This window comes from Homalodisca vitripennis, chromosome 1, assembly GCF_021130785.1.
Source record: "Homalodisca vitripennis isolate AUS2020 chromosome 1, UT_GWSS_2.1, whole genome shotgun sequence".
In the NCBI taxonomy this organism is placed as follows: domain Eukaryota; kingdom Metazoa; phylum Arthropoda; class Insecta; order Hemiptera; family Cicadellidae; genus Homalodisca; species Homalodisca vitripennis.
This window is the reverse complement of record NC_060207.1, coordinates 172488060-172734220: the sequence shown is the minus strand read 5'-3', so window position 1 is coordinate 172734220 and position 246161 is coordinate 172488060. Positions and strand designations below refer to the sequence as shown.

At 33.8% G+C, this 246161-nt stretch overlaps 4 protein-coding genes across 6 annotated transcripts; 2 read left to right on the top strand and 2 right to left on the bottom strand.

The window, feature by feature from the left end:
• Positions 1-10413: 10413 nt before the first annotated feature.
• Positions 10414-37083, bottom strand: LOC124352740 (docking protein 2). 2 transcript variants are annotated; one of them, XM_046802381.1, is made up of 4 exons: positions 36629-37083; positions 30552-30734; positions 27194-27347; positions 10414-14288 (listed from the first exon to the last, which is right to left on the bottom strand). In XM_046802381.1, exons 1-4 carry the CDS (start codon positions 36704-36706, stop codon positions 13249-13251), a joined length of 1455 nt encoding a protein of 484 aa, XP_046658337.1. In that variant the 5' UTR covers positions 36707-37083; the 3' UTR covers positions 10414-13248. The 2 variants fall into 2 exon arrangements, with proteins under 2 accessions (XP_046658337.1, XP_046658336.1); XM_046802380.1 differs by having other exon boundaries at positions 30552-30740; positions 36629-37081.
• Positions 37084-44377: 7294 nt separating this feature from the next.
• Positions 44378-70940, top strand: LOC124352739 (ES1 protein homolog, mitochondrial-like). Its single transcript, XM_046802379.1, has 6 exons — positions 44378-44552; positions 57757-57865; positions 58282-58422; positions 60631-60782; positions 68781-68944; positions 70625-70940. The coding sequence occupies exons 2-6, from the start codon at positions 57767-57769 to the stop codon at positions 70741-70743; spliced, it is 675 nt and encodes a 224-aa protein (XP_046658335.1). The 5' UTR covers positions 44378-44552; positions 57757-57766; the 3' UTR covers positions 70744-70940.
• Positions 70941-97427: 26487 nt separating this feature from the next.
• LOC124352738 (ES1 protein homolog, mitochondrial-like) lies at positions 97428-123550 on the top strand. Of its 2 annotated transcripts, XM_046802378.1 has the most exons (8): positions 97436-97590; positions 102013-102105; positions 104734-104842; positions 105257-105397; positions 111770-111921; positions 119574-119737; positions 121510-121586; positions 123236-123550. In XM_046802378.1, exons 3-8 carry the CDS (start codon positions 104744-104746, stop codon positions 123380-123382), a joined length of 780 nt encoding a protein of 259 aa, XP_046658334.1. In that variant the 5' UTR covers positions 97436-97590; positions 102013-102105; positions 104734-104743; the 3' UTR covers positions 123383-123550. The 2 variants fall into 2 exon arrangements, with proteins under 2 accessions (XP_046658333.1, XP_046658334.1); XM_046802377.1 differs by lacking the exon at positions 102013-102105 and having other exon boundaries at positions 97428-97590.
• Positions 123551-123910: 360 nt separating this feature from the next.
• LOC124352737 lies at positions 123911-206048 on the bottom strand. Its single transcript, XM_046802376.1, has 4 exons — positions 205944-206048; positions 140925-140990; positions 128011-128069; positions 123911-125800 (listed from the first exon to the last, which is right to left on the bottom strand). The coding sequence occupies exons 1-4, from the start codon at positions 206014-206016 to the stop codon at positions 124967-124969; spliced, it is 1032 nt and encodes a 343-aa protein (XP_046658332.1). The 5' UTR covers positions 206017-206048; the 3' UTR covers positions 123911-124966.
• Positions 206049-246161: the final 40113 nt, after the last annotated feature.

Below are 246161 nucleotides of genomic sequence, written 5' to 3'. Positions count from 1 at the left end.
CATATCTGTTTATATATGACACTCCTCATTTTTAAATTCTAATCATCCCAAATTCGCTGTCATGATTTAAATAATAAGCTTATTATTTACTACATCATTGTGAATTTCTTTTATGAGTTTTAATATTGATTTATTCGAACAGAAACCCATTTCTATATATTTTGTGATAAACAATCAAACAATTAAGATAGCATAATAGATTTAACTACTGAACTATTAACTTCATTCATTTTAAATGCTCAAAGTGATAAATAAAAAGATAAAAACTATAATATTTCCAATAATACAGTAGACAATATTGAACAACAAAAATACGATACTGTGCTGGTCAAAATAGAAAATAGGATGGGTGGTCCTACAAATGTCATTCATAGGATGTCTGATGCAGGTAAATGAGTGACTGTAGATCTTACAGTAAATTTATATACATAAGTTTCCTTTTAAGAACCAGCTGTAGTGAAATGACTGTAAGTTTTACCCTATAAGGACCTCAAATAATTGTAAGTACTTATTTTTATCATAGTTATGGGAGATGTCTCATTTTTAAAATATGGTCCATATGCATTTAAAGTTTTTTAGTGTTTCATGTAAAATGCAAAATTTTTGAATATTTAGACAATAAAGCACAAAAGAGTTTGAGAAGTTTCCAAAACAATCAGTAAAAATATCAACAAAAAGCTTATAAATTAAATTTGTAACAAAATTGTCTTACCTGAGGAACACTGTGGTAAAAATGAGATGTAATCACTGGGGAGCAGATGTATAAATTTGCATAGGGAGTCATGTTCTTTGCATTTTTTATGTGGAGAATACATTAATTTCAGAAACTAATTTACTAATTGTTAAAACCTTGCCTATATGCAGAACGTTGCTGCTTTGGAGGTCCTGATAGCTTACAGGCCACAATTTCCACTTCTATAACAACGTTAAATAAATGGCTATTACACAACAAATTAGAGCTTAACTCTGATAAAACAAATCCTAACAAACAACAAAGGCCTAAATTACATATGTGGACCAGAAAGCATTGTTCGTTGTGTATCATGGTTGTTTCTTTTTCCTTAAGTCCTATGGAATAGAAGTTTGGATTGGTTCATCTCTTGCATTTAAGGTTTTCATTGAACAAAAAAGAGCAGTCTGTGCTAATTTAGGTCCTATTTGACTTCATACAGGAGTGTTTTCAGAGCACTAAAAGTTTTACCTTTACTGGGTTGAGAAAATCTTGAAATCTCCAGAAGGTTAATTCAGGTCACCGATTGCAAAATTTTTTCTTTAATAGGATATCTTCTGAAGTAAAAACATGCCAAGGTAAACCATTGGAAAACACATTAAAGATACCTTGTAGATAGAATGTTTTACTCCTTGGAATAAGTTTTAAACATCACATAGTTTTATTTTGTATTAGCATTAGCTGTTTGAATTGTATTAGGAAAGATAATTAGCTTGTATCATAGTTTTAAAGTTGACATCTGAGTTTTACATTGTTTGTAAAACAATGTATCTATTTAAAAATAACTTCAATTTGAATTTATATTTAGGATTAGTTACAAAAATGAAATTTCAATGTTTTGGGTAATTATCACATTTTGATGTCTAACATCATCACTAATTTGAGAAAGGCACATTGAGAAATATTAATTAGTTTTAGTAAAAAATCCAGTTGGATGAGTGTTTGTGGATAGTCAAAGACAAATAAAAAAACAATAAAAACCAAAACTACTTTATTTTAGTTATTAGGGTCTTTTACTCATATTCCAACATCCAACCAAAACTTATGTAACAAAAAAAGAATGTTGCTTGTTTAAATGAGTGTGCCTTGTAAAACATATAAAAAAAACTTCATTTACTACAATCAAAAATTACTTTGACTATACCACATAATGTACAAAATGAACCTTAAAAATAAAATACTCTGTATCTTGGGATTGGATTGGCACAAAAATTAAAAACGCATACAAGCAAATAACAGCATTTCTGACCCCTGTTATAATGAACTTTATATTATATTAATAACTTTCTATATAATAACTAGCAAGCACAACATTCTTCGGCTTGATCCCAAAGACAAATTTCCACCCGACAATTGGATCTAAATTGATCCTCATGTAGAAACATTTTAAAGGGGTCCAAATAAATGAAAGACCGATGAGGTATCCGGTGAAATTGCATTGAAACTCATTTCCCATAAGAAAAAGTTCCTTTTTACAACAACTTATTCTGAGTGATGTTATGGTCAGTACAAACACTTACATGTACTTCTTTAGCTATCAATGTAACAGTAACATGTCTGATGTCCTGAATGAATTAATGTATTGTTCTAGATTTGAGGGAGGAAGCTAAAGCTTCAACCCATTGTCCATTTCGTATACATACACGGCCATTTTGAAATTGTTCTACTTATTTGTAAATGTTTGAACAGTTCCACTATTCTTGTGCATCTTCAACATTTTTTCTTTGACATTCCTTTTTAACTAAGAATCTAAATCATTAAGCATTGTATTTCCATGGTGCAAAGGTCGAGCGGATTCACCATTGTTAACCGAGTACATTTACCATAAATAATATTTAACAGCTGATAAGAATGCCAACACGATGCACTGAAACTGTTATATTGATTAAACCGTTACTGAAGTATAGCAAGTTGTATATCTTGATAACAGATATGGGGAAACTAAGGTGTAAAAATGAGCCTGGAGAGCGTAGCAATTTTACCACTGTTAACTTTTTAAATGGTGACGTGAAATATATAGTGAAACTATGTATATAGCTTTATTAGCTTATAATGTCTTTATAAATCAAATAAACTCAACAAAATTTTTAAAAATATTAAAAGAAATTGTTTTTTTTCCAACAACGCATTTAAAGTATTTTTTCTTCTTTACAGATATTTCTTGAACAAATCCAAAAAACCCACCAGTAGTTGTCCATCATGTTTTTAAAAAGAAGCAACCCTCATGTTCAATCTATAAGCCAAACAATTCACTGATTTAACATTCCTTTTATCAAACAAAAACATTTAATTATTTGTTATAGGTTAATCACAGAAATCTTTGTATCTACTGTATTAACAAAATTGAATGGATAAACACAGAATATCAGTTACATTTCTACGTAGAAAGGTAGAATAAGAATGCAAGTCTGAGTGAACAAAATTGCCTATGAAATAATTTTATTTGACTCCTCTTTACATTTAGAATAATTGTTTACATACCATAAATCTGCTTTCCCTTTCTTAGTTCAGGAAATGTTGAATGTGTAACTTACTTGATTTACAACAAAGACTGTTCTGCTCAAAAAGTTATTGCTGTAAAGACAAGAGTTGTTAATCATTGTCTAGAGAGTAAATTTACAGTGTTCTTGATAACATGCGAGCTGTAACTTTTATTATCAAATAAAGATATGCTATGCCTTTGTCTGTGGTTATATTTGCTCAAGCACACTAATATCTTAAATGCTAATACATGAATTCCAAATTTTACGTTTAACTTTTGTTTTAAAAAATAGAAAAAAAATCAATTTTTGGTTATGATATTCGAATTAGTTTTATAACTTCTTTAAAATACACATAGTGTAATAAATTCTTTGTGTGTTATCCAAACTACGTTTCCTTCAAAATTCAATTAAAATCAAGTGATTATTACTTAAACTGTAAATAAAAGGATGGAATTGCATAAGTTTTGTCATTTCATGTTTGGGATAACACGAAAATTAACTGTAAATAAAATACACAAAAATTATACAAATGTTAAATTTGGTTCCATTTTACTTTCTGCTTAGTGCAGTGCCTAAAATCTGACAATTTCACAAACTTGACTCCTGAAATCTGGACTTCACATCCGTATGAAGAGACCACAAGATAAATCTTTTCGATTAGACCGACATGAACTCCAGATTTCAGGAGTTGAGTCTGTAACATTGTCAGATTTCAGACACTACACTAGCAGAAATTGAAATTGAGCTAAATTTAAAATTTGCAATGATCTGTCTTTAACTGTGTTTACAAATTTTACTCTACTCAAAGTTGTAAACTATTGTGATTGAAAATTATTGTGTTGGACAAGTTACTTCCTTAAAAAATATTATTATTTTTAAGAGCATATGTTCTTGGTAGCTATAAGAGAGAAACATTCTGGATAAGGGATAATAATAATCTGAAAACAGCAAAACTTTTAATATGTATTTCTTTAACAGTAGAAAATGTACAATGAACAATTTCACAAAGTATAACTATCAATATAACAAGAGTCAATGGCAGCAAACAAACAACTTGATATCTTACATAAAATATAACTTGAACTTGTACAAACAAAATACCTTTTACTTAAAAAATAAGCCAATTGACACAGTATAATGCCCATGCTAGTATTCAGTAACATCTTTAAATTACCAAAAACTGTTTAAAACAACTTCAGAAGCAATATAAAGTAACAAAATTATTCACCTGAAGATATTATTAATTAAAAATATTAAAAAAACATTACTACTGGTGTAATAGTTTTTTCTGTTGTGATTAATATTCATCTGAAAAAGAGACTTGTTTATTTCGAATACACACAGTTATTATTCTATTTTACTGTGTGGTACTTTTTGACTGTAGTGATGAACATAATATTTTACTTTGCATAATTCTACAGATTGTGTGCAGTATACAATACAATTGTGAACACTGGGCTAGATGCAAATAATTGCAATAGATGCACAATAATCTGGTCTGAAATTCTGACAAATGCCTTTAGTTAGGAAATAAGACTACTCTATAAAGAGTAGCCATCAACTAACCAAACCAAACAAAAGTTGCATATCCAAATCCAAAGTTGAATAAATGAATTACACAAGGCTCTTAGATTAAGATCACAGAAAATAGAAACAATACACATCATTCGTACATTTACTGGCCACATCTAAAATGGTCGCTTTTAATTCAGTAGGTCTTCTGAATTGTACATTTGGTTGTATTAATTACAAAAGAGATACCTCATCCAATGCTACAAATTGAGGCCTACAAAAGTAAGTGTTCCGACTGCCGACTGTGGAGTGTGAGGATCAGGTAGTACAGTAAAAACCTGCTTTCCGGCACCTGATGGTTTGGCACTTTCGATAATCCGGCATCAATCTTACAAAAGTATGCCCCATTAAAAGGTATTTGGTCGTAATAAAGTGAATGAGAATGCTCGGAAGTTTGGATTCAATCAAGAGATATCATACCGAAGGTTCCTGACGACAAGCGCCCGCCATTTTGTGTCAATCTGATGTTACCTCAGTTCCAGCTAGACAGCTTGTTAATTGTGTGTAAGTGGTGTATAGTGTACGGTAAGTACAAAACCGCACAACATTTTTGGTCTCCTTGATTTATTGTGACTAATTACTGAGCTATGTTTTCTAAAGCCTGTGTTTCTACAAGTAAATTGGTGAAAAAAACGTAAACATGTTACGGTTACTATTCGGCAAAAGCTTGACATCATGAAACATTTGGAAAAAGGTGAGAAAAGAAATAGGATAATAGAAGAATATAATATAGGTTCATCCACTATTTATAACATTAAAAAAAAATCAACTTCTAAAATTTGCTTCTCAAACCACTAGCATAAAAGACATTCAGTCTCTTAAGCCTCTTTAGTATACTACTAATGTTTTTCTAGGCAATAAATATTTCTCATTTTATTGTATTCAAAATACAATGTTGTTTTTATTTTCTCCTTTACTATTCTTCACAGGCACAGTACAGTATTTGTGTCCACATGCAGTAAGTACGTCAAGATATAAAATAAAACATTGAAACCAAATACTCATTACAAATTATGTGCCATCGACAAGTATCCATTTTTCCAAGCGTCGAAAACTTATACTTAACGCCATTTTCATACAAGGCTCGGTAATCCGGCACGTTGTGATCCCCAAAGATGACAGATTAGCAGACTTATACTGTAAATATTTAAATGGTATCAATCAAAGTTACGTGGCTTGACCGTAGCGTCGGACTTCAGAACTAACTGAAATAATCCTGCATGCCTCTGCACACCTTGTGGGTACCTTACTACAGTTTCATAAATAATACATTCAATCCATATCAATTTTACCTGAGACAAGCATGGGCATCAGATGTGAATCCAAATATTTAAAAAAATAACTTCATATTATAGAATATATTAGTTATATAATTATAAAAGAATACAATGTTAAATAATGTTACACTGATCACTATGTATAATTTCTTAGGAGTACTTTTGCCCAAGAAACATTGCTGGCAATGCAAAATTAACACCAAGTTGTAATGAATAAAGCAAAAAACCCATCATTGTTTTCCTAGCAATTATTGCGCACACTGTTACTTTTATAACTTACATTTTGGCAATTTGTATAATGTGACACATAATGGAGCAGGAGGAATGCCAGTAGTTACAAATAGAGCGAATCAAAATATTTATTAATACCTTGATACACGTTAAATATACATACAACTTACAACAAAGGGAATGGACAACACATCACAAGTTTTAGTTTTTAAATAGTAACAAATTAATTTGTTGTTTTAGAACTTAGTTAAGAACACAGTCAATGTACGAAAGTATTTTGATACATAATATGGCAAAACAATGAGCATGGAAATATTATAACTGATTTTCACCATAATTAATTTAACTGTTGGAGTCTAAACATTGGTATTATCACCCTTGCATTAGAGATCAGAGACATTGGTTGTCCCACAATATCACTTCCATCATGTCATTTTGCATTTATTTTACTTTAAAATAAATTTATGCTTGTATTACAATATTATTGATTATTATAGTAAGAAATTTCAGTGTATTGACTTAAACTGTGATATTTTTAAACTGTAATGTAAAACATTGTTAAGCCTGAGCCGTTTTAAACAGCCACAAAAATTGTGTTTTGTAATGATTATAAAAAATCGGTTGATATAAGTCATCTGTTTGGTTTAAAATAAAACACAAAAAACCTTGTACTATTGGCAAAAGGATAGAATAATTTGTCCTCTATCTAGAAAAAGAAATAACTGTTTGAAATAATTCCAACTGCCACCAATAGATCGCATAGGAATACTGTCCAAACAAAAACCATCTCTTCACGTGAAACCACTGCAGAGGGGTGAATTTACTGATTGAGACAGTCGTTTCACTTATGCTGAAGGATTCTTAATATTAAATGTAAAATAAATAATTTTTGTCTTACTATCAAAAAGTAAAGGATATAGTTACATTGGAACTGTTGGATTTTAATTATAGACATTATTTAGCCTGGAAGTGTCCATCAGAAATTCTAAAATGTGCACAGATTTTCGTTATTTTTACAAGATCGCTTTATAAATTTCATAAAAAATCTGGTATGTAGTATGTGTATATAAAGTGATATACATTATTTTTCTTGTGAAGAATCAGAGAATAAACCTAACCACTTAAGTTGGAAGTAAAACTAAAAACTCTTTTTTTATAGCATAATATCTATTGACATGTGCAAAAATATACTGTGTAAAAGTATTTTTATTGAAGACTAAATTTAAGATATTTCTAAAATCCAAAATAACTAATTGTAAGAAATTTAGTTATGAACACAAAATTACATAGTTTTATCGGGTTCAGAAAATAAAATGTTAATAATGTTTACAGAGAAAACTATTTACTTCAAAATTAACACAAAAAACAAAACAAAAAATAAAAATAAAATACGACAACTTCTACTTTAGATTCAACAGTCGGTCACATCAGGTTCCATAAGAATACCAATATCACTTGATCTACAAGAATCGCTCATTCTGAGTATAATAATGAACAGTGTATGATAGAATACAATCTGAATAATAAAAACTTCTCAACAAAGAACTTATTGATTTATTTACAAATAACAATATCCACTGCACAGAAGTTAAAAACCAAATCATATCTGGGAAAACCACATAGATTGGCAACTAGACACAGTATTTAAGGAATTCAAAGCCCAATAAACATTAAAAACAACTCATAGGCTTTTGTTCGGTGTAAAATTTAAAGGTCTATGACCGGTAATGTTTTTCCCGGTGAATATATTTCATCCAACATAATCCATTAAAATAATTTGACAAACACCATTTTATCACCCGTTTATTTATTCACCATCATCAGTCTTGCAATTGTGAATCAATACATGGTATTTGGAATATATACTTAATATATATGCTGAAAGTTAGATTAGTTTTGAGGGTGACTGCAGCGATAAGGAGTAAAACTCACCAAAAACTCCTTATTATGCAATAGCTTTACTCAGAGGCATTCTTTGAATTTAAACAGAAGTACATACAAATGTAGTGAAACAATGATTGAAACATGTTGTTTATCATATAATTTAAGGATTAAACGTTAGTGCACTGATGGCAGAACTAAAAGTACTTTTTTAGCTAAAAAGTGAGCTAATTCCAAATATGTATATGCAATTTTGTAATTATTTTGCTTCTCAATTCCCAATTTCAGTTTCATTTTTTATTAAATGACATAAAGTTGTATGAACTCTAAACATTCTATATATAGCGTACCATATATTAACCCTCCAACTGGCAGTCATTTTTTCCTGTAGTGGCAGCATGTTTTCGAGCCTCGTGCAAGGGTTTTTTTTTTTAAATTTATTAAAACTATAAATTAAAAGTAATATATATAGAAGTATATATTTTTGTGTTCAGAATTAAACATATAATAATATTAGTATTTAAATTTGGCCTTAAAAAAATGTTGACTAAAAATTTTTTTCCATGAAATTCAAAATTTACATTTTTTTTTTTTTAATTTGGGGGGGACCATACCTAGCAAACCAAGTTATAGTAAGAAAACTATAAAAGTGAGATATACATTTTATGTCAAATTTATTCTAGTTTCAGAAACACATAAGCATTTTACAAATTTATGAAACTATAATAACACTATATAACAAAAAGCAGCGGTGTGCATAAATTGTGAAAATAGGGTGTATATGTAAGAGTTTGCTAATACAAGTTTTACTAATACAGTTTTACTTCAATACATGTTATATTGCATATTTTATTACTCAGAATGAAGTAAACTATACAGCAGTAGTAAAATAAATTCCATAACTTTTTTTTGAAGAGTCGAAAAAAGTTTCATTTTGTCATTACTCCAAACTTTTGCGAAAAATTTTCGAAAAATGTATTTATTCTAAAATATATTTATTTGCACTACTGCAATATTTAACAATTCACCACACACTAAACACAACACTAAAACACAAATAAACCTACTAAAACTTACTAATAAACACGACTCGTCACATCAACAACTCAGACGGCATCGACAACATGGCGGTCACATCTTTTACGTTCCAAACTACGAACTTGGTACATTGCAACTACAATACAATGAGGAATAAAACTATAGTATTCCTTAGGCTTTTTTTTCCCGAATCCAATGGTGCATGAATCGAATCGATACGTTGCCGGAATATACTGTAATGAGTGATTATGCAAGGGAATGTTTGTTCATCAAAATTTTGATAAACAACAATCATAATTGGGTTGTGTTCATCAAAATTTTGATGAACAACAGTTGGAGGGTTAAGTTGTTTTACCCCTTGATACTTTAAATAAATTATAAAAAAGCGCATTGAATATAAAAAAGTTACATTGTAAATGAAAAAAGTTAAAACTGAATGTCACTGACCCATTTTGGAGTTTCCATGCGATTTTAACACTTGTTATGTTTTTACATGCTTGATCAAAATGTAAAATGTTATTCTTTATTATTTAGAGTAATTTATACACTATACAAATACCAACTGTGTTGTATAGGTACTAGTAAATCTTTTGCGCTAATTAACAATTTCAATGTACAGCATACAAGCCTATATCACAGTCATACCACCGTAGCATAATCCCGACACCGTGTATTGTTCTTCCATATCATCAATGCAAACAAATCATCATGAATGTGTAACAGGAATGTGTGTCATTTGTAAGTGCAAACGTTTAATGTATCATCAGTTATAAAAATAACCTGTCTCTGAGAAACTAAACAGGTCTACAGGCTTAGGCTTACTCACTGAAAGAAAGACTAAAAGTATATTAAGTGATTTGTGCTGATTACGTGTAAAAAGAAACTTGATTTACACTAGAATAAACCATGTTGTAAACAAATACAATCAATGCAGTTTGAATTTACACGAATTACTGTACACGCTCCAAAGTAAAACAGTCAAGGCTTTTATTATCGTTTCTGAGAAACAAAAACATTAACGGTTGATGTCCACATGAACTCAGTACAAGTAGAAACAAAACAATGGAAACACACCATCTAGTGTTTACAGTAAGTTTCTAAGCTACTGATATGCGACACTCGGTAAGAATGTAATAGAAAAAGATAATGTTGCATGATAAAATAACACGCCTGTAACCTTTTACTGTGAAAAAGCAATAACTATACATGTAAGAAGCTTTTAATCATGATTAAAAAAAATAACAAAAAATAATTTAAAAACAAATACGTAACTACGATTTATCGGTCACTTTAAGACAGTATTTGTGGTGAAGGTAGAAATACATGCATAAATGTTACTGGCACCAACTAACTTCATAGGTGAAATTTGAGTAAATTTTAGCTAGTTTGGAGGAAATGTAATACAGTTTGTACTTTTACATATGTTAATTTAAAACATTCAACATCTAACCATTTTAAATTAGATAGTATATACATAGTTTAAACTAACAAGTATATCAATTGTTCAAAACAAATTTTACATGTAAGCATAGTTAACTTGAATACATTTTTTACTTTATTGACTTTTTAAGTTTTACCGAATTTATACTAAAAAACCATGGATCTAAACCACAAAACATTTCTTTATGAAAGCCCAGAAGAGAGCTGGTGAGACAAAACAGTGAGGAAAGCTGAGTCAAACCCTGAGACAAGAAAGGAAGATACAGAGAAGACTAATAGTAAAATCTATTTATTACATTATAGTAGAAATTACTAAAAAATCCATGCAACTGTCTTTGTAGTAGTTAAGCTGTACTGTTTAGATTTTGTAGTGAACAATTTTTTTAAACAAATTAAGCACCAGTAGAGAAAAAAAAAATTTACACACTTCATAGAATGATACTTTGTGATACTTATGTGATACTTTGTTGTTTGCAATCAATAAAAAGAGCAACAAGATGAAGGAGGTCTATCTCTGTTCAATACTACATGGGTGAGAATTATTTACGTTGGCCGCTTAATATATTGTGTTAGGACACAATGAAACACAAACAGTCAAATATCAAATATAAAGCTTTTAGACTAACCTTAACCTAATAGTGAACGGGTGACTAACGCAATACACAAAGTGCATTTATTTTGTGTGCTCCAACGCCACCAACATGTAATTTGTGATTATAATTACGTTTCAGCAATTATTTTCATGTATGCCTAATTTGAGTAAAGGCAGTGGTACAAAATGAGACCATGGCACCTTACAATAAGTACAATACTACAACAACACATTAATACAATATGTACATAAATGTATAACAAATGAAAGTACATGGTAACAGTCTGAAGTATATATAGCACCAGTTAGCACTATTTACACAAAATACAAAACTATGAACAAGAACAATAAATACAATAACTAGAATCCATATAAAATACAATTCATTTCCAACAGATGATAAAACAAATTTACTATTACTAATGGACAAAAGCTACTTAAACCACTAGATAGAGTAGTGTTAAAACACAACACTATAAAAATAAGTACTTTAACTTGTTTAGAAGTTAAGGCAGTTTCTGTAGTAAGAAAGGAATTTTCTTCACAATCTTCTGTATCTTGTGTTTATAAGCTTCTACACAAAAAAATCCTGTTTACAGCCATTGAAAAAATCTCCCATAAAAAGCAAGTGTCAAATTGTTATTTCTCGAAAAACAATGTTTATTTTGAATCTGCTATGCTTTAAATTTTCTTTAACCAAAGATGCTATTGGTTATTATAAATATTAGTATATTTTAACATTTATTTTGTTTTTTGATAATATTTTATGGAATGGTATTTGTTGTAAATTAGTTTATAAAAGGTTGGAGCACATTTTTCCGGTAAGTAAACAAAATATAATGAAGAATTCATTGCATTTTTTCATTGTTCATACTGACTTTCACAGTTTAAATACAAATTATAGAAATATTGTAAAATATTTAATTAATTATTTCCTAGGAGTATTACATCTGTTTAATAATATACTTGTAATAAACTACAATATACTGGTACCTATTTAATCAGCCAAAGATTAGTAATGTCCTATTATTTAAATAAATGTTTAATATTTTTATGAAGAATCTTTTTCTTTAAGTTCTAACTTGGATCTGTTAAGTAATATTAAAGTAAGACATTACTTAATTTTTGAATGAAAGCTTAAGCACAACTAAGCTATACTAATATATTAACCTAAGAATAAAAAAAATGTATAAATTGCACAAATATTGCATACTAAAATAAAGTACATAAACTGTACAGTAAAAATACATTAGTTTAACTTATTTCAAATGAAATATCCAGATACACATCAACTATATTCACAAAAACATTACTACAAAATGTTTTAATAACATTACTGGGAAATTGTAGACTAATGACTAACATAAGAAAATCTTTGTGGGGATTTTTACAAAAATATTTTTTAATACACATAATATTAAAGGTACGTACTAGGTTGAGATTGAAACATTTAAATATTAAGAAATAATAATTTAGACAAGACCAAATAAAATACACATGAACACGCCTTTCTGAAAAATAAATTTCATCACATGACAAGATAACTTTATTGTTCACTAAAGTCAACTTAAGTAAATTTCCAAAATTGAAATTTTGTAGTAAAATCGTAACTTACATTACATTAATAGAACATTCCCAACACATGAGAGAACAAGGTTTTCACATGCAAAGCTAAGATAATTTTTAAAATTTATCCAATATGTATATTTTAAAATCAGAATCAGTGATTCCAACCTTTGCTTCTAAAATAAACATATCCTCTAGTTATAATTTGTAATAGAGACATTAAAACTAGCATATATTTTGAAACAATCTCACTTCTTTATAAATTTTTGCACAATGTACAATGTTAAAGCTTTTAAAATATAAAATATATATTTGATATAGTGTAAAATATATAAATATTCAGTAACATTTTATATATACTTTAAATTATTAACACCTTGCTTACAATTCAAAAGGCTAATCCAAATATAAAACTAACATAGGTTATAACTATGACTCTCACACTCTATTTGGTTTACAGACAATAGCGTACTCCATGTTGTTGTATACCTGGTGAGGCGGGCCAACATTGGCTGGCTGAGTCTCCTCGGCAGGTACAGGTTTCTTGCGTATGACACCATAGCCTAGATGAGAATCATCCGCCGCCCTCACAGTATCTTCAGATGCGCATGGAGGAGGCAAGGCCGGTGCAATACCGACTATCTGTCTGTAGCCAGGTCGAGGGTGGGGTTTATTCGTGGGTCCAAGGTGTTGGAGCTTATCATAATGATGTTCCTCACATTGTTGCCAATTGGTCTGCATCTCCAATGGTTCTTCAGTTCTTGAAGAAAATGGACGCTCCGAGTGAGGCATCACACCGAGCCCCATAGTTTTCCATGCATCATTCCTCACTTCAATGTCGTCATAATCAGCACAATTGTCAGCATTCTGGTTCTGATGTTCCTTACTGCAATTCTCATCGGAATCATTAACCGTTATTGCAGGTAAATTTTTACGTGGGGGTTTCATTGGTTTCGGTTTGAATGGCAGAGGAGGTTTCAAACTACGCTGTAGTGGTTCTACTGGAACTGGTATGAGTGGTTTAGCTGAAGATATTGAACACAGTTCAGCGTCCAACAGTGGTGTAGATCCTGTTGGAGAGGGTGGTAGAGGACTGCGAGAGCGAGCCATCATGTTCAGGGCAGCGTGGAACTGGTTGTCACCACAGAGTATGGCTGGAGAAGACAAGGACTCACCCGTCAATAACTTCTTCATGTTCTTCATCTTAGAGGATATGCAACGGAATATCTCCTGCTGATTGGAGTGTTCCATGTGGAATGTGCCCTCACCGCTTTCACATTTGCGGCCAGCCTCAAAGGTGAACTTGCCCTGACGATGGCCATAACGGCGGATGAATCGGTACGGCCAGATGTATAGCACCCTCTGGTCATCTCGAAGGTGTAGAGCCGACTGCGTCACCACTAATGTATAAGGACCAGGGGCCAGCCCACACCGCTCTGAAGCCTCGGAAGCCACCAGTCTCACACTGAATACTCCCGCTGCACATAACAGAAAAATATATGTTTCGTGTGCAATTAAATACTTTATTCCATCAATAACTCCAATCTAATTTAGTTTTTTAATCTCTTAAACTGTAAGATTCGAATTTTAAACGCAAGGAACGTTAAGCCAGCCGAAATTCATTGCCAGATAACATGGAATTTAAGGTGTATATACATTTGTAATGGAATGGTATGAAACTATACTATATAATTCATGACAAAAGGAGATAATTGTATTGTTCCATGACAACGCTTTGGTCCATGCTGTTGCTAAAACTCAAAAGATAATTTCACAACTCAGTTTGATAACTCACCATAAATCCAAGAATTGGGCTCTGTCTTCCACATCATATCATCCAGAAAATTTGGGATTTTCACTCACCATCTCAGATTTTTATGAAACTTTATCATACATCACCTGACCCTCTTCCTCAAGCAATCCCTCCCCTACATTCCCTACTCCTAACATGCCAATACACCCACTTATAGAGAAACAGCAAGTGACTCATTGCCTGTTAAGTAATGAGTTGCATCTTGTTTCTATCTTCTTCTATCATAATAATAAACATACCTATAAAATACTACAAAATGTGCTAGTTTAATGTGTAGTTAAATCCTATGCTTGCAGTGTAAGTATTTAAACTAATTTCATAGGTTTAAGTAACATGTCCGATAAATGTAAGTGCAAGTTTAATGACTAGTTGAAAGCTAAGCATCCTAATTTTTCCAAGAGAAGGAATTATTAGCTATCAAAAATTAACTTCAACGGCACTCGCACTAACTTGTATTAAAGTACAGATCAACACACGCACTTAATGAGAAATGGAAAAATAGCTGCTTGTAATGTTTATTTAAATTATTATAAACAATGTTACATTGTTAAAACATATGTTTTAAATAGAAATTATTTTGTTTCTCAAATCAAATATTTTAATAAAACAGCTGTTTTAATTTCAATATTACATTTGTAGAGAGCTTAACAGATTTTGTCTATTTTTCATGCGTTTTGTATGTAATTAAGGATTATTTTTTAAAGTTTGCGTTTGTCTATTATAGACTTATTTTACATCTTTCTCTTCGAAATTAAATTTTTCTACAAGTACCGTGAAAAAATATTTTGTGTTTATTGTACATTTAACATAGTAAATCTGCTTCAAACCTAAATGTAACTTGTTTTTCGGGACCAAGTTTCGCGTATTTCGTCACATATCTTAAAAATTACTGTAGCTACAGGTCTGGAAACGGTTTTATTCAATTTTTCAGTTCATTTTACATAAATTACGCTAAATTGTACATCTTAATTAACAGCCAACAAATACCCGTAGGGCTTCGTTGCAGCAGGGGAACTGAAATTCAGACGAAATCTTTCACCCTGTATAACTTGGTAACTAAGCATTTTCGGACCTATGTTAATTAGACCTTTTTTTCTTATTTTGATGTGAGGAATCACGCCCTGACTTATGGGCACCTTTTTTCAGAACACCCTGTATAATAGAAACCTCAAAAAGGTACAATTTGCTTTCAAAATTTGTTGCGTTTAGTGGTGATAATACAAATGCAAATTTTGCTTGAATCGGTTGAAAACCGGGTGAAAATGTGTTTACGTACTTAAAATCTGACATAGAAAAGACCTTGTCGGAGTTGGCTGCCCAGCACATATTTTGCACAACACTATACATCATGGTTGCGACTTACTAAGTTGTGGCATTGGTTCCATTGTAATGAAAATTCATAATTATTTCTTGGTATACACAGTGCATACTGAGGAATTGAAAGATTTTTGTGAATCAGTAGAAAGTCACCACCAACAGTTAAGGCACTGCAAAACTAGGTGGCTTAGCCTTTTTCCTGCCATTGAGAGGGTACTTAAAATTGTATCCTGCATTGAGTTTTATCGAGGAAAGTAAAAAATGAACTTGAACATTTCTTTGTAAACAAGCTTGTTTTGTTAGCAAGACTGAGACCATTATGTGGGATATGATAGGTTGTAAATTATTCTAATGTACTTTAATTTAACCTATATTTTTCTTTGTACTGAAAGGAGTTAACCCATTGCGGATCACTGACGAGCTGGGCTCGTCACACAGCGGCCGGGATGTGATGAGCTCAGGTCGCAAAAGCGGTCTGCTTTTAAGTTTCCCTCCAAATAATTCTATTAATGTCTGATAGATCGGGCGATCGTATTCACTTGTCAACTAAGAGTGTTTAACAACGGTCTACGTTTAAGAGTTTTCAAAAGTTTCATAAATATCCTACAGATCGCAGTTGTATGTCGAAGTTGAAAAATCATTCATATGAGTTTACTATCTGCTTTTTAGCGCTTCTGATTGGGTGTTTTCCTCAGTTGTTATTATAATACTTTTGAGGTTAGTGACACAGAACTAAACAATGCAGACGTACATGTTGGCGGGTTTAGTCTAGACCTGGATTTTGTAATCTCTTTGCCCGAGCCGCTTTATTTAGACTATGATTCAGACATCATCCCTGCCACCCCGGAACCTTGCTTGTGTGTTATCGTTCCTACATCACGGGTACCCCAGCAGGCCCATGTTCCATCTGAACGAATACCTTCATAGCTGAATTTTCTGTACAATAGCGAGCGATACGATGTGGCGCACCATTGCTGTTCGTGCGGCCGCTGACCGTAAAATAATTCGTGCCCGCTGGTGCCCGCAACAACAATACGATCCGCAATGGGTTAAAAAGTTGTAGTTATAAAAATATTGCTAGGGTGTATGCATCCATGGATGAGGATTACAAGGCAAATTATTACGCTGGTACTTAAGCAAACACTGCAAGCTTATCACCATGTTGTAAATAACTAAATAAGTTAGATTCTTTTTGTTAAAATTTGCATAACAGTGTCTAGGATTTTTGTATAGTTAATCAACAATTTACATTAAGCCTACACCTAACATTCATTTACATTTCTTTGTAGCAACAAAAGGCGCTTGGCTGAAGTACTTATAACTATTTATGATACTGTTTTTACTATGAGTAATATATTAGGCTACATTAAAATGTCTGCACCTATATCAATATATTGTTAGTGTTGTACCTAACCCTTTAATCTTAACCCTTCGACGGACCGCGACGTACGCCGTACGTCTAGTGTTTACCGCTGAACTCGGCCCGTGATGTACGCTGTACGCATCGCACAGTCCGATCTCATAACGAATATATTTAGGTTATTTTCGGTGTAATACATTCGAGTTATACATCGTTGGAAAGAAGATGAAATGAACTATCGGTGTATCGATACCTATGTATTGAAAGCCATTCAACATGTAGTTTATAGTAGACGAAAAACATCGATCAAGGTGGCGCTTGCTGTCAGCTGTTTCTAACTACGCAATTGACTGTGAAACGACTTTGTCTGCTGGCATGACGATGTTATTGTTTGTGTTTAGCTGTTTATTTGTTTGGTTATATTTACATACTATTTCATATAATAAGAATATGGGGGGTGTGGACCTTAGAGATCAAATGCTAGAGAACTATCCACTGGAAAGGAAAAGCGGTACTAAATGGTACATCAAAGTCTTCAAACGTATGCTAAACATTACAATTCTGAACTCATACATCATTTGGAAGTTAAAACACAACAATATTGATCACTTAACATTTAGATTAGGTCTAATAAAATAAATTTTGGAAAGATTTCAACAAGAGGTACCAAGAACAGTTTAGGCAGACCACCCACTGGGCCTCCACCAATGCGCCTAACTAAAAGACATTTTATTGAAAAGATTCCAACAACTGGGAAAAAAGCAAAGCCTCAAAGGAAATGTGTGGTTTGCTACAAACATGGCAAAAGAAGGGACACAATCTATGGGTGTCCCCAATGTGAGGCTGGCCTATGCCTAGAGGACTGCTTCAAGACATATCACACAGTTGCAAATTTCTAATCTTAGTACAGCAAATAACTTCCAGTAAACATGTCTTAACAAATTTTGTAATGGTATTTTGTACATGTTTATATGGGTATACTTATATTTTAGTAATACAATCACTTTTACAAGTATAGGCTTAACAGAAAATCATTTAATGTATGTATAGGTAATGTTGTCACAAAACTGTGAAAAACAAGAAATTAAGTGGACCACTTAGGGGTGTTCAGTTCAAATTAAATAGTGCGTTGAAGGGTTAATTAACTGAAGTTATTACTTGTTTTATTAAGCTTTAGTTTTGTTAAAACTTCCAAACTTAAAACAATGTACGATAAAGATTTTTTATATTGAGAACGTTTTTACACAGTGAAGCACACAAAATGCCATGATTTTATTTTTGTTATAGTTCTATACTTTTTGTAGATATAAATAAAAAAAATTCTTAATTATCACTCTGCCTTTTAAAGATATTGCTATTTTAAAACACCTTTTCAGTCCCTAAAAACCCTTAAAGAATTACCAAAAGTATTTTTTAAAGCCACATAGACAGCTAGGGTTTATATTTTTTATGAAATCAGCCCAGTTTTCTTGTATATGTAATATTATAAATTTTCTTTACTCTTACACTATTAATGATGAAGGTACAAATTTTTTTATTGAAAGTACAAGCTCGTCCAGAGTTCTCGGAATACATAAAACCGCTCATTTTGCCCAAACTTTAACTGCCTATAAAAACTAGTTGACGTGGGAATGTAAAATTTGGTATATTTCCTTATATATGGAAGAATTTAAAATGTAGTTTCTTCTAAATCTGAGATGGTGGGTGACATGGCCTGGATAATTTGATGTGGAATGACCATTTCTTGTTAGATTTACATGAAACGTGTGCTATGTGATAAGACGTTTTAAAAATAATGTTAATGAAAAAATATGTATAGTTTAAGGTGTGTCCTTTAACTTAAAGATAACTCTTTTAAAAAAGGCTATAAAAATTAAAGACAGTCCTGTCACAGTGGTAAACTTGTCTGACTAACTATGTTTGGCACAGAGATGATTGTCACCTTGGCACCTGTGATTGTCTAATTTTTTAGATTGGTAAAATTGAGAAATAAATCATTACCTCATGTTTGAGTGTAAGGTTCAGATAAAATGTATTTGGTCAGAAACTAAGATCAAATTTAAAATGGGCATCCATATGCAAATTTAAGATACATTATTTCGCCAGTGGTTCTTTACTCAGACGGTGATTTGTATTTTACGATTGATAAGGAAACCAATGATGAGGTAACTGGTGACATGATCCTATGTTGCACCTATTTCGAAATTAGATTTTGAGAATAATTTGTGTCTTGAGTACAATGAAACCGGTTTTTATGCATCAGTCTTTGAATGGTATATAGTTCTATTTTCTGGTTTGAGAAAGGCAACTTGGCATTAGAAGCTGAGTTTCAGCACTCTACTAATAGAGCCATAATCAGAAAACTCATGGGTCAGATTCCACAGAGAACTGTAAAAATTATTGGATTGCCAATGACATCTTAAAAGGTTTATTGTTATATGAAACAAAAAAAATGAATGATATAATAATAGTCCCACTAATATTATAAATGCGAAAGTTTGAATGTTTGGATATTTGTACAGTCAACTCCCGATTATCCGCGGGCGGGTTATCCGCTTTGCGCATTATCCGCGATCCGCGAACGATAGCCTATGTACTGTACTTACTGTATGCATATTAGTGATAAATGAATTAATAACTAAGTAATAAGTAATATGGTGGAATATTAACTACATAATGTACTGTATAGACAGTTATTTGAAGACGTAAGTTGTGTTGGCGACGCGCGTGATGTGTAGCAGTGAGAGTGGCGGTGTGACTCGTCTGGCAGGCGGGCAGGCACCCAGCTCAGTCTGCTCCCCTCCACTTATTTGCCTCCCGTCTCACTTCCCAAGCATTTCCACCACTGCCACCTCCACTCCTTGTGTCACTGCGCACTGTGTTGTCCGCGCATCAGCCATTACTGTCCACTCATCTGCCATGACTCATCAGTCGCTGTCACTGCCTATTGTCTACACTACACTGTTTACTTTACATTTGTTGCATTATACTAAACATCTGTATTTTTTGTTGATTAGTTAGTGTATTGACTGTTCAACCTTTTCTTAGTGACTGGCCTTCCGTGTGTCAACTGTTCTGCTGTTTCTTTTTGAAGTGTCTTTCGTGTGTTATTGACTATTCTGCCATTTCTTATTGACTGTCTTTTCTTGTGTGTTATTGACTGTTTATCTAGGTGTGCCTTTACTTTGTTTTATCAGTATACTGTAGGCCTATATTAATTCGCTATGTCAGAAAAACGAAAAAGAGTTGTTTTAAACAATCAACCAAAAACTTGAAATAATAAAAAAACTACAAAACGGTTGTTTTGAAAAAACACCTGTGTGCAGAATATGGCATTGGAGAAACGACCGTACGTGACATATTTTAAACAAAAAGATAAGTTATTGTCGTTTGCTGCTAGTGCTGAAACGTCGTCTGCAATGAAAAAGAGAAAGGCAATGAAGCTTTTCTACCTATGAACACCTAGACGCTGCACTACTTGAGTGGATTGCTCAGTTTAAGGAGTGAAGGTACGCCAATCTCAGGTCCGATCTCCTAGCAGCAAAAGCTGAACATTTTCACAAACTGCTTGGCCTCGAAGGTATGTTTAATGCTTCTTCTGGTTGGTTAACTAGGTTTAAGCAACGCCATGGCATCAGGGAAATTTCACTGCAAGGGTGACAAACTCAGCAGTGACACTGAAGCTGCTGAACTATTTTAAAGCAGAGTTTGAGGAGTATGTTGCTGCTGAAAATCTGACTCCAGACCAGATTTATAATGCAGACGAATCTGGTTTGTTTCTGGAAATGTTTGCCGACACGTACACTTGCTTTTGAAAGAGAACGTATCAAGTTTCAGGGCACAAATCTAGTAAGGAAAGATACACAATTCTTTGTGGCAATGGCTTCAGGGGAGCATAAATTAGATTTAGTTGTTATTGGTAAGTCCAAAAAAACCACGGTCCTTTAAAGGTTCTAGAGCTGTAAACCTCCCTGTTCAGTACTTTTCTCAAAAAAAAAAAAAAGGATGGATGGACCAAAGAATCTTCAAAGAATGGTTTGAAAAACACTTTGTCCCACAAGTTGAAAACCATCTTATGTCCAAAAACTTGCCCCTGAAAGCAGTTTTTATTAGTAGATAACGCCCCTTCACATCCCGCTGAAAATGTGATGAAATCTGTTGATGGGAACATTGTTTTAAAGTTTTTAACCGCCAAATGTAACTCCTTTGATCCAACCAATGGATCAAGGAGTTATTGCAGCCACAAAAAAGAATTATAGGTCCCATTTACTAGAAAGAAGAATAAATGAAGGTTATGACCTGAAATCGTTCTGGAAAGATTTTTCTATTCTTGACAGCATTTACGACATTGTAGCAGCTTGGAAGTCAGTAAAATCGTCAACCTTGCAAAAATCATGGAAGAAACTAATGGCGAGTGGAAGAAAACAGCAATATTAGTGTAGAAGAAGAAGCCCTTCAAGATCAATCTATAGATTGTGCATTAGCTTTAGCACAATTGGCAAGAACCGTCGAAGGGGGTGAGCAAGTTAATGATGAAAACATCAATGAATGGATGAACTGTGATGCTGACGATCCCGGGTACGAACATCATTAACAAAGCTCAGGGAGTCGAGGAAGAAATTTACAACAATGAAGAAGAAGAGCTGCCTCCTCAATTGCGTGTTTCACATGAATCAGCTCTACAACACGTTGAACGACTTATTGAATATTTAGAGGGCGAAGACTTCGGGACAGTTGCAGACGATCTTACATTACGTAAACTTAGATCACAAATTAGGGTTAAGTGCCATAACAAAACAAAACAGAAGAAACTTACTGATTTTTTAAAGCAAATTAATTTGCAGTTAATGTAATATAAAATAGTTTTTTTTATTTAGAGTAGGGTATTTACAGAACAGTAACTGTATTTTCATTCCCGTCTATGTATATTTTAGTTAGCTATGATGTACAGTACAGTACTACTAACTTTTAAATTGTTTGTACTCGATACTGTATTAACTGTAGGCTTACGTAACGGTATACAATACCGGTACGTAAATGTTAACTTTGAACTTATTCCAGCCTTTTAAAATGTAATGAAAACTTAGTTAAAATTAAATGTCCTACTTTGCTTATTTCGAGTTTTTCTTTGCCTTTCTTTACGTTTTGCGGATTATCCGCGAATCACGTTATCCGCGGCCGCCAAGCCACCCTATTCCGCGGATAATCGGGAGTTGACTGTATGTTTAGATGTTTGGAGGTTTGTCCTCGAATCACGCTGAAACTGCTATACGAATTGTGCTGAAATTTGGAACAGATATACCTTTTGGTCTGAATTAACACTTAGAGTGCTTTTTACCACCCATAACACATTCATTTCACCAAATAAAGTCGAATTCAAATCGAACAATTAGTTTGTTTACATTCGAATGTTAGTATATTGGAGTATTTTACATTGGATCCAGCAGATTGCGCTACGACACGTAATATAAATTGAACTGATACTTAACAGCTCAACACTTTCAGCTGAAGTTCATCAAAGAGGCAGAAACACGTGTTTACATATAAATTTTAATAAATATTGAATTATTGTAAAGTGCTTAATCAGTAGTGTAATGCAGATTGCAAATACGAAGTTATTTAATTTTAAATTTAGATTGTGCCAATGATCAATGATCCATCTAATACAATAGAAATGCTATTTATACGCTGTTATAACAACTACCTTATTGTATAAAGCTGTGAATGTTTGCACATGAAGGAAACAGGATTTTTTCGGACATTTGCCATCGTTCAGTGAAACAAGAAATCAGTAACACTATGTTTCGAGATCTGCAATCTGATCTCTTCTTCAGATAAAGAATCGAGATTAGGCCGCTTTGGTTGCCAATTCTAAAAAATTAACTAAAGACAAAACCAAAAGTATCAAACGGATCAGATATTTGTAATAAACCAATACGGAGTTACAATATGGTTTTAAGAAGTTCATCTCGCATGAACCAATAATAACGAAAGGGCCCATTCCTGTCCCCCCTTCCTTTTTATTTCCGCCATCTTGTTTTTGTCTGCCGTGACGATTACCATTGGCTAGCGCCCTCTGGTCAGTCGTAGGTGGGCGGGCAGTAGACGAATGAAGACGTATTGTGACCTGTATTTTAGTTTTAATGATTAGTGTTGTGTATAGTTGAAGACGTATTGTGACCTGTATTTTAGTTTTAATGATTAGTGTTGTGTACAGTTTGTTATTAAGTGCATGTTTATAGAGTTAGTGAAGTTGACAAACAACATGGTGGTTGTGATTCCTGACCTAGGCGTGCCACAACGCTTTGGTAAGATTTGTTTATTTTAACCTAGTTTGTAATTATGTATTAGGTTAATTCTTTACCAGAAGAAGAGATCAGATTGCAGATCTCGAAACGTAGTGTTACTGATTTCTTGTTTCACTGAACGATGGCAAATGTCCGAAAAAATCCTGTTTCCTTCATAATCCTTCCATCGTCAAAAATAACCTTCAAACAAAGAATTGTTTGCACATAACGTAATCTAATCTGGTTAGTTCCTTTAACATTGTGTATGGCCTTTTTACTGTAGTTATTGAAAAGCAAATGGAGATAACATTGCCCTAATACTTGAAGCATATGCCCCTAATACATATTTAGTGATCAGTAAAAATATCAAAATCACTTAATCATCAAAATTTAACCTAAGTTAGATTCCGAAACCAACATATGAGACCATTGTTTTGGTTAGTGCAACAGCATAAATCAACTGTGGAACTGTAAATAGATTAGACCGGGGGTGAATTTAAACGACCAACACAGACCCATATTGACCGCAGCCACTTTTTAGTTGTACGATACACTTTCGACATTGGAATAAAAAGGCTAACTCTTTATTGTTACTGAAGCCATCGAAGAACTTCAATAAAATTATCATGGTATGTGGGAGGGAAATACTAATCTCATAAAAACTGTTTCACTTTACGACTTCAGGATTCCAAACATCTGTTCTTTAAACTTAAATCTAAAGTGGATCAGGAGATTGGAATAGCTTTGAGTGACTATCGATTATCTCTGGACTATTTATTATGTCATAGAAAAGGAATACATAGATATATTGTCCAGTTTTTCAACAGAAAATTGTGTGCGAAGCCGCGGGTAACTGCTAGTAATATATATAACAAATATAATAATTTTGTGTAACATATAACAATGCCAAATGTTTGCAATGTTGTTATCCTTTCAAACCATTCATTGAAACATTTTAAACACAGAAATATATTACTAGTTCAGATCACTATGTTACAAGTGCAGATTCTCCATAATCCATAGAGCTGAATGTCTATGAACTAAAAGAATACGCCACCAATACTGAGGCCCTTTTTTATAGTTGGAAAAGAGTGTCAAAGTTGAGATAAATCTTTCAGAGTAACTATCATCCTGCAGCACAGAGGTGTAAAAAATAATAAGATAGTTTCAATAATTAAACTTTTAGTAGTGGTCAACAGCAGGATGGCAGTGGTCAAGAACAGGATGGGAGTGGTCAACAGCAAGATAAGGCCTACACTGACAGAATTTTTTAACAACACTTAAAGTTTAAATGACCTAGTTCATGTCAGGTAAAATACAGTCTGTTCCAAATTGTATGCACACTGAAGGGATCTTGGATCTTTCAAAGACACAGCAAAGATTAAATGAACTAAGTTGTGGATAATAACAAGACCAACAAATTAATGTGGTCAAGTTGATAATTGGTTGCGTCGTTCCCTCACTACACTTTAAAAACTGATTTTGGTAAAAGATTTTACTTTCACAGCTTTCTTATTAGTAGCTATATCAAAATGTTTTTTATGTGAAATCTGTGTGAAAGTTTTTAAATATTATAATTAATACATTTTCATAACCAGCAAGTAGGAGGTTTAGGGTTTAAATAAATTTTTAAAATGCAATAACTCAATTTTTACTTAATTAAAGAAATTAGAATTTTTACTGATTTCAAAAATAACATATGTTATACTTTCCTAGTATTTTTCCTGACCATACATGTTTTTGTATGGTTATGTTAGAAAACAGGTGTTTAGTGAAACATAAACATTATCAGACAGGTCAGTATTAAAATTACTGTTACTGAACATTTTGTAATTGATTAGCAAAATAGCATGTTATTTTTAAATTGTGTCATAATATATAATTTTATAAAATAAAAAAATAAAAATCATTATATAAAAATAATTAAAAAACCTAATTAAATTTGAACACAGCTTATTTTATTTTAACTAATAAAAATCCCTGGATTGCACGTTCACAAGACTTGGTATCATTGGATATTTTTATTTGGGAATAAATCACCAATAAAGTTTGTATACACAGAATAACAACAGCTTAAAAATTGTTGTAGGATGTGACTGTTGCAAATGTGTTATGAAACAATTTAAAAAATTAAATGCTACTTCAAAAACTGAGTCTTTATGTTTACAATCATATTAAATAAAACAAATGAGTTATTAACTATAGTATTTTTAGTTATAATAAACAAAGTTACGTTAAAATTTAATTAGGTTATATCATTATTTTGATATGAAGATATTTAGCTTTTATAAAATTATGAAATATTATACAACTTGAAACTAACAAACTATCGTGTCAATCCATCACAAAAATTTCAGAAACAGTTGCTTACCTTGTCTGATATTTTCTATATTTCACTAAACAGGTGATACCATCACTTCGTGCAGTGAAATATCAATCAGGTTTACCAACTATCCGAATAGTAGAATAAAAATTCCTTTCACACAACCATACTAAAATGGGTTTCTATGAATTATTTGATGAAAACTAAGAGGAAAGTATAACATACAACAATTGAAATCGGTAAAAAATCTACATTTTCTTTAATTTACAATAATTGGGTCATTGTATTTAAAAAAATCTACTCAAACTCTAGACCTTCTGCTTGCTGGTTATGAAAATTGTTTATATTTCAAAACTAGAAGGAATTTCATGCAGATTTCACATGAAAAAGGCTTCAATATAGGTACTAACTAGCAAGAGAGCTGTGCCACTCTGAAATTTTTGACAAAAATCAGTTTTTTTTAGCACAGTGAGGAACAACACAACCAATAATGAACTTAACTACATTAATTTGTTGGTCTTTTTATTACGCACAACTTTGTTCATTTAATCCTTGCTGTATCTCATAGTTCCAGAGTTTCCTTCAGTATGCAATAACATTTGGAACACAGTGTATACCAATGTGACATTTCAAAAATGTCCAAACTTTCACTCTCGAATACTCAACTGAAAATATGCAAAAAGAAACATCTGTTCTAAAGATGGTGACCAAATGATCATTAGAATAACTTTTTCTGGATGTTTTTGAATCTTTTTGATCTTTTTAAGAGTTCAACATGTTCTACTTTCAACTAACATAGTAAGGTCTGAAGGTCTGTTATCTACGACTAATGCAATCTGCTCGTAAGTAAATGTGAAAAAAAAACCGTCAAATTTACAGCTCCGAAAATAGTCAATGGCAAATAAAACTGAAGCAATCTGATTATGATTATCCAGTGTGCCTTAATATACTTTAGTTTTCATACTATATAAATAAAAACACTAAAACTAAAAAATTAACCAAGTTTTAATATACTGGCACTTTTTGTGCAGATTGCTGACAGCAACATGTTGCCACTTGGCACTTTTCACGTATATTCTACAGTGGCAACATATTGCTAGTTCTCAAAAGGGCTAAACTGAGCTTCAAAATTATATTTAGGCTTGAGGGGACAATGTGACACTCTAGCAAGACAATACAACAATGAGAATGTAAGCATCTTAAAAACATGTAAAACTGTGCCTAAAGTAAGGTATCCTTATATCTAAAGGAACCCTTCACATAATCTATTCTACATAACTCACAATCTTCTGATGAGCAGTAGAGTTCATTGTCCTCCTCAATCGTCTGTCGGGACACAGAGTCCTTGAAGGCTACGGACTGGAGGGCCGTCACCCATTGCCACATATCCTCCTCTGAGTTAGCAGCAAAGTGCTGGATGTTGGTCTTCGTCACCACCTGCAACATGAGCTCAGTATTCTTATTTTGTTTTGGAACCACAAAATAAGTGTATGTCAGTAACTCACTAAAAAATCCTCTCAGAGTTGGTGACAAAGTAATAGATGTTGATCTGGGTCAACAACTGGTACAATTTGTATTCTGGTGAATCGTTTCTAAGTTTAAATAAGTAATTAAGAGCAATAGCCTTAAAATAATATACTTTAGTATGAGACATATCAGTCCAAGCCTGGGTTGTGAGAAATAAACTACTGTTTAATTCACTCAGGTCTGAGATATTTTGTTTAACCTTCAAATGGATATAGAAAATAGTTTCTTGTGATGACACTAGTATTAACATTATTAATTGAAGTCTCTTTATAGTATTAATCAATAATACAGTCGAACAGCCAAGCTTGCAGTGGTATGTCTTGTACAAAAGTATTGACAGTTTAAAAAGTTTTATATGTAATAAAAATAATTTATTGATACGATCTGTCCATGTTAAAGTGTACTGGGTCGAAGATTCACTACTGCTAACATGATTTCTCACTGCAGTTTCATTGAGAGTTGGCTGCCATGATCTCTTTAAGAGACTCTCTGAGAGCTCTTTGGATAGTGGGAATAAATTGAGTTATATGGTGGCTGCAAAAACATTGCAGCCCCTAAAGTTACAAAAAAGGGTGTATGATGGAGTGCTATCTCATAATGGAGCTTTCAGAAATTAGTAACCTCCAGTCATTTCCGTTTTACTTGCCTAAAGTTCAAATTTTTCTGAAATAACGTTGTAAATTATTGTCTTACACATGTTGAGGTTCTTCGACAATTAATCTTACTTTTAATAATTGTTGAAGTCCAGGACTTAGGCCAAACTTTGGCAAAACCGCTGTTAAAGAGCAAAAACACAAAGCGATTCAATCTCTCATCCATTCTCAAAAAAATGAAACACTCAAAATACTGAGCTCTTCACAGGTATCATCTTTGTAAGTCTCCTTAACCAAAGAAAGCACCTCAGCAGTGGTTTTGTCCAGGTGAAAGTAACATTTAATAGCATGGCACTACTCCAATGATCTTTCTGTAATGTTATATGCAGTGACAAAAACAGTTTATGGAGAAAATTGGGTTTTCTAAATAAACTAAGGGAGATACTCTATTGACGGTTCTTTGCATAAACAGACAAACAATAAATGATACTTGCTATACTTTATACAGGACAAAAATTCTTTTACAAAATCTCAAAACATTTTTTTATTTAATTTTTTACTTCTAATTTGATAAAATATCATATATGTATAATTAATTAATTGAAAACTATTCTATTTATTCTATTCTATGCTGGGAGATTGAAACTTATAAAAACAATACATTTTTATCAATATTAGTTTTTAGGCATACGCAGCCAGTGTCATACTATTTAAGTTTTTCAGTACACACCATCTCAAAACATTGCTTACACATTTATATTTTCAGTCTGCTTCGGTTTAACATCAGTTGAATAAAGGAGGTAGACAAATATTTCAAGAATTTATTATTTTATGTGTGAAGCGAAATATTTTAATTTTTATCCACTATTGTTTGAAATACATGGATAAATAATAAAAATGGTTAAAACTAAACACAGTCAAGCAGTAAAGAAAATGCACATGCATACATCAATTAATTTTTGTTATTTCCTTTATCTTTCTTTGTTAAAATCTCTTTTTGTTATTTTAAAATATGATAATTTACTGTATTATGTAGTAATATTAATTTATGTACTGTATTATACAAAATACCACATAAATCTTCATGTAATACTGCCTGAGTGGAGCATAGAATAGTAAAGTGTGATTATTATAAAAATTCTTAGTTTTGGTTCTGAATTTATGATATTTATTTTTTTAATACAACTAAACATAAAATTGATTAATTTGATTTTTTTTCTAAATTTATCATGTGAATTTAGACTACCTTCTCTGACTATAATTTAGAAAATAATATCCATGATTCCAATGATTTTGATCTTGTGTGAAGATCTGGATTTTCTTTTTAGAAAATTACTATTATCAATATGAGGGATAAACTTGTAACAGTTCAAAATTAATTGAAATACATTAAGATTAGCTAATTGGCTAAAGAAAATTACAAACACCAAAATAAAATAATTTTGAAAAATAGTAACTTAAAGTGGGGAGAGTCATGCAGGACATAATTCAATAATATAATGTCCAGGCACAATTTTTGTATGCATTGATGAAAATTGGTGTTTTTAGGTGAATTTTTTCCAAATCCAAATACATGTAGAAGAACGGATATGATAATTATATGAATTTGTTATATTTTTAGGGTTTTTTCTAAGGCAAAAAATTTTAGTTTTTGGCATTTTGGGAATTTACATAACATTAAACTTTAAAAAAATTATTATATATATTTTGATTTGCTTAGTTTTAATGGATTTTAAACCAATGATTCTGAAATTCAAGAATACTATCTTTTTAATTTAGGAACACTCATAATTTTGAATAATGTAAACTCTTGACAAGGAATCTTGATAAACAAGGTATAGTTAGTTTGTTTGGAAATTGTGATCATAAATGTGCAAGTTTAATCTAAGTTTAAAATTGTATAATGAAAAATACAATGTAATTATAGAATGTTTTCTGTTATGATAGGAAATTTGGATCTTTATCTTTTAATTAACATAAGTGAAAAAAAGAATGAGAAAGAAGTTTGAGCCTGAAGAAAACAAACATTTAGTTACAGTGAGAGTTAATACAATACATTGACTACAATACTATTATTTCAAGATTGTTTTCACCATTGCTCAGCACTCACCCGCTTGCTCTATCCCCTGACGTGGCCACTGCCACTTAGTGGCTAACCTCACACCAAAACGCAAGCTCCCTGGATATGTCTATAGCTACATTAATCTGTTCAAATAATATTTTACGATTGTATAGGCATACACACAAAAATACAATATACTTCTAGAATAAGTAAGTAGCTGCAGTGTAAACAAAATGGTGCAAGCGAGACACAATCCACACAGCTGATAAAACAGAGATGGGGAGATGCTTGTCCCACTCCCCACCACTGGAGGGGGCCTCTCCTGAGCGTGGTTTCTCAGATATTTGCTTCTGCGCAGGTTTCTTTGCAAGCAGTTGATCTATAGAAGACTATATTTAATTTTTAATATATATGAATGAAGAAATATATGAAACCTCTAAAACATAGATTTCTACTTACCAAAAATACATGGGGCTGGTTATGTTTCTGAGTGTCTTCAGTTATTTTTATACAGTTCTCTAAGGTGATGATCGGCATCAGTGACGTCTTCATAGCTTCTTCTTCACTATCGAACACTTCCAGTCTCTCGATACCATACTTGCTCGCCTTGTAGAGTTTGCAGTACTTTCTTTGCCAAGATTTCTGAAACTTCACAGATTGGAATTGGCATTGATTTATACTTTTGTTGAGCCACTAACACTTTGCTTCAATATGTGTATGAATCAGGGTATTTTTCCGGAGCAACTGAAGGTGTCCAGAATTTGTCCAGTCTTTAAAAAAGGTCCCTATAATGATCCAAGTAGCTACCGCCCAATTTCGGTCATCCCAGTCTTGTCTAAATTACTAGAACTACTGGTCTATGACCAAATAAGTGACTATTTAGAAGAAAATAAAATTTTAAGTCCATCACAATTTGGTTTCAGAAGAGGTAAATCCACTATTGATGCCATTGACAAGCTAATACAAAATATACTGTCAACTTTTGAAAATAAGGCCTTTGCTCAGGCCACTTTATGTGACCTGAGTAAGGCCTTTGATTGTGTAGAACACAGTACTCTTTTAGCCAAATTAAAGCATTATGGAATTCATGGAAGTGCCCTTGATTTTATAAAATCATACCTCATCAATAGAACACAAAAAGTATACATCAAAGGAAGTTGGTCACAGGAAGTCAAAATAGAGTACGGTGTCCCTCAGGGATCTGTACTTGGACCCTTACTTTTTATCATATATATAAATGATATAACATTGGCTGTTGATGCTAATACGCTTCTCTATGCTGATGACACAACTTTTTTCAATAGTAGTAATAACCTGAATGAACTAAAGAAATTAACCGACACCACAATAAACAAGGCATCAATATGGTTTAAAGAAAACGGTTTTTTTAATGAATGAAACGAAAACTCAAAACATTTTGTTTACTTTAAAATCAATTCCTGAAAATAGTTTTAATTTTGAATCAAGTAGTGTAATCAAAATTTTAGGAATTCATATTGATAATAATCTTTCATGGGGACCTCACATTGATTTTCTGTCTATTAAATTATCTAGAATTATTTTTTTATTGAGACGTCTATCTTGCTGCATAAGTGAAAATTATGTTCGGACTGCATATTTTGGATACTTTCAGTCAATTTTGAGATACGGATTAATATTGTGGGGAAATAGTGCTAGAGTTCAGGAAATACTGGTGCTTCAAAAGAAAGCTGTTAGAATTGTTGGTAAAGCTGAATATCTTGATCATTGTAAACCTGTTTTCATTAACCAAGGAATACTTACAATAGTTTAATTTATATTTGTTTGACTTATCTGTTTACATTTTAAATAATAAGGACTTAATAAACCATACACAAACACATAATTATAACACACGAAACAAAAATAACATTTTAATTGAATATTGTCGACTGAGCAAATCTTTGAATAGTCATGTTATAATTGGCTTGAAGGTGTATAACAAATTGAAACATTTGATAGAAAAATACCCTCTTAAAATTTATAAAAATAAACTTTATGAATGGCTATTAAAAAACCCTTTATATAATATTGATGAGTTTTTTTCTATTAACAAAATAGACTTTTAATGATTGTTTTAAGATAAACTCATAATATAACTAGTATAATTATCAACTAGACAATTAATGTCTTATATTGTTATATATATATATATATATATATATATATATATATATATATATATATATATATATAATATTTATGTATTATACTTATTAAATATTATTTAGAGACAATGCTACTTAGTCTGTAGCTGAATTAGACTTTGTCAATGCATGTAACATGTTTTACGACAAATAAACGAATTTACTTAAACTTGGGGTAGGATTTTGGTCAGTTTCCATATTTGCTTCCGTATCAAGATATACGATGAAGACATGCGTAATTTGTAGTAGCTTAAGATAGGATTCAATATAGAAGGAAATTTAAAGAGACTGTAATTGTATATATGTATTATGAATCAAACTTAATTTATAAAAACACATTATACATGATAGTTCACAACCAAGATTCACTTACTGATTAATATTAGCCTACGGGTCAGGTCATTATTTTACACAGTAACGTTATCCAAAATAACAGTTTTTTCTTTGTAAAATTCTAAAGATGTAAAAAATGAAAATAAGTCACTCTTAACTCTTTCAGTGCAGTATCCTTATAATAGAACACACATACAATACAATTCATTAGTCCCTATAGCCTACATATACTACTCTCCAGAAATATTTTGGGGATTTATTCTTCAAAACAAGACTAATATAAAATGTAACTTAATGTAAACATGAGTCAGAAACGTTCTCATGACGGTTCTTAGTTTACCATCTGTCTGTATATATGTGTTTTTTAATTATTACTTTTTATTTCACGAACCAGTAAAGATAAAAAAACACAAATTTGGTACAATTATTGACATTGCAGTCTCAAATCAAGAGAAAAGTTAATTTAAGAAAGTAGATTTATTACTGATTTCAAAAATACCATATAGGTTGTTAAACTTTCCTAGTGAGTTTCATCCAATAATTCTCAAAACCACATTTTTTATGGTTCTTTAAAGGGAATTTTTATTATACTATTCGGATGGTCAGTGAACCTGACAGTAATTTCCCTACATAGTGTTGGATCAGCTGTTTAGTGAAACAGAAATTATATGACAATGTCAATCTTAAAATGACTGTTACTGACTTTTTGTGACTGATTACCACAAAAGCATGTTAATTTCAAATTGTATATTTTAAAATCTTATCAAAAATAAAAATTATTATATAAAATAATTATACCCTTTAAATTAATTTTTAACATAACTTTTAACGCTAAAAAAGTTTATGTGCACAGATCATCATGTTGTTTTGAAATTATAGGATGTGGGCAATGCAGTGAAGTTGAGCTATTCCATAATATGAAATAAATACCTATAACATAATTTAATTTGTCATTTTGGTTTGTTGTTGTCAATAGTTTAGATAATCAGAAATATTGATGATTTGATTGTCGTGGTGGCCACTCACCATTATACTGCAGCTAAGTCATTAGTTTCGATGATTATGGATATCATGATTCGATTGTCATGATGGCCGCTTATTATACTGCACCAATCAACTAGGCTAATTGAGGATTCTTATTTAAACAATAACATTCTCTGTATCAATTCTTAGCACGTTTTTAGATTATAAACACAACTAGCAAATACCCACGGTTTCGCCTGCAATTGCAACATTCCATGTTTTTGGTTGAATAGTGTACATGATTTCAGTAACACTTGGAACTATTTTAGACCAGTCTAGAGTAATACAAAGTCAAAGCATTCTTAGTGAAAGCACTTGTGGTGTAATACGATAGGGACCTATATTTAAAAAAAAGGAATTATTTTATCAGGTAGGTACCCATTTTTCTATGTCCATTATTAAGAGGACCAGAAGTTAAGTAAAATTGTGAGTAATTTTTATTTCAGGTTTTTCATTTTTAGTTCAAATTGATTCTATTTCCAACGCAGAATTGGAGGTTGCTATTTTGCCCCAAAAAACAATATATGGACCTACCTATATATAATTTTGCAATGAGGTTGAACTGAAAACAGTACAGTTTTATACATTGTATGGATATAAATATTGAAAATTAAAAACTGAAATCAACAACAATAATAGTAACACATTTCAATACTTACATCAAGACAGTTCTCATCCATATGTAAATATGTTACATGATGCAGTAAAGTACGTGTTCTTGCTTCCCAATATCATTCCATTATTCATATAAATGTTTGCAATATCATACTATTTCCTCGATCCAGTCTAGGAATTATATCATTATTTATACACCTAACCAGTATCATATACCTCATCAGTGAGAAATGGATGCGATGTCCCCTCCACGATTTTCTGTCATTAAAATATTGTCTCATTAATTTTATTATGATTTCACTTGTTCCCACAATGTCTAATGAAACCAAATTCAATACCTTCATATTATGGTAGTTCAGCTATTTTTTATAACTAAAAAATAATAATTTAATGATAAGTTAAAAACTATGTATATGTATACAAAAAGCAACTTGTAAAATTTACTTCTTATTATTTGAAACAGTGCGCATCTGATAGCTTGTGACACAAATAATAAAGATAATCACCAACCACTGTAGTTGTGGCCATTACTTAATATATCACATAAATGATTTAACATTGTTTTAATTAATTTTAAACAATAAATGTTATAGTACCTACATAAAAAACAGCTAGCATTAAATAAATTTTAAATATCTATAATAACAATAATTTTGTACCTATTTGTTACTTTAGTTATTTCTAATTAATAATTTGGTTCACTAATTCAATCGTCTTGGTGGCGGCTTTTATACAACAGTTAACTTTAGAAAACTAAAAACAATAGCATTGAAGATAATTAAATGTGTTTTTCTTTGTATTAAGATATGTATTTTGTTGTTAGCCTATATGGTTTCTTTATTATTTAAATCAGATTTGTCCCATAACCTGTTATAATTGTCTATTATGTGGTTATTTGTTTATTATTTGAGATTATGTCGACATGTATATTATATTAATTTTTTAAAGTTTTAACCATACATATAAATTTTATTTGGTGTTATAGGTATGTTGATATTGATCGACAGGGCTACAGTATAATAAGCAGCCACCAACACAATTGGTTGATTATCGATTTTAAATATCAATGCTATCGAATGTGACATTTGACCTATAGATATTCATGATTAATCACTGCCAGCTTTCTTTATTCAGACTAGTTACCAGCTGTTGCTAGTGACGTCATTATCAGCTGTTATTATCGTTTATCTCGGAGAAGATTAGTGACAACAAGAACAATGCCGATGAATATGCAAATATTGGCTCAAAATGTTTTTATAAACAAACAAAATCTTTAAAAACTGGTCTCAGAAGTGAGTGTATTGACAATCATCTTGCAGAGTATACGTATCAACGAGAAATGATTATTATTAATATCTATTCCAGCATTTGTTAAATGGTATCAAACATGTCTAAACTGTGAAGTAATAGTCAGTACTACATGGCTCAGGAGAACTTTAAATACAGTTTAGTTATTTTATACAATTTAGGAAACAATTTTCTTTTACATTTAAAAATGTAGCTGCTTCTCTATATTAATATTTTAAAACCCTAAAACTTAATTCAATTCCACATTATTTTTCAAAATTTATTTAAAGTAAAAACGTGTTTGAAAATAAATTCAAAATTAAAATCATGTGTTTTGTTATTGACTAATGGCGGCAAGAACAGCGATGTACATGTCTTCTTTGTTTAACAAGCAGCCACGTTTATTCTTGAAAATAAATAAGGAAGGCTAGGCCTAAGTAAATGTTATTGCTTTATTGTAATTATATATTATTTTTTAGTTTGTAAATTATATTAATAATTATAGGCCTACATTAATTTTTAGAATTAAAACTAGCCAAAACATTTTGTTCTTTGAAATATCTATTACGTTATTTGGTCCGACATTTTGCTTTCAGTCCTTTGGATGGTCATGAATATCGATGATTTCGTATCATTCGATAATCATCTTCCGATTGAGTTGGTGGCCGCTTATTAGACTGCAGCCTTTGAAAGTTATATTGTTCGATATCTGAAGTACGATTATACTAAATGATATAAAAAGCAGATCTGCTTATTATACTATGCCACAATACAGGTTTTTTTCTGAAAATCTTGTGACATCAAATAGCAAGAATGAAGCTCCAAATGATGTTTTCTTTTTGTATTATTACCAATTATTAGGAAAATCAGAAAAAACAGATTCATGATGCTACACACTGTAGGCCAGCCCACCAGTGGGCCTACAGCACTGAGTGTTAATAAGTTTGGTAGGCTATTATTGTTACAAAATAAGTTGAATAATAGACAACCTTGGCAAAATAATGCCATTTGTTGCCTATTTTAAGTTACAAAACTGAGAGTTTAGTCATAATTCTCTTCTAATACATAACTATGTATGATCTACTCTATACAATACGTAAATTAAAGGTCTACCTTTAGTTGACTGAGAACGCCTTGGGGTGGTAACCACACATAACCTTCTTTGACACACTTATCCTTGTCGGATGACATTGTCCTTTCATTGCATAAAACATATACAATAAGTTTTACATAGACATCGTACTGAATTAATGCAATGATATCGTGTTTTTGATAATAAGAAGCCTTAACGTAAATTCTTCCTTACAAAGTCCAATGTTATTGTTACACTATCATCGTTGACCACAAACATAAGGTTCAATGTGTCACTACGTTTTACAAGAAATATGTTTCATTGAAAAAAACGGCTTACAGTTCATCACGACATACTTTAGACTCGCAATGTTTTACTAGAATGTTTCCGTGATATCAAAATTTGTAATCATAGTAACAGACAAGAGATTAAAAATCGTTTCAATCATACTACTGTACTGTCTAACTAACCAACAACCACCCAAAAACTAGGCGATTCGGGTTCAAGCACAAACTCAACTTCAATGAAAAAGCTCAACATTTTTTTCGGGCTTGGTTGAATCGGGCGTATTATGAATCTACAATTTAGTTCTTAACTTTTAATGTATTATTAACTTAAACTTTGTTACTGTTAAATTATCAAACATTAGTTTCAATTAAAAATTAGGGTTTTATTAAAATTGGAGAAATCTGGGCAAACGCTAGAGATGGGCGTTATTTGACGTAACATGATAACCAAAGGTGTTGCCGCGCAGCAACAGTTGTCCCTGCAACGTGTTGCGAGAAACTCCCAGTTATTTTAGAACGTGATGAACAATGAATTCATTTGTTTCGTTGCCGGCAAGCCTGGAAACAGTCTAAAGCAACGAACTATACTACTGGAACGCGCACTGCCCATAAGCCACATGTTGTGTTTTCCGGTCGCACACAGCTGTGCGTTACTGGTGTATCCATGGATTTGCAGGCGCTTAAAGTGGGCAAGAACTCACCGAGTTCTGTACTCCATGCCAATGATGCTGATCTTAGAACACATTAACTTTTCATTGATTTTAAATCTAAGGGTAAATTAAGTAGATCAAGTGATGATGTACGGTATTGAAAATTGTAAAATATTATTATTTGCTCTAGTTATCTCAAACAAATGCGACCACTTCTAAATTGACGAATTCACTGGAAGCCACGAGTTATTTTTAATTAAAACTGTGACTAAACTATTTTTTTTAAATAATATCTCATCACATCGAAAAAACAGAAAACTTTTGACATTATAAAAAAATCCAACTTAGAAATAAGGCAAAAATTGGCCAACATAATTTTATTTTCTAACACGTAGATTAAGTGTGTCATGTTTGTAAATTTTATGTAGTTTACTTTGAAATAATATACTGTCAATAAAAAGTTGTTTTTGTTTCATCTGGGAAATATTTTAATGCCTGTAATCTTTGTTTCCGACTTTGTAAGAAAAATAAAAGTCAAAATCTCAGTTATTTTGATATTGTACAAAAATCAGTTTTTTTAACTAGAAATAAAAATCCACGGTAAAAATCAGCTACTAACATTTGTAATAATAAATAAATTGTAGTATCTAACAATTGTATTAAGTCTAGAAGGCGTTTTTAATGATGTTAGATCATTACTATAATGTCTGCCATATGGGCGGAGTTAGTTTTTGCCCATTTCCAGCGCCTGCAGACTCTGAACGCATCCCAGGATTTCGGCTCGGTTTCTCCGGCCCAGAGCGCGTTCCATTATTATAATTCGTTGGTCTAAAGTGGCAAACTCGAACCTCTTCAACTGTTATTTTGAGCAATGAGGTCATAATGAACGACAGAGTTGTAGTGTGACCATTATTATTTAATTTCCCGAAATCTATCTACAGCTCGATAATACCAGCCTGCACTCCAGTTTTATAAAGCCCTAACGTAATTTGTATTTATTAGACAAGATTAATTGTTCATTAATGTTAAATTCACAAAATAGACTGTTCAGTTTGATTATGTTTGTGTGTTTAAATTTTTGTAAAGTTACTATGTGAGCATTGTTTAAACTTATACATTTAATAAAACTGAAATAATGATTTGTTTTATTTCTTATGAATTAGTTATTCTTAAACGAATTGCAAATCCATATTAATAGTTATTAATTGTATAATTAATATTCAATGAATATATATTAAATATTAATATATTCAAATTATATGAATGATTAATCAGTCATATAATAAAACTATAGTTAAAAGTTTTATTGCATTTTGCAATGCTTTATTAGTCCAATAACATAGTGTGTTAAAAGTATTATTTTATTATAAATTACTATAATCATAAAGAATTTTATGAATACTGTACCGTAAGATAGAAAGTTTGTTCTCAATTATACTTTTAACTGTTTCAAAATTAATTATAGTAACGAGGCAGATTTAATACATTAATACAATATTAATAATTACATTAATACACATTAATAATTAATACATTATGATGATAGTAACAAATTCCATGTTTTAGTAATGTATTTTTATTTCAACCTTTTTTCTAACAGCTCCAGGAAAACGGTCTTCAAAGAACATTGCGTAATGGATAGAAGGACGACAGTTTCGCAACAGTTGCTGAAATAACACGTTGCCGCAACCTGTTGTCGGCTGGCAGAATAACATCTTAGCGCTTTGCCGCGAATCAATGACAATTTCCATCTCTAGCGAACGCCCTTTTCTTAATGATGACATATTATTTCGATTTACCAATGTTTTTGTTGGTAACCCTACAAAATTGTCACTATGTATCACATGTTATTGTTTTGTTCTTGGTAGTTATATTGTTCCTGCAACCTTTTTCTGGTGGTGATTTGAGTTCTGTAGCTTTAGCGTGGAACCTTTTGACATATTACTGAAAACAAACTAGTGTCAGATGTTTTGTTAGCGTGTGAAAATACGGTTCCCAAACGGTTCAGGGTTCCATTCCGCATTGTATCTCTTGAGTATTAAGGTGAAATCTTTAATTAATTATATTAACTATACAACTTGTGTCACTAACATAATCATAAGTGCAACTCTAACTGTACCACGCAATCCAAAGAATAGAATAGAATATTTATTTAACAAAAAGACATTTCATTAAAAATGTGTAAATCAAGTCACAATAATAAGCAACATTGGGATTTATAACGAAGTCTTCATAAGTCCATTGTTCAGATACAAACTCACTAACTGAGTAAAATGCTTTTTTAAGAAAAAATCGACTAATCTTGTTCTTAAACTTAACGTAACTTAAATGCCTTACAGGTTTATAAATGTCAGAGAGCCAAAAGTCCTGAGTAAACATTTTGTCCCAATAAAGAGAAGAAACCTCCGCCTTTAAGGATCGGTACCCCGGATGCATGGTTTTAATGTTTTCATATGTATAGTTCAACACTTCAGCACCGTTTAGATATTGCATATTTAGATATTTGATATTATTCTGTGAAGGGAACAAATATCTCAATGAATAAATATATTTATTTCCTAGCATAGATACGAATCAAGGCACTTTTAGAGTATTAAATACAACAAATGATCTCCACAGGACCATAGCCTTCTCCGGAGCCTTTCAACAGCCATTCTCTGCAATAGGCTAAACCTATTGTTTCATCATTGTAATTCAATATCTCGACATTTGCGGGAAGTAATTTGCTACCCTCAAGTTCCATGTACATCTTTGGAGTTACAATTCCGTAGAGTATAAAAGAAAAAGTGCAGTTCTTCGTATTTACCACCTTGGAGAAGATCTAACTACCCCGTAGAATATAAAAATAACTACTGATATCGACATTTTCTGTTTATCCACTGCTAAAGAGAAATGTATTAAATCATAGCCATTGATGCGTGTATATTTCATTATGTAAACTTAATTTAAATTTTTCATTCATTGGATCCATCGTTCCTGTTGTAATTGTCATTGTTGTATTACTCAGCTTGTTAAGTTTATGAGTATTATTTACTTTTAAAATATTGTTTACAACAATATAACTCGTTCTTTAAGTTTTTATAATATGTTCTATCTTTCTAGTATTTTGTTAACATAACTTATAATTATTTACAGGTGTGATTTGTTGTCTTCTTTTAATTTTTATTGTTATTTACTTATTAATTTATTTTTGCAGTATTTTAGTTTTAAGTGTTCATTTAGATTTTATCACAGGTTATATAATGGTCTAGTTTACATCGTTGTATTTAATATTAGTCAATTATATGCTAGAAAGTTTGTTTGCATGATTCATTTGGTCAGCTCTTAGGTATTTGTTTTTCTCAACATTTTCACTTCCTATACATAATTTAAATTTGAGACCTGCTAAAATGAGCACCAAACTATAGATTCAATTTAGAAAATGATGTATACTATAAAATCCATCGAAAGAGTCGGCACATAAGGTACTGAACCACAAGACCGTACACTACGATCCTTGCTATAGTATTCTAAAATGAGAACGGCAATGCCTCAGTCACGATACGAGAGATAAGTGGCAAAACATTAGTATCAGTCATCCAAATGGAGACTATCGAAATGAAGTTGTCCAACTCCTATCTTAAGTGAGTGAAAACACCATTTTGAAAAGGCATGTGTTTTAGTCTGAACAGGCCTAAAATGTACCGTTTTCACCCTATAAACAGACAGAGTTCGGTTCGGTAAATTTGTAGTACACAAGAATGACAGTTGGAATTTTTACAAGACCTGATATGGTACATTTGGGAGAAAACAACAATGGGTTGGCAGGTTTAGTGGCGGTTCAGCGTCCGTATATTACCGCCATGCCGCTCACGCGTACCGTGGCAAATGTTGAACGGTTTCTTACTACAACAATACCTACATTTAACTTTGAGCTACCGCTGAACCACTCACTATAAAACTCACCGTTCACCGCTTACCGCTCGTATCGTGGCTAAGGTAAGCCTTTACTAAACGAATTGTACACTGAAAATATAAATGATTGTGTAGTTTTGTAAATTGAACCTACAGCATATAAAAGAAACACATACCGTTTGCTTGGAAATTCAACATATAAACTTAGAATTTTAATTGATGTTTATGAATCCTAAACAATCATTTGAAGTTTTTTTGAAGTGAAGTAGTCGCATTGGTTTAGCTGCAATAAAACTTGTACGGAACGCAGTAGTGATACGCGATTGCGAGATGTTAATACAATCGAAATGTTCCTTCTCGAGAGGTTCTGCTTAACGATTGTTTCGATTGCTTAGCGAGAGGTCTTTACAATCGAAAGGTTTCTCTCGGTTGTTGCATTCGTTAAGCCAATTTGTTATTGTTTACTTTTCTCGAGCCTGTCTCAACCTGTTTTTCATACTTCCTTTGCATATATTGGTTTGCACCACTCTCCTCTCCATTAATTCCAGTAGTTTACTTTAAAGTGTCTAGTCAAAATGTAAATTATAATTCTTCAGCATTCTTCAAGCATTAAGAGTGAGTATATTATCTTAAATTATAATAAATACCTTTTCTTGGTTATTATTAAAAAAAAAAATTATGGTTGCCTGTAAAGTCGGTTTTACGGGCGAAGATTTTACGTGACAACGTCTTTTTCTCAGTAGAATATTTATTGATATGAATATTATTAAATTGCACAATAGGAACAAGGAATTGAATGAAAATAAGAATTGCACAAATTTTAACTATAGAAATATATTTTGTTTACTAAAACATTGTACATAATTTGAAATTAATTAAAATTTGTTATTGTAAATGGTAAAGTTGAATAAAACATTTACTAAAATTGGAATTTTAAATTCTTGCTAAAACACAGTTAAATTCTAACTCCGCGCGTGGTGATTGGTCGGTTTAGTTCGTTTGTTTGGTCGCACTGTTATGACAGGTTAGAGGTTATAATTTGTTATTTTAAATGTTTGACTAGCAATACGCGCTGTTTCTTCTCAATCGACTGAATTACGATTGATTGCAGAGTGATTTAAACTAATAATTTACTTAACACTATCAACATTTGTCAATAGTATGAAATAACCTATAAACTCAGTTTCTCAACTTTTGTGTCAATCTAACAATTAATCAATCAATCATAGTTTACGATAATGAAATATCAGTGTACAATTATTTACCTTTATTGTTGTAGTTGTTGTAAATGACGAATCTAAGCACTCCACATTTTCACGAATAAACATAGTTATCTGCTTTATCCCGTGCGGCGGACCCACAGTTATCTGCTTTATCCCGTGCGGATCCCGTGCGGCGGACCCACTGGACGGGCATCGTAACGTTACCGGGCGTTACACTTTTTCATGAGTGACTCCGAGCCGCAACCTAATTTAAGACGTTGTCACGTCAATATTAAATGTTTTTATTTTGTACCATGTTATTTTTTTGAATGTTTTACTGTTCATACTTCATTATTGTAACGTGAATAAGCATTTAATGTAGTATAATGTTAAATGTAGCTGCTAATATAGTAATTCATTAAAACAACTCGGAAGTCAATCAGTAAAAAAAGTAACTAAATTAATTTATATTTCAGTTTATTTTATATCTCACTTAGAATATTTCGATTGCCTAGTAAAATAATAGAATTAGTGATGCGCGATTACGAGATGTTACAATCGAAACGTTTCGATTGTTTGGACCTCTCGAGACATTTCGATTGTGAATCTCTTAACGAGAGGTTCTTACCGAGAGGTTTTTTGCCGAGATGTTCCTAGCGATTGTTTCATTGCGACACGACATCTCTTCTCGTACCGGGCAATCGAAGTGTTTGACGAAATGATGAAAACGAAATGTTTGATTCCATCATTCATAACTTTGTTTTTTTGATACATCATAAACGCTTGACGAGAGGTTCCTACCGAGAGGTTTCTAGCGATTGTTTCGTTTACGTGTACGATCTATTCTATTCTTTTACTAGGGAATCGAAATTCTAAGTGAGATATGTTTGCCGATCGACAGAAGGATTTAACTAAAATATAAATTAATTTAGTTACTTTTTTACTGACTTGACTTCCGAGTTGTTTTAATGAATTACTATATTTAGTATCTACATTTAACATTATACTACATTAAACGCTTATTCACGTTAGAATAATAACGTATGAACAGTAAAACATTAAAAAAATTAACATGGTACAAAATAAAAACATTTAATATTTTAAAATAATAACCAAGAAAAACTATTTATTATAATTTGAGATAATATACTCAATCTTAATGCTTGAAGAATTATAATTTACATTTTAACTAGACACTATAAAGTAAACTACTGGAATTAATGGAGAAGAGAGTGGTGCAAACCAATATATGGAACGAGGTTGAGACAGGCCGTGAAAAGTTAACAATAACAAATTGGCTTAACGAATGCAACAATCGAGAGAAACCTTTCGATTGTAAAGACCTCTCGCTAAGCAATCGAAACAATCGTTAAGCAGAACCTCTCGAGAAGGAACATTTCGATTGTATTAACCTCTCGTAATCGCGCATCACTAAATAGAATAGATCGTACACGTAAACAAAACAATCGCTGGAAATCTCTCGGTAGGAACCTCTCGTCAAGCGTTTATGGTGTATCGCAAAAACAAAGTTATGGATGATGGAATAAAACATTTCGTTTTCAACATTTCGTCTAACACTTCGATTGCCCGGTACGAGAAGAGATGTCGTGTCGCAATGAAACAATCGCTAGGAACATCTCGGCAAAAACCTCTCGGTAAGAACCTCTCGTTAAGGGAATCACAATCGAAATGTCTCGAGAGGTCCAACTCCAAACAATCGAAACGTTTCGATTGGAACATCTCGTAATCGCGCATCACTAGAACGCAGCTTCAGACTTCAGTGGTAACGGTAACTGATTTCATTGTTGCCTTGCCTTTAATTCGGTCAATGTTGACGTCTGGTGTCAAAAGAAAGTAGATAATCAAGAAATTGTAGTTTGTTTTGTCCATTTTATATTCCTATTACAACTTTTTATATGAATTACTAGAAAGGTATTTATGGATAGTAATATAACAAATTAATGTCTTGAATTTATTAGGAGTGTTATTTTAACCTTTATTTGTACGTGCGAAAATAACGTCACATCTTAGGTTATGACATTATTTACTTTTAATTTTCGTTATTCATATATTTTTTTTGGATAGGATAGTTTCTTTAGTGCTCTGACAATACTACGTTTTCGAGTTAGTGACTATAATTACTGTGAGTTGTAGAAGTTTCTAATGAAATTACCTTATTGTACAAGTTTTTTCATGTCAAGATTGGCAATTATTTTCGTAATATGCCCTATTGGGCCTTGTCATGTCTCGGTGTTTTGTTGTCTAGGCTGTTATAATATACTATAAAAGCCTAGAAATTGATTAACTTATTTATCACATTTTTAAAAGCAAAAAGACTTATTTTAACATTTATAGAGTGTGAGCCATTTTAAACTGATGGGATGCAGTATAATAATTGGGCACAGAGATAATCAAGTCAATGAACCAAAATATCAATTAAAAATATCTAATCTATGGAATATAAATATATTCTGATTATATTTCTTTACAATTAATTGTTATCAGCTTTTGTTAATGTATCAAATAACGGGTAGGGTATGATAAGTGGACCCGGTTATTTATATCGAAATTGGCAAACAACCTACTTAATCATTACCATCGATATAATCAATCCATACTGATTTTATTATTTTGAACAATTAACTTAAATAATCTATATCAACAGCTGTAAACACTTTCAAATATTACATGTAAGTTAGGGTAATATTTCAATGACGTAACATTTGATTATTAAAAGTGGTAGTCAATTGTAGAAAACTACACGACATTGCTTTGAAAGATGATAAGACATGTTTTTCGTGGCTTCAACATTTAGACTCGTACCGAAAAAACCCATTATGTGAAATTTGTGAGAAAGAAACAATTGTAACTGTGAGAGGACCAAATATGGTCGTCTTCAGTTTTATAATTTTGGATATAATAATTTGTTTAATCACTATAATTATTAAGTTCATATTTTAATTTAAAACATATGATTGTTATTGAGGACTAAAGATACTTTTATATCGATTGATAGCCTAGGATTTGAGATGTGAATATTAAGTATCGATGATTACATTCTTCGATATAAAAAACCGGGTATTTATTTACAATACCGTGACCATGAAAAATGGACTTTTTTTTCATGGGTTGGGCATTTATAGCCAAGTATTATTATCACAGGTGCATATAAACTGGGGGGAAAGTATATCATTGTATTATATTTATGCCTTTCGGGCATTATTGCATTAAGAATGGAAAATAACCGACAAAATTTTGTCGAACAACACTTGGAGGGTTAAGGATCAGGGGCATCACGTGATCTGGGATTCGACTTTTGCAAGCTCGAGTTAATTTTTTTTCTAAAAGAGCAAGCAGTGCGCAGCACTGCGCAGCGGGCAGGCATCGTTGACAGGATTAACGTCATCATTTCAATAAAATTGCCAGAGGTACTGTCAAAAACAGAGTTTTCAGAGGATTTCAAAAAATCGTAACTCCTTTGATTTTTGTTGCCGACGAATTTTTTCTTCACTATTGTTTTCAGGAAAAATTGTAGTTTTCAGGAAAAAAAAAATGAACATACCTTTCCATGGTCACGTTATTGTAAATTGATACCAAAAACCGGGTCCGCTTATCGTATCCTACCCCAAATAACAATATCGTGGAATTAATTGAAAGTAAAATAATTCGAGTAGCCTAATGGGTACAAGAAAAAATGTTGATGAACATGCGTTAATTGTGTCAGCCACATTTATTCTCTATAATATAAATTAAATTAATAAGTTTTAGGGCAGAGTACGATAAGTGAACTTGGTTTTTATATCGCTTATTACAATCATCGATACTTTATATATTGAAAAATAGAGCTGTCAATCAGTATCAACATATACAAAATACTAAATTAAAGTAATAAGTTTCAAATCAATAGAAATATACAAACAGTTACATAATCTCATAAATTATAAAAAACCATAACCATTAATCAAACATATTAAGACAGGTGAAATGAAAAATGTCATTTAAATAAAAAAGAAAACTTAAGAAACATCTTGAAACCGAGAAAGATACAGTAAATTATCTATTAGTGTTTTTTTAATACATTTTAATAAGCGGCCTAAGTGGTTCAATTATTATTATCAACCTATTCGATATAATATCCAAATTTGTTATTATATATAAATCGTACGAAACATGAATTATAATACATTAATAACAAGAATAATACAATACAATTTTTAATAATATAAATTTAACAATAAAATTACAAAATAACAAATCCAACTATTGTGTATATCTACAGATCAGAAATACGTTACAATATTTACATATTGTGCTGATAGCAGTGAGCAAAAGCTAATGTGAATACAGTATCCAAATCCACATGTATATAAAAAAATGTATCACATAATTTCCTCATATTCATTGTTATTTTAAATTTTCATCAAATTAGTTACTTCAAATTGTTTACATGACAAATGACTTTAATTAATAAGTACATATGTTTTATTAAATAAATTGTAATGTCTAATTATTCATCCGGATAAAAATAATTAAACCATTAAAAAATAACAATCAAATAAAAAGTGTATACCACTTATTAAAGTCTTCCCAAATTACTCTCTTTATTTTAAAAAAAGTAGCCTACTGTAACTTATAGGACAAATTGTGTTTAGAATATGAAAATGTGTGTACAGTTGGCGCAGATGATTTGAATTATTGTTCAAATGAATTACTATTGATTTAATATATTGATGGGTAATAATAATTAAATATCGTTTGATAATTTTGATATAAAGAACCGGGTCCGCTTATTGTGCTCTACCCAAGTTTTACACTGGCTTTGCCACATTTAATAGATACACATTAGATAGTTTAATATCACTGGTAGATGAATACACATATTCAAATAATAATTTTATTCTTGCAAGGCTTTTCGGATTCAATGGTATTAAATTAAAATTTTTTCCAATGCTCCTAGATTCTTCATTCAACATTAGACAGTGGTAATTAACATTAAAGTATAACTTTTCTATTTATAAAATCAGTTGATAATTGCTATAATTTAAAATATCTGTAACATTATTTGGTTTGACATTTTGGTATTTTATTGTTTAGTACTTTAGATATGTAGGCTATTTGCCAAAGAAAGTGTGATTGTACATAGTAAAAACATTGAGTTCGATCGGGTATTTTGGAACTGTTAAAGAGGAATTTAAAAACTGTTTATTACTGTATTTAAGAGTGTAAAGAGCCTGCCTCAAATTACATGTAGGCCTCAACTACTCTTCTAGAAACTTTTGAATAATTTTGATAATTCTAGTTGAGTTCTAACTAAAAAATGTATTTTATCTTATATCCTTACTAATGCCATCATTTGGTTCCTTATTGCTAATACATTTTTTTAATCCAGTGCTTTTCATAAATGCTCCAAGTTTTCAGAAAGATTTGCAGACTAAAAAATGTTCTGTTTTATCTGAAAGAAATGGAAATACGAAAATTTTCTTTTACTATCCTGATCATACATGCTTCTATCATACAGTGACTAGTTTTCATTACTGTTGTGATGTTTTTTGCTGTCTTCTGAACTTTTCTCTCTTCTGAAAAATTAATGTGTGTTATTGCATCTATCAGTAATCTTTTACTTCACTTCATTCAAGAGCAAGCCATTATTTCAAATCGTCAGACCAGAAAATATTGGTTTGTATAAAAGTTCCATAAATTTCCTCCAATTTGAATGATAGTGACACTGAACACTCTGAAAATAAAACATTCATTTAATACATTTATTGTCAAAATCATGTTACATGCTTTAAAACACATACAATCTAAATCTTCAATGATTTAAATTGCAGTTATGTTAGTATCTAGAATTAGAAAGAGAATTCCTAATGTTACTTGAGGTTGTCAGAAGTATTACTGACTTGCCACAAAATTGCACTGTGATCAGGTGTTCACAGTGAGACTACTGTGTGTTATCTTTTCTGTGATAATGATTTGTGATTCTCTAAACTCTTACTGGTTCTTTGTTTGAAGTTTGTCTTTAACAATGGAGATATTGTGAAGAAAAAAGGATTTTTCTGAACATTTGCTATTGTTCTGTAATACAACAAAAATCAGTAACACTAGGTTTTGAGATCTACAATATTATCTCTTCCTAACCTAACACAACTATATTCTGGAATAAAATAAACAGATCATACCTGAGCTTTGTGACACGTGTAAGTCAGGAATCACAGCCGTGTTGTGTGGAACTCTATGCCCACTATCTCTAACACATTCACTTAATAATAATAATAATACATTAATTATTAATACTAAATTAAAGTATACAGGTTACAAAAGATCTGTAATAACAGACCAACCACAGATAACTGACCAGAGGCGAATAACAAATTGTGATCGTCATGGTAGAAGATGGCAGCAAAAAAGGAAACTGGAATGTGCCTTTTATTATTATTGGTTCATTCTAGATAAATATCTTAAAACCATACTGTGACTCTGCATTGTTTTATTACAAATCCATAATCTATTTGATACTTTAGGATTCCTTTTTATTTTTTAATTAACAATGCTTTGGTATGATTTGTTTAATGTCTAGATTGTAGTTATGTGTTAGGTTAGTTATTCATCTGAGGAAGAGATCAGATTGCAGATCTTACAACATACTGTTTGATTTTTTGGTATCACTGAATGATGGCAAATGTCTGGAAAAATCTTTGTTATGTGCAAATTATGAATCATTACTTAAAATTTCAATAACAATGTTGCCATCATCACCCAAAGAAATTAATTGTTGAGATTTTAACATGATTAGCAGTTATCATAAATTGAGTGCCTTAACATTTTGAGAAAAAGTCTACATCATAATTATTGACAGGAAAACATTTTATTTTCTATGTTGAGAGAATGAAGCAGTTTGTATAAATAGATTTTAATTTGAACTATTGTGTTTATATTAACTACTGACCCATTCAGGCTCACCGTTTGCAATATTTAATGCTAAGCGCTTGGGTTTACTTACCTGATTGTTCCTTCGGCTTGGTGGGCCATGGCAGATCTCTTGGTCTGGTCAGAGGATTATAAACGGTCAGGTTTTAGATACAGTTTAAATACAGTCTTCTAATTGTGCTCTTCCAGTTTAAATGCATTTTTGGAGTTGTAGTACGAGACACATCATTGCAAGCCTGGCCATATGGGCAGTTATCATACCCCACTTCCTCCCTTACCTTGTGGTGTTGCCACATTGTCATATCAGCTAATTCTCAGTATGAAGTGATGTGACGACATCTCAGTATTTGTTCGTTTTGTTTTTCAGATTTAGATTTTTCTGCATGGTTTTATTTTATCTCATGTTCTGTGTTGTAGTGTAAACAGTTAGATCGTTAATTTAAATCGTGAATGTAAAGGATTCAGGGAGATAGATGTAAAGTAAAGATAAATAGTGATGAATAATGATCGCTTTTTGAATAATGACTAGTTATTCTTTCGTTACAACTGGCAACACCACGCTACAACTCAGGCTTTGATTGATATTTCTTGTACTATAATACTATTTCTGTTCTAATGGAGGTTACAAATAGCTATTTAAATCAGCAAATATCCAACATGATAAAATGAATGGAGTTACATTTTGCTGATTAGGCCTCAATCAGCTGATCCATGTTAAATAGATCAGCTGATTCAATGATAAAAATTATCGTCTGATAATTTACAGATCATTGGTTCATAACTTCTTTTGTCTGGAATAGGGACCGTGATTACTCAAATCCTGTGAATCCAATGTGAAGAGGACATTTCTTTCTTTTGGATGTTCCTTGGATGTTTTCAGAGCTGATTGGGGATAGAAGCATGAAAGTCTAGTTTATATTGTACTGTGGCTGATATTTTTGTGTGAGCGTGAGTGTCTGCATGGTGATGTATTATCAAACAGTGTGTGTTTTCCAGGGTTCAACTTTCGTTTGAAATATTTATACATGTTTCCTTACATTGGCGTGTATGATCCAAAAATTTTATGGAATGGCATCAATAGTAATCTTTTAGGATTTGTTCTTTGGTCCGTTGGTATGGAATATGAAAATAGCATACTAGCTTGAGTTATATGATTTAATACTATATTTGAAGCTTGTTTTAACTAATGCCAGGAGAATATTTTTAACTCCTCCATTGCTACATGTAGGTCACATCTGGCTGGTATCGCATATCCAAGTAACGCTCCTTGTTGACTATATAGTACTAACCGGCAACAGTGTAATGCATGGTTGTTTTGTTTATGATTATTTGAAGTGTGCTGTGATATGTTATCATTTTGATGAACCACCAGAGATCTGTGATGTTATTGCCATTGTCTTCTTGTTGCTTTCCGCTTGCTTTGGCTTGATAAACTAATATTTTGAAATTAACTGTGCATCAGTAACTGGCAGAATGTTAATATAACTTATAGATTGTTTGCTGTATTTATAGCTAAACAAAGATGTGGTTAAGTGTTGTTATATGTAGATATTGAGATTAACTGTGGTGCAAGGCTTGGATGCAATCAAATTGCCCACACTACTAAATAAAGAAAAATAACATCGTGAGTACCAGCATTGTTGAGAGACATCCTGTTCAGTACAGCCATGGACTGTGAAGCTATATAGACCTACCGTTAGGAATCCGTCTATAAATTTATAAAGAATCAACCAAAATCCAACTTATAAAGAATCAACCATTTTAATTAATCCTTTAGTTTAATATTATACATGATAAAAATTGAAAAAAGTGATTAAATTATCCATGTTACACTGTATTTGCACAGCCAAACAGCATTGGTCTAGCTGTGGTAAACAAAATATTTGGACACACCAGATTTTAGGGAGCCAATGTCAATGGGTTTGGTACCTAATTTAAATCTTTGCAGTCAAAATACTCGCATCTGAGGGTAAAATAGGAGTTGGTTAGGTTTGGTAGCCAGTTATATTTTCAAGACAAAATAGTGAAGAAAAAAGTTGTGGTCTACGTCTGATGACATTATATTAAACTTATTTTAATACACTTTAGCAAAAAGTTTTCTTTCAATATGGAGTAAAGATGAGCTAAATTAATTACTTTTAAAAACTTGGCAGTTATCAGGATAAGTGGAATTTATAGGTAGTTTTTCTGTCTGTCAGATCTGACCATCATGACAGTTTAGTAATATATCATTTTTGTGCTGACTTACTCTAAAGGTCACTTGATATGTCAATAGTAATAATATGACCGTTAAAATGTTTTTTTTTTTTTAGTTTTCTGAAAGTATAAACAGAGAGAAAAAAAGAACAGTATTCTAGTAATAGTCTAATAAGGGCCATTCCACACCAAGTCATCCAGGGGTCGACACCCACCCGTCACAGATTTTAATGAAATTTTGTACACATAATGTAGGCATTTAGATAGGATAAAATCCAAAAATTTCAGTTGGTTCTGGCAAAATGGTTCCAGACATATGAATTTTTTAAATTTATTAGCTAATTCAGTTCCCGAGACCCATTTTGCCGCCAAGTGAGCGTACACGTATTCTCGTATTTCTATGTGGAATGGACAATTTTTAAGCTACAGGCTTCAAATTTTACTCATATGTTCAAAACTTAATGCAGAATCATAATATACTATTAAAATGAGATTTGTTATCTACTATCACCATAAAAATAATTCCGAAACACAAATAATTTGATTTTTCTGAAATCGGAACATCAAGTTACAAAAAGTTTTGTAGCAAAAATCTGTCTCTCTACCTACCCCTATAAAAGTATATATCATTGGAAAGAGGATAAAATTATCTTTCAAATGGTATAATAATATGAGTGGGGTTTTGTGTATTACCATTTTTATTACACGTCAAAGTAAAAAATAAAATTTTACTCTATTAAAACACAAAATATAGCCAAATATTAAAAATACCTATGAAAAATTTTTTTGAAAGAGGCCATTTTACATAAAATTAAATATGTTAAATCAATGTTGTTGCAGAATAAGTCACAGTTTAAGTTTTAAAACAATTAAGTCACTTATAATTGAGTACACAAAACTTATATTCAGTACTTACTTGATAATATTTCAAACAGGTATGTACATTTTCATGTTAAAAAAATAAAATTATTTATACTGAATTGATTATGTTGGTCCATCAAAACTACATTTTTCTTTGTTCATACACACACATTGCACTCTAATTACAAACTGAAAATATTCCACGCTTTGTCTATTTCTTTCCGAGATACAGAATCAATTTTGTACGAACGTCCAAGAGAGGTTGTTTCAGGTGGATTAACAATGCATAACAGATGAGCTGCTGGAACAGGGCACTGATCTTCTTTTTGGGGCCAAAAAAAAGTTTCACTAGGTCCATGAGGGTGCATAAATTTTACATCATAATCTCCTTCAACTTCATTGAAACACTGGATCATTTCCTATCCACCAATTATTTTCATAGACACATGCTACAAAAGAATGAATATTAGGCTCTAGAGTTGGCAAAGTGTTCTTGAATATGTTTTGTTTTTAAACAGACATCAGTGTCTGAGCTTAGTCGCTTCGCTGTAATTACTTCACTAGTTGCTGGCTGAAAGAAGTGAAAACTTCTTGTTCCCTTAATAGTTTCACAACATTCAAAGCGGGTTTCAAGAGACTTTCTTTTGTTTTCAATATCGTTCTCTTTCAAAAAAGAAAAAAACTAATTTTCGAGAACTGATTTGCACAAAATGAGTACATTTCTTCAGCATTTATGATTTGGTCTGAATCTCTGGCACTTTGTAAGTTTTTTTCTTTGTTACAGTCCTCTTAACTGTTCCTCCGATCCCATCACAAACAGTTTTTCCGTGACTTGTTGCATGGAATGACCAACTTGCTTCTAGCCCAAAATCTTTATGGTAACACAAATTTACCATTGACTTGTAATTTTTATATTGGGCACTGCAAACCATCTGTTAGGTATTCAATTTTGGTTACGTTAGGAAAGTTGGACTTAATGTACTCAACGGTTTTTTCTTGAAACGGAATAGATGAATGGTACATCATGTTTCAAATCATCGGAAATAAAACACAAAGAGGATTCTTTTGTTGTTTCACCCTCGCTTCTTGAGTAAACAACAACAGGATGAATTGAACAACTTAAATGACTCCAATGATAGGATTGCACTTCATTTTGTAGGACAAAATTGTAATTTTCAGCGAAGTCCATTAGGACTAAGGCTACATCATATTGTAAATTCTCCTTCCTTTCCCTCATATAGGTGTTTTGTGATTTAGTTATGGAAAGAATGTGGAATGAGTGATTCAATTTTATCAATTACAAAGCCAATAAACTCTTGGCGTGGAAGAAGCATTGTCCTGCAGCCTTCATGTGACCATCACTTATCCACTGTGAGAATTTGATTTCTTCCTCATCATCAAAATCTTCTAAAATATCCTCCAAGTATTGTCTTAATGGCTCGTTTGTTTTTGGACATTCATCACAACGTTTCAGCATACAATTTCTGGACTGTCTGTTGCAGACTAATTTTTCCATCATAATATGTATGGCTTCTTTATCATGCTGATTTATGGCATTAGCCAAAAGCTCGACATTTTGATGGTATAGGCATACACAAACGCAATGCTTGCCTGGAGAACCAGCCAGTTACACACCATTTTGGCCTCAGAGAGCAAAATTTTGAAAATCCTATTTTTAAAATTTGGATGTTTTTCTTTGAATGCAATAAACAGTTCTTCTAAATTACATAAAAGTAGTCTTTTTTTTTTGCATGTAGGTATTTTTTTGTACACTAACTCTGTCTTTCGCTCCTGGAAACATATAAGAAAATTCATCATCTTCATAGAACTGTTTTACTGCTTCAATTGTCCTCTTCAGGTAGTTTTCTACCTTCTTTTGGTTCTGGCATCGCCAAACAATGCCCTTTTCATTACAAACAGCCCTAGCTTTTCGTACTAAGTATTCTGAAAACATTCAGTTTTTTCAGCTACTTTTCTGCGGGGCCATGACTTAGGAGCAATTGTTAGTAATTGTATTTTTTCCCTTCTGGTTATATTGGTCCTCAGCTTTTGCTTAATAGCATCCATTAAATAATCAAGATCTTCAGATTTTTTCTTTTCCTCATCATGAAATTTTTCTTCGCCATCACTCGAAGACTCATTTAAAGAATCATCATTTACTTGTAGGACAAAAGATAGTTTCTTCTTGACTTGTAATTTTGCCTGCTTTAACTTTTTTCCTGGCATATTTTTTTTGAATGAGTAGATAAGGACTGGAGTTTCAGAGGTGTCACATCTAAACCTAACAGAGACTCATTTAGAACTTCTTTTTCCACTACTCTTTTGGGCAGTCGTAAGATCTTTGCCAATATCTTCATCACTCTCATGAAATGCAGTTTCATCATTATTTAAACCTTTGTTTTCTACATTCAATAACTTTCTACAATTACTGCACAAAAGCTTTCCTGGGACTAAATTATGTCTTTATGTTCTCTAACATCTTTCGCCTTTTCTAAGGTAATTACTCTTAAATCTTTTTTTCTTTGTCAAAGGTACAGCATGTTTTTGAAAAGGGTCACAACATGATTTTTGGCTTTTTTCAAAATATTTCAAAAAATAACAAAAAATGATGAGAACAAATTGTGTCATTTTCATGATACTGATTATTTGTCCGCCAACTCAATGTTTCTACTTCTTCACTTGAAAGCTTTTGAAAAATTAAAATGTACACTTTTATCTTTTGTCAGAGTAAAGTTTTCACAAGAAGAGTCTGAAAGTTTACCTACTGTACAAATTAAATTTTGGTCTCACTTTGACTTGGTCCAGCAATTTCTTCCATGATAAAAAATAAACACTTCACAATTAATTACATATTTATAATAAATAAATTCATTCATTCATTTAAAATAGACAATTCACAAAAATATGTAGTACACAGCACCAATGTTAACTGAACCACAGATCCTCACATACTGACAATAGCTTGCAGTGTGACTTACTGTGTTTCATGTCTCCACAAGAGTAATTTCAAACACTGGTTTGAACTGGTCTAGATGTCACCCATTGTGGTTTGTGTTTATAAAAATATTAGTAATTAGCATATAATGTAATATTGATGTTTGACCTTTAATAGTTAATAAAGTGTTGTTTTTTTTTATTCAGAATGTTAAACTTTTAAATGTTGTATAAAATATTATTTTAATGCTTGTAAAGTTATAATTAGCCATGTTTTAGGTAAAAGTATTGTAGGTCAATTTAGTTAGGCCAATAATTATTTGTGTAAAATAATACTTTAATTCATTGACTTACTAAATTTTTTAAAGAAACTTAATTTTCTTTTTTATTTATACACACTTAAAAACTTAGAACACAATATTTTATTTCACCTTCAGATATTTTCAAACAAATATAATACATTTTTACACCTTAGAATTTATTTTTTCTTCATCACATAAATATTTTGTATACAATCACATTTTAGTGTCTTAAAATTTAATTTTTTGACTTTGATATATGATAAAAATGTTAATACTCAAAACCCCACTCATATTATTATACCATTTGAAAGATGATTCTATCCTCTTTTCCAGTGATATATACTTTTATAAGGGTAGGTGGAGAGAGATTTTTGCTACAACACTTTTTGTAACTTAATGTTCCGATTTCAGAAAAATCAAATTATTTGTGTTTATTAATTATTTTTATGGTGATAGAAGATAATAAATCCCATTTTAATAGGATTATATGATTCTGCATTAAGTTTTGAACATATGAGTAAAATTTGAAGCCTCTAGCTTCATAATTGTCCATTCTACAAGGAAAGACGAGAATACGTGTACGCTCACTTGGCGGCAAAATGGGCCTTGGAAACTGAATTAGCATTAAAACTTCAAATGGCCGTATCTCTGAAACCCTTTGTTAGAATAAGCTACAATTCTGGATTTCTTCTTATTTATATGTATATATTATCTATGTAAACTTTTATTGAAATCAGAGAACCTTGGGTGTCAATTCTACTTTTGGCTGGATGATTTGGCGTGGAATGGCCCATAAATGAATAGCAGAACTTGCAAACGATGGAATTACTCCTTGACAGATGACTATCAAGTTTTTGAGAATTTATTCAAAGTTGTGTGGGACTCCACATGATTTTCTCTGCTGGTTTGGTGGGATAATCTCATCCATTTCACTTGGCTCAGGACTTACGACCATGGCTTATGAGCCCAACAATACTCCCATCAGGTGACCTATTCAGTCACAGCCAGTAAGAACTGTCCAGTGGAGGTTTAGAGACACTTTTCAAGAAAACATTTAGAAATTTCTTCTCACTTCATGATCCTTCAGGAACATGTCTAAAGACTTTTCAGGAAGACTACCCTCTTCAACTTTAACTACAGAAAAGTGACATTTACAGCTATTTTGCTTTACTGATGAGCATAGCGAAGCATATTTATTAAGTTTGCACTCATTTTGGGATGGGATATTGGTGTCTCAACGTACAGTCGGCTTAATGAAGACCACAGGTTTTAGCTTAGCTAACACTGCCGTCAAGTCAGGATACAAAGATGTTGCTCCTACTTCTGGCAGAAATTCATAATGGAAGAAAAACAATTTTTGTCAACACTCTTCTTGACTGTAGATGGCAACATTATGGCGCTTAGATTTACAACCTGTTTTCCCACCCTCAATGAACTGGATCTTCGTATCGGCCTCCTTAGAGCTCTGTTGTCATGGCGTCAAGTGTAACACCCATCCTGCGATGGCACTGAACAACCTAATTAATTTGCTATGTAAAACAATTATTTACCACTGATTATTTATAATTAACTAATTGGTTTAAATGTTATTGTAAATCAAAATGTCCAGCCAAAGCTTATTGCCAAAAATCGAAATTATTAAAATGAATATTTGTAATGATATAATGTAGTTTAAACACTTTGTTAACATCTATTGTCAGTAGTAATTTGTTATAAGGTTGACTGTAAGTAATGTATTTTAATATATTAGAATAAAATTGTGTTTGATGAATTTATTTAAAATTTGCTATTTGAAAGAATTATTAGTAGTTTTGTTACAATTAATACAGTAATTTGCTTTTCAATGTGAATTCTTTAGAGTTTACTGTGATAAGGAAAATAACTGATTTTAATTACATATGTGTTTGGTGTTTCAGAGAATAGAAAATGTTGAAATCAGTAAAAGTCATCCTGTGCTCTTCTGCAGTAAAATATCAATTTGCTGTTTCATGTTATTCATCCAAAGCATGTCCTTCTATAGCTGTGGTAAGTATCGTGTACTAATTTTTTTACTAGTACATAAAAATATCTGCTAAAAATTTCAAAATAAATTGTACTTCATAAAATTAACAAGTTTAATACTAAATAAAAAAATATTGCATTTAAAGTAAAATCATGCTTAAGTATAGAAAAATAGAACATGATTGACACCTGTATTGAAAATAAAATATGATTTTTAAAAGAATTAGAGTTTAAAGTTTACTGAGCCATTACCAATGGCTCATATGGTTATAAAATAAACCATAACCAATGACCAACCAAGTGGGTATTCCATATATTACCGAATACATATTAAAGTAATTTAACATAAATTTGTGTTATTATAATGAGATGTAGGAAATAAGTAGTGTTGGATTAATTTGGAATAAACAGTTGATAGTTATATTGAATTTTTAAATTAGGTTCTCTCTGGATGCGGGGTCAACGATGGGACTGAGGTTCATGAGGCCAGTGCTGTTCTATCCCATATCACCAGGAATAGAGCCGTGCCTCACATGTTTGCTCCAGACATTCCTCAGGCAGATATCATCAATCATCTTGAAGTAATTATTTTGTGTATAATTGTAAATATGGCCTAGAGAAGCCTGCATGACAATAGTTCCGCGCTCTACTCTGTTGTCATTTTTATGTGTATGAATTACTAATCCGTCTCAATGTCTGTTACAATAAGTAAACATGATTAGCTGTCACCATAAACAAATATATGTACATCTGATTTAATTCGTCTGTTCTACAGACAACATATAAATCAAACAGACAATATGTGATCGTAGCCATGTCATAGTGGAAACACCTTGTGGTCAGCAGCAGTATGGCAACATTGTTTAAAATGTCATTGGACTATTTTCTTGCTGGTTACTCTAGTAGTTGTATTTTTTAATCTTTTAGTTTTAGTTTGATCAGTCATCTATTGTATCAGTTTCCTATAAAACATGCAGGAATTGTATTTATTTAAGACATGATTGGCATAGACAGATAATGTTCACTGGTGGTTGACAAGAGGCAAAGGTTTCAGTTTATTGCAGGAGCGATAATATAGGGTGGTTGAATGGATTATGTTGATACATAGATAATGTTTCAAAATTATCCCTCATTGTTAGAAACAAACTTGAAAGTGGTCAAATTTCATCCTGGGAATGATATACATAATTGAAGAAATATGTATTACATTAACTCTCTGTAAGAGTAAACAATAATTATACCACATAATCACCTCCCATTCCTTAACCCTTTAGCATGGTTTCAGTTGTCTGTCTCAGTTGGCAAACTCACCGCACTGCTGTGGTTTCACACGGCTGTCTCAGTTGGCAAACTCACCGCACTGCTGTGGTTTCACACGGCTGTCTCAGTTGGCAAACTCACCGCACTGCTGTGGTTTCACACGGCTATCTTGGTTGGCAAACTCACTGCTCTGCTACCGTATCATGTATCTGTCTTTTTTGGCAAACTCACTGAGCTGCTGTGGTTTCACACGGCTGTCTTGGTTGGCAAACTCACTGAGCTGCTGTGGTTTCACACGGCTGTCTTGGTTGGCAAACTCACTGCGCTGCTGTGGGTCGGCAATCTCACTGCAGTGCTATCACTTGAATGACACATTATTACATGGGCAGTTATTTGTCTCTTTTTGACATTAATAAAATGTTTTGTTTTATATTCAGCTTGTGTTTTTTTTTTAACAAAATATATAATTTATGTCAGGTGATTGTTTCAACATTATAGAACACAATGTTCGCTGCTGTTTAGAATGGCTTTAATTTACGTTGTATTCATTGCACAGTGTTAATATATTACTTTCAATACAAAAAATTGCACAAGCGTAATTTCCGTTTTTTAATGAAAATGAAATGAAAAATAACGTTCTACAAGTGTTGTTATTAGGTGGGCTTTGTAGACCTAGCTTATTATGAACATTTTTTCTTATTATTTATTATATATATATATATATATATATATATATATATATATATATATATATATATATTCAGGGTGTCCAGCGTGAGGAAAATCCTGGAATTAAACTTAAATTTACTATGTATGGGACAAATGTAAGATAAGTTCAGGAATTTTTAGCAAAATACATCAAAAGTTTAAAACAAACAAAGCACGTCTAACGATGATGATCTTTTTGTGATGAAGTTCAAGGATATTGGACAGTGTCCCCTTCGTGAAAGATAGGGTATATGGTTTATAGGTGAGTTGAAAGTTCAAGGCTACTCGTCACCAGTGAAAGTGTCGTGCCAGCTGATCAGTTTAGTCTGTTTATGTCTATAGTATAGTTTGTGGTGATGTATGGCAGTCAGCGGTTGTCATAATTTGTTATTGATCTTGAAAGAAATAGTATACTGTACAATACATGTGTAGCTATAATACATGTAGTTAATACCTTCACTGCTGGTATATATTAAGTAACACCAAACCTAGAACTAAGCGACCACACCATAAGGCGGCTGCCACAGTTAACATGTTAATTTTGAAAAACATGTTATAATATAACATGTTTTTCAAAATATATTATATGTTTTGATAAATTAAAAACATTATAAATAAAAGGATTAACAAGTGAAGGTTTTGTAATTTTGCACATTCAATGTCACATGACATCATTTTTTTGGTCTCTTATTGTTTATTACATTGCTCATTGATCTTTAGAACTAATTTTTTTAGTCAGTCTGTAGTCACTACAGCACTACAGGAGTCATTAGTCTTTTATCACTTTCATATGTCAAACATGAGTATATCGGCTGTTATAGTGCAAACCCGACACAACTCACTGCCGCAACGTATTGGTGGAATCTGCCAGGATCGCTCGAGGTCAGATTCTCCCTCTGTCCGAGTTGGTCAGGAACCCGGAGCAATATGATGCGGTAGTCTTCCCTGGAGGTTTTGGGGCTGCCAAGAACTTGTGAGTAGATTGTTTATGTCATATTCAATGTGAATATCTGTTTTCAAACACATAAATTACTACAACAATATTATGTAATATATGTGTATGTACTTAATGTGATAATTTTTAATTTAATTTGTCAGGTTAAATGTTTTCAATCTGTGGCCATTTTTTGGTGTACTTAATTTGAAAATTTACGTGGTACTACAAAATTAGGTATTAGAATTAAAATTCTGAGTGGTTAAATTTTCTACCCTCACTAGTTCCATTTTTATAAAATTTAACTTTGAACACCATTAAACAGAAGACTAGACAAGAATAATGCACATACTAGAAAATTTGGCACTTATCACTGTTGCACACAAGCCAATTGAATGTCATAAAATAAAATAATAAGAATAATCACTTTACCAAGTGCTTTTAGATTTAGACTGCTCTACAAAGTTTCTGCAGGCACTGCTTAGTAGCATTCTAATATTAAATATTTAAAGTGATACGTTAGCACTGACTGTAATTGCTAACTGTTAAAACTGACATAAATAAAAATTAAAACAGTTTTTAACATCCTTTCAGGATCAACATTTTTAACATATAATATCTATCTATTGTTATGTTAGTATCCATAGTCTTATAAAAATAATGTTTGAAATACAGGCATTTAACCCTTTCAGTGCTATAGGTATTTTTCAAGTCATGCTCTGCCAGTGCCAAGTATTTATTACAGGTGTTTACATGCCAGTGCCAGAGGGTTTCTATCCCTTTTTGCAATGTGTTGGTAAATTATTTTTGTAGCTTTGTTATTTGTTACACAAATTTAATGATTTATTTTGTAATTATAGATAAAAATTAAATATATTGGAATAAAATAGTAAAAATAACTAGAATCAAATTAAAATATTTTTATTACAAAAAATTAACTTCCATGAAAAAGTTTTAGATTTTTGTACTATTATAACTTTTTGAACCTAAATCCTAAATTTTGGAATAAAGCTTTTTGACCTCCTTGTTGTGATGGACAAAAAAAGCAAACTAAAAAAAAAAACTGGACTTTATTTAATAAATTCACTGTCAAGTCCACTAAATTATGAACATCACAAAAGTAAAACTAAACTGTCAATTGTACATTGTATAAGTTATATAGGTTTTCAAGTGAAACAACATTAAATAAACCCCAAAATTAGCAGTAATGAAAAGGAAAACACTTGGGATGCAAACCCTTTTTGCATTATCTGCACATCAATAATGATTTTCTTCTCTTCTCACCAGCTTTTGTGCTGGCTGCACTACAAATACAACAGTTCTTCCTACCATTGGGGATATTTACGAAATACATGTCAGATTTGTATCTCCTCTGGGACATCTGGCAGGATGCCTTGGTATAACATTTGTTAGGTCAACCACATTTGGTCTAGACTTTTGTTCTCAAAGCCACGGTTTTATATCCTACTGTAATAAAATCATAAACATAAATACTATAATCATGGTTTTTATGTAAAACCGTATGTTTATAAATAAGAAAAGGTTTCTAAATAAATAAAGTGTTTATTTTAAAATTTTTAGTGATTTTATTTGTGACGTTCAGTTAACCATTGGCATTTTAGGCTTAGTTTTTAGATCGTCCGGTAAACAGAATGTTGGCACTTTATGCATAGTTTTTTAGACGTCCGGTTAGCAGGACACTGGCACTAAAAGGGTTAGAACAGAATTATACATTTGGTTATGTTTGTCTTAGCTTTGCATTTAAATCTTTAGAAATAAACATTGTTTATTAAAAAATGTAATAAGATAAGCTTTACTCTTCAAGTGGCAAGGACCGTCCATTATATAGTTACTTTACTTCCAAATACAATTTATTATACTAATACAATATAATAACTGCTGAATATGCGTACTGATATCATGGTAATCATTTAACTACAGTTTCTATAAGGTTTACAATTTTAAGTATACAGTAGTTGTCTTGTAACTTGATTGATAGCTTGACATAATGTATTGAACACTAAAACAACATCATAGTTTTATATTGAAAAGAAAGTAATGACAACCTTCTCGATCTACGTAACAAAGTTATAGACTTTCTTTTTACTATTGTATCCTTGTAATAAGAAATCACAAACTTATCCTGCAAAAATAACATCATGTATAAATATGCATTAGTTTGCCAGATGGGGTTTGCAATCTGAATGTCCACAAGATGGCATGACTTGTTTTTATTTATTTCAAAGATGTAAATCATTACAATTTAATTAAAAAATATATGCTTAAATTTACTACAGTAATAAGTATAGCATCTTCCACATGTAAAATTTTCCTACTCACGTTTATACGGGGTGTCTATAAAAGAACTCCGGGGTTTTAAGACAAAATATTTTAATAAAGTAAAAAACGTACATACATGTTTTATACATGATTAGAAAGCTTACATTTTCAAGATTTTTTTAACAACTTAGTAAAGTTCAATGTGAGCTCCGTTAGTGGCATGGCACACGTCGAAACGGTATTCTACCTCTTCCCATGTCCTGGCGAGCATGTCTGGGGGAACGGACGCCACGCAATTCACTATTCGTTCCCTGAGATGGCGAACATTTCGAATTTTCTCCGCATAAACAAGATTCTTGATATGCCCCCAGAAGAAAAAGTCCAACGGAGTCATATCAGGGCTCCTTGGTGGCCATGGAATAGGTCCTTCCCTTCTAATCCACCTGTTACCGAAACGAGCGTCCAGTGACTCACGCACACGCAAACTGAAGTGTGGCGGCGCCCCATCTTGTTGGAAGTAAACTAAACCTTTCTCCGCCTCAATGTCATCCAACTGAGGATAAACATACCCCTCTAACATGTCACAATAGACATCATCATTGATATTCCTTTCGGCAAAAATGAAGGGACCTATGCCTCTGTCATGCATAAGAGCACACCAAACATTCACTTTGGGCGTGTCACGTTCGTACTCAATAAACTCATGGGGCGGCTGTGAACCCCAAATTCTGCAATTATGCCTGTTTACAGTTCCTTTCACATAAAAAGTAGCTTCATCACTAAAAACCACACTTTAAAAAAAATCATTATCTTCATCAATTTTAGCCAGCATGGAAACAGAAAAGTTGAATCTCTTAACCTTGTCTGCCGGTTTGATATGGTGTAAAAGTTGAATCTTATAGGCAGTTAAACGAAGTCTTTTATGAATTACCTTATAGACTGTTGATCTTGGTAACCCCAATTCCAGACTGCGTCTTGTTACCGATTTCTTAGGGCTTCGAGTGCATGAAGCTCGGATTCTGTCTACATTCTCTTGAGACACACGCGGCCTACCCGGCGACCTTTGCTTCAAAACACTTCCTGTTTCCTTGAACGCACTTAACCACTGACGAATTGTTTTGTCTGTAGGCGGGTCAACACCATAGCTACGTCGAAAGTTTCTTTGTACAGTAACAACAGAATTAGTTTCTATGAGCCAAATAACACACTGAGCCTTTTGTTGAGGGGTCGCCATAGCGCGGCAGTCCAGACGACACTGACTGCCTGCCGCAGCCGCTACGTAATTTCAAGGTCAACGCTCCGCAGTGCTGCCAACTGTTGAGAGAAACATTCCCAATTGGTATGAGTAAAACTCTTTGAGCTGCTTGTTTCAAAGGAATTGATCAAATGTTGCTATCTTTTATAGTTTTAAAAATATTAATTTTTTAAACCCCGGAATTCTTTTATAGACACCCTATTATGTTTCACAAAAAAATTACTTTTTTTTGTGCGAAAAAATCCTGTATTTAAAGTTTTCTTCTTATAACATTTCTTGCTTATAAGCACATTTTCCTGCATGTTTCAGTACATTTTTATCGGTTATAATGTTTTTGTCCTTGCAAATCACTGTTTTTGGCAAATTTTTTGTTCATACTTGACAATAATTATACCTCAAGAGGTGGTGGTGGCAAGGCATCAGTGAAATCACCACCGGCAGTCAAGCGTAATATCAAATGTATGGAATGTTAACCAAGATGGAGACTCTTATTATATCATTAACAAAAGAGAAACATCAGCTATGAATGATGTTTTAAAGCCACTTCAACCCTTTTGACCATTGGCCATTTATATTGCTTGTAAAGTAGAAAAGTAGAGCAGTATTGAGGACCAGCTGGCGATATTACAACAATGCGTACTTTTGCTATGGACTAACCGTTGATATATCGCTACTACAGTACTTCTGTTACTGTTTAGGGTATATACAGGGTGATTCAAAACTAAACGGCAATCTCTCGAGAGCTTATTCTATAGCTAAAAACAAGTAAAAAAGTTCATATAACCATATGCCCGGAAACGCTTCGTTAGCGAGTTACGCCTAGCGAAAGATTTCGCCCGGATTTCAGAACCCTTGGTGAAGTCAGGCCGTATAAAAATGGTAAAGGTAGTTACAAAGATACAAATACGATTGTTTTTTATGTTTTTATATCTGACAAATTTATTAAAATTCGTCCCAGAGCTGTAAATTCAATACTTTCAGAGATATCTTACGTAAAACACAAGAATTGGTGCAAAGAAATAACACATTTTTGTGTTTAACGTAAGATTACTTCCATAAATGTTAAATAAAGGTCATTTTTTTCTTAAACAGATTTGTAGAACGTTTAATTCTGAAAAGATTCATGTGAATTACTTAGGAAAAAAATTAATAATAGGTATTGAAATTTAGCTTTATTTAAAACTAAAACAGACGCACAAAAATGCATATTCTTATCTGCATAAAATATTAACTAATGTTTAGGTTGTGAGTAACAGCTGATCATTTATTCAACACTTTTTATCGTCATATTTTCTTTGCAAAGGTTGGCAATATCAGCTGATCAACAATTAAGTTCATGAAGTAATATTTGAATAACCTTTATGGAGGTTTTTGTATTGTGGCGTGTGAAGATGAAGATTGTATTTTGTGAGATCCTGTGATTATTTGGAAATATTTTATACAAGTGTATAAAATATTTTATTAAATATTTATTTTTTAAATATTTTATTAAATATTTTTATAAAAGTGTATGTAATTATCTTAGTAAATAATGGCAGATAATGTAAATGGTATGTATTCGTTTGAAGAGTATACGGACATGATACTGATTTACGGCAAAGTTAACAAGAATGGTTTAGCTGCAGTTCAGGAATATCGTGATACTTTTCCACATCGAAGAACACCTGATCGCAAAACATTTGAAGCTGTGGAGAGACGACTTAGAGAAACTGGTAGCTTTAAAACCGAAGCGAATAGATACTGTTCGTCAACGTAGCGCAAGGAACTATAATAATGAACAAGCAATAATAAATGCTGTAGAATTATCACCAACCACAAGCACCAGACGATTATCACGTCAGTTAAATATTTGCCAGTCAAGCGTATGGCGGACACTTCATGAAGCACAGTTGTACCCATTCCATATAACACGTGTTCAAGACTTATTACAGCAAGATCTTAATAAACGGAAGATGTTCTGCCGCTGGTTAAGAAGAAATTGTTTACGACATCAGTATTTTCTTCGGCGTATTCTCGTTACTGATGAATCCTGTTTTACTAGAAATGGAATTGTAAATTTTCGTAATACCCATACTTGGGCGTACGACAACCCACATGAAACTGCGACGAGGCATTTTCAACATACATTTTCAGTCAATGTATGGCTTGGTGTTCTGGGTGATAATTTGATTGGTCCATTTTCCTCCCTAATCGACTTAATGGAGTAGCGTACTTAAATTTTTTAAGAACAAACCTGCCTACCCTCTTGGAAGATATTCCTGTTCAAAACAGAATAAATGCATGGTTTATGCACGACGGAGCACCTCCACATTTTTCTAATGATGTGAAAAACTATTTAAATGATACATACGGTAGACAATGGATTGGTCGAAATGGACCAGTAAAATGGCCACCACGTTCTCCTGACCTCACGCCAGCAGACTTTTTCTTATGGGGTTGGATGAAGTCAATTGTTTATTCAAAACGGATTAACACCATAGAGGAGTTACGTAATCGCATTACAGAGGCGGCAGAAACTATCAAGAATGCTCCAAACGTTATGAAACGCGCTAGAAAAGAGTGGATTCGTCGTGCGAAAACGTGCATTGCTAACAACGGAGGACACTTTGAGCAACTATTATAGGTGATTATTAAAGTTTTATAAAGGTAAATACATTTTATGTTAATGTTCAGTCTAGAATAAATGATCAGCTGTTACTCACAACCTAAACATTAGTTAATATTTTATGCAGATAAGAATATGCATTTTTGTGTGTCTGTTTTATTTTTAAATAAAGCTAAATTTCAATACCTATTATTAATTTTTTTCCTAAGTAATTCACATGAATCTTTTCAGAATTAAATGTTCTACAAATCTGTTTAAGAAAAAAATGACCTTTATTTAACATTTATGGAAGTAATCTTACGTTAAACACAAAAATGTGTTATTTCTTTGCACCAATTCTTGTGTTTTACGTAAGATATCTCTGAAAGTATTGCATTTACAGCTCTGGGACGAATTTTAATAAATTTGTCAGATATAAAAACAAAAAAACAATCGTATTTGTATCTTTGTAACTACCTTTACCATTTTTATACGGCCTGACTTCACCAAGGGTTCTGAAATCCGGGCGAAATCTTTCGCTAGGCGTAACTCGCTAACGAAGCGTTTCCGGGCATATGGTTATATGAACTTTTTTACTTGTTTTTAGCTATAGAATAAGCTCCCGAGAGATTGCCGTTTAGTTTTGAATCACCCTGTATAATTGAAAACTGAATAATAATTAAATTCACCATTTACATTTTTTTTTGTAATTTATAACTTGACTTGGGCGATCTTCGTATTAATCACATCCAATTAAAATATTCTAACGTTTTATTTATAATTAAAAAACTCACTAGCTGTATAGAAAAAATTATATTAATCTGCATATTTTTCAAATCTATGTTCAGTTTTTAGGTATAGTTTAATCTTTTATGGTAATTGTGGATTAATGAAATTTTAGTCCTACAAAGAAAATAATAAGCTGGTGCTGGTTTTATCAAACATTGCCAATCTAAAAAAATGTATAAAAGTAAAAATATAAACTATTAATAATAAGTTTAAATATATGTATGTATGTATATATATATATAAACTATAATTTATTTGTATTCGATTTAGTTTTGTATACATTCAAAATTAAAAGTGTAAAACAATATTATAATACTAGTGCAAAAACAGACTGGGTTACTACCATTGATTTTGGTTGATTAAACAAAGCAACCAGTGGTGTTATATTGTATCATTTAAAATACGAGGTGTGGTTATTAAATAACGAGACTGACACTGATGCGGATCAAGGTGGCATATCTCACCATCTGTTTAGTGTGAACCTTTCTCTTTAGTATGCATTTAGTCTCACTTCTGTGAACAACATTTAGTCAGAGCTTACATTTGCGTTATTGTTTTTTGTTTTGCTGGATAAAATGGTTAGTGTAATAGTAGAGTAATGAATTATTGTGAAATTTAACTCGGAAAAACTGCTTTAGAAATTGATAATTTACTGAAATATGTGTATGGCAGTGAATGTTTATCATAGGCACTTACTTGTTTTTGAATGGTTTAAGCATTTCAAAGATGGCAGAGAAGACGTTGTAGATGATTCATAGCCAGGTTGCTCTTCAATGTCAAAAACAGATGAAAATGTTGGTAATTTGATTCGGTCTGACCGTTAGTGAAATATTCGTGCAATTTGTGAAACTGTAGGTATTGATAAATAATGTGTACGGCAAATTTTACATGACAATTTTAACATTCCTTACACCTGTTGTGTTGAAAATGCAAAATATTGTTGACTATTAAAATTCATTATTCTATAAAAACACATTCACTGATTTTTTTTCAAAAGTATTAATTTTTGTAATGCTTTTGAGTTTTATGTCTCTTAGTTTTCACTGTAAAACACCTGTAGATATTTTAGTCTATCACATGGTCGGGTACTGTTATTTTAAAAGAAATCTTTTGTTGTGCAAAATTACAGATGCGACTTTGCAGTGAAGGGAGCGGAATGTTCTGTGTTACCAGACGTGAAGGAAGTGATCCAACAGTTCCATGGCTGCAAGAAGCCCATCGGACTCACGTGTATAGCTCCAATATTGGCTGCCCGAATCTTGTGTGGTGTGAACATCACACTGGGACAAAACTGTGAGATTTTATTATATTTCATCCAAAAAAGATTTATAGTTTTTACAGTACAGAAATTTGGTTCATATGATTCAGTGGTTTCTTGATCCAAAGCGGTTTACACTCTAGTACATTGCAACATTTATGGGTGTAGGTTTTTAGGCCTCTTGACACTGGTATTGTGTGTAATGCTCAAAGAGAATGATAAATGCAAATATTCTTTTGGGTAATTCAACATTTTTATGTTAATCATAGATTATTTTGGGAATTGGAATTCGTTGAAGTAGAGAAGGTGACATTCATTATAACACCTAATCTTTTATTTGACTCACTATAGCTAAGTGCACGGCTGCTCAGGTCGTAGCCATACTAACTGATTAGGGTGTCACATGATGTTTACAAGTGAGCTGCTGTGCCTGTTTGATTTCCACAAATTAATTAGCAGTATTAGCAATGTGTCCATACTCAGTACATACATACTACATACATTTTATCCTTATCTCTCTGCAGTAAAGTTAAGTATTCCATGTCTCTACTTCACCCATGACTGATTAGCCACCACGTTTTACTTGCTTACTTGCTTGTTACAGTGTATTAATACAGTATGCAGTTTAAAGAGTAGTGTAATTATATTTCTAAAATTAAGGTTTGTAATATATAAATATATGAAGTTAAAATGTTTTCTTTTGTGGTTGGTTACATTTTTTTATAACCATCTCCTTGAGGTTTGAACTATCCATGTTCCTTGTACATATCCAAAAATTTAGTTGCGAGTACCTACATCATACAGTTGTCCTTACGCAGAGACTTAAATCAATAAACAGTTCAATATTTGTATGGGGATGGTGGGAGTTAATGCCTATAAATTTCAAATAGGAAATTATACTGTCTTCCATCATCACTAGTAAAATTTGTGTCTATTGACTTGCTTCCATCGCACCAGCATTTGCCATATATATTTGAAAGCAAACAAAAACATTCATATTAGAAAAACAGAGAAACCAGACAGAGTGTAAAATATAGAAACAAAATATTATAGAACGAGACATATCGATGCAAACCTGGGTTGTGGTGTGGTGTTGCCTGTAACGTAAGATTAACTAAGTGTATTGAACAACCGAGCGATCATTACCGAGTGTTCATCGTTACTTCTCATCTATGTTCCTGAATCCCTTACCTTCACAATTTAAATTAACAAGTGTTTACACTGCAACAAAGTGAGAAATCGTTGTGTTGTCTCATACTGAGAATCAGCTGATACGACAATGTGACAACACCACATGGTGAGGGAAAGAGTAGGGTATGGTAACTGCTCACACGGCCAGGCATGCAATCAATGATGTGTCCGTACTATAGTTCATATACACAAACTGCAATGTCAAGACAATTTGATGCAAGAGGAAAACCTCAGTCATCATCTTCTAATTTGCATTAACAGGCAAAACCTCAGTACTATGTTTACCTGGTTGCTATTTATAAATATTTTACACAGTAATCAAGTCTCTTAATAACCCACAATGCACTGCAACTTTGAGTGTTGCCCTCAGTGTGTGGCTGACATTACACATTTATACACATATTTTTTCACATTTGTGTTATTTAAAAAATCCTACAATTATGTTTGGGTTTGTTGAATTTGTGTAAATAGTGGTCTGTAATTAAACTAATCGTTTATTGTGTTGGTTATATTCAATTTTCTAGCCTGTGATGAAGAGAAGTGGCCGTACAGAGATGCTATCAAAGCAGCTGAGCAGATGGGAGCTATCGTGGAGAATAAAGTGAGTGGACAAGCTGCGTTGTTCCTAATTAATTATAAGTAAAGCTGTACATTTAAATCAAAAGATTTGCTATGTAGTCACTTAAACATTTCAAAAAAACTGGAAAATTATTAAAAATGTAACTGCATGTATTGGAAAACAGATAAACTTTTTAATTTTTTTGAGGTTTAGATAAGAACTTCTTATAAAAGTTCACCTGTTATTCTTTACTCATTAAAAATTTGAAATTTATCAATTCACTTTGCGTCATGATTGTGATAACTAATTTATTCCTTTCAGTGCTGTGGCATTACCAAATGAAAAATGCTAACATCAACTATGTTGACAATTTGTAATTTGATAATACTGAGCCGGTTCAATACCTATATCTCCCCGGCTCATGTGTGTTTTATATAGTGTGTGTGTGGTTTATTGGCTGCAGAGGCGACTGACCTTTTGAAGGCGTTTGGCCTTTCCGGAGAGTGGCAAAGACTCCGAGCCGTGGTGTACAAGTTAGGAGTAGCTCCAGTTTAATATATTAGTTTAATTAAGTGTTTTGTTTATTTGCTGAGCTGATTTCCTTCTGACATGTGCGGCTAAGTTTACGGCCCCTCACTGATGAGGTCCAAGGGATGAATTGTTTCCTCCTGTCATCTCTCCATCATGCGTGGTCGCAGAGAACCTTCGCTTTTGCACTCTACTGAAGGACGGCCACCATGATGGACATTTCTACCAGTCAACATCTGTGATACCCTGTGATATTGTTATTGTTGCCATTTATATAGTTTATATTTTGTTATTTAATTTTAAGTTAGTTTTAGATATTATTTAGTTATTTCTTGGATTTCATTAGGAGCCCGCCCTTAGCCGAAGGATACCGGGTGAAATTGGCATTTCTTGTTTCAAATTATGGCGTTTCTAATTTTTGTATGCAGGTGCACCTGACAAGGATTGTTTGAGGTATCTACTACTGCAGGCACCTTTTATTTTTTTTATTTTTTTTTATTTATAGTATATATACATATTTATTTATATTGACTGGATAGGCCTATGTGTGTCTTAGTAAATGAACCTGAGTATACTGACCACGGTGTTCTTTTTTTTTACCTAGTTTAGTCTTGATCCGGCATCCCGTTCGCCACCATGGGCGCGCGCGCTTCCCTGATGGTTTTGCTGTGGGTGTGCGAGCGGCGATGTACGGTTTCAATGGTAGCAGAGCGTGGTTAGCTGCTCTCTCAGCTGTCTCTCAGTTCTGGTTTTGTTTGTTGGTGTAGGTTAGTGTTAGGTAGGGGGAGGTCAGAGTACACAACTTTTTTTATTAGGAGCTCGCCCTAGCACAGGATACCGGGTGGAGGAATTGGTTTAGTGTCTTGCTTCCTGCAGACTTACCCTTTGCAGGGAGCAAGGGACTCTAAATTGCTTAACCGCTAAATTTATCTAACTGTACTCTACTTCTCCCCTATCAATGTGTTGTTTTGAGTTGGGAATTTTATTTTAAGTGCAGAATGCCCTTCCCCTGCTTTTCACCAATTTTGAGCCTAGTTCACTTATCTGCTGGACTGCTTCACGCACACCTTTACCTATTATCTGTAGTGCCCAGATTCACATCAAAATTAATTATTTCTCTTGGGATTGGAGCTTTTTGGTGGCTAAGGACCTGACTTTTCCTTTCATCTTGGGAGCAGATTTTATTGGAAAAACTGGCATGATTTTGGATTTGGCCTCCAGTCATGTTTTCTTTGCTTTCGCCAGGCGGGTGATCGTTCCCTTTTCAGATGTCGAGTCTCGTGGGACTGCTGCCTTAGAGATGGAAGATAAGAGCTTGACTCCTCCTGACCAACTAGGACATCTTACGCCGAAAGAGGCTGAGGACATAAGGCAGATTTGTTCCAGTTTTCCTGAAGTCCTAACTGACAAACTGGGTACGACCAATCTCTTGGAATACGAGATTCGTCTTACAGACACCCGTCCTGTACGTTCCTATCCATATAAGCTTGCTCCGCCCAAGATGGAAATTCTGAGAAATATGATTGATGATTTACTTAAGAGTGGGGTGATCGAGCCGTCTTGCTCAAATTTTTCCAGTCCAGCGTTTCTAGTGCCGAAACCTAATGGGAAGTCCAGATTGGTCCTGGATTATCGAAAGCTCAATGCTCAGATAGAAATTGACTCCGTGCCTCTCCCCGATTTGCATTCTGCTTTCGACTGGTTTGGTAAGGCCAAGTATTTCTCCATTTTTTGATCTTAATCAGGCATACCATCAGATTCCTCTAAAACACGAGTCTCGACCTCTCACTGCCTTTTGTGTGCCTTGGAATTTGTACCAGTTCACCCGAGTGCCAATGGGCCTGGCTGTGGGGGCCCAAACACTCACCAGACTCCTGGATTCTATCTTTCATGATGTCAAATTTAAGTTCGTGTTCAACTATCTGGATGACCTGCTTGTGTACAGTGAGAGTTATGAGGAGCACTTGACTCATCTAGAGGAAGTTCTAACTAGGCTGCGAGAGTCTGGCCTTACCGTCAATCCTGAAAAGGTGAGTTTTGCTCAGCCTGAAATATCGTTTCTGGGTCATCTTGTCTCTTCTCGAGGTGTTTGTATTGATCCAGAGAGAACCCAGGCAATCAGGGAGTTTCCTCCTCCTAAGGATGCCAAGGGGATTGCCCGTTTTGTGGGAATGATAAATTTTTATCGTCGTTTCATCCCCAATGTTGCTGAAGTGGCGGCCCCTCTCAACTCTCTTAGGAAAAAGGGTGCCAAGTTTGAGTGGGGTGAAGCGCAACAGACTGCTTTTGAGCAGCTGAAAGAGGCAGTGATGCAGCCTCCAGTCTTGGCTATGCCTGATTTCAGTCGTAAGTTCGTCTTGCAAACTGATGCTTCCTCCTTAGCCGTTGCTGCTGTTTTATCACAAGAAGTAGATGGTATCCGGCAGCCCATAGCTTATGCTTCACGCACGTTAACCCCTTGTGAGAAGAAGAGTTGTTCTGTTTATGAGCTGGAATGTTTGGCTGTCGTGTTTGGAATTAATAAGTTCAGGCGTTACCTAGAACATAAAGAATTTTTGTTGGAAACCGACAACCAGGCACTTTCTTGGCTCCTTGCCCACCCCCGTCAGCTCGGGAAGATTGGTCGCTGGGTTAGTCCAAATTTCTGCCCTTAAGTTCACAGTGCAGCACGTGCGAGGCACCCAAAATATCATAGCGGACACTCTGTCACGCATGTATCACTTACCCAACGACCACCAGAATTTATCAGAGCCGCCATGTTGTGGCGTGCTCCTAGACTTTCCTCTGGCATTTTCGGACATTGTTCCACACCAACTTAAGGATCCCGAGCTGACTGCTATCATCAATGAGCTTAAAAACGGAGGTGCCCACCCTCCTTATTTTCTGTACCGAGGTGCTCTATGCTGCCGTGACAAGCAGCGGAGAAAACCTAAGTTAGTGCTGCCAAGCTTTCTTGTACCGATGGTCTTTCAGTATTTTTCATTCTTCTCCTGTGGGTGGACATCTAGGAATTCATAAGACCAACGCGAAGATTAGGGATCAGTTTCATCTGGAAAGGTATGGACCGGGATATTGCAGCTCGAGTACGTTCTTGTGAACTGTGCTCGCTAAGCAAACCCCGCTCAAAATACCAAGTTGGGTCTTTTGTCATCTGAGGTGGCGGAAAAACCTTTGGAGAAGGTTTTCATTGACTATGTTGGGCCTCTCCCGCGTAGCAAGTCTGGAAATAAGTTCCTACTTGTTTGTGTGGATGCCTTCTCCAAGTTTGTTTGGTTGTTCCCATTGCGGAGTGCTACCGCGCAGCTCACGGTTGCAAGCACTTCGTAACCATTTTTTTCAACACTTTGGAATCCCCCGCCACCTTAGTTTCCGATAATGGTTCACAGTTTGTCTCCAATATCTTTTAAAAGAATGTGCTTTGGGCACGGAATCCGCCATGTGACTACTTCCCCTTTCTATCCTCAGCCTTTCTCACGCCGAACGGTTTTAATCGCAATCTTCGATCTGCTCTCATTGCCTTTCATTGCGGAAAAAGAATCAGACCACCTGGGATCAACAACTACCTTGGATCCAATTTGCCTTTAATACGGCCCCAGCATGAAAGTCACAAGGCGGTACCTTTCGAGTTATTATTTGGCTTTCCGCCAAACAACCCTTTGGCGAACCTTTGGAAAATTAGCGATCTTCTGCCACCTCCTGGTACTCCCGATGTTGAAAGCCACTTGGGAGGCAGCCAGGCGGAATCTCATTCGGGCTAGGGAGTTAGTAAGGAGGAAGTACAAACCGAGGTCGTATTGCCAATCCCTTCCAGGTGGGGGATCTAGTTTTACTGCAAGGCTCACCCAGTCAGTTCGGCTGTGGATAAAAGAGCTGCTAAACTTTGCTACAGGTGGACTGGTCCCACCGCATCTTGAAGTTTCTGACTCCGGTGACTGCCCGACTGGGAGATCCTCAGTCCGAGAAGATTTTCAGGAAGGCGCACATATCCCATCTGAAGCCTTGCCGGAGTCATCCGTGATTCCTCTTTAGTCTGTGCGGGAGGGTTTTTTAGCTCCAGAGGCCTGATCACCTCTGCTCTTTCTTCCTGATCAAGGTTCCTGTTTTCTTCTTTGTACCCATGCTACTCTTGGAGGGATTTCTTGCCTCCAACTGGATTTTCTTGGTTTTCCCTTCTGCTGACTTCAGGGTTTCCGGTTGGGGGGGGGTGGGGGGGGGGGGGGGTGGGGGGGGGGGGGGGTGGGGGGGGGGGGGGGTGGGGGGGGGGGGGGGTGGGGGGGGGGGGGGGTGGGGGGGGGGAACAGCGCCACTGCCCATCTTTATTTATAGAAAAAATACTTTTAACTAAATTGTAGTTTAAAAGATTTTTTCTTATAACACAAAAAAATAGAACAATCTGAAAACATTTGACCCAAGAAATTGTGCTGATTGGTGTCAAAAATCAGACCTACTTCTCAACAATTTAATTTTACAAATTTTTGCTCTTTTAAAATAGAACAATCTGAAAACATTTGACCAGAAATTGTGCTGATTTGTGTCAAGTTGTCACAAAATAATCACCACTTCTCAAAATTTTAGTTTTACAAATTTTTTGCTCTTTAAATATGGAGCGGAAAAAGATAGAGTGCCCGTACTGCAAAAAAGACATTTTTGAACATCACTATACTCGTCATTACAATTCGAAAAATCATTTGAAGAACAAAGAAATTTATAATAAAGAACTAAATTATTTGAGGACTTGGGCTAAAGAGAATCAAATCGATGGTCACGAAAAGATGTACAATATAGAAAAAATTGCGTGTTGAATTAAAGAAAAGCTTTAAGGAAGATAAAAAAGATCTCAATCTATTTAATGATGAAAAAATTCAATCAATCGCTGAAAAATTGTCCTTTTAGAAACAAACGATAAAACTAAGTCTGAAATGATCGAAGAAATTTGATAAAACTCTTAAAGTAAAATCCGAAAATATCATTGATGTAGAAGTTTTATCCTCAATACACGGTCTTTTCAAGCAATAACATTTTAACAAACTTGAACGGACAATTCCATGTCAATTTACAAATATCTTTCAATTATGGCGGTCAGAAATTAAAAGTTTAATCGAGTAGAAATTTCAAGAAAAATGTTAAAAATATGAAGGGCTATCTCTCTTTGGAATGTGAATACGAACGAACTTTAGTGAACGGTGAAACACAAACTTGTCCAATGTACTTTACTATAAAAGCAGACGAAATCTTTGACGTAAACCGACTTTATTACTAAGCAATTTAATAAATTAACACATCGAGAACAAACGAATAATCCAAAATAAAGGTTCCGGATGGACATTTAAAAGTTTGTAAACAACTAGTTTTGAGCCTTAATAAACATGAATTTATGAAACGCAGGATCATATATCGATTTACCAAAGGAAATCAAAGATAAAAAAGCTTGTGTAAATATCAAAAATAAAGATGATTATTGCTTTATTTACTCTATCCGATGCGCTATTGAAAAACCCGAGACTCATGTTGACAGAGCAAAACAATACGAAAAATTCGTGAACGATGAGATATTTTCTGGATTCGACTATCCTATGTCTTTAAAAGATATACAATTATTTGAAAAAACGAAGCAGCAAAGCAAAGTACAAGTATCCGAAAATGTCTGTAAATGTCTATACTTTTTGATGAAAAACTACACATAGTACCGTTGCAAAATTTCAGAAGTTTATGACGCCGAGTTAGAAGTTGATTTATTGTATGTTAAACAAGATGATAAATCCCATTATGTTTTGATAACAGATTTAAGTAGATTAGCGAGTTCACAGATATCAAAAAATGCTCACAAGACGTTCTTGTGTCGAAGATGTTTAAGCCATTTCTACAAATATAGTGCTTTATCAGATCATTTAGAAATTTGTAAGCAACATGAAGTTTGCAAGGCCAATTATGCCGTTTCCGGGTCAAACAACTAAATTTACCAATTACCAAAAGAAATTTAGCCATCCGTACGTTATTTATATGGATTTTGAAAGCATATTAGAGAAGATTCCCACATGCAAAAACAATCCGCAAAAATCGGACTACAAACCAAGATTCAGAAGCATATTTCCTTATGGTTTTACTCTATATTTAGTGTCTAATGTGACCAATCGTATGTACAAGCCGATATGTTATCGAGCAAAAAATGAAGAAGAGTTGCCGAACGTTCCTGCAAAATTGTTTGAAGAACTCAATAAATTATCGAAGTACATAGCTAAAAAAATATAATTCAAAGAACATGGAAGCCCATGAAATTGGACTGACGAAGAAGAAATTTCGTATCAAAATTCAAATCTTTGCCACATTTGTGAAGAAATATCGTATCAAGACACTGAAAAAAACTTTAGGGTTTTTACCAGATAATTGGAGTTCTGCTTATGATGCATTCAAAAAATGCAGAGATCACTGTCATTTGACTGGAAAATTTCGAGGTGCAGCTCATAGAATTTTGTAATCTGAATTTGAAATTTCCTCAGAATATTCCCGTTTTCTGTCACAATATGTCTAATTAACGATACGCATTTTGTACATAAAAGAATTGGCAAAACAATACGGTAATGTTGATTTGATTGCAAACACCGATGAATCGATATATAAATTACTCCTGTAAAATTCTGGATACGGGTATGAGTTTGATGGTGACAAACCTAGAAAGTTCATAAAATTCTCTTTCGTAGACACGTTTAGATTCATGGCGTCATCTATCGAAAAAATTTAAAGAAAGAAAGACTTCAAACATACAAATCATTTTATACAGGATGGAAGAATATTGAATGAAATTATAGAAAGACAGCCAAATGACGAAGAAGAGATTTTTAAAATATTGTCAGGAAAAGGAATATTTCCCTATGAATTTATCGATAGTATTGAAAAACTTGATTACAAAGAAGAGCTGAAAATTCAAGATTTCTATTCACTCTTGACAGATGAGAGCATATCTGAGAAAGATTATCAACACTACTTAAATGTTTGGAACAAATTAAAAGAGAAAAATCTGGGAAATTATTCTGATTTGTACAACATTCAAGATGTTTTATTGCTCGCTGATATCTTTGAAAATTTTAGAAATATTTGTTTGAATTGCTATAAGCTTGATCCAGCACACTATCTGACTGCTCCTAGTCTTGCTTGGGATGCTATGTTAAAATTAACGAAAATTGAGCTTCAGCTAATTAACGATTATAATATGTATTTTGATGATTGAAAAAGGCATTCGCGGGGGCATTTCTCAGTGTATTAAACGATATGTGAAAGCAAATAACAAATATTTGAAAGATTTCGATAAGGACAAAGCCCGAAAACTATTTGTTATACGTTGATGCTAATAACCTTTATGGGTATGGCCTAATGCAAAAACTGCCGTTTAGTGATATCAAGTGGATGGATCCTAAAACGTATACAAAAGAAGAGTGGCAAGAAACAATTTTAGAAACTCACTGGCGACGAAGATTATGGCTATATTCTCGAAGTCGATCTTGGATATCCAACGAATTTACACGAACATCACAAGGATTTACCTCTTGCTCCAGAACATTTTAAAAACAAACTTTGCACAACTCTACTGGATTAAAACTGAATACGTTGTTCATTCGAGAAATTTGAAGTTCTATTTGGAACAAGGTATGATTTTGAAACATGTGAATAGAGTTATTGCATTCGATCAGAAGTCTTTTATGAAAGAATACATTGATTTTAACACAAACATGAGAACCAAAGCTACAAGCGACTTTGAAAAGGACTTTTATAAGCTGATGAACAACTCAGTTTTTGGAAAAATCTATGGAAAAATGTGAGAAACAGATGTGATATTAAGCTTGGAAATGAAGAATTTTCAATGAAACAAGCTAAGAAAACAAATTTCAAATGCTTTAACAATCTTTGACGACAACTGTATAGCGAGTCACATGTACAAACAAAAGGTTAAATTTAACAAACCGATTTACATAGGATTTTCAATTCTCGACCTCTCAAAATTGCTAATGTACGAGTTTTATTACAACAAATTAAAGAAGTTTGATCCAGATTTGAATCTGTGTTACATGGATACAGACAGTTATTTTTTAGAATTGAAACGAGATCCTTTTAAAATTATTAAAGAAAATATAGATGACTTTGATACAAGTGATTATCCAAAAGATCATGAATGTTTCACTACTAAAAATAAGAAGGTTAATAGGGAAATTCAAAGATGAGTTAAATAGCGAAGTTTTAGAAGAAATTTTGTGGTTTAAGTCTAAAGATGTACTCGTACAAATATCTAGACAAAAATCCAGTTAGGTGTAAAGGAATTAAGAGAAGCGTTGTAAATAAAACAATAAAATATCGAAAACTTGAAGAGATGTTTGTTCGAAGATAAAGAAGAATTTAGGGAGATGACAGTCATCAAAAGTTATAAACATGAGTTGTACACTGTTACCATAAAACAAGCTGGCACTGAACGCTAAAGATGATAAGAGAATTGTCCTAGAAAATAAGATCGATACAGTACCGTTATGGCTATGAAGCAAAATCTGATATATTAGACGAATTAAATAAACTTGGAAACTTTGATATGTAAATGGAAGACGATTTAATTCACTGTCACAAGTGTAAAAAGAAAAACGAAAAATATAGATTCTAAAAATTGTTCAAACTCAAAACGGATTGTATAGAATTGCAGCAAAATGTTCAAAATGTAAGACAAACAAGAGTAAGTTTATAAAGAATCCAAATCCAAAACCTGTTAAGCAAGAATTGAAGACTAAAGATGAGATAGAGATTGAAGCTCGAGAAATTCATGCACCAGTACGAAAAAAAGTTTAAAAAGAGAAAAATTATAACATTAGGAATTGACGATTTTATGGGCAGCAGATTTAGTTATAATGTCTAAACTATTCAGATCAAAATGATGGATTTAAGTATATGTTAAATGTTATTGATACTTTCTCAAAATATGCTTGGTCAAGAGCTATCAAAAGAAAAAACGGCAAGGATATTTCAAAAGCTTTCAAAGATATAGTAAAAGATGCCATAAGGATCAATCACAAAACCTCCTAACCTACTTCATACAGATAAGGGTTTAGAGTTTAAAAATAAAGAATTTAACGATGTTTTGAGGAAATACAACATTAAGATTTATCATACTGAAAACGAAGAGAAATCAAGTATTGTAGAGAGATATAACAGAACTCAAAATGAGAGAATGAAAGTAATTTTTGAGATTAATAAAAACTTTAAATGGATCAATATTCTTCAAAAAATCGTAAAGAAATATAACGATACTGTTCATAGCACAATCAAAATGAAGCCTAAAGACGTAGATAAAGATGCAGAAAAAAGAGTTATTAGAGTCGGTTTTCAAGTATGTTTCCACCTGAAATTCACACGAAAACTAAATTTAAAGTCAATGATCATGTAAGAATTGTTAGTAAAAAACAAACATTTTCGAACAAATATAAGAACAATTGGTCAAGAGAAAATCTTTGTGATTTATCAAATTAATAACACAGATCCTGTAACTTATAGTATAAAAGATTTAAATAATGAAGAAATAACCGGAAAGTTTTATGAATATGAATTGAGAAAGTCAAAGATTTTTTCTATATAAATGGAGGCCCAAAAGAAATGTTCAATGTGCAAAGAATTAAAAGGTTTTGAAGAATTTTATAAAGATAAGAGTAGAAAAGATGGAATTATTTATAATTGTAAAGATTGTTATAGGAAGTATCATAAAGAGCTGTATGATAAAATAGAAAAATTAACTTTGGAAGAGAAAGAATGTCTTAAATGTAAAGAAACTAAAAAAATTTCAGAGTTTAATAGTGATCACTATAGTAGAGATAAGAAAGACTCATATTGTAAAGATTGTGTAAAGAAGAATCACCATAGATTATATTATGAAGATACTCAATGTGAATGTGGAAGAACTATAAAATGGTTAAATAATTATCAAAAACATTTACAAACAAAATATCATAATTCAAGAGTTTAACATTTTCATCGTGTAATAATTTGTTCTATATAAATGGAGTCTCAAAAGAAATGTACAAAGTGTCAAGAAGAGAATAGAAAAGACTGTTATTGTAAGGAATTATATGATAAAATGAAACAAATTAACTTTAGAAGAGAAAAAGTGTTACTTTTGTAAAGAAATTAAAAAATATTTCTGAATTTAATAACTGGCAGTATAGTAAAGATAGAAAAGATGCTTTTTGCAAAGATTGTGCTAAAAAAATTTTCAGCGAAAGTTATAAAAACGAAATGCCTTGTGAATATGAAAAAAGAATTCTACAATGGTTACCTAGTTATGCTAAACATTTACAAACAAAATATAATAAATCGAGAGTTTTTAGTAAAATTTAGAAAACATTTTCATCGTGTAATTTAGATATTCTATAAATCAGTCGAGATTCTGCCATATTTGTAGTAAAATGATTTCCGTTGTATAAAATATTCAAAGATTCTTTCATTTGGTTGTAGAGATTTTATACTATTTGGATCTCCTTGTCTTAATAAAATTTCCATTTTCTGGGTAATCAATTTCAAGTTCTTTCAATCTTTTCGGTATTTCTCTCTTTTGAGCTCTGATAACGTAATAAGGATATTCCCACATGTGATTCTTCTTAATTAACACAAAAACATGGTGTTTTTTCTTATCAAAATCTTTTACATACCATATCTCTCTTCATTAATTCCATTCGCAATTCTTGATTCTCTATTTTCAATGATTTCATTTCATCTTTAATTTGTAACTGTTTTATTTCATCTTTTAACTGCTTATTTTCGTTTTTGAGTTTGTACTCACCATATTTTCTAATGGAAGGTAATACTTCTTTCGTAACCCAATTTTTAAACAATTTCGCTTCTGGTTTATGCGATCTCAAAATTAAAGAATAAAGTCCAGATTCATTAACGAAAACAGTGTTATTTTGGAAGTTTGAAGGTAAGCTATTTATAGCCCCCCTTATATTTAGATTAAAATAGAAGTTTTTATCATCTTCGTCAACGTTTATTCTGATCGTTTGCATAGTATTTTCATATTCTAGAATTTTTGCTACGTCTTTAGCCTTAAACCAGATCACATTGTTTTCGTCAACAATCGTAAAGATATGTTTGTTATTGAATTTTAGTTGATTATTGAGTAGGTCTACAACTGACTCCATTTAGATAGAAAAGAAATTTAACTAGTAATTTTTTATTTTGAGAATAAAGGCCTGGTTCATTGATGAAAATAGTGTCTGGATGTAATTTTTGTAAGAGTCGCGATTCGATACCCTTGTCAGAATCTATGTTTTCAAAGCTTTTTTGTATTTTTCTTTAACATTGTCTTTATTCGTATTTTTTGTGAATATTTGTGAGGTGGCCCTCGAGGGCTACCTTATCTTTTAGATAAAAGTATTGGTATTTATCATCATTATCAACTCGTTTTGAAAGTTTGAAGGTAAGAACGATTCGTTCCCCCTTGATTCATCATTCTTTCGACAATCTTAAATATATTGTTGTTTTACTCTCATTATTTAATAAATTTCCCTCAGAGTCTTGAATAGTCAGAACGATTTTTTGAATTCTTTTAATATTTTTTCTAATTGGAATATAATCGATTTCATTTGGTTTTTCACTGATTTTTGATCCATAAGCAACATTTGGGAAAAAAGTGTACAAAATTTCAGATTCTTTGTGTAAATGTTCGGTATGATTTTCAAAACTAGGTTCAACGAGATTGCAGTGCACTTCAATTACATCGAACGGTCTAAATTTTGGCGTTTTATTTCCTAAATATACCTGATTTGGCTCAATAGTTTCTTGAACAAACCCTAATAAATCTACAATAATTGCTGAAAACATTATTCTTACTGGTGATTTTTATTTGAATTTTATTAGAGAGATAATTTTTTTTGCATTTCAAACTTGTTTTCGTCAAAGTTTAAAGATTTATCTGATTGTTTGAATGTTTTCAGATAATTTTTAAGGGAATTTTTTATTTGATCGAAAGTATAATATCCTTTGTTTAAACCATAGTATTTTGTTATGTTCTTCTCACTAAATCCTATACAATAAGGAGAACTTTCACTAATATTTATTACAAAATTATCAGAATAAAAGCCGCTTATTTATAAACCGATAAAATAATTTGATTCTTCCTCTAAGTGTATAGGATGTTCCAAGTTTTAAAACTAATTTAGAGCTTTCTGAAGTCAACTTGAACAGCTTCATTTTCGCAAGCGTTGCTTCAAGATGAAAATCTTCTATTTAAATGGAGAAATTTTTAAAGCAAAAAGATCAGATAAAACTTCAAACGTTTGAAGAAAATAAGAAAGATCAACCAATCAGATTGTTAATTGTTGGTTCAAGTGGATGTGGAAAAACAACTTTATTATTGAATTTTATCTACAATAGGTTGATTCCTTATTCCAATTTGTATGTTTTTAGTAAATCTTTAGAACAAGACGCCTATAAAAAATTACAAGAAAGATTTGAAAATATTGAGAAAAACTTAAACAAAAAAATATCACATTTTTATAATGCTTCCGAGGACATAGTTCCATTAAGCGAATGTAAACCGAATTCTTTAATCGTTTTTTGATGATTGTATTTTGGAAAATCAAGACGTTATCAAGGAATATTTCGTAATGTCTCGTCACAAAAATATCTCTTGTATCTATCTTTCTCAATGCTTTTCAAAGGTTGATAAACAAGTTATAAGAAATAACCTGAATATGTTGTGTATTTTTAAGCAAGACGATCACTATTCGAGAAAGATTTATAACAATTATGTGGGATCTGATATGAGTTTTAACCACTTTATTGAGTTATGTGATAAAATTTGGAAGGAAGACTACGGATTTTTAACTATTAATCTAACTTTGAAGCCTAAAAATGGCAAATATTTGAATAAATTTTCCAATATAAACGTGTGATAATCTAGTTGTTTTCATGTTTTTACGTTCACGTTTACGTTTCGTGTTCTCGTTTTTACGTTCCACGTTCACGTTTTACGTTTCACGTTTCGTGTTCTCGTTTCGTGTTCACGTTTCCACGGTCCACGTTCACGTTTTACGTTCCGTGTTCACGTTTCGTGTTCACGTTTTACGTTCCACGTTTACGTTTCAAAATTTTTCTAATTAAATGGTGAACGTAACTTCTGAAGAAGCGAAAAAACTTGATCAAATCGAAAAGAAATTAATCAAAGAATTTAAAGAACAGATTCGGATTGATGAAAAAGAACAAGAATTTATTCAAAAAATTAATCAACCTGTAACTTCTGCAATTAAAAATGTTGAAGGTAAAATTGAAAACGTTTTAAGCGATAATCAAAATTTGATGAATTTGGTTCCAGTTGTACGACAATTTGCCGATATTTCGATACCAGAATCTGAGTTTGAATTGCCAAAATTACCATTGTCAACACCATTTAGACCTCGAATCATTGAAGACTCTACCATAGTTGAACCAATAAGTCCTGGAACAACGGATATAATAATTGGTGAAATTGGTAAAAAATTTCTTCCTAGAGCAAAGGATGATAAATTTGGTTTGTATTGGGATAGAAAAAAGAAAAGTTTTATGATTGGAAATTTGCCCGTGAATTTTGAGCATAATGATATCATTATTAATGAAAAAACATATGAAGGAACTCAAGGTTTATGGAGATTAATTAACAGGCACTGATGTTCCAAAAGACGGTTTATATTCTGAAGAAGACTTGAAAAAGTATACAGAAATTTTATGGAAATCTGATTCAATTTACAAAAATAATGATCCATCAACTAAGAAACCAAAGTCAAGTAAAGGTAAAAAATATCTCAATTTGATTAAACCAATTTGGGAAAAAAGAATCGAAGGATCAGGTGTGAGAAAATACAGTGATAATAAGATTGAGTACAGATATATCGACGATTTGACAAAACTCGATGGAATTATTAATTATATTTATGCTCAAGAGAAGGCTGGAAACAACAATTTTTTGAACGAAAAGAAAGCGATTAAAGATTTTATTTCGAACAAACTTGATGAAATGATTGAAAAACCTGATGGAATTAAATATTTAAAACGAGTTTTGCCGGCAATAAGTTCATCTATGATTGAGGGTAGTGGACTTTTGAATGATTTTATCAACAATTTACCTTTTGAATTACACGTACCAACTTATCAGTATCTGGGGCCTGGCACAAAACTCGAAAAAAAGACTAAAAAGAGGAGATCCTGGTATAAATAAATTAGATCAAGCTGCTATGGAACACGATATTTTTTATGCAAAACATAGAGACACAAATTCCAGACATATCGCAGATAAAGTTTTGCAAGATAAGGCAATGGATAGATTTTTATCAAAAGATGCTAGTTTAGGTGAAAGATTTGTTGCGCTTCCAACAGCTGGAGCAATGTTTTTGAAGAGAAAACTAGGAATGGGAATCGAAGAGAACTTGAAATTTTAACTATATAAATGGAGGTGAATGTAAATTTCAGCAAAAATCAGAAAGAAAAAATAAAATCCGCTTTTAAGAAGAAAATACCCGTTAGTATTCAATTTAAAATAGATCAAACTAAAAAATGGCGAAGATAAGATATTTTTAACAAATAGACAATACAATAAACTCGAAAAACATAAGAAAAACAATAAAGGAACCAGAATAGAATTTTCTTATAATCAGTTGAAAGAACTTAAAAATGGTGGACTTTTGAAAGATTTATTAGATTTTGGAGAAAATATTCCAGTTGTTAAAAATGTTGTTCCTTATGTTCGTAAAGCTGCTCCAATCGTTAAAAAAGATGTGATTCCTATTGTTCGAAACATTTTAAATTGGTTAGATAAAGAGTTGGAAGATGTTACAGGATCTGGATTAGATGAAAAAACTTTGAATTACGTGAAATCAAACATTGAAAAAAAAATTTAAACCTTTAACATTCGGGGAATTGGAAGAAATCTGCAAAAATATTAAACATTTTAGAGGAATTTTTATGCGCGATACATTACCTGAAAAAGTTAAGAAATTTGAATGTGGAATTGTGAATTTAGACTCGATTATGGGAAGTGGAACGCATTGGATTTGTTATTATAAAAATGATAAGAATGCATGTTATTTTGATTCGTATGGAAGAATTGAGGACAAACCACCTATAGAATTGATTAAATATTTGAAAAAATCAAGCGTCTACTACAATGATTCTCAGATTCAAGACTATAAAGATCCCCCAATTTGTGGTCATTTATGTGTTTTTTGTTTTGAATGAACTGAGTACTGGTAAAGATTTTAAAGAAGTTGTTAACAAATTATTACTTAATAAATATGGATTCACAAAATATTTTTGACGTATTTGGAACACAAATTATTCAAAATGTAGATAATAGTTTGAATTTTGATAGTTTGAGAAATGAGTTTGATAACAAGTTAGAAAATGTATTACAAAACCTTCCAGATTCAGATATGTTTGCTGTCGAGATTGAAGATTTTAAAGCAGAATATGATAACAAACTTGCAAATTTCATGAGTTCAAATGAAGTTGCTGATAAAATAAAAAACATTGGAAAAAGAAGTTGATGATGGTGTAAAAAAATTATTTACCAATTTAATGTCTCATATCGAAAAAGCTGATAAAATTACTGAAGCGATCAAAGTTGAAAAGAATTATGTTAGTTTGGCTAATAAAAAAAGAATTGTCGGTGTTCGACCTGGTATTGACAAACATGATGTTGTTGTTAAAGAACAAATTTTAAAACCTCTAAAATTATCAGAAAACATCGATATTGTTGATTTACATGATCCGAATGTTAAAAATGCCTTAGATTTTAAAGGAAAAAGAATTAGCGGTGTTAGTAAAGGAATTAATCCATTTGATGTTGTTGTAATGATTCAATTAGAAGATCCTATTAAAATGTTTAATGAACTAAAACAAAATTATGAGAATCATAAACAGCATGTTAAAGATTTTACAACAGAAGTCTATGACAAGTTAGAAGCCAGAAATAGAAGATCAGTAGACGAAGTTGGTGAATTACTTGATAAAGTAAATAAACTAGAAGAAAACTTTAATACATATAAAAATAATGTTAATGAATTAGTTGGTGTAACAATTAACAAAATTCTGGAAGATTTTGATACACATTTCAATGAGAAAGTAAACTTTTTTGAAAATTTTGGTACACGTTTCAATGAGAAAGTAACACATAATAATGAATTACTTAAAAGAATAGATGATCAATACTCTTTATATCTCGATAAAGTAAATAAACTAGAAGAAAACTTTAATAAATTTAAAGAAGATGTTAATAAATCTTTTGAAAACATTGATAACAGATTTAATGGATTAGGCGGCTATGATGACTAATTTTCCTTATATAAATGGCGCTCATATATTGTGTGAGATGTAAAGAAAAAACTGCAACAAATGATATAAAATACTATGCAAACATCAATGGAGTTAAGAGAATATCTGGAAAATGTGCTGAATGTAACACTAAAAAGAGCCAATTTATAAAAACTTGATTTTGAAATTTTTTCCTAATAAATAGAGATGGCGGGACATTACAGTGCTTTCGATCTTTTTATCATGCAACACGAAAGAGATTTGAAAAAAGAACATTGGGATGACATTTCTCAAAAATATGAATTATCCGAAGATATGATGAGATTATACGTAAACAAATTGAATTGGTATAACATTGCAAAATATCAAAACTCTGTCCCCAGAGTTCATTCAAGAAAATATACATTATCAATTAAAAGATCATATGTCTGTTCTTTGTCTCTATCAACACTTGAGTATAAAGTTTTTGGATGAAAATAAAGATACAGTTGATTGGAACAATATTATAGATAGCGGTTACTATCCTGTGCAAATTTTATTGAAATATGTGACCGAGATCGCAAAATTTAAGGAAGAGAATCCTGAATATGACGAAGTAGATCATTAAAAATGACTCTAATCTTTTTAATTATTTTACTAAAATTTATATCTTTTCTTATAAAAACGTACATTAGATCGATGAAAAAATGATATCTTTCTTATACATGATGTTTAAAATTTCTAAATTTTCTCTTATTAAATGGCGGACTACAGAAAATATGCTAGTGATATTGAAAGGGCGGAGTTTAAAAATTTCTATCCAATTAGTAAACAACATTTGAATGAACCGAATAAAAGAACTGAGTTTAATATTGATTTTGGAGATAACTTTTGCTCGTCTAACTTCCAGTTTTATATTTCTGGAACTTTAACAAAACAAGATGGTCAAGCATATCTTGGAACTGATAATGTTAGATTAATCGATAATTTTATACCGTTTTTATTTTCTAAGATTGAAGTAAGAAAACACAATAAATTGATAGAAGAAGTCGAAAACTGTGGCCAATTAAGCACAATTAAAGGAACTATTTCGTATTCAAAAAGTGATGTTATTTCTCAAACTTCTAATGGCTTTGAATCAGATTTTAAATTTGGTGTTTTTGAAGCAGCTGGAAATTTATCTCATTTTGGATTAGGATTTTTTGAAAATGTTACTATTCCGATCTATAAAGGAGGATTTTATCTAAGTTTTATAAGAGCAGAAGACGATGATGTGATTCTGAAGACTGCAACTGGAAATGTTATGCCTGTTGATGGAAAAATAACAATTACAGATTTTTTTATTAGAGTTCCAATGATTGATTATAAAAATCACGAGTAAAATAAGGTTGATTGATGAAATTACAAAAAGTCAAAACATTATGTTTAATTTTCTAGATTGGCAATGTATTGAACAAAAAGGTATTTCCGGAACAACTTATTCGTTCGATATTACAAATATTTATAGAAATATCTTCAATCCCAAGTTCGTTATCATTGGTTTTCAAACAGGTAGACAGAATAATCAAGAAAAAAATCCTTCAAAGTTTGATAGTTTGGATGTAAAAAAATATCAGAGTAAAATTGAACGGTTCTTATTATCCAGATGAATTACAAAACTTAAACATTTCAGGAGGTCTTTTCAGAATCATGTATCAGATGTATCAAGATTTTAAGAAAGTTTACTGTAATAATAAGGAAATGTATTACAATCCTAAAGAATTTTTAGCGAATAGACCTATTTATGTCATTGATACAACAAAGAGTTTGACAAATATTTCTGGTTTAAAGAACGATATAATTATCAATATGGATTTTCAAAAAGCTGTTACAAACGCGATTTGTTATGTTGTTGTTGTCTCTGAGAAATTTTTAGCCTATGATGTGATTAAGAACGATATTAGAGAAATTCAGTAAAAATCACGTTATTTTCACTATTATTCATCGGGATAATTTTAAAACTTTACAGAATTGTTAAAGACATTGATATAAGTATTCATTTTTAATTTCAAAAGAATATCTTAAAAAATGGGGGTGATATTAACAAAAAACTATTCCAAGGTCATCTTAAGGGTTGGACCGGAAGTTATGATTTAAAAAAATACTTTAATATTTACTGATCCTATATACCAAATTTCAGCAAAAAAGCTCCAATAGTTCTCGAGATATAAGAGTTTTAAGATAAGGGATGATTGGGGTAGTTTTTGAAAATTTTGTTATTTTCATGAAATTTTAAGTTGAACTCGCTTGTTTTTGAAGTTTCAGATTTTTCTGATAATTTTTTTTTATTTTTTTATGAATATTAAGAAATAGGGGATGATTTCACCCTTATGGATAAGTTAAGTCGAAAGAGTTAAGTATTTACTATATGTGTACCAAATTTCATTAAAATCGGTTGAGTGGTTTTTGAAATATAAAATTATTAATAAACTTGTAAACTAGCACTCCTAATTGAACAACTTATATAGCAGAGATATAGCTTATATCTTTCGAGACTCTCCGTAGCTCAGTTGGTAAGACGCTTGCCTTCAAAGCCTGAGGTTCTGGGTTCAAATCCCAGAGCTTCAGGCGCGCTTTTTATTGAGGAAGACATGGTTGTCGTTCAGTGGTTGGGGACAAGTCTTTACACGAGTGGCCATAGTGTAATGACTATAGAACAAGCCGAGTAATGACAACTGTGGTTGGCGCGCCATTTGCTTCCTCACCTTTCCACTTCATTCCTTAATTCCTTCTCTTCCTTAATTCGTACATTCCTTCTCTTCCTTAATTCGTTCATTACATTCATCATTCACATCATTCATTAATACAACATTACACTTACAAAACACCCGACACAAATTCCCTAATTGTATCTCTCCATCAACTTCTACACAGTAGTTACCAAAGAAAAAATGAGACTTGGGAACAAAAAAATTCCAGAGTCTAAGACCCGAATTACAGCTCCTAGCCATTAACTTGGTTGGACAGTAGCAGTGCAGGGCCAAGTCTCTAAACAATAGACACCGTAGAAGTTGAATGTGATGTGATTCCCCATAGCGCAAACACGCACACTAACAACACTACACCAAAGACACAATCATTCATTTTGTCTTTTACAATAATTGATGATGTTCATATTATTCTCTTTCATTCCTTCTAAAACTTCAAAAAATATACTCTTTCGCTGATGAAAAATCTCGATTTTCTTCCGGAATAATCTTTGTAATCGTACACATAATATCCTAAATAGTTGTACAATAGAATGAAATTATTTCTATTTATCTCTGTTGTAGAAATGTAAACACAAACATTTGCGCTGAAAAATTTATATCTCGGCAGACTTAGTTCCATAATCTCCATTTATAAAAAAATCTTTTTGTTTAAATGGAAGAGTATAATGCCAACTGTTACAAGTGTTCTAATAGAGGAGAAATTATCGATAAAAGATATTTAGTTTGTAGAGGTTGTAATTTAATTTTGTTAGAAAGACCTAAAACCTAAGAAATTTCGAAATAAATTAACACATTTGAATAACCTGCTTACAAAATTGCAATATGGAGACAAGAAGCAAACAAAATTTGTTACAGAATTTAGAAAACAGAATAAAAATTTTTACTTATCTCTTGGAACCATTGACAAAATTATTTTCCTTTTCAAAGAATACATTAGGTTTGTAGGTATCGATACACACGTTTATTATGAAAAAGATATTACCTGTATTTTTTCATTATCTGGATGTTGAATTTGTTTATGATTTTGAACCAGAAATCCTCGATGATTTTATAGTACATTTGGAGAAATTAAACGAAGAACCTCTTGAAAAGAATGCGGTTTTACTCACATTCTCCCCGACTTCTCGAGTGATTGTTAGCAAATTTCATTTTTTCCGTCTTTAAATTTTTTCTATTTAAATGGAGTTCTTGAAAGAGTTAAATGATATTGGTGAATGCAAGTTTAAAGAGTATAAGAAGTTGAATGAATTGGAAGAAAGGAAGAAACATAGAATCTTGAATTTGGAGAAAATGAAAGATAAATTCGGGTTTACAATAATTGCCGAGTTGGAAGATTGTAAAGTACACTTGCCGAACAGATTTTTGACTGTTTTGGATGAGAAAAAGATTAAAGAATTAAACAAAAATGAAAAAATTACACTTGATTGTTACTGGAAAGAAGACTATAAAAGATAAAGAAATTATAACAATTAACTTTGTAGAATAAAGATTTTTTATTAAGATTTTTTGATTTTTTCATTAAAACAGCTTATAAATGTAGAAGCAAACATTGAACAGTAAAACAGCTAAAGATTCGGTTATTTAACATTCGTGCTTTCCTGTTAGATTTTATTAGATTTGTTTATGGTTCAATGGACAGTATTTTACATTGATTTTCTGTCTGTCCCAAAAGTGGTCTAGAACCGGCATATTCATATCTACTTATATATATATATATATATTATAATATATACTATATATTATATACTGGTAGTACCATGTGGTTATTTGTTAATTATTTGAGATTATGTCAAACATGTACTGTATATTATATTAATTTTTTAAAGTTTTAAACATACATATGCATTTTATTTGGTGTTATAGGTATGTTGATATTGATTGACAGGGCTACAGTATAAGCAGCCACCAACACAATCGGTTGATTATCGATTTTAAATATCAATGCTATCGAATGTGACATCTGACCTATAGATATTCATGATTAATCACTGCCAGCTTTTTTATTCAGACTAGTTAACAGCTGTTGCTAGTGACGTCAGTACCAGCTGTTATTATCGTTTATCTAGGAGAAGGTTAGTGACAACGACAAGAACAATGGCGCTGAATATGCAAATATTGGCTCAAAATGTTTTTATAAACAAACAAAATCTTTAAAAACTGGTCTCAGAAAAGAGTATATTGCCAATCATCTTGCAGAATATATGTATCGACAAGAAATGATTATTATTAATATTTATTCAAGCATTTGTTAGATGGGTATCAAACATGTCTAAACTGTGAAGTAATAGTCAGTACTACATGACTCAAGAGAACTTTAAATACAGTTTGTTTAGTTATTTTATACAATTTAGGAAACAATTTTCTTTTACATATAAAAATATAGCTTCTCGATATTAACATTTTTTAACTCTAAAAACTTAATTTAATTCCACATCATTGTTCAAAATTTATTTAAAGTAAAAACGCGTTTGAAAATAAATTCAAAATTAAAATCATGTGTTTTGTTATTGACTAATGGCGCCAAGAACAGTGATGTACATGTCTTCTTTGTTTAACAAGCAGTCACGTTTATTCTTGAAAATAAACGTAGGCTAAGTAAATGTTATTGCTTTGTTGTAATTAGGCTATATATTATTTTTTAGTTTGTAAATTATATTAATAATTATACATTCATTTTTTAGGATTAAAACTATCCAAAACATATTGTTCTTTAAAATATCTATTATGTTATTTGGTCCGACATTTTGCTTTCAGCCCTTTGGATGGTTATGAATATCGATGATTTCATATCATTTGATAATCATCTTCCGATTGTGTTGGTGGCCGCTTATTAGACTGCAGCCTTTGAAAGTTATATTGTTCGATATCTGAAGTACTGATGATTATACTAAATTATATAAAAAGCAGATCTGCTTATCATATACTATGCCACAATACAGGTTCTTTTTCTGAAAATCTTGTGACATCAAATAGCAAGAATGAAGCTTCAAATGATGTTTTCTTTTTGTATTACCAATTATTAGGAACATCAGAAAAAAAACAGATTTATGGTGCTACACACTGTAGGCCAGCCAACCACTGGGCCCACAGCACTGAGTGTTATTAAGTTTGGTATTATCATTACAAGATTAGTTGAATAATAGACAACCTTGGCAAAATAATGTCATTTGTTGCCTATTTTAAGTTACAAAACTGAGAGCTTAGTCATAATTCTCTTCTAATACATAACTATGTATGATCTACTCTATACACTACATAAATTAAAGGTCTACCTTTAGTTGACTGAGAACGCCTTGGGGTGGTAACCACACATAACCTTCTTTGACACACTTATCTTTGTCGGATGACATTGTCCTTTCATTGCATAAAAACATATACAATAAGTTTTACATAGACATCGTACTGAATTAATGCAATTATATCGTGTTTTTGATAATAAGAAGCCTTAACGTAAATTCTTCCTTACAAAGTCCAATGTTATTGTTACACTATCATCGTTGATCACAAACATAAGGTTCAATGTGTCACTACGTTTTTACAAGAAAAATGTTTCATTGAAAAACGGCTTACAATTCATCACGACATACTTTAGACTCGCAATATTTTACTAGAATATTTCCGTGATATCAAAATTTGTAATCATAGTAACATACAAGGGATTAAAAATAGTTTCAATCATAGTACTGTCTAACTAACCAACAACCACCCAAGAACTAAGCGATTCGGGTTCAAGCACAAACTCAACTTAAATGAAAAAGCTCAACATTTTTTTTCGGGCTTGGTTGAATCGGGCGTATTATGCATCTGCAATTTAGTTCTTAACTTTTAATGTATTATTAACTTAAACTTTTTTACTGTTAAATTATCAAACATTAATTTTAATAAAAAACTAGGGTTTTATTAAAATTGGAGAAATCTGGGCAAACCGAACGCCTTTTTCTTAATGATGACATATTATTTCGATTTACCAATGTTTCTATTGGTAACCCTACAAAATGTTATCACTATGTATCACATGTTATTGTTTTGTTCTTGGTAGTTATATTGTTCCTGCAACCTTTTTCTGGTGGTGATTTGAGTTCTGTGGCTTTAGCTTGGAACCTTTTGACATATTACTGTGAACAAACTAGTGTCAGATGTTTTGTTAGCGTGTGAAAATACGGTTCCCAAACCAGGGTTCCATTCCGCATTGTCTCTTGAGTATTAAGGTGAAACCTTTAATTAATTATATTAACTATACAACTTGTGCACTAACATAATCATAGATGCAACTCTAACTGTACCACGCAGCCCAAAGAATAGAATAGAATATTTATTTACCAAAAAGACATTTCATTAAAAATGTGTAAATCAAGTCACAATAATAAACAACATTGGGATTCATGACAAGAAGTCTTCATAAGTCCATTGTTCAGATACAAACTCACAAATTAAGTAAAAAATTGACTAATCTTGTTCTTAAACTTAACTTAACTGCCTTACAGGTTTATAAATGCCAGAGAGCCAAAAGTCCGGAGTAAACATTTTGTCCCAATAAAGAGAAGAAACCTTCGCCTTTAAGGATCGGTACCCCGGATGCATGGTTTTAATGTGTTCAACTGTATAGTTCAGCACTTCAGCATCGTTTAGATATTGCATATTTAGATATTTAGATGTTTGATATTATTCTGTGAAGGGAACAAATACCTGAATGAATAAATATATTTATTTCCTATTCCTAGCATAGATACGAATCAAGGTACTTTTAGAATATAAAATACAACAAATGATCTCCACAGGAGAATAGCCTTCTCCGGAGCCTTTCAACAGCCATTCTCCGCAATAGGCTAAACCTATTGTTTCACCATTGTAATTCAATATCTCGACATTTGCGGGAAGTAATTTGCTACCCTCAAGTTCCATGTACATCCATGGAGTTACCCAGACGTAAGTGACACATAGGTTTTAGCTGTATCCAGTTTAGGTTCAAATGAAAGGTACAAGTCAGCCAGAAGGGAACCCTCAAGGGGAATATTGAAATGTTATATCGAGTTTTTACCAAACCAAGAATAAACAATTGTATAGCCATGTCTAGTAATCCTTGGATCTGGTGTAAGGTAAGCAAACTCTTTAGTGCTTAATTAGATAGCACTATAATGTACACTGTAATGTACTTGTACTTATAATGTACAAGTGCAAAAGTTAATATCGCGTTAATTATAAACTATTTAACAACTAAGAGATTTTTTGTATTTACAGATTTAAGTATTTTAGAACAGAGTCAATATTGGTTATCGGTTATCAATACACATGGCCAATTTCGTAATCATGAAATACATACCACTCAACCAAAGAACTATACCATTAGTAAGCGTCAATATATAGTGTCGCTTCTTTTTCCTACCAGGGCAACGGCATCTTTCATTATAATTCAATTGTACTTCTCCTTAGGACCGTGGACTGATGGAAATAGTCTCGAATCTAACCGAAAGATTATAGGTTCAAATCCCTAAGAGGTCTAAACGTGTTTAGACAAGATATGCAGTGTACTACATAGCTAACAGCTGAGGCGTAAAATAGAGAATAAAGATATTTAATAACTGCTCTTGTGTACACTATATTCAGTATAGGACAAAGCCACTTCAAGGTCTGTAAAAGGCATTAAACTCATCCACTGACTGCCCAGAACTACTGTGTTGCATTGATCTGCGTTGTGCCACATCAACTAGATCGCACCTTCTCTTCGGGTGGAAGTTCCAAAATACTCAGTATGTTTATCACAGTACAATTCCGTAGAGTATAAAAGAAAAAGTGCAGTTCTCCGTATTTACCACCTTGGAGATGATCTAACTACCGTAGAGTCTAAAAATAACTACTGATATCGACATTTTCTGTTTATCCACTGCTGAAGAGAAAGGTATTAAACCATAGCCATTGCTGTGTGTAATTTATGTAAACCTAATTTAAATTTTTCATTCGTTGGATCTATTGTTCCTGTTGTAATTGTCATTGTTGTATTACTCAGCTTGTTTAGTTTATGAGTATTATTTATTTTTAAAATATTGTTTACAACAATATAACTAGTTCTTTAAGTTTTTATAATCTGTTCTATCGTTCTAGTATTTTGTTAACATAACTTATAATTATTTACAGGTGTGATTTGTTTTCCTCTTTTAATTTTAATTGTTATTTACTTATTTATTTATTTTTGGCAGTATTTTAGTTTTAAGTGTTCGTTTAGATTTTATCACAGGTTATATAATGGTCTAGTTTACATCGTTGTATTTAATATTAGTCAATTATATGCTAGAAAGTTTGTATGCATGATTAATTTGGTCAGCTCTTAGGTATTTGTTTTTCTCAAAATTTTCACTTCCTATACATAATTTAAATTTGAGACCTGCTAAATAAGCACCAAACTATAGATTCAACTTAGGAAATGATGTACCGGTATACTATAAAATCCATCGAAAGAGTCGGCACATGTGGCACTGAACCACAAGACCGTACACTACGATCCTTGCTATAGTATTGTAAAATGAGAACGGCAATTCCTCAACCACGATACGAGAGATAAATGGCAAAACATTAGTGTCAGTCATCCAAATGGAGACTATCGAAACGAAGTTGTCCAACTCCTATCTTAAGTGACTGAAAACACCATTTTGAAAAGGCATGTGTTTTAGTCTGGACAGGCCTAAAATGTACTGTTTTCACCCTATAAACAGACAGAGTTCGGTTCGGTGAATTTTTAGTACACCAGAATGACAGTTGGAATTTTTACAAGACCTGATATGATACATTTGGGAGAAAATGGGTTGGCAGCGAGCGGCGGTTCAGCGTCCGTATATTAACCGCATGCCGATCACGCGTGCCGTAGTAAATGTTGAACGTTTTCGTATGTACAACAATACCTTCATTTAACTTTGAGCCACCGCTGAACCACTATAAAACTCACCGTTCACCGCTTACCGCTTGTATCGTGGCTGAGGTAAGCCTTTACTAAACGAATGGTACACTGAAAATATAAATGATTGTGTAGTTTTGTAAATTGAACCTTTAGCATATAAAAGAAACACATACCGTTTGCTTGGAAATTCAACATATAAACTTTAATTTAAATGAACTTGAATTTTAATTGATGTTTATGAATACTAAACCATTATTTGAAGTTTTTTTTTAAGTCAAGTAGTCGGATTGGTATAGCTGCAGTAAAACTCGAAGGGAACGCAGCTTCAGTTGTAACCGATTTCATTCATTGTTGCTTTGCCTTTACTTCGGTTAAAATGTTGACGTCTGCTCTCAAAAGAAAGTAGATAATCAAGAAATTGTAGTTTGTTTTGTCAATTTTATATTCCTATTACAACTTTTTATATGAATTACTAGAAAGGTATTTATGGATAGTAATATAACAAATTGATGTCTTGAATTTATTAGGAATGTTGTTTTAACCTTTATTTGTATGTGCGAAAATAACGTCACATCTTAGGTTATGACATTATTTACTTTAAATATTCGTTATTCATATATTTTTTGGATAGGATAGTTTCGTTAGTGCTCTGACAATACTAGGTTTTCGAGTTAGTGACTATAATTACTGTGAGTTTTAGAAGTTTCTAATGAAATTACTTTATTGTACTAACAAGTTTTTTCATGACAAGATTGGCAATTATTTTCGTAAAATGCCCTGTTGGGCATTGTCATGTCTCTGTGTTTTGTTGAATTAATCTACTATAAAAGCTTAGAAATTAATTAACTTATTTATCACATTTTTAAAAGCAAAAAGACTTATTTTAACCTTTATAGAGTGTGAGCAATTTTAAACTGATGGGATGCAGTATAATAAGTGGGCACAAAGATAATCAAATCAATGAACCAAAATATCAATTAAAAATAGCTTAACTATCGAATATAAATATATTCTGATTATATTTCTTTACAATTAATTGTCAGCTTTTTTTAATGTATCAAATAACGGGTAGGGTACGATAAGCGGACCCGGTTATTTATATCGAAATTGGCAAACGACCTACTTAATCATTACCATCGACATAATCAATCCATACTGATTTTATTATTTTGAACAATTAACTTAAATAATCTATATCAACAGCTGTAAACACTTTCAAATAATAGACGTAGGGTAATATTTCAATTTTACATAAGTAACATTTGATTATTAAAAATGGTAGTCAATTTTAGAAAACTACACGACATTGCTTTGAAAGATGATAAGACATGTTTTTCGTGGCTTCAACATTTAGACTCGTACGAAAAAACCCATTCCTATGTGAAATTTGTGAGAAAGAAACAATTGTAACTGTGAGAGGAGCAAATATGGTCGTCTTCAGTTTTCTAATTTTGGTTATAATAATTTGTTTAATCACTGTAATTATTAAATTCATATTTTAATTTAAAACATATGATTGTTATATTGAGGACTAAAGATACTTTTATTTGATTGATAGCCTAGGATTTGAGATGTGAATATTAAGTATTGATGATTAAATTCTTCGATATAAAAAAACCGGGTTTGCTTATCGTACCCTACCCCAAATAACAATATCGTGGAATTAATTGAAAGTAAAATAATTCGAGTAGCCTAATGGGCACAAGAAAAAATGTTGATGAACATGCGTTAATTGTGTCAGCCACATTTATTCTCTATAATATAAATTAAATTAATAAGTTTTAGGGCAGAGTACGATAAGTGAACCTGTTTTTATATCGCTTATTACAATCATCGATACTTTATATATTGAAAAATAGAGCTATCAATCAGTATCAACATTAATACAAAATACTAAATTAAAGTAATAAGTTTCAAATCAATAGAAATATATAAACAGATACGTAATTTCATAAATTATAAAAAACCATAACCATTAATCAAAGACATTAAGACAGATGAAATGAAAAATGTCATTTAAATAAAAAATAAAATGTAAGAAACATCTTGAAACCAAGAAAGATATTACAGTAAATTATCTATTAGTGTTTTTTTTAATACACTTTAATAAGTGGTCTAAGTGGTTCAATTATTAGGTAAATCTTAAGATCAGCTACTACTGCTCCAATTGCCGTAATTTTTTGCATACTAACACAGGTTAACGTAATTTCACCGAAAACAATAGTCCCGATTATCGCTAACATATAAAAACCAGTTTTTCGGCAGTACAATGTTGGCAATACAAAACACATAAATAACAAGATTTTCGACTATCAAACTAAAAACAATGGCCGCCCATGGTCGTTTTGATGAGTTGACAGTAGTCACGTGACAAACAGGAAAGTTTCGATTGGCCGGGCGGATCATGTGACCTATAGGACGGCTTCGATTGACCCCAGTCGTAAACAAACAAACCCACATGGACAAGGAATAATTAGTGAAGTTATTGACATGGCGTGCGATGGTACTTGTCACACGCTAAAAAGACCCTAGCTTGCCTATTCAAAACTCAGATCACGCGATGCTTGCCCGCTGCTCTTTTAGAAAAATTTTTACTCGAGCTTGCAAAGTCCAAGCCCAGATCACGCCATGACTGCTTACACACACAAAAACTCAGACAGAACTAACGCAGGTTTCATTACAGGCAAAAGATAAGCGGCGCGCATTTATCACTGATAAGATAAGACGAGTTTATACTAGAAGTAGTGCCTGGACTACTGCCCTACGAACGAACTAATAAGACCAAAAAAAATGCACTGTCAGTCAGGTTTTTTTAATTTAATTTTTTTCAATTTTTTTGGGGGGGGGGAGTAAACGGATATTTCTTGTACAGTAGCTACTATAATACCATTTCTGTTCTAATGGAGGTTACAAATAGCTATTTAAATCAGCAAATATCCAACATGATAAAATGAATGGAGTTACATTTTGCTGATTAGGCCTCAATCAGCTGATCCATGTTAAATAGAATTGTGCCGATTCATAAGTCGTCTGATTCTTCTGATGTCCACAATTACCGACCTATTGCTATTCAGCCAGTTCTGGGGAAGATTTTCGAAAGCTTAGTTCTTGACTATGTGAGCTTCCAATTCAAAAATATCATAGCGCCGCAGCAACATGGCTTTGTCCGGGGTAGGTCAACAGTTAGCAACTTGGTTGTTTATGTGGATTTCATTTTGTCTACCTTCTCGAGTGGCGTCCAGGTCGATAGTGTTTATATTGATTTTAGCTAAGCTTTTGATGCTATCAGTCATGGGCACCTTCTGGCCAAACTTCACTGTTATGGTATATGTGGCAGCCTACTTTCTTGGATTCACTCCTACTTAAATGATAGAACTTCCCTAGTTAGTTTCGCTGGCGCCCTATTAAGACCTTTCACCGCCACTTCTGGTGTCCCTCAGGGGTCACGCCTGGGCCCCTTTCTCTTCAATCTCTATCTTAATGACTTAGTCAAGTCATTAAATGTTGACTGCCTAATGTTTGCGGATGATGTCAAGGTCTTCCGTGCTATTAGGGACCCTTCTGACACTGAGACACTGCAGATGAACCTATGCTTAATTGAGAACTGGTGCACCACTATGAGCATAAATGCCGCCAAATGTTCACTGGTTTCTTTCACTCGCTCTGCCCAACCTCTTGTGGTGTCTGACTACGTGCTCAATGGAACTGTTCTATCTCGCAGTACAATCGTCCGTGATCTGGGTGTCATCTTCTCTGCAGATCTTAGCCCTGATAAGCATATTGACTTCATCTGCGGCAAAGCCCTACGAATGCTCAACTTCATACTAAGAGCTTCAAGGAGTGGTCTTGGCATTGTGGCGTTGAATATCCTATATAAGTCCTTGGTAAGGAGTATACTTGAATACTGTTCTGTTGTCTGGTTCCCTTATCAACACAATCACATTGAACGTCTAGACAGGATCCAGCGACGCTTCGTCCAAGCTGTCGGTGTTAGGCTGGGTCATAACTATCTTGATGTACCCATTGATCTAGTTGAGGCCTCTCTTGGACTTCTCCCTCTGTCTACTAAAAGGCAACAAGCTGATCCTCTTTCCTCTGGGGAGTTCTTCGTGGCACGGTCGATTGTTCTGACCTACTCTGTCGCATTGATCTACGTGCTTCAAGATTGACCCGCACATGCAATCTGTTTTTTGGTCGGCTCGCACCCCACCAACTACATCATGTACGGTCCTCTTCCACGATTACATCGACTGGGCAACCAGCTGTGTCGCCAGTTCGACTTCTTTGATGACAGCCAATCTGCGATCAGAGGAATCTTCCAGAGTCAGGTTCCCCAGTGAATGTTTGTTTTTTGTTATTGTTCTATTATTGTTATTATTCTTTTATTATATACTAGCAAAATTTTGTATTCATACTAGTATTAATTGTTGCTAATTTGCTATTTATCATTATTGTATTCACATTAGCATTTATTCTTGTTAATTATTTGCTGTGTCGTTGTTGTTTTGATATTATTATTGTTGTCTTTTTTTTAATATTATTATTATTGTTGTTTTTTTTTCAAGATTACTATTATATTGTTATTGATATTGTCTTTATCGATGCGTAAACTCTCCGTCTTTGATCATGTACTGAGATAATATATTGTGGCAAATCCAAATGTAGCAAAAACTTGTATTCTAATCAACATAATTTTGTGTTCTGCTGCCATAATATTGTATTAGTTTTAAACGTTGATGTTGTCTTAGATTATGATCACTTTTTTTGTGTCAGCCTTAGTTGTACTTATCTGTAAAATGGAGTTCTCCGTATATAAATAAATAGATCAGCTGATTCAATGATAAAAATTATCGTCTGATAATTTACAGATCATTGGTTCATAACTTCTTTTGTCTGGAATAGGGACCGTGATTACTCAAATCCTGCAATTAAGCCTGTGAAGAGGACATTTCTTTCTTTTGGATGTTCCTTGGATGTTTTCAGAGCTGATTGGGGGTAGAAGCATGAAAGTCTAGTTTATATTGTACTGTGGCTGATATTTTTGTGTGAGTGTGAGTGTCTGCATGGTGATGTATTATCAAACAGTGTGTGTTTTCCAGGGTTCAACTTTTGTTTTGAAATATTTATTCATGTTTCCTTACATTGGCGTGTATGATCCAGAAATTTTATGGAATGGCATCAATAATAATCTTTTAGGATTTGTTCTTTGGTCCGTTGTTATGGAATATGAAAATAGCATGGTAGCTTTAATTATATGATTTAATACTGTACTACATTTGAAGCTTGTTTTAACTAATGCCAGGAGAATATTTTTAACTCCTCCATTGCTACATGTAGGTCACATTTGGCTGGTATCGCATATCCAAGTATCGCTCCTTGTTGACTATATAGTGCTGACCAGCAACAGTATAATGCATGGTTGTTTTGTTTATGATTATTTGAAGTGTGTTGTGATATGTTATAATTTTGATGAACCATCAGAGATCTATGATGTTATTGCCATTGACTTCTTGTTGCTTTCCGCTTGCTTTGGCTTGATAAACTAATATTTTGAAATTAACTGTGCATCAGTAACTGGCAGAATGTTAATATAACTTAAAGATTGTTTGCTGTATTTATAGTTAAATAAAGATGTGGTTAAGTGTTGTTATGTGTAGATATTGAGATTGACTGTGGTGCAAGGCTTGGATGCAATCAAATTTCCCACACTACTAAATAAAAAAATAATATTGTGAGTACCAGCATTGTTGAGAGACATCCTGTTCAGTACAGCCATGGACTGTGACGCTATATCTAGACCTACTGTTAGGAATTCAAGTCTATAAATTTATAATGAATCAACCAAAATCCAACTTATAAAGAATCAACCATTTTAATTAATCCTTTAGTTTAATATTATACATAATAAAAATTGAAAAAAGTGATTAAATTATCCATGTTACAATGTATTTGCACAGCCAAACAGCATTTTTATGCAGGCAAGCCACTGTCTAGCTGTGGTAAACAAAATGTTTGGACACACCAGATTTTAGGGAGCCAATATCAATGGATTAGGTACCTAATTCAAATCTTAGCAGTTAAAATACTCGCATCAGAGGGTAAAAATAGGAGTTAGTTAGGTTTGGTAGCCAGTTATATTTTCAAGACAAAATAGTGAAGAAAAAAGTTGTGGTCTAGGTCTGATGACATTATATTAAACTTATTTTAATACACTTTAGCAAAAAGTTTTCTTTCAATATGGAGTAAAGATGAGCTAAATTAATTACTTTTAAAAACTTGGCAGTCATCAGGATAAGTGGAATTTATAGGTAGTTTTTCTGTCTGTCAGATGTGACCATCATGACAGTTTAGTGATATAATATAATTTTTTGTGTTGACCTACTCTATAAAGGTTTTTTGGTCACTTGATATGTCAATACTAATAATATGGCCGTTAAAATAATGTATTTTCTGAAAGTATAAGCCGAGAGAAAACAAGAACAGTATTCTAGTAATAGTCTAATAAATGAATAGCAGAACTTGCACATGATGGAATTACTCTTGACAGATGACTATCAAATTTTTGAGAATTTATTCAAAGTTGTGTGGGACTCCACATAATTTTCTCTGCTGGTTTGGTGGGATAATCTCATCCATTTCACTTGGCTCAGGACTTACGACCATGGTTTACGACCCAACAATCCTCCCATCAGGTGACCTATTCAGTCACAGCCAGTAAGAACTGTCCAGTGCAGGTTTAAAGACACTTTTCAAGAAAACATTTAGAAATTTCTTCTCACTTCAAGATCCTTCAGGAACATGTCCAACAACTTGTCAGGAAGCCTACCCTCTTCAACTTTTACTACAGAAAAGTGACATTTACAGCTATTTTGCTTTACTGATGAGCATAGCGAAGCATATTTATTAAGTTTGCACTCATTTTGGGATGGGATATTGGTGTCTCAACGTACAGTGGGCTTAATGAAGACCACAGGTTTTAGCTCAGCTAACACTGCCGTCAAGTCAGGATACAAAGATGTTGCTCCTACTTCTGGCAGAAATTCATAATGGAAGAAAAACAATTTTTGTCAACACTCTTCTTGACTGTAGATGGCAAAATTATGGCGCTTAGATTTACAACCTGTTTTCCCACCCTCGATGAACTGGATCTTCGTATCGGCCTCCTTAGAGCTCGGTTGTCATGGTGTCAAGTGTAACACCCATCCTGCGATGGCACTGAACAACCTAATTAATTTGCTATGTAAAACAATTATTTACCACTGATTATTTATAATTACCCAATTGGTTTAAATGTTATTGTAAATCAAATGTTCAGCCAAAGCTTACTGCCAAAAATCTAAATTATTAAAAGGAATGTTTGTAATGATATAATGTAGTTTAAACACTTTGTTAACATCTATTGTCAGTAGTAATTTGTTATAAGTTTGACTGTAAGTGATGTATTTTAATATATTAGAATAAAATTGTGTTTGATGAATTTTATTTAAAATTTGCTATTTGAAAGAGTTGTTAGTAGTTTTGTTACAATTAATACAGTAATTTGGTTTTCAATGTGAATACTTTAGAGTTTACTGTGATAAGAAAAATAACTGGTTTTAATTATATATGTGTTTGGTGTTTCAGAGAATAGAAAATGTTGAAATCGGTAAAAGTCATCCTGTGCTCTTCTGCAGTAAAATATCAATTTGCTGTTTCATGTTATTCATCCAAAGCCTGTCCTTCTATAGCTGTGGTAAGTATCTTGTACTAATTCTTTTACTAGTACATAAAAATGTCTGCTAAAAATTGCAAAATAAATTGTACTTCATAAAATTAACAAGTTAATACTAAATAAAAAAATATTGCATTTAAAATAAAATCATGCTTATGAATAGAAAAATAGAACATGATTGACACCTGAATTGAAAATAAAATATGATTGTTAAAAGAATTAGAGTTAAAGTTTACTGAACCATTACCAATGGCTCATATGGTTATAAAATAAACCATAACCAATGACCAACCAAGCGGGCATTCCATATATTACCGAATACATATTAAAGTAATTTAACATAAATCTGTGTTATTATAATGAGATGTAGGAAATAAGTAGTGTTGGATTAATTTGGAATGAACAGTTAATAGTTATATTGAATTTTTAAATTAGGTTCTCTCTGGATGTGGGGTCAACGATGGGACTGAGATTCATGAGGCCAGTGCTGTTCTATCCCACATCACCAGGAATAGAGCTGTGCCTCACATGTTTGCTCCAGACATTCCTCAGGCAGATATCATCAATCATCTTGAAGTAATTATTTTGTGTATAATTGTAAATATGGCCTAGAGCAGCCTGCATGACAATAGTCCCGCGCTCTACTCTGTTGTCATTTTTATGTGTATGAATTACTAATCCGTCTCAATGTCTGTTACAATAAGTAAACATGATTAGCTGTTCCCATAAACAAATATATGTACATATGATTTAATTTGTCTGTTTTACAGACAACATATAAATCAAACAGACAATATGTGATTGTAGCCATGTCATAGTGGAAACAGCTTGTGGTCAGCAGCAGTATGGCGACATTGTCTAAAATGTCATTGGACTATTTTCTTGCAGGGTACTCTAGTAGTTGTATTTTTTAATCTTTTAGTTTTAGTTTAATCAGCCATCTATTGTATCAGTTCTCTATAAAACATGCAGGAATTGTATTTATTTAAGACATGATTGGCATAGACAGATAATGTTCACTGGTGGTTGACAAGAGGCAAAGGTTTAAGTTTATTGCAGGAACAATAATGTAGGGTGTTTGAATGGATTATGTTGATACATAGATAATTTTTCAAAATTATCCCTCATTGTTAGAAACAAACTTGAAAGTTGTCAAATTTCATCTTGGGAATGAAGAAATATACATAATTGAAGAAATATTTATTACATTAACTCTCTGTAAGAGTAAACAATAATTATACCACATAATCACCTCCCATTCCTTAACCCTTTAGCATGGTTTCAGTTGTCTGTCTCAGTTGGCAAACTCACTGCACTGCTGTGATTTCACACGGCTGTCTTGGTTGGCAAACTCACTGCGCTGCTACCGTATCATGTATCTGTCTTTTTTGGCAAACTCACTGCGCTGCTACCGTATCACGTATCTGTCTTTTTTGGCAAACTCACTGTGCTGCTGTGGTTTCACACGGCTGTCTTGGTTGGCAAACTCACCGCTGCTGTGGGTCGGCAATCTCACTGCAGTGCTATCACTTAAATGCCACATTTATTACAAAGAGTTATTTGTCTCTTTTTACATTAATAAAATGTTTTGTTTTATATTCAGCTTGTGTTTTTTTTTAACAAAATAGATCATTTATGTCAGGTGATTGTTTCAACATTATAGAACACAATGTTCGCTGTTTAGAATGGCCTTAATTTACGTTGTATTCATTGCACAGTGTTAATATATTACTGTACTTTCAATACAAAAAATAGCACAAGCGTAATTTCCGTTTTTTAATGAAAATGAAATGAAAAATAACGTTTTACAAGTGTTGTTATTAGGTGGGCTTTGTAGGCCTAGCTTATTATGAACATTTTTTCTTATTTTATATATATATATATATATATTTAGAATATATCATATAGAAGATGGCGCCGACTAGCAAAATCAAGTGTGGAACCTGTGCGAAAAATGTTCCTAAAAATAGTATGGCGATTTTGTGTGAGGGAAATTGTCAGTTGTGGTATCATAGTAAATGTGTTGGAATTGATGAAAAAGAATATGATTGCATAATAATGCTGGGCCGTAAAGTTATATGGATGTGTGATACGTGCCGCCATGATAACCTCAAAGTGCCTGAAGTGAAAGACACTTCAATTGAAACTATTTCAGTTGAAAAGAACAATACATATTGTAATGACACTATAAAAATATTAACTGATCAAATTTTCCATCTGAGTGAAAATCAAAAAGGAATAAGTGAACAGTATAGTATCTTGAAGAAAGACAATGATAATTTATGTCAATCATTGAATAATCAAGCTGACGCCATCAGTGAAATTTTGACTTATAACAGTGACAGGAGGCAGTCATATGCAGGTAGACTGATGTTTCATGATAAAAACACATTTTCTAATATAGATAATGGACTTACTAATACTAGAACGTTGACTAATAGTAATAGAAGTAATAAACCCAATGATAGGCCTAACAGCCCTTCCAAGCCTATACTCTCAGTCTCAGGGGATGAGCAAGTGTACTTGGATAATAAGGACATTAAACACTCTAATCAAGAAAGTAATGAAGAATTTCAACTGTACAAGTCACGAAGAAAGCTAAGAGAAGAAAATAAAATTGAAAGTGATAGGCCTAGGCCTACACATAATGACAACTGGTTGAAATTTCAAGCTAGGCCTAATCTAGGACGGGAAGTGGATGCAAAGAAAAGGAACCAATTCATCACCGGAAAATCTACAGAGAAACATAACCTTACAACATCTGATAAAATGAGGTTCTTATTTGTTTCTAGGCTGAGTGTGAAGACCTGAAAACATTTCTGGATAGCTGTAAAGTGGGTGATTACACGGTAGAAAAGCTTAATTCAAAACATCCTGAGTTATATTCATCATTTAAAGTTAGCATTCCATCCAATTACTACAGTGACATATACTCACCTGATTTTTGGCCAGAGAATGTATTCGTCTCAAGATTTATAAACAAAGTAAGAAAGACTAGATCTACCGAATCTTTAAACCGGGAGAATGGTCTAGCCCAAAAAGTTTCTTAACAAGTAGGCCTAGATCAAACCTTAAATTAGGTCAATGGAAATTAGTTGACCCATATAAATATCAGTGTAGGCCCACAGCTTGCCCTGAAAAAAATCAGTACGACTGCTTGGTTCCTATGCCTACCATAAACCAAGAGTTAGCTAAAATTTTCTTCATAAATATACAAGGTTTAAGGGAAAAATGCGAAGAACTGGAACTCCTGTTATGTCAAAACAAATACTTTGTTGCATGCCTTGCAGAACATTGGCTAAATACAGATGAAATTGAACTATGGGTATCTGAAGGCTTTTCTCTGGGAAGCAGTTTTTGTCGCAGTGTTCATATTCGCGGAGGGGTAAGCATATATGTTGCTAATAACCATATTTTTAAGGAAATTGACCTGAAGAATTTCTGCAATGAACTCCATTTTGAAGTTACTGGTGTAGAACTCACAGAATTCATTCTGATCGTGGTGTCCCTTTATAGATCACCAGATGGTAGGACTGAAATATTTCTGCAGTCATTGGAGAAACTTTTAATCTTTCTCTTTCGATTAAAGTGCAAGTTAATCTTGTGTGGAGATGTAAATGCTCATTTTGACGTTACTACTAATAAAGCTACAGTAGAAAGATTTCTGAATGTATTAAGGCAATTTGACATATATTGCACAAACAACAAGCCTACACGTGGAAATTCATGCTTGGATAACATAATTACCAATTTGAAACCACATGAATATATTACAGAAGTCATACGACCATCTTTATCTGATCATGATGCCTTACATTTTGAGTTTTCGGTGAGTAAGCCTATTTCTTACACACATGATAGGCCTAGTCAATTAAAAACCGTTAGATTGATTACTCCCAAGAACATAAGTTACTTTATGCAACTCCTCGAAGAGGAACAGTGGTGCCAGTCTTTTTCACCTGATTTAACAGCTAGTAACTGCTTTAAAAATTTTTTCGAACGATTTTTGACCTTATTTGAGACTAGTTTTCCACTCAAGAAGGCTAAAAAATTAAAAGCTAGTACAGCTAATATGAGTTTTGAAAAAGGTTCTGTTTCAACTGGTTGGTATTCACCGGAGCTAGCAGCAATGAAGAACCAAATACTACTTTGTAAAGACATGTGTAATAAATATAGCAACGATCAGCTCTTGCTATTATTTAAGAACCTGAAAAGACACTACAGACTTGCACTACGAGCGGCTAAAATACAGAAAAATGAAGAAATAATTGAACATTCTTACAACAAATGTAAAGCGGCCTGGAATATCATAAATAAAACAGCTAAACGCAGTCCGGTCAACAATCTTGGTAGCAGCATCCAGCCTGATGACTTCAACAACTATTTCATCACTGCTGTAGAAGATATAAGTTCAAAAGTCAAAGCTTCCCCGGAGAGTGCAGTGCAGTGTCTTAAAAGTGTAAATTTGGTGTCAGCCAATTCGTGTTGTGTCTTTTCACCAGTTAGCTCGAATGAGGTGTTTAACATAATAATTTCGTTAAAAAATTCTTCATCCAGAGATGTCTACGGACTGTCCAGTGACTTAATAAAAAAGGTTGCTTCGGTAATTATTGAACCATTAACTTATTGTTTTAATAGATGTATAAATGATGGTGTTTTTTCCAAATAGTTTAAAGTTTTCTAGAGTGGTACCTATCTTTAAAAAGGGTAATCTAGATATACCCAGTAGTTACCGTCCGATCTCTTGTATCCTAGTCATAGGGAAAGTCTTAGAAAAAATTCTTAAAATACAAATTTTAAATATTTTGAGTCTTCTGGTTTGTTTAATGATAGTCAGTATGGTTATCGTCCTGTTAGATCAACTACACATGCCATTGATGGCTTAATTAATCAACTTTTACTGACCTTAGAGAGTAAAAATGCTGCCCAGGTCACCTTATGTGACCTGAGTAAAGCATTTGACACAGTCAACCATGTAATTTTATTGAGTAAGTTGGAGTATTATGGTTTCTATGGCAAAGATTTGGAAATTTTGAAGTCATATCTTTCAGAGCGTAAGCAATTGGTTGGTCGACCACAATGGCAGTTTGTCTGAAGTTTTAGAATTTAAGTTAGGAGTACCTTAGGGGTCTGTTTTAGGGCCTATACTCTTTCTAGTTTTAATTAATGACCTAAGCAATAATTTGTCCTGTTACTCTACAATATATGCAGATGATACAACATTGTTATCTTATCATAGTGAACATTGTTATCTTATCATAGTGATGTGGATCAGCTAAAAATAATTTCAGAAAACACATTGTTAGAGGCAACTCATTGGTTTGAAACTAATGGACTATTCCTAAATAAAGAAAAAACACAGCATCTGTTGGTAACCTTAAAAACAGAAGATCTCTTATATTCATTAAGTACAGTGAAGCTTTTAGGTGTAAATATTGATTCTAATCTGTCATGGAAAACTCATATAGCCTATATTTGTAAGAGATTGTCCAGAGTAATTTATTTACTTGCAAACCTTAAAAATAAAGTGTCTCCAAGATATTTAAGAATGGCCTATTTTTCATTTTTCGAAAGTATTATAAGATATTGTTCAATTGTGTGGGGTAATGGAATAGGCATTCAAAAGGTTCTTATTGTACAAAAAAAAGCTATACGAATCATAACTGGCTCTAATCCGCGTGATCACTGTCGACCTCTTTTTAGGCAATTAAACATTTTAACTGTTGTAAATTTGTATATTTTTGATGTATTAATGGTAATAAAGAAAAATCTGCATTTTTATACACAAAGAAAGCCATACACTCTCATAATACACGAAACCAAGAAAGAATTGAGCTGCCTAGATTAAGACTTACAAAATCAATGAATTACCATAAAAACATGGGAATAAGGCTTTTCAATAAGTTACCAGTGTCTTGGAAAAATTTAAACCATCGTAAATTTTCAGAGAGATTACAAGAATGGCTTGTAAATAATCCACTGTACAACCTAGAAGAATATTTTTAATTTAATTTTAACACTTAGTCTAGATTGTGTATAGGCTAGTAAGTACTATTGCTTAATAGGATTATGTTTTTAAAACACTCTTGTGACAAATTAGTCAACTAATAGTTTCTAGTATTGACGATGTCTGTTGCTTGTTATGTGACTTGCCGAAGGATAAATAAATGTCTTTATTGTCTTTACATATATATATAAATATATATATTTAGGGTGTCCAGCGTGAGGGAAATCCTGGAATTAAACTTAAATTTACTATGTATGGGACAAATGTAAGATAAGTTCAGGAATTTTTAACAAAATACATCAAAAGTTTAAAATAAACAAAGCACATCTGATGATGATGATCTTTTTGTGATGAAGTTCAAGGATATTGGACAGTGTCCCCTTCGTGAAAGAGAGGGTAGATGGTTTATAGGTGAGTTGAAAGTTCAAGGCTACTCGTCACCAGTGAAAGTGTCGTACCAGCTGATCAGTTTAGTCTGTTTATGTCTATAGTATAGTTTGTGGTGACGTATGACAGTCAGCGGTTGTCATAATTTGTTATTGATCTTGAAAGAAATAGTATACTGTACAATACATGTCTAGCTATAATACATGTAGTTAATACCTTCACTGCTGGTATATATTAAGTAAACACCAAACCTAATAAGCGACCACGCCATAAGGCGGCTGCCACAGTTAACATGTTAATTTTGAAAAACATGTGATATATGTTTTGATAAATAAAAAACATTATAAATAAAAGGATTAACAAATGAAGGTTTTGTAATTTTGCACATTCAATGTCACATGACATCATTTGTTTGGTCTCTTATTGTTTATTACATTGCTCATTGATCTTTAGAACTAATTTTTTTAGTCAGTCAGTAGTCACTACAGCACTACAGGAGTCATTAGTCTTTTATCACTTTCATATGTCAATCATGAGTATATCGGCTGTTATAGTGCAAACCCGACACAACTCACTGCCGCAACGTATTAGTGGAATCTGCCAGGATCGCTCGAGGTCAGATTCTCCCTCTGTCCGAGTTGGTCAGGAACCCGGAGCAATATGATGCGGTAGTCTTCCCTGGAGGTTTTGGGGCTGCCAAGAACTTGTGAGTAGATTGTTTATGTCATATTCAATGTGAATATCTGTTTTCAAACACATAAATTACTACAACAATATTATGTAATATATGTGTATTTACTTAATGTGATAATTTTTAATTGAATTTGTCAGGTTAAATGTTTTCAATCCGTGGCCGTTTTTTGGTGTACTTAATTTGAAAATTTACTTGTTACTACAAAATTAGGTATTATAATTAAAATTCTGAGTAATTAAATTTTCTAGCCTCACTAATTCCATTTTTATAAAATTTAACTTTGAACACCATTAAACAGAAGACTAGACAAGAATAATGCACATACTAGAAAATTTGGCACTTATATCTGTCACTGTTGCACACAAGCCAATTGAATGTCATAAAATAAAATAAAAGGAATAATCACTTGACCAAGTGCTTTTAGATTTAGACTGCTCTACAAAGTTTCTGCAGGCACTGCTTAGTAGCATTCTAATATTAAATATTTAAAGTGATACGTTAGCACTGACTGTAATTGCTAACTGTTAAAACTGACATAAATAAAAATTAAAACAGTTTTTAACATCCTTTCAGGATCAACATTTTTAACATATAATATCTATCTATTGTTATGTTAGTATCCATTGTCTTATAAAAATAATGTTTGAAATACGGGCATTTAACCCTTTCAGTGCTATAGGTATTTTTCAAGTCATGCTCTGCCAGTGCCAAGTAATTTATTACAGGTGTTTACATGCCAGTGCCAGAGGGTTTCTATCCCTTTTTGCAATGTGTTGGTAAATTATTTTTGTAGCTTTGTTATTTGTTACACAAATTTAATGATTTATTTTGTAATTATAGATAAAAATTAAATATATTGGAATAAAATAGTAAAAATAACTAGAATCAAATTATAATATTTTTATTACAAAAAATTAACTTCCATGAAAAAGTTTTAGATTTTTGTACTATTATAACTTTTTGAACCTAAATCCTAAATTTTGGAATAAAGCTTTTTGACCTCCTTGTTGTGATGGACAAAAAAAGCAAACTAAAAAAAAAACTGGACTTTATTTAATAAATTCACTGTCAAGTCCACTAAATTATGAACATCACAAAAGTAAAACTAAAACTGTCAATTGTACATTGTATGAGTTATATAGTTTTTCAAGTGGAACAACATTAAATAAACCCCAAAATTAGCAGTAATGAAAAGGAAAACACTTGGGATGCAAACCCTTTTTGCATTATCTGCACATCAATATTGATTTTCTTCTCTTCTCACCAGCTTTTGTGCTGGCTGCACTACAAATACAACAGTTCTTCCTACCATTGGGGATATTTACGAAATACATGTCAGATTTGTATCTCCTCTGAGACATCTGGCAGGATGCCTTGGTATAACATTTGTTAGGTCAACCACATTTGGTCTAGGCTTTTGTTCTCAAAGCCACTGTTTTATATCCTACTGTAATAAAATCATTGTATAAGTTATAAATACTATAATCATGGTTTTTTTGTAAAACCGTATGTTTATAAATAAGAAAAGGTTTCTAAATAAATAAAGTGTTTATTTTTAAATTTTTAGTGATTTTATTCGTGACGTTCAGTTAACCATTGGCATTTTAGGCTTAGTTTTTAGATCGTCCGGTAAACAGAATGTTGGCACTTTATGCATAGTTTTTTTAGACGTCCGGATAACAGGACATTGGCACTAAAAGGGTTAGAAAAGAATTATACATTTGGTTATGTTTGTCTTAGCTTTGCATTTAAATCTTTAGAAATAAACATTGTTTATTAAAAAATTTAATAAGGTAAGCTTTACTCTTCAAGTGGCAAGGACCGTCCATTGTATAGTTACTTTACTTCCAAATACAATTTATTATACTAATACAATATAATAACTGCTGAATATGCGTACTGATATCATGGTAATCATTTAACTACAGTTTCCATAAGGTTTACAATTTTAAGTATACAGTAGTTGTCTTTTAACTTGATTGATAGCTTGACATAATGTATTGAACACTAAAATAACATCATAGTTAGTTTGATCTTGAAAAGAAAGTAATGACAACCTTCTCGATCTACTTAACAAAGTTATAGACCTTTTTACTATCGTATCCTTGTAACACTTCAATGGTTTCATAGCTATCTAAGTGAACGAAGACAAATAGTAGAACTGAAACAGACTATTAATGGAAGAACAGTAAATATAAAATCTGCTTCACGAGAAGTAAAAAGAGGAGTCCCCCAAGGGTCTGTGTTGGGACCAGTCTTGTTCGTTCTGTTCACTTGCGACCTTTCCACATTCATGGAACCTTACAGTCAGACAATCATGTATGCTGATGACACTGTGCTACTATCCAACAACAAATCAGCTGAGGCTTTAGAAATAGCCTCATACATATCTGTCAGCATGGCTCATGATTACTGTATAGCAAATGACTTGGTCTTTAACGAAGAGAAGACAACACAGATGATTTTGGGTAAGCACAAGAACAAAGTCTCTGGAACACCCAAGATCGCAACTGTTGAACAAACGAAGCACCTTGGAATGATTCTTGACGACAAACTTTCATGGGACAGCCACATTGATTCTCTTTGCTTAAAACTCAACACCGCTTTGTATGTACTGAGAAGAACCACGGAGGTGAGTACAGAATTGACTACAAAGACAGTCTATCACTCGCTCTTTTGAGTCTCATGTTAGATATGGAGTGATTCTATGGGGCAGCTCGTCCTCAAAGAACCTTCAGCGGATCCTACTCATTCAAAAGCGAGCAGTAAGAATCATGGCTTCCCTCCAACATCAAGATAGTTGTAGAGAGGTATTTAAAACACTAAGAATATTGACAGTTGTGGCTATTTATATAATTGAAGTCATTGTACATGCCTCCAAACAAGGACTTACTAGAAATGGTGATCTTCATGGCCTGCAAACAAGACATGCTCAAGACTTCAGCCTGGCAATACACAGGACATCTCTATTTTCCAAAAAACCATCATATGCAGGAGCGAAACTCTATAATCTACTCCCACCTAAGTTGAAAGAAGACAATCCTGAAATTCTAAAACGAAGCCTGAAGACCTGGTTGCTGAAAGAATCAATCTACAGCCTGGAAGAATTTGTGACATGCTGTAGAACATCCCAAGGAGAGACATGACCTTATGTATTACTTAGATTTAATTTTTTTTATTTGTTTTATCGATTGTTGACCCTTATTCTGTACTGTACTTGATGTTCACGAATAAAGCCTACTGATTGATTGATTGATTGATAATAAGAAATCACAAACTTATCCTGCAAAAACAACATTATGTATAAATATGCATTAGTTTGCCAGATGGGGTTTGCAATCTGAATGTCCACAAGATGGCATGACTTGTTTTTATGCTTATATTATACATTTCTTGCTTATAAGCACATTTTACTGCATGTTTCAGTACATTTTTATCGGTTATAATGTTTTTGTCCTTGCAAATCACTGTTTTTGGCAAATTTTTTGTTCATACTTGACAATAATTATACCTCAAGAGGTGGTGGTGGCAAGGCATCAGTGAAACCACCACCGTCAGTCAAGCGTAATATCAAATGTATGGAATGTTAACCAAGATGGAGACTCTTATTATATCATTAACAAAAGAGAAACATCAGCTATGAATGATGTTTTAAAGCCACTTCAACCCTTTTGACCATTGGCCATTTATATTGCTGGTAAAGTAGAACATTGTTGAGGACCAGCTGGCGATATTACAACAATGCGTACTTTTGCTATGGACTAACCGTTGACATATCGCTGCTACAGTACTTCCATTACTGTTTAGGGTATATACAGGGTGATTCAAAAACTAAACGGCAATCTCTCGAGAGCTTATTCTATAGCTAAAAACAAGTAAAAAAAGTTCATATAACCATATGCCCGGAAACGCTTCGTTAGCGAGTTACGCCTAGCGAAAGATTTCGCCCCGGATTTCAGAACCCTTGGTGAAGTCAGGCCGTATAAAAAAATGGTAAAGGTAGTTACAAAGATACAAATACGATTGTTTTTTATGTTTTTATATCTGACAAATTTATTAAAATTCGTCCCAGAGCTGTAAATTCAATACTTTCAGAGATATCTTAAGTAAAACACAAGAATTGGTGCAAAGAAATAACACATTTTTGTGTTTTAACGTAAGATTACTTCCATAAATGTTAAATAAAGGTCATTTTTTTCTTAAACAGATTTGTTAGAACGTTTAATTCTGAAAAGATTCATGTGAATTACTTAGGAAAAAAAATTAATAATAGGTATTGAAAATTTAGCTTTATTTAAAACTAAAACAGACGCACAAAAATGCATATTCTTATCTGCATAAAATATTAACTAATGTTTAGGTTGTGAGTAACAGCTGATCATTTATTCAACACTTTTTATCGTCATATTTTCTTTGCAAAGGTTGGCAATTATCAGCTGATCAACAATTAAGTTCATGAAGTAATATTTGAATAACCTTTATGGAGGTTTTTGTATTGTGGCGTGTGAAGATTGTATTTTGTGAGATCCTGTGATTATTTGGAAATATTTTATACAAGTGTATAAAATATTTTATTAAATATTTATTTTTTAAATATTTTATTAAATATTTTTATAAAAGTGTATGTAATTATCTTAGTAAATAATGGCAGATAATGTAAATGGTATGTATTCGTTTGAAGAGTATACGGACATGATACTGATTTTACGGGCAAAGTTAACAAGAATGGTTTAGCTGCAGTTCAGGGAATATCGTGATACTTTTCCCACATCGAAGAACACCTGATCGCAAAACATTTGAAGCTGTGGAGAGACGACTTAGAGAAACTGGTAGCTTTAAACCGAAGCGAATAGATACTGTTCGTCAACGTAGCGCAAGGAACTATAATAATGAACAAGCAATAATAAATGCTGTAGAATTATCACCAACCACAAGCACCAGACGATTATCACGTCAGTTAAATATTTGCCAGTCAAGCGTATGGCGGACACTTCATGAAGCACAGTTGTACCCATTCCATATAACACGTGTTCAAGACTTATTACAGCAAGATCTTAATAAACGGAAGATGTTCTGCCGCTGGTTAAGAAGAAATTGTTTACGACATCAGTATTTTCTTCGGCGTATTCTCGTTACTGATGAATCCTGTTTTACTAGAAATGGAATTGTAAATTTTCGTAATACCCATACTTGGGCGTACGACAACCCACATGAAACTGCGACGAGGCATTTTCAACATACATTTTCAGTCAATGTATATGGCTTGGTGTTCTGGGGTGATAATTTGATTGGTCCATTTTCCTCCCTAATCGACTTAATGGAGTAGCGTACTTAAATTTTTTAAGAACAAACCTGCCTACCCTCTTGGAAGATATTCCTGTTCAAAACAGAATAAATGCATGGTTTATGCACGACGGAGCACCTCCACATTTTTCTAATGATGTGAAAAACTATTTAAATGATACATACGGTAGACAATGGATTGGTCGAAATGGACCAGTAAAAATGGCCACCACGTTCTCCTGACCTCACGCCAGCAGACTTTTTCTTATGGGGTTGGATGAAGTCAATTGTTTATTCAAAACGGATTATAACACCATAGAGGAGTTACGTAATCGCATTACAGAGGCGGCAGAAACTATCAAGAATGCTCCAAACGTTATGAAACGCGCTAGAAAAGAGTGGATTCGTCGTGCGAAAACGTGCATTGCTAACAACGGAGGACACTTTGAGCAACTATTATAGGTGATTATTAAAGTTTTATAAAGGTAAATACATTTTATGTAATGTTCAGTCTAGAATAAATGATCAGCTGTTACTCACAACCTAAACATTAGTTAATATTTTATGCAGATAAGAATATGCATTTTTGTGTGTCTGTTTTATTTTTAAATAAAGCTAAATTTCAATACCTATTATTAATTTTTTTTTTTTCCTAAGTAATTCACATGAATCTTTTCAGAATTAAATGTTCTACAAATCTGTTTAAGAAAAAAATGACCTTTATTTAACATTTATGGAAGTAATCTTACGTTAAACACAAAAATGTGTTATTTCTTTGCACCAATTCTTGTGTTTTACGTAAGATATCTCTGAAAGTATTGCATTTACAGCTCTGGGACGAATTTTAATAAATTTTGTCAGATATAAAAAACAAAAAAAACAATCGTATTTGTATCTTTGTTGTAACTACCTTTACCATTTTTATACGGCCTGACTTCACCAAGGGTTCTGAAATCCGGGCGAAATCTTTCGCTAGGCGTAACTCGCTAACGAAGCGTTTCCGGGCATATGGTTATATGAACTTTTTTACTTGTTTTTAGCTATAGAATAACTCCCGAGAGATTGCCGTTTAGTTTTGAATCACCCTGTATAATTGAAAACTGAATAATAATTAAATTCACCATTTACAAAATTTTTTGTAATTTATAACTTGACTTGGGCGATCTTCGTATTAATCACATCCAATTAAAATATTCTAACGTTTTATTTATAATTAAAAAACTCACTAGCTGTATAAAAAAAATTATATTAATCTGCATATTTTTCAAATCTATGTTCAGTTTTTAGGTATAGTTTAATCTTTTATGGTAATTGTGGATTAATGAAATTTTAGTCCTACAAAAGAAAATAATAAGCTGGTGATGGTTTTATCGAACATTGCCAATCTAAAAAAAATGTATAAAAAGTAAAAATATAAACTATTAATTATAAGTTTAAATATATGTATATATATATATATATATATATATATATATATATATATATATATATATAAACTATAATTTATTTGTATTCGATTTAGTTTTGTATACATTCAAAATTAAAAGTGTAAAACAATATTATAATACTAGTGCAAAAACAGACTGGGTTACTACCATTGATTTTGGTTGATTAAACAAAGCAACCAGTGGTGTTATATTGTATCATTTAAAATACGAGGTGTGGTTATTAAATAACGAGACTGACACTGATGCGGATCAAGGTGGCATATCTCACCATCTGTTTAGTGTGAACCTTTCTCTTTAGTATGCATTTAGTCTCACTTCTGTGAACAACATTTAGTCAGAGCTTACATTTGCGTTATTGTTTTTTGTTTTGCTGGATAAAATGGTTAGTGTAATAGTAGAGTAATGAATTATTGTGAAATTTAACTCGGAAAAACTGCTTTAGAAATTGATAATTTACTGAAATATGTGTATGGCAGTGAATGTTTATCATAGGCACTTACTTGTTTTTGAATGGTTTAAGCATTTCAAAGATGGCAGAGAAGACGTTGTAGATGATTCATAGCCAGGTTGCTCTTCAATGTCAAAAACAGATGAAAATGTTGGTAATTTGATTCGGTCTGACCGTTGGTGAAATATTCGTGCAATTTGTGAAACTGTAGGTATTGATAAATAATGTGTACGGCAAATTTTACATGACAATTTTAACATTCCTTACACCTGTTGTGTGTAAAATGCAAAATATTGTTGACTATTAAAATTCATTATTCTAAAAAAACACATTCACTGATTTTTTTTCAAAAGTATTAATTTTTGTAATGCTTTTGAGTTTTATGTCTCTTAGTTTTCACTGTAAAACACCTGTAGATATTTTAGTCTATCACATGGTCGGGTACTGTTATTTTAAAAGAAATCTTTTGTTGTGCAAAATTACAGATGCGACTTTGCAGTGAAGGGAGCGGAATGTTCTGTGTTACCAGACGTGAAGGAAGTGATCCAACAGTTCCATGGCTGCAAGAAGCCCATCGGACTCACGTGTATAGCTCCAATATTGGCTGCCCGAATCTTGTGTGGTGTGAACATCACACTGGGACAAAACTGTGAGATTTTATTATATTTCATCCAAAAAAGATTTATAGTTTTTACAGTACAGAAATTTGGTTCATATGATTCAGTGGTTTCTTGATCCAAAGCGGTTTACACTCTAGTACATTGCAACATTTATGGGTGTAGGTTTTTAGGCCTCTTGACACTGGTATTATTGTGTAATGCTCAAAGAGAATGATAAATGCAAATATTCTTTTGGGTAATTCAACATTTTTATGTTAATCATAGATTATTTTGGGAATTGGAATTCGTTGAAGTAGAGAAGGTGACATTCATTATAACACCTAATCTTTTATTTGACTCACTATAGCTAAGTGCACAGCTGCTCAGGTCGTAGCCATACTAACTGATTAGGGTGTCACATGATGTTTACAAGTGAGCTGCTGTGCCTGTTTGATTTCCACAAATTAATTAGCAGTATTAGCAATGTGTCCATACTCAGTACATACATACTACATACATTTATCCTTATCTCTCTGCAGTAAAGTTAAGTATTCCATGTCTCTACTTCACCCATGACTGATTAGCCACCACGTTTTACTTGCTTACTTGCTTGTTACAGTGTATTAATACAGTATGCAGTTTAAAGAGTAATGTAATTATATTTCTAAAATTAAGGTTTGTAATATATAAATATATGAAGTTAAAATGTTTTCTTTTGTGGATGGTTACATTTTTTTATAACCATCTCCTTGAGGTTTGAACTATCCATGTTCCTTGTACATATCCAAAAATTTAGTTGCGAGTACCTACATCATACAGTTGTCCTTACGCAGAGACTTAAATCTGTGTGTAGTAGAGACTCAGTAATTGAAGGTATTTAAGGGTTAAGGGTTACCATGAACTGTAGAACATTTGAATGACATTTAAATGTGCCTCAATAAACAGTTCAATATTTGTATGGGGATGGTGGGAGTTAATGCCTATAAATTTCAAATAGGAAATTATACTGTCTTCCATCATCACTAGTAAAATTTGTGTCTATTGACTTGCTTCCATCACACCAGCATTTGCCATATATATTTGAAAGCAAACAAAAACATTCATATTAGAAAAACAGAGAAACCAGACAGAGTGTAAAATATAGAAACAAAATATTATAGAACGAGACATATCGATGCAAAACTGGGTTGTGGTGTGGTGTTGCCTGTAACGTAAGATTAACTAAGTGTATTGAACAACCGAGCGATCATTACCGAGTGTTCATCGTTACTTCTCATCTATGTTCCTGAATCCCTTACCTTCACAATTTAAATTAACAAGTGTTTACACTGCAACAAAGTGAGAAATCGTTGTGTTGTCTCATACTGAGAATCAGCTGATACGACGATGTGACAACACCACATGGTGAGGGAAAGAGTAGGGTATGGTAACTGCTCACACGGCCAGGCATGCAATCAATGATGTGTCCGTACTATAGTTCATATACACAAACTGCAATGTCAAGACAATTTGATGCAAGAGGAAAACCTCAGTCATCATCTTCTAATTTGCATTAACAGGCAAAACCTCAGTACTATGTTTACCTGGTTGCTATTTATAAATATTTTACACAGTAATCAAGTCTCTTAATAACCCACAATGCACTGCAACTTTGAGTGTTGCCCTCAGTGTGTGGCTGACATTACACATTTATACACATATTTTTTCACATTTGTGTTATTTAAAAAATCCTACAATTATGTTTGGGTTTGTTGAATTTGTGTAAATAGTGGTCTGTAATTAAACTAATCGTTTATTGTGTTGGTTATATTCAATTTTCTAGCCTGTGATGAAGAGAAGTGGCCGTACAGAGATGCTATCAAAGCAGCTGAGCAGATGGGAGCTATCGTGGAGAATAAAGTGAGTGGACAAGCTGCGTTGTTCCTAATTAATTATAAGTAAAGCTGTACATTTAAATCAAAAGATTTGCTATGTAGTCACTTAAACATTTCAAAAAAACTGGAAAATTATTAAAAATGTAACTGCATGTATTGGAAAACAGATAAACTTTTTAATTTTTTTGAGGTTTAGATAAGAACTTCTTATAAAAGTTCACCTGTTATTCTTTACTCATTAAAAATTTGAAATTTATCAATTCACTTTGCGTCATGATTGTGATAACTAATTTATTCCTTTCAGTGCTGTGGCATTACCAAATGAAAAATGCTAACATCAACTATGTTGACAATTTGTAATTTGATAATACTAAATATTGCACTATTTTTTCTATATCTCTGTGTTTTGTTGTATGAAACATATATTTGAGTTTTGTTTTTCTTCATCCGTGGTCTGTGATAAAGGTTGTTTCGTATAGCTATTATAGTGTTTGGTTGTAACATAATTTATATTGAGTTTGTACTGTAATATATGTGCTGCAAATTTTATGTTGTGGTAAACAAGCAATACAAATATATATTATTGCCAGTGTTATATTTTTTGTTGTATAACAGAATTGTAATTAAGTTATTTTTAAGCAAAACTTTTTAGTTTTTAATCTAACTGTAGCCAATTGATAAAGGGTTGTAAAAACATTGTTTAAATTATTATTTTTAGGTGTCTAATCGTTTTAAGGAAATTTCATTTACAGTAGTTATAGAAATATGTAAATAAAACATTGCCAACGACATTACTCTTTACAATTACTAGACAAAAGTGCATGTTCTAAATCTTTTGGTAAGAGTAAGCTGTGTGACAGCAGTTGTGGTAGCTGATTGTTTCTTAGTTAGAGCCTATATTACTATAACTAATCGTAATGTGTAGATGTGCGTTGAGTGTAGATTTATGTCTAACTTTATATGTGTGAACTTCAAATTAGTTATTATTGCCATTATTTAATGTGTAATTAGATTAGTTAGAGTCTATATTACTATAACTAATCGTAATGTGTAGATGTGCGTTGAGTGTAGATTTATGTCTAACTTTATATGTGTGAACTTCAAATTAGTTATTATTGCCATTATTTAATGTGTAATTAGATTAGAGCCTATATTACTATAACTAATCGTAATGTGTAGATGTGCGTTGAGTGTAGATTTATGTCTAACTTTATATGTGTGAACTTCAAATTAGTTATTATTGCCATTATTTAATGTGTAATTAGATGACGTCTAATGCTCAGTGAATTAGAAGAGATGTCCAAAATGCAATTTCTTCAATGCCAGGCCGAAGAATAAAATTTCTTGTGTGAAGAAAACGGTGACAGGACTCCATGAACTGAAATTACCTTTGTGTAATTTTTCGAAGAATTAAAAATATGGATATTTGTAATCAATCGGGAGCATAAAGTCTGACCTTAACAGTCCATTTTTACTTTAAAAATTATCCTAGTAGATGGTCTGCAAGTTGTAAGTACGTATTTAAAAAAATCTTAACAAACACTCATGTATGGGACCACATAAGCTTATAAACTCTAAAATAGACACATTTATTGTCGTCATACCAAATTAGCGCTGATCTATTTATTTAGCGCTGACAGTTAAGAACTAACTCAAAAATGGCAAATGTTTCAGGATGTGAACGAAACAACATTTGATCGGAAAAACTCAGTGTTCTCGACCCCGGCCTACATGTATGGACCAGCACAGTTCCATGAGGTGGATGATGGAATTGGTGGCATGATCAAATACATGCTTCTCTGCATCCGGGATAAGTCATAAGCATTGTATACTCAGTTATAGGAATACAAAATCTCAAGAGGAAGTGGAATGTGATCGATTACAAAGTTGTGAACTTGGTATCGTTATTTATGATAAGGCTGTTGTAAATTTGAGAAAAGATTGTACTGTATTTGTTGTTAAATAAAATCTTATATTTATTTTCCAGAATTGCATCTGTGTTTTTTTTGTGAAATGTACAGAACTTGCATTAATGAAATGAATCACTGAAAAAATATAAGTAATTAGACACTAATATTTAATTTATGTTAACGACTTACTAAATTAGGATAATATCTCTTTTGTATTACTACTAATGATTCATTATAAGAATTGTGTTATTTTAAATGGCTATCCAGAATGTAAGTTATTTTTTCTATGATGGGGAAAGGGACAGGGTTGTCATATCATCTTGATGTTTGAGGTTCTATTAATTAGTCCAGAACCAAAACTTGACTTCATTAAGATAAATCACTTTAAAAAATTGTATAAAGTGCATTAAAATTATATTGGGTAAAGAAGTACAAGAGCTGTGTAACAATTTTTATTTTATTTACATATTAACAGTATAACACACATCTTTCTTATTAGCACAATGCAATTTAAATAAAATGTAGAATATTTTTGAATACAAGGTAACATATCATTTCTTCAAGAACACAACTAGTGTATAATTTGAAAAAAATCGGTTTTGACCATGTTATTGAAATAAATTTATGTACAAGCTTTGTACTTTGTAACTCGTACTTTGTATAGCTATGTTATATATTATTTATAAATTAATTATGAGCTTTCAATCATGTTTTTATTATTAAAGGTAATTTTTTAATGAATTCAAAAAATTTCCCATTACAGTGAATATTAACAAGTTTGAAAAGTTTATAATACATTTCTAATAATATTTTAAAATAACTAAATATATTTTTTAACATATTTGGAAGAAACTCAGTTCATTGTAGCACATGTGTCCATTCACGAAGCAGTTGTATGTACAAGATGTCAACTAAGAACTAACACAATTTCCTTGTGGTATTTTATTTTTGTCCGCATACGTTTGATACTTTTTTTAGTTTCAATAAGCGATACATAATTTCACTTTTCCATTATTTTATAATTTACCAAGTGGGTGTTCTTTTGTATAACATATTTTTTTAATTGAAGAATTTTTAAAGTTTTTTTTGAAAAAACAAATTTTTAGCACTTTTTAACAAGCAGTTTGAAAAGTTCATTGTCATCTTTATCTTCATAATAACAATTATCATATGAGAAAAATATCTTATATTTTCACATTTTTAGCTGATTGTTTTAACCTGATAGATGTTCTTGCAAAATGTAGTGATAGTGTTGTTTTCTTGAATTTATTTGCTCTTTCTTTGTATTAAAAAAAATCTTGTCCATCTTAAGATTGTTATTATTGTTTAGTCTGCTTTCTTGTCCTTATTTTTATATCCGTATAAAAAATCACATACAGTAAAAGGAGCAGGTACAATTTAATCATAGCAAAGTTAGCAACTAAACGCACCCAGCAGTAAGACACTTAACTGGACATGATTGAATCGCAGAGCAGTTGTTCTGATTCTTCTTCGCTCAACTCAATGCTAATAAAGGCTCATAAAGCTCCTTTGGTGAGGTGAGGCCTTTTTGTTTCTTGGTGTTCTCTTTGGTCTGATGATGCGTTTTATACTTTTCTAGTTTGAGTTTCGCCTTTGACAGTTTTGTCTGTGGTTCGGTGGCAGCATCGAGGTACTGTAATTGTTCGAAGATATTCTTCGGTGCAGAATCACCAGGCCTTACCACAGGCTGTAACTCACTACCGGACGTCGAGTTGGGGTTGACGTAAACAACATAGAACTCGGAGTAGGATGACTTCGTTGGAGTGCTGATGTCGGCAAAGTCCTTGAAGTTTGCAAAGAAGTCACCTCCTTGTCTGAAGGTCGGGAGGGGATTGGCGGGGTAGTAGGAGGGTCTCCCGTGGCCATTGTTCCCATGATAGTAGTTGTTGTAGATGTCATCATTCAACAGTTCATCGTTCTCTCCAGGATAGTAAGTACCACCTCGGAGGACCCCAAAGTTTCCAGAACCTAAGACGTTTGAGCTGCGTTCACTCTCAGCAGGGGCGTGGGCAAACGAGTAATCCCTGAATGTTCCCGAGCCAAAGCCGAAAGAGTCGTGTGGTTTGTAGGCAGGCCGAGGATTATATACAGGTTCTTGGTAAAATGGAGGTCTTGAGTGCCCTAATGGAGGAAAGATCGGTGAAAAAGATGGGAAAAAGTGCTGACTGTCTGCCACCTGCTCTCCCTCAGATTCAACCATCTCCGAGGCTTCGGCCACGGAATCTGTTGGCACTGTGGTGTTGGCAGCTCTCCTGTGCCTGACATCCGTGTCATCACCCTGCAGCTCATCCTCTGGTGTGTAGGGAGTCTGGAACACACAATTGATTGTAGTGTACTATGATAGATTAAAGCTTCAAAATGTCTAAACCAAGTGAATGCTTCTCAAGTAGCTGTCTTTTATTAAAAACATGAATGCTGCTAATTTATGCAAATAAATTTGAGAGTAAAGAAACTGAAGAATAGAACATATATTCAATTTAATTATACTGTATCAATCAATTGATGAAGTATAATTGTTGTATCTTTTGTTGATTTATTCATCAAAATGTTTCTCATTGTTACTGGAAATTAATTTTTAAAGTTGGTTTTAAAAGTAATATAGTTTATTGGTATTTTTATTAAAGTTTTTAATTTTAGCCATATTTGTAGGTATAAAATAATGAATGTAACAGACCTGCAAAAATAAATATATTATAAAATAATAAATTGCATTTTAGTTTTTCTTCTTTTTTCCGAAAATCTTGAGCATTGTAGGAAAAGTTACCACTTTTTGAGTCTTAAAATTTATACCACATAGCCTCCTAAAGAATGTAAGACCTAAATCTCTGCAAGGACGTGCTGGACCTTTGATGAACAGTTGATGAAGCGGTTAGAAGATGCGAACTAGAGGATGTGGGTTGTACCCTTCCATCTTGTCTTTCAATTAGGAGCAATCTTGTTTCCTTAAAAATAATGTTGTATAATGCAAGTCGTACAAAGTAACATTCCTGGAAAAGGCCATAATAAAATAATGACAAATATATTTATAATCTAGCCTGAAAAATATTTGTAGATAGAAAACATGTATTATTGCTCTAAAACTTATAATTTGTTAGCATCGGTGCAAAATGAATCTACTTCATTTCATTTTTATCAACACAAAGAAACACCAATTTCTGGATACAACAAAAAACACTTAAGGCAAATTAACCACACTTGCTTTTTGTAATAAGTGTATGTAGTTTGGTTTTCGTGGGAAGTCTTTTCCAAACCTATGAGCAGTCTCTGCAAATCTATTTCAGTGGGTATTAATGTAAATTGCTTTGTAATACTCTTTGTATATAAATACACTAACTATTTAACAATTTGCTATAAGATTAACAATAAAAGTCATTTTAAGAATTTCTATAAAATTTATTTTAATAATAGGATCTAAAATGTTTTAATAAAAAATCAAGTAGCAATAGGAAACTAAAAATAATAAAAAACATTGAGATACAAAGCAGGAAGGATACTAACATATGTGGAGGTCTGCACCAAAGATTTAAGTAGGACAATCTTTTAAGCTGCTGATTTTGGTAATAATAAGAGGTAATAATAGAATAAAGGTTTAAAAAGAGCAGACAACTACTATGTTTCAACTTCTGACATTTTTATGATTTCTTTAAAAAAGACTAAAAAAACCTGGTCTGGTGCTTCTTGGACCCTGAATTTGTCAGATTAAAGACCTTTCCCTACTGTATTAAAAAAGCTAAAGATAAGGTATTTACAACTAAAGAGAATGTTTTGGAGGTACCCAGAACATAACTTTGGGTTTTAAGTGATATGAAAATATCCAATATATATACACGTAATTCGAATCGGTACCTTTTTTTGTTCTTAACAACACAAAAACTTATTCTTGGAAATAATTTGAATTATATCTTTTAACAAAGAATTAAACAGCTGAATTTTAAGTTCAAACTTGGGTTGATACTTTTTAATTCGAGAGTAATGCTTATTTTTAACGTTATTTGGAAAGATTATTTTTAAACTTTCAACATTTTTTAGAATTCGAATGTAGAGTTCATCTCGTTTTCACCTTCCGCTTAGTGAAGCATCTGAAATCTGGTGAAAGCCGGACAATATTAAGTTCTACAAGAGATCATGTCAATGAACACCATTCTGGATATAAATAAAAAAGCAATACGGTTTCAATCTTGCAATACTTTGGGCATTGTTGTACTGGCTAAACTTAACTTTAAAATCTTCCTGGTTGCTTTTCAATTTAGGTGGGTGACTTGCCTAAAAACCAGTGATGTTTAGGAATGAAGTGTACAGTTGTTGTTGACGCACAAGTGGATACAGAAAATTGAATTGGAAATAATATTTGAAACATCTATGTTCTAGCAACATATATAGTGGAGGATTAGACGAACCAATTGGAATGCATAAAATTGCCTAAACCTTGCGCTGTCTTCATTATTAGTAGGGATTGTAAGATCTACCATTCACTGAATGAAGCAGTTAAAGTAAAGAGGGTATTGTGAAATAGAATACCTCAGGGGAGAAGGGCTGACTCCTGGTGATGGCTAAGGTCACGCCAGGATGTACACTTCCTGAAACATAAAATATACTATATATCATGTGTTATGAGTAGGGTTACTTTTCATGAATAACCAATAATACAACCGAATATTTTTCAATTATTCGGATAATTCTTGTCTATTAAAAATGAAATTTCGTACAAAATTTTAAATCCACATATGAATTCGTTCTTGAGACATCTTGCGATAGGCTATGTAACGTCTCAGCCACATGCCTATCATCAAACATGACGTTGCCTAAGTAGAGATGATTACTTGTAAAACTTCTAGTCCATAGGTCAATACCCAGCGGAAACAGACAGACAGGCAAAAGAGAAATTTTGCCAAAACCCATAATAGGTATAAGTAAAATATACAATTTTTCGAGTTTATAGCTGAATTCATTCTCGAGATATCTCTCTGAGTTATAGGCTTTGGTAACATGATAGAGCTTTGTATTTATCCTTTGGATTATAATTAAATTATAAATTTTTTTTAAATCCAACAATTGTAACTTTTTATTGAAAATCGATGGAAATTGTTAATTAGAACTGTTTGCAGAATCTTTTTATAGTGAGCTTACTTGCACAAGTGCATGAGTTAATATTGAAGAAAAGTCGCCAAAGAACGCATACAGAATACCTTTTCATTAACCATAAAATCTTACTGAGTTAAAATCTTTGGGTGAGTCATCACCACACATCATTTCCCAAAATTAAGCAGTGACAAAAATCTCGAGACGGTTTATTAATTAGTGGGTTTATTAATTAGTGTTTTAGTCTGTGTAAAAGCGAATTGCTTGAGGTCAGAATTCCCATACTAGAGACGGTAGAGAACGGCTAGTTGTAGAAATATCTAAGGGAGAAAAGGTGGGATGGAGCACTTTTATAATTAGAAAGAGTCTGAATCTTTGCTGCAAGGTGAGCGCCTGTGTAAATAAGATAGAAAAATTCAAACTTGAATACTAACAGTTTCCAAAAAATAACCCAATGCAGTGTACCATTCCCCCTGTATTGAGGTTGTGCTGTGCATGTCATTTCCATACATTCCCCAGATAAATATTCCATTACCGTCACTGCTTCTTTCCTTGAAATCCCATATTCGATTTTGTTAAGTTTGTTAAGAGTTCGAATCAATTGACTCCCAACCCACTGTAGCCCAAGTCGAACAAGAAAGATATCCAGTACTGGGCTGGTTGCCATGTGTCTGAGATTGAACGCTTTTCATATGAATCAAAATTTCTACAGACACATTTAATGGTCACAAACTCTATGGTAGCTGTGACGTAGGCCTATAATTGTCAAACACGATGAAGAGACCAACAATACCCGTAACTAGGACCCTTTGAGGCTTCTCAGAGTCGGTATCCTTCAGGAGGATCCACTCCTTAGAATGTGTGATGAGCAGGATGAAACTGCCGAACACTTGCTCTTTGATTGTCCTTCAATAGCAAGAGAGCGGTATGCCATCTTTGGTAGTTTGGACAAGGGTGGCGAATTTCCCCAGGAGGACCTGATAGGTTTTTTCGGCGGTTTGTGGAACTTGAGTTCCATGGCTTAAGTGCATGGTAGTAGGCAGCCCCATAGAAGTAGAAGAAGAACCACCAAAGTCCAAGAGATTGGTGATTGGGTGGGGGCCGGAAAGTCCAACGTATGGTTCTCTCTGCATAAGTTAAACAAAACAGGAGTTAGTATTATGGATATAACGGTTCATCCTGAATAAAATCAGTTTAATTTCTGAACTTACTAATAACCTGTGCCCCTTTATACCTGTTTTGTTTATTTTACAGACAATGTAAACAAATACTACAGACTTTAACTCGTAGCCTACTAGTTAAACGCCAATAAAAGTTTACCGTAAAGTAACAGTTCCGTCAATTTTCAGCACTCTGTACCTATATTTCATTTCACACTATTTTATTAAACCCCTTTTTAAAATTGATTGGTTGAGTAACCTATACACACAAGGCTGACCCGATAATAAGGCAGGCGGCCGTGGCAATGCACGAGATGGGAGAAAGCACGACCACTTTCTACCGGTCAGTCCAACTTGACACTGACAGATGGTGGTCATATAGTTTACGACGCCACGCGGTAGGTTGATTATCGAATATCTGACATCTATTTTGCTTCAACGTTAATCGATACGCAAAAATATCGGTGTTTCTCTATCCACAGGTGTCAAGCGAAGCCTGAAATTTCTCGATACGACCGTTTTAAAATATTTAACTGTTTTGCAATAGACAAGTAAATGTGGTTTAGATTCTACTTCTCTATTGCGTACAGATAATAAGTGTAATATTACGTAAAAAGACACTTAACCCTCTATTGTGGATATCCTCGCATGACAAGGTACCCAGACATCATTACCATTTGAATAACCAAAATTACATGCCTTTAGCAGCACTCGTGCCGACACACGGTGGGCGGGGCGGAGCGCTTGTGCGCGTAGGACGATACGAGCAACCAGGTGATCAATCATCCAGGATTAACACACTTCTTTATTAGATTAGTGTCGCACTGATTTACACGACTGAGCAGAACATGACAAATGTGCTCGCTGTCCGATTAACTGTTACGCTGCATAACTTCTCTTGCTAAACAGAACAGAAAAAGGACAGATTGTTTATGTAGAAACGAATAAATTCGTAATGGAAACGTAGTAATTTTGCTACTAAGGGAACGCCCTTGCGGAACCCTTGCTTTTTGCCTTTTCTGTGTTAGTTAAGAATTGTTTTGTCATTTTTGGACATTTGGATAAGAATTGTTCATCAAGAAGTCCTGGCCGGTTATCTTAGCGTTTTAGAAGACTTATAAAACTGTTCACTGTTAGGGCTTCCAGGGTGCGTACTCTTCCATTTAAAAATGAAGGAATTGTTACTTCGATTCTATACAAAATATATTCTTTATTAAAAGTTTTACCAAGCAAACTTTACTATTACATGTCATTTTATTATTTATTCATTTATGTTTATGAGACGAAATTTGTAAAATTCACTGATAGAATAACCCAGATTTGTTTCGCCCTTTCCCGCTGTTCTCTATCTCCAGAAATTATCACACATACGTGTCTTATTATCCCGATCATTAAAGACTAAAATCTCCCAATCTAATTACTGAAAAGCAGTTAATCTCTCAGACAAAACCATTATTCCCCAAACGTCCCGGAACTTTCTCTTGTTGGCCTTTTCTCCAGCCCTCCTCGATGTTCAAAAATGCAGATCTTTACTTTCACCATCATATTAATAGAGCGAAATATTATAATTGTATCATACTGGGTGGCGCAAAAAGGATGGTCGGATTTGAACTGCGTAGTACCAGTGGAAGGTGAGGAGGGTGGACCACTGCCGGCCGTCTGCAAGTCGGCCATTACACCCAGTTTGCCACGAGATGGCGTAGTGGACGGTCGAGCATCGTGTTTTTGCTGTGGAACAGTTTTTCAGAAATAATGAATCTTTTATTACTCTGCAACGATTGTTTCGACAACGTTTTGGTGTGTGTAGCGCGTGATGAACCCATTCCAGATCGCAGATCCATATCACGTTGGGTGGCTGCATTACGGACAACAGGGTCTGTCATGAGTGGTAAATCTACTGGGCGTCCACGTACGGCAGTTACTCCACAGAACATTGAGAATGTTAGAGCGTCAGTGTTTCACAGTCCGCGTCGTTCCACCAGGCGTCGTGCTCAAACTTTAGGCCTCAGCCGTCTTTCGTTGCAGCGCATTTTAAGCCGTGAGTTACAGTTTCATCCATACAAAATTATGATCACGCAAAAGCTCTATGATCGTGATTTTGAGCACCGAAGACGATTTTGTGAAACAATGTTGGACATTTTGTACTCTAATAATGATGTTGTGCTTTTAATGTCAGATAAAGCCCATTTCCATTTAGACGGCTATGTCAACAAACAACACTGTAGGTATTGGTCAGCAACTAATCCCAGAGAATTGCACCAAAAGCCTCTTCATAGTGCTAAAGTAACAGTCTGGTGTCGAATGTCAAAATTGGGGATTGTTGGTCCTTAATTTTTTGAGGAGAACAACGCTACAGTCACTGTGCACTCGGAACGTTACGTTAACATGCTACGTAGCTTTTTGGGGCCGAAACTGCGAGAGTTACGTGTAAATCGAGATCGAATTTGGTTTCAACAGGACGGGGCCACGGCCCACACAGCCAATGACTCCATGTGTGTCTTAAGGCGGATGTTCCCCCACCACATCATCTCGCGTTTTGGAGATGTCCACTGGCCCGCTAGATCACCTGACCTCTCAGCCTGTGATTTTTTTTCTTTGGGGATACCTAAAGTCAAAAGTCTACGTAAACAAGCCCCGAAACTTAATTGATCTGAAGGAGGCAATCAGAGTGGAAATTATGGCAATTCAAGAAGAAACTGTAATGAAAGTGATGGAAAATTTCAAGGAAAGACTTGTGGAATGCATCACCGAGGAACGACACCATCTTCCGGAAGTTATTTTCCGTACATGAATTTTGGAGGTTATTTCTTGTAATTGGGTGCCTGGGAGCATTTAGTTACGTAATTGAATAAAATTAATTTGTAAAACTGATGGAGTTATAGTTATTTAAAATCCGACCATCCTTTTTGCGCCACCCAGTATTAGCCTTAGACTCCTTATGAACATAATGACATGTCCCTTAAGAATGTACTGTAATTTGAATTCTTCCACTGAATCTTAGGATTTTCCCACAAATTTATTAATATACTTAAAACGTAGTTATGACGTTTTACAATAGTTTAGTTGTTATGTTACTGGCAAAAAATCGTAAATATTCTTATGGAGCATTGCAGGGTATTTTATACACTATGATTGATATACACTCGTAATATTGCACTAGCTAGGCCGTAGTTCATGAAATATTTATATTATATCTTTAATATTGTAATACATAAACGGGTTGCAATCTTTATAAAACATAGATAATTATGATTCTCAAGTATTTTGATGATCAATTTCTCCAGTACCACCTGATCAGTGGCATATCCAAGATTTGAGTCTGGGTTGAGTAGGGTTTCCAAGTGATTTCCAAGGTAAATCAAATTAATTCATATTATCTCAGTAGATTCGAGAATGTCTAAATTCGTTTCTTAGGCATACGGCATATTAGGCATACTACCATCGTACTAACAATACACATACCGCTATTGGATATAATATGGAACATGAAATTATAAAAAGTGGTACAAAAATCATTGAGCCGCGAAGTTTGAATGAGCGTATACTGAATATTCTCGTGTAAACATACAAACCACACGCTGTGTAAGAGGTTTCGCTAAGGCCGCGAGAAAATTTCAAGCTTATAGCTAGCTATACTAAATGCGTTACTATGTCACATGTTCAAATGCAATACGGTTGTACTCAGTTTTTTTACAAATTTAGTTACTCTGCGAATTTCTCGTTGTTATCAATAAGACAAATGTTAAAATGTTCACTAATGCTCAGCCAAACCTTATGAAGTGCATACACCATCAACAAACTCGATATTGCCTACATAGAAAATTAGCTTCGTGCAAAATTGTAAGTCAAAATATCAGTTCGTTTTCGAGATATCGTGGGAACAGACAGATGTACAGAAATAAAATGTTCTAGCCCGAGAAATAGGCTTCGCTAACGCTCAGCCAATAAATTAAGGCTTTGGTTTTGGTTTCTAATTATTGGTTCCCCGATTTCAAACAGACCCTAGAGACCGATTGGCTAGCAAGGAACAGTGAAGTGGAGACGATAGCCACATGTCGTCCCGCGGGACTTTCCCCGCAGTTTCGTGCGGTCGGTCAGGCCTGTTGTAACCGGACGAGGATTATGCAGTCGGACGAGTGAGTGTGTTCTGTGTTGTAGAGAAGAGGATTATATCAGGTGAGGTACAAAGAGGTTCTGACCACAATACCCGTCCTGTATTGACCACTCACTCCACTACTCTATGGACACACGTCTACATTCAGAGCCTGCCGAAGCTGATGTGTGATGCAACATTGTTTACGGTGAATTAGAGGTGATTGATCCGCGATCTGTGCCGTCACTGAGATTGAAAGACAATAAAGAATTGAATGACAACACATTAATTCTATGAATAGCGCTTTGAAGCAAATTATATTGTAATAGTTATTTATAGTTTTTTGTAGGAATGTGCTTGTTGGTAATATATTTATTTTATTAAGTAAAATTTTAAATGGCCGACATTAAAACACTTGCCGACATTGTGATTTCATGCAAGTACCTTTTTTATAAATCTTACTTTGTACAGATATAGACTTTTCCTTGAATAAGAAATCTATACAGGCGGTTAAAGTTAATTAACAAGGGAACAACACAAATAACTAAATTTAGTTTACCAAGAGTCGTGTTCTTGCAAAGAAAGCACAACCAAGAATACCACCTAAATTCCTACAACAGTTTAAACTTACATATCTTTATTACGGTAGACAATAAAATACACTGCATTGCAAATCTCTGAGATACGAGAAATTTTGAAAGACTTATCACAGTTTTCTGTATGTAAACATACAAAAATGTACATGTCTTTGCCAGTATTTCCCACAGACACAGCTTCGATATCTGTCAATTAAATTTTAACAAGGCTTGAAGAACATGTGACAATTTAGTAGTTAAATATGTGAGTAAAAGTTAAATATACCCTTCAAAAATAATGTGGAATTATTTTTAGATTCTGTGCCATGAAACAGAGAAGAGAGGAATTGGACTGGATAGGACTGAATATTCTGAATAAATGCTATAATAATTATGGTGTTACTCTTATTATCTTGATGGGTTTGTTAATATTTTTGCAATGCGACATGACGACAATCGTAATTGTACAACATATAGAAGTACTGTCGAGGAATTAATTGATGAATATTTAATAAATGTATCGGATAAAATCAACGATAAGTATGATAAATTAAGGAAAACAAATTTTGGAATTCTATATAATTCAGTAAACCTTCTAAAAACAGATTACTTCCACGCATGTGAACAATTCTTACAATTTATTACGGACACATAAATATACATTTAAAATTAGAAATGCAATAATCACAAATATCATTAAATATAAGCGACCAAAGACTAAAAGAAATTGACTCACTATTTAATTGTATTAAATTACCGAGAAATAGTAATAGTGTGAAAACGTAACTATTGCTTACAAGATGGATAAGGTTTGTTCTGTTTTTATGTTACAGTATTGCAGCTGGCAATATAACTGGATGACGAACGAATATTAATGGTTCATTTAGTGGTGTATGGTGATGGGCCGAAAATCTTTAAGGTTGATGGTTGAAAGACGTGAACATCTATAAAGGTGGTCCATTCTTTTGTGGTTGGTTTATTTTTTAAATTTCAGAGTCTTATTTCTTTAAGATAACTTCTGAAACTACTGAAGATAAGGATGTACATTTCGTACAGCGTACGGATTATACCTCAGTGAATCATCACGTCATTGGATGACATGTGTTTTATACTTATTTAAGAGAAGGAAATGTTGCTGCCACGAAACTTGATCATGAACCGGCCTAAAAAGATCACAAAATAGTTAGCTTTAAACCGAAGCAATAGTTAATACAATAAACACTGCTTCAACAGAAGGGTTGCGCTCGTACAACTTCGCATCTGGTTTTATTATCAAATCTAAAATATAAGAACTGAATTACTTTTATAATTTGCTGTATATTTTGTATATCAATATATTAATATTAATAATTATAAGAAAGTATTCTGTTAAGAACTGTTATAATACGCAAAATTATAATACTTAAAGACAGAGATTGCGGGAATTTGTCTTCGTGACTGAGGTAGGCTAATTTGTCTAATGGATATCATCCCACTTATACCGAAAGTGGGTGTTTAATTCAGCTACGAATGAAAAATCGAATGTGTTTATTTATGATTGTTTCATTGTAACGTTCTATATTAATAATTTGTAATAATCGGTTTACTCTAATTGCTCTTAGAACAATAAATAATGTTTACCTCAAGGGGATGTGTGACTAAAATTGAAAAAGTGAACGCAACCGAATACTAATTACCATACCATAAGTATCTATATATATATATATATATATATATATATATATATATATATATATATATATATATATAAAAAAAAAAAATGTAAATGTCTCCAAATATGCTCCTACAGTCTTAAGGAAGGAATCTTAGTTAAGAGAGGAGTTTTGTTCGAGACATCACGTCATGTTGTCTCTATGTATGAAACTGTAGACCATGCAGCCACCGGGTCTCCGCCGTCTCTGGCTCACGCTATTGTGTATTAGTAACAGCTGTCTGGGGGTGAGAGTGGGTGCCAGACTTCAACTTGGTAAAAAAGTTGAAGATCTTGCATTTTTACAGCTACTATCCTGGACTCAGAGATGAATAGTAAAAGCTATTTTGAATAACAAAAAGCTCCTATTGCAAACCGGCAGTAGCGGGAGAGAAAGGGAGAACGACTACAAGTCATCATTGCCTAAGAGCATCGATGGTCCAGAATGGTGAATGTCTGATGTCAAATTACTCGTACTTTGAGTGCCCATGTTTGCAGCTGTTCTACATAAAACCTTTCACTTAATTAGCCTAGCCCCTCGTTTCTGCATTTGCTGTTGTCATTATAGTTTTGTTACCTGTACTCGATATGGTCGTTGCACTCAGTTAAGTTTTTGTTATGAGTAATACTGTATGTTTATGAATATATAATCCTATCACAAAAATGTACTAGCAGCTCAAGCATTTGTCCTATGTTTACATAAAAAGTGTACTACAAATAAGTTCAGTATGGTGAGAGATAATAAAGTGGTGTGATTTCTCTGAAAAATATACAGCCATTTGCTGACTCTCAATGAAATTTCCCCTATTCCCCAAGATATTTAAGGTAGAAGTACGCTAGACCACATGTCGCATAACAGGCTTCGTCGATGTTGCATAAAGCAATTTCAAGTCTATAGCATATTTCAGTCTCGAGATGTCTTGCGGGCGGACAATCCGACAAAAAGAACTTTTACCACCCTCCGGCAGACAGAACAGAACTTTTGCCAGCCTACTGAATAGGTAGGCTTTAATTACGCTCAGCCAAATCCCGAGCATAGACAAACACCATCTTCGAATTAGTGGCTTTGCAGTTTCATGCAAATTGAAAGTCTACAGATGCAATCGCTCACCTTAAGCCGTCATCAAACACGTCGCTGCCTGTACGGAAATGAAGTTACATACACAATTTAAAGCCCATAGTTATAATTCATTCTTCAGGTATCCAGTGGAAACAGATGCATACACTCTATATTGTCTATATACAAATAAATCGGTAGTACGGAGTATTCAAGAACCCACAAAACGTAAATTTCCGACCAGTCTATTAAAATTTCAAATGATTGTGCCCATGGATTGACATGCACCATCATTGAACGCATACGAAATTTCATGCTTAAGCCTACGGTCCAGTTTGTTCTCGAGAGATAAATACATAAAATATTTACAGTCCATGATTCTTAGGAGCAACCATTTTTCGCTCATTTGGCTCTCGATGCCCCAAATTCCATCTTGAGAAAATAATTATTTTAGAAATAGTTTATTTGATGTATAATATTCAAGACCTTCAGACGGCCTTTTTTGTCAGGACTGTCGTAGTTTTCACATCCCTGCTGCCGCGTCAACACATTTTTCAAAGTTATATTGAATACGGTCTGTGTCTAAACAAATACAGTTGAGATCTTCCTCTGAAATTTTTTCACACAGATGGATTACTAAAAAGTGTTTAATCAGAGTTATCATTGAAAGGTATTGCATGATTTATTTTGGCAGTAACGCCTTACACCGGGTATATCGGAGTGAATATAATGAAGTCCGTAAGTGGTGTGAGAGAAACGTGAGGCCAAAAACTGGTGCTGCGTCGTGAGTCCGTTCATCTCCTACAATGTTAGCATGTTCATTGTTAGCATTTTTACCACTCAAATAATAATAAATTTAAAACAAAACTTAAAAATGTATTCTCAAAGTCTAGACGACGCCTTGTTAACGATAACGAAACAAACCATATTAGACTAGTAACATTATTTAAGTGATTGTTTTGATAATTATACGCCGAATCACGTAAGGTGAATAAACAAACTACCAATATCTTATACAACAACATCATGAAATGTGTACATTTGAGTACCTGATAAAGTGTATTTTCTTCTACACTCGGGATTTCTTACATTCGAGAAAATGCATTGTAACATACATGTAGGCTACTATCTATTACAAAATGGAAAAATATATTTAACTGACCGTTGATGTTTCATCAAGTAATCAGTACACAGGAAAATATTTTTTTCCCTACAGTAAACAAGGCTAGACTAACACTCTTTGTATAAGAAGAGTTACTATTGTTTCCAGACTAAACATTTAGTTCGGAACTAATTATTTGAATACCGTATAATCTTTAAAGTTATTTTGGATAAAAACAAAGTTAGTTTTAAAGTTATACAAGTGTAACGGTGTAAGTGGTCCTAACTATTTTTCATAAATAATATCGTTTTTAAAATCGTAAACATTGTTTAGGCTGATTTGGGATTCGCTCTAGGTGAATTTGGTATCTAAAAGTTATTTGTCACTTCGGTGGTGGCATGATAGAGAAATATATTCCAAAGACGACCCCAAATACACTAGATGGTCTTCACAGAGATGCGAGTGTTGTTGGGAGCGCTGACGTTCTCTTCGATAGAGCCAGAGCGAAGCAATTCACTGGGCGACTGACTTCGTACCACAATAACAGTGTCTGCTGCCCTTTCCGTCATCTCGCCGCCATTCTGCACGCTCCACGCACGAACACCTCGACCCCGCTCGTGCTTTCCCTCGTTTGTTTGGATTATGTGTTTTTAATGGATGTCTTGATTGCCCATGGTCAGTAGAGCACGCAGGCCACGCTCTTTAGCGGTGTCATGACTCGTGCACGCGCACTCTACTTGTTGTCTGGGTGTAGCGATATCGTCACCTTCATGTCGCAAGTCATTGTCAGTGTTCTCTACTCAGCCAAGACACATGGTGAATGTAAACGTCATGGGACTGTTGCGAGGCTTATCTACAACCAGCTGCCTGGTAAATACTGAACACCATAAGAATATTTTTCCACTTCACTACGCATAGCTACGGATATTGGGTTAAGCTCCCACATCCATGCTCAGCGGAATGTATGAAATCTGACAGTGGTATGAATGACTCCTAGAGTCTTGAGTCCACGTCTAGTGATGAGATCCATAAAAATCGACAACGGTCAAGAAGTCGCTCAAAACGAACTCCTTGCATCGTTCCGACATTAGAGACACCTACGCTACAAAGGAGCACAGCCTGTTTACCCAGTGTAGCCTAGATGAAGAGGTATACTTATTGCCTCATCATGTGAACAAATGAGGGCACATCTTAATTTAATGGCTTAAAATTGCCATTTCTGCCTGTCTCAATGGAATTTGTCAGAGTTATCAAACATTTTTACTTTGGTCTCATGGATAATCATGGTGGCAGCGAGAAAATTGCAGAGCAAATATTTGTTAGCAAACACGCATACATTTTAACATACAAGGTAATAATACTTAACCTTTAAACTATTGAAAGAAATGACGAAGTTTGTCCATGCAGCCTTAGCGAGACTTTTTACGCGACGTGTGGTGAAACATACTCCTAACTTTTGTAATGTAAAGTTAAATGTTAAAAATAATTATATTCCCTTGAATAACCAGCATAAACACATTCTGATAAGGAGTCGTTTCAGGGGGAAACATAACAAATTTTATCAAAATATATTAACAGATTTTTATAGATATCAAGACAGAAGTAAGTTATTCTTAATAAATGTTCATATTCTAATTTTTTCTTTGTAAGTCGTATCTCGTTCTTGGATAGTTGACCAATTCCTAAAATAACAGTTAGTGTGATTGTTACTCCTGGAAACTGGAGTCACGTCGTCTATGATAACGTTAAATTCCAGACGCTGCAAAATAGGAAGGTGAACTGGAGCTAAATTCAACACTCATAAAGAATCAACCTTCCCACCTTGGTCTGTTAATACAACAGTTAGTCTAGCGTTTTGGAAAATTAAAATTCTCATCAGAATTTATTGATGGTTTGTCGTCGTTCTACGGAATTCCATAAAACTTCATATTTCACTTGTCTTATTACAACATTCCATGGATAATAAACAACAGATGAATACATTCCAGATATGTAAACGATCTTTAATAACTGAAAAGTTTCGTATGTAGCATTCGATTAATTGTCACGGAAACATTAGTGAGTGCGTAGACTTTTGTAACTTAAGGAACGACTAAATTTCTCCGAAGCACCTACATAAATATTTTGGTTGTAGAAACAGACAACGTATAGATGCGAGCGTAGAAGATGGAACGCACTGACGTAAAACGTTGACCAAATCTAGAATAAATTACTTTGCTCTCTGTTATTCAATGAAATACATTCTTTTCATTTTTACTCTCCAATTCTATCGTGTTGGTGTTATTTTGTGTTGGATAGATTGCATGTTTTACTCGCTGTAATATGGATCTGACAGTATAGAACTCCAAAAATAACTATAAAGGACATTATTAGTATAAATTACTTTTGGAATTATTCATGTAATTAATTTAATCAAGGATAAAAACGCAACATACGTGTAGGCAGAAAGGAGTGACAATAAAGTAGGTGAACTTGATTGCACAGTAGGCCTACTGGCGGCCACGTTCTACATAGAGATACTGTCGAGGGACAATACTGATGTGATAAAGGCAATTCAGTTTCAATTCAAGTCGCGACGCATTGACGATTGGACACGAGTGTATTATACTGATGGTCAAGGAATCGCTACACATTGTGTTACTGGTAACAGTAGGTTAGGTTTGGAGTTGGACTTACCTCGTTGCTCCACAGGCTGTTGGACTGGTAGCAGGGTCTGCAGTAATCTCGAGCCATCTACGTCATCTGCAACAGAACAGAAGTAGATATATTTTATTAGGTTGTGATATAAAACAAATGTTGACAATAAATTACTATTATACCTCCATTAGGATCAAACTATCTCTAATATCACATAGATTTTCAGAGTCACAAATAAACCTTTTTCAATAATATTAAAATTCTTTCAAGGGTTTAAGTGTTAAAAAGTGTACTAACTCCCTACTCTAACTTATTACTGAGAAACCTTTTAGTAACACTAACTAAAACTACTTTCACTTTCTACTTGATCATCTTATTTGAAAATCCACGCAATGGCCAGTACCCCATGGCAGAATGAGTCTAAAATTGTTTCTCTTAAAAAATTGCTATTTATATAGGCCTATAAGTTCTTAGATTGCCCCATAATTAGTTATCCTACTGACTTCCTACTTTTACGTGGATACATACCAGCGTCAGACCTGGCAAATAGTCTTTACCTTCATAGCTAACGCTAAGTAACATTATTTACGCGTGTAACGGTAGATTAAAAACCCGTTTAGCTAAACATATGACATGTGGAATAAGTTATCGTTTTATATTTTAAACCTTTTTGATATTCTCCTATTTCATCCTCCTTGGCAAACTGGCGCGGCTGACGAATGATTTCCTTCTTAGAAGAAAGTCTCGATCGATTTGAAGTAAAACAGGATTTGTGCCTACACAATGCAACCTGTCATCAGACTCTGGAGTAATACGATTCACAAATCATGAATATATATTTTGGCCTTGACGGGCAGAATAGTCGGTCATTATGTGTTACTGCTATGTCACCGTCACTTGATGGGTGACCACTTAACACCTTGAAGAGTATAACAACCTCGTAATATCAGTTCAGATGGTTGGCTGTGAGGCAGCGTTTATCTGCAGTTTATAGCCAAGGGAAAGTACACAATAGTCCTCGAACTGTTGCATCACGAGACCTGAATTATGGCATATTTCTTATAGTGTAACAATAATAATTGAGGCAAGGCCTGAAATGGTGCATCGTGAATCAGTCTATTTCTCAGAGGAGTCTAATTCCAATTTAGGAAAGATTAAAAGGCAGAGTGGTCAAATATAAAATGTTGGAAGATTAATTTAGTGCTAAACAACTTTATAACTACAGTAAATAACAAAAACCTTTTCGCACAACAGTATTTATCAGTAGGCATTTTTTTATTAAGAAAACATGTACCTGTTTTAATGTACCTAATAAGCATAAATATAATGTAAATATACTTTATAAAACCTAACTTTAGTTTACAAGAAAATAAAAAACATATTTAAATCATGAATTTTTGTATTTAACATGCAGAACGTAGGGTGTTACTTAACACTTAAGACTATCTTACTTTCAGATTCTCGCCTTAAGAGCCGACTGTACTGGCGGACATCTTGACTTTAAGCCTCATAAGAACAATGTTAAAGTTCAAACACTTTTATGCCTTTATGTTTTTGCGTTGAATTATTGGATGTGTCTAGTTTTTTTTTCGATAAAGTTAATACGCATAAAACGCAACAAACATGTATGCTCATAGGCTATAGGTTACTCAGACAAAAACCTAAACGTTTTTGTAGGTACTTAATTGCTTAAATAATAAAAAGTATTCATATTACAAAAGTAAAAATTGTTTGGATGCATATTACTCATATCTTTGAAATGAGACATTTTCCTTGATTCTAAATTAATAAGGGTCTTTGAAGGAGTGGTAAAACTTTTTATCTCAACCGATTGATACCAATTTTAATCGATAGTTATGAAGAAGAAGGCAGGACTGTGCGGTAAGTGGTTGTTCATGTTGTTTCCTTAAAGCACATATTGCCCAAAAAGGCTTTATGGAAACAACAGCTGATTTCCAACAAGTCTATGGAATTAACAAACTGAACCTGTCCTGTCGCGCAGCCCAGGTAAAAACATTACTCGTGTTGTGTAAGTACAAAATACCAGCTGGTATTGCTAGTTTAGGAAACCAACCAAGAGACTGTACCGAACGTGCTTGATGTTTTAAGAACCGGGAAGTAACGGTGACATACTTTAGGTGTAAACTCTATTGTACGTTACTATAGTACAGGAATGTTGAGTTTAGCTTCAACTTCCGCTTAGTGCAGCGTGTGGGAACACTGCCATAGACTTGATTCTAGAATCTGGAATCAGGTCCGCATCAAGAGAACAAGAATAGTTGGCGAAGAAGAAGCTCAAAACCAACTCTGTTTCTACATCAGTTTCTACATCAGTTTCTACATCATCGTTTCTACATCAGAGATGTAAACAATTCAATATTATTATGTTTACAGGTCTCGCTATGTCTACTATTCCTGGGCACTTATCTAGGAAAGAACAATTTATTATGTTTTACATCAATGAACCAGGAATAATATGATGTAACTTAGCGTAGGAAATGAGCAACATCGTGAACAATAAATATCTTAAAGAAACAACTCGAATCTGAAATCATAGACTTTATGAACGCATTACTTTTAAAGCCTTTGTTTGTAAAAAAAACATCTCAATCAAATATTCACAGACTTTAGACAATTTAGCATCTTTGGTTTTGTGATTTCATTACACATCTTTTATCTGTTTAATGTTTATTAGTAAACACCTTAAGTTTTCATATAATTTCGTGCTATAAATTGAAAGTAAAAAACTGTACCTACTTTAAAACTCTAAATGGCATAATAATTATTGCTTATTTGCACAATTATATTTAAGGATATTCCTCAAAATTTCAGTGACTCTAACTTAAATAGTTTGGAAATTACAAATTAACCTCAAACAAATAGACAAGCAAACAAAAAGAATTTAAACATGCATTTTTTTCTTATTTTTGAAGGATTAAACTAATTAATAAAATATTGGTCAACCGTTTCTGGCCTATACAAAAATCTGTTATTATAATTCTTTAAATTGGATTTTATCCGACATAGGTTTCATTTTATTCTTATTATTTAGATTGTATGGTTGATAGTTTTAGTCTCGTATAGTATTTTTGAAGATGGTTATTTGTTAGCGTAAAAAAATAGTGGTCAAGCCGGGATTTCAACCCGGATCCCTCGGGTGCCAAGCCGAGACGCTTACCACTCAGCTATCAGGGATGGCTACTTACGTTTGGTATAGTAGGTGCTAAATTGCGAATTCGTCTAATTTGAACATTATAAGGATAAAAAAAAAAAATACATAATAAATACTTATATAACTCCCCGTTACACATCGGTTATCTATGTGTTTAATATATATAATAGGAAACAATAAAACTTATTGTTAACACAATTAGTCTAATTTTAAAGTTGCTTGAATGGAAATGTGGAAGAACTTTTAAACGTGGAATATACGGGTGTCCTGTAATGGAAGAATGCGTCGCTTGCGCCGATGCGCATCCACATGAAAGGTAAGTGGTTATTTCATGTTCCATATTTCTTTATCCAAGATAATCACCAATGGTGTCGACAAATGACTGAGACACGATTCCAATTAAAGACAATTCTAGTGTCAGGAACACGTGATATAACACGTGACGATCAACCCTAATTATGTGCGTTCAAGGAGTTATGCCCTCAATGGTATGTATATAGTATGCCGACAAGAGCTCGTTATTGCCATTTAGAGACCAGTCTTAAACACGTGTGAAGGCCACTTGGCTCAGATCACATGTGCGGAAATCTGATGCAACCAGTATAAACATAAACACGACACTTGCCCTTTGTGCGCTACAATGGCTGTAACAGCTGTGTCAGAGCGACTTGGTGACATAGGACGACCTTTCCCGCACCGCGGTCGTCTGCATCATGAGGATGAGAGACATGACCTTGTGATAAGTCAAGGTAAATAGGATGAAGAATCGTTTCCTTAGTTGTAACCTCTGGATTGTTCAACTTTAACTGTATCCTCTCTCACAACAAACTGTATTAGTGGACTATACAGTATACAATATAAGTATCCTATATAAGTATTAAATGACTCATTATTTTTACTCGATATTGATGTCATCCTCATATATTTGTTAAGCCCCAATACAATATCCGATTAATTCGTAGTTTCATCCAATTCGTCAGATGGTAGATAGGATTGGGCTGGGGTTTGACAGTGTGTGGTGACAGTCGTCCGCATCGGACCCAGTTGGCCGACCCTCTGGTTTACCATCTCGGCGTTGAACACGCGCAAATCACGATTACCGTTAAAGCCTTGTGTAGAGAGGGCTGACCGGTTTGACTGTGTAAAGGAGAATCGCTGACCCGAACATTTGTGCGTCGAGAACTTCAAGAAAACCTGGACGATCTGGTTCTCCCGATCGAGTTGGGTAGTGTGAGGGAAGAGAGGCTATAGTCCTCTCTCTTAATCCGCTTTCCTTTAAACTTTGGCATACAGTAATGCTTAATTGCAACAGTAAGGACAACAACAAAATGTATTTACGAATCCATCAGTAACGTTACTATAAATTGAGCACCGGAGTTTCCAAGTGGGTACCTATTCAAAGAATTGTGTAACATAGCGTGTGTGTGTGTGTATTGATTCACAACTGCCCGGCAAGTAGTCAATTCCAGGCGATTATTCTGGTGGTTGCCGAAGACTGATGGAGTGACGCAAGGTTGTCAGACGGCCCAGTGAAAGCAACTGTCAAACATTGGCAGCAGCGCCAGCACGAGCCTCATACAAAATTGTGGACCCCGATGGCTCCTGGCGTACTAATACTATTGCTAGTGAAGCTAGTAGTGAGTCTCATGATGTTCGGTGTGGACAGCTCATTGACGACGCGACTAGAAACCGACCTCATTCACGCAACAAACACAGTGTGATTCAAAGTATACCGATCATCAAGATTTTCCGGTTCAAACAGGAACGTTTGGTCTAGCATTAGTTAACTGGATATGTTAAAATATCGTATTCCAAGATTTGAATTGTTAGGGATTTTTCGACGCAGTTTGAACACGATCACGATTCTGGTCTTAAGCTTAAGAAATTAAGAGAATATGTATTACGTTAGAGGCTTACTTAAACACAACATAAAACTGTCCATTTTATACAATCAAATAACAAATTAGTCCTTCCAGCTCAGCCGGAAGAAGTATGGTAGATCTTGTAAAACAAAACTGAGAATAATTTATTTCTTTATGGCATTTACATATCACTCAAAAACCGTTTGAAGTACAAAAACGTTCACTACAAAAGGTGAAACTTTATTAGCATTCCGAAACACCTTTTACTTTCTTTCTAACTCATGAAATAAAATACGAGTTGTGATAAGAAGTTTTTCAACCACCGCTATATTGGAACGAAATAGTGTACTTAACTTGCCCCTGCACCTATGCACCTAGCCGAGATATTTAGATAAATCTTTTGCTTCAAATTTTCACTTAGTTTTGGCACAGTTAAAATTATATATATATATATATATATATATATATATATATATATATATATATATATATATATATATATATATATGCTTTAAATTTTTCCGGTTCCCAAACCCCTTCTTTAGAAACACACTTATTAATCAAAGAAACAAACATAAATCAAAGCAATAAATTATTAACATAACAAAAAAATAATTTAAAAAAAATAAATACCTTAAACAAAAAATTTCTAATTAGCTGTAAATATATTTACTGTAGAATATATGTAAATTTTGACACTGAAAACAAATTTTGTTTAAAAGGAACTTGTTGTTTATGATGTTAATTTGTTAACATAATTTTTGGTTGTCATTTATTCGTTTCAGTTCTGTTTATTTATCTCATTAAATCAACGGTTTTATGATAAAGAGTTCTGGGAATCCGAACATTTCAAACACTCATTGGTTTTTTACTATGTTTCTATAATTGCCACCTGCTTGTAAGTGTATTAATTAAAGCCCACTGTTATTACATGTGAGCAAAAGTTAACATTCTGGGATTTTACAAGTCTGATTCCTATCTAATGACGATGATTGTGCAATTGTGTACTTTCATTTTAATCATAAAACGTCTGAATTTTTTAAAAGTTCCATGACTTTTTTTATTTATTAATCGACCCACTTAGAATTTTCTATCAATAAAGTGAATTTACAACTCTGTAATAAGTTAGATCAAGTATTTATAGCAGAAAATAAAACAGACAGAAGACCTGACGCATCAGCACAACACAACCACGCAGAGTCCCGAGGCTAAGAAAGAGTCGGAGAAAGTAAATAATCGCTCATAACGGCCCAGAATTTATACTCCTTAACTTCTAAACACCGCGCAACAAAATAATTACTACTTTGACAACCGTCAATGCGAGTCTTAATAGGGAGTTGGCAGTGATTATAGTAAGTGTTACATAAATCGATGTAATAACGAGGAATCGCCGAGCAATTACGTAAGTGAGGCCCAAGCACGGGACGTAGTGCAACAGCCTCACGCTTCGAAGACAATCAGATTAACGAGTCGTTCTAGGAAGAGGAACTCTGGAATGAATGAGGAAAGGAACGCCGGCTTTGATCAGAACCAATGAGTTGGCGTGATTATAAACGGTCTGTGCGTGTTGAATTGGCTAATTGAACGTTTGTTATTTCAAATCAACAAGCATAACTTCACGTCAGTCGAGTAGAATTGCCGCTTTTGAGTTCAAAGCGACGCGACACTTGTTGTGTAGTAACATATTAATCTTTAAGATTGCGTTACACCCAGTATAGTACTCGTAAAAGTATTACGAAAAATATGTTTCTAGAATAATAATGAACTTCTATCTTAACTGTCAAAACTGGTTTAAATGAGACCTACACAACACAGATCTTTGATCTGTAGATGCTTCAGTTTTAGAATATTTTATAGCTAAAAGAATTCTAGTGTGACTAATATTGTATGGAGATTAAATGTGTATTATGGCAGTAATTTATAGACTAGTAGTATAGGAGATGTATACTATGTTTTGTTGTTAATGGTAATACCGTAACTTCAGAATTTATAAATTGTATTGGTAGTTCAATCTCATGGAATTTCGACTATTGTGATCTTCGGACTGAAAGGAAAAAGCCACTGGACTGACGAGTTTGTAAGGCGATAAATATAATTCGTCATACCAAAATTCAATCGAGTACTTTCCTTCTCGTCGCTAGACAATGGACCATTAACAAAAGTGTACAGATATAACAAAAGCGCCATCCGGCCCGGAGGACCTAAACATTTCACGGACCATCACGTCGTTACGTCCTGGCCACCGTAACAGTGGCATTACGATAACGACGTTAATGCCGCCTGGCGGGAGGAAACGGAAACTTTTATTGGCGGTATTGAAAGTGAGAGCGGAAGTGCAAGTATGAATCACACACACGCGCGCATCGGGAGAAACTCTATGCAAATCAGTGTTACTTTCTCTGTGTGGGTGTCTCCGGTCGTCTCGCAATACTCAGCCTTGGCACCGGTTGACCGCTGGACAATGTGGTGAGACTGACCTCAGGTCACCAGTAGAGAGCGTGCGGTAACATCCGGGGTCATATTAGACATTATCTAAAACTTACGGAACATGATTGGAACAACTAATTTGAATGAGTTGGTAAATCTTATAAATTGGTTGGTAGGTTATTATGGAAGAAATAATAAGAAAGAAAATAGTGTCTGGAATATCTTGTCTTAGATGGCGGAAGTTGGGAGTTGTGGTGGAATGTAGAGTAAGAGAAGCGAAATACTCCAGCTAATAAAATGATAGCTAGATGTAGTTAGTTACAAGACGATGAGGTAGACCAACCCCGTTGGTTAAGCGAGAATCTTACGTCCCATTGCTTTACAAACATTAAGATGTGCGGTTATGTTTTGACATGCTGTTGTTTGCCTTGTCGTCAGGTGACTTGAGCAGTGAAATTTGTTCAGGTTTTGCCTGATCATTTATTACCAAAATCAGACAAGTACCTAGCTTATTTGGATCCCAAACTAAACTTATTCTCGTGTTATCTCCTCTTGTAGCCTATTTAAACTTGTTTCCTAATGGATCCTTGCTTAAACAAGCATCAAAGATACACAGATCTTTATTTGGAAGTAAATTCGAACGTAGAACAGCTATTAGTCAAAGGTCTTAAGCACACAAGAGAAAACGGAACTGTCACTGGAACACAGTTCACAGCACGTTGTGTTTTACAGACTTATCTAGAATCTAACACTGGCGGGACATTGTGAACCGCTAGCTAAGATACCATAAAACTTCTTCCTGGATTGTCTGTGATCTATACGTTATGGCAGATTGAATTATGGAAGTTCATACCTGTGAGTTGAAATAATAATGTTTTATTTCAAGGTATCAAAACTTTCGGCAAGAAATCATTAGATGAATTTTTAACCACTGTGTGTGAATGACTATGTTTTTTTGACGATGGGGAAATGCTAATGCACCGTCAGCGAATTTCGCTGGTAAGCGGAACTCGCACCTACTCACTAAAAATCCTACCGGTCCTGGCATTGCTCCCTCTAGGGACTGCTTTTCACATTATTTTAAGAGGGTGCCTACTTAAACCAACATAGGGCTCCTTCGGTACCAAACCGTCGACTGGGGCTTTCTTTTATTTTTTTGTTTTTTCACCACCCCCTCTACTGAATGGTTATCTATTGCTATTATGTTTTTAGATAAAATTTCAATCTTTCTAAAAAGGCATATTCTATCCTAAGGCATAATGATATACAATTACTTTATAGAAAAATAGGATATTAAAAACATATATTAAATTTATATTAATTTAATAAAATAATAAGCTACATTTGGTGGGAATTATAATAAATTTCTTTTTGGTTCAACTTTTGACAAAAAATTCATAAAATTATGAAGATTATTTAGTTTTCAAAATTTAAAAACTAAGAATATGTCGATTTTCTATCAAGGTTTTACAAATTTCAGTTTTTTATGCTATTTATTTAAAACTCTTTCTTTCTTTTTCAAAAATGTGTTTACTCAGTGTTAAGTTTGTAAATCTGTATCAACATTTCGATTTCTACGATATTTTATTGTGTTTTTGTTTACTCAATCTCATTAATTATGATTCTCACTTGTTGTATTGCCTTTGCATCCGAGAGTGTTCCTAGAAACGTTGACTGTTTTTTTTAAATAATTCCATTGCAAGTCCTTCTCCATTTCAATTAGCGAAAATGTTCGTGGGTCACTAATGGACATCACGAGGTATGAGAACCATTTATAACACAGCTAATTTAGAGCCACGGCCACCATTCTGAATGGGCGTAGCGCGGCGCCGACCTCACTTAGTGATGTACAAGTAGCCATCCACTAAACACCACAATCTAATTAGGACAAGAACTAGATCATTATGTAGTTACAAACAACTGACGTGATTAGACTTGTTTATTGAAGACTAATCCTCACGTTTTGCTACAGGCGACACCAACTTCTGTTTTTTTTTTAAAGGTCGCCGTGTTTGGTAGGGATTATGGCAGTAATCTCATAATTAAAAGTTTAAATCGTTCGTTTTAAAACAATGTATTAAAATGATTAAACTTGTATGATAATAATATAATCTGAAATGGTTATTTTGGTGATATTTAAAATGTCTTTAATTAGAGATTAGTTGTATTATCTTTTATCGCAGGATTATGGGAATGTTTCATTGTAAAGATATTTTAATGCATAATCAAAAGTTTATAATTTTATTGCAAAGTGTATACTTTTTCAATATGTAACGATGAAGAAAAAGAGTTTGAAATTTATTTTGAGTACCGTATGCATATAGTTTTACTAGTAACAGTATAAAATATATACTAAGCCCTTTGACGTGTATTAATTATTGTTAAAACAAGACATGCATCACAATTATTTGACAAAAATAAAATCGTACAGTTTTTAAGGCTAAAATAATTGTTGTTATGTGGGATATTATCAACATTGCATGTATAGCCCGCGAATAAAATTGAATTTTTGCAGTATGTACTACTGTTCCACGTTCAGATAACAATTTTACAATAACAACTTTACAACAATGTTGAATTATAAATATTAATTTATTGAAATTGTTCAGTGTAATGTATTAATTAGGAAATTTACAAATTATATATATATATATGCTATAAGCTATATATCTATAAGCTATATTTAACAAGACATTTATTGGGTATGAAATATATAAAAAAGATCAATCCTTAAATAATAAAGATGAGTGTTGAGGCATTGTAGAGTCATTTAGCCCTCATGAACTTTGTAATTATTTTTTAAGTAAATGTCGTTTTTTGGATATACATGTAAAACATTACACAATTCGACACCAGCTTGAATATATGTTAAAATGTTACAACTTATTGCTTATTGCTAGAGAAAACCGAATTTATTAGAGTAAAACTTATTAATTTATTTACTTTTACTATAATGTAACAACTTTTAATCTTTATTTCTATACGTAGGAATGACTTCAAGCAACCATTGCTTTTGCAAGTCTACATAAATACAGGTATCCTCGAACTCTGTACCAGCCTTGAACTTTACTCCTCATGAAAATGTATTATTCCTGGGCAAATAAAAATAACGTATTCAAACTTTCAAAAACTCAATATTTACCCACACAATAGATATTTTGATTTTCACTTAATTATTTATAATTTCAGATCGGCTTGTAATATGTTAGAAATTAGAAATAAAACGTTATAACCCAAAGACCTAATTACAGAAAAAATAACTTCTTCAAAAATCTATTCCCTAATTGCCGGCTTCTTAAACATTTGCTACAAAAAAATTACATTTTTTTTGTAAATATATAAAAATTGCCATATGATACAAAATGTTACAGTTATTAGTTCTACATACACAAATACAACGATCTCAGTTAAGAAAATCGGTTGATGAGTTAGGTAGAGAATTATTTTTTTAACTGAATAATAAACAATGCAATATCAACTGTTATTATTTGCTAGTGAGCCACATGAACCAGATATATTTAATTTAGCTGCTGTAATCATCTGATTAAAACAACGTTCTTAGAGAGACCAGGAGACACCCTGTATAACGGTAGACCTGTGAGAATACTTAAGATTTGATGGTCAGATTTGCAACGCTACATCGTCTCTATGTTTTTGCTGATTGGGAGAATAAATACTAATACGTTTACAGTTTTGTCAAACTTAAAACACAGATTAGGTGAAAAATCTATAACGTTTAAGCGTATTCAAGAGTAGTTAGAAAATGACTGGATATGTTGATATTTACTTGGGAGATTATTAAGATTTGGAAAATCGAAGAAAATCGAGGATCTTCTCTAAAGTAACAACTACGTGCAGACCATGTTTAGATATAATTATGTAATAAAATAAATGACGCCGATGATATCAGTTCTGGCCTGTAATCAAAACAATGCGACTCCCACAGATGTGCCGCTCCGTGAAAGTTTAGGCTAAGTAGGGGTGAGATGGTCGAACATGCGGAACTCCACGCTTAACTCCTCATGTTACCTCATAACCGTCTGTGGACTTATCGCGCGCCAGGCAGACTTATCTCCGCTTAAATTACACGCTTCTGCTTAGTCATTTTGAAATTCAATCACTGAGTAGATTGAGCGGTTCCGCCTTTCTTGGCCCGTAACTGAATACGGAACTGTTAATGAGGTGCGAATTCCTCCACCCTTTCAGTTTGACATGGTGATTAGGCGCGAGAGATATTTCAAATTCATATTTGTATTCCAAGTGCGGGAGCACCAATCAGGGCGGCGCATATATTTACATTATTTCCACTGATGTGTTAAATAATGCTTTTAGTATTATAACATGGTTGAGAACTATTTATGGTATCATGAGTCTTAAATTATTGTAAGAACAAAATGTTTTTAAATTTATTTATTTTAATTTAGTCCCAGGTTAATCAGCCGTTTTGTATTTTGTTAAAACGCAAAATTATTTCAGAGCATTTTATGTAACTTGATTAATATCTTGGGATTTAGAAATTAAAAAAAAAAAATGCCTTCGCTAATTTGTAAATTAAAAAAATGTAAAATTTTACTATTTTAAAGTCTAGTTTGAAAACATTTGCAAATGACGATAGTTTTAGAAATATTTTAATACAAATAAAAAATACCTCTTTTATTAAAATAAAACTATATTTATCGTTTATAAAAATATGTTTAGTTATTCTTTCATACATTAATTGTTTTAGGTCCTCAATTTTTTATGTGAGTTTATAAGCGCTATTTATAACGAGATATTTGAGAAGCTGACGTCAAGCCTGTGCTTATTCTTATAAAACCTGATATAAATGAACATTTTGGCTTCTCCTTAATCGGTAATTGTATTACTTGGGGTTAGCAAATTCTACTTCTTCGTGGAACAAATAGTGCATGTAGTTTTGTACTTACTTTATACGGTTATACACCGTATTTTAAAGAATGTTTTCCTTAATAGTAAAGAAACTAATCCTGCAACACAATGTACGAAGCTGAATGCGACACGTGCCAGGACACTCAGGACAGACTCTCGACCATTTTGGGCCATTTATCCATTATGTCGGGCTCCAGGACCCACTGCGCCAGTAACTCCCACTGAACGGTCGATCGAGCTTTAGTCAGGGAGTCAGCCACTTCCTTATCCGCACCCATTTTTGGCTGGAACATCAATTAAACAATTATCGGACTCAGCTACTCGTGACCACTGTCTGGTGGGCAGGAGGAAACCGGAGGTTGCGAAACGTCCTCTCCAAAAACGTCCATTAGGAATTTCGTCTTTGAAAAGAGACCGCATAAGGTGCGAAAAGTTTTTTAGAGAAATAAATTGAATTAGTAAATCTTCATTAATGTTTAAATGTTATTAGGGTGAATCTTGACCTCTCTGCTGTCCTACCCGGCTTCGTACCTATTTATCCGCCAAGAGTTTTGCCAAATTTGTTACAAACTTAAAGGAGGGTAGGCAATATATTTTAATGTCGAACAATTAAAAAAGTTCTGAATTAAGGAACAATTTTTAAGTGACAAACAAAACATTAAAACGGTGTTGTGTTATATTTTTCATTTCTCCTTCCTATGACGTGGTATTAAGTTCAGGTACGTACATGTTTTGTAGTTCAATTTTATGAAATTACTACTTCTTTTAAAGGGCTATGGATGTATGTTTTGCTTGGAGGTAAAACTTTTGTTTCGCGTCACCGAACGTATCGTAGTGCTTGTTCGCTCTGTAGCCGCTAGGGGCGTGATTATCACCGCTATTTCGATATCAGGGAGGTCGTTTCTCCGTTCAGTGGCTATCCACGTGTGCTAGTAAGAGGTTACTGTCGATCCTTGTTGTAGTGATTACTTCTTTTGGCGGGCTATGGATCTATGTTTTGCACGGGGTCAAACTTTCTTTTCGCGTCACGCAAGTTTATGTTTCCACAAGCTTTCAAAGTAGAACGACAGCTTTACCGAAACGTAAACAAGCCGTTATATAAACATCTGATCTGAACTAACAAAAGTGACGTTAATGAAAGATCTGTTAGGAGAGATTAAGAGAAATATATAAACTGCAATAACATACATTATATACGATAAGGAAAATAACGAAACTCTTCTCTAGTCTACTAGTGTATTACAAGTATGATTTCTTTTGTTATTCAGTTTATTCATAATTTTAGTTTAAAGTTTGTTATTGACGATGGAAGGTTTGAAAGGATTACAGGATTTCGGACAATTGTCGACATTTTCTTCTTTTTGTTCTTTATTATTTTATGTATTGTATGTATTAATCCCCACCTGACGAAGAGGGTAGATTCGAAACGTTATGTTACACCTTCTGTAGCATATAACGATGGCAAATGTCCGAAATCCTGTTATCCATTCTAATTGACGTAAATGTTTGAAATATCGCATCATCTGGATCTATCCTTGTGCGTTTTTGGAACCTGGATTTTTTAAGGTTAGGTTACATAATTTCCAATTTAAAAGTTGACTAAATGTACAAAATCAATTCATACTCTACTATTAGTGGCTATGTTGACTTAAAAAACCTAAAAAACTTCCAACGCCAATCATTGCAAAAAGACTAAAATGTTTGGCAAAATACTGGTTTGAATAAATCTACGAACTACTAACTTATTTATCAATGAATCCAACGTAAGATGGTTTAAATTACTGCACCATTTAATAGCAGTATTTAAAAGTTCAGCACGGTTAGTATTTCTTCTTACTCCGGTTCAATATTAGTTTCGTTCTGACGAGTTAAAAAAATTGATTAGATCTTTTCAAGCTAAAACGTAGTGTAATTTAATCCCGGAAGAAAATGCGTCTTTCTGTTGTTATGTTATTATATATTGGGGCCTTACCTTACATTCACTTCAAAAATAAATTACGTAAAACAGATTTTAATACACATTTTGTTGAAGAAACGTCACAATCATTAATTAACTTTTTATGGTTTTATTGTTATTATTAAGCACACGAACTGGAATGCTTAGCATGTTTTTGTCACAAAAAAGATTGTTTTATAATATTGTGAATTGGCCTAACCTATTTTAACTGAACAACTTCGGTAACCTTAACTTCTATTAAATGAAAAAGTGTAGAGTTTCATTACAGTCAATTTGATACGTTCACTTAGTGTCTCAGGGAGCCGACCGTACTACGAATGGAAGATTGCACCGATGTTGCAAAATGCGGTAAATACCGAGGATATTACCGCCGGCTCAGCCATCAGGAACAAAGACGGAGGCACGCAAGTAATGAAGTGTGCCGCAATGGGAGACGTGGGTAACAATCGAGATAAGGCGGTCTAAACATTCCAGAAGTTACGGTTCACTTATGTAAGGTAATATTTGGCAAGGCGGGCAGCTAACAATGGTTGGGAGATGTTCCCAGGTTATATAAACTGGGTGAGAGCGCTCCCACCTTGTAATGACTCGGGTCTCAGCGCACTCGTGGGTACATTGACTGCACTTGTGAGTGCAACGGCACGTGTGTCTCCTCTGCTCGAGGAACTGACCCTGGGTTGTAAACCGCCGAGGCACGAAGATGATAGAAAAAGGCTCCATTACTATTCTCCGAGCACGCAGACGTTCAGGAAGAGAGTGCGGACTGACAATCCAGAAAAAATGTGTCTAGCATGGAGGAATGTTAACAGCCATGACAGCAGTCTTACTCTATCGTTGTTGATATCCAGCTTAATACTAGTTCTGATTCCTTTATTTTAGCATTTATTCTACGGCTTCCACTTAAGTATGCTCAATTCAACCCTCGTTAGGACTGAAAATTGTTTTGAACACTTCTGACGGTACGGTATGTTTCTATCGATGTTTTCTTATATGATCTGAATATAATCAATGTAAACATTCTATACAACAGCTGTATAATAATAAATTGTATTCAGGTATTGTTGCAGCAGTGTTCGCAACTCTCGATTTTAAATAAACTAAAATCATTGTAATTGTATTTTAAAAATCTTGTCTCTACCTACGAGTACAATGTTTTATACTGTAATTGTTTTGTAACTATTTTCTAGACTGAAAAAACATAATTAAATGTTTTGTTTTTACGAAAAACGTTCATTTAAGTAGTAAAAAGATTCTTATGTTAGTCTTATTTTTCGTATGTGTTCATTTAATTAAACATTTTTTTTTAACTTTGTGTTTGTTTATTATTAGCCTATTTTACATTATTCTCGAGACCGATATATTTTTGTCTGATATCAGAAATGGGTGGTCTGACAGGCCTGGGACGTATTTCAACACATTCTTCAGTACATTTTACATAAAATATAATAGATTTAACAACTGTTTTTAAGCCATAAAAATACAAGTTTCGCTTTTTTTCCGCCCTTTCCTAGAAAGTCGGGCGAAATCTTTCGCTAGCCGTAGCTCGCCAACAAAGCGTTTTCCGGACATATGTTTATATTAACTTTTGTAGTTATTGTGATGAGAGGAAATCACCTGAGAAGTTTGTCGGGTTACTCCTGGGATACCCTGTATATGATTGAATTTTAAGTTGCAGTTTAGCAAACATTTTCTCTTTGTTTTTAAGAGAGAACGTTTAATTCTTTTCTAACTTTTGAGTTATAGGCTTAATAAAATATAAAGGCCAAGTTTGGAGTGCATATTTGTAATTACAGTATAATATTAATCCCTCTCCGGCATTGAACTATCGACATCTTGGTTAGAAAGCAGAAGCCTAACCATTACGCTCCGTTGGAGGCTTAGGTACGTTAACTAGTGGTGTGTTGAATGTGTGTGTCTCTCTTTCTGTTTAAATATATAAGACGAAATTAATATTGCTTTTGTGGAGTATAACATCGTTAATAGGCACAGAATGAACTTTAAGATGTGTAGACATAAAAATAAAACAAATATTAGTATGTGAACAATTTAATATGAATGTAGATTATTGTTTATGTGAAAAAGAGGAATATTTTAGGACCTGGCTCTTGCGGATAACCTTGAGTTTTATTCGTTAATGACTATGGTAAGCCTCAAATGTTTTACGCTCTTATTTTTGGACGCTGAATTATGGGACGTGTCTCATTTTATAGACATAACTAATACACATCCAAACTTTCTCGATTTTCTCTAAAGTGAAAGTTTTAATTTTAAAAAGTACAAAACATTGTAAATTTTCCATAATTACCCATGGAAGTTACAAAAAACTAAAAAAATTATGCCTATTAAGTATATGGTAGAAATAAGATATATTCCATAAATAAGACCAAAAATAAGACGTAAAGTTGATAAGGTTTAAATCTTTAAGTCTCTAAAAACAATATGGACACCATTGCAGACAGCTCTTAAATCGCAATACGATATCTAAGACCACAATCTTACAGAATTCGCTGTGTAAAAGGGGAGAAATAAGCTGACGTTAGTGATATTTTTCTATTCCGACGATAAAGTTCACGATAGTGTGGAATCTGGTGGAAAACTGCAAGCGGGCCTGACTACAAAGCGAGTGTTATGTGTAGTTTTGCAACTCGGGGTGGCCCCGAGAGCGAGTACACGACGTCGTGGCCCGACCAGGAACCACAGCGAGCCGAGGGAGAACATTATGAAACACCGAGCGTGCTGCAGAGAGTAGGTCTGACAGAGAGTACCACCTGACTGATTATTTAGTCAGGAAACCGAACTAGAACGACATAGTGGATCAATTAATGTAGGAAGAAAACATTAAAATTACTATTTTGTATGGTCGGTTATCCAAGATGTATTCCAATAAGGATATGAACGAACAGAAGTACCACAGAGGTTTATTGTATTGCCAGTGAGAATCTGTTTATTAGTGCTATGGATTCTGGCTCTATTGTGTAAATTCCGTTGTATATCTTGTAAGGGAATCTTGTTCTAGGAAGTTAGGCGAGTTAATTATTCGAGATCAGACCCTTTAGAATTTGGATTATTTCGGGGATGTATTTAGATCATCTCTGGCCTTCGTGGTACACCACACACATAGCTGGTGGAAACTCTCATAATGCTAGGGAGAGAGTTTAATAGTAGAACATGATCTTAAAAGATTTTAAATTATTCATTATTATTTGCATGCAATTGGAATGTTAGTGACTGAAAACATTAGGCGGGCATTGCTGAATTCTAGTTGTCATTATTTTCCATATCATCAATCCATCAAGTCCTTGGGCTACACAAAACCAATCTTTCCTTGCAGATAGAATGAGTTTCTATGTCATCTGATAATAATTATAATCATCGTAACTGAATTCTTGGAAATATATATTATGACCATGGATTTTAGATGATGTTCCCACACTATCGTTGTAACCACGGACAATTGAACATGTCTGAGGTAAATCTTTCGAGGACAAGGTTGGACATGTAAACTTGTCGCTACTAGGGTAATAATAAGGCAGGTAATATTCCCAGTAATATATTTACTGATAAACAATTTATGTTAAAAAAATATCAAACCTGGAATGAATATACGACTTTTGGATTTGAAACTTGTCCTCTTTTAAACCATATCGATTTTACGTCCTTGACATTTAAGTTCTTTATTTGAAAAGGACAAATGTCGGTTTAGCAGAGTGCTATTGAATCTGTTGAATTTGAAGTTTAGCAAAAACATCGATTTGAGAGTTCCTAGAGACCCGTCATGATAAAGTCACCTGTGACACTTTGACGAGCTTTCGGCCTTTTTTGGTGAATTTAACTTTCTTGGGCAGAGGTGAAACTTTAATTTAATTCGTTGTCTCTGGCCACTCATAAATATTCTGACGTACATTAAAAACATGTCCATCACTTTTAATGGTGTGGGTTTCCTACACAGCATGTCCCTTTCATTAATGTCACGAATTTCTTTGATCTTCTGGTAACCATAATAATAATACTATCCATAATGGTAATACTTTCCAATAATTAGTTTCTTACTAAGGGCTAGCAGCGCTCACCATCTGTAAGAGGGTTACGTGTCTGAACAATACATATAATACTTATGATGTATTATACATTACCGCATTATCTATTAGTATTAAATGTAATTTTTTCCAAATTTCTGGCAACATTAGATAAAAATGCGTTAAGTGATTTTCTCTTAATGTTCAACTCATAAAACATTAAGACGTTAAGTTTTGGAAGACAGGTGAAATCCAAAGTCTCAATTTGACTTGTATGATTTTCCAAGATACGAGTAGAATAAAGCCAATAGTGTTAACCTATATCCTGGTTGAATAATCAGTGCGTGACTCGAGGATTGTCATTAATAGTAAAACCTTTTCCAGGTATCATAAATATCATTATGCCCAAAAATGAAAACACAGTAATTCATAATAAAATCCTAGTATACTTAGAATTTCCAGAAAAAAAATAGATCAGAAATGGAAGGTTTGAATGAGGCACAGCAATAAAACAGATTTAGGCGATGTTGTATTTTGTATTAACTTTCAGAGCAAAAGTTAATGCAAGTTCTACAACTCAAGTTATACACTTAAGAGAATTTTGAAATTTTTAATTTAATTTATGTGAAATAGTAATATTATATGATTTCATTTTAAAATACTAACTGTAAATGCAAAAAATAAATTTTTATTAAAAACGGATTTTTCTTTTCCTTTTTGAGTATGTTCAGAAATTTAGCCTTATCACATTTATTAGTGCTAGTGCTTGTATTTATTTTCCTGTGTGTGAAAGTATTGTTCGGAAAAAGGGGGTTCGAAACCTTAAAAATTTATTCGCTCCGTTACCAGGGATGATAGCCACAAGCTATTACAGATCAACACGTATCTACGCATATGGTCATGTATTAAGTATGATATTCATATAATTATGATTTCATTATATCTTATATAAAAAAATAATTATTTAAAAAGTATTTTGTTTTATATTATAAAAAATAGAATTACTAATAGTGCAAAGAGAAAAGAAAAATTATCAATTTTTGATGTAAATACGATTTTAAGTATTTAGATTACTTAATATATAGTAGAGATAATACACTTAATCTAAATTTCATTGACTATCACACCAAAAAGCACTATAATGATTATATAAGAACAATTTTTGAAACCTTTTACACGGTCTCACAACCACTTGTGTGGAAACCGCTTATGATAGAATTGATGAAATCATCTTGTTAAGCTAGATTTCTTGACTATTACATCATGCTGACTAATGTCGCCTGAGAAAGACATCAGATTGGGTGACTGCTGCCATCAGAGGGCCTGGGGGCGGCCGCGGAAGAGCACGTTCGCGGAAGAGGGATGCGGGAAAGTACCTTATAATGTAGTTGTAACTGCCAATCGAGGAGAAGCAAGGAGGGGATCATTGCTCGCCGACATCCAAAGATAGCCTACGTCACGCCGCAGGGCTCTGGAACTGAACCGATGATATTCATTCCGTAATTGACGCTTAACCGATACGACTGGCCCGCGGTCTTGTCTTCATTTGTAAGTGAGCAAGTCCGAGCAGAGTTCAATAACGGTGATTTTGCAATTGCCTAATGTACCACTTGTAGTAATCCGATGGCCTAATAGGGAAATCTTGAAGTATCAAGTTTGCATTGAGTTTATTGTGTTTATATTCTAATGTAGAAACCAGATGCACTAGAATTATTGCTATGATTTACGGTTGTGTTCCAGAATTTAATCTCTTTTTCTTATAAAACAAGAATGAGGAATGAGTAAAGTTAGGCAAGTATAATGAAACATCCGGGTACTCCTAAAACCAAAGTTTGAGGGCTCATACACTAGATAAATATATTGAATTGCAAATAATGTCAGTACATTCAATTCATTAACATAATTATTACAGCAATGCTATTTATTGTTCTTTGGAGAAGAGCCTAAAAGCGAATTTAATGCTTTGTTGGACCTCGAAAATGGCTAGTAAAAATCCAGAGTAATTTCACCAAAAAACATGTTACAACAGAATTTACGAATAGAACGTTTTAAAAGCTGTAAACAGCCCCTAGCGTTAATGTAGTTGATTTTAGAACAAGACAATATTTTAAAAATATGAAAGTGTTTAACAAACTTAAACTGTAGGGCACGAGTATTATACATTAAACACATAATGAACTGTAGTGCTATTCTATTCAATCGTTACTCAGATAGTTCGTCACAATACAGTCTATACTGCAGCCCAACATACACGAATAAGCGTTACTTTCATTAATACTATTAGTTTGGTTTATTCCATAATCAAGTTTAACGTATATGAATCAGAATATTTTGTTTATATTTTGGTTTTCTACACCTCTTTGTTTGAAGTTTATTTTTACCGATGGAAGGATTGTTAAGGAAATATGATATTTCCGGATATTTGTCATCGTCCAGTGATACAAAACTAATTTTTTGTATCACTATTTAATATCAAACTATTATTTGTACCACTGAAAATTGGCAAATTTCCGGAAATATCCTACTTCCTTTCTACACCTTTCTTTTATATGCTTCGCAGGATCACGTATACCTGATTTTGACACTTTAAGATGAACGCAAGCTTCGTGGTTTAACAGATATGAAAATGAATTCAAAATTATTGTAGCCACCGATAGGAGGCACAAGAAAATTTCTATAGCCCTAGTAATAGTCTTTCAGTAGGGTCTAGCCACCCACCGTAATATTGTGTCTAAATTAAAGTAATATGATTCAACAGAAAAACCAAGAAAATGCTTATTAGCGTGCAAGCCATGTATGTTTTGGTGGGTGGAAGATTTTCATATCAGTGTATTTGTCAAGATGAGATTATCTATAATTTATTCACCTGCTCCAGGGAAGGTTCTCTCCCATCCTATAAAATTACTCCTGTATTTAGTGTTAATCAAAACTCTCCCATACAATGACTGAACAGCTTCGTTTCATTTTTTAGAAGTAGAGTCAGAATGAGACTGATCGGTTTCACATAGTACAGACTATCAATGAAATTGTTAATTCCTGCTTACACAGTTTTCTCAGTTCTCCTATTTGTTAACTGAAGATCTTAATGGCTTTCGTTGAACAATAAAAGGGTGTTTAAATATACACGTCTTAAAGAGGGTACGAAGTAAGATTCTAACCGATGAAAACGGTTCAATTTTCTGCTTTGTATTCTTGGTGGAAGTGAGTAGGTTTTAATGGAAAAGACATTTTTCATACTTCCAAATTAAATTTATTTAAAAAGAGCTTTCGCTGGTTAAGGCATCATCAGTTTTCAAACGATGTATTGGAACAATTTAACAGAAAGGAAATTTATTATAGCATATGGTGATTGATAATAATGGTGATAAAATGGCGAATGGCAGAATTCAACTACGAAAATTTCAAATGATTTCTACTTAAAATCCCATAACGAGCAATTTTGCATATTGTAGAAAAAATGCTGACATAATTGAAATGAATCATAAAATGGAAAACATTTCTAATAAAGCACTGCAATAAAAATGTAGAAAAACATCAAATATTCGAATTGGCTTCCAATTATATAATAATTAAATGTATTAGAAAGCATTAATACGATCTTTACAAGAGGTACCACATGTTATTGTATTAAAACAATCTAACCTAATTATAATTCTATTCATTTATGGTAATTATTTAGTTGGACGTAAGCAAAGTAGCTCTGTCGGGAAGTTCGTTTCTGGTTGTTTGTCGCCATGTCCACAAGATAGCGGACGGTTTAACTGTCACCTTGACATTTTACTCTAATATATACACTAACCGAGTTCGGTGTGTAGCTCGAGGGAAGGGCACTTTTGTGGAACAAAGTTCAAAAGTGTAATGAATACGTAAAATGTCGTTATTGGCTAAAATAATCGTTTGTGTTCACATTGTTTGTAATCACACACTATTAATCTGTAACTACTTCAAGATAGTTTTATGTAGTTGTATTGTATTGTAAATAAACATAACAACTTAAAATTTTAACTTTTATTTTAACATGTAATAAAGGACTGTATATGAGGATTGTGTATCAGAAGTTTTGAACGTAAACTAGTTATCTGCGGCTATTTCTAGATAGCGCTTCCGTGCTAAATCTTTTGATTTGAGTTGTAGCTCATTTTGATCTTCCAGTAATATCCTTGTTTTCATTAATCGAATATAACACTTTGGACATTCTTTAAATTATTTTCAAGACTTTTCCGTAATATAACTTACAGTTTTTATCGTTTACTGTACATAACGTGCAACCAGAGTGCTTAGCACATTTTAGCACCTGATGATTATGCTGCATCTTCTCATGTACCGGTACGTAATGTTACAAAGCTTGTGTATTAAAATGGTATTTTAATACTTAGAGCCATTTTGTGTTTTAAACAGACCCCAAGTAATTTGAAATCAGCCACTATACAGACAGTTATATCTTTTACAAAAAATTACCTAAATAGCACTTACGACGAATTCAAAGGAAATTAATTTTCAAAATGGCGAAATTTACTAAACTTTGCATTTATTCTTCAGTGTTAGTTCGTATTAACGTGTTGAGAAATTGGGTTCTATATCCTTTGGGCTAAGAATTAAAATTTATTTACAAATTTAACAAAAAGAAGGGAATACATAATGTAGGGAAATAGTTGAAGATCTGAAAGGGTTCTAAATTTATCGTTTGAGAAATCTAAATATATTTTTATATTGAATTTTTAAGTGAGCGTTCATACCCGATCGTAAAATTATTTTTGAGAGGCGGGTTGGTGTGGATGGGTGCTTATGTTCACCAGGAGTAGGTATGTAGACACTGGGGGGTTGACATTTCCAACACATTGTCGAGTTAAAGATAACGACTAGTATAAGTGTAAAAGATTCCACCACGCCGACTCAAGGTCTGGCGTACGTCTAACCTTGATAGCATATTTTTCAAAGTATCAGACATTGTTGCGTGTTCAGGAAGATTACTTGTAATGTTTAAAGAAGAGAATCTAATTTGCGAAGTATAATTTAATAAGCAACTGTAATATACCCATGGGATATTCTCTTGATCCCATCAACGAATGAGACCTGCGAAATCTTTTGAATTAAAAATATATATATATATTTTTTTCATCACTAAAATCCATGGAAAATTGTGTAATTTGAAGGTATAGGCTATTTCCTTTCTCTGTGTTCGCAACCGAAGTTGACTCACTAAGAGGCACTGTGCCGTGTGCTCACCTACAGCTGTACCATTACTTAAACGGTTGCTCCAAATACCACGAACACGGTAGCAAGTTGCCAAAGACAATGGTCAGGCGAGATGTAGCAACCCGCGTTACAACTGTGGGCCAATCGCCATAACGCGACAAATAGGGCTTGGCGGCACAGCGTCACTCTAGCCCGTGTTTTATGGGGCTCAATGTGAAATATTGTAAAAATGTATACATTATTTTCGGAGTTTATTTGCTCAGGTAAAGTTTTCTTGTTTCCTGAAAGTAAACAAATGCGTTTTTAAAGGCCATTTATGTCTTTCTAGCTCCCGAGGAAAAATTAAATTAGGAACTATTAAATGAGAATTATTTTGTGGTTGACTGTTCTGTTAAGGCTTTCCTAAGTACCGAAAAAGCGCTTCTAACAACCGTGTCGTTGTATCTCTGTGCAATCACTCTAGATAGAAAGGTTCTACAAACTTGATACTTGGTCCAAGAAAGAACTCTGTTTTTGGGGCTAAACAATTGAAGGTCAACGAAGTTGCAATAATCTAAGAAATCCGTTGTTTAGGTTTATTTGCAATATATTTCAAATATGTGCTTACAGAACCACAATATTAAAACAATACCGACAAAACCTCAGTTATAAAAAGGCTTATCAATATGTATTGTGTACCACGTCAGTCGTAATTTGCAAGATGAGTAGTTTCTCAGGAATTACATTTTCAGTTTTGTTGAAAGCGTCCTGTTGATTAAAGAACAAATTTCAAAGAAGTTTCTGAAAATACAGTTAGTTTTAGCTTTCAGTTTCAATAACGGATGATGTTCCGTTGAAGATATGATCACCTCTTAAAACTTAACACGTAATCATCGACAAATCCAAAGTAGGTTTTACAAAGGTCCTGACCTCAAATTAAAGAAATATTTTCAGATTTTATGTGGCTTCTTACATAGGATAATCTTGTTCAAAAGAATTCATACGGTTAAACACTAGCATAACGAAAAACCGGTGTTAGGCCAATATCCTGCCCCCTTACAACTTTCACATGTCCCTTAGATCTGATATGAAATTCGAGAGTTGGCATGGCTGGGTAGAATTTCATGATCACATCACCAGTTTAATTCCGTTGGCTCAGTTAAAACGAATGATGCCCTCCTGAACTTTTGACACGGTCGCTGACGCTGCTCGTTGCACAACTCGACAGTAACAGGCTACTTTATGAGTCTTTTGTTACGACCCAGAAGTTGACGATGTGTTTTGAAAGTCAAATTTTCATTGGACACCAACATTGTTCTGCCCCGCGTGTTATACACAATGCCTGATTTATGTTTGACGGCTTGTTCCGAGGAGAAGTGTTAATCACGTTGAATTATCTCAGTCGTTATTAATTTCTAAGTCAGATTTTGGATCTGGACAATCTAAAATCAGAAGAGAAAACAACAAAAAATGTAATTTAAGATATATAAATGTAAATCTTCATTCTTATCTCGTAAAGAAGATACGAAGAAAATAATGAATTTAAAACAAAAACTCCAATAATATATGTTTTTTTTTATTTTAGTGAGGCCTTTCATACTCCATGAGAACATCTTCAGACCCACATGTGGTGTATGGAGTGTTTGTTTTAAATTAATATCTAATTTCCAATAAGAAAAGAGCTTCAAGCATGTAAAATATAGTTTAGGTTTAATAAATTTATATTTTAAGAGAGCTGCGACAAAGTATAAACAAAACTGTTCGACTCTGTTCCGAAATCGAACCATTGTAAATATGTAAATACATATAATATATAAGAATCTAAGAAATATAGCATGATGTAACGAAAGTCTTACAAATCAATCCAAAAAAGTAATTGCATCACATATGGTACTATGTGACTTGATAAAATGTCATGTGATTGTAATCAGTTTGTTTCGAAATTTTGGTCACTCTGAAAGTTTCTCGTTGTCATCATTGTTACCCATAAGAAAATATAAACATGTTATAATTTTAGATTTGCCCTTAATATGCTTTTGTTCCAAAAATTAATAGAGTTTTCCTTGGACCAAGAGGGTGTCTATAGTACGATTTTACTAGAGGAAATTCGTACCAAATGACGTTTTTAAGGCCCTTCCAAGGAAGAGTTATCACGTGACCTGAGGACAGGCAGTGGCACAATTTTAAATCCCTGTCCGGATCCTTAAGAAATGAATATCGTGCTTATTCTAACATGGTTGAAGTTTTATTTAACCTCAATTCAAAAAATTGGTATTAGAAAAAAGGGGATACATTTGGTCTTTCAAAATTAAAGGAGAAATGGGTAAGAACAATTTATTATCAGAAGTATTAAAACATTTGACTGGTGAGTTCATTTAAAAGTAGTTATTGTTCTATCATATAAAGTATTTAAGCGTTTAATTTGCTTACAGTTGAGTTAGTTTTTGTGTAGTTAAATATTATTTTTACTCAAACTCTTATCTTCTCTTATTTCTCTTCTCTTGTTGGCTGAAAAGTGAATAAGCGACGTTCCGAAAGCGCATTTGAAATCTTTGGAAGATAGAAGGGAAGATCTAGCACTGTGTGCCAAGAGGATTTCGAAACAGACTCGTGAACTGTTGAAGAGCCCAGAGTACAGAAAGTAGACGTTATAATTTCAGAATGTACGTCCAATACAGATCGTGATGACAGCGGATGGTGTATTGAGAGTCGTGATCAGTATTGCCAACATTACTGGGATCACAGATTGAACGTTTGTTCCATGACTGAAACTGATGGTACGTAGTTGGTAACCCGTGAAGTCGTGAGGAGCGCAGTACACGTCAGAGAATCTTATCTGAATCTAGAGTTCTGACACCCTACTTGCTGCAATCGCTATTTGTTAGTCTCACAGGAGTGAAGGGATTCGTCTTCTGTACAGAATTGTCAGGGTCAGCTGTTCTAAGGGAGGCCATGACAGATCCTTATCAATTGTCTGGTAGAAGGGCCGCTTTTAACGAGATAGTTGCTCAGTGGTCTACCATTTAAGAGACATAGTGCTCATTGTGCTCTTGACTGTGTTATGTTGTGAATAGGGTAACCTTCCAGACCAAGGAATATGAAACATTGAATGCGTTTTGTGCAGGGTTAGTTTAGATTTTATAACTACTAAAAATAACTAAAATATTAAGTTTAATCACTTAACTGTGGTCAGCGTTGTGGACAGTTTAAAGAAAGAAAAATTATTCAGTTCAAGTTAGGGTAGGTTTAAAGTTAGTTTAAACAAAACGGATATTAATGAACAATCTGCAATAGAAAAGGCGATGAGTAATTGATATCATGAAATATAAAGCGCATTCCAAGTTTCAGAGAATTAGATAGTGAGAAGTAAGTAAGCATTTACATTACTTCAATTTATACTTGTTATTTTGAGGGACGAGCGTTAGTGAAGCCTATCACTCGAGGGGAACTGAGCTATAGACATAGAAGAACATGAATCTTAATTTTATATAGGCAACACAAGTTTATTTCTACATAGACTGGACAAGAAGTAGTTCTATGATGGTGCATTCGAATTATAGACTTTGGCTGAGCGCCATTGAATCCTGTCACTCAATAGGGTGACAAAATTTCTGTTTTCTCTGTCGGGGGATGTAAAAATTTACTTTCTGTATGATTATCCGTCTTTGATTAAACTTTTTTATTGACGGTGGAAGGTTTAAAAGGATAACAGCATTTCGGAAATTCGTCATAGTTTTACTGTACGTTACAATATGTATAAAACTCATTTTGTAACATATAACAATAGCAAATGTTCGTTATCCTATTATCTTGGCTCCTCTCTCTCTCTCTGCAGGGCATATCGAGAATGAAACGATAGATTTGAAATGTTTCAAGCAAATGCAGCAAAGCTGTTATGCGACAAGTGGTATGGCGTATACGCCACTGTACGAGTAGTTAGTTACTGATACCATGTCAACGGATTGGATTGGATTAGATTAGAACGGTCTAATCTCATAATCTCAATTAAGAAGTAATTTAAGGTTAAAAAAATATAGCAAGACAATGCAGGTGAATTTTGGTTTAAGGTGGTTCAACAAAACTGTTAAATGTGGCCAAGAGCTAACCAACAGGAGGTATTACCCTCGGAAATGGGGCATATTTTTGCAATCATTTCCTGTGACTATTGTGTTGTGGGGTCAAGTCGGCATGGACTGTATACTGTGAGGTATGTTCCAATGACCCCTGTTTGTGGCCCAGTTTTGCTTTAGTGTACTCTAATGATGGATCCGAAGCTGTAAAATGAGAGACTATTACTTGAGCCGGACTTACTACCATTGCCACAGAGAAGTGGTCACCTGCTTTGCGCCGCTTATTCATTTCCTTTCACTCGAGGTCGGACATAGTAAGTTGTGCGGTTAATACCGAATCGAATTTTACCTAGTTAGGCCCTTGTAATTAAGTCCTCGGGCAACCATACGTTAACCGCGGTTTAGCACCCGAGAATTCCCATGGACGACGCACGGTTTCCACACACTTTCAATAATATAATTACGAAACCCCCCCCCACTTTATGTAAGTTTGAAAGATTTCCACACGGCCCAACCTCTAGCCCAACCTTTCTCCCCATGATTTGCCGTAAGCGGGGTGTAACGGACAGCTAATATAATAGTAGTGCGCGATTGTTGTAAAGTTGTGCAACTTCTTTTACAAACGTTTGTGAAAGAAACACATTAGAAAAACTCCGATAAACACTTCATGAGGATTTATAACAGTGTAGTTTATATGCAATTAGAGATTATAAGGTTGTATTTAATTAAGTTTACATTGTGAATGTTGAGTTTAGCTCCAGTTGAGTCTCCTCTTAGTGCAGCGTCTGGAATCTGACGCTGTCACAGACTTGACTCATGGGAATCTGGAGTCATGTTCATATGAACAGAAGCTTAAGAAGCCCAAAATGAACACCATATCGTTTCGACTCCAGAAACACATGAAACTGAAAATATAGAGTAATCTATGTGAAGAGGAATTAATTCTCAATGCCCCACCAGGTGCACAATTGAGTGCACTACGATGTGTTGGACACAGTGGAGTATCCGAGTTGTTCTACATACAACGTAGCTATATAACTAGCTCAATCCCGGGATTCCCGTGATTTATCTCGGAATTGCATAAATCTGTTTTACAAGTTTATAACGTAAATTTTGGAACAAACTACTTGAAGAAACGATTTAGACTGCAAATTATTTATTTACGATGTAACATTGTTCCACATTTAGCACCCAGAGAAAAATTGGTAGTATTTAATTTTTTTTTGTAAAATCAAATATAGTTATCGATTTTTATATACGTCAATTTTCTGTGCTTAACTAATGCCTGCATATACAAAAAATAAATATTAACAATTTATCGATAGTTAAAATAAATAAAATATGGTAATAACATGTGTAATAAATCGATGAAATTCTTGCTTTAGTAGTGGAAACACACTGTTATTGTAGCCCTGTTATTTTAATAGTGATACAATGTGGGTGAATTCTTGACTGTTTATAAACGTTCTCAATAGTGACTAATTTTTAGTATAACTTCGTGACTTAAATCCCGAAAATCTCGGGATTATCCTGTTCAGATCCCGGGATTGTCAGGGCTAAAAAATGTCCGTTATACCTGGATCTTAGGATCTTGACTCTCGGGATTGCACACTATACTCATGCCCATCATATAAATCCACGTTTCTTGTTTAGAAATGAAGCTTCACCAAAAATTTCAATTGAATAGGCGCGTTTGTTTCCAATATATTGTACTGCCGGACATACAGAATTAATGATTGTTCCAGCCTCTCGATTGCTAGAATTCACTAACGCTCAGCCAAAACACCATGGAGCTGTGTAACTTTATTATACGGTTCCGGTTCTGCATGGACAGGAGCAAGGGGATGTTCTGGTTTAGTGGGTGCGAATCCCACACACTCAGACGAATTTTTAAGGATAATGGATATTCCCTGAGTGTCTGGTAGTGTGTTTTTCCGTCCCATGACAAAAAATAACATCATGGACATTTCACTATTGGGTTTGCTTAAAATTGTGTACATATCTTCACAAATACATTACTATAATTTAGGTGGTTGAATTTTAGTTTCAAGACTGTAATTTTTAGAAGGGTTTCTTTCACATAGATATAAGAGTTTTGTTTGGAATGTTTTGTTCACTTAGAGAAAGAGTAATTATTAAATTCCACCTGTAAAAAAGTCATGCTTTATTACTTAGTAAGCATTAGTTGTTAGTTTGACGAAAGTTTTATTACTAATAAAATCAATAAAAAAATAAAGCTCGTAAAACAAAAGTAATATTTTTTCTTGTAGCCTAAAGCGAAAATATGTGCTCATAGTGTATATAAATAGAATTAGTTTTAATTAACACATTAAGAATAACTTTAGGATTTTTCAGTAAGTTTAGACAAGTAATGTCATCAAAATGTTTTGTCTCAAAGAAAATGTATTATTCCGTATGTGCCATAACGAGTATTAATTTTTGACAATATTATTTTCAGCTTAGCAAAAACATAGTGTTGGTGGAGCTTGTACAATTTTTGGTCATGAAGAAACACACACAAAAGCTCTGTACTGTACTCAGACAGTGGCGGTGGTTGACACTGTAGACAGGCAGGCACATGGGAAATGCTCAGGGTCATGCACTGGGTTGGGACACAGCACGGCACCGCACTGCCTCCTGTGTTTCACCACTGTATGGCAATACACTGGCACTGTGTCTAATGATAGGCTATATACAGTTACGTTCACACCGTACTGCCAAGGACGTTCCAGATCAATGGTTCAGCCATATCACGCACACTTACTCCAACACAGAGCCATTCTTCTTGTCTGACATTTCATTTTCCACCAGGGCATTGATGGAAGTGGTGGAGTTGCTCAACAGTTTAGTACCGAAGATAGGTTGATAATGTAATCAACATTCACGAGTGGTTTAGTGCTCTACACTCGATTGTTTTCAATGAGATGTGCTTTGACGAAATCAACGCTATTACTCACACAATGTTTCAGCTTGTCTTTGTAATCGTATTAAAAGGACTTCCAAATACCCTGAGAATCAAAAACTGAATACAGTATTTTTCGTTTTGACCACAGAGTTTTGAAGCTCATTTCTATTTTTACTCAGCATTCACTGTCTTCTTTCTTCCCTTATAGCAGCGCCTCTCCTCTACTCTTCTCTTTCAGACGTTTTATATTTATCTCATCTTTACAACTCACTATATCACCTGGATGTCATTAGCAATTATTGACAATTAATTACAATTACTCCTACATTCCTAAATTGGCTGGAAGATTCCTTGAACTTGTCCGTTGCCCCCGTGGCTAGACATCACTGTGTCGCGACCCATTCCGCCTCTAATGATGACTTATGATCCAGAACACTTCCACTCGTCATTCCCGCTTTCCATTTGATTGTAGTCACCGTCCAAGCATTCGCTTTCGCTCGATTCCGACAGCATTTTTAATCCATCTATGCAACACTCCTTGTGGAGGCGATAGTTTTTTTACTTTCTAACCACGATCTGAAGTTATTCTGCAATTCTTTCGTTAAGCCCAATTGAATTGTTTTGCAAGGTTCATATCAAGTAATAAGTTGATATAGATTACAACAAAGACTGATAATATTGTCTTCAACCAATTTCTGATATAGATATGAGTTTGTTAAAAAGTGTTCTGAGTACTTTTATCAGTTTCCAATAAATAATCCTAGAAACCATAAAAGTGAAGCTTACATTTTACGATACTCGTGACTATGAGTGTATCGAACAATGAAACCATTCAAGGATAAAGAGAATGGTGACAGGAAACCTTTTTCTGATTTCATGTCCGATGACTAACAGCAAATAACAATGCAGGAGAGGCGTGACTTCGTGACAATCCGTGTACCTGCAAAAACAAGGATCCTTTTACCACGAGCTTGCATCCTGGTGCAAAGGTCGTACTAATCGGCTTTATATATAGCGATGCACCCAGTAAACCTTATGGTTGTAAGGTGTAAACAGTGAGAAGAAGGTGCAGAGGAATAAAATAAGGTGAAGAGGCATAGACTAGACGAGAGGTTCATTGCCTCTTTTCTTCGATTGGACAACCATCATTGTGTCCAGTATAACCCTGACCCCGCTGCCCAGACGAGAAGAGATGATGGTCAGTACAGTGGCCTGGCTCAGATAGACCTTGGCCTGTCAGATAGTGGTAGAGGTGTGCGTGAGGTTTCTGTGTCATGGTAAGACTCAGGATATGCTACCACCCACAACACGAGCTTTCTACAAGTTCACATTGCAAGACTTCACCATCTCATTTTTTACGTCTGCCACGCTCCGAAGAAGGCTCTACCTCTGTACAAATTTATCAACAATAACACTTAACTCGGAACTGTTATCCTAAAAATTATAACATTTTCAATGTTTTCATAACGTCATAACGTTAAGGTTTTAAAGCTCATGTTAACTCTGCATAGTTGATGCAAGTAATTGTAGAAGCGAAATGAAGATAAATCGTTGGTTAAAATGAGTAATAAGTAACGAAATGGGTTTTCATTGCATTAGTATAAAATAGATAGAAATTGATTCCATCCAAATAAATTTGAATCAATATCTACTAAAACAGAAAATTTATTCTGTGATTTCGACTGTAACATTTCTAACAAGAACTAAGTCTAGAAAGGTTGATCAAAGCATTAGCTCTAAGAAGAAGTAACAAGAATTACTAAACCAGGTACTACTAGGTGTAAGATATTGTACGTTTAAGGCAATGCTATTTCTTGTGGTTTTAGACCAACTACATGGGGCCTAGTGAATTTTTACACTGACCAATTTGTAACTGAATCATACTCTTAATTAATATTTGGCATTGACGTAATACCAAAGCTACAACAGCAGAAAGACCACTTTTCCTAATGTCTGAGCTATATTCCCTTACACGTAATTCTTTCACGGGAACAAAGAGGTTCATTAAGAATCGATCTCAAATCACGGTGGAGCAACCGAGTTTTCTACACATAACGTAAAACAATGGTGGGAAGGGTTGATACAATAAGAATTTGAGATCGTTTCAGAAACATCGTAGTGCACTCAATTGTGTACCTGATAAGGCAATGATAACACCTTTGCCGTATTTGATTACATTTGTTTGTAGTCCAGGTGTCTCTGATTTTGAAACGATGTAGAGTTCGTTTTGAGCTTCTTAGCTGTTTTGGGTCTATTCAGATGGATGTTGATTCCAGATTCCAGAAGTCAAATCTGTCACAGCGTTAGACTTCAGACGCTGCACTAAGTGAAAGGTGAACTGGAGCTAAACTTCCATTGTCTTTGATTCATCCCTTCCGACCATTGCTCTACGTTATGTGAAAGGGATTCATATTAATTACCCATGCAGTTTAAACCCACATCAAAATGATTTCAATCTGAGAAATTCTTTTAAATGGGTATGACAATGAACATAAAAGGAGCTAAAGCCACACTCCTTGCAACTAGGCAATGCCTGATTGCGTAAGCGGATTACAAATGGGCAGGACGAGGATAGAGGCTATGTCCACACCCTTGTTGGTGTCAGGAATGTGGCGGAGATCTGCTCTATAGAGAAGGTTTGGGTTGGGCAGAGAAAGTCAAAGGTAAAGACTGATTTGTTAATGACCATTGTTTGTAATATATCATGGTTTCCCTAGTGTAAAGTTTTTTCACCACCGCTCTTATTTTAATATGAGGCTAATCATTATGTATACTGCCTACTTCTACCTTTGCATGCACTACGCCAAATTAATAGTCATCTAGAGATTAATAATTAATATTACTTGATGCTTCTATGACAATAATGAAAGTGTATGTTTATAGATAAGATATCACTAGAATAAATTAAGCGTTCCTTATAATCATTTGATAATTTTCAAAAGACCATGCGAGGAGAGTTTGAGAAGAAGACTCCAGGAGATATAGGTTGTATATAGGAGAGTACAAGATGAACAACATTGATATAATTGGAACTTCCGATTTTTAACCCAACAGTCTTTCCAACCCCTTAGATAGTGCTGTCACCAACTGTCCCATCTGGATTCTCATTTAGAAATTGCATGGTTGAAAACCAGAGATAATACCTATTTGGGTGACTAATTAATAATGTTTTCATGAATCCTAAGAAAACTGAATGACTCATTTGTCGAAGTTTAAACTTGATAATTTTACTTCATACATTTTAAATATGAAACTAAAATAATGGTGTAAACATTCAGCTACATTGCCTTTGCTCCGTATACAAATCTGAAATTTAACGAAGGGAGACAAACAGTACAAATGCACGCTTACATAAGAAAATGAATATGTAAAATATGCATAAAAGTGTATGAGACATCAGCTCTTGCCTATAATGTCCAGAGACAGAAGCAGGTGAGTAGCTCTTTCTAGCAGGAAGAAGACGCGATGACGCCATCATATCTGTGATGTTGATAACATCAGTTTACTCGTGGGCCCTCAACACCACATTACCTCACAGTTGGGGACCAACTTCACTCCAACAGCTGTAATTAACTTTCCCCGTAGCTGAAGAGACGTTTTCTTCCGCAAATTAATACTTTTTGTAATAGAAGTGATTTTTTTGACAAAATAGATCTGGTCTGCAATATAAAGCTGAATTACTAAAAATTAATTTGAAAATAATAAGTAATGTCCTCCTTGATAAGCAGGTTTATTCAAATAATCTCGGTTCTTAGAGTAACGTGCCGTGTCATTGCTGTCATTTCTGGTTTACACGGCATCGAAACATTGCTTACATAATTAAATTCTTAAAATATTTATGCCTCGTTGTGGAGAGCTATATTTAGTCAACATATGTTAAACCGAATTCTGCCAACATATGTTAAACCGAATCTGTTGACTGAAGATGGTGGCTCTTCACAAGTCTGAAATAGTTCAAGAATTTAATTGTGTAATCAATATTTTAATGCGTTGTGAACCGCAAAACATAGTTGTTCATTATTCCAATATCATACAATAACCTAATATGATGAGCATTATTATCTGTGTATACAAGAGTAACATAAAATAGTTGGCTCTCAATTGAAACTCACTGATTACATGTAAGTGAATTCCCGAAAATATTAACACCTGTAAATTCCATTTCAGTTTGTTAATAATATATTTAAGAATCGAAGACGTTTAAAGACGTAATACTTAGAATTTTTCCTTTTAGGGAGAAGCAAAAAATAAATTTGTTCAAACCAAAATCTTAAAAACACACAGTTCCTAAGGCCACTACAAGTTAATAGAAATCTCAAAGTAAAAGCTATCTTGATATTTGGTTTTGTGAAACTTTAGTTGCTACAAATACAAAATAAATTCTAATTTTGAAGTTGCTGTAAATAAAATAGTGTTAATGCTTGAGTGGATGTTAATGTTAAAAATGTTTTTGTTACATTAACATCCTGTCCTGTTTGTTCAACATAATCAGTTGAAAGGACTATATACCTTACACCTATAAACAATTATCAAATCAAGAGTTCTCTTTTTAAAATAAAGTTACAATTTTAAAATTAAACAAAACTTCCATTTTATAAATAAATCGGTCTAAAACTTCTTCTCCCCTTTATGTTCTTGCCATTAATTTAACTTATCCAAATTATCCAGTTTGAAAATTCGTGCTAAGTTTGAAGATATATGAAGATACTCCATGTGTTTCGCGAGAGGTTGTCAAACTCTAGAAACGGATAGTAGACACATAAGCAAGCAAAAAAGATCATATTAACGATTTCCTACCTTTGTTTAGTATGTACCTTATCTGTGTTAGTATTGTGTACTTAGGTTTTAATTTCTTATGTGGAAACTGTACTCTCAGGTATTTGTTTTCTTCTGATTGGAATTTTGGCTGACTTATGTATTTTATAGTGTGGACTCTATGTACACTTGATTTACTTTTACTTTGTCTATATAGTTTTTAATTGTCAATTTAACTTATTAATTGGATGCCTTGTGGTTACCTGTAAAATTAACTTAAAATATTGTCATGTTTTGGACACATACAGCGTGGATTACCAAATTATCTGTTAATGTGCATGTTGACAGTTACACATTACTGGCTGTTCAAATTTAATCTAAGTGAACCATATAGAAATTTATACGGTTCATTTTGCTCCGATTTAAAATATATTTATTTCTTTATAAATTGAAGTGTCTGATTTCTCAAGTCGACGAGGTTGTTTTCCAAAGGCTGTATATTGACTGAATTTTTCTGATTATTTGACTTTTTTGAAGCTAAGTTATCTGGTGTGACGGTACGCGGCACATTCTAGCAAAACATGCTACATTGTTTCTATCTTCTTCATTGTGAAATTCAGACAGAGTGGGATGAAGTATCTTTTAGTTTGAATAAACATTTATTTATATTACCATGTCCCAACCTCAATCTACAGATATTAATGATTTTCCATTTGCTTAGATGACATAATTTAAACCATGGATATTTTTAAAGCGCCACTGTATTTGTTTAAACCACATAGCTTTTGTAGAATTTTGTAAGATGTTTATAAGTTGTTCATCATTAATTTTTTCTGTTAGGCTTTAAAATATTCAATAGGATTGGATGATACTGTGGTTGTACCCCATTATTCACTTACTTCGCTAATTTGTCCACCGTCTCATTTGATTGAATTCCTACATGTCCAGGTATCCATTGAAAATACTTGTACATTCTCGTCTGTATTTCCACTAGCAATTTGAAAATCATCATAATTATAAAATTTTCTTAATGTTCTTATTACAATTTTCTATTGACTAAAGGTAAACAATGCTGTATGGGATAACAGTGCTGAAAAAAGAGATTTACATGGAGCGCTTTCCTGGCATAATACCCCAGGTCGTAGCAGATCTTTGAAGCTGTTTGTTCATCGGCGCTTTAGAGACAGGTGTCAATACAATGTATAAATACTGTAGATACTTACGTAGTTTTTAAACTGTCTTTACATTCGATAAACAACCTACTTTATTACAAAACTCAATCAATACAAAACTGTATCAATACGAGACGTTCATTTGTGTTACTTCCGATATTTAATAGCGCTTCCACTTCATGAATGGTTAATAAATTAACGGATGCGCTAAAATCATTCAAACGTATCAATTAAAAAGTATGTCACCAGTTTCCAGCACAATCATTTCCGATTCGAACAATGCGGGAAGATGCGGGCTAGAACGGTAAACCGAATACAGTTACAGTTATGATAGTTTTTATAATTTGGTTCTACCTAAACACATAGCCTTCATGTTAAAGCCTATTATAGGAGTGTTGTAAAAAGTATGTCACCAGTTTCCAGCACAATCACTTCCGATTCGAACATAATGCGGGAAGATGCGGGCTAGAACGGTAAACCGAATACAGTTATAGTTATGATAGTTTTTATAATTTGGTTCTACCTAAACACATAGCCTTCGTGTTAGTGTAAGCCTATTACAGGAGTGTTGTAAAAAGTATGTCACCAGTTTCCAGCACAATCACTTCCGATTCGAACATAATGCGGGAAGATGCGGGCTAGAACGGTAAACCGAATACAGTTACAGTTATGATGGTTTTTATAATTTGGTTCTACCTAAACACATAGCCTTCGTGTTAGTGTAAGCCTATTACAGGAGTGTTGTAAAAAGTATGTCACCAGTTTCCAGCACAATCACTTCCGATTCGAACATAATGCGGGAAGATGCGGGCTAGAACGGTAAACCGAATACAGTTACAGTTATGATAGTTTTTATAATTTGGTTCTACCTAAACACATAGCCTTCATGTTAGTGTAAGCCTATTATAGGAGTGTTGTAAAAAGTATGTCACCAGTTTCCAGCACAATCACTTCCGATTCGAACATAATGCGGGAAGATGCGGGCTAGAACGGTAAACCGAATACAGTTACAGTTATGATAGTTTTTATAATTTGGTTCTACCTAAACACATAGCCTTCATGTTAGTGTAAGCCTATTATAGGAGTGTTGTAAAAAGTATGTCACCAGTTTCCAGCACAATCACTTTCCGATTCGAACATAATGCGGGAAGATGCGGGCTAGAACGGTAAACCGAATACAGTTACAGTTATGATAGTTTTTTATAATTTGGTTCTACCTAAACACATAGCCTTCATGTTAGTGTAAGCCTATTATAGGAGTGTTGTAAAAAGTATGTCACCAGTTTCCAGCACAATCACTTCCGATTCGAACATAATGCGGGAAGATGCGGGCTAGAACGGTAAACCGAATACAGTTACAGTTATGATGGTTTTTATAATTTGGTTCTACCTAAACACATAGCCTTCATGTTAGTGTAAGCCTATTACAGGAGTGTTGTAAAAAGTATGTCACCAGTTTCCAGCACAATCATTTCCGATTCGAACATAATGCGGGAAGATGCGGGCTAGAACGGTAAACCGAATACAGTTACAGTTATGATAGTTTTTATAATTTGGTTCTACCTAAACACATAGCCTTCATGTTAGTGTAAGCCTATTACAGGAGTGTTGTAAAAAGTATGTCACCAGTTTCCAGCACAATCACTTCCGATTCGAACATAATGCGGGAAGATGCGGGCTAGAACGGTAAACCGAATACAGTTACAGTTATGATAGTTTTTATAATTTGGTTCTACCTAAACACATAGCCTTCATGTTAGTGTAAGCCTATTATAGGAGTGTTGTAAAAAGTATGTCACCAGTTTCCAGCACAATCACTTTCCGATTCGAACATAATGCGGGAAGATGCGGGCTAGAACGGTAAACCGAATACAGTTACAGTTATGATAGTTTTTATAATTTGGTTCTACCTAAACACATAGCCTTCGTGTTAGTGTAAGCCTATTACAGGAGTGTTGTAAAAAGTATGTCACCAGTTTCCAGCACAATCACTTCCGATTCGAACATAATGCGGGAAGATGCGGGCTAGAACGGTAAACCGAATACAGTTACAGTTATGATAGTTTTTATAATTTGGTTCTACCTAAACACATAGCCTTCATGTTAGTGTAAGCCTATTACAGGAGTGTTGTAAAAAGCGATTTGTAACATAATGAAGATCTTTGTGGTGCATAGATAGGATAATACGACATAAGATACCATATATTTTATATGGTCAATATAAATTTCTTATTTTAACAAATGCTATTGAACAGTTTAATAAAACCATAAATAGGGAATTTAAGAGATCGGACTTTCTTTGTGCTTTTGTAGACCTAGGGTGCAGAGCTTAAATTCCTATAGAACACATTCAGTCACTTACACAAAGTAATTTACGAAGTAACGGAAGAGCTGTTGAACACGATCCCCATTCGCTGTGACGAAAGTGTTGTAACTGAGAAGGTTGAATACTAAACTGTCGGCAATGTCAGTAGCAAGTTTATGGCCGAGAAAGTGAAGTGCAAGGAAGACACGCCATGTCGTCGTGCCATAACTAGAATCTTGACAGCCGGTACTCGGGCAGATGTCCAAACTAGACTCACGGCAGAGCAAGGGTTTCTACTCATCTTAGACGTTCAAGGTGAATCTACTGACAGCTGAAGAAGTCCAATTGGTATTTTAAAAACATTATAATACGTAATGTGCCAAAAGAGCCAGGTAGATTATATAGTTTATTAGTTTTGTTGTATGTGGTCCTAGTTATTTAAATCTAAATTTATGTGAAATACTTTTATTGAAAAGCTGAATAACTGTGTTCTAAGAACGTGGATGATACTGTGCCAGTTGAGTGGTGTCCTTCCTCGTCTGATCAGGTGGTAAAGTTTTGGTTTTTTATATTGAAAACATTTTAAAGTCTTAATAACTGTCTCCTAAGAATTCGGGCAATGTAAGTCATGGTCCTTAAAGAAGGGCGTCGAGCAACCCGTAGACAATTCCTTCGTGTTATGTAGTCTTAATGGATGTAATATTAATGTTTGAAAGGAAAGTGCTAATAATTTAGCCCTAAGCATGAGGGCGATATTAAAAATATGCTACGCGATAATACAAAAAAGGGCAACGACGAACTCTTTAGATTTTCTTATCTTACATGGTAATGATCTTGAACTAAAATTTGTTGCAAGAACGTGGTAAAATGTTTTGTTTGTTTATACGACCAAAGAGTATTCGGACTACATCAATACCACGAATACTTCTTATGGTATCAACTTTGGTTGTAGAGGGAATTAACTAATTTGTTCACGAGGGATTTAATTACGCATCTTAATTTGAATTTATATAGAAAGATAGCTTAACAATTGGCGTTGGGTATTATTAAACAATTTTGGTTATTGAAATTTAAAACTATTGTTCTTTTCTTTTCTCCATCGACATGCTGATCAAGCTATCCTTTCTTGCAAAGGATTTTTCAGCTGGAATTAGGTGGGCCAGGAGATCGCGAGTCGACAACAAGAAGCTGTTTGGACAGATCCAGCAACCACAGGTTCCGGTCAAGTGACGTTTCCGTTATTTAACCAACACCGGATAGCTTTCACAGGAACCAAATAGAGTGTGAGCTACCGAGCTACCTACCGTAATTAGGAGTGGCTGGCAGGACGTCCCGGGGCAGCTCAACCATGATAACATCTACACCTGCTTGAGTAACACAACAAGCCAACCAGTATCGCAATCTCCAACATCTAGTGTTTAGCTGCCTTATAGATCTAATAAAAAAAATAATTCTCTTATTGGTTTAATTTGTTAATTGTACAACTATTTCCTTAATGTAAATTATAAGTTTAACTCCAGTTCACCCTCTACTTAGTGCAGCGTCTGGAATCTAACACCGTCACAGACTTGACTACTGGATCTGGAATCATGTTCTTCTGAAGAGAGCTAAAAAGTCAGCGACGAATAAGTTCAAAATGAACTCTTTACATTGTTTCTGGAGTTAAACCCGCCCTTCACATTGAATCAAACTTTCCCACTATAGCTACGTTAGCTAGTCTGTGACAGCGTTTAATTTCAGACGCTGCACTAAGACGAAGGTGGAACTGAAGCTAAACTCAACGTTCACATTCAATCGACCCGTCCCACCATACCTAAGTGTGTGTGTGTGTGTGTGTGTGTGTGTGTGTGTGTGTGTGTGTGTGTGTGTGTGTGTGTGTGTGTGTGTGTGTGTGTGTGTGTGTGTGTGTGTGTATGCTTTTATAACCAAAAACTTTAAAATTGACCTATTTATTCTTAGTAAAACCCATAAATAACTGGTTTAACGCACATTTTCGTTGTATGTTAATTTTCTGTGTTAAGATATATCCCACTCCTTCAAAAATTACTTTCGTTGAAGTCTCCAGTTTATCAAAACAAATAGGCTTATGATATTTACTTGGTAATAGTAAAAATGTCTAGTGCATTTAAAAATGATTCTCTAAAAAAATAAGCATTACAAGTTAAACAAGACCACCGAAATTCTGGTCAGAGAAGCAACGGAAATGGAGAAAAAGTATTCAATATCGATTAAATTCTTCTCTTGACAATTCCCAAGTGAACTCTGATGTGGACGCGCTGCTCCAATGGCCCCGTTACTCGATATTTCACGCTGTTATCTAATATCCTGCAATGACCTTATCACTGATCAGGATTATTGCGTCGTGCCCACCAGGTCACTGGAACGTAACACGGAGCTTAGCGCATTTGACGGAGGCAGTTTTCCATGAATAGGTTGCCTTTCAACGTGTTCTGCAATGATATGCAACAATAAATGGAAATGTAGCAAGATCGGCCTACAACAGACTAATTAACAGGAACCTTACGGCTTAGCATAAGTACGAAATATGGAGTAACGGCATGTACATGACTTAGGCTTGAGGGAGGCCAAAAACTATAATCTTTCTATTTCTTATTGGAAAGTCTAGATTTAATTTTTTTTAAGTTAGGAAATGTGGTCAAAACTTAAGAAATGGATTAAATCAAATAAATAATACATTTCCTTCTACCACGACCACGTCACATACTGAGTTAAGCATGAACTGAAAAAACCTTCAGCTTAGTTCAGTAACTCCAACCCTTTCTCTGCGAACACATGATTCTAACTTTCCATTTAAAAATCAATTTATTTTTCGTCAAAATCTCACCTTGTGTGGTTCACATGGTATGTGTAAGTGTAGTACACGTATAAAATTGTTCAGTCCATGTTCTAGAATTCCTCACTCAGCTGTAAATTTCAGGCACATGCTTGAATTTTTTGACGCACAATTTGTTAAGTTATAAATCTGCTTGACTTTGTCGTGTTAATTTCGATATATTAATTTGGTGCTTACTTAATTCTCTGTATTAATTCTTTTTGCGTCGGCATTGGAGGGTAAATACCAAACCTCGAAACTTAGTGCTGTATCCTTGTAACACATAACGATAGTAAATGTCCGAAATCCTGTTCACTATATGTAGGACACTGAATGTAGAAGAGCACTAAAATGTCTTACCAACGGTCTTTTGCACACTACACTACAATATACCATGTGTTGTTTCAATAACACCAATATTATTGGACAAGCATAAATAATAACCGATGCAGCTAACATATTTTGATTGGAAATTATCATCGTGATTATTTTCTAGGACGAGAACCCCCATTTCATAAATTATCTCCAAGAATTCGAGGTATTAGTGTTAATCATTTTTATAAGTTTCAATCACCACAAATTTCAAATCTATCTACATGGCCTCACATTTTCCTTTCGCCACAAATGTCGTCTTTATTATAACATTGTTTGTTCCTATCGCATCATATTTAACAACACTTATCCCATTCAGATTAATGCCAGCGAAGCTGTATCATAGAATAAACTGAAGAAATTAATTTTAAGTGTGTTTTTTTTTTTTAACAAAACTGCTTTGAAAAATAAATAAACTATCAAGATGTTTACAATATGGAATAATTTTAATTGCCGAATTCGCAGACTGGATTAATTCACGAAACGGCTCTTGACTTTAAGACATAGTGGTGAGATTCATTCTCATTCCCCACAATTCTGGTTCACACAAATCTCTCTCGCCCTCTAATGAGTGCTATGAGAATAATAGCGCAGTTGCGTAGCTATTTTGATGCTGTAAACGTTGCATAATATTCCCAGATTTAATAATAGAACTACTCTTGAACTTCTTTGAAATGTACACTTAAAATACTAATGGACTGTTTGGGGTAGTATCTAAAATATGTCTAAAAATCGAAAGAAAGAGGTAATATTTTTGCTGACGAATAAAAATGTTAAACTAATTGGAGTAATGATAAATAAACCATAAATAAATTGCTGTTCAATTATTCTTTTGAATTGGTAACCATCTGTATTAATATCGTCAATGAAATTACTGTTTACTAACTGTCGCTCAGCCTCATGTTGGAACGCATTGCTCTAATAATAGCCTCTGGTAGCAAAGGTGTTATTACTGAACTCGTGTACTTCTGTGCAGTTTAGTTTACGAAGTCAGCGCGCCCTGAGATTACTATAACACACCCAAACTGTTAAGGCTATCCACTGACGTTGTGTGTAGTGCATGCCGCACACATAGGCATGTTGTTTACATGCTGTCGAATGGTCTGTTCTGAAGTAACCGTGAAAGTGGCCGAAGAGAGAGCTAATGCCACGTGACCTGCCTGTAGTAATAGTAATTGCTTATTTACATCAGCAACCTTGTAAGCGTATCAGTCGACCCACGAGCTGCAAGATATAACAGTGAATGAGAGCCCAATCTACTTGCTGTGTTAAAGGGAGTTTGTAATCAGTTTACATAAGACTAGGTGAGATACTAAAGGTTGTTTAAGATTCCATTTAGAAATTACGTAAGTAGAGGAATAAATCTGATAAAAGTAAATATACACTAAGGTGTCTTGAGCTACACATGACCACAAGTCGTATTTTCCTTATTTCTCTTTTATACAAAAAATAATAATCTTGTTATTCAAGAAATGTTTAACAAATTCTGGGTTTATGAAAGTGTAATCTATGTATACTTTTCAGCAAAAGATCAACAGTACAATGTCCAATCTGGCTGAGGCAAGATTTTGGAACTTGGGAAATCCCTAACAAGAATCCAAATTCACATGTCTTAGACAGTTTGGTCACTTACTCTACCAAAAATAATAAGTTTCTGCTCGGGATCCATTTTGAGTACAGAGTGTGATTGATAGAACTAAAAGTCTGGTGTACCCTTTGGATACCTCGGAGCTTTATATAGGCTACCTTGTAAAAATATTGTTTGAAATGTTAATTGCGAAATGACATTTCATTCTAACAAGTCTGCCCATCCTAGTTGTTCTGACTATACAAACCGTAGGGTCCTTGGTTAGCACTGTATATTAATATACTGATTAATTTTATAATGCAATTTCGATACTGGGTTGTTAAACTCTCACCACTTGTTTACCATTACTCGTTTTTTAGATTAAACCCATAGTACTTATATGGTGACTTCTTTAGTTTTCAACAGAAACTTGTCTTTCAGTCAGTTGTATTATATAACTAATCATTAAACAACACCCGCAACCAAAGTATTGATGTTGAATCTCATGTTTATAATAGTCAAAGGAACCCAATAGATAACTTTTGATACGTGTTTTGGAATAATATATTGGGAGGCTATGATATGATTCACAACAGAAGTATGTTTTCCTCACACTGCCATGCGGAAGACATGAATGTGAAGAGTAAATATTATCAACTACAAAAACACTCTGAATGGCCGAGAGGAAGAACAAACAAACAGTTGAACTGTAAGATTTGCAAACAGCACGGCCGAGGTGAGCGGCCTAGTAGAACGCTTGGCATGTAGGCCAGAGCACAACAAAGGCGTGAAAATACGTACCATATCCTATATTTACATAATGGATTAAAAGCGTTCACGGGTTTCGCAAAGTGCAGTCGATTAACCGGATAGCTGGACTCTATCGGATAGCGCTAATCGGATAGCGATGTCTTGTCACGGATACAGCTGGGAAACCGTGGAGGTACAATCACTCGACAAGACAAAACTAACCTTGTTGATTGTATCGAGTTCAGGGTACGGCAGAAAATGTCATAATTTTGAATTCTAACCATACTGCTTTTTCTTTTTATAATTAATTTGTGTTATTGGTTGATGGTTAGCCTACTTGCGAGGCTGAGCAGTTTCAGTCTGTCAGTCCACACGACAATTAAAAAACGAACTTACCTATAGACTTGAAATGTTACATGAAGCTTCATTTAAATATAGGAAACACTGAGTTCGACGAATATGTTTACGTAGGTCTTATGAGTAACCATGATGGCAACGAGAAAATGGCAGAATAAATTTCTAAACAAACTGAATACAGTCATATTTAACACGTGACATTTTTAAAAATATACTAACAAGAAAAATTTTTAATAGAATATTTATAGTCAATTAAAAAGATGGTAATAATATTTTATTTCAGCGGACTCTTGCGTTGTAGTATCCTCCATAGTTCACTGAACCTTTTTATTATTTGAACACTGCTAAAACCTAAATTAAAGAACTAAAATGTGCATGTATCATATGGCAATATATCTTGATAATCTGCAGACTTCAAGTGTTGGATGGAACTTTATTTAAACATTGAGAAGAATGAGTTCTAAGATGTGTCATTATCTGTCAAGTTCTTTTTTTTCATTGTATTTCTATCTGTCTGTAGACAATTTATAGGAAATGAGCTGTAGATTTAATAATTTGCCAACAAACTTAAGGAAGCCTGTTACGTGATACATGGTGTGGCGTTCTCCTACCTTATTATACAGTATAATAAAGTTCTTTTTATAAACCAGTAACACACAACTCCTTTCATTCTTTTCTCCACCTTTCCTCTTTACAGTCTTTTGCCTATTTAGTAAAGTAATGCTGTAACAGTTGAATGTACTTAATACATGTGTTGATGTTTATGAACCATCTAAAGCTCGTTTCAAAGTACCTCGCGCGATTGCGATGCTAACATTCACTTCCTGTCTTTCACTACTCGTGGTTTGATGATCATTATGATGCAAAGTTTGTGTAAGTCATTACTCCTGGTGTTTACAGCTACGTGCCATTTCCAGTCTATTTCTCGAAATTCTGTCACTCTTGGCAGTGAAGAACGACTATTCACCGGAACTTATGATAGAAGTTGTGAGCAAGAGCACTTTATATTTCAACAAGCGGTTTTGAACCCGGAGGGTGTTCAACTCTCACTTTCCGGAATCTGCTTTCCCTGACATCACGTTTTGATAATGAAGTTTTCTTCAGTTTACGTTTGAATCATCTGTTTCCCAACGCAGAAAAAAGACAACTTATGCCCTGGTGTTGTAACTCTAACGATATCACATTATGAACGATGGCGTTGTATTACTGTTTCTGTGCTGATTGAACTTTGGCACGGGAGAGTCTAGTTATAAATCTGATTTGGGTTTGTAAGGAGGCTACAAATTGGGTAGGCCTAATTACAATTTTAGGTAATGAGAAAAGTACATACGTAGATTGATTTAGATTCCCAAGCCATGCAAGGGAAAATGTATTAGTATGACTAATTACTGATGTGTCTCTACCCCATATGTTCACTGTTAGAGACAATAACTTGTATTTCAGAGCGTTCCCTTTAATTGGATTTAGTAATTTCATAATATGGTGCAGGTGACGTACAAAATGGGACAGATAATGAGGAGGCCAGTTGTGGTTCCAATTTACGTTATTCTCGATCTAGCCCCAAACAGAGCTTAAATTTGTAATTGTCATTGAAACAAGGACAATTTTCCACCTTAAATACAGGACCATAATTCCGTGGGTTTCAATGTAGATATTATCAAACACCATTATATTCACCATTGTAAGCAAACGTTTTAAGGTTTAATCATATTTGCAGCCTCAAATATTTACGAAGATATTTGACTTTACTTAAGTGATGTCGTAGTTTTTCATGAGTTCTCGTGATTTGTTTATGGAAATAAGCAAAGATCTCGTGGGATCCAAATAGTAGTTTTAATGTTTAAGTAACTGTGAATATATTGAAAATTGTCAGTTAAATTATGACGAATTCTCGCGGATTTTCACAGCGAAGCTATGAAATTTTCAAAACAATTTTGAAGCGAGCATCTAAGAGGTAAGAGGAACATGTCTATAAAGTTCTGTTCTGTACTTTTTCAGAGATTTCGTGAGTCACACAGTCGCATTTCGTTTTTTTGTATAGACAGATTTATATTTTATTCTGATTACAATGTAAATCAAAAGTTTTAAATTCAACTCACGTCGATAAGATTATGATGGGAGCATTTTAAAAGTCCTTTCTTCTCTGTATTTAAAACTACTTTTATAATGCATTCGATTATTTATGCAAGGGGGTGGATGTATCACTATTGTCATTTCATTGTGATGCGGATTCATTTAATTGGAGAACAATGACAGGATCTTTGGTTGTGTCCCATAGTTTAGTGATACAATGTTGAGAACTACACTTTGGTTCTGTGTTATCTATTGTATTGCATGCATTACCATCGATTGCTTTATAAAGTGTAAATATGTGAAGATACAACTGATAAGATGAGGGATATGTCTTTAGAAACCAAGTGAAACTAAAATTGCTGGACACATGAAACATATTGAATGAATTTAAATAATCTGATTACTAGAGGCTCATATATCCTGCCCGCATCATAGCTACTTGGTTTGAAAAACCTGAATTTCCGTAATCATTCTTAAACAAATAACTGTCCCGTTCCATAGTCACAGTTCGTATTCTACTTTTTCAGCCGGTAAGCCAGGATGTTCTTTGTCTCGCCCAGATTAATGATCTCCGCAGGACCTTGACAACCCAATTTGAATACAGTGGTAGCGGCCAAATGCCCGACCACGAGAGGTAGTTCACTTCCCCTCGGAGGGCGAGGGCCAGGGCACACCACGCCCATGTCAAGGCTAACTGCCTGGAGATATAGTGCATTGGTCATAATTATTGCACCACAGGAAGGATATAGGCTGTGAGTTGACATCAAATGTTTTATCTCAAAATCCATTCTTCGTAATTTTATTCTCTGACAAGTTATTCCTTATAAATAGTGGACTGGTATATGAACATTCAAATAGATTCTTGTCCCTTGTCATGGTTTTAATATTAATTATATTTTCCTACTTTAAATTAACTTCCTCTTATGATGTGCAAGTTCTAATGAGGCAACTATGCATGCTTCCAAGCTAAGCCCAATTGTAGGTTCACTTTCTTATACTGTACCTACAGTCTTACTAATTTCGTTTTAAATGTAAAAAATATCATACGATCTTTATATAACTTGCCATGATTATGTGAGATAAGCAGGATTTCCAGTTTATGTTTTTAAATGACATTTGTAGATTGTTATATGAAACCACAAGAACCTAAATGATAGTTGAAGTTTGAATCTGTATAAGCCTCAAATATGTAACTGTTTAACATATGCTTCGCTAGTTAAATAGGTACACTGGTAATGGTGAGTTTAAAGACACCTTGAGGTTTTAACGAACGCAATTTTATTTGTTAAGGTGAAGATTTATTTTTAATCTATAAAGGGTTACATTTCTATAGAAAGGATCTCCTAAAACCCTAGTTTAAACCGTGCCATCGGAAGGCTCACTCATAGGGAACGGAGGGAAAAAGTCTAAACAATTTTTCCCTACTTTTGGACTTCATTGGGTAAATTAGCGGGATAGTTCTTTCTTTCTACATTTGATAGCACTGAGCGGATTTTGAGTGTAGAGTTCCAGCGTCTTGTTGTATGAGAGCACATGCGGTTTTGTACTTAGTGTTGTGTTCATGTCATGTTTATTATACTGGAGGATATAGGTTTTGTTAAACGTTAAAAGGTAACAGATTGGATAATCAAACCCTAGCAATTATAAATATAATTATATACCTACAGATAGATCTTTTCTTAATTTTTTCCAATGAATAAACAAATTTCTGCCCCTCCTTCCGAACGCTATGCTCACTTGGTCGCCAACCCTTAAAATTAGTATAATGATTTACAACGTTTTATTCTTGTTGTACATGTCTCATTGTTGTAAATGTTTTCATATTATCATCCAGCTTGATAATTGAATATCAATTCGATTGGCCTGATTTCGTTTGCTCTTCGACAGGCAAAAAGAAGAAGCAGGCGGAGTTTTGTTAGATTGGCCTGACAACAATTAATGAAGAAGTGAAAGGAGTGGCGAAAGGAGCTTTCTTTACTCTTTACAAGGATTGGACCATATCTGGGCCCTCATCCCTGTCATTAAATGCCCGACTGCTCCACTGACCTCTTGTAATTGTGTAACAACCCTGGCTGTTGTCAGCGGAGCGATACTGATCAGTCAAGATGCTCGGCTTCGCTGTTGTTCTTACAGAAAATAACGTTTTAAAGAGTCCGTCCTCACGGAGTAAACATAATTATTTTGAATCTATAATAAACAGGGTATCTCTATGCCACACCACATGTTCTGGCCGCATGAAAATTTTAATGACTACAGCTACAGGTGTTACTGTCACATATTAAATGACATATGATTGTACTCTGTTTGTTTAAAAATATAGTAATTCTTTGATTTGCTCGTAATCATTATAGTTATCCATAAGACCAATGTAACAATGATCACTATCGCCAAATCAAAGTGTGTTCATAAATATTGGGAAAACTTTGGCAAATGATTAAATTACTTAAAATCGTCCATACGAAATGTTACTTCGTTTACCCTATGTCTATTTTTCCTTCCAAAAAATCATACGTGTTAAACTATTTAAGTTTTAGAATTGCAAAATTTATTGGCATACATATTTAATTAACCCTACTGACAATAATCATCATCAACTAGAAAACCAATATTACCCTTTGTTTTGTAGGGTCTGTTTCAGTCTGTATAAATGACTCCCTTATAATCAAAACGCACTGATAAAAAACGATAATACTTTCAATAGATTTAAAACAGCAGCTATAAAGTTAGGCACTGTCATACAGTTTTACATTTTAAGTAGGTACTATAATAGAATTTTCAAGGAATAAAATTATTACACGTATATTTTTCTTTACTTATGCTTAGAATTTAATATTGTTTGTGAAGAATTATATTTTTCTACCATACTCGAGAGATAACGGGAATGTAAAATACTAGTGCATTGACCGACGTCGGTGTCCATCGTGTCCAAAAAACGCCCCAGGAGAGAGTAGGCGACACGAGAGGTGGACGTGGACTAAGAAGGTAGGTGAGAGTCTATACGCCCGCTATTCACAGCCTGAGTAGACAGGACCACTAGACATAGGTTCCTTAATACATGTGCAACAATTGCGATATTTTGTTTTGTAATAAATATTAAAAATCAATGAAAAAATCATTATTAAAATATTATGCGTAAATGTATTTATTGCTGTTCTTTTCCTACATATACCAAATAATGGCCCGCCCCTCTCACTTTACTCACACTATTCGTAACATAAATTCACTGTCTTTAGTCATCAATTTAGACATTATTTATAGCTTTAAGCCTATTGAAGATGTCGTAATTTAACACTAAGTTGAAAAATTTTATAATTGAGATCACTGGTACTTGTAGCCCCGAAGAGGGTCATCTATACAGACAAAATTGTTGGAAAGCGCATCTAACATAATTTGTACTTGTGGTCTTGGACAGGGCTATCATCAATCTGTAGAGATACCGATTTGTTGGACAGCATCTCTAAGATCATTTGTACTTGAGGTTTCGGGCAGGGTCATCATGAGTCTACAGAGACAGCAAATTGCTAGAAAGCATCCGTGAGCAGACATTATCATCTAGGCAACCAATTTTATTCTCACTACATAAAACTTGGTGTTCAATAGTAACGTATTTTTGAGACCTTATCTTAGAAGACTCTCTAAGTACGTGCTAAGTAAGTGAAGGCTTTTTGAAGTTTTTGAGGTTTTTGAGGAGAGTATATTAAACGTTTTAGGGTGGGGGAGCCATGTTTACAACAAATTTTGACGTCGAATGTTGACAACTACCGAACGTTTGCGTTTGTTAAGAAATTTAACTACATTTTTGGCACTTCTTGTTTGTTTTTTTCCAATATATATCATTACTGAAGATGTTTGTGTTAGTAACTTGTTTTATTATAGGCAAGGAGAGACGACTCAGGAGGTTTTTGTTAAAGGCTTCTCTTAGGGCAAGAACATTGTACAGTGACATTAGCTGATTAGAATGAAGATAATACTGATCCATTATCAGGACATCTGAGGTGTGATAATACCGTATAAAATACTTTCAGATTGTGTAGTAGTGATTCTGAACATCTTGACGGTACTGAGCACGTCAGCAGAAGAGTAGAAGAGGAAGATTGCCAAAGTTGTTACTCTTTAAAAGAGTTTAATCAGCATTGATGTTATTAAATGTTGGCAACACTCTGTGATCTTTAGTGACTCGCTTTAAAAAGGTTGAAAACACCGTTGGCAACAAATGCGGCCAACCAATTATCTATTGCTTTTATCACGTTTGTCGATAACTAGTTGACAACATGCTGTGATTAGGTGATATTTGGCCACATTATTTTGAGAAGGGCAAAATTGGAAAACAGTTACCACTTTGGTTTTTTGTATTTCCCTCAATTTTCTCTTTATTGAGGAACTTAGGGTGTCAAATAGTTTACTCACACACACTATGCTTATTCTGCCTCAAGCCTCAATATTTTTCATAACAATTTCCTTATTATTTAAGTCCAGAATAAGATTTTATGATCAATCATTTCCGCTCACGTTTTAAATATGTTTATATACCTCGCAGACATTTGGGATCAGATCATGATGGATTTTGATCTGTCTCAAGGAACTTTTTCCGTCCGCCACGCCTTCACAATTGAATTGCAGAAGTTCTCTGTTTACTTTCAAATGTTCAGGAATCACTTCTAGTAGAATCCGTGAAAGCGGTGATCAGAGAAAGAGCCCCACTGCAATCAACTAGTATGAGAACTTCACTTACGAACCGCAACACAGACTGAAACAATACTGCGATACAAGACAGTAACCGAGAGAGTTGCGCCAGTTGGAGATGCTGCAATGTTCTCATATCTCACGGATGGATACTGTGAAGTTACGCCAGCCAACTGGCTGCACGCCGCTGAACACCACCGTATTAGCCCACTTGTTAAACCAACCAGAAAATGTTTGCAGACTACTCTTACCCACTGACACGAAATGTCCAAATTATTACATCATTACGTTCCAACCTGCTAAATGACAGGAAATTGTCACAGACTTTGAAGAACATTTCTATCTTCATACAAGTATTAAAACAGCATATTCCCGTCTAGAATTTCAATACCCAATGTATGAATGTTCTCAACAGAATCTGACGAAACTGACTAAGGTTACCTGCAAGTCACAGGATTTCCGTACGTCCGAGGTTAATTGCTGAACCCTTATAAAGAGTACTATAAACATTCTGGTCTTCAATTTTTTTACGATAGTAAAAAGTACATAAAAAAGACTCGTATATACTCATATCCTCAACCTCGTATATTAGTATATATAGAAAATGTTCCACAATCATGCTGTTCAAAATTAAATCTCTTATAATCTTAAAAAGCACAATATTTACAGAGCTGTATATATATTAGCAACTTAACGGTTAAGTTAAGGTTACATCAGAGATTTCAAATATTAGATTAACATTGTATATATATTAGCAATTAGAAATATGTATAGTAAACTGCCTCCCTGCACTATGAAATTAATACATGCACTTTAGTTTCCCTTTCGTTGAGTATGTAATTGTTTTTCGAAACCCCAATTTTAATTGTATTTCAAATGCTTGATAAGCTGCTAAATTAAATTTAAGTCGCTAAATATAGAGTTATCAAAGTATAATTTAAAAGATGGTGTAAAATAAAAAAAAGTACAACATTAGTACGTTCTCGTATTAAAAGCAGTATTTTATGACAGCATTCAGAGATTTAATCCACATTGTATACAGTATAAAACCTAAATCAAATTTAACAAGCCATTTCTTTGGACAGGGTCGGAAAAGGCGATAAAGAACGTCAGGGCGTGCCTGTGTGAACTGTGACCCAGACTTCCTTATAGCGGGACAAGTCCACCTTGGGTAAACCTTGGACTCACGTGAGGCGGTCACGTGCGCCCGGTGAAAGGCTCGAGTACATCTACTGCTGCTGCTGTTGGCGCCCTTCAAATGTCAGCTGTTCTCGCGATACGGACACGAGGACGTCGTGAGATGGCATCATGCGCGTGCATTCCTCACCTCCCTGCATTAGCATCACAATATCGCCGTGCACTTGGTCGGGCAGTTGGGAAACTCTACACAGTCCGATCGGAGACGCGCCCTAAATGTTTGAAACTAAATCCCAACATATTACAGCACACAGAGTTGAAGTAAGTTCTCTTGAGAGACATGTGAAACAAGGGTGAAAGGAGTTGCAGTTTTGTTTCACATCGTAACTCATCTACACGTCATTCTCTTGAGAAGCCCTTCTGCATTCACTCCCAAGGCTTGTGAAACTCGAAAAGTGCTGGGTGGACAGCAATTATAGAAAATTAAAAATACAAATGTAACCCTCTGACTTCCAACAAATTTAAATTTATATCATTAATTACAAATTATATTACACCACTCGTTCTCGTGGGAAAGAACTGTTTTAGACCTCAAGTAATGCTTAAATACCAATTTTAGTATATACTTTTCAATGAACGATAAGTAACAAAAAAATGTTATACCAAGTATACCAATAATTGTTGAGCTATCAAAAGTCCCATCTATTTTATGTGTTTAACAAATTTAAGCTAAGGTATTTAATTTGTAAATTTTCACATGACCGTAACAGTTTATGTGAACTGTAAATTTTTGAGTATCAAAAACTTTTTCCACTCTCCAAAACTGTGAGTTGGTAGGGTAAGTACACTTTTAAACAGAACTCATATTGTGTGATACCTCATGCACTCATGATCTTGATAAAAAATATCTAAGTTAAATCTATCCAACATATAGTCCAACTAAAGTTAGAATTTTGTTTTGGTTCAACTGGTACCCATTTTGCATAGGATGGCTAGAAGTGATTTTTTTTAAAAATAGTTTTATACTTATACCTATACATTATTTTATATTTCTTGATGAGTCTCCGTTTTAAAAGTTCTGAGTGCTCAAAACTCTAATTTTGGTGGAAAGAGATATAATTTACAAATCGATCAAAAACTACTTCAAGTGATGTTACAACATGTTCCCAAATAATATTTTAATGTAAGCTTATTAACCGCTTAAAGGTAAGATGGGGTTGGGAGACATTTAAAACGCGTAGTAATGCTTTTTTCAGGCATTCAATTAAAAAAAATGTATTGTTCGAAGTTTTTCCTTAGGTTGAGTCGTGTATCAAGTTCTATTACTAGAAGGCGGACACAATTACCCAACTCATTTAGCTAACATGGCGCTAGTCATCATCCATAGCAAATACTGGAATAATCATGGTAATTCTGCTCTCGTCCAACCAATTGCGCGTAATTGCTCTAAGACAATAGTGCACCATTTCTTTACAAGGCTCAGAGAGTTGTTTGTCACACCAGGTTCTCCTCTGAGGCAATTAAAGGCCGTAACAATAGAGTCTGCCTGTATAACCTTTAGCGGACAGGAGGCGAGGGAATGCAAGGCCAGAGGTGAGGTGTGGGCGACTGTGCTTTGTGGGATGTGTGTCAATAATAGCATACATCATGTAGCGCATCTGTATGCAAGAATCCTGGATGATGATGATGATCAGTGGTATGTCCAGGGGTGAGGTATGGGCGAGTGTACTTTGAGGGATGTGTGTCAGTAATATCATACATCATGTAGCGCATCTGTATGCAAGAATCCTGTATGATGGTGATCGGTGGTATGTCCAGGGGTGAGGTATGGGCGAGTGTACTTTGAGGGATGTGTGTCAATAATATCATACATCATGTAGCGCATCTGTATGCAAGAATCCTGTATAATGGTGATCGGTGGTATGTCCAGGGGTGAGGTATGGGCGAGTGTACTTTGAGGGATGTGTGTCAATAATATCATACATCATGTAGCGCATCTGTATGCAAGAATCCTGGATGATGATGATCGGTGGTATGTCCAGGGGTGAGGTATGGGCGAGTGTACTTTGAGGGATGTGTGTCAATAATATCATACATCATGTAGCGCATCTGTATGCAAGAATCCTGGATGATGATGATCAGTGGTATGTCCAGGGGTGAGGTATGGGCGAGTGTACTTTGAGGGATGTGTGTCAATAATATCATACATCATGCAGCGCATCTGTATGCAAGAATCCTGGATGATGATGATAATCAGTGGTATGTCCAGGGGTGAGGTATGGGCGAGTGTACTTTGAGGGATGTGTGTCAATAATATCATACATCATGTAGCGCATCTGTATGCAAGAATCCTGGATGATGATGGTCGGTGGTATGTCCAGGGGTGAGGTATGGGCGAGTGTACTTTGAGGGATGTGTGTCAATAATATCATACATCATGTAGCGCATCTGTATGCAAGAATCCTGGATGATGATGATCGGTGGTATGTTCAGGGGTGAGGTATGGGCGAGTGTACTTTGAGGGATGTGTGTCAATAATATCATACATCATGTAGCGCATCTGTATGCAAGAATCCTGGATGATGATGATCAGTGGTATGTCCAGGGGTGAGGTATGGGCGAGTGTACTTTGAGGGATGTGTGTCAATAATATCATACATCATGCAGCGCATCTGTATGCAAGAATCCTGGATGATGATGATAATCAGTGGTATGTCCAGGGGTGAGGTATGGCCGAGTGTACTTTGAGGGATGTGTGTCAATAATAGCATACATCATGTAGCGCATCTGTATGCAAGAATCCTGGATGATGATGATGATCAGTGGTATGTCCAGGGGAGAGGATGGGCGAGTGTGCTTTGTGGGATGTGTGTCAATAATAGCATACATCATGTAGCGCATCTGTATGCAAGAATCTTGGATGATGATGATCAGTGGTATGTCCAGGGGTGAGGTATGGGCGAGTGTACTTTGATGGATGTGTGTCAATAATATCATACATCATGTAGCGCATCTGTATGCAAGAATCCTGGATGATGATGATCAGTGGTATGTCCAGAGGTGAGGTATGGGCGAGTGTACTTTGAGGGATGTGTGTCAATAATATCATACATCATGTAGCGCATCTGTATGCAAGAATCTTGGATGATGATGATCAGTGGTATGTCCAGGGGTGAGGTATGGGCGAGTATACTTTGAGAATGTGTTTAAATGATAGCATTCATCATGTAGAGTATATGTGTGCAAGAATCCTGTATGATGATGCAGATCAGTAGCAAGGCTAGATGTGAGGTGTGGGTGAATGTGTTTTGTGGGACGTGGTTCAGTGATAAGATACATTATGTAGCGCATTTTTGTGCGAGAACCTGTATGATGATCTTCAGTATCATGTCTAAGGGAGGCCGGTAGAGATCGGCAGCACTCCTAAATCTTTAGAACAGTATGGTACAGAAAAGTAGCCTATTTTTGTACTAACAAGTTTAATATTAGTTCAAATTGTGCAGTTTACAGTAATGTACAATCAATTTAAAGGGTTACGAAAATATTTATTCAGGATGCTATATTTTTGCACTATCCATTCCCCTAATCTTAGATGTTTAAAATCCGGAAACTTGCGGTCGGTTTACCGTCAGGCGTGTGACAACTCTGTACTACATGACGGGTCGTGATCTTGTGTGTGATTACGAAATATTCCAGAGTTGTCGCGCCGTCATTAAATGTATTAGTGTTAGGTGCGCTTCCATTCTTAACTCTGAATTTGGTTTATGGTAATTGCATAGATTCGGATCCGGAAATAAGTCAGGATAAACTTTACAAAATTTATTTCTGTACACTTAGCTGAAGAAATCCCTAATTGAACTTCGTTCCAAAATGAAATTTGCGCTTGCATCTAATGGATTTTCAAGCTAGGTTGTACCTCTGTCGAGATCCCATGAGGTGGGAAAACATGATCCACATTTCAGTGACGTCACCTTACAAGAAGGTGTGGTTAGATCTGGTCTAGCCTCTTCCAGATGATGTGGGTAGGGGAAGGCATTCCTTCACGTTAAGGTAGAAACGGCTTTTAACACTAAGGGAGGTCCACCCACTGCAGCAGTCATCCTCCGCATTTTCGGTTACATTTCACTCTCTTTTTCAGGAACGCTTTAATTGGTATATCATATACATAAGTAGGTTTAAAAATACCTACTTGAATCTTTCATATTGATTGCCTTATTTGTAATATTTATATATTCATCTTAGATTGGTTTGTATTTTTTAATATTAACACTCATAAAAACATATCTGTAAAACAAGTCTTGATAGTTGATGAGCAAACCTGGATAATAAAACGTAACATATAATAACATAATAATGTAAGAAATTTTACAGATCAATGATTTAAGGTATTTGTTTTATTGTTAGTTACTAAATCGTATGCTGTTATCTGCCACTAAAAGTAGCAAAGTGATATTTACATTACTTTGATAGAAACTTTACATGTATAATTTTACATGAAAATTTTACTAAATAAAAATTATAAGCAAACAGTGATATAAATAGAGATTACAGAGTTTTGGAACGAAAAATTAAAACTGATTTGGTAAATAATTAAAAAAGATAGGTTTCAAAAATATGTAGATGATATCCATTTTCGCCATCGCCAGTTTTCCAAAGAAAATGTAAAGTAATTTAAGAACAATTCATGGAGTACTTTTTGAGTTATAACTCTTCTGACAATTCAATAAAAAATTTTTACTTATTAAAAAAAGTTTTGTCTGCACCAAATAAGTAAAAATGTAAAAAAATTACCATCGCTAAAAAGTTTGACACATTTTTATATCGGATTGCTTTCACCACCAACCATAAAAAATAATGGTTGCATGGAAGCCTTGACAATGATATCCTATAGGATTACTCATCGGACAAAAAACTACAATATCGTCGAGAAGCAGTTGATGTCAGAGAGACAGCGGTGAAAGTGAGGACGAGTAAGCGGTCATGAAGTCTACGGCGGGCGACCTTGAGTTGTTCGCGGGAGTCGTATCGACCTTGCAGCTTGCAGTCGCTCCGTGCGATCTGATACAATTAGGGTTCAACAGCAACTTTCCTTTTCTCGGGCAGAGCGACTCGTCGCGCCTCGGACAGGCAACTCCCTAATTTCCAGGCAACTTTTACTTTCCACAAACTATACCGGTGGCGGATCCAGACTAGTTTGGTAAGCTTTTTATTCGCGTTATGTTTCGGAGAAAGCAGTTCGGATAAAAAGTTGCCCTTGAGAATTTTCGGCTGCCAGAAATGTTATGTGTTATTTTTAACGTTTCAGTAACTTATTATATCTCTCCCATACTAAGGTAGAAACAAATTTTGTCTGTTAGAAATCAATATTATGTAAAATATATTTCTCCTAACTTAATTGTTTTGTATATATAAAGTTAATTTCGATCAATGAGAGCATAATAATAGAAGGCAATGTTCATTTGGAACGGGAAAATTAAGGCAAATCAAATCAGGCATATCATTTTTAAGAACAGACTCATGTCACAGTAAATCAGAAAATGATAAAATTTCATCAAATTTATTGGTACTTCTTGCTAAAGAAACGTAAGTCAGGTTAAATCGTAATTTATTGATTGGCAAATGCGGCTCCTGTGCACCTATGTAACGATAAGTAGAAAGCGGACTGATCTTAGGCCAATAAGATCTATGTTAAAATATTTTACGGCCCTTTTCTTGGTCAGAGAATTATGGATATGTGTTAAAATGACTTGTTTACAGGAAACAATCTTTCATTTTTCCATATTCCTATTGGTTAAGAAAAATTAACTTTTATTACTTCATTGTTAAATATAAAAAAAATGTGTTATACCCTTTAAAGAGTTTTTAAACACATTAATCATATCAAACTGAGACAACTCCCATAGTTTCTACTAATCAAAAATAACAGCTAACAGTGTCACATTTTAACATGTTTATTGTTCAGGAAAATGAAGGATTATTTACTGAAATTGACTCGTAAGGTTTGACATTGTAGTTTTGGAGAAAACTGTTCCGCTAATTTCTTTGGTGTCCGGTGGAGGGGGGAGTGGCAGTGTTCATGTATACTGCATAGGAGTGATTGAAAAAACGAGATTTTCTCATTTTACCTAACTTTACACTATGTCATGTAATTTAATTAAATATAAATTTACATATGCAAAATATAATATATTTATTTTTTGATAAATACAAGAAAATTATTTAACTGTGATCAATAATATGTTGAGAGTAACAAAAAGAGAAAATTACCCATGTGTTAGCTAGTATTGACACTACTTGGCAACGAGGGTTAAAAACAGAACTTCCTAAATTTAGGAAAAACTAAAAGAATCTATCGATTTGCATGAGATGAACTCGTAGCATAAATCCAGATGAGTACTTTATAAGACAAATAATAAAACATAAAGGATGAGGTTTATGGGCAATATGACGAAGGGTCGAACTGACATTGTGAATAACAATATTGATGTAAATGTTCCTATCCCAATATTTTGGTTAAAATCTATTTTATATAATTTTTTATTTGGGATTTTGTTAACATCAGCTGAGAATATATGTAGAATTTTGAGGTGTTATTAGTGGATAGCAATCATATTCGAGAAATCTCCTAATCAGGCCTGTAATAACCTTAGCGTGTTTTTACAACCCGATGACCAGGTTTGCATAGTCTGACCAACTAATGTTTCGAAAGGTTCGACGACGTTCTTGTACTAATACAGTGACACCATTCTTGTGGACTGACCGTTACTTACTCGTAAATTGACTTTATCGAACTAACCATCTAAACGTTCTCTCGGTAAATGAAGTTTAAGTAAGATCTGTTATTTGAGTGAACCAGATGGCCTCGCTTCTGTTACATTCACTTTTAAGATTGCCATCAAAGTAATGACAGAACCCGGGGAGATTCCTCAGTCATGTTGGGCTTTACGCTAATAAGTTTTATTTGAATTCTGAATATCTATATATCCCTAAAGAGGTTAATGAATTTTCAGGAAGTACACACAACAATATGTTTTAACGTTGTCAAACAAAAAACAAATTCTCTTGAAAAGCATGAATGAAAATTAGCCAGTGGAGTATTTCCATAATGAAGTGTACAGAGCATCGTCAATCTCATAGAATTGGGGAAAAAGTAATAATACAATTTTGGCACAAAAATTAAAACATCAATTAGTGTTCCAATTAGTAATAGCTTTGATTTAAAGGTGTAACTAATATAATCAAAAGGTGATAGCAACTGATTTCTACCATTGCTTTATAGTGATTGCCGATGCTTTACTGTTACCCACATATTCGCAGCTAATTTCCAAAAAGTGTGAAAATTACCCATCAAATTTATAGTTGACTTTGGACTGTGTAAGAGCAACACTGCCCCAAATATGAAAATTTCTAATAATACGGTACAGAAAACTGTTTTCGAACAGTAATTATGTGACAGTCTCTTCAAAACCCTATAAATCGAAGATACCACGGGTTATAGTTGGCTGGATTGTAAAGTGGTATTATTTGACAGCTTGTCTTCTATCCCAAAGAAACCTACACTTAAATGACGACTAATGTTCAGCTGGCACGGGCCATGTGATACTCGAGAGATGAATTTTGAAGTATCCGCTTGTATTTGGAGTAAACATCTTTTACTGAACCACGTATCAAGTCCAGGTTGTGCTTGCGACGGAAAATCTTGATAAACATGTACTTTGAGTGATACACGACATTAGATGACGACGATGAGAATAATCCAGCCGACAGCATTCCTACTCGTAGTTCTCCAACTGAAGATATTGCCAGGGACGCGGAAGAGTTAACTCGTCACAAGGTCAGAGTGAAGGCGTAGTTACAGAACCGATGCGATCGCCAGCACGCGGCTGAGACCCCTCACCTGCTGTACGGACCGAGCGACAATCGGACGTTCACTTCTCCCTGTCTGCGGCGACCTCCAGAACAGCGAGACGCCACGGAGATGCCGCAAGCCGTGAAACCGTGACACACGAGTGGGCATTTTGACAGGCTGAGCCGATATTCCTCACACTGTATATGCCCTTGGCCTGCATTGGAAGATGTGGTAAGTCCCGGAGCCGTTGGTGATCTCCAGGATCCCCAAGGGGACCGCGCGACCGAGGAGACGGAGACGGGGACGATCCGCACGAGTTCTGTGGCAATAGGGCACGGCGCTGTGGGAACTATTGTTGCCAAGGCCTTTGCACGATCCAACGGTGTTATGGATTGGTATCTGATGTCTGGATAGCGGTGTGAACAAATATGTTCTTATCTGTATTTTTGGTTTATTTTTCTCTAACTCAGATCAATAGTATATTTATATTGTAAATTAAGAGCTATTACATCAAGACAACTGTTATAAGTAATAACATTTGTTGGATGGTTTCTTAAATTAGTTTTTAATTCTGCGAGGAAGGAGGTAATTTGTATGCTAGTGCAAATCAAAATCTATTTCCTGAAATGGTTTCTATAATTTTATCAAGATTCTTACAGTTTTGCATCACGTGATGATATACGAGTATCGATAGTATCGAGCACACAGAGCGCGTCGCGTCACTGTCTGTGTATTCGTATACTTAATTGAAAATTTTGAACTACCCGTTTTCAATCTGGCAAATATTTCAAACGTAGAACATAATGCATCCCCATTACTGGGTACAAATACATTTTCCGCAAACCGGACTGGATTGTCCCAAATGATAAAATAATACAAGAAGACTGTGAAAACGGTTAATGTACAATTAACCTTGTGGGTTTACACCCTTATTAAGAGCCAATTAAAGGTCTCTTGTGGTTAACGAGCATTATTCAGATTATGTTAACTAACGTTGCAATGTCATGTTTGCCATGCCCAAATTGGAAAATACTCCTAGTTAAGCATTGTGTAAATTCATTATGTATTAATTGAAAAGATAAACCACAAAAATTTGAAACAATGCAGGACAACTGTTTTAGGCCTACAGTTTCCCCTAGTAAAAACCACTCGTGCAGCGTGCCAGGTGATCAATCGAACGCGGCGTGTTGCTTGATTACCTGACTATTTAGACGTCAGATTTAGCAATATTTGAGCGTTTAGAGTAACTAATGACAGACGAAAGGCGTCGTGCTGCACGAATCACGAAGCCAATCAGAGGACAGGACGTGCTCAAAATGTGACACTGTCGTTGGCCAATCACATCTTTGTTTGACTGAATATGATTGTTTAATGTACTACGTATTGTAACAAGCTTAAAATACACAAAATTCTTTGTTAACACATCTCATACATGTAATTTAATTCTGTTGATTTATATTTTACAAGTTTGAAAAATAGCATTAAATGAAAATAAAGAATAAGAAAATTGAGTAAAGATCCAACAATTAAAAGGGTAGATGGAATGTGCTGATGTTTATTAAGCAACAATTAAAATGAGTACATAGAATGTGCTGATGTTTATTAAGCAACAATTTAAAGGGGTACATGGAATGTGCTGATGTTTATTAAGCAACAATTTAAACGAGTACATATAATGTGCTGATGTTTATTAAGCAACAATTGAAAGGAGTACATGGAATATACTGGTGTTTATGAAGCATAAATAGAGGCATAATGGATTGATTAAGTCAATAAACCAGGCCTCTTTTTTTAACAATTTCAAAACTTCCTACGCAGATTTTTGTGAAGAACTTTTGTTATCTATTGGCAATATACCCATTTTATATACTTTATGCCATTATAGATACTATAATATTATGCTGGATGGTGTTGGGTGTTCCGCCCATATATACTAATTGTGAGTAAATTAAAAAGGTTTGGTATTAGAGATTCCCTATAAGTATGATTGGTACGTCCTCTAAAGTATAATCAGAAAACAATGTACTGAAAAAAACAAACACTCAAGCATTCTCTAGTGTACATTAAAAATTGAATAACATAGAAATCAAACCAAAACGCGCCTTAAATACATTTATGACATCATCAAATTACCCCTATAATTGACAAATCTACATTGTTGAAATACAAGTATACAAGTTTCCACTACGTGAATGAATTTACAAAGGTGGTCCAAAATTAGTTTAATTTATATAAGGCAAGGTGATGCATTTATTTAAAAACTGATTGCCTTATATTTTATAAATTATTCTGAAAATTCTGTGAAAAAAGTAAAAGCGGATAATAATACTGTAGGAATACGTATGTATTTGTGTGCCTAATGTCTTTAGTTGTTACTGCAACACAATACTGGGAAAGCATTTTTGCAATCAACTAAATCCATGTTAAAAGCTAAATTTATTTCACATTTTTACTAGAAAATAAGAAGAAAAGACTCAATATGCGATATCAAATATAAACAATTTATTATATTACATTTCAATTAAATCGATTTCCACTCTTTGTTGAGCGACAAGTAAAAATGCTTTCATTTTAAATTGACGGTGTAACGCTCTGACTACTATATCAAGGGTGACTACAATATCTAATTTGTATTTGGGAATTTCGCTATTCGACGATTTTAATCAGAATCTAGAACCAATGCAAAAGTAACAGTGACTTATGTAAATAAACAAAAAAGTCAGTGTTTAAAGAGTTCCGATATTCAAATGTGACTCAGCTTGGTGTAAGGCCAAGAGAAAGGGACTTAGAACCTTGACATTTCTAAAAGTCACATTACCATCCGTACCCGAAATTATTGAAATTAAAACAGTTTTGTAATTAGTGCCGTTTTTATTTGCTCGGTGCAATTACAAGAGCGTGGGAGCCGCGCTAATCTAGAACTCCAGTTGGAGGCCGTGAAATGAAAACAGTAATATATGGCATTAGAATTTTAAAATGTCAATTGTTAAAAGTATATTTTAGTTACTAAGTTAATGACTAGAAATTAATTATTACAGTTCGTTTAATAAAATTAGTACAATATTTGTCAACCACTTTGCATAATATTCTTTAAAATACTCTTAATACTATCTGCTTATTGATTTTCAATTATTTTGGATCTCTTAACGTCTGTTGAATGAATTTAGTGAATTCCATTGAATATGTATGTCCATTTTACTTAGTCACTATATACTATAGTACCGACTGATAAGGTTATTTCATGTTTTTAGTTACTTTAGTACTAAATTAATTTATACGATAACACATTTTCTAAGCAACACAATATGTGTGGGCTAGTAATCCGCTGTTTTAAACTAAACGAAAATATTCTCCTAAGATATATATTGAAATTTTGGAAGCCCGTGGAGCAGAGCTATATAGTAGAATGTATTTCCAAAACACAAAGACACTAGAATGTAAGAGCTTTTGATTATACTAAATAAGTATAAAAAATAATAGTTATACATTCCTGAAATCGCTGTACAAAAATCAAGAAATACTTTTAGTAATGTACATGATTTGCTTATAGTCTGTTATTATTGATGTGTGATTTAAAAGAATTACAGTATTAACAACACTGTTTTAATCATTTTTATAGTTCGTATGGTTCAAAAAAATATTTTTCTCAGTAATTACTCATTGTTGTTATTAATTTAGATACTGTAAAGACGAGGTTGGTCGTACTTGTCATAGTACCTTTATTTAAATAAAACAGCTCAACCTTCAAAATCATACCATTGTGTAATTTTTACAGATGGAAGTTCATTTTGAATAAGATGCACTTAAGATGCAGGCATAACCAAAACGCTAAATCTTACAATCGGCTTGAAATGTGGAATCGTTGAGCTCGGGATTTGCTCATAGTGAGACAAAGATATACACTATTGTAGCTGTAGTTGATAAAATCCCAATAAATAGATAGGTATACAATTATGAGAATAGAAGTAATGTTGTTTACGTTGGTAGTACGATAATAATCATTACAAGTCTATTTACACGATACTAAATGAAAGTAAATAAGTTGATTAGTATATATTCTTATGTAGTTTAAAGTTTTTGATATAACGAAAAATAACCTAAAATAAAAATAAAATTTAGATTTTAAAGATTATTCCATTTACAGAATATGATAAAACAAATCTATTCTTGAAATTAAATTAAAATATTTTTGGTTGGAGTCGCCGGGTATAATATCGCCAAAATATATCTTGTGTGACTATAGGTTCTAATCAACCAATTCCTAAGGAATTGAATGCTGTAAAAAATAAAGATTACTTCTTAGTAAAGATTTAAGTATTTTTATTTTATATAATTTGTTTCAACTCGCTATGAAAGTGTGATAGCTAACTATTACGATTTGATTAACGTATTTCAGCGTAACTGAATGATTGATGAGACAATCTCGCTAACCGTTACCTTTAATTTATATTATATAAACAATTTTAGTTCCTCTTTTATAAGGTCAACCAATATTAGAAACTGCCATGTACAGTGTATACATTCAGCAATTATTTTAAATCCTCTTTTAGTTTTCATAAATAAATACTTGAATCACAAACCTTTCTATTTTCTATTCCTAAATATGTTCATTTATACATATTTGTGCAAATATTTTGTCAACTCTAAAACTGTTCTATTATGTCAAAGACCTTTAAAATAATCTGGATATAAATTATTTAAACAATAAAAAAACATACTGAGAGGCAGGCTCACCTTTGTTTGTTGGGTATCCTGTGGTAAACACGAGGAGTAGCAGTGAGAGCAACGATACCACTAAACCTGCCATCACTAGCGCACACAGCACACTGTCCAGTCTCAGTGTGCGGTACTCTCTCTGGTATCTCTCCCCTCCGCCACCCCTCTCACCAGCTGATAACTTAGATAACAGCTCACATCCCGCGACATATTACCAATCTGTTTTAAACAGTTTGGGAACCAGCGAAGTTCGGCCTTTATAGAGCAGTAAAGTTCAAAATACAAGCTAGCTGATATAATTTCTTAATTAATGAAAAGCCAAAGGTAACGTAAATAATATAAATATTGAAGAAACGGTACTAGAATTGCTTATACATTTAGCCAAAACATTAAATACATAGCTACTCAGAACAGTAAACTTTCATTTAAATAAATTAAGGGTCGACGGAAGTCTGAAATTATGTAGGTTACTTCAAGGAAAATCGGAAGTCTGAAATTATTTAGGGTAGATCAGGAACGACAGAATTCTGAACTTATGTAGGGCATATCTAGGAATTCGGATGTCTGAAATTATGTTGGGTATAACTAGGAAAGACAGAAGTTTGAAATTATGTAGAGGAGATAAAGAAAAGACAGAAGTTTGAAATTATGAAGAGTCGATCAAGGAATGGCTGAGAGTCTAAAACCACAGAGACGTTATCGTATTTCAGAATAAAGAGTCTCTACTTGAGATAAAAGATATGTTACTCGTGTTAGGAAGGAATTTAAGCAATAACAAACTTAAAATTTGGTTAGAAATGCACGTACTAAAAAAAGAAGTATTTTGTTCAACGAATTTATAATTTCTTTCCTTAATACAATTTCAGTTATCAGAGCCTAACAAATTTTCTGCTCGAAACTATGTTAAAACAAATTTTAGCTCTATTAACCAGTCTGGATTTCAGCTTCAAGATGGACACTAGAATCCATAAAAGGATTGGACGCATCTCTGTGTACCTTTAAGAGAAACAAGTTTTTCCGGAGAGTTTATGTGATTTAAGCGGGAGTGGGTGTTTTTTTAAACATACTTAATTAGGTAGAATCCCGTGTACGTGGCAGTACTTCGAGTATCGTAAATCATATTACAATCAGTCCATCAAGGCCATTTTACACACATAAAGTGATGTTTATAATCATGAGGATGGAACTTTTGAATTATGCATCAGCTGTAAGGAATGACGGATTAACATATATTTTGAATAGCCTGTCAACCAAACAAGGTATTATTTTCCAATAATATTCAACGAGGCCAGGGGTAATTTTATTTGTTGTTGGTCTCTAACCGCTCTAATGAACAAGTAAATTCAAATAAATTTTAGTTAGAATGAAATGTTAACGAATTGCTGGGGCATAATGTTGTTTATTTTAGTTAGATGTCAAAAAAGATTTACATATTGGGATTAGAAACAAGAGTTTACTTAAGACAGAATGTTTCCTATCTTTGCGTTTCATGACATTCTAACATTTCTAAGTCCAATATCTGTGAGAATTTTTATGCACACATCAATGTTTTGCTAACACAAAGAATAATTTCAATTAAAAAAAATCATACCTCTACTTTTATGTAATTTATTGTTAAAGTTTCCGTGGATAAATGATTTTTTATACTGAAGTATTTAATAAATCCACCATTCCGATATTGACGCTGTTACTCACTGGACTTGGAAACATGGACTAAAATTAAACGTATACAAAACTCAGTGTATTATGATAGGTTATTCAAAGCTTGTTCGTAAAATTGACTTTAATAATATGTCTCCCAAATTAAAACTAAATGACCAAGAGCTAGAATACTCTGAGAAAGTAAAAAATCTAGGACTTATTATTGACAAACACTTAAGATGGACTGAACAGACTTCTTTGATATGTAATAGGGTCTTTTCCGGTGTTCACAGCATCAAGCGGCTGGCTTCATATCTACCACAGCATGTTAAAATAATGCTGATAAAGACTTGTACTGCCTCACTTCAACTACTGTGACATTGTCATTAATGACATAACTGTGGAGCTTTCAAATAAACTCCAGCGTGCTCAGAACTTTTGCATTAGGTTCATTTTCAATCTCAGACGTGATGATCGCGTAACGCCCTTCTTCAAACAATTATCTATCTTAAATTACAAAATCTTCGAAACTATCACTCACTCTTTCTGTTGCACGCTCTTTTAAATACAAATTGTCCGAGTTATCTATTAAACAACATTCAATATTTATGTCTGAAATAAGTGAACGAAGTACAAGGAGGGGTACGTTCTTGTCATCTATCCCAATTAATCTAACAACTACTTTCAGTAAGTCGTTTACAGTTTCTGCCTGTCGATTGTGGAATGCTTTATCTGTAAACATCAGAGCCATCGATAAGCGCACTCGCTTCGGGGCGGAGGTATGATGCTGGGGGCTCAGGGGGTATAGCGGTTGGCGGCTTTGGAGTGGTACTTAGGGCAATGGAATGCAAGTTGAATGAATGTGAGTGTGTCTTGTAATAGTAGTGTAAATATGTATAAAGTTACATTAATTATTGATGCTTGTTTTTTAAGTTAAGGTTCATTTAATATATATAATTTAAACAAATAGATTTATGTTTAGTTATCAATGTATATATGTTAGTTTAATTTTTTATGGGGTTGAGTGGTGGAGAGAACTTTATAGTCCTAAACTTCGCCTCTAATAAACACATTTTAAATTTAATCTCATTCGTTATTAACGGGGTGGAAGTGAGGGGTAGGGGAATCGAATCTTCAGGCACGTATAGTGTCAATGTAAAGATCTTAATGAACCCTGTACCCTTCTCTAATTAGTCCATTATATGCCAGAATGTTAAAGATTAATGAGATATAAATCTATACGACTCGGCTAGTTTCTAATTTTATGGGCTTTTTATTAGGATATTCGCTACCCTTCAGGAAACATTTCATTATATCAGCGTGGATTAGGAAGAAAAACACAAGCTAGCGGTCTAAGGAATGATTCGAGAAAGTTTATTGCTTACAATGAAAATTTAAAACAGAATTAATTACTCATTGTTGTTATTAATTTAGATACTGTAAAGACGAGGTTGGTTGTACTTGTCATAGTACCTTTATTTAAATAAAACAGCTCAACCTTCAAAATCATACCATTGTGTAATTTTTACAGATGGAAGTCCATTTTGAATACATTTAAGATACAGGCATAACCAAAACGCTAAATCTTACAATCGGCTTGAAATGTGGAATCGTTGAGCTCGGGATTTGCTCATAGTGAGACAAGATGTACACTACTGTAGCTATAGTTGATAAAATCCCAATAAATACATATGAAGTTATGAGAATAGAAGTAATGTTAATTACGTTGATAGTAGGATAATAATAATTACACATCTATTTATACGGTACTGAATGAAAGCTCAAATAAAGGTTCTTGGATAAAAAATATGCTTTGCAATATTTTAGACCTACAATCACCTAGACGAAGATTAACTGAAAAAGAAAAGACTAACTCCTTTCATGTGACAAAAACATCGTATAATAGTGGAGCACTGTGAAATATTATTAGATTAGAGAATGGTGCGGTTTTGACATTAGGGCTGTAATCAAGACTAGAGATTTCATCAATCATAGGCCCTACCAACGCAAGTCCTTGCAATCCGTCATCTGTTGGCACTTTCCCCACTGATGTGGAGGAAGAATACGGAGTTTGTCGACTGACCCCGACACTTACTCCTCCACGCGCAATATTCTGAGCAACCAATCAACGAAACCCACCACCACCACCACCACCACCACGAATCCAACGCAATGTCGGAACTCTATGGGGAGAGATTCCAATGTTCGGGTGTGTCAGATTCCATAGTACCAGTGTTCTGGAGTAGGTCGAAACCCTAGATTTGTGGTTTGTAGGTTGATTCTATTAGGAATACTTGAAAATATAGGAGTATCCTTGAAATCCCACTCAATTATCACGTAAATTATAATTCACAACATGAACCAGTGGTGTTACCTGGATCTTTCCAATGTTGTGGGGGTAGTACGTATGTACAATGAGTACGGATTGGCAAAGCAATAATCCCAGTAAAAATAAATGATTGTGAGTTATTTTAAATATAAATTGTAGATTGTTTATTGTAATAGTATGGATTAATTTTCTCCAATTTTCTTTTTGATTATGCTTTAATATTGTACCAATCTCAAGGAGTGTATTGTGACCTCGTATAACACTTCTCCTTAGCTAAACCATAGTGACCTAAACATGGGTTGCGAGTATTTTTCCTTTGAGAATTGAAGGTCAAAATGTATGCACAATCCAGCCATTGCCAAACGATTTAGCTGTTCCTACAGACTTATTTACAAAGCATTCTGGTAGATTCTTAACTAAATAAAAAAGTGTTTTTTATTTTCTTACGATTCCACTATTTTACTCCTCCTTATTGCTATATTTCCATGATCCTATAATAAGACATAATCCTCTATCTGTTTTAAATGCTTTCTATGTGTTTATTTATGTGATGCGACTTCAACGCACTGGTTTTATGTTGGGCGAATTTCATGGCCAAGAGTTCAATAATTTATTGTATTGTTGTAGATTGTATTTTGAACCGACTAAACTCAACGAATATCATGGACAATGGTTACTAAACTAACCAAAAGAAATAACAGTTAGAGATAACCCTCAATAACTAAAATATAATTGTTGTTCCATTATTCTCACAATTCTTGTTTGGTTTATTTCGAGTTTTAGAACTTATAAATATTTTACTTGCTAATGGATAAAAAAAACAGACAAATTTATTCAAGAGGTTAGATACAATTAAAATAGACCTAAAACGATAATGTTTTAAATACTATAATCAAACGAACGGCTACTAGGCCAGTGACTTCATTCAGCCACATTAAGTATCGAATTAAGGGAGTCTGATGACGAATTTTCAGTTATAATATTACTTCTGTTCATATTAAATTCCTTAGAATTTTCAATGCTTCCCTGAATTATTGAAACATTTGTAGGGTCAAACACCGTGTAACTTATCTAGGTACACATTATTATCTTAAGTAAATTAGCACTATACTACTTAGTTCCTAATTTATACTAACCATAATCTTATCACATTTACGTAAGTGTTAAAGGTTAAACACAATTATTCACGGGGGTAGCAAAGAAAAAGAAACTCAGCTTGCGTAATATTTCAGGCCAATTAAAATATACGCTTGTGGCTTTGCGTTGAATATTTATATAACAGCATGAATATTGATGAGCAATACGTATTAGCAGGCGTGTAACAAACACTGTAATAATTTTGGCGTGCGTGACTTATAAGTGAAAACAAGGCCCTAAGTTGAGCTTCGTTAAGACCTAGATTTTGAGCAGAGCAAACTGGAAAATCGAGTCCTCAACCAAGTTCTGAGTTTTGTTTCGTTATCCCGATCACCGCAACGTTTCTATCTCACTGCACCAGACCAAGAAACGGTGTATCTCCAATAGGGGTATTGTAGGGATTCACATCACTCCCAATATTATCAAATCGTCTGTATTTGTATTTGGTTCAGCACTCTCGGAGATAACCCTATTTCTACTGGGAGGAGACCCGACATGTCCTGGTATACTTCATCCAAGCTAGAATCTCAAAGTAAAGTGTTATCAGGAAGAATACTTTAGTTACAACGTTTTATTACTGATGTGAATGTCAGGTACAACTTGAGGAACACGTATTCCGAGTTTTTGTTATCCCAATTACTCGGTATCGAATAAATGATAATACAAAAAAATGTAAGATAAAATTAAGGTCAACAATGAGACAAATCCAAAATTCTGCATTTATAAAATACTTCCTTAAGACCTTTTAAAAAATGCATGTTAAATAATAATCAAATTATATTTTTAATACGCATTACACACGCGCACGAGCGCGCGCGCGCACACACACACACACACACACACACACACACACACACACACACACACTCCAACGCAGACAGACAAAATGTCCAATTGTATATCAGTCATATAAATTGTCAGGAATTGTAGCAACAAGACATTAGAAATTTATAGGACAGTTTAACTATTTAAAAAGTTTTACAGAATATGCAATTTTGTGAAGAAGTTCTTTTACTCAGCTTCAACTGCTTTTTTTCCTTTTATATAAAATTATTACTTTGTTTTATATAAATTATCCTTAATTTGTTGCTTAATCTAAGCGTATTCATTTACTTAATACCATGTTAAGACTAGAGCAATAAAACAGAATTTATATGTAATATGAATAATAATAATAATCTCTTTAATGCGTTATTGTAACAATTTTTACATAGTATATCGCAATCATAAATAATTTCAGTTAATTGACAAGGTTCCATCTACACATTTACACAACTTCATACTCACAATTCATACAGTGATTAAAGACACAATCGTACTGACCTCAGATCCAGCGATTTCATATATCCCAGCGGTTTATCATGAATTCATCAGCAGAGTAGAAAGCGTTAGAAACCAAACGGAGTTTGAAACGCGTTTTAAATTGATTTTGATTATTTTAAATTTTGATTTGTTCAGGGAGCCTGTTGATTAATCTGACACCAACTTCTTGCGGTAGATGTTGCGCTAATGCCACTCTGCGTTGATGAATTGTAATGTAGGTCTATGTTGAGGCCAAAAAAGCTTTGAAAGTCAGGAGGTTATTTACCCTTTCGAATAATGATATGTTCGTTCTGTACAAGTATTTGTAAATTTTAAAACAACAATGTTCGTAATGTGTTTTGTATTTTAAACAAGCCACCTACAACCATTGAAACTAACTATGGCAGTGCATTTTCCCAAAAATATTTTTAAAATACAGCATTTTAAAAATGTTTAAACGCGTGTTTAATTGTAATAAATAAATATAATGACTTAATGAGTTGCTGTGTTTTTTGTAAATACTGCAACACTAGCGTCTCCGACAACAACGGAGACTTTAACGATCGAGTGTCCGAGTTCCGTTGTGCAGTTGTGCCAGTGGAGTGAATAATAATTGCATCTAAACTGAACTTCTGGGCCTGATAATTTTATTTTTCTGGGAATGGTTCGAAACATTTTTTGCTTCTGAATAATGTACCCGCACAGAACTAAGTCATAACTTTCGTATCGTTAGTATATAAAGTATATCGGTAATACAGGATGTCTGTTTTAATGAATTACTAGGTTTTGGCTGATTTTTTTCCCGGTTAAATCTATCCTTCTCCATGTCTACGCAGTACGACAGAGGAACCGCGTCATAGAGTATTTCCAACTATCCATCGATTCCCTTCAATTTCACATTGTTATTGCATAAAAAACAACCGGATGGAGGTAAGTAATCTGTATCTGCTCTCGACTATTTGATAGCTACCATTAAAGATAATTGCTCTATAAATCGTTACAAAAGCGGCCTGACCAGTAGCTTTCCCTGCCGTGGTGACGCGGTGTAGCAGGTACACGGCACAGGAGGTCGGGTATGATCTCATGCCTAGTGTCCGTCATACAGAGACAAGCGACTGTTACCCAACAGCTCTGTAAATAGCGGTAGAGGGTTTATAAATTGTCGACTGTCAACCATGCTCTGGTATACCATATTAGGACTAATTGGCGTGGTGTAGAAACTGACATATCTAAAAAAAATCAGTGTACAGACTTCCCATCCTACATGTTGCAATGGTCACTGGACGATTTCCGTTAGTTATGTTAGTAGATTTCATATGTTCGGTACGATGTTTCTATTCCAATTTCTAGCACCAAGAGTGTTGTAATTTTGAAATAAATATGGTTATAATATGAAATTGGAGATCGGTTCTTTGCTTGGTTGGTATAATGTTTCCTTAGAAAGTTAAGAATTTCCATACTATATTAAAAACGTTTTGACGAATCATTCGTACAAATAAGACTAAGAATATTCATTTTCTTTTTTACACAAAAATATTTTTTTAACAAAAAGAAGGAAACATGATTTATAACACTAACTGATACAAAAGTATCCATTCCTTTTTGAAATAAAAAAATTGAAATACACTAATAATCAGTACTATGATCAATTAGTAATAATCATAAAAAATATATTACCTGTTACACATAAAATACAGATAATTTAAATACAATTTGCAATAACTTCTTAATTAATGACGAGAAAGTTTAGGACTCCAGAAGGCTAAGACTGTTTAGATGTTCCATTTTTTACATTAAAGATTATGTTATTGAAATTTGCTACGCTCATACTTAATTTTAAAAAGCAACATAAAAGTGCTAAAACTCTTTGATAAAAATATTGAGTGTAGATATGTTATTTTTTAATTTTCTAAATCTAAAGACACTTTTATTCGTAACTTTAACATTAATTCTATAACAATACATTAATACATTTTTTAATCGTCATATGACTCCTGAATAATCATAAAAACCACAAAAGAAGATTAAAAATCTTGAAGTGGCAATATATCCAAACAGCAGTACTCTTTGTGAATGGATGGGGACAATAATGCTATCACGGTTTATATTAATCAGTTCTAATGTTTAAATCTCAGTATAAGGCATTTAAATGACAAGAAACTAATTTATTCAACGAAATACAAAGAAAAATACAGACAATAACACACTCAGATAGTTTTGCTTTATGTGTAATAGTTTTGAGTGTCTTTATATAGAAAGACTGGGTTTCCTGTGTTTTCATATTTCAAATTAATAAAGTACAATTAAATACAAATTTCATAATCAACGTGGAGGTTTTTCGGGTTCCACAACGTGTACTACCAGACTGAGCTGACAATATTTCAGGTTGTAGCAAAACTTTCACTACTATCTTCGACGGTGAAGTTGACCAGGAGAAGTTCTCTATTGATCTAGTTCACTTGACCATTCCAGTAGACTTGTATACAGTCATGGGGTTTCATAGTACTGCTACGAGTAATTCCTTTACGTAATGTTTGTTAAGCTCAACAAAAACTCTTAAAACTTGTCGTTCAAAATCACACAACTTCCTATAATCTCCAATGAGGATCCTTCTACTGATCAAAGAAAAGAACGAAGTGAGGTATCTATGGCAGAGATATATACGTACCTTTATGAAACAACGATTGAACGAACTCATTCGCGTGGTAAAACGTCAACTCGATGAATTCGTATCCATCCGATATTGATCCCAGTAACTTGAATATGTAGACAGTACCGATCGGCTTTTTTCCATCTCCAACCATCTTTGTGATACCATCTTAAACTAAACGGTTTGATACTTGAGCGTGATATACAGAAGTGCGATGAATTTCATGACTGAAAATTTTTCTGAAACGTTGTCAAATTTCTGAATGAAACTCCTAGTACTGTTCAGCAGCCTATAAAATATACTTCATCGTCTAAAATAAGAAGTTTTATCAAGAACACTCCCCAAAAAAACTCAGGTACAATTTGATACAAAATTATCACGCAAAGCGCTTTCAGCACTAGCATCAATTTTCAACGTTTTTATTTATCTGGGGATTTTCCCAAAGTTACGTGTCTCCGACAAGCCCAACAAACTTTAAGATTCCCCAAATAACTATCGTCCGATCAGCCTCCTGTCGGCAATTTCTAAGGTGATTGAGAAAGTTATACAGAAAAGAATATTGAGTTACTTAGACTCATCCAATGCTATCCCTCTTCACCAATTTGGATTTCAGTCGAAGCATTCTCAGCAAATATTTACAAATAGTGAAACAATGAATCGAGGCTTTAAAATAAAACTCTTTCTACTATAGAATTCCTAGATGTCTCGCATACTTTGGCAAAGTTAGGTATGGTAGCTTTGATATAAATGATATAAATTTGGTTTCCTTTGTAAATGAGTCCTTTTACAACCATTTGTTGACTGATCGTACCTTTTCCACCCAACTTCAGTGTACTGTATATGCTTTCAACAGTTCGCCCAGTAAGAATTGGTTCCCAAAGCTCGATATTGATCCTATGCTATTTAATATTTTACGCCTGATATACCACATCTTCCCCAAACTACTCTTGCCCTCTATGCTGATAACTCAGCCATCGTTACTCAACACTGTGACATAAATGAAGCATTTACGTTATTACAAACTGGTGTTCAAATCTGACAAGTTAGCTTAAGAGTTTGGGACTCATTATAAATCATTAAAAATGTGAGAGTAAGGTTTTTTATTTGGGTAATATAATTTAGATAACCGGAAAATGTAATATAAGGGTCCTTAATCTCATGGAATGCTGATGGTCGAGGTATCAAGTATTTAGGTAATGTATCTTGATAAGAAATTAACATGGAACTTGCATGCGAATAATAAATAATCAAAAGCTTACCATGTTTATCTATTCTATTTCCGCTATTTAACAGGATTTACTTTAAAGCTGGTCTACACACTAATGATTTCTAAACCTATAATAAGACTCATAATTATGCATGCCTGTTTGAGGATTATCTATTTCTTCTGGTAACATAAGCGATATTCAAAATTTTTAGATAACCTATTAAGGATTGCAGTTAATTGTACATTCGAAATGCCTATTTTCATGACAACGTAACTACATTGATCTAGAAATAAAGATTTTAAAAAATCTTGGAGGTACAGATATTGACAGTTTCCGTTACAACTACTGATATAAGTTGCCCATTCCTTACTAGGAAGTTGATGAATCAAAGGTCAATCAATATCTTGACACCAAAATTTAATATATGGTGGTTTATTTTGCTACTAGTTTGCAAAACTCTCTCCTACCTTTCTGCATAATACGCTCTAATTCTAAGTATCACAATTTTATTGGAGCTTGTTAAACTAACCAAATAACTTAATTAGTTTCATAAAAACATTGATCTTAAATCAATTACATACGAAAATTTAGTACTTACGAAGTTCTCGTCTATTTAAATACTCGTAACTAAACTATTATAAAGTAACAAATGGCCAATTAACTATTTTGTTTTTTTCGGGCTCAAGTGCCCTCCCTCCGAAATTTTGAAAGATACATTAAAATTGAATCCCATAGGTTTTTTAAGCTAGAACACATTTATGATGTTTAAAGCTCAAAAGTTTCCAAGAGAAAGATTCCTGAGCCTCTTTTTTGGAGGGTATTTTTTACTTCCTAAATCATTCTTAACTGAGTCAGCTCTTGCGAAATAATTTTCTATATACTCCACTGAGCTAAATATTATCAGTAAGCGGTTAGTTTAAATTTGCTTTCAAATAACGATGTATTAACGATTTATATTAGTTAAACCAATGTAAAATAACTAACTATACAGTATTGCACGTAATTAGTCTAACATATTCACTACTGGTCTACACTGATTGAGACCAATTACTCTCAGTGTACTTATGCGTCGTAAGGCGACATTTGTGTGTTTTAAATGATTAGCTGAGCGTTAGTTAGTACAGACTATCGCTTAGGGTGGTGGGATAATTTTTATTTGTCTGTCTATATCTTTCTGCATGTCATCTTGCATGATAAAATCTGCCTGTCTCAGGATATCTCAAAAATGAAATTAAATCTAGACTTGGCATTTTGCACGAAACTTCATTTCCTTAAAGAGAAAGCAGAGTTCGATTATAATCCATGTTCCCCATACGATATGGCTGAACGTTGGAGAAGCTTATATGCAAAGTAAATGGAGAAAGAATTGAGTTGTATACTTAACACTTCATCTCTCCATAGACAAGATGGTTCGATGATGGTGCATGCCTCTATAAGGAATTTTTTTTAACGTCATTAAAGCTTAACTGCCCGCGGGGTATATACAAATTCAGCATTGGACTTGAAATTTTGCATACAATTTCAATGAATCCTGTCACGAGTCATTTGGAGTAGCGAAACCCTATCTTACTGATATAAATCATAAGTATTGTACATGAGAGTGAATTTATTGTACAATTGTATACCGGAACATTAATCTTCTTTTGATTAAAATTCTGTGATAGTTATCCAAAAAAATGTTATCCTCTAATTAAGGGGTTTACCCTATTTAGTATTTCAGTTTTGTAACACATCGCATTAGTAAAGGTATGCAAATACAGCGGTAATCCAAGCTCTCAACCCCACCATTAGTGAGTGACGTAACCTGGCTTTCTCTTGCTCATTCAGACGACCCTTGTCAAAACCAATAACAAAACCCTTGCAAATCATGGGTAGAAAGTTACTGGTCGAAAATCTATTAATCAGTACGCCAGAGAGGCGGCGCGGCGGCGGCGGCGTGCGATGTCCATGTCGTCCTGTTAAACTCTAGCCGGGACCGGTTAGCTGCACGTTACGTCTTCATTAAGTCGAGAATCAATTAACGGCGACAAATATCGGCCTCGTACTTTATGTCGCAGCTCGTTATGTCAACCGTGGCTTCCAGCTGATCCACTTCGATCGTGGCTCCAAACCTGTTTGTGTAAAGTGGATCTAACAATCGATAAAAACACATATAGTCAATTCCTATCAGAGCTCGAAGAGTACTGTAAAAAGAGGAAAATTTATATTATGTTACCACTAAAAGGGGCAATATTTCTTTTAGCAAATCACCACGTTTCGACAATTGCCACGAATGTGATAATACCATTCGAGTTAGAACCGAAAAATGTTATAACCTTAAATTGTTTCTGTTATATTATAATTGTAAAACTCAAACTTCTTGTATAGAAACTTCGTATAGTACATAACTAATTGTGAAATCGTTTGGACAATATTACAGTCTAAGTTGTTACTTTCAGTAAAGTAAGTATGAATATAATTTCATTTAAAATTATTGAATGAGCGTTAGTTTAGCCTATCACTCGGGACTGACAAATAAAAGAAATTCGGCAACGCATAAGGGCGCACGATCACTTTATAGGTATGCTTGCACAAGCCGAGCAACTAAGATTTTGTCTTTTGATAGTCATCAGCTGTTTCCAATAGATTGCACGAATTTTACAAGATACCAACTATTTTGAAATCTATTTTATAATAATTCCAACGATACTTTTCCCAACGAAATCCGTCAACGCATATAAGCGAGCACGGCCACTTTAAAGTTACGCTTGCAAAAGCCAGGAGCAACAAACAACTGGTACCTCTCAACTGGGCTCATTTGTGTGTGTGTGTGCGTGTGTGTGTGTGTGTGTGTGTGCGTGCGTGCGTGTGTGTGTGTGTGTGTGTGTTCCCGGCTTGTGCAGGCATACCTTTAATAAAGTGCTCTTGTTCGCTTATGCGATAACTAAATTCTTTGTGGAAGGTAGCGTTGGGATTGCAATAAAATTGCGAAATAGTATCTTAAAAATTGTTTATAACTATATTAATTTGACTTTTAAAGTTTCAACAGGAACAACTTTGTTAGTATTAAAGCACATAACACTATATTTTTTAATGTTCCTTATTCAGCTTTACTAGTTGTAGAAATTTTTTTAAATTAAAAATTCAAAATTGCGACTAGCGGCTAATGAAACATTTATCGATCTATGTTTATTGGACATTTTTTTAAACAACACTTTTACAATACAAAGTACTTTTAGCCACAGCAGTTTGTGACACCCTTTTGTGATCATCCTGTGTATATTAAAGTATTACTAATGTTTAACCACACGAAATATTACATTTTGAATGAAATACCTTTGAATTAAAAGCAAAATTTTACATGAAACACATTAAGTTTATATATAACTCAAATAATAAACAATACAAAATCGAACATAAAAACCTTCGTGAATACGACGTTGTATAGAGGTTTGTTATAAATATATCGTTAATATAATACTTAGTAGTGGTAAATTGGGTGGTGGTGAGGAGAAGTAAGCACTGTCCGATCATCTGAAAACAGGCAATGACCAATCGTTTGAAGCCGTTGCCAGGCTCGTCTTATAGGTCCTTGATCACAGAGGACAAGTGTCTGTACAGCGTGTTGGCAACACAGTAAGCATTAGTGACCAGAGCGTAAAAAAATTTTCTAAAACTCGTGTGTCAGGGTTGTTGCTAAATGTAACTATAACAAACGTCCTTAACATTTCTGTAATCCTTTGAAACCATTCATCACCAATGACAAACCATATACTAAATGTATCCTCTTTACAAAAAACCAACGTATCGGCATACACGTTGGTACTCCAGCCAGGCCGTACCCTCGAACTGCCTAGACCATTCTGTGGCAGTTAACACTTTGCTATTGCCCTCATTTCGGGCTTATTCTGTTACAACATCCCGCGCTCGCAGCGACCTCCAAAACGTAATGAAAGTGACAGTTGAGTGCAGAGCAAGCCAGGATAGCTCGAGGGGTTACATACGCTACACTAGCCCAGTTCACGTCCTTGAGTGCGACTTAAAATATTCAAGTACGATCGAAAATATAGTCTTTTCTTTTTAATTGGAGAGTTTCTTATGCGATTAATATTTATTTCTTCTTAAAATACATCTGCTAAAACAATATTTTCTAAACATATGAATTATTTTCATAAAGCCACAATCAAATAATATAATTGATAATATACAATAAAACCTGATTGTATTAGGTATGTTATAAAACGACAATTTTAGAATTAAGATATGCAATAATGGTTACAGTCTTTTCTTTCACAATAGATTTTAGGGATTCAGTACATAACGCAAATTCACATAAATGACCAGGTGAGAAAGATATCTCTTAACCAGATCATAGTTAGGTATATTAAGTTATGCATTTAAGGCAAAACCCCATTTTGCAAATATAAGAATCACAGAAATATATCAGCTAACCACAAAGTGTTAATTTCTCTGTGCTAATAAACCAATAGTCCCTTTTTGTATCTGCCATTAAAAGAACAAAATCATCCAACTTTTACGGTTCACCACGCGTTGACCTAGCTATGGACACCCATATTTAGTCAACAGTGATATTAAACCAAAATCATCGGTTGATTATATTTAACACAGCTGGTGGTTAATATCAGATGATTCTTATTGGGCCGGAACACTTAAATGGTATTCATGACACCGGCAACGTAAGGTTCGAACTAAAAAGCTAAATACCTTATCTAATAATGTAGTGTTTCAATTTATTTGATTTCAAAGAGATATTCCGATGTATGCAGTTTTATTAATCTGATAGTGGTAGTATTAACTATATTAACCGTGAACTTATTTGCTTAATTAAACAAAGTCGAGATTTTAGCAGGTTGTGACTTATTAATCACTTGTACATTTTGAAAATTTTAATAACACATTTCTTGTAAGTCTTAAACAAGGAAATTGATAACGCGTAATAAGATAATGAAAAATGACCGGGATGGCCGACAGCGCTCCAGAACCGGGATTCAAAAGACTGGAAAATTCTGGAGCCACGAGCAATCATAGCCAAGGAACTTCTGGATATAGAGAGCTATAAGGGACCTGACAGCTCTTATAATTCGAATATCTCCAGATGTTGGTAGCTGTCAGAGGTCAGGAGCGTCTATTTCCTGGAACTCTCAGAGTTTCAATCGAGTTACCAATCGTATGAATTGCAACCAAAATATACCTGAAACATGTCTTTTGAGTCAACAGGTCTTGTTTATAGCCAACTGGATTTAATATCTTATTATCAGTTTCACATGTAACTAATATAGTTTAAATGTATTTCTTAGTTAGTTATGAAGACAAAGAATATTGAATTTGTTTAGAGCATGTGTGTTTCGAGTTGGATAATATCAATTTTACATCACTTACTAAGTGAAATATGAGTTAATTGTACACTTTTGTCAAGTTTTCATCCATACGCATACCCTGTTCATTTTGTTTGAAGGTATGTTACTGGTTGAAAAAATTATATTCATATTCCTTTATTATGTCAATAGATACAAGCACACCTGTATTTTCATGTTTTTTTTTTAACAAATGGCTTATTAATAAGAATGTACAGCTTACAAAGATACCAAAATATGGCATTTGTCATTGTTACGCTATACGTCACAAAAAAGTGTAACCATACTTTTCGGAAATTGGTATCTGTTCTCTTCTTCAGATGTCTAAAGTTAAGAACAAGGCGCACGGGAATTAACAAATAAAAAAATGGATATGGTCGTGACAAATATACTTGCCAACAAAACAGTTTTATTCTCTCAAGCATGACTTTTACGGCTATGACCGACGAGTTTTAATTGACTTATTAATATTTTTGCATGTCTTTGGGTTTGAGACCTAAAAATTAGGAATAATACCATTTCCAAAAATATTCATCTGTTCACGTTTTGTGGCATATCTCAGGTCAAATTTCAAACGCTGCACCAAGAGGAAGATACATTGGAGCTGGACCAACGAATACTATACTACAGTATTCATTGCCTGGACTCATCATTCATATTGAATCAACTCTTCTCGTCATAGCAACGTTATCTTATTTACATTCAAAAACATAAACCAATATTTAAAACTTTTACTTTTGTGAGGCCTTTCGACATCACTTTTGTGATGTGTCTGATGAAGATAGCCTTGCTATCGAAAGGCCTCACAAAAATAAAAATTTTAAATATTGGTTTATGTTTTTGAGTGTAAATAAGTTAACAAGTAGCTAATACAAGCTCCCCATCTTCAACATAGCAACGTTAAGTCTGCACTGTTGATTAATATGGATAGTCCTTAACAAAACTATTAGTTGACAAACCTTGTGTGACCTTGAACAATCTATATCGGCCTGATGTCCTGTGTCCGCACTAACCATTCTACTGAGGGTACTGAAACCGCTGCTGCATTGTTGAAACCGTCTTTGACAGCAGTGTCAAGTCTAGAAAAGATTTGTATGCGGTTAGGTCAGCTCACTTATATTTTCTGGATGCAGTCGTTTAGATGCTTTAGCCACATTACGGATTTCCTCAGCAGGTCGACGTCCTACTTCTGAGTCAATCAGAGGGACTCGGCTACTAATTGGAGTGATAGCCGCCAGCTGGACATTGGCAATAGGGACGACCGAAACAGGAGAGAAGCCTGAGGGAATGGCGCAACGGTTGGCCAACCTGGAGACGATTAGTGTGACTTGTGATGGCGAGTGGTTGGCGACACTGGCAGGGTGATTGGTAAAATTATTATTAGTTAATATCTACATGTATTACTAATACTAGTTAATACTGGCTTAACTCTGACAGTACAATATAGCCAAGATGATTACAGCATCGTCGTTTAATCGGATGTTTAAAGGTATTTATCACTAATGCTCTCCGTAGTAGTTGCACGAATGATTGAATGAAATAAATCAATAACTTGGTATTATCCAATAACAATACTAAATTAGATGAAACCGTGCCATAATTATATAAAATGAAACAATATGTTGTTTTAAATGTATTCAGATTTTAAAAACTTTAAAATTGCTATTAAATACGGTACCACAAATCTACTACTCCAGAGACAAACCTCCGGAGAACTACTATAACAAATAATAGCCTCTGTCCACGAGACTACTTAGTCTTTTTTATTTATGACAGGATTTTACTAGTTTTTATGTAGCGTGGTAAAGCATTAAAATATTTTTCTCCTAGGTTGTTATACTAAAAAAAACTAAAATCATTGGCACCATAGGACAGGTTTTGAAACGTGTGGAATAAGGGTGCATATGTACAAAAAAGAAAACAGATTTTTTTTAATGAGCACACAAGCATATCTTTATTATCATCCTTCTCCCCAATTTCTGTTTAAGATGATAGCGATATTTATACGTCGAAGTTTTAAGTTCACTGAAAATGGTCATAGTAATATAAAATTTGTATTTTAGAATTTTTAAAAAACCAAATTTTCAGGTCTCCTTCTAGAAGTTAAGACTTTCTAATGAGGTTTTATCCTTTATTCACAATTCAAAATTTCTTGCAATGCTGCTGAGCATATCTTACTCATACACATATTTACCTTTTCTGAACGTTTTAATATAACTTTAGAATTATACTATGTGAAACATTGAAGTTTTATATATAGATTAATAATTAAGTTTAAGACACCAGTTTTCCTAAAAAACGATTCTTTTGCTCTTTTGAAAAATAATATATTGGATATTTTGATGGGTGAATGAATGTCCCTTTCAAGTTCATATTCACAAACCCACGGATTTTGCTGTCAGTCATTTATGAAGCAAATTGAAAATAAAAAATGTATATAGACAAAGGTACAAGACACCAATTATCATACTCCGCACACCTTTGCATAATATTGTGCGTTCCAATCGATAGTATAGTAATGATAAGTGCCAAATACTCACAGCACTTGGGCTACTATAATTTGAAGTTGCGCCGATCGTGACGGTTGGATTGAGAACTTAGAATGCAGAGCAGACGATCAATTATAAACGGGATAATTAATCTAGAAGAGGAACGTCGGCAATGGCAATGCAGTCATTATGACATAGGGTAACGTCGAAGGTCGTGTGGTATGAAGTAAATAACGTTGCCAGGGGCTATGGGTGGAGACGTCACCACAGTCATTGTGACATAGGGTAACGTCGAAGGTCGTGTGGTATGAAGTAAATAACGTTGCCAGAAGCTATGGGTGGAGACGTCACCACAGTCATTGTGACATAGGGTAACGTCGAAGGTCGTGTGGTATGAATCAGTAAATAACGTTGCCAGGGGCTATGGGTGGAGACGTCACCACAGTCATTGTGACATAGGGTAACGTCGAAGGTCGTGTGGTATGAATCAGTAAATAACGTTGCCAGAAGCTATGGGTGGAGACGTCACCACAGTCACTGTGGCATAGGGTAACGCCGAGGGTCGTGTGGTATGAAGCAATAAATAACGTTGCCGGGAGCTGTGGGTGGAATTGCCACCCAGGCTGTAGAGCAGCTAAGCCTCGGAGGTATCCTGTTGTTGGTCTCTTTGTATGCAATCTGTGGTCGTCATCGGTTGTCTGGTTGGATAAGCGCTGGTGGCCGAGTCTCCAGAGAATCGTGACTGGCTCGTGACTAAACTCCCGATTATGTTTATCGGGGTTACGGGTTTATCGGTGGTTCAGCAGCAGTAGCGTCTTTGATAATAATAAATTCCACAGATAAGATAAAGAAGTACTTCCAGTGTTTGTTATAGTATCGAATATACCTATGAATCGTCGTTGATTGATTTTCATAGGAGGTCTAAATTAAAGGTTGTGTGGTTTGGAATAATTGCCATTACCAACTAACTGACTACCGGGTACCAACTAATCAGCCATCAACTATCAACTAACTAATTGACCAACTACCAGCTGATCATCAAGAAGCTGACTAACTACCAAAGAACTAACCAAGTATCAAATTTAAGAATAAATGTAATGAAAGAAAGAGTTGTTGGCCTTAACAACTAAACTGTTTTGTTTCTTTGCAAATATCTTAATCCTATAATAAGACACAGAATATTGCCAAAACCGAATGTAACAGTGCCTTCGATATGCGTTGATGTAGAGGACGGTAAGAAAAAAAATAACTCAACCAAGATCGAGGGAGATTATCAAGGTGAAAAAATTTAAATATATTACTAAGTTTTTGTCTTTATCGAATAATTTACCTTGATATTTTTTCCTACAAATGGTAACTCTAAACGGATGTTGAATGTAGAGTTCCGGCGTCCTTTTTGTCCTTAGACAACCACATGTGGTTTTATTGTTTGTGTTCTTTTGACATCATGTTTAAAATACTGGAAGACGGGTGTTTTATTTCATTATAACCTGAATTTGTATAGCGACTCCTTACTTGTTGCTATTTAGTTTCTACAGAAATTTTAAATATATACGAAAGTTGAGTAGGTAGTAGAAATCCAACCATCAAAGTACTATGTAAGTATATTAGGTAACTTTAAAATAATTCAAAAGGAAAATCAATCACATAGACACGGAAGTCGAGTAGTACAAATCCAATCACCTACAGGCAAGTACTATGAAAGTATATCAGAAAAAATAAAATGATTTTAAATGAAAATCAATCATCATTTAAGGACAATACACCCACTGACGTGGATCATCTTTTGACAAATTTGATGTTCCGTAAAAATCCTAAATTCCGAAAAGTACAAGTAAGTTATAAGATAGATCAAATCTGGGTATAAGAAACCTTAAAAGTTTAGTTAAGTGTGATGTTATTTTCAACATGTTGCTGAAATTCTTGAAAGTTTACTAGAATAAAAGGTTTTCTCAGAAAATTGCAGCAAGCCATCCAAAATTAAGCTCGCTTAATTTTGGATGATTTGTAGCAATTTTCTGAGAAGACCTTTTCTTAATTTTGGATGGCTTGCTGCAATTTTCTGAGAAGACCTTTTATTCTGGTAAAAATTGCAGATGTTGCTCAATTAATTTAAAGCGATAAAGTAGTTTCATGAAATTATATGTATGGCTCTTGAGATTTTGGCACTATTATTATAATTATTTTACATCATACTAGCGGTCATTTGAAACTGTAAAAGGAATGGTTATATCAGAGCAAAACAAAAAAGAGTTGTAGAATGCTCAGGTAATGTCCATATAGTTTAGTTTGTTTTTTTTTCGAGAGATTTTGAAACGACGACCGAACAAAAGTTTGAGAAGTATACAATATCATTCAATCGTTATAAGTGAATATGTTTACAAACATTTCTGGTTGAATGAAAATAAATGAAGTCCACGTTTTTACAAACAACTTTATATGCTTATAACGAACTAAAGGTTATATAGTTTCTAAATATTTGATAGTTTTACGAGAGTATTAACGTGAATCTTTAGAATCAACACGATCTGCTGGGTAGAAATTAACAATTTAAACTGATAGTTATTCTTTTTCAGTTAGAATTTGAAGTTGGCAGCCACACACTGTTTCCTTCCAATTAAGATTAAAGGGATGTTGGGGGTAGAAGGAATTAATGTAGACTTAAATGATAGAGTCAAGTATTTTTTAACATAGCAGATTCTGAAATCTTCTGTGTCCACGTTGAGACTCTTTAGTAACTCAACAATGATCAAGTTTTAATGTTTATTTATTATTTATAATTTAAAAAATTGAAATATCAAATTAGTCAGCGCGGCAGTTAACTAAGAAGGGCTGTAGGAAGTGCTTTAATGACAGTTGCATATTACACTAAACGGTTTTAAGGAAACCCGGTCCATTAGTCATAATAGTCCAAAACTAGAAACATAAGTCACTCTCCTCTTATGTAACGGATGTGAAGAAAGCGCTTGCTTAAATAGATAAAAGTAACTTTACGATTATGGTTAACTGTACAACCCGCTTGTGTAAGAGTATCCGTTCTGCAGAGGAGAGGAAGAGATGAGTATATTCAAGGACAGTTGCAGGACGTCTGTTCGAGACCGGGCGGCGCGGCGCGGCGGGACGTCGGTCGGTCGTGCCAGGAAGTACAGGAGTTACATAGCGGATGTCATTGTTGTCAGGGAGTTTACATTGCGTCACTGCCACGTCACGTGATATAATCCACCAATCATATCACATTATACATGCGCCGGAGCCTCGCCATGGTTGGGGAAAGCAAACAGTGCACTATCGCTCACGGCGATCTGCAGTCGTGTCCAAAGACCGTCGCAACTCAGGGGACATACCTGGGGTAACTGGGGTCGAGGCACGGTGATAGAAGAGGGAACTTGACAAGCTCACATTTGCATGTCACCAAAGTAAAATTTAAATCTCGGAGAACAAACGTTGACTACAGGCATAACACAAGGTTTTTATCTTGGAACCGGTTCTGTTTAAACGATAAAAAATGCGAGGTCTTATTTTTTCTCATATTTTTTTATAATTCAGCATAATGCTTTATATAGTTTTATAATCGAAATAATTTTAAATATCAAAAACTTACAAACACATATCAACATACAAAAATATACAGATACATTTCTTACCTTAGGTTAAAAAAAAAAAAACACACAACACTTTTTACAGATAAATTATTCCGGATGAGAATAATAATCCAAAACACACATCAGTGTGTGTATATTTATATGTAAGTAATATATTGGGTAGTATATATATATATATATTATTTATATAAGTATATGTATTGGGTATATATACTGTGTGTGTATATATATATATACACACACACACACACACACAAAACAAAATGTAAAGATATGACATTACTCCAAACAATGATTATAATATTATTATTTTCATAGTGAATCAAACAACATTCATTAACTTTGTCATTTATAAACAAAGTTCAAAACTAAACTGATCATACACAACAGAGAATATCAAGCCACAAGTTTCAGTTCAGTAATAATTTGAATCTGAACACAAAATAAAGTAGATTTTTCTTTAACGTATTCTAAATGTTTTGTGTTTAAAGCTGGGTGTGGCTTTGTTAATACATATATTCCTTTAATATGATGTTGTCACATTCTGTTCATTTTAAAATTTACTTTAAACTTGAAGCTGACAAGAAATACTGCCGATACATTTAGTGAGAATATCTATACTTGTTCGTTTTGATTTATGCAAGATCCGTTCAAGTGATTTATTTATTTTTATTCATTATTATCGTGCCGAACGTCCAGTGACATTTAAAATAAGTTAGATTTCATGTATAGGCTTGTTCCTACCTGAGGTCGACTGCCATTGTAATTACTGATTGGTGAGACTTCAATATATATGAATATTATACGTTGTTGAAATAACATACATTGATAAGAAACATCGGGTGGTCTCGTTTATAATTATTAATATAGCAAGATCATTGTTGTATAAATTAGATTGTATATGCAAAATCAGCCTATTCGAATCTTTTTCATGTGGTACTTACGGAAAATTTCTATATAAATTCACAAAACATGACTCTATACTAGAATCTATACTATATGGCACGGCTTATGAAAGCGATAACTGCCCCCAAAAAGCGCAAATAACTTTGATATTACTGATATTGTAAATATCTCAACTACGTTCGTCGATCAGCTCAGTCCGCCTTTTTATTGCAACTCAACGGCCATTTCAATTTTTGGAACATTCATAACTCCATTATTTATGGACTTTCAAAATAAAGTAAAAGAGTTCAAGAATGCTTACAGTAAATCTCATAAGAATATTTCAGCCACCTAGACCTATCGAATGAAATGCTGAAACAGGTTCAAACTTAGAACAACATTATTTAATATCATGAATATCTAAGCCAAATTAATTGGTCAGCTTTGTCGGAATTTCATTCCAATATGACGGTGGTTAAAATAAAAAGGGCTTAGAGAAAAAGTAAAACGTGTTCTGGAAGAAACAGAGAATAGTTTTCGAGACGTTGATTACATGTAAATCTCATATGAAATAAATATTTAATATTTATGTAGTCACAAAATCAACCTACACCTTCCGATGGAGCCGGAAGGACTATTTAAAAATATAAACATTATGGTTGAACGTTTGAAATACCACGACACGAATTCTTAAAACACTGTTATCGGTAAATAGTTGTATTATGTTTTTAAATTCAAAAGTGCAAGATTAAGATAACTTCATTGAAGGAATGAAAGATATGAACATTTCTTATTACTTGACGAGGAATTGCAGACATTTTAAAGTAGTAGTTTTGGACAGTTTTACCAATAGGTCCAATTTAAAGCGATTGAAGACAAGGATATGAAATTTCTACTTACAGTATATTTATTATGATCTTAGAACATTTCGCAATGATATTTAACTTTAGAATTGCATAATTAATTAATTATAATTTACGGAAATTCGATGTTTTAAAGTCTGATTTTAAAATTCCTCCAATTACTACTTTTTATACGTACGTAGAATGATATAAAAGTCTTTTAAATTTAGCTCTAAGAAATAACTTTAAGGACTGTGAGTAAAACTGAAAACTGATTGCAATGCCTTCATTGTAATGCTTTACTTACTCGGGGTTTCGGGTATCTTAACATTGCAAATTTCTGATGATGAATTTTGCATTAATTTGGCAATCCAACATTTGTGAAATGATTTTATTAGCAATATAATAGAATATAAATAGTTAATTTGTGACCTTATAATGATGTAATTCTGCATATTTTACAACTACACAACTTGCGTATTGGCGATTAAGATGATTTAAACGACAGCATACTGCTATCTTCTATATTGCTAGCTAATACTAGGAAATGTTACTTTCCAGGTAAAGAAGATAATTTAGCTTGCTGAGCAATTAATATCTACAGACAGAGACGTTTAAAGCTGATCTTGACCACGAGCTGACAAACAGTTTTTTTCTGATCCTAAATTTGTTCAAGAAAAGGGTAGCTTGAAAAGGAAAAGTATATTGAAGGGGAAAACATGAATTTCTTTTACATAATCTAATGCTCTAAAATTGACATACATTTTACAAGGCTACTGGACAGCAATGATGTCCTCTAGCAAAATCCATTAAATCACAAATTTTAGGAATTTCATTGCCTGAGCGTCTGCGAAGCCTGCCACTCAGGATGATGTTAAAGTTCTCTTCTGCCTGTCTGTCCGCAGAGTACCTCAAGAACCAAATAAGTTCTAGACTTGAAATTTTGTATAGAAATTATTTTCTAAATACACTATAGAGAGTTCAATGATTGTGCATGGCCGTTTATTGGATTTGGCTGAAAATGAATGAAGATGAATTTATGGTGATATCTCGAAAACGAATTTGAGTTACATACGGTACTTAAAATAGAAATACTTTCTAAATGGGCCAAGATTAAGTTAAATAATTATGCATGTTCTTTCATGGGATATCTATCATTCCATTCTAAGAGAAGCCTTTTACGCGGCACGTGGTCTGGCGTACTCATGTCTTGTAATGTTTTAGTATGATGAAAGAGTTGATTCTCAGCTCAAGAACGAGTTTCATAATTCCAAAAGCACTTTGTTAGTAGATTAGAAAATAAAAGCAGACAAATTGAACAAGGTTTCAATAAATCTGACTGTAATTAAATTTTGAGTTGTCGTAGAGCCAATAGTATTTTGGAAGATAGGATGAAGAGCGTGACGCTAGAATGCGGAAACGGTATAGAAACTAGGCTGAGACCTAAAAACAAATGTGAGCAAGTTTTAAATTTCCAATCGATTGGAACTTCAGGTAAAACAGTTATCGACAGAGCAGACAGCCGTAGCGGTCGATGACGAGGGGTGCGGGTGAGAGCGATGGTCGATATCGCACCACGGTAACCGGTCGGGCCGGGCTGGCGGAAGAGGACATGTCTACATTCCCGGTCCGGTCTGCGAGTTCTTCCCTCTCAGCGAAAGTAATTTATCGTGAGGAACCCAATCAAGCATTGTGGCACTTTCTAAAGTCGGCGAGAAGTGTGAGTGTTTACCCAGGAGGTTACGTCAGTTGACAGTCGCGCACGCACGTTCTCGAGACTGTGGCGACAGTCGGGTTTATAGGCGACTTTATCCGCCATATTTTCAGTTTTATTGGAGGATGCGTGTGGTAACATATATAAAAAATCCACATTGTGCAATTCAAAACTATTCTTGCTCTATCGTGGTGTCAAGCTGTCAACTCACTGCTGTTTTAGGGTCTTGGGACATTAGAGTAGGAATTATTAAACAATTCCTATATAACGGGCATTTCTATGATGTAAGTCAAAGAATCTCAAACCGTTTCAAAACCTGTCTCAATGATAAAAAACTGTGGGAGGGATTTGCAGATTTTCATAGAGAGTCTGTCAGTTTTAATCTTGAACAGCGTAACAAAATGGCACCCGATCTGATAGGCTTTTCTAAGAGAGCCAAATGAACTGAATAAGGTTAGGTTAAACCATAGTAGGATGTGGCAAACACTGATTAGAAACATATGGAATTATTTGCCTTTCTGAGGTTGAATGTTGATCAAATTTTAAAAGATTTAGTTTCAAAGAACGGTAGACTAAGATGAAAAAATATTATTGTGTTCTCATTAAAAAACAAATCCAATCGTGGCCAAAAGATGACACAGTGATAACGAAGCATCAATTTTTAAGAGAATCCCTGTTCATTTTTGCTTACTTACGTAATAATCAAATTACTCCCGAGGACCATGAAAGTTTCGGAGAGCACGCACATGTTAAATGAGCTTCTTAATTAACCTTAGAGGTCCCGAACGGTCGAACTGAATTATTATCGTAGCCGCGCCGAACTTTCCCCGGCGATCGTAATTGGTGATGTCACTCCCACACTAACGAACATCTTTGTTCACCAGTCCGATACTTGCGCAAGCCTTTATCCAGGGCTACTCACGGACGAGACATGTTGTGAAATGGAGGCCGATGTCTGGAGTCTTCCGCCATCTTGCTTGTCCGTCAGTGTCGGGCGAGGTATTATGTGACATGGATGGAAACACAAGAAATGGTAAGGGCGCGATGGAGGAAGTACCCCATGTAGAGTCGAAGATCATACGTCCAGCTCAAAGGAATTATTCGGAATTTATGTGAAATTCTCAGTAAATTCGACTATTTATGTCACAGAAAACCCCTTGATAAAAGTTATATATATATATATATACTTGATATATGTTGTTCGTAAACAATTCATATAGAATTTATTTTGTTCCTAACAAAAATAATAATTTTAGATTTTAAAGCTCTCCCTACAACCCACGTCTCAAAATTCTCTGAATAATGGTGACAAAAACACATAGTATCGAGTGTCGGCTTTACAAATATTTACATATATTATACAAAATACCAACTATATTAGAAGGTTGGATCAAATTTGTTCATTTAAAAGTATCTTTGCTGATTAAATAAGAAGTAACAGAACTGGATAGTGCACATCGAGAACACTGTTAAAGAACAGAGTTCAAAAGTAGCCCAACCACTGGGGTTCTGTGGCTGCTCGTGCGAGAGTGCTTGCTTGTGTCATGGATATAAATGCTTTTATACTTATAATTTTGAAATTTTTAGTTCTATACGAATTTAGAGCATCTTTTTGCTACGGAATGCTCCAAAATATCAGTGACGAAATTGATTGTCTCTGGGGAAGTCCTTACCTCAACACTGTGTTCCAGCTTACTACACAGGCCTCAAGCTCCTTGGTTCCATCATTACACCTTTATATAGAGGAGAAAATGTCCCAAAATTCTAAGGTCAGTGATTATCATGGGGAGAAATCCCCACACTTTATCCCGTCTTGCTGCACTAAGCCCAAAAGCTCGTGATTTAAAAATGGAATCGCATAGAAAACCCTCACATGGACAATATTGGCAAAAACTGTCTTGGCCACTTGGATTTTACAGGTGCGGTGGTAAAACACATACTATTAAGTAAAACAACACTGTAAATATTTATTGATATTTAATGCCTGACTGCAATTATGAAGATTAAGAAAATAATAATGGATTATTATATTCCCGTAAAATGCAATTATGATAAAAATATCTTTTTTTGCACAAAACAAATTTACATTGGAATGAGTTGATGAATGCTGAGAGTTAAAATCAGTTTTATTAATGATTGTGCACACTTCATCCCAGCATTGGCAGAATCCTGGAACCTGATTTATGTATATATATAATACTATTATACATTCACCCGACAAGTGAGAGATCCGGGTTCGAATCCCGGCGGAGCAAGTACTTTTTGTGATTCAATGTTTATTGAAATTAAATTAGGCTATTGCCACTTATACAAATTTAATGAAAGTAAGATATATATATAAGATAAAAATAAAAAAAAATAATTGTGTGATTTGCTTTAATATTGACAAAATGGCGTCTCTAAAAAATTAAGTCAAATAACAAAAGGATCAGTATAGTTATAAAAAAGTTACAAGATACCAGATATTTTGAAATTGTTATTAAAATTCCAACGGTACCGTACATTTTTCTACGAAATCCGTCAACGTAATTATAAGCGAGCACGAACACTTTACACGTACGCTCGTTATTAAGCGACGAATGTTCGTTCCTAATTTGTTGCATTTGTTCTACTGTTGTGCAGATTTAATCTTGTGTTCTGTCCTTGACACCTGAAGTTGAGGGCAAACACGAGTTTTAGAAAGGTTGGGTTTCTATGTTCCATCACTTAACGGTGGTAAATACCTGTAATCCTCTTAATCTTTATAGAAATCCTTTCCAAATAACCCATATTCTTTTCATTGCAATTAAACTATGTTTGATTTACTCTTGTTGACTTGTAGAAAAGCACACTTGTTGTTCTATACTAATGGAGATGAACAGTTGTACTAAAAAAAATGCATTTAATGTTATTATAAAGTACTCATTTTATGACTTTTAAATTTTACAATGCAATTAATTAAATTAATTAATCATTATCTGACTGAAGACATAACGTTCGTTCTTTTTAATAATTATTACGCCTCTGCAGATTAGTGTTTCTATATAGTATGATAGTAGTATATTCATAGATTGAACTTATTAACAAATCACTGCAGAAATCCCAGTCAGATGTCCCTCTTTCGCCCTCGCTTAGTGGCGTAACTATTGGACGATTCGGATGAGGTTGAATGTCATTAGCAAACAATACGGAAGGAAGGTACGGAATAGATCTGAATAAATCTAAATTTAAATAAACTAGATAGGTCTAATTCAATTTAGAATATTTAACTGCTGTATTTAAAACAAATTGGATTGCTTTTATTCCAATATTTGTTTCTAATGCTCCTAAAGGGATTTTACCCCCTCTCACCCCCCTGTAGATACGCCACTGCTCTCCCCAGACCCACTCCTATTACCTTCGTTATTGGCTCCTCATCATTATCGAACTCTTGAGTGTACCCATAATTACTATCTATCTAAGATGCTGTAATCCTACCCGCTAGCCAGCAAGGCACACAGATAAAGTCGGACGGGAAGGATCTAGACTAGCGATATCTCTGGCCTACACAGTGCTTGTGGCTTTCATCAAGAGCCATAACGTTAGTGAGCCGCTGTAACTGTCTGAGCCTATGCTAATCTGTTGACGGAAGTAGTGTGGTGGCTGTGCCAATTGTGATACCGTGGGCCGTTCTCACCAGGCCACCTCGTATACACCGTCAACTTTGTCCCCTAAAAAGTTATATTTATTTTGCTAGGTCTAGTTTGTGACGCAAGACGACATAGGCGCAGCTTTCTCAGACGTTAAATTATGTAAATAACGTGAAAAATGAACATAAATGTGTTATATTCACGGAATGTTTTGAAATCGTAGAGAGCTTTTGTTGAAATGTCGAGGAAAGGAAATATTTCAAGAACTGATTTAAGAATAGATTATAGACAACATAACACTGCATAACCGAAACCGTGTCTGTCAATTAACATTGTTGTAGTTTATGTTTTTGTTGCACAAAGTAAAGAATTACTTCGAATAAACTGGTGTGAAATTTTCTAAAGATAATTAAATGCTCGAATGATAAAAAGCAACAAATAGTATTGCACTGGCTCGTGTATTTAATGCATATATAGAAATCCCAATTTTCGTCAAGACTACTCAAATAACGTTTAAAATCTTTAGCAGTTAAATAGACCTTTAGTTTTGGCATCGAGTTCGAATATAGGATTTGTTTGTGAGGTAATATAAGTTAACTCCACATGACGCCTCAGTTGCAAACAATGGAGGATCTCGTGTGGCGCAAAACTTTTTGTTGAGTTTGTCACAACAGATGACGTCTATAATGGAGCACTCACTGAAGCCGGGCTACGCGAATAAAGTTTGCTTTCACCTGGACAAAATCGCTTCTGGTTAAGGATGCGTACAAATACGACGCCCTGTCGGGAGTTACGGGTCTCCGGTAGTTCGACGCCTAAGGGTACTATTTTTAAAACCTATAGAAATATGTACCGATCAACTAAAATATTTATTGATCAACTAAAAACTTTCTCTTTGCCAGTCTGTCTCCTTACTTTAAAGACAAATCTTGTCTACCCAAAGTAAGTAACATTCTACTGTATACCTAAATAATCAATAGGTACTTTTGCCAAAATTTGGATGATTTTTTTTTAGCGTTGCAAAACCAGAATTTGAATCGGATTCCTGGAACCTTTAAGATAGTGCAATCAATTTGGGATGTTTGAACAAATCCAATGTTAAATTTGTAGCCCTTCAAGATCACTTCCCTGAAATAAAAAAAATCAGAACAAATTTTTGAAAACTCTACGAGAAATTGCAGGCTTTTAAAGTAGGCTACTTAGGGCATTTTTAATCAGGTCCAAATAAAAACGGCTGAACCATATTATATTATTAATTTTTAGTAAAGCTTTATTTCGCTATTAAAAATACTTAGACATGTCATTTTATTAAATTATATTTTATTAAAACATAACATTAAGTTCTAAATGAATGTAAACTATGTCACTCCTTGAAGCTACAATCTCATTCACATTCTGTAAATATTTCACATTTTTATTTTCAACCGGTTTTATTTGGGCCTGATTACTAAATGGGCTAAATTGCCCACTTTAAATATCTGAAGAGCTCAAAGCTAAAAGGATGAGGATCCAAAATAACAAGTTTTGAGAAATCAAGACTTTAAGATTTAAAACTAAATTGAAAAATAATTAAAATAAAGAGCTCTTCATTTTTGTTACTAATTCATGCAGTACCTTACTGGGAACGTATATGTTATGTATTTGGGTTATAATTATAAATTTTAAAATTAAATATAGTAATTTTATTTTTTTAATGCCACTAAATCTTCGGCTAAATGGATGAGGGTCCACTAACAAGTCTTGAAATGAAACAAACAAATACTGATAAGATAGACTATATTTTCAAAAATTGTTTACAGATCTGCTTATGTTGATTACCTACAAATTCAATAACAAGATTGTTTGTAATGGATACATTTAACAGTTTAAGCATATGGCAGTGTGTCAAAATATGATTGAGACTTTACAGAGCAAAAATCTTTTTAAATGTTGAATATCATCGTATTTTGCTTCTTTTAAATGTAAAAGTCCACAATATGCAAGCTCTGGCAGGTGTAAACAGCCTTCTGGCAGGGAAACGTGTTACAACACTTTTAGACTTAGTAACAACACTTTCTTCATTTATGCCATTAAAAGACTGACGATGTAACATCATTCGAGGATGATGGGAAACTATGCTTAGTTGCCGTACAGGTCGTGTTTTGAAAGGACAACTTTTTGCATATAAAGGAGAAAGAAATTTAGTCCAAGACTTAAAAATTTCCTGGTTGTCGCAAGAAATCACTCTAAATGGAGTTGGTTTGGATCTGGAGTTTTCGATAACTTCGTTCCAATCGGAAGGAGTTTCGACCACAGATTTTTGATCAATCAATGCCATATTCCTGTCACACTCCAGGTATGAGTGGCCCCTGATTGGAAAAATCATTGTTATTTTTTTAAGTCTCTTAGTATAGTGTACAATGTAGTGAAGCATACGGAAAACAACACAGTTTTTGTTTTGTCCTGCGCAGGAATCACAGAAAATTTTAAGTTCTTTTACTTGCAAGTCAAGGTGGTTTTTGCACAGTTTTCAATTGTTACAGAATTTTCGTTGTCAGACATTTTAAACTGCACAAAACACTAATGTACACTACAATTAACCTGAAGCTGTAAATAAACACGGGAATTCAAATTTCCAAAACACAAACAATCAGCAGATGGGCAACAAACAACAGCACTAAGAGCAGAGACCTCTGTGGTCAGCAATCTGAACTAGGTGGACTCTCATCCTTTTAGCCAGCATTTATAGCACCTTCATCCTTTTAGCCTAGAACACGTATTTTTCAAACCTCTATAGCTTGTACACCTTCATCTTTTCAGCTTAGTTAGATACCATGCAATATTTTATAAGAAATAAAATACAAGAAATCAGTGTTAGCTCCAAAACGACAATTAATGGACCCTCATCCTTTTAGCTTTGAGCTCTTCATCTGTTTCACGTGATATGATAAAAACAATTTTCTACTTTTTGTACGGTATTGAAGAAAATCTATTGAATCTTAATTGCCCTCGAATTTAAAACAAAAAATATTTTCCGAACTAAAAAACCAATGCACCACCAAGTGAGACGCTAACTTTTCAGCTACTATGGACAGTATCTTAAAATCAAAAGTTGTAATGAACATATGCTCAATCTGAATCGTTTATCTGATAAATCTTTATCCACTAATCTTACTACTGGAGATTGGGAAATTAAATACCACTCTTCGAAAAATCCAAGCGAGTTTTGGTACACCGTGATAAAGAAACATGCACAGAAACAAATAAGCAAAGGCAACGTAACGTTACGGAGACATCGAGAATACAAACCCAATGAAAGAAAGGTCCTTTTATAAACTTGTTCTTGCCTTATTTATCCCAAGCAATGGTCGATGTATATTCAATTATTATTATGTGTCCAAACATTGACGTTCATTTGAATAATGCTTTCTATGTGCACCAAAACATTTAAAGAAGTCAATCATAACACGTCGTCGTGAATTTGTTTAGACTGTGATAGCTGCTAAATAACGGTACATCGTGTAGACATTAGTTGCGGATAACTTGAAATGTTTGTACAGTACTCCTAGGCCATACTTATCCTCCATTACATCTAGACGGTGTGCGCTGGGTAGCCCATTAGAAAGGCGGGATGACGGTTTATGACGTCCATCGCCAATACGAGATGGTAGAAGGCGAAATGCGCTGTTCACTGCTCCTATCATCCTAATGCGCTGTACTTTCGCCAGATTTCGTCCTAGCAGTCGTACGCTTGAATGGAATACTTGGTCACAATAAATCAGACTAAATTTCCAAAACTACTTTTAATATTTTAATAAATTCGGAATGGGAAGTCCAAAGTACAAGACAATAAATGATTAATGCTTTTGTCAAACTAATAATAACAGCTTTACACCAAGATTCAGCTATGCAATAACATTTCTTAATCTTTCATAACAAATCTAAACTCATTTCACCCCAATACTCCTAATAACACTGTCATATACCTTTATGCTCTTAGTAGTGATGTGTAGTTTATACTTACTTTTCTATCTGTTATTTTGTAACCCCACATATACAGCAAGCAAATCCGGTAGTCTAAGAACGGTAGGTACGAATACGACTGCGCTTATGTGGTAAATGAAGAAAATTACCTTTTAGACGAAAATTCTGTACTCGATCTAGATAGTTGCTTACATACATTTATGTTCGGGAAAGGTTTGACTAAAGACTAAGGGTACGTCCAAGATGCACGCTGGTTTTCTGAGTCAGGCGATCGGCGCCGGTCAGCGCCGAGTCGGAGTGCGTAAAATTCCACGTTGTTAAGCAGGAGTGGCCACACTGCACCTGCGCGCTGACTTTCTGCGCACTGGTAGTCTGACTCCGATTTTTACCGGAATGATTTATTCATTCTGGTTTCAGACGACCTGCTAGTCGGAAAGTGATTTTCGTGAGTGTTTTGAGTGTTGTTTGTTTTTTTTTACGATGGATATCGACGATTTAGTATCAAAAGTGCAACTTAATCCTCCGATATGGGATAAGCGACTTAAAGAACATTCCAATAGGAACATCGTTGATACCTGTTGGCGGCAGATTTAAAGACATTAAGGTTGTTTTAAAGAGGATCACGAATTATAATAAACGGTACCAAGAACTGGCACATACTTTCTCACAATGTTCTAAAAACGTGTTTTATAGGCCATGGTCGATATATGTAGTTTCATTTGCTGGTGCCCACATAAGGGTTGCTTCAATAAAGCTGCAATAAAGCTGCAGCCTGTTCACTTGTAAGTTCCATTGTACACTGATATCTTTTTGGTGGCAGCTCTTTCTGCGCTGACAACCTGCTTACATAATGGCCACATCAGCCTACCGCTCAGAGTCAGACAGTCGGGGCCGAGAAATCTGACTCTGTTTACCTGCTTTTATCAGCGTGCATCTTGGACGTACCCTAAAGCCTAATCGAAAAGCTCTTCCACTTCAGTATTTAAAATAATGCTACACAGTACCGTATGTATATTATATAGAGAGTCAATAAAGAAAAAAAAGTTCAAGTTATAACAAGGTTGACGTATGAGCTAAGAACGGGAGAAGATTCGTTTAGTATATTGCTTAGATTTAACTTTTACAAATTGGCTAGATTTAATTATGTGATGGAAATGATCATAATTTTATAGTACTGGAAATATCAAAGAATGTGTATATCATATTCAATCAGCATGGTATATTAATGGTATTAGAATATAAGTGATACATCAGAAGAATAATATACTCGTATCACCATATATACTATCACTACCGCCGCCTCCGCCGCTACAGTCACTGTCGCCGTCACTACCGCCGTCAAAGTTTTACGTTTGCCCCCTTTCCGATCCAAGAATCAATCGAAAAAGATTTTGATTTAGTCGGGATCAAAATTCAAACAGATAAATCGAAATTAGTAGTGATCAGTCGGAATATATATATATATATATGTCACCCAGTGGAAACGAAGATATTTTTTTCAAAATTCGAACAATTACTGACAGACCTGACTGATAAACGTCAGGAAATATGTCGTGATAGGGGATTTCAACATTGACGCGTTGGACAACACACACCATTCCACAGTTCGATTAGTTGATTTACTTAGGTCATTCGACCTGGAGTTGTTAGTTAAAACTCCAACGAGAGTGGCGGCTACAACCCAATCGGCTATCGACATCATCACCAATCATCCAAGGGTCGCGGTATCTGTGGTAAACACAGCTATATCTGACTACTACGGGCAAGAATCTGTCGTTAGTGGAATGAAACTTGAAATGGAGCCCAAAATTAACCAAACAATAAGAGACACAAGGTTAGAAAACATCGCTCACCTCAACACTTCCCTGTCAACAGAAAAGTGGACTTTCCTTCACTCTTCTCAATCCCTAGAGCAGCAGTTCAAAACATTTAACGACGTCCTAAATTTCCATATTAATACACTTGCTGCCCTACAAAAATGATTAATATTTGCAAAAAAACGTCAGAAAACAGATGGATCATAAAAGGTATTTTGGTTTCGAGAGAGAAAGTTAAATTTTTCTTCGAAATTAGCAAACGTACTTGTAATGAAAATTTCAAAACATTCTTCAAAAAATACAAAAAAGAAATTACAGGTAAGTGATCCAAGCTGCGAAAGCATACGATGTCTCCAAATCTATTCTTTCTTCTAAAAATATTTCAAAAACAACTTGGGACATCATTAACAATAAAACAAAAACTAAAAAACAAATCAAAATTAAAAATGGGAATATACTTGTGGAGGATGGAACTGAGGTTGCCAATCAGTTCAACGACTTTTTCGCATCCGTTGCTGTTGGCCAACGTCCTCGGCCATCTGAACCGCAAATACATCCCTCGCGAAGACAGAGTCCAGCAGCCTCAATGTTGCTGACGCCTGTCACTGAGGATAAGCTTCACCGAATTATTCAGCAGCTCCCAGCCAAAAAATTAAATGATCTTAATCTAATGTCCACATGGCTCATCAAACAATGCTGCGAGCATTTGGTGAGACCCTTAACTAAATTGGTAAATTCTTCATTCCAAACAGAAGTGTTCCCCTCCCTCCTAAAAATTGTAAAAGTTGTTCCAATTTTCAAAAAAGACGATCAATTTTCAATCAATAACTATCGGCCTGTCTCAGTTTTGCCAGTACTGAGCAACATTTTTGAAAAGCTTTTTCTCATAAGAATGCTTCACTTTTTGGACAAATACATTCAGCTCTCAAATGAACAATTTGGATTCAGAAAGGGCAAATCGACGACAGACGCAGTAGTGAGTCTTGTCGATATGATTGTAGAGGGAATAGAATGTCGGAACCACACCATGAGTGTGTTCTTAGACTTGTCCAAAGCATTCGACTGCGTTGACCATAGCATACTGCTCGACAGACTTGGGTCCCATGGCATCAGAGGCGTACCCCTTAAACAGCTTAGCTCATTTCTAAGTCATAGATCCCAAGTTGTCCAAATATAAAATCAATCGTCAAAACCAATAGAACTGAGTTACGGTGTTCCCCAGGGATTCATTCTCAGTCCTATGCTTTTCCTGCTTTATGTCAACGACATAGGATCATCACTTCTGCATGGAGGACTAGTGCAGTATGCTGATGATACGACTGTCTGGTTTATTGCAATATAAAGTGAAGTGTTAGAACAACAGGCCTTTATTGACATCAATAACTGTGTACAATACTTCCAAAGCCTCAATCTCACAACAAACACCTGAAAATCCAACGTTTTAAATTTTGCTTTGCACGATGTAGGCAACCATTGTGGACCTGCCGTCTTGTTAGCTGATTCCACACTGGAAGAAGTCCTCTCTTCAAAATTCCTAGGAATACACCTTGATCAAGGGTTGACTTGGAATGAGCACATCAATCATGTTTGCGCAAAGATTTCCTCAGGCATTTATGTCTTGAGTTCCTTAGCAAAATACTGCCCAAGTCAGGTACTGATAACGGCGTATTATGGCTTAATTTACCCCCATTTGTCCTACGGAGTGGTCCTGTGGGGAGCGTGCGCAAGCTGTCCATTTCAGAGAGCACTCAAACTCCAAAAAAAGCTATTAGAAAAATCTGAAAAATAACATTCAGAGAGTCGTTGCAGCTGTTAACTCTCCCGTGTCTGTACATTTTGGAAACCACTTTGTTTTGTATGCATAAGTGTACCTTAACCAGAAGCCGGGATATACATACGCATGAGACACGAGGTAGAGAACTACTACGAACTGCAAGCCACAGAACAGTGGTTTTTGAACACCTGCCCTCACAGGCAGGTGTTAATTTTATTAACAGACTGCCAAATTCAATAAAAAATTCCCTAACGCCCAAGGCGTTCAAAATGCGCCTTAAATACCTTTTGGTGCCACAAGCATTTTATAATGCAGGGGAATTTTTAGCATTTCACTGGGAGACCGTCCAATTACACGACTGATTCTGCTGTTTAAAGTGGGATATATTGGCGAAGGATGAAAGGTGCATAAGTGTAAACTTGTATGTGTGAATGAGAATTTTGTGGTATGAATGTAAGAAATTTTAGATTAAAATTTGTGATGTTTGCTATACAACGTAATATTGTCGCTGCAATAAAACTGATTTGATTTGATTAATCATGAACTACACTCTGTATGGTATATTCTATGAAATAAAAATTACATTGAAATATCACGTTTAATGTGTTGTATAATGGTTGTTAAAGTAAATTTACAGTTTTTTACACTGACACTTGTATACAAGAATGAAAAATGTATTAAAAAATGGATGCGAATATAATATACCCCTCCAGATATGTTAGAATTCTAATTTTTATTTTATTTTATTTTATTTTACATTTCAACGGACATCTCCATTTTTACAGTTTTGAACAATAATTAAACAATGAAAGTAAACAACTACAGTGACAAATAGAGCAATAACGATTAATAAACTATTTAAGTGACGAAACGGATATAAACTATGAATGACAATAACGTAATTAATTATTAGTGTACCGTGATTTGAACTATGGAAAACAACGAACAATAACAGCAATAAATTAGCACGAAACAATGAGAATAAAACCATGAATAAACAAGAATAGACAAGAATTAACAAGACACAATATATAAATAACAGAAATGAGAGACGTACAGGTAAAGTATAGGAACGAGTGTCTTCCCTCATTGTGCAACTACAAGGCAGATAACTCATGCAGACCGGCGATCCTCCTCTTGAGCACTGGTATACTGTCCACAAAAAAGTCAACGATGTCGGCGACGCTATTACCAGAACTCTGAAGTCGGTACATCGTATTGTTTGCTGCGTGGTTGGTGCGATGTTGCTGCCTAGCGAACAGGTCTCTGGAGCGAGTGGCTGAAGGGGTCCTGAAGAGGATCTGGCTCAGCATATCGGGACAGTCGATCTTGCCGTTAAGGATCTTTGACAGCAGTACAACGTCAGCGGAGAATCTGCGATCCGCAAGAGTCAGGAGTCCCAGATCTCGAGACACTTCCCCGATGGGAACCTGACGATAGAGAAGACCACTCCTGACACCCACCATTCGAATAAATCTTCTTTGAATAGTCTCTAGTTCATCTATGAGAAACTTCTGGTGGGGGTTCCACACTGGAGAGCCATATTCAAGGATTTGGCGTACCAAAGCACAATACAAAGTTTTTATAGCCGTGTCACTTAAGCCTTTTGAGAAGCGGGAGACAAATCCAAGCATTTTGTTTGCTCTGCTGCAAATGTTTCGCACATGCAACTCAGGATTCAGTGAAGGTACTAATGTAATACCAAGATCTTTTACCTGCATTACACGAGTTAAGAGCTCACTGCGTATATTGTACTCATAGACAACGGGGGAGAGATTCCGATGGAAGGTCATCACTTGGCATTTCTTAGTGTTGAGTTTCATTTTGTTCTCTTCGCACCAGCGGTCGATCGCACAAAGATCTTCCTGGATTCGCAGGCAGTCCTCTTCAGTGGATACGATGGCTGCAGAAATATTCACTTTGGAATTCCCAACGCTCTCACACACAGACGGATATACTTCCTGAACTAATGTCATTTTTTATAATAACATTCATACATTTACGCCAGAGAGCACTTGTTAATCAGACACCACGTGAGAAAACTATGTTACTGACCTCAAATCGTATTGTTAGAACATAACCAGACTAACTAAAAACCTGTTTTTGTTTTGACTCCATGCACAATATTGTATAAAAAGAAAGAAGTAAGTTACCTACTGTGCAGATGCACTATGCAATCACTGGCTGAGCTATGTCGAAACCTATCGCTTGTGGGACTGGAAAAATTTCGTTTACGTTTGTCTATATGATATCTCGAAAACGAACTGATCATATAAGCTTCAAGTTTTGCATAAACCTTCTCTTATGTATGAAGAACACTGAGTTTGATTATGGTGTATGTCACTCCTAACATTTGGTTGAGGGTTAGCGAATATTATTACATTGGTCTCATGGGTAACCACGATGGCAACGGATAACAGCTGAATAAATAATATTGTAAACAAACCCAGTACACACTTAACATGTGCATTTACGCATTAACACAAGTAATCATACAGTAAAAAAATAAAAAAATAGAATAAAAGTTAATGTTCAAAGTTGTTGACCAGATCTGATTTCTGCGCACTCGTAGCATGATGTAACATTATACGATGCGTTGTAGTACTCTGCATGATCACTGGAATTAATGAACAAAAATTTGAATATTATATAACAATATATCTCGATACAGATTATATGCAGTCTTTATTTACATGAAAATTCCTTTCCATATAGACAAGAATACAGACATGTGGTGTAGGGAACTCTTAACCTTGTATTTAAAGTCAATTAGTTCTTAGAAAGAGCATTTTAAATTAATAGCCTAGTCACTGGTGTCTTAGGAAGCTAAGGAGTCTGTAGTTTTACATGGCCCACCAAACAGGCATTGCTTAGACTATTTTATATGACTATGAATGAGGAGCAAACATTCAAAAGGTGATTTCTCACTCTGATGCAATTTTACAGGAAACCAAAAAAACCTATAGAAACTCAGAAACACATGATTTAACCTTGATTTTTTTTATTTATTAGTATAGATGGTCCGTAGATAATCAATAGACATGTGGCAGATGTTAGCCTCAAAACAAACTAGTTAAATGCATTTTAATTTTGGATAAACCCCCTTTTGACCGAAACTCAAGGAGAAAACACGTTTTGATTGAATATCAATGGGATAAAACACTTTTTGAATGGTATTGATTGAAACTCAGACAAATGATACAAAATCAATGGTTTATTTGAAATTGATACATGAACAGGTTTAGGTCGATTGAAAAGTAAAATAGTAGCCTACATTGTTGTCTACAGTTTGTTCTGGAACCTGCATCATCAGATCCTTAGCCCAATATCATTGTCCAGACAGTCACACACTTCTTCCTCTTCGTCATTGCCGTCTGGTAAATCGTACAGGATTGTCTTGTACCATTTAAAAGCGTTTTCAGGTTCATTTTGCCAATCTTCCCCATACAAAAGTTTCAGCAGTTTCTCCACATCTTTTTTCTTTTCAGCTGAAATATGATGACTGAGTGGTAAAGGTTCCAAGACCGTTTTCTTGATATTAGAAAGTTTGACACCTTTTTTCAGAAGTTTAACCCCAAGTTGTTCACTTTCATCCTCAAACCTATAGTTTTTGAAGCCATTGACCTTGACACTTCCTTGGGATTTCTCAAAAGCAATCCGCTTAAATTCTGAAATGTATGGGAGATTTTTGAAGAGCACGCTAAGTGATTTTGTGTTTAAAAGTTCCCAATCAACACCCAAAACTTTCACATCCCCAATAATCTTGTATATTTCATAATATTGCTCCTTGGATATTAATGTAACATTTTTTCTCAGGACTTTTTCAACCCTACCGAAAACACGGTCTGCTGGTAGAAAACTGTGTCCTCTCACTGGGAAGTAAAACTTAATCTCATTAACACTTGAATTGGACGTATACAA

Bases quoted from the DNA above. Each gene is read 5' to 3' on its own strand.
- LOC124352739 (XM_046802379.1), top strand. From the start codon at position 57,767: ATGTTGAAATCAGTAAAAGTCATCCTGTGCTCTTCTGCAGTAAAATAT. The intron at 57,866-58,281 runs GTAAGTATCGTG...TTTTTAAATTAG, and splicing joins CATGTCCTTCTATAGCTGTG to GTTCTCTCTGGATGCGGGGT. The intron at 68,945-70,624 runs GTGAGATTTTAT...TCAATTTTCTAG, and splicing joins CATCACACTGGGACAAAACT to CCTGTGATGAAGAGAAGTGG.
- LOC124352740 (XM_046802380.1), bottom strand. From the start codon at position 36,706: ATGTCATCCGACAAGGATAAGTGTGTCAAAGAAGGTTATGTGTGGTTA. The intron at 27,348-30,551 runs GTAAGTAGAAAT...CTCATGTTGCAG, and splicing joins ACCAGCCCCATGTATTTTTG to GTGGTGACGAAGACCAACAT. The intron at 14,289-27,193 runs GTGAGTTATGTA...TGTTATGTGCAG, and splicing joins CTACTGCTCATCAGAAGATT to CGGGAGTATTCAGTGTGAGA.
- LOC124352737 (XM_046802376.1), bottom strand. From the start codon at position 206,016: ATGGCAGGTTTAGTGGTATCGTTGCTCTCACTGCTACTCCTCGTGTTT. The intron at 140,991-205,943 runs GTGAGCCTGCCT...GTTCTGTTGCAG, and splicing joins AGGATACCCAACAAACAAAG to ATGACGTAGATGGCTCGAGA. The intron at 125,801-128,010 runs GTATTCTATTTC...TGTGTGTTCCAG, and splicing joins GTCAGCCCTTCTCCCCTGAG to ACTCCCTACACACCAGAGGA.
- LOC124352738 (XM_046802377.1), top strand. From the start codon at position 104,744: ATGTTGAAATCGGTAAAAGTCATCCTGTGCTCTTCTGCAGTAAAATAT. The intron at 111,922-119,573 runs GTGAGTAGATTG...GCAAAATTACAG, and splicing joins TTTGGGGCTGCCAAGAACTT to ATGCGACTTTGCAGTGAAGG. The intron at 121,587-123,235 runs GTGAGTGGACAA...CAAATGTTTCAG, and splicing joins GAGCTATCGTGGAGAATAAA to GATGTGAACGAAACAACATT.